This window comes from Ovis canadensis, chromosome 5 (genome assembly GCF_042477335.2).
Source record: "Ovis canadensis isolate MfBH-ARS-UI-01 breed Bighorn chromosome 5, ARS-UI_OviCan_v2, whole genome shotgun sequence".
Taxonomy (NCBI): domain Eukaryota; kingdom Metazoa; phylum Chordata; class Mammalia; order Artiodactyla; family Bovidae; genus Ovis; species Ovis canadensis.
The window spans coordinates 18,162,959-18,417,237 of NC_091249.1; the positions used below are offsets into that span (position 1 = coordinate 18,162,959).

Sequence of the window (254,279 nt, forward strand, 5' to 3'; positions counted from 1 at the left end):
AGAGAATTCTGGAAAAACATCTGCTTTATTGACTACAATAAAGCCTTTGACTGTGTAGATTGCAACAAACTGTGGAAAAGTCTCAATGTGATGGGAATACCTGACTACCTTACCTGTCTCCTGAGAAACCTGTATGTAGGCCAAGAAACAACAGTTAGAACCTTATAAGGAACAGCTGACTGGTTCTAAATCAGGAAAGGACTAAAACAGGCTGTATATTGTTATCTGTTTATTTATCTTATATGCAGAGTACATCATGCAAAAGACTGAGTTGGATGAATCACAAGTTAGAATCAAGATTATTGGGAAAAATATCAACAATCTCAAATTGCAGATGGATGCCACTCTAATGGCAGAAAGTGAAGCTAAAAACTCATCTCAGATTTACCTGTAGGTGAAATGTCAACGTATAAAACATTCAGTTCTTATTAATGACTTTGTATTATAGATTTCATAGATTGTTAGTAAATATGTTCAACAGTCTTTTATTTAAACATTGAAACAAGCTGTAATTTGTTTCTTGATAAACATAAATTGAATGGAAATTTTAGCTTATAGAAATGTCCATAACTATTTTTGTAGAAAGTGTCCATAAAAATGGAAACATCGAATTTTTGAAAGTGGAAATAACATCTTCACTCACAAATTATTAAATTTTTCATATAGTATTTCATATAATTCAATAGTATCTAATATTGCCAATAGCCCCAAATTCCTGTATTTGTAGATAAAAATTTAAGACTCTCTCTGATCCCTTTGATCTGAGATATAGGGTGTGTCCTCTGGATTGGGTTATCCTGTGATTGGGTTGTTCACTCTCTTCCCATGTAAAAGCAGAATCAGAGACAGAAGTCACTGTGCTTTCTGGCAGGGCTCAGGCTAGCTGCCTCTCAGCAGTGAGTCAGGAGAAGCTCTGGAAGCTCTTAGAAGATGGGGGAACCTGCATTGACCAGATTTCTAAGCCAACCTCTTCTGGTGTGTGTGGAATCCATATTGTTGGCAAGACTATTCATAAGGATGATTTTTCTTGTTTAAAATCTCACTAAGCAGAATTTAGCTCTTGAAATAAGAAGATACCTGGTCCCCCAGTGGTAAAGAATTTGTCTGCCAATAGGAGATGACAGGAGAAGGCAACGGCACCCTACTCCAGTACTCTTGCCTGGAGAATCCCATGGACGGAGGAGCCTGGTAGGCTGCAGTCCATGGGGTCGCTAAGAGTCGGACACGACTGAGCGACTTCACTTTCACTTTTCACTTTCATGCATTGGAAAAGGAAATGGCAACCCACTCCAGTGTTCTTGCCTGGAGAATCCCAGGGACAATGGAATCTGGTGGGCTGCCATCTCTGGGGTCGCAGAGAGTCGGACACCGCTGAAGCAACTTAGCAGCAGCAGGAGATGACAGAGACTCTGGTTTTATCACTGGGTCAGGAAGATCCCTGGAGAAGGAAATGGCAACCCAATCCAGTATTCTTGCCTGGAAAATCCCATGGACAGAGCAGCCTGTCAGGCTACATCCCATGGGGTTGCAGAGAATTGGACATCACTTAGCAACTAAACAACAACCTTTCTTATTGAAAGTTATTTCCCAGGTTTTAAGGTTTCTTAATAAATATTCAAGTTTGTGTATAATTTTGTATATGCAGCTTTCTTGGGATAATTGATGAAGTGTGTGTGTGTGTGTGTGTGTGTGTGTGTGTGTGTGTGTGTATTTAAACCAAAATCCTTAGGTAGTGGAAGTAGTTTTTGGCCCTAGAGTAGTGAAATTGTTCTCCTCTATGGACAATTCTTTTCCCACAGAGTGTTTGGTCTTTTTTTTTTTTTTCCTTCTTCTTCTTGTTTTTTAAAATTCTGTTCTGTGCTTCAAATAGGCCTTCTCTGGGAGGGACTGGGGGCAGGAGGAGAAGGGGACGACAGAGGATGAGATGGCTGGATGGCATCACCGACTTGATGGAAGTGAGTTTGAGTGAACTCCGGGAGATGGTTATGGACAGGGAGGCCTGGCGTGCTGCAACTCATGGGGTCGCAGGGAGTCGGACACGACTGAGTGACTGAACTGAACTGAACTGACTGAATCTCTTGTCATCCATCATTGTAGATAATTAATTTTCCTATTCCCTCTCCTTACTTCTCTCTATATCTCCCTCTTATTCCCTCTGTTTCTATGTTGATCTTACTGTTTATCATAACACTTAATTATATTTAACCCTATTATTAGACATTTCTTAATTTATGACCCTTTTCTCTCCCCAAGATGAAAATAATCTGAGCACTGAATTGGTTAAGTTAAATTCCGAGTCTTGGGTTTTAGCAAACAACTCAGCATATAAGGGCTGATGGATAAATAAGCAGATCAAGTCATTTTTCTATCAAACATTCCATTATATCTTGACTAATGTAAGAGTTAGTCTAATAATAATGTCAGGAAAACAGGAACAAACTGAGGTTTATGGTTTCCCTTTAAAAATATCTTCAGGAGACAGAAATGTGAGATTTCATGGAAAGGAGCCTCATCAGGAGGTTTACAATTTAAATAGATTACTGTGATGAGTCTCATAATGGATCTCAGAGAGAAAGAGTTGAAATTTTAGTGGCAACTGATTGCAATTGAGCACAAAAGAGATAAACTCATTTTATAATTGTAGTTGTGTGAATTTGTTAGAAAAACTTGGAAAGTGCTTTTTGGAGTGTGCATAGTTTCTCAAAAAAAAAAAAAAGATATTTGTGCTCCTTAGAAAGCCAAAGCAATAAGTGATTATATCCAAGAAAATATTAAATTTCTCTGTCTTCATTCAGTAGTCAACTTACTGAGAAAGGCAATCAAAGATAAGTAGATAATATTACACATAAAATTTAAAAATTGACAGAGACAATGTAAGATTTATTTTGATATGGCATCAGGAAATGTCATTCTGTGGAAATGATACTTTGTAGATCAAATGAAAGATTCCCATGAATTATTGAAAAATTGGGAAGCTTCAGATAGATTCCAAAGGTCAAATGGTTGGCTAGTTGGCATAAGAGTGTGGAGTGGTAGGGTGTCCAGAGTGCCGTTCAGGGTTAGACGGGATATTAGTTCCAACAAGTGAGTTTATGGGGACATTGAGATAAATATGAATTATTTGGGGGAACTGGTTGATTCAGCTTGTGACCTGGTCATTGCGAGTTGAGTCATGAATATTATCACTGATGTGGTGAGTGGACAGATGGATATTTGCCTTTTAGGGTTGAACTCAGATCAAGGAAACTGAGAATTTCTTGTTCATTAAGAATATTTGAAGCCAGGGAAATGGATGGGATTGCCTGGAAGAAGGTGCAGATGTAGAACAGATGTGAAAGCAGGACCGATCTATAAGAAGCAAGAATCATTGAGTGAGATAAAAGAGAGGAGTAAGAGGAGGGGAAGAAGGGAGAAAACAGCTGCTTACAGTGGGGAAAAGGAACTTTGTGAAGAGAATATGGCTTTTATAAGTTATGTCATAGCAGGAGAATATTTGAGGGAAGATAGGACTTGGGTTTGAAAGCAAAGTATCTGAGAGTTGAGAGGTACATGATCACACTGGAGATGAGGTACAAAAGGATGATGAAAATTAGATAATTGTGTGTCTTAAAGAAAAGTAAAAGAAGAGATATAAAAAGTTTAATGTCTTGATATTTGATGAACCCTGTGATCTCTTTGTCCAGGTGATGTTGGATTCAGGGGACCAGCATGTTTGTGGTTGACAGTGACAGGCATGGGAAAAGGAAAGCATCCTCAAAGGAGGATGACTAGGGGAAAGTCTGAAATTGGTACTGGATGATGACCTGGAGCTTTCTGTTCTTTGAATATCTGCTTGATGCCCCAGGATTCAGTTCTCAATGTGTGCTGCCTGTATTAGCAGTGTCACCATCCAATAGGAATGCTTGGAAATGCAATCTTTTGTCTCCACCCCAGACTATTGGCATTGAGAGCCAGAAGTCTGAGTTCTGTCAATCCACTGAATAAATGTGATGCACAGAGCAATTTGAGGCTCATCTCACTGGGGAGAGTGCAGTGTGGTTATCCAGACGTGCTGAGAACATTCTCTCTGACTGGCAGTGGTTTCATCCTCCATTTTGCTCACATTTTACATTTCATTTTGTTTTAAAAGGGGAGGTTCAAAAGAAAGATGATGCCAAAATATTGGAGAAGAAAAGACAAGAGCTTTTCGCCAAGGCCAAGCAGAGACATCATGACAGATCTGTACTTCCTCTAAGGCTGACAAGATGCACTTTCCAAAAGCCAGTCACAAGGATCACCTCCCATCCTGGTGATGTGGTCAGGCACTGTCGATGAGAGGGGACCCTGGGAGAAGCTGTAGCAAGTCTGTGCATTCAGGAGGCTGCAGGAGCTCCAGGCCTACAGCCCTGAAGGAGAGCCTTTCAGGACCTTGGACAGCACAAATATTTTGTGGGTAATTGCTGGCTTTGCACACCAGCCCTGAGCCCATCACTGCTGAGTCTTCTGACAAGGCAGAGATGGACCCAAGATTGGGACTTTTCCTCCCACAGGTCCTCTGCAGATGGCCAGTAACAGATATAGATATCTGCCGACAGTCTCAGATAGTGAAGACAGCAAGGGAGAGATTGGTTATGGCCTTGAGGGCAGACAGACTTGCCAAGAATGTTCTTGAGAACTAAAGGAAAAATAGGAGAAGATTGTCTTGTAGAAACCGAGTGGTTCCTGGGAAGTGGTTCACAGGGGGTGGGGACAGTCCTCTGTTCCACTTGCCACTTTCACTGTCAACCGGTTTCTGAACTAAGATGCTTTGTTATATCGACTTTGTACTCTAAATGCTTAGTAGACAAAAACAAGAGGCATAAATGTTTTTGGGGATAAGAGATTGGGTTTCATGTGACAAGAGTAAGGATTTTTGCATATCTCTGTACACCTCAATTTCTGCTTGTCAGAATTTCTTTATTGAATTCTACACAGGCACTCTAGCTTGGGGAATTATTTAGTGTTTTTAGTTATTATATTTTCTTACATTCTTTATACTTAAGCAAGAAACAATATATTCTAAAGAGATTGTTTCAAGCTTGTTTTTACTTCTTCTTTTTAACATGAGTTACTTCCTTTTTTTTTATCATTCCTGTGCCAAATGCTAAATCAAACAGAAGACATTTTACTGTAAATCAATTAGCACTTATGCTATGTGTTACATCTTATCTGTTACCTAAAAATTGTGTGTATCGTTTTTGAAGAATGTCATTTTATAAAATGTTATTTATTTTTTATTTTAGTTTTGGCTGCTGAGTCTTCCATTGCTGCCCATTGGCTTTCTCTATCTATGGAGAGCCGGGATAGTCTCTAGTTGTCATGCCCAGGCGTCTCATCGTGGTGCCTCCTCTTGTTGCTTGGATTCACTGTTTCTAGCACATGGACTTAGTTGCTTCAGGGCACGTGAAATCAGGGATCAAACCCTCATGCCCTGCATTGGCAGGCAGATTTTTAACCACTGGACCACCAGGGAAGTCCTACATGGGTATTCTTAAAAATTAGATTTGAATTTTGATTCTTAAGAAGGAACATTTGGGCTCCAAAATCACTGCAGATGGTGATTGCAGCCATGAAATTAAAAGACGCTTACTCCTTGGAAGAAAAGTTATGACCAACCTAGATAGCATATTCAAAAGCAGAGACATTACTTTGCCGACTAAGGTCTGTCTAGTCAAGGCTATGGTTTTTCCAATGGTCATGTATGGATGTGAGAGTTGGACTGTGAAGAAGGCAGAGCGCCAAAGAATTGATGCTTTTGAACTGTGGTGTTGGAGAAGACTCTTGAGAGTCCCTTGGACTGCAAGGAGATCCAACCAGTCCATTCTGAAGGAGATCAACCCTGGGATTTCTTTGGAAGGAATGATGCTAAAGCTGAAACTACAGTACTTTGGCCTCCTCATGTGAAGAGTTGACTCATTGGAAAAGACTGTGATGCTGGGAGGGATTGGGGGCAGGAGGAGAAGGGGACGACCGAGGATGAGATGGCTGGATGGCGTCACTGACTCGATGGACATGAGTCTGAGGGAACTCCGGGAGATGGTGATGAACAGGGAGGCCTGGCGTGCTGCGATTCATGGGGTCGCAAAGAGTTGGACACGACTGAGTGACTGAACTGAAGAAGGAGCATGTTTTTTGGAAACATTTTCTGCTGAAAATGATTTGCCAGCAATCTTGCTGCCCTGACCAAAAGTAAGTCCGAGTCACCTCAATTTGTTCACCTCAGTGTTGGGCCCGTCATAATTTGTAATTTTTCAAGAAACACATCATTGCTTATTCAATAAATAATTTATTTTACTTATAAACACTCCATGCAATAAACATCATAATTGTTTCCATTGAACACATAGAAGGTGGAATAAAGGTGTCATGCTACAGAAGTCCCAGGGGGACAGTATCAGGAAGGAAAATAATGACATTTTCTGGAATTCTTTGTACAATTTTGATAAAGTTGCTTTATCAGTAGTGAAGAGGGAAGGCTGATTCCAGAGGGCCAAAGAGGACTTTCCTGGTGGCTCAGATGGTAAAGCATCTGCCTACAACACAGAAGACCCAGGTTCAATCCCTGCATTAGGAAGATCTCTTGGAGAAGGAAATGGCAACCCACTCTAGTATTTTTGTCTGGAAAATCCCATGGATGAAGGAGCCTGTTAGGCTACAGTCCATGGAGTTGCAAAGAGTTGGACACGACTGAGCAACTTCACTTTCACTAAAAAGTGACTGATAAATAGAAGGACAGAGAGAGAGTAGAGGTGGGCAGTTATGCCTTCTGTCAATAGGCTCTGGATTTAACTCTGCATAAGTCTGATAAGTTCTCCCCATTGCTGGTAGTACTTACTAAGATTTTCTTCTGTGATTTCAAAGTTCAAGACACCAATGAATTTGTTCAGGTTCTCAAGTTTTCTCCATCATGGATTTAGTTTCCTGCCCCATTCCCCATAGCTGAGGGAGATGAGAGAGATTTCAGGGAGGGACGCAGACTGGACCTGTCCTGGCTCTGTGGTGAGAGCCTGTGCTGCTCCAGAAAATACCTCTAGGAGCACCTCCAGGGCAATTCAGCATCGTTGCTATGGCTTCTGAGCTCTGGCATCCTTGAATCAATCCTGGGCACCTTTCTGTCTTCCTGCAAAGCATCGTTTGAACAGAGTGTGACAAGAGTAAAAAATAAATATTTTCAACTTTTATATATTTTATATATAATTTATATAATTAATTTATAGTTTATTTATATGAATTTATATATAATTTTATATATTACATAAAATGTATATAGTATATATCATATATATTATATATATGTTTAATATATATTTAATATATTATATATAGAAATATATAAACATATATTAAAGTATATTTAAAATATAAATATATATTATGTAGATCATATAGTTATATTTTATTTATATACAATTTATATAATTAATATATATTATATACATAAATTTATACATATAATTTATATAAATATAATTAAGATTATTAATATATAAATTATATACGTTGTTATAAAATTATAAAATTATTAATATTAATATAAATTATTGAGTAAAATTATAATTTATAATTGTGATATGATATAAATAAATATAAATATATGCCATGAAACATATATGGATTCACTATTTAATTCTAAAAGACATAAAAATTAGTTAATAATAACCATTCTCAAATGCTTCCCAAAAAAGCAAAAAAGAGGGCAGAATTTCTAACTTATTTTGTGAGGTCAGTATTAGCCTTATACTAGGCATCACTGACTCGATGGCCGTGAATCTGAATGAAATCCAGGAGTTGGTGATGAACAGGGAGGCCTGGCGTGCTACGATTCATGGGGTTGCAAAGAGTTGGACATGACTGAGCGACTGAACTGAACTGAAAGCCAGACAGTGACAATACAAAAAAGAAACAACAGATGAATATCCATCCTCATGAATACTAATAGAAATATCTTCAACAAAATACTAGCACATAGAATTTAGCAACATATTAAATGAATTTTGAATAATAACCAAGTGGGATTTTTTTCTGTCAGAAGCTAATAATGATCCTTTATATGAAAACCAACCAGTGTAACACAGCACATTTTTTAAATGATGGGAAAAGAAATACATGATCATTACAATTGTTACAGGAAAAGCATTTAAAAACTTCAACATCATTTCATGACAAAAGCACTCAAAAGCATAAGAATACAAGGAAACTTAAATAGAGGTCATGAACAACCCATAGGTGACATCCTTCTTAATAAAATCTGAAAACATTTTTCTGTAAGATCATGAACTCCAGAGAAAGATGATTGCTTTTGTCACTTCTAGTCACCATAAGAAAGGAATTCCTGGACAGAGGAACTAAGCAAGAAAAGTAAAATATTCCAAGGCATCCATGTAAGGAAGGAAGATGTAAAATTATTTCTGTTAGAACATGACATGAACTTGTGTATAGAATCCCTAAAGATTACACATCCACATTAACCATTCACAAAAGATGCACACAAACACACACACACATGCACTTTCAGAAACAATTATAAGTAAATTCAACAAAGTTGCAAGATATAAGTTAACATAAAAACCATTTGTATTTCTATAGCATAAGACTAACAACACAAAAAGGAATAAAATCCTTTGAAAAAAAATAATTAATGAGGCAAAAGACCTGTACTCTGAAAACTACAAACACTTACTGAACAATATTAAAGGAGACATAAAAATGAAAAGATAATCCATGTCGTGAGTTGGAAGATTGATATTTTGCTAAATGACATTACTAACCAAAGTAACATACAGATTCTATTCAATCCTAAGAAATTCTGGCAACATTTTTACACAAGTAGGAAAATCGATCCTAAAATTCATTTGCAATCCCAGGGACTTGGCCAAAACTTTCGGGAGCCATGTTAGGCATTACTGACAAAATGGAGGCATGGCCCCAACCCTCTCTCCTCATCCCACAGGCATGGTCCCTGGATGAAGGAGTTAGCTCTTGTAATTCTGACTTGTTCTTTCCTTTCTTCGGTTGAGTTAGCTGGAAAGAATGTTAAGGTGCTTATTGTTCTTGAGAAAAACATGAGAAGGCACAAAGCCTTCTGCAGTTGTACCCAGAGAATAATCCATAAAGTTAATCATTGACATTTGTTCAAGGATCTTGACAAAGAATGTTCCAGGATAAGCACATAGGCCGCAGCTTGAGGCCATGGGAAGGATTGTTATCTGAGACCTGTTTGTGAGGGAAATGTGTATGGTAAAAGAAGTTTGCTGAGTTTAGGGTTAAGCTAAAAGTTTAAGGAGTGTTGTAGTGTTAGCATATTTTACTATAGCTTATAGAGATTAGGAATTTTAGAGATATTAATAGCTAGAAGCCTTTTTAGGAGATAGTGAGCTTAAGGTACTAGGGGCAAACAGGATTTAGAAAGATAAATAAACTGAGGAATGTGGTATGCAACCCAGACATAAGCATGAGTTACAAAGTTCAGTTCAGTTCAGTCACTCAGTCGTGTCCGACTCTTTGCGACCCCATGAATCACAGCACGCCACGCCTCCCTGTCCATCACCAACTCCCAGAGTTCACTCAGACTCACATCCATCAAGTCTGTGATGCCATCCAGCCATCTCATCCTCTGTCGTCCCCTTCTCCTCCTGCTCCCAATCCCTCCCAGCATCAGAGTCTTTACCAATGAGTAAACTCTTCACATGAGGTGGTCAAACTACTGGAGTTTCAGCTTTAGCATCATTCCTTCCAAAGAAATCCCAGAGCTGATCTCCTTCAGAGTGGACTGGTTGGATCTTCTTGCAGTCCAAGGGACTCTCAAGAGTCTTCTCCAACACCACAGTTCAAAAGCATCAATTCTTCAGTGCTCAGCTTTCTTCACAGTCCAACTCTCACATCCATATATGACTACTGGAAAAACCATAGCCTTGACTAGATGGACCTTAGTTGGCAGAGTAATGTCTCTGCTTTTGAATATGCTATCTAGGTTGGTCATAACTTTTCTTCCAAGGAGTAAGCGTCTTTTAATTTCATGGCTGCAGTCACCATCTGCAGTGATTTTGGAGCCCCCAAAAATAAAGTCTGACACTGTTTCCACTGTTTCCCCATCTATTTCCCAATGTAATCAAAAGTTAAGTATAGGACACATAAGAGGAAGTAGATAATAGATAGTAAAGCTGATTCTGAGAGAATTGCTGAAGCAGGAACTCTGTTTGAAGGGCAACAGTGATTTCTGGAGACAATAAATATGGGTGGAGAGGAACTAAAAATGTCAAACCTCTGACCTAATGCTTTTGTCAAAGTATAAAAGAAAACCTGAAGCTTGAAATTAACATGTAGTCCCGCACCTCGAGTCAGAGGCTACATCATTCTCCGCTGACACCGCTCATCCCTTCAGGCTGATTCCCTGGCTGCTGGACTCCGGCACAAAACAATCTTGAAAAAGTAGACCAAAGTTGGAGATATCAAACCTCCTGATCCCCAACTGACTACAAAGCTACTACAAAGCAATTAAAGCAATGTGTTATGGTATATAGAACATTGAAGTAGAATCCAGAGCCTAGGGTGAAAACCCTCCAATACATGGTCAACTGATTTTCAAAAAAAAGTGCCTTTCCTTTCAGTGAGGAAAGGACAATTTTTTTTCAGCAAATGATATTAAGCAAAATGGCAAACCAGATGAAGGGCAAGGGTTTTTCATGGTTCTTGAGGGTAGGGCAGAGACTCTATAATGGGTCCAAGCCCCAGTGTCATCAGCATCTAAAGGCAGGGTTAATTTGGACAAATCTGAGCAGTAGAAGACAGCATTTAGTTCTTTCTGAGATAGACACTAATCTTGGAAACTGATTTCCCTTATTTTCAAGCAATGCTTCTATCAAAACTAGCATTCCTGGACCCACAGATATCTCATCCATCACCATGGTGTCCCATACACCCTGCTTCTGAAGAAGGACTGCATTGCACAGGAAATGAAGTGTGGCACTGAGCAACTGCTTCTGGAATTCACTGATCCTTCCCTTTTCCCAGTCATCCTGAAGCATCTTACCTGATACTACAGTGCAATGGGCTTTTGAGGACTGAGGGTCAATGTTCCTAGGTGACAATATATTGCAAAGCAAGGGAGATGCTCTTTGGGAGGCTACATAAGCTCTAAATCATCATCAATTATAGGGAACTGATATTCTCATATCTAGGACCACAAGGTCCATGGAATAAAGTTGAAATGTGAGTGACCCCACTGTGATCCCTGCTACCACCAAAGATCTGCTAACAGAACTTTGACTGCTTGTCAATGGGACTTTGTGATCTGCTGATCTGGAGGTCTTAGTCCCTAAGGGAGCTGGATTTTGACAAGACCTAGTGATTTTAACAAACCGATTTTAAGACTAAGACTAAACCTTTGGTCCAATCATACCTATAAATCAATGAGCAAAGAAGGAAATTTTTATACTGGGTCAGGTGGTTGATCTTGAACTCTTGACTCTGCAGTGAAGATGAGGAAGGCTTAGTCTGGAAATGAAGAGGTTCCTAAGGGCTTTCTTAGTATCAAGATATCCCATGATTAAAATCAATGGAGAACTACAAAGAACCCATCCAGGCAATACTACTAATGACCTACTAATGACTCTTCAGGAAGAATGGTTTGATTCTCCCAGGCAGTCAGGGATACCAGGACCAGCTAAGGTGCTTGCTGGGGGTAAAAGGGATATAACATGGAAACCCTTTATCTGCTAGTAATAGGGTGGATGCTTGGTGTAACTGTTTACCACTCAGATTGGAGGCATTTCAGTACTTTAATTGGTGAGGCTATGTCCATGTGTGTCCACCTACCTTCAGTCTTGAAGCATCTCCTCTTATTCCCCTCAAACTGCCCTTCACAAGCTTCATCCGTCAAAGCTCCTAACAGGGAACTTTCACACACATCACCATCACAAAACACATCTCGAGGCAGTGGTAAAGAACACAGCCATCCCAGAGGCTACAAGCTCCGGGGTCAGGCCCAGCTGCTCCTTTAGGACGCATCGGTAATAACATGAATCTGGATGTAAACTGGTAATCGTGAGACCATTGACCTCAAAACCACAAAGGCCCAGAAGTCACCAGGGACAGTAAAAGACAGTGTAAATTTCTGAGGAATAATCCTACCAAAGGAGGTTTAAAAAAAAATAACCTTTACTCGGAAAGGTAGAAGATACTGATGAAAGAAATTGAAGATGGCACAAACAGATGGGAAGATAACTTGTGCTCATGGATTGAAAGAATTAACATAATTAATTAAATTGTTAAGTATTCTACTCAAGATAATATGCAGATTCAAGGCAATATCTGTCAAAATAGTAATGATATTCTTCACAGAACTAGAGCTAATAACTTTTAAAATTGTATGAAAACACAAAAGATGATGAATTGCCTAAACAATAAGAATGGAGATGGAGGGATTCTGCACATGTGACAGTTAATCTTCTTTGTCAGCATGACTGGGGTAACAGCATCCCAGATAGGTGGCTGAGCACTGTTTCTGGGCAGGGGTCGGGGCGGGGGGTGTTTCTGGAAGAGATTAGCATCTGATTCTGGTAGACTGAGTAAAAAATCCCCCTTCACCAATGTGGGGAGGTGTTTTCCAATCTCGTGAAGGACCAAGTAGAACTCAAAGTGAAGGAAGGGTGAATCCACCCTCTCTTCCTGAGGTAGGACATCCACCTTTTTCTGCCTTTGGACATTGGGACTTCTGTTTCTCAGGCCTTCAAACTTGGAATCAACTGTATCACCAGCTTTTCTGATCCTCCAACTTTGAAATGGCAGTTCCTGGAACTTCATCACTTAACCATGTGAGCCAATTCCCACAATAAATTTTCAGATATATATGAAAAGTTATGATAAAATCATCAGGTTTATGTTTTAAATGGATGATTCTATCCAGAATCTAGTAAATGATTTAATGAAGAAAGGAATTGCAATCATAAACTGTTATTGCAAATTTATTGCTCTATGTAGTATACTTCAAAATCACTGTGGACAGTTAATGCAGCCTTGAAATTAAAAAATGCTTGCTCCTTGCCAGGAAAGATATGACAAAACTAGACAGCATATTAAAAAGCAGATACATCACTTTGCTGACAAAGTCAAAGCTGTGATTTTTCCAGTAGTCAGGTAGAGATGTGCGAGTTCGACCATAAAGACTGAAAGCCAATGAATCGATGCTTTTGAATTGTGGTGCTGAAGGAGACGCTTGAGAGTCTCTTGGACAGCAAGGAGATTACACCAGTAATCCTAAAGGAAATCAACTCTGAATATTCATTGGAAGGACTAATGCTGAAGCGCCAAAACTTTGGCCACCTGATGCAAAGAGCTCTTCGAATCAGAGCTGACTCATTCCCCTGATGCTGGGAAAGGTTGAAGGCAAAAGGAGAAAGGGATGGCAGAGGATGAGATGTTTAGATAGCATCACCAACATGATGGACATGAATGTGACCAAACTTCAGGAGACAGCAGAGGACAGAAGAGCCTGGCAGGCTGCAGTCCACGATGGTGCCAAGAGTCAAACATGACTTAGCAACTGAACGACAACGAAACTGCAGTATGTCACTCAAAATGACATCTTCCGTAGTGTAGCTAGTGAATGGATTTTAAATCTTCTGGAGGTCAATTTGAGTGTTTGAATTATTTATTTATAAATTGATCTGGATTTGGCATTGGATTATGACCTTGAGGTTTCTGTCATTGTCTCATGTTCATTTCCTGATGACCCAGGATCTCATTCTTACCATTGTTCCCTGTACCAGAAGCATTTACAATACCTGAGAATCTATTAGAAATGAAAATTCTCCATCCCCACCCCAGACTTACTGGTGTTGATGTCCAGCAATCTGAGATTTCAAAACTGTCTAGATGATTGTGATGCCGACTACTAATTGAAATCCATTTCTCCAGGGATAGCAGGAAGACAGAATATGCAAATGAGCTGAAACATCTACCATGGATGACGGTCTTTGTCCTCATTTTACTAAATTCACACTTTATTATTAAAACTAAGGCTCAATCATATACAAAAAAACTCCCATAATTCAAAAACATATGTACACACCAATGTCCATGGCAGCACTGTTTACAATACATAGGACCTGGAAGCAATCTAAACGTCCATCAACAGAGGCATGGATGGAGACCGTGTGGTAGATACACACAATGGAAAGTTAGCCATACAGAAGAATGGAGTATTGCCATTTGCAGCACCGTGGATGGGCTTAGAGACTGCCACATTGACTGACGATAGTCAGACACAGAAAGACAATGTCGTACGATACTGCCTATTGTAAGGTGAGTGCAGAGGAAAAGAGAGCGAGCCAGGCAGTCAGGCAAGAAAAGGAAATTTATTAGAGGGAAAAAAGAAGGTGACTGGCTCTTAAGGAGAACCAGGGTCCTCCCTTTCTGACGGAGTCCTTCTTATGCCCCACAAATGAAAAATTCTCTGAAGGGAAGGTAACGTAGCCGGAGGTCTGGAATCTGGTGGTCTGGCAGCTTTGAGAAGATAGGCACCAGTGAGATAACAGGACGCCATTTGGGCAGTTTGGTCAGTCTCACAGATCACTGTGGTTTACTCTTTGTTTGCGAGGTCGACATAATGAGCCATCTTATCAATGAGTCCCCATGTGGGCCCTATCATTCCAGCCTTTTGATTTAGGGTAAGGGCTGAAGGTCAATCTTTTGTAACAGCTTCCTGCGGGGCAAGGGCATTGTGGGGGTAAAATAAGAAAAGACTGGAATCAAGGGGATTTGTGTGGGGTCGAAGTTTTTGATAATCTGAGTGAGTTAGAAGTAGCTCGTGGATAGTTTGGTTAGTGAAGGCTTGTAAGCGGTCCTGAAGAAATTTTGAAAAAAGACACATTAAACATAGGCCGAAAGTTAGAATAAGGGCACGCAGAAGGAGAGGGCCTAGAAAAGGTAGGGCCCAGGGCATCCAATTCCAATTGCCTAACCAGTTTTCCCATGAATAACTGAGATGTTGGCATATTCTCCAGGCCCTGTTTGTCAGATTTCTTGCTGATTCCTTTACAATGCCTGATTGATTGGTGTAGAAACAGCAGGCTTCCTCCAAAAATAGGCATAGGCCTCCTTTGTTTTAGAGGACCACAGCTGCCAAGGAATCTAGCTGGTTTTGGATAGTGATAAGACTGTTAGCTATTTCTTGTAGGCCGTCAGTGAGGTCTTTAGAAAGGCTTCGATAGTAATTTAAAGAAATTGTGAGTCCTGCAGTCCCTGTCCCAATCCTAGCATCTATTCCAACTGATTAATAGAGGAATGAACTGAATTGCCCGTCTGGGTCAATTATGAGTTAGTGGGATAGGAATGGTCTGATCGTTAGGAGCAATAGAAATCTCTGGGGCCAGATATACCAGGGTGCATGTTCCTGTCCAGTTAGTGGGAAGACATAAATAAATAGTGGTTCCACATAAGAAAAATATTCCAGGAGTAAAAAGAAACAGCTGAAATCAATAGCAAATAGGAGTCTTTCTGGGAACTTGTTAGTAGTCTCTGAAACTGACAGTGAACTCACCAGTGTAGCCCCTACAAGAGGAGTATTTATACCAAATGCAGAAGGGAGTCTCCCTGAGGAAGTAAGAGAATGTCATGCAGTTCCTGAGACATGATAGACAGCTTGGCCTGAAGGGAAGCTGAGATGTGAAGTGTGATTACAGAGGTGTGGTGGTATGGTTCCTAGTTGGGAGTAAGAATTGTTTATAGAGTTATGGATGTGAGAGTTGGACTGTGAAGAAGGCTGAGCACCGAAGAATTGATGCTTTTGAACTGTGGTGTTGGAGAAGACTCTTGAGAGTCCCTTGGACTGCAAGGAGATCCAACCAGTCCATTCTGAAGGAGATCAACCCTGGGATTTCTTTGGAAGGAATGATGCTAAAGCTGAAGCTCCAGTACTTTGCCCACCTCATGTGAAGAGTTGACTCATTGCAAAAGACTTTGATGCTGGGAGGGATTGAGGGCAGGAGGAGAAGGGGACAACAGAGGATGAGATGGCTGGATGGCATCAATGACTTGATGGACACGAGTCTGAGTGAACTCCGGGAGCTGGTGATGGACAGGGAGGCCTGGCGTGCTGCGATTCATGGGGTTGCAAAGAGTCGGACACGACTGACAACTGAATTGAACTGAATTGTCTGGAAAAACAGAAAGGAGCCTGTTGTTGTAGATGAACATCAGAGGTGGTGGCTGTTAAGGAGCAGTAACCAGGCTAGATCAGACAGTGGGCTTGGGATAGTAATAGAGGCTTTGAATTTTGAGGAGTGGAGCATTTTGGGAGAATGAGAAAAGAATGGGAAAATGGGGTATCTTGAAGTGCACAAGGTAGAGGCTCACTTATTCATGGTGTAGATATTAAACCATCAAACCCCCTAACAGAGACCTGAGAGACCTTGGTTTTTCCGGAGTAGGCAGGCACAGCAGAGTAAGTGGCCCCCATGTCAATGAGAAAGGAGGTCGGCTTACCTGCCATTGTAAGAGTTACCCTGGGCTCTGTAGAGGTGATGAGAGTCAGGGCCCGGGGCCCTGGGCACCTTCAGTCTTCAGCAGCAAGTCGGAGAAGGCTGGGCAGAGCTGGGTTGGAGTACTCCTGCTTGGACCAGGAGGGGATGTCCGGATCCCTAGAGGGAGATTTGGGCAGTCGATCTTCCAATGTCCCTTTATGCCACAGCTGCAACATGGACCTGGAGGGGACCTTGGCTTTAGGCATGAGCGGCCCAGGGGCCTTCTTTGCCGCATTTCAAGCAGGACTCAGGTGGCCTCCTTTCTTTGTTGGTTGATGGAGGCTTGGAGCCAAGTAGTGAAGTGAAAGTGAAAGTGAAGTCGTGTCCGACTCTTTGCAACCCCATAGACTGTAGCCTACCAAGCTCCTCTGTCCATGGGATTTTCCAGGCAATAGTGCTGGAGTGGATTGCCATTTCCTTCTCCAGGGGATCTTCCCAACCCAGGGCTCGAACCCGGGTCTCCCGCATTGTAGACAGACGCTTTACCGTCTGAGCCACCAGGGAAGTCCAAGTACGGCAGTGGCTAAAACATGGCATTAGCCTGATCTCGTTGGGCCTTCTCTAGTTTGCCTTGCTTCCGTTAACCTGGCTAGAAATTGTACTGGGTTTTTGTCTAGCCCTTGAGTTATTTCCCAGAGCTTATCAAAGTTGACGGCTTTATGCCCTGCTCTTTGAAGGCCCACAATGAGACAAGCAACCATGTGATTACGGGCTGCTCATCCTGGTCTCCCTGCCTGATAATCCCAGTTGGGAGCTGCACAGGGGACAGCTGTTGCCCCTACAGGCTTCGTGTTGTCAGTCCTGCGCATCTCATCAGCTTGCACCTGAGACGTCTGCCGTACTCATTTCTTCTCTTCTGGGAGAAGTGTGGAGGAAAGTATGAGGTAAATATCATGCCAGGTTAAGTTGTAAGACTGACGGAAGTGAAGTCGCTCAGTCATGTCTGACTCTTGGTGACCCCATGGACTGTAGCCCACTAGGCTCCTGCATCCATGGAATTTTCTAGGCAAGAGTACTGGAGTGGGTTGCCACTGTCTTCTCCAGGGGATCTTCCCAACCCAGGGATCAAACCTGGGTCTCTGGCATTGCAAGTGGACACTTTATCCTCTGAGCCACCAGGGAATCAGTAAGACTGAGTAAGATACTTGAATTCTTTTAGATAATTATCCTGATCTGAGGAGGAGCCAAGATGCTTTTTAATCTGAGATAGATTGGTGAGAGAGAATGGGACATGAACTGAACAATGCCTTCTGCTCCAGCTGCTTTCTGTAAAGGGAAGAATGGGGCAGCAGAAGGAGCGGGGTCCAGTAGTAAAGTTTCCTGTTTAACAGTTTTGGGGGACTGGGTAAAGGGAGGGGATCTAGGGAGGTCAGGGTAAAAAGCCTTGGGACCCTTGGGGGAGTGGGGATGGAGGGGCGGAGCTCAGAGCTTATCTTAGGCACAGACTGGGGAGGGGAGTTGGGAGCTGCGGTGGTGGCAGAGGCCTGCACTTGAGAAGGAGGGAAGGAGGAAGGGATGTAAGGTGGAGGCTGTGGAACTGGACCTTGAGAGGCTGCAAAGGAATTGGGAGCGATAGGGGGTGGGCTGTGGTCAAAAGGGTTGAAGGAAGAAAAAGAAAAGTCTGAACAGGGATCGGGAGACATTGTATCAGGAGGATGTGGCCCAGAGTGAGCTATGAGTATCTGAGAAGTAGAACAGGATTCACAGAGAGAGGGTCAAAAGTGAAGAGCAAAGAAAGCCTGAACATAAGGGATTTCTAACCACTTGCCATTGCAGCAGCAGAAGTGATTGAGGTCCCGTAGAGTATTATAATCAAGAGTTCTGTTTTCTGGCCATTGGTACCTGTTATCAAATATATATTGCGGCCAGGCAGTGTTAGAATAGTAGATAATTCTTTTTGGTCTTATCTCGCCCTGGAAGCCCAAGGCTTTTAGGTTTCAGAGAAGGCGTCCTAGAGGAGTAGATTTGGAGGGCTGGGATTGAGAATTTCCCATTGCGGCTGAATAGGGAGGTTAGACAAGGGCAAGAGAAAGCAAGGAGAAAGGTCCCAGAGAAAAGGCGTCCCCTTACTCAGGACTTTCTCAGAGAGTAATAACAGTCTACTTTGAAATGGGCGTCCCCTACGTCCCCTAGGAGGGCCGTGGGGATCCTCTCGCCTAGCGCTAGGACTTGGAAAGCGAGAGAGAGTATCCGAGGAAATGGGATATCACTCACCCTCGTGACTGATGGGTGAAGTGTGGGCTGGTGTGTGGATGTCAGTCCAGCAAGGCAAGTGGAGAGTCCGTCCGAGAGCTCGTCCCAGTTTCTCGGTATGGTCCAAGGGAGGGGCCCACCAGTGGTGGGCTTGTGAGAGGAGCCCACCCAGTTGCCGTGGATCTTCCTGGGTTTCAGCACCAGAATGTAAGGCGAGTACAGAGAAAAAGAGAGTGAGCCAGGCAGTCAGGCAAGAAAAGGAAATTTATTAGAGAGAAAAGAGAGGGTGACTGGCCCTTAAGGAGAACCAGGGTCCTCCCTTTCTGACGGGGTCCTTCTCATGCCCCACCAATGAAAAATTCTCTGAAGGGATGGTCTGTCACCTAGCCAGAGGTCTGGAATCTGGTGGTCTGGCAGCTTTGAGAAGATATGAGCCAGTGAGATAACAGGACGCCATTTGGGCAGTTTGGTCAGTCTCACAGACCACTGCGATTTATTCTTTGTGAGGTCAACATAACGAGCCATCTTATCAATGAGTCCCCATGTGGGCCCTATCGCTTATATCTGAAGTCTAAAAATGGATGTAAGTCAATTTATTTACAAAATAGAAGTAGAGTCTTGAATGCAAAAGACAAATTAATAGATACCAGAGGATAAGAAGGAAAGGATAAATTGGAAGATTGAGACTGACATAAACCCACTATTATTTATAAAATTGATAACTAATAAGGGCCTACTGTATGTCACTGGGAACTCATCCCTATACTGCAAAAGAATCTAAAACAAACAAACAAAAAAAGAGTGCATATATGTATATGCATAACTGATTTACTTTGTCATACACCTAAAACTAACACAGCATTGTAAATCAACTGTACTCTAATAAAATTTTAAAACAATGAAAATTCATGAAACCATGCCCCAATGTCACAGAGGAAACAAAGAGACCAAGAAACAGGACAGGCAGAAATTTGATTAAAACTCTAAAGACTCTGATGCTGGGAGGGAATGGGGGCAGGAGGAGAAGGGGACGACAGAGGATGAGATGGCTGGATGGCATCACCAACTCGATGGACGTGACTTTGAGTGAACTCCAGGAGATGGTGATGGACAGGGAGGCCTGGCGTGCTGCAATTCATGGGGTCGCAAAGAGTCGGACACGACTGAGCAACTGAACTGAACTGAACTGGACACTTTGTAAGGCTAACCAGCAGCACATTCCAGAATTAAGCTACAAGAACAATCTCCCAGCCTGACAATGAGTTCAGCGGCAACAGGAGGAAGAAAACTTGGAGAAGCCCCAGCAAGTCTGTGGGAAAAAGAGACTGAAGGGACTCCAGGTTGCAGCCCTAAAGGAGAAATGGCATGCCACACTTTACCATCTGAGCCACCAGGGAATCCCTTGAATGCCATAAATAAAAGCATGTCTTTTGAATGCCATAAATAACTTTAAAACAATTCCACCAAGTAGTTCAGCCAAATTCCTCAGTCTGGGAGAGGGTAGGGGTGTGCATACCAGCCCTAACCCACCCCAGGCAATGTGCATCCTGGGCAGAGATAAGTCCAGGAATGGGCCTGGCTCTCTCAGTCCCTCCGCAGGGAACAGGCAACTTCTGGAGACAGCAACAGAGATGCGCTGACTGTGAAGAAAGCAGGGGAGAGGCTGACTCTTCCTTAAGAACACGTGGATGGCCAACAAGGCAGAGAGCATGAGGAACCAAGAAAGATCCCTGAAAACACAGTGAGAAAGGCAACATTCATGCTGAAGAAACGGAGTGGTGCAGACCTTGAGAAATTCATGTTGTGCCCTGACATTCACTAGCACCTACTTGCAATGTGTATCATAATCTTCACATTTCTTGTAAACCTCAATTTATATTATCCATGATTGGTCTTCATTTTTATATTGAAATCAATAATAATTGAGGCTGCTGATTAACTTGCTCATTTGAATTTGCATTTCTTGGTCCAGTCAGTCAGTCGGTCCAGTCAGTCAGTCAATTCAGTCATTCAGTCATGTCTGACTCTTTGTGACCCGATGGACTGCAGCACGCCAGGCTTCCCTGGCCATCACCAACTCCCACAGCTTGCTCAAGCCCATGTCCATTGAGTCGTTGATTCCATGCAACCATCTCACCATCTGTCCTCCCCTTCTCCTCCTGCCTTCAATCTTTCATGGCATCAGGGTCTTTCCCAATGAGTCAGTTCTTCACAACAGGTGGCCAAAATATTGGAGATTCAGCTTCAACATCAGTCCTTCCAATGAATATTCAGGACTGATTTCCTTTAGAATGGACTGGTTGGATCTCCCTGCAGTCCAAGGGACTCTCAAGAGTCTTCTCCAACACCACAGTTCAAAAGCATCGATTCTTTGGCACTCAGCTTTCTTTATGGTCCAACTCTCACATCCATACATGACCACTGGAAAACAGTAGCTTTGATTAGATGGACCTTTGTTGGCCATGTCTCTGCTTTTTAACATGCTGTCTAGGTTGGTCATAACTTTTCTTCCAAGGAGCAAGTGTCTTTTAATTTCATGGCTGCAGTCACCATCTGCAGTGATTTTGGAGCCCCCCAAAATAAAGTTTCTCACTGTTTCCCCATCTATTTGTCAGAAGTGATGGGACTGGATGCCATGATCTTAGTTTTCTGTATGTTGAGTTTTAAGCCAACTTTTTCACTCTCCTCTTTCACTTTCAACAAGAGGCTCTTTAGTTCTTCTTTACGTTCTGCCATAAGTGTGGTGTCATCTGCATATCTGAGGTAATTGATATTTCTCCCAGCAATCTTGACTCCAGCTTGTGCTTCAACCAGCCCAGCGTTTCTCATGATGTACTCTGCATATAAGTTAAATAAGTAGGGTGACTATATACAGCCTTGACATACTCCTTTCCTGATTTGGAACAAATCTGTTGTCCCATGTTCAGTTCTAACTGTTGCTTCCTGACCTGTATACAGGTTTCTCAAGTGACAAATCAAGTAGTCTGGTATTCCCATCTCTTAAAGAATTTTCCACAGTTTATTGTGATCCACACAGTCAAAGGCTTTGGCATAGTCAACAAAGCAGAAATAGATGTTTTTCTGGAGCTCTCTTGCTTTTTCCATGATCCAGCGAATGTTGGCAATTTGATCTCTGGTTCCTCTGCCTTTTCTAAAACCAGCTTGAAATCTGGAAGTTCACGATTCACATATTGCTGAAGCCTGGCTTGGAGAATTTTGAGCATTACTTTACTAGCATGTGAGATGAGTGCAATTGTGTGGTAGTTTGAGCATTCTTTGACATTGCCTTTCTTTGGGACTGGAATGAAAACTGACCTTTTCCAGTCCTGTGGCCACTACTGAGTTTTCCAGATTTGCTGGCATATTGAGTGCAGCACTTTCACAGCATCATCTTTTAGGATTTGAAATAGCTCAACTGGAATTCCATCACCTCCACTAGCTTTGTTCATAGCGATGCTTCCTAAAGCCCACTTGACTTCCCATTCCAGGAGGTCTGGCTCTAGGTGAGTGATCACACCATTGTGGTCATCTGGGTGATGAAGATCTTTTTTGTATAGTTCTTCTGTGTATTCTTGCCACTTCTTCTTAATATCTTCTGCTTCTGTTAGGTCCATACCATTTTGTCATGACCAAACTAGATAGCATATTGAAAAGCAGAGACATTATTTTGTCAACAAAGATCCATCTAATCAAGGCTATGGTTTTTCCAGTGGTCATGTACGGATGTGAGAGTTGGACTATAAAGAAAGCTGAGCGGCAAAGAATTGATGTTTTTGAACTGTAGTGTAGAGTCCCTTGGACTGCAAGGAGATCCAACCAGTCCATCCTAAAGGAGACTAGTCCTGGGTGTTCATTGGTAGGACTGATGTTGAAGCTGAAACTCCAGTACTTTGGCCACCTGATGCGAAGAGCTGACTTATTTGCAAAGACCCTGATGCTGGGAAAGGTTGAGGGCAGGAGGAGAAGGGACAACAGGATGAGTTGGTTGGATGGCATCACCGACTCAGTGGACACGGGTTTGCGTGGATTCTGGGAGTTGGTGATGGACAGGAAGGTCTGGCGTGCTGTGGTTCATGGGGTCACAGCGAGTCAGACACGACTGTGTGACTGAACAGAACTGAACTGTACTGATATGAGAGTTGTATCATGAAGAAGGTTGAGCCTCTTGGACAGCACAGATGTCCAACCAGTCAATCCTAAAGGAAATAAGCCCTGAATATTAATGTGCAGGACTGATGCTGAAGTTCCAATACTTTGGCCACCTGATGTGAAGAGATGAATCATTGGAAAAGACCATGAGTTTTGGAAAGATTGAAGGGAAAAGAGAAGGGAGCAGTAGAAGATGAGATGGTTGACCCAATGAACATGAATTTGAGTGATCTCTGGGAGATAGTGGACGACAGAGGAGCCTGGCATGCTATAGTCCATGGGGTAGCAAAGAGGTAGACTCAAATTGGTGACTGAACAAAAACAACAAATATTTATTGGATTTGCTTCTAATTTTCACATAAGATCCATCAATCTTTCCCTTGTCACATCTTATTTCATATATAGGTAATTTTTATATAAGAAATTAGCTTCCTTAGTATTTGACATGGTCTTCATATCAAGTAAGTGGGAAAATTATTATTTAAAATAATGGGGGAAATACATGATTGAAAATTGGCTAAATCTTCATTGAGAAATATATCTTTTATTTTTTATTTAATTTTAAATTAATATATTACATTAATTTAGAATTTTGAAACTCTAAAAGAGTTGCAATAACACATGGGCAAGTCATGTGTAAGTTGAATATTTTATCCAAATGTGACTCTTTACACTAACTGACGAAGCAAACTGAAGAAGCAAAACAGAAAGTACAGTAAAAGTATTCTGAATACTATTTAGTTATCTAAGAACAGTCACGGGATGAAAAGCAGTTGAAAGAATAAAGATGTGCTTACTGTACACACAATGATAGAGAAAATAGCTAGATTAATACCAGAAGCTTTGGGAAAGTCATGAACCTGAGATAAACATCTATCTGTGAGCATGAGGGCTGAAGGTAGCTGTACAGACTCTTAAAAGATGGAGCAGAATCCTTGATAAATAAGCTTGAAATAGTTTTTGATGGCTTCTAACATTTGAATGAATAAACAGAATATCGTTTATCTGAGTCATTCTTTGCTCAAGGCCAAAATTGCGATTGAGACTTACAGGATAAAACATCAATGTCTATTTCCCTTAGAATCTATTTTGTTCCTCAAAACTTTCAAAGTGTTCTTCTCAGGTCTTAGGCAAATCATGTGGCACTTTGGGGCAAAGATGCAGCCTAGGAGCCCAGCACTGGAGGCCAACATGGACAGGATCTCCATGGCCACCACAATCTTGCCCTCGGCGCGAGACAGGGAGGAAGGCGACCCAGACACTGCATGCTGAAGGTCAGGAACTTGGCTTCATTGAAGGTGTCAGGCAGGTTCCTGGCCAGGAAAGCCAAGGAGAAGGTCCCGAGAGCTAAGGAACCCAGGTATCCCGGGACAGAGTAGAAATCAATGACCAAATCTTTCTTGCACATGATTATGAGCGCCTTGGGCTCAGAACGAGTGTTTATCTCAAGGAAAGGGTGCGAGGTTCCTCGCCAGACTCTGCAGAGAATCACTTGGATCAGGGAGCACAAGGGGATGACATCGTTAGAAGCTCCAGTAACCGCCTCATGGTTCTTCCCGGTTTCCTGGCCTTGAATGCCAGGACCACAGTCAGGGTTTTGGCCAAACCAGGGGCAACAGCCACAGTGAACACAGTTCTAAGTGTGATTTGTTGGAAGATGCAGGTGGCTCTGTTGGGATGACCAATGAAGAGTAAGGAGCAGAGAAAACACAGGAGGAAAGAGATGAGCAGGACATAGCTGAGAGTCCAGTTATTGGCTTAGACTACAGGGGTATCTCAGTGATTCACAAAGACCCACAAAACCATAGCTGTGATGACAAAGAGCCAGAGAGCCATGTAGGTCAGTGGCATCCCCCAGGAATCATCAAAGGCCAGGAAGGTCCCAATTTTGCGGTGGCAATGATTTCTCTCCCAACTTGGGACTCTTGGTCTGGGCACTGGACACACAGCTCTGCATCTAGGGAGAAATCAGACTCAGCATTTCTGCAGTTGCACCACATTTCAGTATGTGGTAAACAGAGACATTTCCTGTCATTGTACACACTGATCCCTTCTGATATAACATTTAGAAGTGTTGGAGAGGATGTAAAGATTGAAACCTTTGTAAGTTCTTGCTGAGAATGAAGAATGGTGCAGCTGCTGCAGAAATAAGTCTGACAGTTTCTCTAAAAATCAAACATACAATTAGCCTCAGTGAGTAATTTTGATCTAGGTGTATTTTCTTCAAATCGGAAGCAATGATTTGAATAAATAATGTCTCTCCAGCATTACTTACAGTAGGCAAAAAATGGAAACAACCCAAATGTCCATTGACAGATAATTGGCTAAACAAAATGAGGTACATATACACAGTTCAAAAGCACCCTGCCTTAAAAAGAAAGGAATTTATCTGACACAGGCTACAATGTGCACAAATCTTAGAAGTCTTATCCTTTTGAAAAAAATCACACTCCATAGGACAAATACGGTTTTATTTATAGATATGTGTAAGGGCTAAGTGGTTTCAGTCATGTCCAATTCTTTGAGGTGCTATGGACTGTAGTCCTCCAAGCTCCTCAGTCTATAGGATTCTCCAGGTAAGAATACAGGAGTAGGCTACCATGCCCTACTCCAGGGGATCTTTCCATCTCAGGGATCAAACTGGCATGCCTTATATCTCCTATATTGGCAGGAGGGTTCTTTACCACTAGCACCACCTGTGAAGCCCTTATTTATAGATGTATTAATGCTTAGAATAGGCAAATTTGTAGACACAGAAAGTGGAATGAGGTTCACAGGGGAGTTGAGACTAAGAGGAAGTAAGTTTCATGTTGAGATGAAGTTAGGGGTGGTTGTTCTGTATAGGGACAGTGAAGAAGACTGCACAGCAACAGAAATTTATTAAGGTCACTGAGGTCACTGAATTGTGCTCATAAGGATAAAATGGTAAATTCTGTATGATGCATACTTACCCACAATAAAAATGGAAAGGTCAAAAAATATATAAGGACATGAATTGAGAAATGAGACGCCATAACCCCTTTCACACAGCCCTCAGTTTCCTTCCCATCGTGAAATAGGTGAGGGGCAGGCTGGCCATGTTGTGCTCAGTCACTTAGTCAGGTCTGACTCCTTGTGACCCCATGGACTGTACATGGCCCGCCAGGCCCCTCTGTCCATGGGATTCTCCAGCAAGAATACTGGAGTGGGTTGCCATACCCTCCTCCAGGGGATCTTCCCAGCCCAGGGGTGAACCCCGGTGTCCCGCATTGCAGGTGGATTCTTTACCTTCTGAACCCCTAGGGAGGCCCAAGAATATTGGAGTGGGTAGCCTACCCTTCTCCAGAGGATCTTCCCAATCCAGAGATTGAACCAGTGGGTTTTTTACCAGCTGAGCTACCAGGAAAGCCCTGGTAGGGTGACCATAGGTGATTATAAATTTTTATACCTGTGTGGTTGGAAATGTGTCTCTCTGGGCACAAAGCACAAGTAAAGCAGCAAATAGGCCTTCCTTCCTGTGGAATTTTCCTGAACCCTGAAATACATCCCTGGCTGCATACAGATTTTGGTGTCTGAAAGGAAAAACAGACAACCTTTGGTCAAATTTGGCATATGATTAGCTGCTATCAGAGAATATCTATATTTCTTACAGAAGAAAAGACATTTCACCTTCTGTTACATCACCAGGTCTCCTCCCCAATCCCAGCCTTGTCATATTCTCTAGAAACCTAAATATAAGATACTAAATGAAATTTCCACATTCTTTACAAACACAAACTAAATTTTACCAAAGTATTTCATGGCTTCTATATCACGTATTCCTGACAATGAACGTTGTTTCTCTTGTTTAACCACATAACCCAAAAATCTTGTCAGTACAGATATCTATACGGTCATGATACCAAAGTTTTATCTGAAAAAAAATATCTTACTATGCTCTCATATTTTACATATTTTACATATGAGAGCATTTAATTTATGTAAAATATGAGGCATAGTAAAATGTTCTGTATGTATTTTACTATGAGCATATGTCTCATATGCTCATTGTCATATGCTCTGTATGCAAGTCAAGAAGCAACAGTTAGAACTGGACATGGAACAACAGACTAGTTTCAAATCAGGAAAGGAGTACGTCAAGGCTGTATATTGCCACCCTGCTTATTTAACTTATATGCAGAATGTATCATGCAAAATGCTGGACTGGTTGAAGCACAAGCTGGAATCAAGGTTGCCAGGAGAAACATCAGATATGCAAATGGCACTCACCCTTATGGCAGAAAGTGAAGAAGAACTAAAGAGCCTCTTTTTTAATATAAATTTATTTATTTTAATTGGAGGTTAATTACTCTACAATATTGTATTGGTTTTGCCTCTCGATGAAGGTGAAAGAGAGTGTTATAGCTGCCTTAAAATTCAACATTCAGAAAACTAAGATCATAGCATCTGGTCCCATCACTTCATGCAAATAGATGGGGAAACAAAGGAAACAGTGAAAAAGTTTATTTTCTTGGGCTCCAAAATCACTTCAGATGATGACTGCAGCCATGAAATTAAAAGATGTTTGCTCCTTGGAAGAAAAGCTATGACCAATATAGACAGCATACTAAAAAGCTGAGACATTACTTTGCTGACAGAGGTCTGTCTAGTCAAAGTTATGGTTTTTCCAGTAGTCATCTATGGATGTGAGGGCTGGACTATTAAAAAAGCTGAGCACCAAAGAATCGATGCTTTTGAATTGGTGTTGGAGAAGACAATTGAGAGTCCCTTGGACTGCAAGGAGATCCAACCAGTCCATCCTAAAGGAGATCAGTCCTGGGTGTTCATTGGAAGGACTGATGCTGAAGCTGAAACTCCAATACTTTGGGCACCTCATGCAAAGAGTTGACTCATTGGAAAAGACCCTGATGCTATGAAAGAATGAAGGCAGGAGGAGAAGGGGACGACAGAGGATGAGATGATTGGATGGCATCACTGACTCAATGGACATGAGTTTGAATAATCTCCGGGAGTGGTGATGGACAGGGAAGCCTGGTGTGCTGTAGTCTGTGGGGTCGTAAAGAGTCGGACACAACTGAGCTACTGAACTAACTGACTGACTGATGCTCTCATATTGGCTGCATAGAGGATGGAGGTTTTAGGTAAAAGAACCTAACAATGTCAAAGTAGACACACTATGAAAAGTGGCTTCATAAACAATTAATGAAGACACAAACCATGAGAAAGTGTTATGAAATGCAGACTTTGATTAATGCAATTCATGGCTCCTGAACAGGGCAGCACAGACTTGTAAAACAGTTCAAAATATGTTCATGTGCAAAATTTTAAACAGTTGCACAAAGAATCACTTTTAAATTACCCTGGAGTTTTCAAATTGGGAAATTTTTTGAAAATAGTGGTCAGTGCTTTGAAATACTAATTAGAATGAAGTTTGATGATCAGTAATGTGCATATAACCAAGGGAATGTGTCAATGGAATCTTCTAAGAAGTAGCTGACATTCATAATCTACTTGTGTTTATCTAAACATAAGAAGGATTCTTCAGTTCAGTTCAGTTCAGTCACTCAGTCGTGTCTGACTCTTTGCAACCCCATGAACCGCAGCACGCCAGACCTCCCTATCCATCACCAACTTCCGGAGTTCACTCAGACTCCCGTCCATCGAGTCAGTGATACCATCAAGCCATCTCATCCTCTGTCGTCCCCTTCTCCTCCTGCCCCCAATCCCTCCCAGCATCACAGTCTTTTCCAATGAGTCAACTCTTAGCATGAGGTGCCCAAAGTATTGGAGTTTCAGCTTCAGCATCTGTCCTTCCAATGAACACCCAGGGCTGATCTCCTTCAGAATGGACTGGTTGGATCTCCTTGCAGTCCAAGGGACTCTCAAGAGTCTTCTCCAACACCACAGTTCAAAAGCATCAATTATTCGGCACTCAGCTTTCTTCACAGTCCAACTCTCAAATTCATACATGACCACTGGAAAAACCATAGCCTTGACTAGACGGACCTTTGTTGGCAAAGTAATATCTCTGATTTTCAATATGCTATCTAGGAGAAGGCAATGGCACCCCACTCCAGTACTCTTGCCTGGAAAATCCCATGGACGGAGGAGCCTGGTAGGCTGCAGTCCATGGGGTCATGAAGAGACGGACACGACTGAGCGATCACTTTCACTTCTCACTTTCATGCTCTAGGGAAGGAAATGGCAACCCACTCCAGTGTTCTTGCCTGGAGAATCCCAGCGACGGAGGAGCCTGGTGGGCTGCCATCTATGGGGTCGCACACAGTCGGACACGACTGAAGCGACTTAGCAGCAGCAGCAGCAGGTTGGTCATAACTTTCCTTCCAAGTAGTAAGCGTCTTTTAATTTCATGGCTACAATCACCACCTGAATCTTACCCATAAGTAAATAAGGTCAGGGTATTCAATATATCCATTAACATTATTTTTTGCATTCACCCAACTGTAGCAAAAATAGATACACTCAAACTGAAAATATTCACCTATACAACTACTCCTTCTAGACGTTGCCTCAGAAAGAATGTAAGATTCTACAATATGAGTGAAGATGTTGAATTCAAAGAGTGAATTTAGTGCTCAGGGAAATGTGTGTACTCTTCATTTCATATGAAGCATCAGCTCTAATATCTTTAGTCTATATACCTAATCTTGAAACGGTCTCATACCTCTTTGAACCCAATAGGCCCTTCTACCATTGATCACCAAGCCTTCATCATATAGACCACTGAAGCCAAACTCTCCCACTTTAACTGAAGCCAAAGACCAGCTGGAAAACTCACAGCATTCAGGATATCACACTGCATCACGTGGCTTCTTTTCTCACCTAACAACATGTGCTCCCTGGCACTGTTTCTAAATCGGATTTTTCTTAGGAATAGGTGAAGCTAGAAAAGAAGAAACTTTAAAATAAATAGTGTATTCAAATTAAAGATGGAAGGCCCATTCTTACAAAGGAACCATCCTTTTCCACCTCCCCAGCTTCAAGTTCTTATTGGTAGTTGTGTGTGTGTGTTTACCATCTCTAGGACTCTAGTGACATGGAATTTACCTCTCACTGTGAAAACAAAGAGGGAAGGAATTTAACTCAATGACACATTCAATGAATGTGTCGACACATTCATGAAACAATCAAAGGATGCTTCAGTCATGGGTTTTGGTGCATCCCAACCCCAGACAAATTTTTCTTGCGGCTTCTAGAAAGAAGTGTCTGTACTGTAAATCAGTATAACATGGGATTTTTTTCTCTTACCTTTTACTCCACAATGTGGTTGGTGAAAACAGGGAAAATTTTCCCTATGAAAGGAAACTAAAACTTAGAGCTTGTAGAGTGTTGCTGAAACTGGATTTAGCCTTTAATTCTTGAAACCCAGAGCTTTTGACACTGTCTTGTAGGAGGTAATAAATATATATTGTTTGCCTTAGATTGAGGTAAAATTTGCATAGGGTATAATTCACCATTTTAAGCATAATTCAGTTAGTTTTAGTAAGTTCACATATTGTGCAATCATCACCACTGCTTGATGTCAAAACCGTTTCCTCATCTGAAAGGAAACCCCACACAAATTAAGAATCATTCATTTCCCCTAAATCAGCATCTTAGAACAAATAATTTACTTTTTGTTTATAGATAAATCTATTCTGCACATTTCATGCAAATGGAATCCTTTACTGTCTGGCTTCTTTCACTTAGCATACTATTTTCTAAGTTTATAAGCGTATCAGAAATTTCTTTCTGTTAATGGGTGAATCTTATTCCATTGCTTGCATCAGTCACATTTTATCATTTATCAGTTGATGGATATTGGGGTTGTTTCCACTTTTGCCTATTATGCACATTGATATGACTATTCATATATAAAATGTGAGTTAAATATTTGTGTCCCATTTGAGTGACTACATATGTAGGAGTGCAAATGCAGTGTCATTAGAAAATACTATGCTTATTTTTGTTTAATTCATGTTTTTAACCTTGAAATTATCCACGCAAAATTTTTCTTCCCTAAATACAAGAGAAAATGTCTATATTATTCCTAGATAGACCACAAAATACTTATTTTGGTAAGTTCTCCAGGTTTTGCATTTAAATTTTGATGAGGCAGTAAATATAGTCATTTGAAAGCACACAAGAAAATGTACAATTGAATTGTAAATATTCATGACCACTGATTTTTCCTCAACCATTAAATAGATGTATTCAATATGACTCCTCAAAAGCTTTTGAAGATGTAAGCTCAACAAAGGAACATACACAGCAACCCCCAGAGAGAATATTTGAGCAATAATTCCTGAGGGATGTCTTAGGCACCGTTTCCATTAATTTATTTTGCCTAGATGACACCACTCTAATGGCAAAAAGTGAAGAGGAACTAAAGGGCCTCCTGATGAAGGTGAAAGAGAGTGAAATAGCTGGCTTAAAACTCAACATTCAAAAAACTAAGATCATGACATCTGGTCCCATCATTGCATGTCAAATGGATGGGGAAAAATGGAAACAATGACAGATTTCATTTTACTGGACTCCAAAATCACTGCAGATGGTGACTGCAGCTATAAAATTAAAAGATGCTTATCCTTGGGAGAAAAGTTATGACCAACCTAGACAGTATATTAAAAAGCAGGAATATTACTTTGCCAACAAATGTCCATCTATTCATAGCTATGGTTTTTCTAGTAATCATGTTCAGATGTGAGTTGGACCATAAAGAAGGTTGAGTACCAAAGAATTGATGCTTTCTAACTGTGGTGTTGGAGAAGACTCTTGAGAGTCCCTTGGACAGCAAGGAGATCTAATCAGTTAATCCTAAAGGAAATCAAACCTGAATATTCATTGGAAGGACTGATGCTGAAGCTGAAGCACCAAGACTTTGGCCACCTGACACAAAGAGCTGACTCTTTGGAAAAGACCCTGATGCTGGAAAAGATTGAGGGCAAGAGGAGAAGAGGGTGACAGAGGATGAGATGGTTGGAGGGCATCATGGACTCAATGGACGTGAGTTTGAGCAAACTCTGGGAGACAGTGAAGGATACGGAAGCCTGACGTCCTACAGTAATATCTGACCCCAGGTAAAGCTAATTCATTTACCTTTATATATTCAACAAACACACTTCAGGTTACCACCTCAGCCCTAGGAAGTTTCAAAGATACAGGAAATAAAGAAAGTCTTATATTAGTCCACCAGATAACCACCAGGTAGGTCAAAACAAACAATTACAATTTTTTTTAAATAAGTTTAATAGAACTCCTTCTGGTACTAGTAACTTATATGAAGAATGTGGGATATTATTTAATAGATCACTTTTGAGCAAGAAACTAACAAATGATGCCAGTGTAAATTAAAATATCTTAAAGGTTTATACCAAAATTGAGCTGTGTCTTTTTACTCTTTGTTAAGACTTCTGCCTGTTGGAAACTATACTTTGGATACCAAGATTGTGACATGTTTCCTTTAAATATATATTAAAAGCTATTAAAAGGATAGATGCTTTATTGGATCTGATTATTCTATTTTATCAACAACTTGAAAATATGTATTTGTCCCTTGTGTATGAGGACAGAAATTTCTAAATATATTCTGAAATGGATTCATAGATTCATAAAAGCCTGCATTAAAATCCAATGAATTCACTACTAAATTATGTAACTTATGTTAAGTTTCATCAGTGTTCTCACATTTTAAATTGTTTTCAGCTTTCATAGAAACAGTTATATCTAAAAATAATTCACTTTCCAGAGTCTGTAGAATATCAGGGAGGCTTCATTTCTCTTTGTCACAACAATCATTTCAAGGAATATTTGAACAACAGCATATATACCACCATAGATGAAAGGGTTGGATTCTGTTATGATAGTTGTGTCAATACTTTGTGAAATTAAGTACACTTTAAGGAAATGTATAGAATTTTACAACTTTATGGTTTTCATATGTTTTGTTAAGTCTCCTTTGGATATTTTACTATATTACATCCTAAACAAGGAATTTTTTCCAACACGCATTCTAATACAAATAATTAGAAAGTAAAGACCACTCCATGGTAGAATTCTTTAAATAGACCTAGTTGCTCAGTAGTGTCAGACTCTTTGTGACCCCATGGACTGTAGCCCACCAGGCTCCTCCATCCATGGGATTCTCCAGGCAAGAATACTGGAGTGGGTTGCCATGTCTTTCTCCAGAAATTATAGATACATATATAACCAGTGTGAAAGAACTCTGCATCCAATTTGCTGAATCCAGTGGACTTGAGACAGAAATGTGGTCATAATGCTGCATCTCAATAAAACACAACCAGATAGCCTGAAGGACAACCTGCATCTGAAGGACATTTACCTTCCAGGGAAGAAGCATGCATCTCCTGAAGATTCCATTTCTGTTTTCACCAAAAGTATTTCATGGAGGGCATGGGCCACTGCATACACAGCATTATAGGTGAAATAAGTGGACTGAGACAACCTCATCATATCAGTAATTTTATGCATAAACTCTAAAGAAGAACTGAGTGGACAGTCTCCAGTTTTTTCACAGTGTGATCCAATCAGTCAACATCCAAAAATTTGATGCCACACACTCCTGAAGTAAAAGTTTTCTGGGTATTGGGAAGGATTAACTATCTTGAGAAAGTGTTTAAAACCTGGGATTTCCCTCTTCTGGTGTGAAAAGGGGAGCCTTCCATAGAAAGAGTGCAGTATGTGGTATGCCTCATTCAAAAGAAAATCTCCCCTCGCGACCATAATCCGTACACTGCTATTCTGTCCACAGAAATGAAGCATCCTGCATCATCATGTATTATATACACATTTGCAGATGAAATTATGGGTATGCTCACTGAAGGCATCTTTCTTAATATATACAATTCCCTAGTGCTAGGAAGCTTTTTAGTAAACATTCTTTACCATCTCTGCTTCCAGGTCCAAGACAAACTGCTCCTTTTCCCCATCTTCAGACAAAACCAGAGCCACCCATGTCCAGTCAAAATGCAGCAACATACCATGGACAAGATAGCTATCCTCCCTGGCCAGCTGATAAAGAGATGGAAACTGGTCTTTCTCACTCAGTGAAGAATCAAAAGGACAATATGCCACCTGAGTAAGAAAAGAAAAATATGATTCTGAGTTTCGTGGGCTTGGGGCTATCTTTCTTGGGCGGAGAGTGAGCTGATTCTCTCTGTGATGGGGAGAAAAGAAAGAGATCTCAGTGGACATTTCACAGTTTTCATTTCATTCTGGGCACACAGACTGTTTTCCAGACTCCTCACTTTTAGAAAGGACACATGGTTTCTTCAGACAATTTTTAATCACCAGGTTACAAAAAATAAATGACAATGTGACGATCTCTATGCAATTTTAATCTCCTTTGATGGTATTTGAAGAAAGCATGATTTTCAGATCGTGTACCCAAGAAGACAGCAGTGTCTCCATCAACCTTGCTCTGTGTGGCTTGTGAAGAAGAAATTCCTTCTACCTAGCAATCAGGGTTTCATGTAAATGCTGAGAATAAATAAATCTTGTCTCATTAAAGTCTTCATGATGGATTCAGTGTATTACCACAGCATTACCTGATATTCTGGAGATTACAATGCCTTATCCTCTCAGATTTTCTTGAAAAAAAAAAAAATTCCAGAATAGAAATCTCCTATATTACGCTGTTGTGTTCATAAGTAATGTCTCTTGCTGGCCGCTGGTCAGATTGGTCCTTGGAAAGAGATCTGAGATGGAGAGACCCGAGTAGAAAATTTATGGCAGCATCCTCCATTATGCCAGTGGGATGTAGCAGGCAGAAATGGGGAGAGAAAACTGACCTTCTGAACTGTGTGTGGTTCAGAACAGCTGAACAACAGAATGGTTACAACTGACTGTCAGTCCTCTGGAGCTGGGATGATTCTTCAGTATTGTCAAAACTGAGAGGAGGGAACCAGGCTTCATATCACTATGTCTCCAAGACACCTGTGAGCTTCCTGTCCTTGGGTGAGGGAGTTCCCTGTGCTTGAGGCATTTCCTATGATGTAAAGAGCTGTGAGCCATCGTCACTCAATGCCCCCTTAACTGTGAGATTCATGCCTTGACCCTGAGCAGGCACTTGGGTTTCAAAGTGCTGACTGCTCATACCTGTCCTACTTCCCAACCAAAGGAACAATCTCACAATCTGAGGAAGTCTCTGGAATGTGCTTACAATTCTGGGCCATACATACACACAGCTTTCACCTTGTCTTTTGATGGGATGAGAGGGAAAGGCATAGGGGAAGAGCAGAGTGTCTCTCATCAAAAATCAGACTCTCTCACCTGTGGGATTTTGTACAGCTCCAGAAGGGGTTCAGTCTCGGCTGAAAATGCTGACGCAGTCCCTGTAACTATGGCCAGAGATTTCCTCTGTCTCTGGCAGTTGTAGTTAGGGACAGTCTGATTCCCTCCAGAGAGCCAAAGCAGGGCGTTTTCCAGAGTGCTGTGACCACTTTCAAAGGCACTGTAGAGATTATAACCCAAGGTCAGGTTGGGGAGGAAGTGAGGCTTCTTGTTGATCTCCTCCATGGCAAAGAGAAAAACCAGAACATATTGATCATTCTTGAGGGACCACCAAAACAGAGGGGACAGCATCGGACAGAATGGTCATATAACACAGGGCTATATCCTAAGCCGGCCAAGGGCAGAGAAGGGCTTTAAACTCAGAGTTTATATTCAGAGGCTTTCCTGTCTTGTCATATGGAGATGGTGTGAAGAAGCTTCTGAGGGCTCTGAACATGCAAATAATATTATGAAAAATGAGCAAAAGACCAGCACCTCAGTAGAAGTACACTCTTTGACAAACCCATACAAGGTATAAAAATACAGACAACGCTATCTAGACGCTAATTAGCCAAGAAATGCACATTAAAATGAGGGCCACCTATTTCCTACCTTGAAGTGATGCAAAAAGTATCTCTAGTTCAACAAGAAAAAGGAACCTCTGCCCTCTGCTGGCTTCATCGTGAAGTGCTAGTTTCCCAGCTGTGACTACTGTCCACATAGAGCAAAGGCTGTCTGAACGCACATGTGTCTTGATCCAACAATACACAACTACCAAAGTCAGAGAAATGTTCCAAGCTTGTTAAGAAAAATTAATGATCACTTATTTAATGTTACATTAAATTAATGCCAAAGGCTATGTAATATGCCATATCTATATGAAATGACATTTCTAGACAGCAAATCACAATGTAAATGTATGTTTCCTTGTATTAAATTATGTCCATGATAAATTTTTAGGTATGGGAAGTGGTTCACAAGCAAAGTTGATAGTGCATACCCACGTGGCACATCAGAGAGTTTAGAATAACGTTCCTGAGCTCCTCAGTTAAATGATGCCTGCTGCTCCTCTGCCTAGAATGGAGATGTCCATTTATTTCTCTGGCTGAAGGACAGGAGGGAGGGTACAAAGTTTAGCCTCCAATGTTGGGACATCACTGAAGACTCACCTCTCCCCTGTGCTAGCCACCTAGACAAAACAGGTTCTGACTTTTCCTGCACAGTGCCTGAGACAGAGAGTTTCCTCCAGTCCCAATAGTCACTTCCTGCCATCCTAACGCCAACAGAGGTCAAATAATCAGCAGCTTCAGCAAACTAGGAAATGTACACACCGGAAATAATTTCCAGCAAACATTCCATTTCATATTTTGGTAAAATACACAGAAGCAAACCATGGGGAGGAAAAAAAAACATGAAATGAGAAAGCTGAACAGGACAAAGATTGTCAAAAGTCCTCACACAGAAGAGTGAAAACAAAAATAAAGTTCTGCCCTCAAATTAACAGCTCTCCAGTGGCACAGCAGCTGCCAATGGAACTAGAGTTTTAAAAAATTCTTTTTTTTCTTTTTTTTAAATTTTACTCTTATAAAAAACTTTTTTTTTTTCCTAACAATATTGTATTGGTTTTGCCACACATCAACATGAATCCACCACGGGTGTACAAATGTTCCCAATCCCGAACCCCCCTCCCACCTCCCCCCACCACAACATCCCTCCAGGTCTAAATACAACTAGTAAAATAACAAGGCGCACACATTCTAAACACGTCTTCTGCTCTGAGGACATGGGCATTTTGATAAATGTTGCAAAACCATTAGAAATTCTATGACCCAACAAAGCATGAACAGAACACAGACTGTCTGATGCAAACCCCTAGTTAAGCACTGCTATGCTAACTCAAGGACATGCATGCCACACAGTTTGATAAAGTCCACATTTGGGGGCAAAATTTATCACTTTTCCCAGAGAAATTAATGATAAGGATAAAAATCAAGGGTTTCACTGTCTTCTGACATAGTATCTACTTTTCTATCTTTTGCTTCCATAATATTAGGCTGAACTCCCCAAATTTGATGAGAGCAAATTAATAGTTTTAATATTTGGTGGGACTTCTTCTTTAAGGGTGGAGAATACATGTCCCTTAGAGTCTTTCCATGGGGGCACATTTCAGCACTATCTTTGTCAGCAGTGAACATTCAGGCTGAGCCACTTAATCCTAAGAGTGGCCTTTGGCCAGGGGATCAGTGTCTCAAAGGGATTGTCTTTCTCAGTCAAGGACCTTCGCAGCAGGAGGGGCTGCGGTTCAACAGGCTCATTAACTCTAAGATCCTCTGGAGCAGAGCTTATGTATCATGCCGGTGGATACAACAGGAAAGATGCAATTCTCGCCTCTGTCTCGGAGGGAAAAAGGTAAATATTAGAGGGACAAAGAAGGGATAGAATATTCAGAATCCATCGGTCTAAACGAGTTGGATGAAACCGGAGCCTATTATACAGAGTGAAATAAGTCAGAAAGAAAAACACCAATACAGTATATTAACATATATATAGGGAATTTAGAAAGATGGTAACGATAACCCAATATGCGAGACAGCAAAAGAGACACAGATGTAAAGAACAGACTTTTGAACTCTGTGTGAGAAGGCGAAGCTGGGATGATTTGAGAGAATAACAATGAAACATGTATATTACCGTATGCGAGAGAGATGACCAGTCCAAGTCCAATGCATGAAACAGGGCACTCAAAGGGGGTGCCCTGGGACAACCCAGAGGGATGGGATGGGGAGGGATGTAGGAGGTGGGATCAGGATGGGGGACACATGTACACCGTGGCCGATTCGTGTCAATGTATGGCAAAAGACACCACAGTATCGTAAAGGAATTAGCCTCCAATTAAAATAAGTAACTTCAAAGAACAAGAATCCATTGATCTACATTTCTGCCTGTTCGGTGTACACCTCAGATCATTTTCAGGGAAATAAAGCACACTCGTGGAAATATAGACAAGAAGTTACTCTTAAGATATCAGTTGCTTTGGCCTTCTCAGGAAGGAGAGCCGAAGTACATCTGCTTGTAGTTTTATGGAATGGAGGGGGGAAACCCCACCTACCACCAGAGCCCCATGTCTATACACACTGGGATTCAGGCAATCCGCCTAACGATCAAAATCCTGTTCACATGCAGTGTAGAAAGGCTGAAAGATCAAGAAAAGATAAATCAGAGAGAATGACATGGCAGGGGCTGCCCAACAGAGGGACCAGGTCCTGCATCCAAGCTGAGCTCAGGAGAAGATGCGTCAGCATCTGACCCCTGCTCTGCTCTCAGGGCGGAAAATGTCCCCTCGTGTACAGCATGGCATATGCCCGCTCCCACTCTGTCTCAGCCTGTGGAAGCCCTGCAGGGCATGTGCCAGGCTGGTGTGCCAGATGAGGGCACAGTTACAGCCAGAAGGTTGGTGTGTATGAGGGAGTCACAGTGCTGAGACCTCACTCTCAGTGTCTCTGTGACAGGAGCAGCCTGGCTTCCCCTCCTTTCCACCGCTTCAGATCAGTCCCATGGGGGACCTCGGGGAGGCTCTTATCCGGGGCTCTGCACCTGTTCCCCTCCATCCTGGTGAAAACCAATGAGAAAAGACATGTTTTTCCCCTTGCTTCTTTGATTTCACAACAGTTAGTCAAACTTCAGGGCTTGGGGGCAGAAGGGGAGGTATAGGGGAGAAAAACCTATCCTGGCATTGAGAAATCTGTCACCCCGTGTCCATGATTGATGTCGCCGCCCAGAGCTCATGGTTGTTGTGTCACCACTGCTCTGATAGACCTGGCAGGGTTCAGATAAGCTGGTTTCAAATCATCTTAGGACGCTTCACCGTAACGTCAAATGATGCTTTAGCACTTAGGTAAAAAAAATAAACATCAGTTATTGATAATGGCATATGTAATCAAGATGTCAGTGTTTTAACTCAAAAAGTTATTTTAAATCTATCTTAGCAAGAACCTAACTTTATGTCTTAAAGAATTAGGAAAAGTAGAGAAAACTAGGCCTTCCATGTGGTGCTGTGTTAAAGTATCTGCCAATGCAGGACACGCAAGAATCATGGGTCAGGATGACCCCCTGAAGTAGGAAATGGCAACGCTCTCCAGTATTGTTGCCTGGAAAATGCCATGGACAGTGGAGCCTGGAGGGCTGCAGTCCATGGGGTCCCAAAGAGTCAGACATGACTGAGCAACCGAGTGTGTGTGCACACACAAACAGGGAAAACCAAAATCTATCAAACAGATGAAATGCTAGAGATTAGAATAGCGATAAATAACTCAGGAGAGAAAAACAATATACAAAGCCATAAAAGTTGGTTCTTGGAAAAGATCAACAACATTGACAAACCTTTAATCCCATTGACTGAGAAAGTATAGAGAAGACTCAAGCTATTAAAATAATAAATGAGGAAATCCCTGATGGTTCACTGGCTAGGATTCAGGGCTCTCACTGTGGTGACCCAAGTTAAATCCTGGCCTGCAAGCTGTGTGGCCTGATCAACAAATAAAATAAGAAATGAATGTGTGGGCGTTACTCCTGAATAGACAGAGATATAAATAATTATATAAAAATACTATGTCCAGCTGCACACGGACGGATTAGATAACCCAGATAGTATGAATAATTCATGGAGATGTTCCCACCAAAACTGAATCATGAAGAAATAGAAAATCTAAATGGACTAGTAAGAAGATGGAATCAGCAACCCAAAAAGCCCAACAAAGATCAACCCTGGACCACATGAATTCAGTGTTGAATTCTACTAAACATAAAATATTAGTTGAGGATAATCATTTACAAATGCTTCCCAAAAATGAAGCCGAAGGAACACTTTCTAACTCATTCCATGAGGACTGTAGTATCCTTTTACCAAAGGGAGACAAAGACATTACAAAAAGGAAACCTCAGATGAATATCTTCATGAAGGCTAATAAAAATATCTTCAGCAGAATACTACCAAGTAGAAAGAGGAGGAATGCAAGGAAACTCTAATAAGACTGTGAACAAGAGAAAGACATTAGCTTTTGCTGTTTCTAATTTTAGTCAAGGCTATGGTTTTTCCAGTGGTCATGTATGGATGTGAGAGTTGGACTGTGAAGAAGGCTGAGCGCCGAAGAATTGATGCTTTTGAACTGTGGTGTTGGAGAAGACTCTTGAGAGTCCCTTGGACTGCAAGGAGATCCAACCAGTCCATTCTGAAGGAGATCAGCCCTGGGATTTCTTTGGAAGGAATGATGCTAAAGCTGAAACACCAGTACTTTGGCCACCTCATGCGAAGAGTTGACTCATTGGAAAAGACTCTGATGCTGGGAGGGATTGGGGGCAGGAGGAGAAGGGGACGACAGAGGATGAGACGGCTGGATGGCATCACGGACTCGATGGATGTGAGTCTGAGTGAACTCCAGGAGTTGGTGATGGACAGGGAGGCCTGGCGTGCTGCGATTCATGGGGTCGCAAAGAGTCGGACACGACTGAGCGACTGAACTGAACTGAACTGAATTGAATCAAATAGGACAGGAATTCCTAGCCAGAGCAATTAGGCAAGAAAAAGAAATACAAAGGCATCCACATAGGGAAGGAAGAAATAAAGTTATCTCTGTTTGAACATGACATGAACTTGTACATAGACATTCCTAAAGATTACACACACATGTTAACATACCCACACAAAATACACAAACACACACATTCACTTTCAGAGACAACAATAAGTGAATTTGGCAAATCAGCATAAAAATCACTTGTGTTCCTGTACAGTAACAGCGAACAGTACAAAGAGGAATAAAATTCTTAGGAATAAACATAACCAATGAGGCAAAAGACTTGTACTCTGAAAATTACAAACCACTGCTAAAAAAATTGAAAGGAGACATGATTAATAAAAAACATTCCATGTCATGGACTGGAAGATTGATGCTGCTAAATGACGATACTAACCAAAGTGACCTACAGGTTCCGTTCAATCCTATCAAAATTCTGATGACCTTATTACAAAAAGTGAAACATGTATTTGACTCGGAAGAGTCAAGATCTCCATCTTGCACTGGATTTTACAAGGTGTTTCCAGAGAATAATGTTCAAACTGCCAGATGGAAATACAAGCTCCAATCTTTGGGTGGATTTGGGGTGCCTGTTTACTACTCATTTCAATATTTTAACTGGTCTGGCTGTGTGCATGCATGTCCACCCACCATCAATCTGGTGGCATCACCTTCTGCACCCTCCACACTGCTCATCTATTGCCTCATCTTTTAAAGCTCCCAACAGGAAGCTTTGAAAGTTTCATACCCATGACAGAAACACTTCTCAAGTTAGTGGTAAGAACATAGCCATCCCAAGGGCCACAAGCTCTGGGTTCAGGTCCATCGGCTCCTTTAGGACACATTGGTAACATGAAAGAGGGTGTAAGCTGGGCCTCATCTGAGATGATGGGTCTCAGGCCTGCAATGCGGGAGACCTGGGTTCAGCCCCTGGGTTGGGAAGATCCCCTGGAGAAGGGAATGTCTACCCACTCCAGTATTCTGGCCTGGAGAATTCCATGGACTGTATAGTCCATGGGGTCACAAGGAGTCAGACACTACTGAGAGACTTTCACTTTCCCGTTCATGGACCCAGAACCATGGGTCCAGAAGTCCAGAAGTCAACACTGGCAGGAAAATACAATGTAAAATTCCTGGGAATAATCCCATCAAAAAAGGAGAAAAACCTGTAGTCAAAAAAGTATGACATTGATAAAGGAATTGAAGGAGACACAAAGAGATGGGAAGATATTTTGTGTTCATGGATTGGAAGAATTAATACAGTTGATTCAATTGTTAAGTATGTTAAAATGAACATCCTACTCAAGGCAATCTACAGATTCAAGGCAACCCCTATCCATAGAGTCACAGATATAGAAAAGCAACTTATAATTACCAAGTGGATGAAGAGGAGAGGGATACACTGGGAGATGGATTGACACAAACTACTGTCTATAAAATAGATAAATAAGAATATACACTATAGCATAAGGGACTATTTAATGACCTATACAGGAAAAGTATCTAAAAAGGGTGTACATATGTATGTGAATAACTGATTTGCTGTACAGCTGAAACTAAAAGTATATTGTAAATTAATAATACTCTGTAAAAAAATAATTTTAAAAAAGAACATATGAAGATAAATAAAATTATTCATTAAAAAACCAATGGCATTTTTCACAGAACTAGCATTAATAATTTTGAAAAATTGAAAGAAAAAAAAAGACACTGAATAGTCAAAAGAGTCTTGAGATAAAAGAAAAGAGCTGGAGGAATCACTGTCCGTGCATGACAGTTAATCTTACTTGCCAACTCGCCTGGGCTAAGGCTTGCCAGATGGGTGGCTAAGCACTGTTTCCGGGTGTGCTCTTGAGGGTGTTTCTGGCAGAGACTAGCATTTGGTTCTGGTAGATGAAGTAAAGAATGCCCCCTCACCAACGTGAGCACATGTTTTCCAGTTTCCTGAAAGCCGGAATAGAACCCAAAGTGAAGGAAGGTCAATCCACCCTCACTTTCTGAGCTGGGACATCCATCTCTTCCTGCCCTGGGACATCAGAACTTCTGGTTCTCAGGACTTCAGACTTGGACTCAATTATGCCACCAGCTTTTCTGCTTCTGCTTGGAGATGGCAGTCTCTGGGACTCCTCTGTCTTGTAAACCTGTGAGTCAATTCCTACAATACATTTTTAGATATGTGTGAAAAGTTATGGTGAAATGATCATGTGTATGTCTGAAATGGATCAATGTGACTAGAATTGCAAATGATTTTTATCAAAGAAAGGATTTAGACTCCTAAGCTGCTGCTGCTAGTTTATTGCTGTGTATCACTAAAAAGATGACATCTTGATTTGAAAAATGCATTACATAAATTGGTCTGGATTTGGCACTGGATAATGACCTTCACCTTTCTGTCTTTGTAGACTACAATTTGAGAGACATTTTTCGAGGGACAGAGCAGGATAGAACATTCAAATTAGTTGAGACCTTCTCCATGTATGGTAGTCTTTAGCCTCCATTTTATGCAAATTTCACGTTTTAATTTTACAAAGAAAGCTCAAAAATGATGTCCAGCTTCACAGAGGAAAACAGTGAGAACATGAAACAGCCCAAGCAGAAAACCAGCATCAGCTCTAGACACCCTGTGAGACTGACCAGCTGCCTGTTCCAGGGGTCAGTGACTAGGATATACCTCGGGCTGACAGCGAGTTCAGAGGCAGCCAGTGGGAGGAGACCTTGGGGAACAAGAGACTGCAGGGACTCCAGGTGAAGGAGAACTTCTACGTCCTTTGGATTTTACAAATGCCTTAACAACAGTTGCACCACGTACTTCAGGTGAATCCTTGGACCAGCCTAAGGGTGGGTGAGGGTCTGCATACCAACCCTCATAAAGCCCAAGCAGTGTCCATAGCAGTCATAGATGAGTACAGGAATGGGCCCGGGTCTCTCATGGCCCCTCTGCAGGAAGCAGGTTACTTTTGGAGATATGAAGAGTCAAATACAGATTGTGAAGAAAGCAGAGGAGAATCTGACTCTGGCCTTGACGGCAGCTGGGACTGTCAGGGAGGCAGAGAGAACGAGGAACCAAGAGAGACCCTAAGAAAAGAGTGGAAGGGCTACGTTGGTGCTGAAGGAAAGGAAAGTGGGGTGGTCCCTGAGAAATTTGCATCTGACAGATTTCACCTTCACCAGCAATGTCCTCTGATCTTCAAGCCTCATGGGAAACCTCAGTTTGTATTTCCCATGATAGGTCTTCATTTTTATACTAAGATCTACAGGCTAATTGAAACAGAATGTCTACTTAATATTTTAAGTTACATTTGTTTCTTCTCGTAGTTACACTCAAGGAAGAGATGATACCTATTCAAAGGAGAATTTTCTGTTAACGTAATATAAAATCTGATCCCACAAAGTATTATTTTATTAAGATTGGCTTGGCATCTGATTTTAACAAAATCCAGCAATATTTTTCTTCTCTGTTACTCAATTCAGACATAGATAATTCTTTATACTAAGTTAAGTACTTTAGTAATTCAAAAGTTGCCATTTCCAGTATGTTGGAAATGCATGATTTAAGAGGATGAGGAAAATACATAACAAATATTGAAAATTGGCTAAATCATCGTTTAGAAGTAATTTAAAACTTTTTCATCTCTTTTGAATTCGTATTTTATTTTGAAGTTGCATTGTAAAAGTTAAGGAGTTACAAAGACAAGTGGGAAAACCATGTATAACTTTGATATTTTATCCAAATATAAACCTTTACACTAAGGGTCAGTTGGTGAAACCAAACAGACAAGGTACAACAAAGTGTGGTGAAAAGTTTGAGTACTACTGTTGTGCCCAAGTCACGAAATCTCCCAGTGACCACCAGGGAGCCGATATCCGATGCAAAAGCAAGAGAGTTTTTATTATCAAGCTCGAGCTGGGGCTCCCACAGATACTGACGCAGTGGCTATAGGGAGGAGCCCTGAGTTCTGGGTTACATTGCTTATATAGGGTATTCTCACGCGAGAAATTTGAAAAATGGGAGTTTCCGGGTTGGGAGACATCTAATTGGTTACCTTCTGTGGAAGGGTTAGGTGTTGGTTTCTGATTGGTTCTTATTTTCCTGGGCTGGCCCCCGGTTCTGATTGGTTCCCATTACCTAGGTAGACTACGTTAAGTCAGGAGGTTTTGGTCTGGGGTCCAATTGGCTCGAGGGTGGTGGGATGAGGTCAGGGGATTTCCAAAGGCTCTTGGATTTTCAAAGGCTCTTTTCCTGGAACCTTACAAAATGGAGTTTTTCTGTTAACAAAATGGAGTAGCTTAGGTCCTTCACTACAATGACCTTTGTGGATTAGAGGAGCGGCTGAACTAATTAAGACGTGCTTTGTTGTGGTTGTTTAGTTGCTAAGTCATGTCCAACTCTTTACGACCTCATGGACTGTAGTCTGCCATGCACTTCTGTTATTGGGGTTTCCCAGACAAGAATACTGGAGGAAGTTGCCACTCCCTTCTCCAGAGAATCTTTCTGACCGAGGGATCAAATTTGGGTTTGATCCACGTAACAGGCAGATTCTTTATCCCTGAGCCACCTGGAAAGCCCCAAGGATGTGCTTACTGTATACTTAATTATGGAGGAAATGGCTAGATTTTTTTTATCAACCATCTGTCCTCTGTGGTGCATTTCAAACAGATGCAGTAGCTGTTTTTCCAAAGCAGAGTGTTTATGGGTTTGTTGATCTCAAATAAAGTCAGTAGTATTATTAATGGAAATCAAATGAATGCTCCCCTTCTGTCAAGGATGTGCAAACACATTACATGGATCTCATTTAATCCTAACACCTTTTAAACATTAAGCTCACTTTCTAGAAGCAAACAATGAGGCTCCAAAAAGTTAAGTCCTTATATAAGGTCGCACAACCACACTTTGGCGGAGGCAGACACAGAATTTTATTACCATTATCATTTTTAACAGTCAGTGAATGACTCATTTTTAAAGGTGTGGGGTTTTTTTGTGTTTGTTTTTTTTGTTTTTGTTTTTTGTCAGTTTGTGGATGTTCTACCATGAGAGGAAAGCAGAGAATAACCACCTGAAATGACACCGTATGAGGTCCTTGAGCTTTTCCTTCCAGAATATTTCCTGGGCACAGACATCCTATATCCTATGAGAACTTACCCTATGAGACTAGAGGTCTATTCAAGAACGTTAGCGATACCAAAGGAGTATGTCATGCAAAGATGGGCACAATAAAGGACAGAAATGATATGGACCTAACAGAAGCAGAAGATATTAAGAAGAAGTGGCAAGAATACACAGAACTATACAAAAAAGATCTTAATGACCCAGATAACCACAATGATGTGATCGCTCACCTAGAGCCAGATATCTTGGAGCATGAAGTCAAGAGGGCCTTAGGAAGCATCACTACGAACAAAGCTAGTGGAGGTGATGGAATTCCAGTAGAGCTATTTCAAATCCTAAAAGATGATGCTGTCAAAGTGCTGCATTCAATATGCCAGCAAATCTGGAAAACTCATTAGTGGCCACAAGACTGGAAAAGGTCAGTTTTCATTCCAGTTCCAAAGAAAGGCAATGCCAAAGATTGCTCAAACTACCGCACAATTGCACTCATCTCAAACACTAGCAAAGTAATGCTCAAAATTCTCCAAGCTAGTTTTCAACAGTACGTGAACCAAGAAGTTCCAGATGTTCAAGCTGGTTTTAGAAAAGGCAGAGGAACCAGAGATCAAATTGCCAACATCCGCTGGACCATAGAAAAAGCAAGAGAATTCAAGAAAACCATCTATTTCTGCTTTATTGACTATGCCAAAGCCTTTGACAGTGTGGATCACAATAAACTGTGGGAAATTCTTAAAGAGATGGGAATACCAGACCACCTTACCTGCCTCCTGTAAAACCTATATGCAGGTCAAGAAGCAACTGTTAGAAACGGACATCAAACAACAGACTGGTTCAAAATTGGGTAAGGAGTACATCAGGGCTGTATATTGTCACCTTCCTTATTTAATTTCTATGCAGAGTACATCATGTAAAATGCCTGGCTGGATGAAGCACAAGCTAGTATCAAGATTGACAGGAGAAATATCAATAATCTCAGATATGCAGATGACACCACTCTAATGGCAGAAAGGGAAGAGGAATTAAAGTCGCTCTTGATGAAGGTGAAAGAGGAGATTGAAAAAGCTGGTTTAAAACTCAACATTCAAGAAAACTAAGTTCATGGCATCTGGTCCCATCACTTCATGGGAAATAGATGGGGAAACAGTGGAAACAGTGAGAGACTTTTGGGGCTCCAAAATCACTGCAGATGGTGACTGCAGCCATGAAATTAAAACAGGCTTGTTCCTTGGAAGAAAAGCTATGACCAACCTAGACAGCATGTTAAAAAGCAGAGACATTACTTTGCCAACAACAGTCTATCTAATGAAAACTACGATTTTTCAAGTAGTCACACATGAATGTGAGAGTTGGACCATAAAAAAGGCTGAGCATTGAGAAACTGATGCTTTTGAACTGTGTTGGAGAGGACTCTTGGGAGTCCCTTGGTCCGCAAGGAGATCAAACCAGTCAGTCCTAAAGGAAATCAGTTCTGAATATTCACTGGAAGGACTGATGCTGAAGCTGGAATTCCAATCCTTTGGCCATCTAATGCAAAGAGCTGACTCATTAGAAAAGACACTAATGCTGGGAAAGGTTGAAGGCAGGAGGAGAAGGAGACGACAGAGGATGAGATGGTTAGATGGCATCACCAACTCAATGGGTATGAGTTTGAGCAAGCTCCAAGTGATGGTGAAGGACAGGGAAGCCTGGTTTGCCTCAGTCCATGGTATCACAAAGAATCATACATAATGAGTAGTGACTGAACAACGACAAGTAGTGTGCCTAATTATCACAGCATCAGCGTCTTCCATCTAGAAACTAGTCTCTTCTTTCTAACCAAGTATGAAAGGATGGTAGGAATGTCATCAGGCAACAAGTTCTCAAAGTCATTACTACATAGAAACCTGCATGTGAAAGATTTTAGATAAAGTGCATAATAAAGTAGAGAGATTGTCATTGATTCATGAAATAAAACTGATTCGATAGCTTGGTGATATTTGGTGAGCATTTTAAAAAGAAGAAAGTTAACCATCTCTCTCTCTCTTTAGTTGCTAAGTCATGTCCGACTCTTGCGACCCCGTGGATGTAACCTGCCAGGCTCGTCTGTCCATGGGATTCTTCAGTCGAGAATACTGGAGTGGGTTGCCATTTCCTTCTCCAGGGGATCTTCCCGACCCAGGGATCAGACCCAGGTCTCCTGCCTTGCAGGCAGATTCTTTACCAAGTGAGCTAGGAGGGAAGCCCAAGTTAACCATAGACATGCTTAATTATATGTCTACATTGTGTCAATAGTGGAGGGTGGGGGTACACAGTGATGGCCTTCTATCCAAATTCTCATTACAAGGCCAGAAATGCAGACATCCTCTTAAAGCTGCTCATTTTCTGCAAAATTATGACCATAATTCTCTCTTCCCTTCAGATCCCTCAATCTGTGCGCAGCCAGACCTGTGTTCCAGGATTCAGAAAAACTCCAGAGGAAGGAAAGCGCATCTGCTGCTTTATTTGTGTTTCATGCACAGGGAGAGAAATTTCCAATCAGACAGGTATAAACTAAGTTTGCACTTTATGGCAACTTCCCCCCATGAATACTCTCAATAAGAAGAAAACCAAGGGGATTGACATCAGGGCCAATATGCGCCATTGCTCTCAATTCATGCTTCCACTCATTCTTTCAACAGTTCCATGTTTTAATCACTATTGTTTCCCAATTATGTGTAATCTCAGGTCTGCCTGTGGTCTTCCTATCAGGCTCCACTGCAGCACTGTTTCCAGGGGAAAATCTCATTCTGAAGTCTTATCAGGGACCATGCTAAAGCCTGCCGTAAAATATAACACATATGATCAGCAAGGCAGCCTGTGGGTGCCTTGAAAGCTTGAGACTTAATACTTTTCACACCCAGATGATAAGCGCAGAGCATGTACATGTAAATTAAAACAGAAATATTTTATTACCTTATGTACCAAGACCTGAATACTGTACAACTTATCAAGTGTGTGTAACTAACACCAGGACTCTACCCTTTGGAGTATTACAATATAAAAAAAAGAAAAAGACATCATTCTAATTTAAATCACAGCCTACAGCCCCTAAATGTAGCTGTTGCTTGAAACGGAGATTTATAAACTTATGTACTGAAACAAAACGCGTTACTATAAAATATTAAGTGGAGGAGGATTACGGCACTTCAATTTTCGAAAACACTAAGTCTATTATAATAATCTGAGTCCTTCCATCAGTCCTGGGTAATTCCAGTCACCTTAAGAGTAGCATTTCATTGCATTTTGATCACTTGCCAAATAAATATTCTCAGGTATGAACAAGATATTTATAAAAATAATTCTTTTGTTCATGGACTTACTGAAGGATTTAACATCAAATAAGGGTTTAAAACAAGAGACATATGGAGAAGCACGGGACCAGAGATCTAGACTAAACAGACATGTGTCAGTGGGTGCCACACATGTCTCCGAAAGGACAGACAGAGGGGCCAGGAGAGGTGTCGGCTCTGTGAAGCGAGACCAGGTAGCTGGGGGAAAGAAATGCGAATGAGAATTACCTTGCTTGTGTTAGGACTTTCTACTATTGCATGAGAGTCAGCCATAAAAAATAATAGGAACTTTTGGGGAGCAGTAGGCAGACTATTGCCTATTTGAATCAATATAACTGAAACAGAGCCATGTTCATTAATTTACATATTTATGACTGATCTTGTTTCATAACAGCAGAGGGGAATAAATGCCACAAAGACCACATAGCCTGTAACACTGAAGTTATTTACTACCTGCTATTTTAACAAAGAAAAAAAATTAAGCCTGATTTAGGGAGGTGTACCTGAGTGGAAATTTTTAAAAATTCATCAATAATTAAGATATCACCGTCACAAATATATAAGACACTAGAAATCCACTCAGACACCAAGTTATTTCTATTCAATCAAATTGTTTTCCAATTTTATATAGAAAAATTGTACAAGACTTGTCATAGAAAAATGAAAAAGTAGAATGTGGAAACATTTGTTCTACCAGATATCAAGTTATATACAAAAAGCAGCCCATAGGAATCAGGGTAATGACAAAAGAGGATGTCCCGGAAGGGCTAGGTGAACGTTCCTTCTCAGTATATGTATGAAGAAGGAAATCTTTGACTTTGACTTCACCAGGAAAATTGCAGAAACCATGGCAGGACAAATCTTAGGATGAAGAAGACACTGGGACAGTAGAGAAAAAATTGGGGGAAAATCCATATCCTTGTTGGGATCGCTGAGCCAACACTGACCCACAATACGTTGAAGATCAAGACTGACTGTGGTTTGTCTTACCTGTAACTCAAAGCGTGCTTCCTAGGTTACGAATGTAGATGCTTAATCTTGTGCTTGAGTATGACATCAGGGGCAGTTTGTATCCACAATGAGAGGAAAGGTGACCATGTTAAAAAAAAAAAGGCCAAATATGGAGAATTTCTGAAAATGAAATGCTGAGTCTTTGCTTTTTCCCCAGATGCAGAGAACTGTATCCAGTGCCCAGCTCAAGAGCATCCAAATAGTGATCATCCCAACAGAGTCACCTGCATCCTCCAATAAATCACATTTGGAGCTGGGTTCACCATAGCTGTTGCCAGTGTTTTGGCCAAAACCCTGACTATGATCCTTGCGTTCAAGGCCAGGAAACTGGGAAGAACCATGAGGCGGTTACTGGTAACAGGAGCCTCTAATGATGTCGTCCCCTTGTGCTCCCTGATCCAAGTGATTCTCTGTGGAGTCTGGCTGGGAGCCTCGCCCCCTTTCCTTGAGATGGACACTCATTCTGAGCCCAAGGAGCTCATAATCATGTGCAACAAGGCTCAATCAGTGGCTTCCACTGTGTCCTGGGATAGTTGGGCTCCTTAGCCTTGGGAACCTTCTCCCTAGCTTTCCTGGCCAGGAACCTGCCTGACACCTTCAGTGAAACCAAGTTCCTGGCCTTCAGGATGCTGGTGTTCTGCAGTGTCTGGGTCACCTTCCTCCCTGTCTCGCACCAAGGGCAAGGTCATGGTGACCGTGGAGATCCTCTCCAGTGCCAGGCCCTAGACCGCATCTTTGCCCCAGAGGGCTACATTATCCTCCTGAGACCCGAGAAGAACACTTTGAACGTTTTAAAGAATTTAAGTTCCCAGGGAAATAGACATTCTTAGGTTTTATCTCATGAGTCTCTATCTCATTTTTAGAATTTTGAAAAATAGAACATTTAAATACTATATATGATTTGTAATATCTGAGTGCATTACATCAAATTTACTATTATATCATATGTTCATTCAGATATTTAAAACAACCAAAATTGCTTTACCTCTGTTTACCAGGTAACCTACCCTCTCTTTTTAAAAGTATCCGTATATGACTACACTCAGTCCTCAAGACTCATAGGCTTTCTGTTCTAGACTAATGGCACTCCTCAAAGCTTTTGCTATTGAATCCAACCATTTCTTCAATCATTAAATATGCGGTAAGCACAGCGTCTATTTTTTCAGCCTCGCCTCCATCTTAGTAACCGTATTTTATAACTAAGAACTTGTCAAAGCACTCTTTGTTGTGTCTCCCCTGGGTATTTTGTTTGCTTGTTTGTGTGAGTCAATGGACAGTCAGTGTAAAGATCCGTACTGAGCTGAATATACAGGTCACACACTGTCTTTGTGCTTTCTTCTCACGCCTTTAGTGTTTCAAATTTTCAAGTTTATTTTTAGGATATATTTTGAATTAATGCAGATTAAATCTGTATTTTCCTTAAGTCGCTTAGTAAATCATTTTCTAACTTATTGAAATGCTAGTTTCATCACATAGCAAGCTCCCTTGTATACAAGGAAGTGTTCCTGCACCCTCTGCATTAGTCATTCAGTTGGTTGGTTGTTTTTTATTCTCTTTCCTTCAGTAACAAAATTTACATAATGTCTCCGCATATCACCTTTTTCATATTTCCTATCATGGTTCTTTAAAAAAAAAAAAAGTTCTTACTTCTTCCTTAACAATGTCTATTCCATGTGAATTTGACAATCAACCTTTCCGTTTTTTAAAAAATATGTTATAGTTCTAACTTTACTGACTTGAATCAAATAGTTTGAGTAAAAGTTACAGTATGGTAATTACTGATAAATTTAACATTTCCCTATTTAATCAAAGTTCTTATTTCATATTGCTTTATCATTTTTATTTTCTCTATGCATTTGTTTAAAGCCAATGATTTTTCTTTTGTTTTTCCTACCCTCTGTTTACTTTACTTTGCTCTTCTCATTTCTTGAACTGGAGATTTTAACGTGGATTTGAGACATTTCCTATTTCACATTGTATTTATTTGGTTTTATAAATTTCCCTCTTGGCATTGCTTTGGCTATATCTCATAAATTTTGACATATTGTATTTTGATTTTTAATGATTTCAGTGAAGATTTAGATTCCTTGACAGTTCTTATTTGAATCATGGGTCATTATATATGTGTGTTCTTTAACTTACAATTGTTTTGAGATTTATATCTTATTTTATTGACTGGAGATTGATTCCATTGTAGTCAGAGAACATTCTCTGTATGATTCAATTCTTTTAAATGTATTGAAGCTTGTTTTATGACCCAGAATATGGTCTATCTCAGTGAGTAACACATTGGTGCTTGATAAGAATGTATATTCTGCTGTTGTTGGGTTGATTGTCCTACAAATACCAATTGAGTGCAGTGTGAGTGTCAGCTGGATCCTGTTGATTGGTGCCATTGTTCTCCTATAAGCTTGTTGACTTTCAGACTACTAGTATTGTTGGGGAGGGTGTTGGAATCCTAATCATAATTTTGGATTTCTCTATTTTTTTATTCACTGATATCAGTTTTATATGAATAACCCATGTCCAAGGTAAGAAAACCCAAGTAAGATGGTAGGTGTTGCAAGAGGGCATCAGAGGGCAGACACACTGAAACCATAATCACATAAAACTAGTTAATCTAATCACATGGACCACAGCCTTGTCTAACTCAATGAAACTAAGCCATGCCCTGTGGGGCCACCCAAGATGGATGGGTCATGGTGGAGAGGTCTGACAGAATGTGGTCCACTGGAGAAGGGAATGGCAAACCACTTCAGTATTCTTGCCTTGAGAACCCCATGAACAGTATGAAAAGGCAAAATGATAGGATACTGAAAGAGGAACTCCCCAGGTCGGTAGGTGCCCAATATGCTACTGGAGATCAGTGGAGAAATAATTCCAGAAAGAATGAAGGGATGGAGCCAAAACAAAAACGATACCCAATTGTGGATGTGACTGGTGATAAAAGCAAAGTCTGATGCTGTAAAGAGCAATATTGCATAGGAACCTGGAATGTTAGGTCCATGAACCAAAGCAAATTGGAAGGGGTCAACAGGAAATGGCAAGAGTGAATGTTGACATTCTAGGAATCAGCAAACTAAAATGGACTGGAATGGGTGAATTTAACTCAGATGACCATTTTATCTACTACTGTGGGTAGGAATCCCTCAGAAGAAATGGAGTAGCCATCATGGTCAACAAAAGAGTCCAAAATGCAGTACTTGGAAGCAATCTCAAAAACGACAGAATGATCTCTGTTCGTTTCCAAGGGAAACCATTCAATATCACAGTTATCCAAGTCTATGCCCCAACCAGTAACACTGAAAAAGCTGAAGTTGAATGGTTCTATGAAGACCTACAAGACCTTTTAGAACTAACACCCAAAAAAGATGTCCTTTTCATTATAGGGGACTGGAATGCAAAAGTAGGAAGTCCAGAAACACCTGGGGTAACAGGCAAATTTGGCCTTGGAATATGGAATGAAGCAGGGCAAAGACTAACAGAGTTCTGCCAAGAGAACGCACTGGTCATAGCAATCACCCTCTTCCAACAACACAAGAGAAGTCTCTACACATGGACATCACCAGATGGTCAACACCAAAATCAGACTGATTATATTCTCTGCAGCCAAAGATGGAGAAGCTCTATACAGTCAGCAAAAACAAGACCGGGAGCTGACTGTGGCTCAGATCATGAACTCCTTATTGCCAAATTCAGACTTAAATTGAAGAAAGTAGGGAAAACCACTAGACCATTCAGGTATGACCTAAATCAAATCCCTTATGATTACACAGTGGAACTGAGAAATAGATTTAAGGGCCTAGATCTGATAGATAGAGTGCCTGATGAACTATGGGTGGAGGTTCATGACATTGTACAGGAGACAGGAACCAAGATCATCCCCATGGAAAAGAAATGCAAAAAAGCAAAATGGCTGTCTGGGGAGGCCTAACAAATAGCTGTGAAAAGAAGAGAAGCAAAAAGCAAAGGAGAAAAAGAAATATATAAGCATCTGAATGCAGAGTTCCAAAGAATAGCAAGGAGAAATAAGAAAGTCTTCCTCAGCTATCAATGCAAAGAAATAGAGGAAAACAACAGATTGGGAAAGACTAGAGATCTCTTCAAGAAAATTAGAGATACCAAGGGAACATTTCACGCAAAGATGGGCTCCATAAAGGACAGAAATGGCATGGACCTAACAAAAGCAGAAGATATTAAGAAGAGGTGGCAAGAATACACGGAAGAACTGTACAAAAAAGATCTTCATGACCAAGATAATCACGATGGTGTGATCACTCACCTAGAGCCAGACATCCTGGAATGTGAAGTTAAGTGGGCCTTAGAAAGCATCACTACGAACAAAGCTAGTGGAGGTGATGGAATTCCAGTTGAGCTGTTTCAAATCCTGAAAGATGATGCTGTGAAAGTGCTGCACTCAATATGCCAGCAAATTTGGAAAACTCAGCAGTGGCCACAGGACTGGAAAAGGTCAGTTTTCATTCCAATCCCAAAGAAAGGCAATGCCAAAAATGCTCAAACTACCACACAGTTGCACTCATCTCACACGCTACTAAAGTAATGCTCAAAATTCTCCAAGCCAGGCTTAAACAATACGTGAATGGTGAACTTCCAGATGTTCAAGCTGGTTTTAGAAAAGGCAGAGGAACCAGAGATCAAATTGCCAACATCCACTGGATCATCGAAAAAGCAAGAGAGTTCCAGAAAAACATCTATTTCTGCTTTGTTGACTATGCCAAAGCCTTTGACTGTGTGGATCACAATAAACTGTGGAAAATTCTGAAAGAGATGGGACTACCAGACCACCTGACCTGCCTCTTGAGAAACCTGTATGCAGGTCAGGAAGCAACAATTAGAACTGGACGTAGAATAACAGACTGGTTCCAAATAGGAAAAGGAATACATCAAGGCTGTATATTGTCACCCTGTTTATTTAACTTCTATGCAGAGTACATCATGAGAAACACTGGGCTGGAAGAATCACAAGCTGGAATCAAGATTGCCGGGAGAAATATCAATAACCTCAGATATGCAGATGACACCACCCTTATGGCAGAAAGTAAAGAGGAACTAAAGAGCCTCTTGATGAAAGTGAAAGAGGAGAGTGAAAAAGTTGGCTTAAAGCTCAACATTCAGAAAATGAAGAAGTGACTTTACAAGTCACTAGACACCTTAGCAACTTCGTGTATCTTCCTTTTCCGGAAAGAATGTAACCAGAAAGCAAGTTCAGGTGCTTCACACATTGTGAGGCCAAAAAATATCACAGCATCAGAGTTTGGAACAAAGAGAGTTTACTGCAGGGTCACGCAAGGAGGTGGGTGGCTCATGTGTTTAAAACTCCTAATGTTTTCGGATAAAGATTTAGGAACCTCTCCAATGCCTTTGATCTGAGAGAGGGTGTGTCCTCTTGATTGGGTTGTCCCCTGATTGGATTGTCCAATCTCTTCGCCTATAAAAGGAGAATCAGAGGCAGAAGTCTGTAGACTTCAGCAAGTCTGCATCTCAGGAGTGGTCAGAGGACAGCTCTTGGAACTGGGGGAACCTGCATAGACCAGATTTCCAAGCCAGCCTCTTCTGGTGAGTGTAGAAACCACAGGGGAGTGTTCATGTATATGGTTCTTACTTTTGCGCAATCTCTTTACTTTACCAGGTAGTGGCCCTTAAAATAAATTATCTTATTAAAAGTTATTTCTTTAATGTTAGTATTAAGAAATATTCCACATTTCGTACAGTTTTGTGTATGAACCTTTCTCGGGATAATAAGCCAGATTTTTTTTTTTTAATAAAATCACTCTGAAGTAGAAGCAGTATTTGCTCAGGCTGTTTGCATAGTTCTCTCTGGAAAATGTTTTACCCACAAAGTGCTTGGTTGGTTTGTTTGCTTTTCTCTCTTTTTAAAAATTCAGTTCTCTGCTCCATAAGTCATCAGCTTGGCCTTCCCCAACCTCTTCATCAGTTGCTATTGATGTTTTTCTCTCCCCTTACTTCTCTTCCTTCATATCTCCCTCTTTCTCCTGCCGCTGTGATGGCCTTATTGATTATTATAGTGCTTTATTGTACCTAACACTGGTAAGCCTTTTTTACTCCATCAACTCTCTCTCCAGATACTGAGGAGCACGATAGAGAGAAGATGGCACCTTCTCCCACCAGATGCAGAGAGAACTCTGATGAGCAGTCCAGGGATCGCTCTAGAGTTAAAACCGGCCCCAAGGAGTCACGCGAGAAGTACCGTGGCAGGGCTAGAACTCGAAGGTGGAGCGGCGCTTCCAGTGGCAGGTCTCCGTCCAGCGGTAGCACCAGCTCGAGCTCCAGCAGCGGCTCCAGCTCACCTTCAGCATCCAGCCGCTCAGGACGTTCCAGCACGTCCTGCAGCTCCAGTTCCAGCTCCAGCTCCAGCTCGAGCTCCAGCTCCAGCTCCAGCAGCTCCCCCGGCTCTTTGAGGCCTTCTTGGCTTAGAAGAGGCAAGAGACAGCGGTCTCACTCCAAACAACCCGAAAGGGATGAAAAGGAAGGGAGAAGGCACAGCCCTTCCCCTAAACCCACCAAGCTGCACATCGCGAGACTCACCAGGAACGTGACCAAGGACCACATCCGGGAGATATTCTCCACCTTCGGGAAAGTCAGAGTGATTGACATGCCTGTAGAGAGGATGCACCCCGGTCTGTCTGATGCTTATGTGGAGTTCGAGACTCCAGACGGGGCTGAGAAGGCGCTGAAGTACATGGATGGAGGACAAATTGACGGCCAGCAGATCAGGGCCACCGCTGTGCCACCCCCCAGGCGACTCAGCCCTCGCAGGAGAATGCAGTCACTGCCCCCCAGATGGTGCGGGTCACCCTCACAGAGGAGAAGGTCGCCTTCCCCTTGGCTCAGGTCCCAGAAGCGCTGGCGACCCCGCTTCCCTCGCCGCCCCCTCCACCGGAGCCGCTTCAGCTCCTGGTCCTCCAGAAGCTGAAGGCAGCAACCGAGGCTTGTCCCAGGGCAGCAGAGTTCCCGCTGCAGTGGTATGGGGTCGTGCTTGTAAAGATGCCCTCCACAGTTCTGGCTAGAAAACTCTGGTTCTAGTTCCTGAGAATCTGTTTAATGACAACGCCAGCAGGGAGGAGCAGAGCCAGCCAGGTGGTGCAACCGGCCCAGCCTGGGAACTCGTTTTCCCATTCCACAGATGACCGAGGCCCGATCCGGTGGCCTGGTGCTGCCCTGACCTGTCTGCCTGCAGAGTCCAGCAGTGATGCCTCTCCTGTTAGCCTGGCCCTACTCTCCTGCTAGGGTCCTCTTCTGACCTCTAGAGTCAGATACCTCCTGTGATCTGCCCAAAATGGTTCTTTTCACATGTGTACATATACACACACACGCACGCAGCTCCCTTCTTCTCTGAAACTGGTAAGTTGAGAGCCAGCTCTGCAGGGTCCCCATAGAACCGCCCCTGGTGGTCCTGCAGGTTACCTTGGCAACATGTCCTTGCTTTTTCAGCTTTTATTGTACAGTCAGTACTATAAATTTTGTTTTTGTAACTTTTAGTATTTTAGATAATGTTGTGTCTATACTTTGTGTGTGCAGTAAAAATAACTGTGTTGAATACATCTAGGATTTAAGTGGAAAAGAACACCTTTTCTCTCATCAACATTCAAATAAACTGGGGCAATGACTTTGTTCAATGAATTTCTGAATCATAGATTTCAGTCCACACCTTGGCATGTAATAAGTGCACTGTAAATGGGAGCATCAATTGATTTTGCTTCAAAACCAGGAAATAATGAGTGTTGAAAGGGGTAGTGTTAATAACTATGGCAGGACAACAAGAATAAAATGATATTTTTAGCTTTTCACTCTAAAAACATATCTGAAGACAGCAATGATTGATTTAAAAGAAAGTGTACTGATTAGGTTAACATTTGAAGCAGATTATTGTGATCAGAGTGTTAAATGAATTAAGAGAGAAAGGATGTGAAATCACAGTGACAGTTGATTGCAGTCTACCGCCAAAGAGGCGGTATCATTGTGTAACTGAAGTTGAGTGACTTTCTGAGAAAACGTTAGAAACTATTTTTGGAGTTTGAATGTTTTCTTTCAACAAAATATCTGAGCTCTTTAGACGGGCAAAGTGAGTAAGTGAGTCTGTCAATGTAAACCATTAAGTCTCACTTTACTCTTCTCTTCATAGCGTATCCAACTTAGTGAGAAAATCAACATGGAATGAAGAGATGATAATACATATTCAATTCAAAATTAGAAAACTAGTGGAGAAAATGCAATATTAACTTTGATGACTGGGTCTGGAAAGGTCACTCTGTTCAAAAGATGCTTTGCAGGCAGACAGAAAGGTGCCCAGGATTGATTCAAGGGTGGCCGGACCTCAGAGGCCATAGCAGCGATGCTGGGTCCCCCTGGAGGGGCTCCTAGAGGTGTTTTCTGGAGCAGCACAGACTCTCACCACAGAGCCAGGACATCCCTGGAATCTCTCCCCTCTCCCTCAGCTATGGGGAATTGGGCTGAAGTAACCAAGGCCATGTCGGAGAAAACTGGAGAACCCAAACAAATTTATAAACTCTTTATTGTGGCTTGAACTTTGAAATCACAGAAGAAAATCTTAGTAAGTACTACCAGCAGTAGGGAGACCTGATCAGACTTTTCCAGAGTTAAATCCAGAACCTGTTGACAGAAGGCATAGCTGCCCTCCTCTACTCACTCTCTGTCCTTCTATTTATCAGTCACTCTTTGGCCCTCTGGAATCAGCCTTCTCTCTCCACTACTGATAAAACAATTTTTATCGAAACTGTACAAAGAGTTCCAGAAAATGTCATTCTTTCCCTTCCTGATATTGTCCCCCTGGGACTTCACCTTTATTCCATGTTCTGTGTGTTCAGTGAAAATAATTATGTTTACTAAATGGAATGCTTATAAGTAAAATAAATTGTTTATTTAATAAGCAATGATGTGTTTCTTGAATAATGACCAATTATGATGGGCCCAACACTGTGAGGAAGACAAGTTTCAGTGACTCAGACCTATTTTTGATCAGAGCAACAAGCTTGCTGGCAAGTCATTTTCAGCATAAATTGTTTCCCAAAACCATGTTCCTTCTTAAGAATCAAAATTCAAATCTAATTTTTAAGAATACCCACGTAGGACTTCCCTGGTGGTCCAGTGGTTAAAAATCTGCCTGCCAATGCAGGGCATGAGGGTTTGATCCCTGATTCCACGTGCCCTGGAGCAACTAAGTCCATGTGCTAGAAACAGTGAAGCCGAGCAACAGGAGGAGGCACCACAATGAGACGCCTGGGCACAACCAGAGACTATCCCGGCTCTCCACAGCTAGAGAAAGCCGACAGGCAGCAACGGAAGACTCAGTGCCGCCAAAACTAAAATAAACAAATAAATAACATCTTACAAAATGACATTCTTCAAAAACAATACCCCCTTAATTTTTAGGTAACAGATAAAGAAGAGTTGACTCATTGGAAAAGACTCTGATGCTGGGAGGGATTGGGGGCAGGAGGAGAAGGGGACGACCGAGGATGAGATGGCTGGATGGCATCACTGACTCGATGGACGTGAGTCTGAGTGAACTCCGGGAGATGGTGATGGACAGATAGGCCTGGCGTGCTGTGATTCATGGGGTCACAAAGAGTCGGACTCGACTGCGCAACTGAACTGAACTGAACTGAAAGACGTAACACACAGCCTAAGTGCTAATTGACTTATAGTGAAACGTCTTCTGTCTGATTTAGAGTTTGGCCCAGGAATGATTAAAAAAAAAAAAAAAGGCAACTCATGTTAAAAATGCAAGCTTAACAAAAATAAGCTTAAAAGCCAGCTTAACAAAATAAGATTTTATAACAGTAACTAAACATTAAAATAATCTCTATAGAATAGATTGTTTCTTAAGTGTAAGTAATGTAAGAAAATATTATAACTAAAAACACTAAATAATTCCCCAGGCTAGATTACCTTTGTAGAATTCAATAAAGAAATTCTGGCAAGCAGAAACTGAGGTGTACAAAGATATACAAAAATCCTTACTCTTGTCACATGAAACCCAATCTCTTATCCACAAAAACATTTATGCCTCTTGTTTTTGTCTACTAAGCATTTAATAGAGTACAAAGTTCATGTAACAAAGCATCTTAGTTCAGAAACTGGGTTAACAGTGAAAGTGGCAAGTGGAACAGAGGACTGTCCCCACCCCCTGTGAACCACTTCCCAGGGACTATTTGGTTTCTTCAAGACAGTCTTCTATTTTTCCCCTAGTTCTCAAGAACATTCTTTCTGGCTCCTGGCTCTCTCTGCATCCTTAGCAAGCCTGTCTGCCCTCAAGGTCATAGCCAATCCCTCCCTTGCTGTCTTCCTTATCTGAGACTGTCAGCAAATATCTGCATCTGTTTCTGGCCATCTGCAGAGGGCCTGTGGGAGGAAAAGCCCCAATCCTGGGTCCATCTCTGCCTTATCTGAAGGCTAAGAGTGATGAGCTCAGGGCTGGTGTGCAGAGATCTGGAACCGACACGACCCAGGAACTCACCTGCAGTACCAGGGTGATAACCCCTGAAACATTTGTGCTGTCCAAGGTTCTGAAAGGTTCTCCTTCAGAGTTGTAGGCCTGGAGGTCCAGCCTCCTGAATGCACAGACTTGCTACAGCTTCTCCTAGGGTCCCCTCACATCAATGACACCTGACCACATTGATGAGAGGTTATCTTTGTAACTGGCTTCTGGAAAGTGCATCCGGTCAGCCTCAGAATCTGTCATGACATGTCTGCTTGGCCTTGGTGAAAAGCTCTTGTCTTTTCTTCTCCAGTTTTCTGGGCATTATATTTCTTTTGAGCCTCCCCTTTGAAAACAAAATGACATGTAAAAGGTGAACAAAATGGGGGATGAAACCACTGCCAGTCATGGAGAATGTTCTCAGCACATTTGGATAACCACACTGCACTCTCCCCAGCGAGATGAATCTCAAATTGCTCTGTGCATCACATTTATTCAAAGGATTGACAGAACTCAGATTTCTGGCTCTCAATGGCAGTAGTCTGGGGTGGAGACAAGAGATTGCATTTCCAAGCATTTCCGTTGGATGGTGACACTGCTAATACAGGCAGCACACATTGAGAACTGAATCCTGGGGCATCAAGCAGATATTCAAAGAACAGAAAGCTCCAGGTCATTGCCCAAAACCAATTCCAGACTTTCCCCTACATCATCTTGCTTTGAGGATATCTTCCCATCCCGGTCACTGTCAACAGTACACATGCTGGTCCCCTGCATCCAACATCACCAGGACAAAGAGATCACATGGTTCTTTGAATACCAAGATATTAATATCTTTTTGATATCTCCTTTTTTACTTTCCTTTAAAACACACAATCACCTAGCTTTCACCATCCTTTTGTACCTCATCTCCAGTGTGATCATGTACCTCTCAACCCTCAGATACTTTGCTTTCAAACCCAAGTCCCATTTTCCCTCAAATATTCTCCTGCTTATGCCATAACTTGGAAAAGCCATGTTCCCTTCATAAATTTCCTTTTTTCCACTGTAAACAGCTATCTTTCTCCCTTCCTATCCCTCTCTCTCCTATCTCACTTAATGATTGATGCTTCTTACGTCAGTCATCCTTTCACATTTATTCAACACATTCTTCCAGGCAATGCCATCTGTTTCCCTGGCTTCAAACATTCTTAATGAGTGAACATGGAACAACAAACTGGTTCTAAATTGGGACAGGAATACATCAAGGTTGTATATTGTCAACTTGTTTATTAAACTTATATGAAGAGTACATCATGCAAAATTCTGGGCTGGATGAAGCACAAGCTGGAATCAAGATTGCTGGAAGAAATATCAATAACCTCAGATACACAGATGACACCACCCTTATGCAGAAGTGAAGAAGGACTAAAATGAAAGAAGAGAGAGAAAAAGTTGGCTTAAACCTAAGCATTCAAAAAACTAAGATCATGGCATCCAGTCTCATCACTTCATGGCAAATAGATGGAAACTGGAAATAATGGAAACTGACAGATTTTATTTTCTTGGGCTCCAAAATCACTGTGGATGGTGATTGTAGCCATGAAATTAAAAGGCGCTTGCTCCTTGAAAGAAAAGTTATGACCAACCTAGACAGCATGTTAAAAAGCAGAGACATTACTTTGCCAACACAGGTCCATCAGTCAAAGCTATGGTTTTTCCAGTAGTCATCTATGGATGTGAGAGTTGGACTATAAAGAAAGCTGAGTGCCGAAGAATTGATGTTTTTGAACTATGGTGTTGGAGAAGACTCTTGAGAGTCCCTTGGAGATCAAATCAGTCAATTCTAAAGGAAAACAGTCCTGAATATTCATTGGAAGGACTGATGCTGAAGCTGAAACTCCAATCCTTTGGCCACCTGATGCAAAGAACTGACTCACTGGAAAAGATTCTGATGCTAGGAAAAATTGAAGGCAGGAGAAGGGGGCAGCAGAGGATGAGATTGTTGGATGGCATCATTGACTCAACGGACATGAGTTTGAGTAAACTCCAGGAGCTGGTGATGGACAAGGATGCATAGCGTGCTGCAGTCTATGGGGTCACAAAGAGTTGGACATGACTGACCTGCTGAACAGAACTGAATACACTGTATTGATGTTTCTCATTCTGACTTACTTCACTCTGGATAACAGGCTCCAGTTTCATCCACCTCATTAGAACTGACTCAAATGCATTCTTTTTTACAGTTGAGTAACAGTCCATTGTGTATATGTGTACCACAGCTTCCTTATCCATCCCTTTTTACTGCTTCAGATCAGTCCCATGGAGGACTTTTCCTGAGGCTCTGCACCTACCTACCTCCATCCTGGTGAAAAACAATGAGGGAAAACACGTTTTTCCCCTTGCCTCTGTGATTTCACCATAGTCTGTCCTCAGGGCTTGGGGCAGAGACATCTCCCATCCTGACAATGAGAGCTCCGTCATCCTGTGTCCATTACTGACGTCCCTGCCAGGAGCTCATGGTTGTTGTGTCACCACCACACTGAGGGGCATGGCATGGTTACGATAAGCTTCTTTCAAATCAACTTAGGGCTTCTTGGAATAATTTCAACTTATGCTTTAGCACTTAGGTTAAGGTAAACATCAATTATTGATAATGGCATATGTTATCAAGAAGCCAGTTTACTCAACTCAAAGAAAAAGTTGTTTCAAATCTACCTTATCAAAAACTGAACTTTACATCTTTTTTAAATTAATTTTATATTTTTTCAGATTTTATTTTATTATTATTATTTTTTTTACTTTACAATATTGTATTGGTTTTGCCATACAACATGAATCCGCCACGGGTGTACGCGTGTTCCCAATCCTGAACCCCCTCCCACCTACCTCCCCATACCATCTCTCTGGTCATCCCAGTGCACCACCCCCTGTATCCTGCATGGAACCTAGGCTGGTGATCCATTTCTTATATGATATTATATATGTTTCAATGCCATTCTCCCAAATCATCTCACCCTCTCCCTTTCCCACAGAGTCCAAAAGACTGTTCTATACATCTGTGTCTCTTTTGCTGTCTCGCATACAGGGTTATCATTACCATCTTTCTAAATTCCATATATATGTGTTAGTATACTGTATTGGTGTTTTTCTTTCTGGCTTACTTGACTCTGTATAATAGGCTCCAGTTTCATCCACCTCATTAGAACTGATTCAAATGTATTCTTTTTAATGGCTGAGTGAATACTCCATTGTGTATATGGACCACAGCTTTACATCTTAGAGAATTAGGAAGACTAGGGAAAACTAAACTGAAATCTATCAAACACATCGAAACACTGGAAATTAGAATAAACAATGAAAGATACAAAATCTGTGCACATGTCAACAAATGTTGGTCCTAGGAAAACATCAACAACACTGACAAAAGTTTAATTACACTGACTAAGAAAACAGAAGAAGACTCAACTATTAAAATAAGAAATGAGACTATTCCATGGTGTTCCAGTGGATTGAATCTGTGCTTCCACTGTGGTGACCTAGGTTCAGGCCCTGATCCAGGAAATAAGACGCTGAAAGCTGCATGGCCTGGAAAAAGTAGCATGTGAAATGAGTGCAACTGTACTTTACAGTATGAACTTTCTTTGGCATTGCCCTTCTTTGGGATTGGAATGAAAATTGACCTTTTCCAGTCCTGCGGCCACTGCTGAGTTTTCCAAATTTGCTGGCATATTGAGTGCAGCACTTTCACAGCATCATCTTTTGGGAATAGGAACCGTTCAGCTGGAATTCCATCACCTCCTCTATCTTTGTTCACAGTAATACTTCCTAAGGCCCACTTGACTTCACACTCCAGGATGTCTGACTCAGGTGTGTGACCACACCATCATGGTTATCTGGGTCATCAAGATCTTTTTTGTATAGTTCTTCTGTGCATTCTCGCCAACTCTTCTTCATCTCTTCTGCTTTTGTTAGGTCCTTACCATTTCTGTCCTTTATCATGAATATCCTTGCATGAAATGTTCCCTTGATATCTCCAATTTTCTTGTTGAGATCTCTAGTCCTTCCCATTCTACTGTTTCCTCTATTTCTTTGCATTGTTCATTGAAGAAGGCCTTCTTATCTCTCCTTGCTATTCTCTGGAACTGTGCATTCCGTTGGGTGTATCTTTCCCTTTCTCCCTAGTCATTCGCTTCCCTTTTTCTCTCACCTACTTGTAGGCCTCCTCAGACGACCACCTTGCCTTCTTACATTTCTTTTTCTTTGGGATGGTTTTGGTCACTGCCTCCTATATGGTGTTACGAAGCTCCGTCCATAGTTCTTCAGGCACTCTCTCAGTCAGATCTAATCCATGGAACCTATTCATCACCTCCACTGTATAATACTAAGGAATTTTATTTAGGCCATACCTCAGCGGCCTAGGGGCCTACCTTACTTTGTTCAATCTAAGCTTGAATTTTGCAATAAAAATTTCATGATCTGAGCCACAGTTAGTTCCAGGTTTTGTTTTTCTGACTGCCTAGGGTTTCTCCATCTTCAGCTGCAAAGAATGTAATCAGTCTGATTTTGGTACTGACCATCTCATGATGTCCATGTGTAGTCCTTTGTTGTATTGTTGGAACAGGGTGTTTGCTATGACCAGTGCATTCTCTTGGCAAAACTCTGTTAGCTTTTGCCCTGCTTCATTTTGTACTCCAAGGCCCAACCTGCCTGTTACTCCAGGTATTACTTGACTTCCTATTTTTGCATTCCAGTCCCCTACAATAAAAAAGGAGTTCGTTGTAGAAGGTCTTGTAGGTCATCATAGAACCAATCAACTTCAGCTTCTTCAGCATTAGTGCTTAGAGAATCATTTCAGTTTGGTTCACTCAGTAGTGTTCGACTATTTGCGACCTCATGGACTGCAGCACGCCAGGCTTCCCTGTCCAGCACCAACTCCCAGAGCTTGCTCAAACTCATGTCCATTGAGTCAGTGATGCCATCCAACAATCTCATCCTCTGTCGTCCCTTTCTCCTCCTGCCTTCAATCTTTCCCAGCATCAGGGTCTTTTCCAATGAGTCAGTTCTTTGTATCATGTGGCCAAAGAATTGGAGTTTCAGCTTCAGCGTCAGTCCTTCTAATGAATATTCAGGACTGATTTCCTTTAAGATTGACTGGTTTGATCTCCTTGCAGTCCAAGGGACTCTCAAGATTCTCCAACACCACAGTTCAAAAGCATCAATTCTTCACTGCTCAGCTTTCTTTATAGTCCAATTCTCACATCCAGACATGACTACAGGAAAAACCATAGCTTTGACTAGATGGACCTTTGTTCAGCAAAGTAATGTCTCTGCTTTTTAATATGCTGTCTAGATAGGTCATAGCTTTTCTTCCAAGGAGCAAGCGCCTTTTAGTTTCGTGGCTGCAGTCACCATCTGCAGTGATTTTGGAACCCAAGAAAATAAAGTCACTCACCTTTTCCATTGTTTCCCCATTTCTTTGCCATGAAGTGATGGGACCAGATGCCATGATTTTAGTTTTCTGAATGTTGAGCTTTAAGCCAGCTTTTTCACTCTCCTCTTTCACTTTCATCAAGAGGCTTTTTAGTTCCTCTTCACTTTCTGCCATAAGGGTGGTGTCATCGGCATATCTGATGTTATTGATATTTCTCCCAGCAGTCTTGATTCCAGCTTGTGCTTCATCCAGTCTGGCATTTTTGCATGATGTACTCTGCATATAAGTTAAACAAGCAGTGTGACAATATGCAGCCTTGCCGTACTCCTTTCCCTATTTGGAACCAATCTCTTATTCCATGTCCAGTTCCAACTGTTGCTTCCTGACCTTCCTCAGGAGGCAGGTCAGATGGTCTGGTATTTCCATCTCTTTAAGAATTTTCCATAGTTTGTGGTGATCTACACAGTCAAAGGGTTTCACGTAGTCAATAAAGCAGAAGTAGATGTTTTTCTGGAACTCTCTTGCTTTTTCAATGATCCAACGGATGTTGGCAATTTGATCTCTGGTTCCTCTGCCTTTTCTAAAACCAGCTTGAACATCTGGAAGTTCACAGTTCACGTATTGCTGAAGCCTGGCTTGGAGAATTTTGAGCATTACTTTTTACTAGCGTGTAAGATGACTGCAATTGTAGGTAGTTTGAGCAATCTTTGGCATTGCCTTTCTTTGGGACTGGAATGAAAACTGACCTTTTCCAGTCCTGTGGCCACTGCTGAGTTTTCCAAATTTGCTGGCATATTGAGTGCAGCATTTTAACAGCAACATCTTTGGGAATTTGAAACAATTCAGCTGGAATTCCATCACCTCCACTAGCTTTTTTTATAGTAATGCTTCCTAAGGTCCACTTGACTTCGCATTCCAGGATGTTAGGCTCTAGGTGAGTGATCCCACCATCGTGGTTATCTGTGTTATGAAGATCGTTTTTGTACAGTTCTTCCGTGTATTCTTGCCACCTCTTCTTAATATATTCTGCTTCTGTTAGGTCTGTACCATTTCTGTCCGTTATTGTGCCCATTTTTGTGTGAAATGTTCCCTTGGTATCTCTAATTTTCTTGAAGAGATCTCTAGTCTTTCCCATTCTGTTGTTTTCTCTATTTATTTGCATTGATCACTGAGGAAGGCTTTCTTATTGCTCCTTGCTATTCTTTGGAACTCTGCATTTAGATGGGTATATATTTCTTTTTCTCCTTTACTTTTAGCTTCTCTTCTTTTCTCACCTATTTGTAAGCCTTCTTCAGACAACCAGTTTGCCTTTTTGCATTTCTTTTTCTTGGGGATTGTCTTGATCACTGCCTCCTGTACAATGTTACAAACCTCCATCCATAGTTCTTCAGGCATTCTGTCTATCAGATCTAATCCCTAGAATCTATTTGTCACTTCCACTGTATAATCATAAGGGATTTTGATTTAGGTGATACCTGAATGGTCTAATGGCTTTCCCTACTTTCTTCAATTTGTCTGAATTTTTCAATAAGGAGCTCATGATCTGAGCTTAGAGAATAGATTTGGATTATTGTGATGTTGAATGGTTTGCCTTGGAAATGAACTGAGATCATTCTGTCATTTTTTAGCCTGTACCCAGGTACTATATTTTGGACTCTATTGACTATATAGGCTGCTCCTTTTCTTCTATGATATTCTTGCCCAGAGTAACAGCTATATGGTCATCTGAATTAAATTTGCCCACTCCCATCCATTTTACTTCACTGATTCTTAAGAGGCCGGTCTTCACTCTTGCCATCTACTTGACCACGTTCAGTTTGCCTTGATTCATGGACCTAACATTCCAGGTCCCTGTGCCATATTGTTCTTTACAGCATCAGGTTTTATTTTCACCACCAGACACATCCATAAATGAGCATCATTTCCCCTTTAGCCCAGCTGCTTCATTCTTTCTGGAGCTGTTAGTAATTGCCCTCCTCTCTTTCTCTGTAGCATATGCAACACATTCTGACCTGAGGAGCTCATCTTCTGATGTCGTATCCTTTTTTTTTAATTTTCAAACTGTTCCTTGTGTTCTGGCAGCAAGAATACCAGAGTGGTTCAGCATTCCCTCACCCAGCGGAGCACCTTCTGTCAGAACTCCTCATTATGGCCTGTCTTGGATGGCCCTGCATGGCATGGCTCAGAGTTTTCTAAGTTACACAAGCCCCTTCTTCACAACAGGCTGTGATCCATGAAGCGAAAACAATTTGGAACGCTTCACAAATTTGCATTTTACTCTGCATATATACCAGTAAATCTTCTTTGTAAACATGACTGGGCTAAGGACTACCCAGATAGGTGGTTAAACACTGTCTCTGGGCATGTTCCTGAGGGTGTTTCTGGAAGAGATTAGCACTTGATTCTGACAGACTGAGTAAATAATGCCCCCTCACCAATGTGGGCAGTTGTTTCCCAATCTCCTGAAAGATCAAAGAGTCTCTTGATGAAAAGTGAAAGAGGAGAGCGAAAAAGTTGGCTTAAAGCTCAGCATTCAGAAAACTAAGATCATTTCACTCCCATCATTTCATGGCAAAGAGATGGGGAAACAATGGAAACAGTGAGAGAGTTTATTTCCTTGGGCTCCAAAATCACTGCAGATGGTGACTGCAGCCATGAAATTCAAAGACGCTTGCTCCTTGGAAGAAAAGCTATGACCAATCTAGACAGCATATTAAAAAGCAGAGACATTACTTTGCCAAACAAAGGTCCGTCTAGTCAAAGCTATGGTTCTTCCAGTGGTCATGTATGGATGTGAGAGCTGGACTGAACAACACAATAGTATATGAACTTCAGAAAGAATTGAGATTTATACAGCCAATTTCCTTCATTTTGTTTCCAGTTTTCAAGTTGTATACCACTTAATGTTTGTCCATTAAATTGTTTTAATAGCTTGTTAGGCCTTTCAAGAGATATGTAAAAGAACTGCACATGAAAGGAAAATATCCAAGAAAGAATCAGAGAGAAAATAGACAATGTTTTTTTAATCTGAAAAAATGAGAACATAAGTAAAAGTAAACAGTACTTTTGAATGACACAAAAAGAGCACTCATAATATAAAAAAATAGGGCATCTAGAAACTAAAAAATATATAGAAAAAGAAGAGAGGAGACTACACTTAAGCAGAAACTAAGTATTTAGCATAAGACCTTCAAAGAAAAAAAGAATTGGAGAAAGTAAGTTCTTGTAAAAATACCCAGTTCACTCCCTTCATGAAAGAGCTTTAGATGGGGAGGGTACTTACTGGTCTGAGCCTTCAGTGTTCAGAGGGTGCAATGCCTCTGATGGACTGCAGTTGAGTGTAGGTGGGTGCCTGGTTCCAGGGTTATAGTAGGCACAGGATACTTACTTTCCATGGACTGTGAATCAATCTGTGAGCAATGAATTTCTGATTTGTCCAGAGGAACGACAAATTACTGAGTTACAGAGGGTTCTCTTGATAAACACAGAAGTGTTTTTAATTACGTTCACCACCTGATTTCACAAATGCCTCTTCCTAGTTTCCTTAAGAAGCAATTCTATGAGTTCTGCAAGAGTAGAAACAAAAGCCAACTCAAAGTACTAATGGTTTTTAGTTTCCATAAATCAACTAAATCCACTTTTTAATCCAAAAAAAAGTACTTTTCCCTGGTAGCTCAGCTGGTAAAGAAACCACCTGCAATGCAGGAGACACAGGTTCAATTCCTGGTTCAGGAAGAACTGCTGGAGAAGGGATAGGCTACCCACTGCAGCCTTCTTGAGCATCCCTGTGGCTCAACTGCTCAAGAATCCACCTGCAGTGTGGGGGACCTGGGTTAGATCCCCGGGTTGGGAAGATCCCCTGCAGAAGGGAACGGCTACTCACTCCAGTATTCTGGCCAGGAGAATTCCATGGACTGTATAGTCCACAGGGTCGCAAAGAGTTGCACACGACTGAGCAACTTTTACTTTCAGTCAAAGTATAGCTATCCAAAGAGTAATCTCTCTCTTCTGAAACTTCTCTTGATACATAATTTATGCTAGAGCAGGCAAGTCTTCATTAATTTCATAAAAAAAGGAATATAAATGCTAGAATCAGGGTTTAATACAACAAAACTCAATTTTTAATTGAGCATCTAATATGTAGTAAGTTTTTTCTACTTAATAAGTGCATAATTTAACTTTTATTAATATTTGCCTATTGTAATTTTTTTCATTTTAGTTTCAACATTTGAATGCCCTCACATAAAATTATTTCTAGTGTAAGAGAATGTACCTGAACTTTCTTACTTCATCAATCAAACTCTGTTCTCTGGATCCAATTCCCAGATTTTTGTCTCTCAAGAAGCTATAAAATGTTCACACATATGCTAAGAATAGCTGCAATGCCAGCATTCAGAAATCTACCTTATACTTGTCTGAGCATAAGTCTAAATTTTAAGATATTTTCCAATATTTTATTGAGAATTTTATTGAGAATTTTAGCTGTTTTCTAGCAAAAATTTTCAGGTTTTCATATATATCATACTGCAATATACAGGAATTGTAAATGCAAAATATCACATTACAAAAGTGCAAAGCTACAAAGACAAAAATATTTGCTATTGACACAGAAAATATACCTTCACAATATCGAATGGAAATTCAAGGACTACCTCTATGCCAACATCTACATACAAACCTGTACATGCAAAAAATAAATTATGAGTTTCTTAAAGTATATAAAAATGAATGCCTTTGTCTTTGGAGACTTGATTATAATTCATACTGTGAGGGAAGCGTGGTTATATTTACACTTATATCACTCTTTGTAATTATACCAGATATAATTGACACCATACAGTAAACTTAAATATAGACAACAAGGTCTAAAGTATGTAAAAGTATAGATATAAAATCTTTTGGTCCAGAACTTCCCAGGTGATCCAGTGAGAAGCTACCTGCCAGTGCAGGGGCCAGGGATTTGATCCCTGGTCCAGAGGATTCACATGCCAAGGGGCAGCTAAGCCTACACACCACAGCTACTGAGCCTGCACCCTGGAGTTCATTCTCTGCAACAAGAAGCTACCCCAACGAGAAGCTCACACGCTGTAACCAGAGCATAGCCCATGCTCTCCACAACCAGAGAAAACCAACACCCAACAACAAAGACCCAGTGCAACCAAAAATAAAATCAAATAAATATTTTAAAATGTTTTTTAAATCTTTTGGTCCAGCGAAGTCTGTCTAGTTTAACCCAGCAAGTTTCTATAATTGGACTGATCGGTATGTCACATTATGGAAGATCTCTTTAAAGTAAGGGTTTAGAGGTAGGGATATGGCCCCATCCTTCTAAGTTAAATCAGCTGACCTAATTAAATTAACACAACGAGCAGTCTCTCGGAGCTATCTGAGATGCTGCCTCCTGGGCTGCCGTCCTCATTTTGCCTCCAGTAAAACTTGACTCGCAACTCTCAAGTTGTACATCACTTTAGCCAACAGTTACGGTGACCGATGGAGCAACCCAGAGTGGACTTCCTTCCTTCGACTGGACTCCACGAGGAACTGGAGCTTTGGTGCCAGCAGCAGCCCCTTGCGCCCATCTGCCCTGGAGAGTGCAGATGAATTTGGAACACTGTAGGTTTGTTTCTGAAGCTTATCTCGGTAATCTATCTCTGGATGAAGATCAGATGCCTCGTGCATGACCTGCAACCAAAACATAATTTAAGAAACTGTCTCCAACCTGGATGGAACGACCTTTCTGTCAGAGGAGCCTGATAATCAATGTGAGCCTGCTTCTGCTGACTCCAAAAATCCTGAGTCCGCTGTTTGATCCTCAAGACAATGCCTTCCTGTCCTGGGCTTACCCGTGCACTGCATTCCACAATCGGTCCAATCGCTGGGTCTGCGGAGCACTCCCCTCTTCATCAGTGGAAGTCTTTCCCTGGAGGGCATCTCCACTTCAAGAAAAGGACTTTCTCCAAGTCTGTGAATACCTTTGACAATAACAATCATATGTGATGCTTCTTCTTAATCTGATGACATCTAACAATCCTAAAATGGACTGGTGCAACACTTTGTACCGTAACTATGGACATAATGTGACTTTTAACTTTGCTGATTGTTCGGTTTTTGCTGTTTGCTCCCTACATCTGTAACTGCATAGCTGGGTTTCTTTCTAGTCACATGAAGGTTTTTAAAGTTACAAATGGTTGCTCAAACTCCTGCGACTACTACTTGGGGCCCCCGATCAGAGACCCTCTATACGAGGGTTAGGAGAATATGTTCCCTCACCAATTTAGGGACGACGTCCCTTATGAGCTCGGAAGCAGTTACAGAATGTGAATGGCACCCCCTTTTCCTAGGCAACGTAATTCTCCTAAAAGAAAAGGGGGGAATGAGAGAGTAACAGGCAGGAAGGTTGGGGTCTCCAAACGGAGGAAATAGGCTGCAGGTGTCAGACGTTTTTTCTCTCTCTTAAGCAGCAGGAGGAAACAAAACTACAAGGGCCATATTCTTTTCCCTTCCCTATACAAATTCTCACAGGAGATTTCTCTTAAAATTCTGTGTTGCCACGATGACACCTGGTTCCACCTGAACGTAATTCTCAACCTTGAGCTAACCAATGCATTTTTCTTCTGGAAATGTTTTTCTTAAGCTATGTTAATGAACTATGTCTTTACCCTAGACTCTTCAAGCTGGTTCCGCTTAAGACTCCGAACTGATAAGGGCTCAACAAACCAGTATGCTTTACTCATACATTGCTCTCCTAATCTATGTTAGTGAAATATATATTTACTTGGAAACCTGCCTTTCTTCAAGATTCATGTCAATCGTTTTACAGCCCAGGATGACTCACTTTGTGCCAATGTTATCTCAAAATGCATGTTGTGGGTGAGGGGCCTGGTGCCAGTCTCTGAGTTTTGAGACCTTTCCTTTCTCCAATTGGCAGCCTGCTAGTAGCTATATAACATCCAGCTAAAGACTAGCAGAGGGGGCACTCTTTCTGCCCCCTTCTGATGTCTCTGTCAGAAGCTTTCTCTATCCCTTTTATACTTTTAGTAAAACTTTATTATACAAACACACAAGACAGAAAAATGGTATTTTTTTCCTTTCTTTTTTTTTTTAAGTTAAACCAACAAATTTAATTTGTACCTGTAGAGGTCTCAGAGGAATGGGACCTCCAAAGTGACCCAAGTAGGCTATTTATATATCATTTTTAGCCAAAGATACAATTACTTGTGAAGATTTAACAAAATAAGGTTTTGCTTGGGACAGCAAACTAATGAAGAAATGACAAAGCTTGTTCATACAGTTCCTTGGCCTTGAATTCCAAATCAGGTGATAAGGATGCTTTCTATCCTCCCTCATAGAGGCAAAATAACTTCACATGGAGATTTATTTCCTGCTTTCAGATGAGGGAGTGCATAAGATGACATATATATATCATTTTGTTTCACCCGCTGTTTCTCAAGTAACTTTAATTCAATATATTCTATATATTGTACACTACTGTGGCAACCTGTCCTGAGCACCAAGTGACATGTCATGCCCAGTCACTCAGTCGTGTCCTACTCTTTGCCACCCTATGGACTGTAGCCCACCAGGCTCCTCTGCCCATGGAATTTACGAGGCCAGAATACTGGAATAGGTTGCCACTTCCTCCTCCAGGGGTCTTCCTGACCCAGAGATAGAACTCATGTCTTCTGTGTCCCCTGCATTGCAGATGGATTCTTTATCACTGAGGAAGCCCACTCTCCCTCAAGCACCAAGAGGGGCGCCCAAATTATAATGAGTTTTTGAGAATCACTGTAGGAAAGTTACAAGAGTTTTCCCATCAATTTGCTGCTGTCTTGAATATGTTTTCTTCCATAATCCTGGTCTTTTATCCCACCCAGTATGTTCACTAAGCTGGATGACTGCAGAAACCATCCAAGTAAAAATTATTAATGCTCTTTTTGAAATTTACCTTACAAATATTTTGGTGTGAGAAATTCTAAACACCCAGCCTTTGTGTCAGAGAATTGTTTGAGGGTGTTCAAACCACTGAGCATTGTGAGGACCATTGTTTCACCTTTAAAAGACATAATTCAGATAGGATCATCTGTTAGTGCTTTTGATTAGCAAAAAGGACAGAAGACCGGATAACAAGAGGAGAGGAAAACAGTTATGTTCTCCAAACTTTTTATATTATGTCTGTAACTTATATAAATGGCAAGGCAGATATTGGTCAAGCGAAAGAAAATGAAGCAGGTGACCAGTGCCGGCATCGCGTGGTGTCTTTTTCTCAGGAGAGGGTGGTGGGCAGAGGCTGGTCCTGTGGACGCGTTGTGCTGTGTTGTGACGTGTGAGGATGAGCATCACCACAGGCACACTGATCCAGACCATGCGGAACACACAGAGGGAGTCACACACAGTCACAGCCCCTTTCTCAAAGGCAGCTTTCTCAAGCCATAACGTTTCTCCCTCTATCAGAGAGAAGTCTCTCTGCCAGAGAGAACATTTGTCTAATGAAGCGGTGTTGTAGGTGATCACGATGCCTATGATACCCTGGACATAGATCAGCAGGTTGGTGGGCCAGAAAAAAAGCAGGCAGGAAAAATATATGTGGAGTTTTTTTTTAGTCTGAGCTGCACACACCTAGAGTTACTGGAAGCGATGATCATGGCCTGAATCATCCTCAGGAAATACGTTGTCAGAGGGAAAGGCCCCAGCACTGCCTTACAACCAACGTCATCCAGAAAACTTTTCAGTCCAAAAGTGAAGTGAAGTCACTCAGTCATGTCCGACTCTTTGCGACCCCATGGACGGTAGCCCACCAGGCTCCTCTGTCCATGGGATTTTCCAGGCAAGAATACTGGAGTGGGTTGCCGTTTCCTTCTCCAGGAGATCTTCCCGACCCAGGAATTGAATCCAGGTCTCCCACATTGTAGGCGGATGCTTTACCATCTGAGCCACCAGGGAAGTCCTTTCAGTCCAAAAGCATGTATCATTTCTGGAATTCCACTGAAAATAATTACCATGATGATAGCTACATTTAAACGGATTAAATCAAATCTATAAGCTTCTTTGTATGGTGCTGAAATAAGTAGATGTTGATTTGTAATGTAAGTAGCATTCTGTTGCCTATAAAACCAATCCCAAACAGAGAAAAAGTATTCCTCAAATAGTATCATTTGAAAGTATTGTTTTCATCTTCCTCCTTCACTTTGGATAGAGTCACTCACAACCTACAAAGAAACCCAAATGGTTTGCAAGCTTGATAGAAATAATAGGGCTGTATGGAGAGTGTACAATTTATGACCACTGTCTGCAACAGGATTTGCATAGATTCTGTAACAACATCAGAAAATTAAGAACTCTACAGGCACCTGTCAAGGATTACTAAAGTCACTTCAGATGAATATGGGGGTTGAGATAAGGCATGCCTCATTTGTAAAATCATTTCTGTAATCTATTTTCTGAGAAATAAACTCAGTATCCTGAAACACAATTTTTTAGTCATGAAAAACAATATTTCAGATTTAAAGAGATTCTATTTAAGTTCTACAAATATATTCTAAACTTAGTTTGAAATTTTTGAACGCAAATCTATCTTCTTCCACAAACATGAGAAAATTATTAGGGTCTTTAAATGCATACTATTCCGTTTCTACTGTATGTGGAACACATTATGGCTTTTTTCATTCACCAGAAGATTCCGTCCTTAGAGTCACAATTGATCGTCTAGTACCATGCTGCTGCTGCTGCTAAGTCGCTTCAGTCGTGTCCGACTCTGTGCAACCCCATAGACGGCAGCCCCCCAGGCTCTCCCGTCCCTGGGATTCTCCAGGCAAGAACACTGGAGTGGGTACCATAAATCCCCTTTTTAGATCCTTTCACTCTTACCGAGTTTTAATTTCTTCTAATGAACACAGTGTGTCTGCCCTCTGATGCCTTCTTGCAACACCTACCATCTTACTTGGGTTTCTCTTACCCTGGACGTGGGGTATCTCTTCACGGCTGCTCCAGCAAAGCACAGTCGCTGCTCCTTACCTTGGACGAGGGGTATCTCCTCACCACCGCCCGTCCTGACCTTGAACGTGGGATAGCTCCTCTAGGCCCTCCTGCGCCTGCGCAGGCACCGCTCCTTGAACGTGGAGTAGCTCCTCCCGGCCGCCTCCCCTGGCCTCGGGTGGGGTGTAGCTCCTCTCCGCCGTTCTTGCACAGTCGCAGCCTGGCACTCTCGGCCGCTGCCCCGACCTTGGACGTGGTGTAGCTCCTCTTGGCCGCTGCCCCTCAGGCATGGAGTCTTCCCGGCTTCTGCCTCTGACCTCGGACATGGGGTAGCTCCTCTCGGCCACGCTACCTCATGAACTATGGACAGAGATTCGTGACATTGTACAGGAGACAGGGATCAAGACCATCCAGATGGAGAAGAAATGCAAAAAAGCAAACTGGCTGTCTGAGGAGGCCTTACAAATAGCTGTGAAAAGAAGAGAAGAGAAAAGCAAAGGAGAAAAGAAAGATATAAGCATCTGAATGCAGAGTTCCAAAGAATAGCAAGAAGAGATAAGAAAGCCCTCCTCAAAGATCAATGCAAAGAAATAGAGGAAAACAACAGAATGGGAAAGACTAGAGATCTCTTCAAGAAAATCAGAGATACCAAGGGAACATTTCATGCAAAGATGAGCTCAATAAAGAAATGGCATGGACCTAACAAATGCAGAAGATATTAAGAAGAGGTGGCAAGAATACACAGAAGAACTGTACAAAAAAGATCTTCACGACCAAGATGATCACGATGGTGTGATCACTTACCTAGAGCCAGACATCCTGGAATGTGAAGTCAAGTGGGCCTTAGGAAGCATCACTACTAACAAAGCTAGTGGAGGTGATGGAATTCCAGTTGAGCTATTTCAAATCCTAAAAGATGATGCTGTGAAAGTGCTGCAATTTGCCAGCAAATTTGGAAAACAGCAGTGGCCGCAGGACTGGAAAAGGTTAGTTTTCATTCCAATCTCAAAGAAAGGCAATGCCAAAGAATGCTCAAACTACCGCACAATTGCACTCATCTCACACGCTAGTAAAGTAATGCTCAAAATTCTGCAAGCCAGGCTTCAGCAATACGTGAATGGTGAACTTCCAGATGTTCAAGCTGGTTTTACAAAAGGCAGAGGAACCAGAGATCAAATTGCCAAAATCCACTGAACCATGGAAAAAGCAAGAGAGTTCCAGAAAAACATCTATTTCTGCTTTATTGACTATGCCAAAGCCTTTGACTGTGTGGACCACAATAAACTGTGGAAAATTCTGAAAGAGATGGGACTACCAGACCACCTGACGTGCCTCTTGAGAAATCTGTAAGCAGGTCACGAAGCAACAGTTAGAACTGGACATGGAACAACAGACTGGTTCCAGATAGGAAAAGGAGTATGTCAAGACTATATATTGTCACCCTGCTTATTTAACTTCTATGCAGAGTACATCATGAGAAACGCTGGGCTGGATCAAGCACAAGCTGGAATCAAGATTGCCGGGAGAAATATCAATAACCTCAGATATGCAGATGACACCACCCTTATGGCAGAAAGTGAAGAGGAACTAAAAAGCCTCTTGATGAAAGTGAAAGAGGAGAGTGAAAAAGTTGGCTTAAAGCTCAACATTCAGAAAACGAAGATCATGGCATCCGGTCCCATCACTTCATGGGAAATAGATGGGGAAACAGTGGAAACAGTGTCAGACTTTATTTTTAGGGGGCTCCAAAATCACTGCAGATGGTGACTGCAGCCATGAAATTAAAAGTCGCTTACCCCTTGGAAGGAAAGTTATGACCAACCTAGATAGCATATTCAAAAGCAGAGACATTATTTTGCCAACAAACGTCTGTCTAGTCAAGGCTGTGGTTTTTCCAGTGGTCATGTATGGATGTGAGAGTTGGATTGTGAAGAAAGCTGGGTGCCTAAGAACTGATGCTTTTGAACTGTGGTGTTGGAGAAGACTCTTGAGAGTCCCTTGGACTGCAAGGAGATCCAACCAGTCCATTCTGAAGGAGATCAGCCCTGGGATTTCTTTGGAAGGAATGATGCTAAAGCTGAAACTCCAGTACTTTGGCCACCTCATGCAAAGAGTTGATTCATTGGAAAAGACTCTGATGCTGGGAGGGATTGGAGGCAGGAGGAGAAGGGGATGACACAGGATGAGATGGTTGGATGGCATCACCGACTCAATGGACATGAGTTTGAGCAAGCTCTGGGAGTTGGTGATGGACAGGGAAGCCTGGCGTGCTGCAGTCCATGGGGTTGCAAAGAGTTGGACATGACTGAGCGACTGAACTCAACTGAAGTGATATCAGCAGAAAGGAAGTTTTCCTGCTCCAGAAGTGGCTCCCAGTCCAAATTGGGTTCCCTATCGCATCTTGGATGGTGATACCAAACCAGGCTCCTGTGCCCTGGGTGTTAACATAGAAACCTCTAATTCATCTCCAAAAGGAGGGGAAACAGGAGGCGGTGGATATACCCTTGGCATGGGGGCAGCTGGAACAACTGCCATTGCAGCATGCTTGACCAGTGGAGTTGCTGGGTTGGTCGGAGGGGTGGTTAAGTTCTGAAACAGCAAATGCTCACTCTCATGTTCTCCCTCTCCGTCTTGTAGAATAGGTTTCTCCTTGACTTTCCTTTAAGACTGCTGCCCCATAAGGTGGCAGCCATCGGACTTCTTTTCTGCCTGATGTAATAGCCTAAATGCCTCTACATATGGAATCTCATCACTTTTATCTGCCCTTCCACAAAAAAAAAAATTTTGTCAGATTGTATCATAATTAAGTGAGCCATTTAAGGGCCATCGCGCCCCTGATTCTAGTGTATATTGGGACCGCACACCACTACAATAGAATATCATTGCTTAGTCATAGGCCCACACCTGTATCTTGCCCATTTATTTAGGATATGACCCAAAGGGCTGTCCTTAGGGACAGGTGGAGTATTTCCTCTCTTGATAAGTTCACGAATCCCAAAACGAAGACACGAACAGATTTCAATACCAAAGGGACAAACAGATTCCGTTATGAATGGACACAAAAACAAAAGCAAACAAACCAGTTCACAAGTCAGGTAAAATCCAAGGACAGTTCTACCCTCCAGAAGGGCACCCTGAAGCAACAAGCAAACGAATTGAGAGGGCAGCATGTTCCCAGCTGCACACGCGGGAGCGACTTTCCCTAGTATGTGGAGCCCGACAGCTCCTAAATGTCATCTCCTTGCTCCAACTGCCAAGCGCTGGGACAGCCAGGGCCACTGCGGGGAACTGTGAAAGGAAGGTCCTCAGCAGAAATGGTCCTGGCAGCTGCGGGCCTTACCTGAAAATTCCCCACCTGGCGCCAGCTCACCACAAGCAGCAAGGCTGGCTTTGCCAAAATTTGCCACCGAGACCAAGCTCATTCTGCTCACTCCATGGCAGGCCGACAAACTGCAAGACGAGTTGTTGGAGCAAGGAATGATTACTTTAATTGGAAGGCCAGCAGACAGCGGAGATGCCGGACTAGCCTAAGAACCATCTCATCTCCTCAGGAATCAGGGTCCTTTTATACACAATAGAGAGAGTGCGAAGGCACTTTCTGTGGCTGGCACCAATGGCAGAGCAGGGCTGTTAACTGGTTGGGGCTGACAGTTGCTGACTTGGTTGGGAGGAGGGGCCCACAGAGGGCTGCGGGGACTGTTCTACAGAGCTGGTGTCTGTCTCAGTGGAGCCTGCAGGCCGGTGCCAAGGAGGGAAAGGCCCCTTATGCCTTGTGTCCTATCTCTGACCACTGCTACAGTTGGACTTTCCTTGTGGAATAGACAGACTTTGTCTAAACTTTGTGTGATCAGGTTTACCAGTCATTTCCTTTATGGCTGTGGATCTCGTTTTATGCTTTAGGAAAAACTTCCTCTCCGAAACTAGAATAAAAATGATTCATCCATGTTCCTAGGAGTACTTTCGTGATTTCAGGTTTACAGTGCATGCCCTCCCACCCAAATCTGCCGCTCCTGCAGGTCTAAGATGGGCAGGACGCCCCTGCCTGGCGTTATCTCCGGGACTTTTTCTACCTCCCCTCCGGAGCCCCGAGCCGCGCAGGAGACTGTCCCTTCCCAGCAGACGTCTCTGGAAGTGAACAGTGGTTCTGGGACCTTTCCCAAAAGATTTTTTCCTAGTGCCCCTTCTGCTGCTGGGGTCACGCCGCGCAGGCTTTGAGCTCCCAGGCTGACGCCCTTGCTGACGCTTGTCTGGAGAGACACGCTCAGAGGTGAGCCTGGACCAGGACCGGGCATCCAGGGGACGGGCCGTGTTCCCTCCCCGGCCTGCGATCCGGATCCCTCCCGCGGACGTTCGCGCCGGTTGCCTGGCGCCACCTGGCGGCCTCTATCATATAGTTTTCAGCTCCAGGGAAACCGGTGCGGATCTGGGGGCGGTGCCTTAGGCGAGGGTCTCTGAGGCTGGAGGCTCTAGAGGGATCATCCAGGCTGTGCCGCGCTGGGGAGTGAACAGCTCAGTCACTTTCAAAGACTGGAGGTGCAAGTACTTGGAGGCCGTCTCCGCACTTCCGTGCCCCGTTCGGGACCCTCCAGGTGGGTCGAGCGTCACACGCCAGGGCCCACTCTGCCTGTTGGTCTGACCTGGGCCCGCAGGGTGCAGGTTTGGGATACAGTACTGCGCAGCTGACGGTGTTGTGAACTGCGGCCCCTACCCGGGAGATGGAGGGGCAGGTGATGTTTTGAAGGAGCCGCGGTCTGATCTGCTGCAAGAAGTGAGACTGGTGGCTGGCTGGGGTGAGCGGGGAGGACAGTAAAAGGAAAGCACCCAGTATCCTGGATGGGCCTGACGCCACCTAGCTTGCGAGAGCAGAGACCCGGCTCATTCAGGCTGGATGGCTGTTGTCATTGGGAACCTCGTCCGGGTGCCCCCAAGAGGTCCTTCTGAATATTGCCGGCCTCCGAGACCTCGGTGAAGCCAATGCCCCATCTACCTGGCCCCAGCTTAACCCTCCCACCCAGAGCCGCCTGTGCAAGCGGGGGCCTCTAGTTCAGCCCTACTGACGCCCTCCATACTCACTCCCACCCCGCCCACCCACCCAGACCAGGACTCTGCCCTTGGGGAAAAGAGAACGTGTCCTGGTGGAGAGGCTGGCTGTCAGGAAACTTGCACATGGGCTGGGCCAGGAAGAGAGAGCCGCTGCCCAGAGTTGGCTTTCAAGTTAGGGGAGGAACTGGGAGCAAGGGTCACCAGGGAGGTTTTCTGCTTCCCTCACTGCCAGGCCTTGGCTAAAGGACCTTTTGGCCCCTAGGGTGGGGGTGCAGGGTGGGGGTCTTTGTTTTGCTCCTAGCTGGCCTCCCTGTTTCTTCAAAGTAGTGGCCAAGAATGGGTCCAAGGAACCTGTCAATCTTTCTCTTGACCTTCACCTTTTCTTGACCTAGACGTTTTCAGACCAATGGCCTATATCAGACTGTCTTCATATCTCTAACACTGTTTGAACCATACTTAGATTTTTACCTTGACCTTGACCTCACTTTGACCATGACCCCTTTCAGGCCCATATTCTGTCCCTATCATTACTGTATTACTGAATGATTATTTTAATTTAACCTTGACCTGTATATTGACTCTGATACTGACCAAATCCTGTCCTTCACCTTCTTCAGTGTTCTTTTCTACCCCCAACTGAAAACTTAAACTTGAATTTGACCCTGAATATGAACTTGACCTGGCATTGTTCTTGACCTTTATCTGTTCCAGTTTTGTAATCTGTTCTTGACTACCTACCATCCTAGCATTCTCTATGACTAATAATTTAACTTTGACCCCAATCTTAATATTGACCCTGACCTTTACCTTGACCTTGACCCTTATTTTAAACAAACTGTATCTCCTATGTACTATCTTGATCATTTCTATCACTAATTTGTTAATATGAGCTTGATTTTGGCTTTTTTTTTTGCTGTGCCATGTAGCATGTAGTATGTGGGATGTTAGTTTCCTGACCAGGAATTGAACCCTCAGCAGTGAAAGCTCAGAGTCTTAACCACTAGACCACTAGAGAACTCCCTGATTTCAGCTCTTATGATATTGAACTTGATCATGGCCTAATTATGACCTTCACCCTTTTCAGAACCGTAGTCTCAGTAAAAACATTATCTTCACCATTTCTAATAATGACTGAGAATTTGACCTTGATCTTGTTGTTGACTTGACTTTGAAACTGATGTAATCTTGAAACTGACATAGATATTGGCCAGACACAACATGTCTCTAACTGTCTTCCTCAATTTCTCTGTGACCAATAATGTGGCCTTGATCTGACTTTGTGAACTGACTTTCCCCACACTCTTCTTTTCATGTCTGTCCTGTCCCTTACAATCGTCTTGATCTTCTCTATTACTGACTGAAAACTTGTCCTTGGCTTAAGCCTCAACCTTGCCCTCGCCCTTTCCCCTAAACTTGATTTAGATTTGATCTTGCCTCTTCTCAGACCCATACTCTGTATCCTGACAATTTTTATTATTGACTGATTATGTGACCTTGCCCTAGGCTTTTATATTTTCTCTGTTTCAAATCAAATCCTGCCATTGATCTTAAGCAGAGTTTATTCCTATCACTGACTAATAATTTGACCCTGACCTTGACTTTTGAAGACCCATATACTGTCCTTGACTACTATCCTCATAATTTCTATTGCTGCCTGAAAGTTTTACTTCAGTCTAATCTGGCCTTGAACTTGACCTCAGGTTGACCTCAGTGCTTTTCAGACACTTGTCCTCTGCTGGGTGAAGAGCCTATGCTGTCACCTCTGCCACTGTCAGGGGCCATGGGTCAGCAGTAGCACTGAGACTAGGGCATGCGGGCAGACAGGAGTCAGCACACGTGTGGTTCAGGCAGGCATACCTCGGGCGGTGGATAGTCTGCATAGCCAAAGAGCGGCGTGTCACCAGCATTCTGGTGGCCCAATCTGGCTGCCAGGCCAGAAAACACACCCCACCCCGAACAGTGTGTGATATCTACGCCACAGGCTGACTTGCTAGAACTTCAGCCTGGACACTGGAAGCTGCAACAGCCTTGTCACCATCAGATGATCCTGTGGGCCAACTGGTCTACTCCCTACATGGAGCAGCAGGAAGGCCTGGATCCCGTGTCCTACGCCAGGCCGAGGCAGGGAGGGTGCATTCCAGGCGTCCAGAGGAGGACTTGGAAACATTTTCAGGAAGCTCATCAGATGACCCAATCCCATACATCCTACTTGTGGTTGACTGGGACAGTCCAAACCAGTGGAAGTTCCCCCATATGTCAATCAAAGCACCTGCCCTATCCCAGCTGCTACCTGATCAGTGAACAGTGGCCTCCTGATAGCTTACAGTGAATGGTGTCAGATTTGTGATCTCTGTGGGACAGAATTTCACTTTCGGACCAAAGACACAGCTTCAGTCACTCAGAGCTTCATGTTGCACATTTTATTAAAGTGGGAAAGCATAGAGAACGCTTCTAACAAGGACTTCAGAAGGAGGTAGAGAGCTCCCCGCTGGCGAGGCTTATCTAAGCCCTGTATACTTTTTCAGTTGGTTACTAATGACAGAAAGGTCTTCCCAGACCCACTCCCACAACATACATCTTAAGATAACAGGATTAGTCAGAAGGTTCTTAAGAAGGAGAAAGATGTCCTTAAGCAACATACATAGTAGTTATATAATCATTAGTACAGAGTTTAAGGAAAAACATACCCTTGAGCAAGATAACTTGTTTTGTTATGATCATTCAGACAGTTCAGTTGCTCAGTCCTTTCCAACTCTTTGCGATCCCATGAATTACAGCACGCCAGGCCTCCCTGTCCATCACCAACTCCTGCAAGTTCACTCAAACTCACATCCATCGAGTCGGTGATGCCATCCAGCCATCTCATCTTCTGTCGTCCCCTTCTCCTCCTGCCCCCAATCCCTCCCAGAGTCTTTTCCAATGAGTCAACTCTTCACATGAGGTGGCCAAAGTACTGGTATTTCAACTTTAGTATCATTCCTTCCAAAGAACACCCATGACTGATCTCCTTTAGGATGGACTGGTTGGATCTCCTTGCAGTCCAAGGGACTCTCAAGAGTCTTCTCCAACACCACAGTTCAAAAGCATCAATGCTTCAGCGCTCAGCTTTCTTCACAGTCCAACTCTCCCATCCATACATGACCACTGGAAAAACCATAGCCTTGACTAGGCGGACCTTTGTTGGCAAAGTAATCTCTCTGCTTTTGAATATGCTATCTAGGTTGGTCATAACTTTCCTTCCAAGGAGTAAGCGTCTTTTCATTTCATGGCTGCAGTCACCATCTGCAGTGATTTTGGAGCCCCAAAAGAGAAAATCTGACACTGTTTCCAGTGTTTCCCCATCTATTTCCCATGAAGTGATCTTCGTTTTCTGAATGTTGAGCTTTAAGCCAACTTTTTCACTCTCCTCTTTCACTTTCATCAGGAGGCTTTTTAGTTCCTCTTCACTTTCTGCCATAAGGGTGGCGTCATCTGCATATCTGAGGTTATTGATATTTCTCCCGGCAATCTTGATTCCAGCTTGTGCTTCTTCCAGCCCAGCGTTTCTCATGATGTACTCTGCATATAAGTTAAATAAGCAGGGTGACAATATACAGCCTTGACGTACTCCTTTTCCTATCTGGAACCAGTCTGTTGTTCCATGTCCAGTTCTAACTGTTTCTTCCTGACCTGCATACAGGTTTCTCAAGAGGCAGGTCAGGTGGTCTGGTATTCCCATCTCTTTCAGAATTTTCCACAGTTTATTGTGATCCACACAGTCAAAGGCTTTGGCATAGTCAAGAAAGCAGAAATAGAAGTTTTTCTGGAACTCTCTGGCTTTTTCCATGATCCAGCGGATTTTGGCAATTTGATCTCTGGTTCCTCTGCCTTTTCTAAAACCAGCTTGAACATCTGAAAGTTCACGGTTCACATATTGCTGAAGCCTGGCTTGCAGAATTTTGAGTATTACTTTACTAGCGTGTGAGATGAGTGCAATTTAAGTTAGTCTTAGAAGAAATATATTGTTGCGTAACAACGCAGCTTAAGAAAAAAGACTTTTATCTTTTGTGACTAAGATGAAAAGTAAAAGTGAAGACTCTTTAGGACCCTGGAATTCTCCAGGCCAGAATACTGGAGAGGGTAGCCATTGCCTTCTCCAGGGGGTCTTCCCAACCCAGGGATCAAACCCAGGTCTCCCACACTGCAGGCATATTCTTTACCAGCTGAGCCACCAGGGAAGCCCAAGAATAGTGGAGTGGGTAGCCTATCCCTTCTCCAGCGGATCTTCTCGACCCAGAAATCGAACTGGGGTCTGCTGCATTGCAGGTTGATTCTTGACTGTCTGAGCCACCAGGGAAGCCAGACTAAGATGAAGAAATGTAGGAAAGAAAAAAAAAATTGTCCCTTTTCTCCACCTCGAGGGCCCCCGGCCCCTTTCTCCTCCTCAATGGCCCTAGACTCCTTATCAACCTACCTGGGAATTAACTCTCTCACTCTCTCCCCATCTGTAAGCAAATCTGCGGCAAATGCTTCCCCCTGCCACACTGAGCATAGCAGAACAACCCTGCCATCACTGCCAGCCTCCTGAAACTCTGCCTCAGGCCGTAATGGCCAGATGCAGTCCTGTCCCAGGGACAGTCAGAGCTGCAGAGGAGCCACACAGAGACAGGAGCCAGTCAACTCCCAGTGACCAGCTAGGGCAGGGGTGGGCCTCATCCAGGTCCCTGGTAAAGGCAAGAGCTCCGCTACCCACCTGAGTCTGGCCCAGTCCCCCTTGCAGTCTTGACCTGGGAGGATTGAAGTGGCTGCCTTGGAAATGTACCCCTTCTGAAGGGAGAACTGGACATAGCAACTATGCCCCACGTGGGTCCACGGCAGTGTTGGGCATACTCTCTGCTCCACAAAGGAGAACTTAGAAAGAAATTAGGAAGTACATCCATGAGGAGCCACAGCAGGACCCAGCATTTGGAAAATTCACATTTCCTGATTTCTAAACTTAGTAGAAACTACAGTAATCAAAACAGCATGGCAGTGGCATTGCAAAAAGACACACAAGGACTTCCTTGGTGGTCCCGTGGATAAGACTCCCGCTCCCAATGCAGGGGCCCAGTTTCAGTCCCTGGTGAAGGAACTAGATCCCACACGCTGCAAAGAAGAGCTCACAGGCCACAGCTAAGACCCACTGCAGCCAAATAAATGATTTTTTAAAAAGACATCTAGACTAATGGGATAGAATAGAAAGCTCAGAGATAAACTCTCACATATATGGTCAAGTGGTTTTTAACAAGGGTGCCAAGACCATTCAAGAGTGGAAAGGACAGTCTTTTCAACAAATGGTGCTAGAAAATCTGGATCTCCCCACGCAAAGAATGAAGTAACCCTTACCTAATACCAGATACAAAAATTAACTCAAAATGGGTAAACAACTAAACAGGAGACCTAAATTATTAAACTCTTAGAAGAAAACATGGCTGAAAATGCTCTTGGGATGACATTTAGCAACGATTCCTTGGATGTGACACTTGAGACATCCGGTAGCAACCCACAGGGTCCCTTCTCAGTCCCACAGAACGTGTTTCATCTTCAGATCATGAGTCTGCGGGAGACATCTTGGTCTCAGTGGAGCCACAGCCTCATCAGAGGAAGTTTTTTTGTTTTTGTTTTATTTTTTTATTGAAGGATAATTGCTTTACAGAATTGTGTTGTCTGTCAAACCTCAACAAAAATCAGCCATAGGTATACGTATATCCCCTCCCTTTTGACCCTCCCTCCCATCTCCCACCCCATCCCGCCATTCTAGAGTGATACAGAGCCTGAGGAAGTGTTTTTAATGCCCTTCTGAGCATACCACCAATCTAACTTTGGGGTATATAACCAAAGAACTGAAAACTTATGTCCACACAGAAACCTGTACAGAAAGCTTCAACAACAAACTTGACCATGCAGAAGAAATAATCAGTGAACAATTACACATGATTGTGTACAGTTGTGTCCCAGAAGAAGAGAGGAAGAAAAGGTTAGAAAGCTTATTTTTAAAAATAATGGGGGCTGGTGCACTGGGATGACCCAGAGTGATGGTATGGGGAGGGAGATGGAAGGGGGGTTCAGAATGGGGAACACGTGTACACCCGTGGTGGATTCATGTTGATGTATGGCAAAACCAATATAATATTGTAAAGTAATTAGCCTCCAATTAAGTAAATAAATTTATATTAAAAATAAAATAAAAAAGGAAATTTACATTATTATAAAAATAATAATAAAATAAAAATAAAGGCTAAGAGAGTAAATTTTAAGTCTTTCACAGTACATATAAATATCAAATCATTATTTTGTATACCTGAAACTAATATAATGTTATTTGTCAACTATATCTCAATAAAAATAGATAAAGAAAAATGTTAAAGTAAGAAGAAAGAATGGCTGAAAAATTCCCAAACCTGTGGAGTGATTTAGACATCCAAGTTCATGAAGCTAGTAGATCACCTCAAAATTTCAACCCAAAATGATGTTCATCAAGACACATTATAACAGACCTATCAAAAATCAAAACTAAAGAGAGAATGTTAAAAGCAGAAAAGTGAAAAATTTTCTCACACAAAGTAACTTATCCACTGCTAAGGCCACATGCAGATTTCTTAGCAGAAACTTTGCAGGCCGGTACAGAATGAACGCACTGACAGAGAAACAGTACCGCATTCAAAGCACCGAAAGAGAAAGACCGCCGCCGAGGATACTTTGCCCAGAAAAGTTGTCCTTCAGAAATGAAAGCTCAACAAAGGCTTCTCCAGACAAAGAAAAGCTGAAAGAGTTCAGAACTCTATAACTTTCTTACCAAAAAGTTCTGAAATGAATTCTTTATGCTGAAACAAAAGGATGCTAATCAGTAATAGAAAGACATGAAAATATACAGTACACCAGTAAAGGTAAGTATATAGTCATACTCAGAAAACTCTGAAACTGTAACGTGATGGTGTATCACGCACTCAACTCCAGTACAAAGGTTAAAGGATAAAAGTATTTAAAAAATAGCTAATTACTGCTACCATAAGTTTTTAATGGATACAAAAGATGTAAGTTATGACATTAAAAACATAAAATGGAGGCGAGTAAAGGGCAGAGTTTGTGTCAGTGATCAAAGTTAAGTTATTATCAGCTTAAAGTAGGCTGTCACATAAGATATTTCAAGGAAGCTGCAGGGTAAATATGATTCAAGGAAGCTTCAGGTAAAACCTATAGTAGTTACACACAAGATAAAGAGAAGGGAATAAAAGCATACTACTACAGAAAAGCATCAGTTCATAAAGGAAAACAGGAACAGAAGGGGAAAAAGCTACAAATATTCAGAAAACAAGTATTAAGACTACATTAGTTTATAGTCTCCCATAGCCTAAATTTCTGTGCAGTTCCAATGGCTATTTCCAAATACACTTGCTTTTGCGGTTTTTTGTGTGTTTTTTTTTTTTTAATGGCATTAGGGACTTCCCTGCTGGCCCAGTGGTTAGGACTCTGCACTTCCATTGCAGGGAGCAGGGAGCGCAGGTTCAAACCCTGGTCAGGGAACTAAGATCTTGCATGCTGCAGCCAAAAAAAAGAGAGAAATGCCATAGAGGGGGGACCATATATATACCCATGGCTGATCCGTGTTGATACATGGCAAAAACCAACACAATACTGTAATTATCCCTCAAAAAAAAATGATGAGTGCCCAAAGTAAATAATCTCTAAAGACCAAAAATAAATAAATAAAAATGCCATATTGATGACATTACCTATCAATAAGTACTTTAAATACAAATGGATTAAATTCTCAATCAAAACACATGGAGCAGTTGTATGAATTTAAAAAAAAAATGAGTCAAACTACATGCTTCCTTCAAGAGACTCACTTTAGCTTTAAGAACACACATAGGCCAGACTTCCCTGGTGGTCCAGTGGTTAAGAATCTGTCTGCCAGTGCAGGGAACATGGGACAATCCCTGGTTTGGGAGGATTCCGCTTGCCTCAAGGCAAGTAAGCCCGTTGGCCACAACTACTGAGCCCCTGCACCACAGCTCTTGAACGCTGAACGCTATGGAAACCATGGAAGTTCTGTGCTCCACATGGAGCCTGGCTCCACAACAAGAGAAGCCAGTGTAATGAGAAGCTCACACACCACAACTAGAGAGTAGCCCCCACTTACCCAAACATACATCCACACACAGCAAGAAAGATCCAGCCTACGACAAATAAATAAGCAAATAAGTAATTTTTTAAATTAAAGAACACACATAGGCACAAAGTGAAGGGATAAAAAAAGATATTCCATGCAAATGGAGACCAAAAATGAGTAGGGACAGCTACACTTTTATCAGACAAAATAACGTTTAAGTCAAATAACGTGAAGTGAAGGTCACTCAGTCGTGCCTGAGTCTTTGCAACCCCATGGACTATACATACAGTCCATGGACTTCTCCAGGCCAGAGTACTGGAGTGGGTAGTAGACAAAGAGTAGCCAAGGGGGTCTGTTTTTATTGGGATTCAAAGAATCCAAGATTGGGGTGTCCAGAGTTTTGTAGATTCACTCTCTATTGGTTAATTTAAAGCTTAAGAGCAGGGATTAGGGCACAGAAAGAGAGAAGCAGGGTTACTCAAGTGGTCAGGCATCTAGGTTACCCAGGGCTTTTTGAAAGAGTGAACTTCATGAGCAGAGGTGGTCTAATTCCTTACCTGGGCTTTTACTGGTGTCATACAGTTGCCAAGATGTTTATTCAAGATGGACATCTTTTGAAATGAATGCCTTGACAATCAGAAGCTTAAAGTCAGGCACTTACGTAACGACAAATGCCTACATTTTTAAAAAATCTCAAATAACCTAACATTTTACCTCAAGGAACTAGAAAAAGTAGAACAAAGGGCAAAGTTAGCAGAAGGAAGGAAATAACAAGATCATAGGAGAAATAAATGAAATAGAGATTAGTAAAACAACAGAAAATAAAATGAAACTGAGTTGGTGTTTTGAAAAGACAAAATTGACAAACCATTAGCCAGACTTACCAAGAAAAAAGGACAGGACTAAACAAAATTATAAATGAAAGAAAAGATACCTTACTAATATCACAGATAAACAGTTGACCCTTGAACAACAGGTTTGAATTGTGTGGGTCCACTTATACATGGATTTTTTCCCACTAAATATGTACTACAATACTACACTAGCCACAGTTGGTTAAATTCAAGAATTCAGAATATACAGATATAGAGGATTGACTTAAAGTTGTACATAGATTTTTTTACTGCAGAGAGAGTCAGCGCCCCTAACACCCAAAATTGTTCAAGGGTCAACAATGCAAAGGATCATTGGAGATTACTGTAAACAATAACAGCCAAAAAATAGTCAACAAATTGGACAAGCTAGTAGAAATGGATAAATTCCTCGAAACATACCACTTACCAAGTCTGAATAAAGAGAAATAGAAAATGTGAACAGATCAATAACAAGTAAGGAGGCTGAATCAGTAATTAAAACCTCCCAAGAAAGAAACGCTGGGCTGGAAGAAGCACAAGCTGGAATCAAGATGGTCAGGAGAAATATCAATAACCTCAGATATGCAGATGACGCCACCCTTATGGCAGAAAGTGAAGATGAACTAAAAAGCCTCCTGATGAAAGTGAAAGAGGAGAGTGAAAAAGTTGGCTTAAAGCTCAACATTCAGAAGACAAAGATCATGGCATCTGGTCCCATCACTTCATGGGAAATAGATGGGGAAACACTGGAAACAGTGTCAGACTTGATTTTTTTTGAGCTCCAAAATCACTGCAGATGGTGACTGCAGCCATGAAATTAAAAGATGCTTACTCCTTGGAAGGAAAGTTATGACCAACCTAGATAGCATATTCAAAAGCAGAGACATTACTTTGCCAACAAAGGTCCGTCTAGTCAAGGTTATAGTTTTTCCAGTAGTCATGTATGGATGTGAGAGTTGGACTGTGAAGAAAGCTGAGCGCCGAAGAATTGATGCTTTTGAACTGTGGTGTTGGAGAAGACTTTTGAGAGTCCCCTCGACTGCAAGGAGATCCAACCAGTCCTTTCTGAAGGAGATCAGTCCTGGGTGTTCTTTGGAAGGAATGATGCTAAAGCTGAAACTCCAGTACTTTGGCCACCTCATGCGAAGAGTTGACTCATTGGAAAAGACTCTGATGCTGGGAGGGATTGGGGGCAGGAGGAGAAGGGGACGATAGAGATGAGATGAGATGAGATGGCTGGATGGCATCACCGACTCAATGGACGTGAGTTTGAGTAAACTCCGGGAGTTGGTGATGGACAGGGATGCCTGGCGTGCTGCAATTCATGGGGTCGCAGAGTCGGACACAACTGAGTGACTGAACTGAACTGAAGAAAGAAAACTCCAGTTTTCTACCAATTCTACCAATCAAGGGTAAATTAGTGACAATCATTCTCAAACTCTTCCCAAAAAAATAGAATAGTAAAGAACATGCCCAAATTTACTTTACAAGTCTAACACTATCTTGATACCAAAGCCAGATAAGGACCCTAAAAGAAAAAAAATTATAAGCCAATATCCCTGATGAACATGGATGCAAAATTTCTCAATAAAATATCAGCACACCAAGTTCAACAGCACACTGAAAGGATCACACATCATGAAGAAGCAGAATTTATCCCTAGGATGCAAGGATAGTTCAAGACACACAAATCGGTAAATATGGTACACTGCACTACTTGAATGAAAGACAAAAATCATGTAGTCATTTCAGTAGATGCCAAAAGAGCATTTGACAAAATTCAACATCCTTTCATGATAAAGACTCTCAAAAGAAGTGAGTATGGAAGGAACATACCTCAACATAACAAAGGCCATAAATAAAAACCCAAAGCTAACATTATACTTTATGGTAAAACACTGAACATTTTCCCACTAAGATCAGAAGTAAGACAGGCATGCTCACTCTCACCACTCCTATTCAACACAGTACTGGGAGTCCTAGTCAGAATGCTCAGACAAGTAAAAAAATAAAACAAAAAAATCCAAATTGAAAAAAAAAAAAGAACTAAAATTTTCTCTATCAGTGGATATGATTTTTTTATAAATCCTAGACTCCTCAAAAAAAATTGTTAGAACTAATAAACAAATTTAGTAAAAAGTTCAGGATACAAAATAAACATACAAAGAGACTTCCCTGGCAGTCCAGAGGTCAAGATTCTGTGTTTCCACTGTGGGGGTGTGGGTTTGATCTCTGGTAGGGGAACTAGGATCCTGCATTCTGAAGAGTGCTAAAAGAAAAAAAAATTCAACATAAAAAATTGGTTGCATTTCTATACATCAACAATAAACTATCTGAAAAAGAAAGAAAACAGTTCTATTCAGAGTAGCATCAAAAACAATAAAATGCCTAGGGGTAAATTCAACCAAGAGAAAGATATATACAAATGTATATATATATATATATATATACACATATATACAGGCACACTGAAAACTATATGACATTGATGAAAAAATGGAAGAAGAGACAAATAAATGGGAAAATATCCCATGTTCACAGATCAGGGGAGCTAATATAATTGAAATTTCCATACCACCCAAAGCCATCTACAGATTCAATGCAAACGCTGTCAAAATTCCAATGGCATTTTTCACAGAAATAAAATAAACAATCCTAAAATTTGCATGGAACCCAAAACACCCTGAGTAGACAAATACTGAGAATACTTCTGATTTCCATATTACAAAAGTATAGTAATCAAAACAGTACAGTACCTGCATAAAAACAGACACATAGAGAAATGAGACAGAACCATTTGCCCAGAAACAAACCCATGCATATATGGTCAACTAATGTTTGACAAGAAAGCCAAGAATACTCAATGGGAAAAGTTAGTCTCTTGCATAAATGGTAATGAGAAACCTGGATATCCATATGCAAAAGAATGAAACTGGAACCCTATCTTACACCACTCACAATGAAATAGATTAAAGATTTAAACATAAGTCTAAAACTGTAAAAATCCTAGAAGAAAACAAAGGGAATAAGTTCCTTGACATTGGTCTTGACAGCCATTTCATGAATATGACAGCAAAAGCATAAGCAACAGAAACAAAAATTAATAAGTGAGAAACTACATCAAACTAAAAGAAGTAAAAGAAGTAATCAACAAGAATAACAAAAAAGGCAACCTATATAACGGGAGAAAATATTTTAACCCCAGATATATGATAATAGATTAATATCCAAAATATAAAAGGAACACCTATGATTCAATAACAAAAAAAAATCCAATTTAAAAATGAGCAGAGGGTATGAATAGACATTTTTCCAAAGTTATATAAATGGCCAACAGGTACATGAAAAGGTATTCAACATGACTATCAGAGAAACACAAATTAAAATCATAATGAGATATCATCTCATCCCTAAAATGGCTTTTGTCAAAAAGACAAGAAATACCAAAAGCTGGCAAGGATCTGGAGAAAACTGCGCACTATTGGTGGGAATGTTAAACTGGCACAGCCACTTCAGAAAACAGCATGGAGTTTCCTCAAAGAATTAAAATTAGAGCTGCCGTGTGGTCCAGCAATCATACTCTGGGTATATATCCAAAGCCAAAGAAATCACTATCTCTAAGGAAGTTAGATCAGTATCTCAAAGAGTCACCTGCACTCCCATGTGCATTGCAGCGTTAATCACAACAGGCAAGACACAGAAAAAATCTAAGTGTTTGTTGACAATGTATGAATAAAGAAAATGTGAGGTATAGACATATTACAAATATATGTATATATGCATTTATAAAACATACATATTACAAATATGTATATCAATAAAATGTGTATGTGTATGTATATATATATATATATATATGTACACACACACATTCAGCCAATAAAAAAAAAAGGAAATCCTGCCATTTGAGACAACCTGGATGGACCTTAAGGATATCATAGTAAGTGAAAGAAGTCAGACAGAGAAGAGAAAGACAAATACTTCATGATCACATGATTTATATTTGAGATCTGAAAACCTGGAACTCAGAGAGTGGACGGGTGGTTGCCAGGGCTGAGGAGTGGGGGAAATGGAGTGATGTTGGCCAAAGAGTATAAACTTCTAGATACAAGATGAGTATGTTCTGGGGATGTAATATACAGCATGATGGCTATAGTTAATACTGTACTGTATGATTGAAAATTGATAAAAGAAAGAAAGTGAAGTCAGTCATGTCCGATTCTTCTGCGACACCATGGACTGTAGCCTACCAGGCTCCTCTATCCATGGAATTTTCCAGGCAAAAATACTGGAGTGGGTTGCCATTTCCCTCTCCAGGGGATTGTCCCAAACCAAGGATCGAACCCAGGTCTCCCACGTTGCAGGTAGATTCTTTAACAGCTGAACTACCAGGGAAGCCCAGTTGCTGAAAGAGTAGATCTTAAATGTTCTCAGTACACACACACACACACACACACACACACACACGTAACTATGTGAGGTGATGGAGGTGTTAACTTATTGTGGTAATCACTTCGGAATACATAAGCATAGGGAATCATCACGTTGTACACCTTAAACTTATACAATGTTATAAGTGAATTGTGTCTCAATAAAGTTAGAACATGTGAAAGGAAGAAAAAAGATATGTATGTCACCATGTTACCATTTTGTGACACACACAGCATACACGTATAGCAAAACTTCATTCATAATTGCCAAAACTTGGAAGCAACCAAGGTGTCCTTCAGTAGGGGAAATGGATAAACTGTGGTACATCCAGATAATGGAATATTATTCAGTGCTAAAAAGAAATGAGCTATCAAGCCATGAAAAGACATTGAGGAACCTTAAATGCAGTACTAAGTGAAAAAGTCAGTCTGAAAGGTCTATATACTGCATGATTCCAACTATATAATATTCTGGAAAAGGCAAGGAGACAGAAAAACAAAGATAGTGGTTGCCTGGAGTTCAGGGGAGAAGGGGTGAATATGCAGAACAAGAGATTTTCAGGACAGTAAAGCTACTGTGTATGATACTATAATGGTGGATGCATTTTATTATACATTTGCCCCAAACCATAGAATGTACGGGCTTCTGTGGTGGCTCAGACGGTAAAGCATCTGCCTGGAATGCGGGAGACCTGGGTTCTATCCCTGGGTCAGGAAGATCCCCTGGAGAAGGAAATGGCAACCCACTCCAGTACTCTTGCCATGGAAAATTCCATGGATGGAGGAACCTGGTAGGCTACTTTCCATGGGGTTGCAAAGAGTCAGACATGACTGAGAAACTTCACTTCAAATGTACAGGCTTCCCTGGTGGCTCAGCTAGTAAAGAATCCACCTGCAGTGTGGAAGACCTGGGTGTGATCCGTGGTTTGGGAAGATCCGCTGGAGAAGAGAACAGCTACCCACTCCAGTATTCTGGCCTGGAGAACTCCATGGACTGTATCGTCCATGGGGTGTGACTTCCCTGTCAGGTCTGCTGGGTCACTGCAGACTTGGTCACATGACATCTTTATTTGAGGGGGCTTCCCTGATAGCTCAGTTGGTAAAGAATCTGCCTGCAATGCAGGAGACCCTGGTTTGATTCCTGGGTGGGGAAGATCTGCCAGAAAAGGGAAAGGCTATCCTCTCCAGTACTCTTGGGCTTCCCTTGTGGCTCAGCTGGTAAAGAGTCCGCCTGCAATGCGGGAGACCTGGGTTCGATCCCTGGGTTGGGAAGATCCCCTGGAGAAGGGAAAGACCACCAGTATTTTAGTCTGGAGAATCCCAGGAACTGTATGGACCATGGGGCCGCAAAGAGCCAGACGCGACCGAGTGGCTTTCACTCCACTTCTTCAAGAATGTGCAACGCCAAAAGTGAGCCCTGCAGCAAACTGTAGACTTAGGATGGCTATGATGTGTCGATAGAGGTCCATCAAGTTAGCAATCTACCACTTGGGTGGAGGAGGTTGATAATCTGCTGTTGTTTGGTCGCTAAGTCATGCCTGACTCTTTGTGACCCGATGAACTGCAGCATGCCAGGCTTCCCATCCTTCACCGTCTCCCAGAGTTTGCTCAACCTCATGTCCATCTAGTTAGGTGATAATCTGGAAGGCTATAAACGTGGGAGGGCAGGTGATAATGTGGGGAATTACTGTACCTTTCTCTCAGCTTTGCTTGAGCTTGAAGTTTTATTTGCTCTAATAAAGTTTTTTTTTAAGTTGACCTGCCATAAAACCTATTTTCAAAGTTTTAGAAAAGAAAAATCACCTTCTCTAATTTGCAAAGGCATGAGAATTAGAATGAAAACACAGTGATAGCAAAGCAGAAATTTACAAGCTGTTCCTCCAAAACACTTGTTTAAAGAAGCCATAAGGAGCCCAGATAAGGACTGATTACCCCTAAGTTGCTGGACATGTTAGTCGTGTGTAGGTTGTGACAAAAACTCATATGGGACTTCCCTGGTGGTATAGCAGGTAAGAATCCACCTCCCAGTGCAGGGGACACGGGTTCAATGCCTGGTCCAGGAACATTCCTTATGCTGAGGAGCAACTAAGCCCGTGTGCCACCACTACTGAGCCCACACGCCACAACTGCTGAAGCCCATGTGCCTAGACAAGCCTGTGTGCCTTCACAAAAGAGAAGCCCGTGTTCTGCAGCAAAGGGTAGCCCCTGCTCACTGCAACTAGAGAAAGCCCACATGCAGCAACAAAAACCCAGTGCAACCAAACATAAATATATAAACACAGAAATAAAATGTTTTAAGCTCATACGACAAACAATGACTCATTTTTTGAAGTATGACTGCTTTGGAACTCAAAATGTCAACAGAAACGTGCAGTCAATAAAAGTGGGATAGACTGTTTCTTTCCTAAAAACGTAACTATTTGGAATCCAACTCTGATTTCACAGGTTACCTCTACACTTTAAAACCATTCTCCCTGAGCAAGGGAGGTTTAACTTACAGTTAACCTGGAATAAGTTAACACTGGAATTGTCCTTCAGAGTGTTCAAAACTGATGAACACCTTGGACACCAGTAGTGGCATACGATGACTTCACTACAGAGTCATCATCGGCTGCAAAGACCTGACTGACAAACAGCTGGTCTCAAAACAAATCTGGTCTGGAGAGCTATTAGTAGAAACGAATTCTTGCAAGTCAAAAAGCTTGTTGCTGCTATTAATAATTAGTAAAATCCATGCTGAACGGCTTCAGGTGGGAGGATATTTGCTTGATGTCTTCACAGTGGAATGACACCAACAGTCAGTGTAATTGTGGGTTTACTAAGAGCAGGGGAGCGAGTTAAAGTGATGTCACCATTTTTAATATTTATTTTTCTTTATTTGGCTGTGCTGTGTCTTAGTTGTGGCATGCCGGATCTTTAGTTGCGGCTTGTGTGATCTAGTTTCCCAACCAAAGATGGAACCCTGGCCCCGGGAATCTTAGCCACTGAACCACCAGGGGATCCCAAAGTGATGCAATCTTTGACTGAGCTAGCTTTTGTGTGTAATGTTTATTTATTTATTTGGCTGCGTCAGATCTTAGCTGCAGCACCCAGGATCTTCCCTGCGTCATGCAGGATCTTTCGAAACAGCACACAGACTCTCTAGTTTTGGCGCTCAGGCTCAGCATTATGCGGGATCTTAGTTCCCCAACCAGGGAACGAACCCATGTCACCTGCATTGCAAGGCAGGTTCTTAACCACTGGATCAACAAGGGAACCCCTGCCTGGGCCAGTTTTATCACCACATAAAATAAAAAACATTCTTTTTTTTTTTTTTTTTTGGCCAAGCTTGCAGTATCTTAGTTCCCCAAACAGAGACTGAACCCTAGCCCTTATGCAGTGAAAGCAGAGTCCTAACCACTGGACCGCCAGGGAGTTCCTGTGAAAAGGATGCTCTCATGACTGCAGTCCACTCAAAGAAGCATTACTGGGAAACAAAACTGAAAGAGTAAAGGTATCCTACTGTGGAAAATGGGAAACATAGAAATGTCATATTTTTAATTAAACATACAATATTATCCAAGCCCTACTGCACTTTTCTTCTCCTTTTGCAGTCTTACATGTATATACCTTAATAGGCAACAATATAAACCTATAAATTTAATATCCAATGAAAGTTTAAAAAATAGTTCAAATAAACTACCGTATTGGAGGACAGAAAAAAATTATAAACATATCAAAACAAATTTATCTCAAACATATTGTTATGCGTTTTCTATTAGTAGTACTACTAAGTATTGAAATGAACATCTGGGAGTTCTCAGTTCACACACTGTTTAAGCCTACCTTGAAGAATTTTGAGCATTACTTTGCTAGCCTGTGAGATGAGTGCAATTGTGAGGTAGTTTGAACATTCTTTGGCATTGCCTTTCTTTGGGATTAGAATGAAAACTGACCTTTTCCAGTCCTGTGGCCACCGCTGAGTTTTTCAAATTTGCTGGCATATTGAGTGCAGTACTTTCACAGCATCATCTTTTAGGATTTGAAATAGCTCAACTGGAATTCCATCACCTTCACTAGCTTTGTTCATACTGATGCTTCCTAAGGCCCATTTGACTTCGCAATCCAGGATGTCTGGCTCTAGGTGAGTGATCATACCATCGTGGTTATCTGGGTCATGAAGATATTTTTTGTACAGTTCCTCTCTGTATTCTTGGCATCTCCTCTTAATATCTTCTGCTTATGTTAGGTCCATACCATTTCTGTCCTTTATTGTGTCCATCTCTGCAATCCATGGGGTTGCAAAGAGTTGAACACAACTGAGTGACTGAACTGAACTTGCATGAAATGTTCCCTTGGTATCTCTAATTTTCTTGAAGAGATCTCTAGTCTTTCCCATTCTATTGTTTTCCTCTATTTCTTTGCATTGATCACTGAGAAAGGCTTTCTTATCTCTACTTGCTGTTCTTTGGAACTCTGCATTCAAATGGGCATATTTTTCCTTTTCTCCTTTGCTTCTCTTCTTTTCTCATCTATTTGTAAGGCCTCTTCAGACATCTATTTTGCCTTTTTGCATTTCTTTTTCTTGAGAATGATCTTGATCACTGCCTCTTATACAATGTCGTGAACTTCGATCCATCGTACTTCAGGCACTCTATCAGATCTAATCTCTTGAATCTATTTGTCACTTCCACTGTATAATCGTAAGGGATTTGATTTAGGTCATACCTGAATGGTCTAGTGGTTTTCCCTACTTTCTTCAATTTAGGTCTGAATTTTGCAATAAGGAGTTCATGAGCTGAGCCACAGTCAGCTCCCAGTCTTGTTTTTACTGACTGTATAGAGCTTCTCCACCTTTGACTGCAAAGACTGTAATCATTCTAGAGATGTTCATGTGTAGAGTCATCTCTCGTGTTCTTGGAAGAGAGTTTGCTATGACAAGTGCATTCTCTTGGCAAAATTCTGTTAGTCTTTGCCCTTTTTCATTTTGTACTCTGAGGCCAAACTTGTCTGTTACCCTAGGTATCTCCTGACTTCCTTCTTTTCCATTCCAATCCCTATGATGAAAAGGATATCTCTTTTTTTGGTGTTAGATCTAGAAGGTCTTGTAGATCTTCATAGAACTGTTCAACTTCAGCTTCTTCAGCATTAGTTGTTTAGGTTCTGACTTGGATTACTGTGATATTGACTTGTGATATTGCCAATATCCATTGGATCATAGAAAAGGCAAGAGAATTCTGCAAAAAAAAACATCTACTTCTGCTTCATTGACTATGCTAAAGCCTTTGACTATGTGGATCACAACAATCTGTGGAAAATTCTGAAAGAGATGGGAATACCAGACCACCTTACCTGCCTCCTGAGAAACCTGTATGCAGATCAAGAAGCAACAGAACCAAACAAGGAACAATGGGCCGGTTCAAATTGGGAAAGGAGTACATCAAGGCTGTATATTGTCACTCTGTTTATTTAACTTACATGCAGAGTACATCATACAAAATGCCCAACTGGATGAAGCACAAGCTGGAATCAAGATTGTTGGCAGAAATGTCAATATTATCACATACGCAGATAACACCACCTTTATGGCAGAAACCAAAGAGAAGCTAGACCACCTCTTGAAGGTGACAAAGGAAAGTGAAAAAGCTGGCTTAAAACTCAGCATTCAAAATACTAAGATCACGGCATCTTGTCCCAGCACTTCATGGCAAATAGACGGAGAAACAATGGAAACAGTGCCAGGCTTTATTTTCTTGGGCTCCAAAATTACTGTGGATGGTGATTGCAGCCATGAAATTAAAAGATGCTTGCTCCTTGGAAGAAAAGCTTTGACAAACCTAGACAATGTATTAAAAAGCAAAGACATTACTTTGCCAACAAAGGTCCATATAGTCAAAGGTATGGTTTTTCCAGTAGTCGTGTATGGACAGGACAGCTGGACCATAAAGAAGGCTAAGCACTAAGGAATTGATACTTTTGAACTGTGGTGTTGAAGAAGACTCTTAAGAGTCCCTTGAACTGCAAAGAGATCAAACCAGTCAGTCCTAAAGGAAATCAGTCCTGAATATTCATTGGAAGGACTGATGCTGAAGCTGAAGCTTCAATACTTTGGCCACCAGACGCAAAGAGCTGTCTCATTAGAAAAGACCCTGATGCTGGGAAAGGATGAGATGGCTGGATGGCATCACCGATTCAATGGAAATGAGTTTGACCAAGCTCTGGGAGATGGTGAAGGACAGGGAATCCTGGCCTGCTGCAGCCCATGGGATCACAAAGAGTCAGATGTGACTGAATAACAAGTATTGAAATACTAATCACCATCGTTATTAGTCCTATGCTGATTTTGTTCAAACAACAGCATTTATGAAACAGTAAATAAACACCAATTTTTCATATTCTTATGTAAAAGAAGTAATCTTGTGGGCATGTGCTCAGTGATTCAGTCCTGGCCCAGTCTTCACAGCCCCACAAACTGGGGCCCACCAGGGTCCTCTAGCCCATGGATCTTTTCAACCCAGGAATAGAACCAGTTTCTCCTGCACAGGCAGGCAGATTCTTTGCCACTATGCTCACGTGGGAATCCCCTTGTGAGTGTGTAATTATTACCTATTACATGATGCCTCTTTACAGGTGTGACTGCAGCCATGAAATTAAAAGATGCTTACACCTTGGAATAAAAGTTATGACCAGCCTAGACAGCGTATTATAAAGCAGAGACATTACTTTGCCAACAAAGGTCCATCTAGTCAAACTATGGTTTTTCCAATAGTCATGCATGGATGTGAGATTTGGACTATAAAGAAAGCTGAGCGCAGAAGAATTTATTATTTTGAACTGTGGTGTTGGAGATGAGTCCCTTGGACTGCAAGGAGATCCAACCAGTCCATCCTAAAGGAAATCAGTCCTGAATGTTCATTGGAAGGACTGAAGTTAAAGCTGAAAATACAATACTTTGGCCACCTAGATGCAAAGAACTGACTCATTTGAAAAGACCCTGATGCTGGGAAAGATTGAAGGCGGGAGAAGGGGACAATAGAGGATGAGATGATTGGATGCCATCACCAACTCAATGGATATGAGTTTGAGTAAACTCCGGGAGTTGGTGATGGACAGGGAAGCCTGGCGAGCTGCAGTCCATGGGGTCGCCAAGAGTCGGACGCGACTGAGCTGAACTGTATCCTGTCTTGACCCTCTAAGCTCACCAGCCTCAAGCTAAACCCAAGCCCGGGGGGAGGGAAGCCTCACCCCCTCCGCACCCACACAAGCTCCACCCTCAATGATAAACCCCGCCCACACAGCCCCGGCGCTTCTTAGGTTCCGCCTCCGCAGCGTCTAGGCTCCACCCTTCCCGACCCAGACAGTGCAGACTCCGAAGAGAATTCGCTTCTTCCGGTTTAGGTTGTCATGGTGGCGCCCAGCCCACCCTGCCTCGTCTTTTCCGGTCTCAATCCGGCGTGGCAGAGTAGGTAGGCGGCTTTAGTCATCTCAAGCCCTCTCTATCATGGCGGTGCCCTGCGTCTCCTTCCGGGCACAGCCTGTCATGGCGATGCCCTGAGCAGCCAAATTCAGACACAAATACCTACGTTTCCCGGGCTCTTCCTCCTCCCATGTGTCATGGCGGCCCCCGGGGGTTACCGGAAGTAAAACATCGGAAGTGAGCCGGTGCCTCTGCCCGGAAGCGAGCGCGGCGCTGGGAAAGATGGCGGCGGAGGCAGCGGTGGGCAATGCGGTTCCTTGCGGGGCCCGGCCCGCCGGGCAGCCCAAGCCCAGGCCGCAACAGCGCACGCTCCTCGCCGCTGGGCCGGCACTCATACAGAGCGGCGACGAGCTGGTCGCCGCTGTGTGGCCGTACCGGCGGCTGGCGCTGCTGCGGCGCCTCACGCTGCTCCCATTCGTGGGTGTACTCTACCCGGCCTGGCTGGGTTCCGCAGCTACCGGCTTCTGGGGCTGGGGCAGCAGCTGGGCGCAGATCCCCGAGGCCGCGCTGCTTGTGCTCGCCACCATCTGCCTGGCGCACGCGCTCACCGTCCTCTCGGGGCATTGGTCCGTGCACGCGCACTGCGCGCTCACCTGCACCCCGGTAAGTGTGCGCGCCCGAGACCGACCACAACCGTGGTCAGGCCTCACCGCGGATCTCAGCCTCTGCGTTCGTGTCGGCCCCCAACCCAGCCGGGGCTGCCTCAGCCGGTCCCAGGCGTCGCCAGGCGCCCTCCATCCTTTTGCGCTGCTCGCTGAATTCCGACCGGCTACTGACTTAGCTGGACTACCCTGGCGCAGGTTACTTCCCTTCTCTGAAATTCTTCCTGGTGTGGTCAATTAGATTCGATAAGGTACCCTGTAAAAAGCTTAGCGCCGAGCCTAGCGTATGTCACCGTTTGCTAGCTCCCATTACTAGCGAGTACGAGTCTCCTAGAATCGGTCCTGCCTTCTTTGTTGTCTGTCTCCTACCTTGTTTTTCAAAGTGTGAGGCTAGACCTGTAGGATGGATATCCCTGTCTGTGCATCTTGAGAACTGAGCATCAGTCCTGTTGGCCAGTGCTGGGAGCCTCCACCCCACAACGACTGAAATGAGCTTGAAACGCAGTTAACTGCAGCGTTTAAGAGGAGCAGTGGGTATTTGTGAGCAAGTGACTTAACTGCTCAGAGACCCTTATGTCCGTCTGCAAGGGTATAATGTTAAAGAGGGCCGCCCTCAGAATATAACAGCACGCTAGTACACATGACCTTTAGCAGTGAGGTCTGGATGAGCGCTGCCCACTCAGCAGTTGACCGTCCACTGCCCTCTGGGCCTGCCTCATGACACCAGCCGGTGTGGACCCATGGGGACTGAGGTCAGCCTCCAACCAGCCTCCCCTCATCCCAGACCTGTTTGCTAAAAGAAGAGAGAAAGGGAACAGCCCCACGGGCTCCAGAAAGAGAAAGGGAAGCAACAACCCCACCCTACAACCTGTCTGACTCCAAATATGAACTGAATTCTCTCTTTTGAGAAACTGAAATCTCTTATCCCAGAAGGGAGACCAAACCTTCTGGGATTGATAGCTTCCAGTCAGTGCAATGAAAGATCCCAGTGACGGACAAAAGAATGGAGGGAAGTTGGGGGGTGACACCCCCAAACTTACAGCTGCCTGCTAGCCTGCAGCTGAAAAGTGGGACTGTTACTAACTTCCTCTCCAGAAGTGGAGAGCTCAACAGCTGGAGGTTGGGACCGGCAGATCCGAGTTTACATCAGAGATCTCAGATAAGTGTGCTTCTCCTCTCTGGGTTTCGGTTTCCCCTAGTGTAAAGTGAGAACCGTAACACTTAGCTCAGGGTGCCAGTGTAAGAAGAACCTGAGACGCCATCTGCAGAGCACCTGGCGTGCTGCTGGCTCCATGTACTACTTGGCACCTTTCTACCTGGCGTTCCCAGGGTTGGTAGTTCTGTCTTTTGTTGTTAGTTTCTGCCTGCTTTGGGGACCATGAACTCCTGGAGGGGCAGGGCCTTGCTTCTCAGGATCACTGCTGTGTCCTGCACGCCCCCCACCCCCAAAAACAAAATACAGGGCAACACAGGTTCTGGTGGAGCAGTCGTGGAGTGGATGCAGCTCACAGCAGAAAGCACTAACGCAGCTCTATTCGGTGCCTCTGTGTCTTAAGTGCTGGGGAAATAAAACAGACAAAATGCATTGCTTTCCTGGTGTTAGTGGGGGAGATGCAACTCCACAGTCAGTGCAAAAGGGAAAACCAGGACACAGATTCTGTGGGGGAGCTTGAGGTGGTGAGGGGTGACGTTTGAGCAAAGGCCGAAAGCCAGCGGTGTGACCATGCGCTCCAGGCAGGAAGAAAACAGCACGTGCCCTTTGCTGAAGCAAGGATGAGCCTTTTTGTCCCTTGTCACTGGAGAACACAGTGAGAATAGTACTGGGCGGCGGGGGGTCAGCGGGAGCAGCAGGCCAGGTGGGCTGGGACAGGGCCTGACTCACATGGATTGAGAGTGTACCTCGTGCCAGGCAGCATTTTTCCTGTTGGAGTTTACCTTCGTCAGCAGAGCCCTGGGCATTTGGCACTGTTCATGACCCTGGCTTTATGATATGGGCGGGACCAAAGGCCCAGTGAAATGCTGTCCCTTGTCCCGATGGTAAACTGGGTGTGGCAAAGCCCACACCTAGAGCCCAGTGGCATGTTCCAGAATGTGGAGCTGGGACTTGAGGAGGGCTCAGCAGTGGCGCTTTGCCTTTCACAGGAGTACGACGCCCGCAAAGCGACCTTTGTGAAGGTGGTGCCGACTCCCAACAACGGCTCCACCGAACTCGTGGCCCTGCATCGCGATGAGGTAGGGACCACCAGCTCCGGCATGGGCTCAGATGGGGTCCCCAGGCCAGGGGCCCCTGCCACAGACTCACCTCCCACAGGGCGAAGACGGGCAGGAGGTGCTGTCCTTCGAATTCCAGAAGATCAAGTATTCCTATGATGCCCTGGAGAAGAAGCGCTTTCTCCCCGTGGCCTTTCCAGTGGGAAACGCTTTCTCGTTCTACCAGAGCAACAGAGGGTTCCAGGAGGACTCGGAGATTCGTGCTGCCGAGAAGAAGTTTGGGAGCAACAAGTGAGTCCCAGCACGCTTGTATGTTGCCCCTGCTGAGACAGGGCTGGGGCTCTGCCTTATAGTCACAGGCCGAGTCCCTGCTCCAGTTAATGGCGCCTGCCCCATTTGTGTATGCTCAACGGTTTGGGGGAGTCTGCCTTTCAACAAAACGTCCCAGGTGAACGCGGCAGGCGCCCTATGAGAAAGATGTTCTAGTCTAGCCTCTCGCAACTTGCCTGCTGATAGGACCCCCTGAAGGGCCCGCAGCTGGAAGCCTGGCCCGGGGCTGTTCATCCTTGCCTTGTGTTTCTAGTTCTGTCTTTGTTTGAAGTTTTGTCTATAGATGTGAATTCTTGTCATTCTTCTCATAGTACCCCAGCAGCGTATGAGGGATAATAAGAAAAAAGACGGCGGTGATCAGAGCAGCTCATTTGTACCAGGTGGAAGGCAGATGCTCTGTTAGCACTTTGTCCTTTCACCTTCACCAGAACCGCCTCTGTCAACACCAGGCTGGGTGGGACCAGAGCTGGGCTTCAGAGCCCCCATCCTGGTGGTGATTGTCCTTGACTTGAAAACCCTCAGAATCTCTAGGAAATTACCTCTTGACCTAGCTGCTTTTCAAAAATTACAAAAACATTACCGCACCCAGCAATCTAATCGGAAGTCTTACCGGAAGCATTTATTGATCTCCTCCCACCCCACCCTGGTCAGCGTGCCGGCAGCCTGGGGTGGCCCGTTTCACCCCACCTTCACTTGGGTGAAGGCACCCTGGACGGTCCGGGTCAGAGCTCAGTTTGTATCACAACGCAGCCACGGTGCAGTTTCTTTTTCTCAAGTCCCACGTCCTGGACATCACTGCAGTTCTGCAGGGCCAAACAGAGACAGCCCAAGTTGACCTGGTCCCCTGGGCAGAGCCAGCCACCACCCCGAGTACTGCAGAGCGCACCTTTCAGCCCTTCTCCTCAAATTCCAGGGCTTTCATCCAAGGAATCTTTGGAAATCCCAGCTCAGACCGCCCCTCTCCATAGTAGGGTGGGGTTCAGGCCCCAGGGTGCCCCACAGCCCCGCGCTGCCCAGCCTCCTCTGTGCAGCCTCAAGGCTCCCGACCCACAGTCAGCCTTTCCTCCCCCTGGCCTTTTCCCCCAACCACCTGGCAGGTTCTCGTCTCCACCAGCCCACCGAGCGTGTGGCTGCTCCCTGAAGTGCCTGTAGTGCAGATCCAGAGGTTTCATCAGGGCTCTGCAGAGCAGAGGGCTGGGGCAGTCAGCATGCCCGCCTCGGCGCTGCACGGCCAAAAAGACAGGCTTCAATGGAGCGTGCCTTTGCCCAGGGAGGCCCTCAGTGCCCCCAGGTGGAGGAGTCAAAGTGGGGCCTCCTGCCCGTAACAGGGTGCGCCGTCTGTCTTTCAGGGCCGAGATGGTGGTGCCTGACTTCTTGGAGCTGTTCAAGGAGAGAGCCACGGCGCCCTTCTTTGTGTTCCAGGTAAAGCAGCAGCATCGGCCCTTCTCCCCACCTGGTCTTGGAACCCTCCCGGCCCACCTCCAAACGTGGAAACTTCCCCTGCCCTCGTGGGCAGAGCCCATGGGCAGAGTGGCCCTCGGCCTGCCAGCCAGTCCGCCTCAGGCGGTCTCCCGCGTCCCTGGGGACAGACAGGCCCGTGCCCCGCAGGTGTTCTGTGTGGGGCTCTGGTGTCTGGACGAGTACTGGTACTACAGTGTCTTCACGCTCTCCATGCTGGTGGCCTTCGAGGCCTCCCTGGTGCAGCAGCAGATGCGGAACATGTCAGAGATCCGGAAGATGGGCAACAAGCCCCACATGATCCAGGTGCAGCCAGTGGGGCAGTGGGCGGGTAGGAGGGTCCCCGTGGTCTTGGGGGGCATCCCCGGAACTGACGGCACCCCGCCCCCGCCCAGGTCTACCGAAGCCGGAAGTGGAGGCCCATCGCCAGCGATGAGATTGTTCCCGGGGACATCGTCTCGATCGGTGAGGCCCAGTCCTGCTCTGCCCCACGGGAGCCTTTGCCTCGGGCTTCGGTCCAACGCCCCCCCGCTTCCCCACAGGCCGCTCCCCCCAGGAGAACCTGGTGCCCTGCGATGTGCTGCTGCTGCGGGGCCGCTGCATCGTGGACGAGGCCATGCTCACCGGGGAGTCAGTGCCCCAGATGAAGGTGCCGGCTCGGGCGTCGGGGAGGGGCGTGCGCCTCCGTCTACTCAGGCCTCTCAGCATCACACTCACCGGGGAGGAAACGGGCCAGGGTCCTGCCCGGGCTCAGACCCAGGAGGGACGGAGCCTGGGAGACGAAGGAGGCACAGACGGGGCTCCTGGCTTTCCTGGCGGGTTAGCACCCTGGACTAAGGGAAGCCGGGTGGTGAGGAGGAGACGAGAGGCAGCAGTGTCAGTGGGGAGTCAGGCGCTCTGGGGTCCCAGGCTGAGGTGGGCTGAGGGAGAAGTAGAAGCTGTGACTCCGGGGTGGGGCTGGTGCAGGGTCCCAGGGAGTCAGTATTGTGCACGAAGGTGGAAAGAAGACAGGCCGGGGCCGTGACCCTGGTGACGCGCGCCAGGTTGGATAGGGAGTCCCGTGAGGGTCGGGCGGCTCCCTGCAGACTCGACCAGGCACGGAGGCCAGGGTGCGGTGAGCCATTGACTCTGCCATCCTCCCCTCCTCCCCAGGAGCCCATCGAGGACCTCAGCCCCAGCCGGGTGTTGGACCTTCAGGCCGACGCCCGGCTCCACATCGTCTTCGGGGGCACCAAAGTCGTGCAGCACATCCCCCCGCAGAAAGCCGCCGCAGGCCTGAAGCGTGAGTGCCTCGGGCGTGGAGGGCCCCCACTCCCCGGGTCTGCTCGGCCCTGAGAGAGGCCCGGGGTGTGCGGGCACGAGTGACGGCCGTTCTCTGTCTCCCCAGCCGTGGACAACGGGTGTGTGGCCTACGTCCTGAGGACCGGATTCAACACGTCCCAGGTGTGGCACCTGCCCCGTCCTGAGGAGGGTGGCACCTGGGCCGACCGGTGGGCAGCTGAGGTGGCAGCCTTTCCAGACCCCAGAACATGCAGACCATAAGCGCTCTGGCAGCAGATGCTGGGCTGGGGGCAAGTGTAGAGACAAGTCCCAGGGCAGGTCTGCTTTCCCTGGCTGGGGCTCTAGTGGAGACCCCAGACTGTGACCCCGCACACCTGGGGATCAGAAACTGTCTGGGCCAAGTAAACACTGAAGTGGCTTAAGGATTCCTTAGGAAAGATGATGGTCAGCTCTCCCCTGGAAAATTCAACCCCTGGCCCCAGTCACAGCCACTTCCTTCCCTGACCCCCATCTTCAGTCGGGGGGCAGGAGAGGCTGCTGCCCTCCCAGGAAAGCCTTCAGCCCCTCCATCCCTCTAGGGCAAGCTGCTGCGCACCATTCTCTTTGGGGTCAAGAGGGTGACAGCGAACAACCTGGAGACCTTCATCTTCATCCTCTTCCTCCTGGTCTTTGCCATTGCGGCAGCCGCCTACGTGTGGATCGAAGGTAAGTGCCCTGACCCCCTGCCCCCCCAATCTGCTCGGCCCCAGGCCCTAGGCCCCCGGACTGGCAGGCCCTGTCTGTGCAGGTACCAAGGACCCCAGCCGGAACCGCTACAAGCTCTTTCTGGAGTGCACGCTGATCCTCACCTCCGTCGTGCCCCCTGAGCTGCCCATCGAGCTGTCTCTGGCCGTCAACACCTCTCTCATCGCCCTGGCCAAGCTCTGTGAGTCTCCGGGGCAGGGGCAGGGCGCCGAGTGGGCTGCAGCCCAGCAGGGCCCCTGACCCTGGCTCCCACCACCCAGACATGTACTGCACGGAGCCCTTCCGGATCCCCTTCGCTGGCAAGGTGGAGGTGTGCTGCTTCGACAAGACAGGGACCTTGACCAGTGACAGCCTCGTGGTGCGCGGTGTGGCTGGGCTCCGGTGAGCACGGGGGCATCAGGGTCACCAGGTGCCCACCGGGGCCGTTTCTGGGCACTCGGGGCAGAGAGCTGCCCAGCCCGAGCTCTCAAAGTGAGGGCCTGGCCCAGGCCCTCCCGCCGAGGCCCACTCCAGGGGTCCCCCCAGCAGCTTCAGTGTGAGTGACAGCGGCACGTGGCCCAGCTCGGGCCTCAGGCAGCCGCGTGATCTTGGGGGCGTCGTGAAGCAGGCACAGACGCTACAAGGACCAAGGTGACACCCTAGCACTGTCGCCGCTGCCCCCCGCCCCGTGACAAGTGGAGTGTGGGGGCCCGCCCGTCGTCCTGACCCCCAGGGGCGGCTCTGCCCATGCCCGGCACTCTGTAAGCAGCGGGTCCTCCTCGCAGGGACGGGAAGGAGGTGACCCCTGTGTCCAGCATCCCGATAGAGACACACCGGGCTCTGGCCTCGTGCCACTCCCTCATGCAGCTGGACGACGGGACCCTCGTGGGTGACCCCCTGGAGAAAGCCATGTTGACGGCCGTGGACTGGACACTGACCAGAGGTGAGGGGCTGGGGCCGCCAGCACGCCACCAGCTTACACATCCCCGGGCAGGCGGCGGGTACCTGTCAGACGCCTATGTGTTCACCTCAGGGCCAGGCGGGTGGCACAGGCTCGCCTCTGTGCCCAGGTCGCCCGGCTCTGACCCCGCCCTGAGCCAGACCCCGTGTGTGGAGGTGGGGGGAGGACGGGACGGACGGAGGGAGGCAGGGCGCGGCGGGGGCGGGCGGGGGCCTGGCAGCCTCTTCCGGGCGAAGGCCCTCAGGACTCGTGCTTATTTGTTTCCAGATGAGAAAGTATTCCCCCGAAGTATTAAAACTCAGGGGCTGAAAATTCACCAGCGCTTTCATTTTGCCAGTGCCCTAAAGCGAATGTCCGTGCTCGCCTCCTATGAGAAGCTCGGCTCCACCGATCTCTGCTACATCGCGGCCGTGAAGGGGGCCCCCGAAACCCTGCACTCCATGGTGAGCCAGCCCCGGCCGGGGTCGGGAGGGGGGTCCAGGGCGGTCGGTGATCTCCCCCTGCGTTCCCTGCAGTTCGCCCAGTGCCCGCCTGACTACCACCACATTCACACGGAGATTTCCCGGGAAGGAGCCCGAGTTCTGGCGCTGGGGTATAAGGAGCTGGGGCACCTCACTCACCAGCAGGTAAGGGCCCAGGCCCCCCCCGCCAACCCCCGTGCAGATCACCCCCTACCCGCTATGGTGCCACCACGAGCAGCCACAGTTTCCTCGTCTTCTTCCCTGGCCTCTACCTTTGGAGGCCCCAGGTGGCACTCCGTCTGCGGTTTCTTCTCCCCAGCACGCCCCCTCCCCTACGGGACCCCGTCCCATCCCCAAATCCAGGGCTGCTCCCTGGAGAACACACCCAGGTCTCACCTCCTATGCTCACCCACTTTGCAGAGGCCTTGGGGCACCTTGGGGTCCCCAGCTCCGCCCCTGCCCTGCCTAGCCACCTGGCCACTGTATGGTCTTGGGGCATCCCCAGCCCTTGGTCACAGCCCGCGTCCGTGTAGGCTCTCCTCCCACCCCCATCACCAACGCTGCTCCTTTGTCTGCTTCCACTTCGGCCCTCATCCAAGTGGCTTTCATCTGCTTGCACCCAGTGGCCAGGAGATCCTTCCAGAAAGCGCAGCAGGTCACACCTCTGTTTCCAGAGCCTAGTCACAGATCTGCCAGAGCCACCCCGCCCTGTGCCGCCCACGCCCCTCCGCCCCACCCCCTGTCTCTCTCACGGTACTCGGTGCTCTGGTTTCTGTGCCTTTACTACACGTCTCCTCCCGGAGAAGGCAAGCGCCATGAGAGCAGAGATTTTCTGCTTTCTGTACAAGGTGAGGAGGGTCAGCTTGCACTCAGTGGTCATCAAAGGAGAGGCCAGACTCTCTGGTCCTAGAAGTGGACTCGCAGGGACGTTGTGCCACGCTGTTGACTGTGATAGAGGAGAGAGGTGCCGCTGGGGGCCAGGGCCGCCCAGCCACTGCTCAGCCCCTCTGCCACCAGGGCGCCTCACCCTCCCCACATCTCTCATCTTCTGACCCTCAGGTTCCCCTCCTGCAAGGAGGGGGCTGTCTCTGACACGCCCATCCCCAGCATGTTGTCGTGTCAGAGCTTAGGTATTGAGGAAGGAGGAGAGAAACAGATCTTTAGGGCCCTGGTGTCCCCATCCGCAGGCCCGGGAGGTCAAGCGGGAGGCCCTGGAGTGCAACCTCAAGTTCGTCGGCTTCATCGTGGTCTCCTGCCCGCTCAAGGCTGATTCCAAGGCCGTGATCCGTGAGATCCAGAATGCCTCCCATCGGGTACAGCCACTGGCCCCCTTCCTGCCAGCCCCCGGGTGGCGGCCTTGGCTGCTCCTTGCCGAGGGGATGTGACAGTGGAAGACAGTTGGCCCTCCGTGGGGTGCCCAGGGGTGGGCGTCTAGGCCTTGGAAGCAAAAAGCGTGGCTCTTGGTTGAACTCCACCATGACTCACGCTCGTGCTGACCCATCTTGAGGATGCTCTAGGACCCATCGCCCACCCTTGTCACCTCACTTCATCAGCCCCCAGCGTCCCGGGAGACGAGGGCTGTTCCCCCGTTCCACCCCATCTTAAGGGAAAGTTGAGACTGGCTGAGAGAATGTGGAGACCACATCCGTACAGGCTGCGTCTGTCCCGGTGGCTTTGCTGTCAGTCCTCGCGGCTTGTGTTTTCTAGTTGGGGGTTCAGATTGCAGTTTTAGGGTGTGGGAGATGAGCTGGAAGTGTCGGGGGTACTGATATGATTAGTCCTCACCCGGCCCTCAGCAGTCGGGGCCCGTTTTCCCATCACCAGCCTCCAAGCCAAGAGGGTCCACACCAAAGGCTGGTTCTTGGTGTATGTTATAATTAAAGGCTGTGAGTGTCCTCACAAAGACACAGATACGTATACTGTTTGCAGAAACCGCTACCAGACATTATGGCTCCTGGAAACCCAGTCCCCAGTAGGAGGCCAAGAGCTCCCTCTGCGGCCTTCCTTAGAAGAGGCTTAGCCCCCGTGTCTCCAGGCTGCAGTTCTGACCACTGAGCCCTGCTCTCCTGAGCGTCTGCCTTCTCCCCAGGTGGTCATGATCACAGGTGACAACCCACTCACTGCCTGCCACGTGGCTCGGGAGCTGCACTTCATCGAGAAGGCCCAGACGCTGATCCTGCAGCCTCCTACGGGGAAAGGTGAGGCCCCGTGTCTCGTGAGCTGGGGGGCCTCGAGTCCAAGAGCAGCTCCCACCTGGTGGCTCACCCCTGTGCCCAGCCTGAGCGAGCATGCCTGGCATCCTCCGGCACCTGTGACACAGGCCTGTTGGTCACAGTCCTGCCCCGTGAGCACACTCGGGCTACCCGGCCGGGGAACTCCACACCCCGCCCGTGCAGCAGCGTCAGGTGACCCCTGGCTCCAGGACCAGCGGTGACTTGCAGTCTTAAGGCAATGGGTTATACTCACAGCAGCCCGCGTTTTGTAGTCTCCCCCCGCCTTGGGCCCGGATGACTGCCTGAGTGTTCCCATTGAGAGCACGGGGACTTCTGGTACTCGTATTTGGCGTGGCTAGACCCAGGGCAGAGGCTTCGGTTTGCTTCACCAGGTCAGCCCTTCTGCTCCACGTGGAAGGGCCTGCCATTCCTGCACCACGTAGGAACCCAGCTGGATCAGTTGTTGGGGGTCCCAGCTCTATAGATAAAGAAACAGAAGTGAATCCATCCACCTGGGTCATTTGGAGACACTGTGGCTAAGGGTTTGAACTCAGGTCCAGAGCTCATGGTCTCTGGCGTCTCCTGAGTAACCGAACTGGTTGTGAGTGGTGCCTCAGAATCAGACTGGTCAAGATGCAAATCCAGGTCCAGCACCTCCAGCTGGTGGGGTGGAATCTATCAGATGCCCTAGGGTGGCCCCCAGTGCGGGGCTTGGCTTGGGAGCAGCATGCAGCAGGGGTGTCACCAGGCAGCAGGCCAGACAGAGGAGGATGCTGGCGTGGCCCAGCCAAGGGGGCTTCCAGAGCCTCCTAGCCCTTCTCTCAGTCTGTGTTATATCCCAGATCTCTGTCCCAGTCCCAGGCACTGCGCTCTTCCAAAGCCTGGGAAATCGTAGGTGGGTGGCCCAGAGATGCCAAGACTGTTAGCTTTCCAGCCAAGCTACTTTAGCAAAACAGCTAGAGCAAGCCAGGTGGAGATTGCTTTTCCTCCAGGCTGAGACAGCTCAGGGCCAGCCCAGTGCCACAAGGGCTGGTAGACTGCCCTGAGCCGTCCTTGCCACTCAGCATCTGAGCCTGGACCCACCAGCTAGAAAGGGGAAGTGGCTAGCAAGCAGTGTGTGGCCTGAGGAAGCGACATGGGGTGCCCTGGCCTAGGAGAGCAGCGTTATAGGCAAACACTATCTGGGTTTGGGTCTGGCCTCTTCATGCAGTCTCTAGTGGCTTAGGCCCTAGGTTTTCCTATTCTTTGTATCAGAGCCTTCCATGCATGATCTCTGTGGGGTGCTGAGAGCCTAGGAGGCAGGTTGCTGTGGACCTGGATTAGGAGGGGTAAGGAGTAAGAAGGTGCTCCAGAGAAGGAGGACAAGGACTGCTTATGTGGGGTCCAGGTGAGAGGGCCCACCTGACAGCTGACACCCGCCCTGACCCTGGGCCCTGGCTCTGCAGGTGGCCCGTGTGAGTGGCGCTCCATCGACGGCAGCGTCTCACAGCCCCTGGCCCAGGGCTCCCCCAAGACCCTGGCCCGGGAGCACGCGCTGTGCCTCACGGGCGATGGCCTGGCCCACCTGCAGGCCGAGGACCCCCAGCTGCTGCTTCGCCTCATCCCCTACGTGCAAGTGTTCGCCCGAGTGGCCCCCAAACAGAAGGTGGGTACGGGGGTGGCAGAGGGCAGGAGGGGCATTGGGCACAGCACAGAGCCCTCACTCGGCCCATCTCTTCCCCAAAAAGGAGTTTGTCATCACCAGCCTGAAGGAGCTGGGCTACGTGACCCTCATGTGCGGAGACGGCACCAATGACGTGGGTGCCCTGAAGCACGCCGATGTGGGTGAGCCTGAGGTCGGGGGAGGGGGCTCTTCTGCCATCACTGGCTTACCGTCAGGGTAACGCCACTGAGCCAGTTCTGTAAGGTGGCAGTGGTGAAGAGATGGGGCAGGGACCGATGGGGTTGGGGATCTGAAGGGCTCCAAGGCCAGGAAGGGATACATGTGCCTGGGGAAGAGTGTGGTGGGGGCCCAGGCAGGTTCCATGGGGCAGACACAACTTGGTTTGTTCAGCCTTCCCCCCAGGCATTGTGAGCACCAAAAGCCAAAGCCAGGAGAGTTAACCACCTTGATTCCGTGTCACACGGCACAGATAGCAAGTTGGTATTTAAAGACAATTTAACTTCGTTTCTTTCATGCACGTGTGCTAAGTTGCTTCAGTCATGTCCGACTCTGAGCGACCCCACGTAGCCCACCAGGCTCCTCTGTCCATGGGATTCTCCAGGCAAGAATACTGGACTGGGTTGCCATGCCCTCCTCCAGAGGGTCTTCCTGACCCAGGGATCAAACCCAGGTCTCCTGCATTGGCAGGCGGGTTTTTTACCACTAGCACTGCCTGGGAAGCCCCACCTTCTTTCAGTGAGTTTCAGATACTTACTTGGTTCATCAACTACAGTTCTCATGACCACATCAGTTCAGTTCAGTTCAGTCGCTCAGTCGTGTCCGACTGTTTGTGACCCCATGAATTGCAGCACGCCAGGCCTCTGTGTCCATCACCAACTCCCGGGGTTCACTCAGACTCACGTCCATCGAGTCCGCAATGCCATCCAGCCATCTCATCCTCTGTTGTCCCCTTCTCCTCCTGCCCCCAGTCCCTCCCAGCATCAGAGTCTTTTCCAATGAGTCAACTCTTCGCATGAGGTGGCCAAAGCACTGGAGCTTCAGCTTTAGCATCTTTCCTTCTAAAGAAATCCCAGGGCTGATCTCCTTCAGAATGAACTGGTTGGATCTCCTTGCAGTCCAGGGGACTCTCAAGAGTCTTCTCCAACACCACAGTTCAGAAGCATCAATTCTTCGGCGCTCAGACTTTTTCACAGTCCAGTTCTCACGTCCATACATGACTACTGGAAAAACCATAGCCTTGACTAGACTGACCTTAGCCGGCAAAGTTATGTCTCTGCTTTTGACCGCATGACTCTTGGCAATAAACTTCTCTGGGAATCACTTTGGACCTAGGTAGTGTCACATACGGAGAAGGCAATGGCACCCCACTCCAGTACTCTTGCCTGGAAAATCCCATGGCTGGAGGAGGCTGGTGGGCTACAGTCCATGGGGTTACTAAGAGTTGGACACGACTGAGCAACTTCACTTTCACCTTTCACTTTCATGCACTGGAGAAGGAAATGGCAACCCACTCCAGTGTTCTTGCCTGGAGAATCCCAGGGATGGGGGAGCCTGGTGGGCTGCCGTCTCTGGGGTCGCACAGAGTCAAACACGACTGATGTGACTTAGCAGCAGCAGAGTCACATACTTTCTTTGGAGGGTCACATACTTTATTTGGGTATTGCTTTTTTCTTGTCGTTTTTCTATAAGTAGTTTGTAGAAAGTAGGATGGATGCTCTCTGAGGTGCTTATTCCTTGGGGTGGGTGGGCAGGTGAAATGGGGGGGTTTGGTACCGGGCAAGCTGCGTCGAGCAGAGGCCCCATGCTCTGGCCCCTGACACTCTCCCACCAGGTGTGGCCCTCCTGGCCAACGCCCCTGAGAGGGTTGTCGAACGGCGGCGACGGCCCCGGGACAGTCCCGTCCTGAGCAACAGTGGAGTCAGGGCCACCTCCAGGGCTGCCAAGCAGAGGTCAGGGCTCCCAGCCCCCGAGGAACAGCTGGCCTCCCAGCGGGTGAGTCTCCAGAGGAGGAGGGGCACCAGCGCCCCCTTGTGGTCAGGTCTCACCCGCCTGCCTGCTTCGCAGGACCGCCTGAGTCAGGTGCTGCGGGACCTAGAGGACGAGAGCACGCCCATGGTGAAGCTGGGGGATGCCAGCATCGCCGCGCCCTTCACCTCCAAGCTCTCTTCCATCCAGTGCAGTGAGTCCTGCTGCCTGCCCCCCCCCACACCCCGCTGCCTGCCGCCCCCCCCCCCACTGCCCCGCCCCTCGGCCCGCGCTGCCTGGCCCCCACACCCACACCTGCGTCCCCCCGCAGTCTGCCACGTGATCAAGCAGGGCCGGTGCACACTGGTGACCACGCTGCAGATGTTCAAGATCCTGGCGCTCAACGCGCTCATCCTGGCCTACAGCCAGAGTGTCCTGTACCTGGAGGGCGTCAAGTTCAGCGACTTCCAGGCCACACTGCAGGGGCTGCTGCTGGCTGGCTGTTTCCTCTTCATCTCCCGCTCCAAGGTGGGCCAGGAGCCGAAAAGCAGGGGCTCCTGCCCCAGCCCCAGTGTGCCCTCTGCTTCTCTGAGCCATGATTCCTGCCCTGCAGGTCTTGAGAGGCCAGTTGGCCATCAGTTGACAGTTGGGCCACCCAGGGCGTGCAGTTACAGGTGGAGCCACAGGTCTGACTTACCTGCGCAGCAACCCTTGGGGTGGGAACTGTCAGCTCCAAGTTTCAGATGGAGATCGAGGGCAGGGTGGGCGCCCACTTGGGTTCTTCAGAGTGTAGCATCTCTGGTCCAGCACTGTCCACAGGCTGGGGTCTCAGTTGGGCCACACAGGTGAGGACAAGACGGTTTGGGAAACGATGATCAAGACCACTCAGAAAGCATGCAGTGCTGAGAACACCACCAAGTGGGGCCACACAGGCTGTGGGGAACGGCTTCGGGGCCGGCCAGGGAGGCCTGGGTGATGCCGACACTCAAGTGCGTGCATAAAGAGCAAGAGAAGCAGCCAGGAGCCCCACAGAGGTCGCGGTGGCCGAGGGCTGGTGCGGGAGGCCCTGGAGGCCAGAGGGCATGGGCAGCGGTCTGCACTGACCATGCCTGTGCCTTGAGCAGTAGTGGGGCCAGGGGGCTCTACGTTTATTCTAGAGCAGGGGCATGGTGGGTCGTAAGACCGCTGTGATAGCACGTGGCATTGAGCAAGGCTGGCGTGGCATCTGCACTGAGCAGCTGGAGGAGTGAGCAGGGGACTGGCACCGACCTACCACCCCCAGAGTTCAGTGACCACTCTCTACATAAGGCCTGCCAGCGAGCAGGGTAGTGGGTGACCCCAGGCTGAGCCTGGGCCCTGACCCCCCGCCTGCCTCTGCAGCCCCTGAAGACTCTGTCTCGAGAGCGGCCCCTGCCCAACATCTTCAACCTGTACACCATCCTCACTGTCACGCTGCAGTTCTGCGTGCACTTTGCGAGTCTCGTCTACCTGTACAGCGAGGCCCAGGCCCGGAGCCCTGAGAAGTGAGTGCCCGCCCAGGGCCAGGGGGCAGGAGGGACACGCGCAGACTTTGGCCTGGGGCGGGCAGGCCAGCAGAGCCCTGGTTCTGGGGGTGCAGCAGGGGTCACGAAGGGGCCCTGACCTCCCCCCCTCCCCCCCCCCGCCGTGTCCCTGCAGGCAGGAGCAGTTTGTGGACCTGTACAAAGAATTTGAGCCGAGCCTGGTCAACAGCACAGTGTACATCATGGCTATGGCCATGCAGATGGCCACCTTCGCCATTAACTACAAGGTGAGGCCTGGCCCCTGTCCAGGCACCCCCTGCCCAGCCTCGGCCCCCGTGACGCAGCTCTCCGTCCGTCTGTCCCCACAGGGCCCGCCCTTCATGGAGAGCCTGCCTGAGAACAGGCCCCTGGTGTGGAGCCTGGCCGTGTCCCTCCTGGCCGTTGTGGGCCTGCTCCTTGGCTCCTCACCTGAGTTCAACAGCCAGTTTGGGCTCGTGGACATCCCTGTGGAGGTGAGTCGCTCCGTAGCCATGGTCCCGGGACGCAGCCTGGACCTGTCTGGGCACCTGACTCACCAGCACTCCCTGCCCCACAGTTCAAGCTGGTCATCGCCCAGGTCCTCCTCCTGGACTTCTGCTTGGCGCTCCTGGCAGACCGCGTCCTGCAGTTCTTCTTGGGGACCCCAAAGCTGAAAGTGCCTTCCTGAGACAGCAGTGCTGGCCCCTGCTGCCACTGGGCAGGAGCCCCACGAGGGGCCCAGGAGGGAGCACTGCCCCCACAATGAGGCCGGCTTGGCCTTGCCCACCAGGACTGAGCTGGGACACCCCCCTCCACCCCCGACCCTGCCCCCCTATGGCTGGCTGAGGGCCTGGCTGGCGGAACCAGCCCTGGGCTAGCACCTTTGGTAAATAAAGCAGCATTGATGATTTTAAGAAGCCTCTCCTGCATCTGTGTGCCACAGAAGGGGTTGTCAGGGTCTGAGTGGTCCCCAAGGAAGGTCCTGGCCCCTGCCTCCCGCCTTGGGCAGTGTGAGGTTCTGACTTTGCTCTGCAACACATTCGGCACTTGGACAGGCCAAGCTCAGAACCCAGAGACCTCTGTGCACTTCCTAGTTTTGTAAGCGTTTCCATGGCCTCGCAGCTTCACGTTTTTGACATCTCAGGCACTCAGGGAAGTCTTAGGATCGTGGCAATTTTCCTTTTTAAGTAACATGCAAAATAACAGCATGCCTTCCTCTCATGGTGTCAGATACAAGGAAGTTGAAGTCATTACAGATACTGAGTCGGGTCACAGCCCTCAGGATTCCGCAGCACACAGGTACCAGCACACGGTCATCCTAGCCAGGGTCTGGCCTGCAGTCTGGCTCTCAATACTGACACTGTCTTTCCTTCCAGAAGGCGTTCACCCACTACAGTTCAGGAGCTATGGACTTGGTGGTGTGAAAACTAAGAGCCACAGTCAGAGATTTCTTCGCTTTTCAACAGCCAAAAAAAAAAACTAGAAGAAGCCTTTTATTTCCAGTCAGAAATTCCAGAGTGTGAGGTGTGGGTGCCTTTGATAACTCTGACAGGCTGCATGCGACGACCTCAGGCCACGGAGCCCAAGCCCAGGCTTCTGGACAGCTTGCTTCCTCTCCCCGCTGATGCTCGGTGAGGGACTCTACCCTGTTCTGCTCCTGCCTCATTGGTCATCCTCAGCCACCCACCCAACAGGCTTCTCCATCAGAGGGGGTGTGGCCCACAGCCCACCGAGAGCCCTGGAAGCCAGAGCGAGGACAGGGCTGGGACCGGCCGTGAGCATCACTTGGGCCCTGGACACTGGCCAGGGTGTCCAGAGGGGAAGAGGTGCCTGCTGTTTTCTCTGCTCGTCTCCCAGCCCATGGCATTGCAGAGAGCCGGACACCAGTTAGCAACTGAACAACAGAGGTGCCAGACCCCATCCAGCAGGGGACCCCTGAGACTGTTTGAGGCACTCAGATGGGGAAGGGGAGCACTCTGGGTAGGGGAGTTTGCTGGGAATGATTCTCAGTGGGCTCAGAGCAAGGGTCCTTGTACCCTCTGTGCATGAGAGAGGTCCGAAGGGTGCTTTGACCCCTGACTGGGCCCTCCCAGGGGTTCCCCAGTAGTGTCTTCAGCCCCAGCTTGTTAGGGCAGAGGTCCCCAAGCCCTGGGCCTCAGGAACCAGGCTGCTCAGCAAGGAGTGAGCGCCAGGAGGGCAAGCGAAGCTTCATCTGTATTTACAGCGGCTCCCCATCTCCCACGTTACCACCCGAGCTCCACCTCCTGTCAGACCAGTGGCAGCGTTAGAGTCTCACAGCATCATGAACTGCGCATGCAAGGATTCAAACCTAGATCCCTAGGTTACGCACTCCTTACAGGAACCCAATACCTGGTGTTCTGAAGTGGAGCTGAGGTGGCGATGCCAGCACAGGAAGCAGCTGCAGATCCAGGTGGTCAGTAGTAGAGAGGTTCCACTGCACAGAGACCATCGTCAGTTGCTTGCAGACTCAGATCCCTATCAGTGAGTGGCAAGTGCCAGTTAAGCTGCACCTCTTGGCAGGATTTATAGTGGCAAGTGAGTTGTACTTCGATTATGCAGCTACATCTGATGGCAGGCTTAAAGTCAGAATCCAACACTTCGTTTTAGTCCATGTGTGGCCTGCCCATTTTATTTACCGCTTCACATCTGTCTGTGCCTCTTTCCCGAACTGCACTCAGTTAACAGTTTTGATAAGCCCACAAGTTGACCCTAGCCAAAATGTGTAAAAGCAAATGTCACTGGAGAGCTCTGTAAGGGAGGAAAGACCCAGTGGTGAGACAGCAGAAGACTCCAAGACTGCCCAAAAAAAAGCATTTGAAAGGAAATACCAAGAGTTCTAGTTTGGGAAGATCCCCTGGAGAAGGACATGGCAACCCACTCCAGTATTCTTACCTGGGAAATCCCATGGACAGAGGAGCCTGGTGGGCTACAGTCCATGGGGTCGCAAAAGAGTCGGACACACCGTAGCAACTGAACAACAGCAACCAAGAGTCCTAGCATAGTTAATTTACGCGTTCACTGTTAAAGGGGCTCACACGCTCTAAGGCCGTGCTGTGTAATATGGGCGACTGGCTACCCAACAAAGCCGTGAAGCCTTCGAAACTGCCTTGCCACATGGAGACCAAGCACCCTGCGTTAAAAGACAAGCCTTTGGAGTTTTTCAAAAGAAAAAAAAAAAGTGAACCGAAGAACAGAAGCAATTCTTGAAGGCCACCACTTCATTAAATGTGTCTGAACAGAAAACATCATTCTTAGTGGCTAACCCTATTGCTAAACCCTTTACTGTTGGTGAAGAGTTGATCCTTCCTGCTGCTGAGGACATTTGTCATGAACTTTTAGGAGAGGCTGCAGTTCAAAAGGTGGCGTGTGTTCCTTTTTGGCTAGTGCCGTAACTAGAGGATACCATAATTAGGCTTCCCTGGTGGCTTAGACAGTAAAGAATCCACCTGCAATGCAGGAGACCCAGGTTCCGTCCCTGGGTCAAGGAGGTCCCCCTGCAGAAGGGAATGAGTGGCAACCCACTCCAGGATTCCTGCCTGGAGAATCCCATGGACAGAGGAGCCTGGCAGGCTATAGTCCTCGGGTCATAAAGAGTCAGACACGACTGAGTGACTGGCACTTGGACTTTTCACTTTCATAACTAACTGATGAAATAGAGAATATTGAGGCACAGTTGTTAGGATTAACAAATCGACACAGTACGCAATCCAGGTTGACTAATCCACCAGTGTGACAAGGCAGCAGTGTGTGTTCTGTGTTTTTCATGAGGATATGTTACCTGCACTTCTGTTGCCACCAACACAAGTCTGAGTTCTTACGTATCAGCTCACTGTCGGTATATGCATGGACTGAAGGGCTGCCGTGACTGAAAGTCTTTCTGCTTTCACTTCTTGGGTCAATGAGGTCACTTCTGAGTGCGAGTCTACACGCTGTGTCATCCATAAAGAAATGCTGCTAGCCGAAAAATGTCACCTGAACTTGACATTTTGTATGATGGGATTAAAATTACCAACCGCATTAAAGCACATGCCCTTAACTCACATCTGTTCGAGCAGCTTTGTGAAGAGACAGACACAGAGCACAAGCATCTCTTCTCTTCTACACAGACGTGAGATGCTTTCTAATGGCAGATCACCGAGGCTTCCCTGGTTGTACAGTGAATAGGAATCCACCTTCTAATGCAGGGGACATGGGTTCGATCCCTAGTCCAGGAAGATTCCACACGCCAAGGAGCAGCTTAGCCCATGTACCACAGTGACTGAGCCCTCAGCTGCAACTGCTGTAGCCCATGCGCCTAGAGCCTGTGCTCTCCAATGAGAAGCCTGCACACTGCAATGAAGGGCAGTCCCTGCTCAGACAAAGCAACGGAGACCCAACACAGCCAAAAATAATACATAAAAATAAATTACACAAAAGTGGATCCCTAGCCAGAGTTTTTGAGTTATGGGAGCTGCTCTAGAGATTTCTTTTAGAAAAACAGTCACCACTGGCAGCATATTCCAGTGACAGAATGGGTTGCAAAATTTGCTTATTTGTGTGACATCTTCAACCTGCTCAGTGAACTCAATCTGTCACTTCAGGGGCAAACAACTAAGTTCAAGTCAGCAGATAAAGTGGCTGCATTCAAACACACACCAGAATTATGGGGGCAACGAGTGAACATTGGGGATTTTTGACATGTTTCAAACGTTAGCAGAGATTTTGAAAGGGACTGAGCCAGGGCCTACTTTCTCCCAGCTGATGAATGATCACCCACCGCAGCTTTCAAGAGTTTGAGCACTACTTCCCAACCACAGAAGACCCCCAAATTGGGAAGGAATGGATCCTCAACCCATTTGTGAAAAAGCCAGGTGGATTGACTTTGTCCATGCTAGAAAAGGATCAGCTGATTGAGATCAAAAATGATGGTGGCCTTAAAAGTATGTTTGAGATCATTTCAAATTTCTGTATGTTCTGGATGGACTTTCCTAGTGGCTCAGGTGGTAAAGAGTCTGATCCCTGGATCAGGAAGATCCCCTGGAGAAAGGAATGGCAGCCCACTCCAGTACTCTTGTCTGGAAATTCCATGGACTGAGGAGCCTGGTGGGCTACAGTCCATGAGGTCGCAAAGAGTCAGACACAGCTGAGCAACTAACACTTGCAGGCTTGGTGGCGCTAGTAGTAAAGAACCTGCCTCCAATATAGGAGACATAAGAGGTACCAGTTCGATCCCTGGGTCAGGAAGATCCTCTGGAGGAGGGCTTGGTAACCCATTCCTGTCTTCTTGCCTGGAGGATCCCATGGACAATATGGTCCATAGTCCATAAGGTCCGACACAACTGAAACGACTTAGCACGCACACATGTTCTGGATTAAAGTCAAAGCAGACTATCCAGCGATTGCCACAAAAGCCCTGAAAATCCTGCTTCCATTTCCACTTACATTCCATCTCATCTTTGTGAAGCAGGGTTTTCTGCAGTGACAGCAACCAGAATGAGATCCCAGAGTAGACCGGACATAAGCAACACACTTCAGGTGTCATTGTCTCCCATCAACCCCAGATAGGACCTTCCAGCTGCAGGAAAACAAGCTCGGGGCTCTCACTGATTCGCATTATGGTGAGATGTATACATATTTCATTGTGTATCACAATGTAATAATGAAATAAAGTGCACAATAAACGTAATGCTCTCCAATCATCCTGAAACCATACCCCTGCTCCGACCGCCCCTATTCATGGGAAAATTGTCTTCCAGAAAACCGGTCCCTGGTGACAAAAAGATTGAGGACTGCTGTGTTCAGTCAGTTCAGTCGCTCAAGTTGTGTCCGACTCTTTGTGGACCCCATGGACTGCACCTTCCCTGTCCAATCGAGTTGGTGATGCCATCCAACTATCTCATCTGCTGGCGTCCCCTTCACCTCCCGCCTCTAATCTTTCCCAGCAACAGGGTCTTTCCCAATGAATCAGTTCTTCGCATCAGGTGGCCAAAGTATTGGGGTTTCAGCTTCAGCATCAGTCCTTCCAGTGAATATTCAGGACTGATTTCCTTTAGGATGAACTGGTTTGATCTCCTTGCAGTCCAAGGGACTGTCAAGAGTCTTCAACACCACAGTTTAAAAGCATCAGTTCGGCGTTCGGCTTTTGGGGACTTCAGATTCAACCGGAATGGGGCAGAACATCAGACCACCACCAGGGGGCTCCCACTGAGTTCCAAGAGACTTCTGGGCAGGGGTGTCACTGGGTCGTAGAACGGGAAAAGTTTGGGACAGGCTCCTCTGGCCAGGCAGACTGTGTGGGCTCAGTGTAAGGGGAATATGCTGGGGTTAGGGGGCCCCACAAAGATCTGGGAAGAGGAAACCCTAGCCGGGATGGGGTCGTTTCGGCCGGTCACCCAGGAAGTCCTGAGTGCACCCGCGGCCGCTCCGGCAGGGGGCGTGGTCCGCGCGTCTTTGCCTGGAGGGTGTGGCCTAGCCGCAGAGGCGTGGTTGGGGGCGGGGCCTTCGCGAGGCGGGGCCGCGCGGAACCCCGGCAGCGGCGGCCGAGGCAGGAAACCGGGGCTTGGCCCCGGCGGCGCCGGCGCGCGATTCCATCCCAGTCCCCGTCCTAGCCGAGCGACCCTAGGGCCGGAGCATGGACTCAACAGAGCCGGGTAGGCGGTCCGGGACTCGTGATCCTCGAGGGGCCTCTCCCGACCGTATCCTACTTCCTAAATCAGTGAGGGTCCCCTCCTGCCCCTCTCTGTCCGGAGAGCTGGGAGAGGAGTTCCTGAATGGGGAGGACGCGGGATTCTCCACTGTGGGGACTCCCAAGCTGAGAGGGGGCCCGGGACACCAGCCCCTGACCCCCTCCCCCGTAAGAGTTCACCCCGGATGTCTGGGGGAGGGGGCCCAGGAAGGGGAAGTGGCCGCTTCTGCTTCTGATATTTGTGATGGGGGCAGGGTGTCACGACTGCTGATGGAGAGGGCAACGCGGCAGGATCCCCACCCAGCTACTCCATTGCCCAGGGAGGGGAACATGCTGATCTGCGCCCCCTAGAAGGGGTGCCTGCAGCAGAAACGTGGCGAGGTCCGACTTTGTTTCCGCCCGTCTTTGTGTCTCTGATTTGCATATCGAGTGTCATTTGGTCTTTATGCCTCTCCGGGTTTCAATCTGCCCGTGTGTGTTTCTGCCGCGGGCCCTGTGCTGGTCTGTCCCACGTGTATTTCCATCTGTCTGGCCTGAGGTCCGTGTGGCTCCATTGTCAAGCTGTCTCTGTCCCTGGAGACAGTGCGGCTGTATCTAGGACATCTGTTTTGTCACTTTGCTTCTAGGCCCATGCATGTGTGGGTGTCTGCTTCTCCAAGCAATGCTCTGTGTTGGGTTGTGCCTGAGTCCATCTGCCTGTCCTGAGTCGGGCTCCACCCAAGCCCACACTCCCGCCATCCCAGCCCAAACACCCACACCATCCTGCACGCCCCATGGGACCAGAACTCTCTCTCTCTCTCTCTCTCTCTCTCTTTCTCTTTCCTTTCTCTTTCCCTCCTTCCACCCCACCTACCCACCCCCACCCCCACACACACACCACACCGCCCTGCCAAGGTGCAGTGGGTGGAGAGAGGCTTCTGTTGGCCTATGTGTGATACTCCCCTCTCCAAGGGTTACCCCCGGCTCCTGAGAGCAGGAAGAGGTACAGTGACATCTTCCGAAGCCTGGACAACCTCGAGATCTCACTGGGGAACGTGTGAGTCTGAGCCTGAGTCACCCCAAATTCTGCCAGAACCCCTAAATCCCTAACCATTTAGGGTCCCTAAGCCCCTTTAGGAACCTGCAGCTTCTGGATGCACTTACCTAATAACCCAAGAAGCCTAAGAGAGGGCCCTCAACACATCTGAATATCCCCAAATTCAACCCCCTAAATCCACCAGCAACCCCCAGAGTGATCCTAGGGCCCCCACGTATCCTTCTCGTGACGCTTGTGACTCCTTAAAACATTGGAGAGCTTTATAATCCTACTCTAAAGCCCAAAGTTACTCAGGATCCTTCAAATTATATCTCAAATTTCATTTAAAAAAAGCTCACTTCCCTCCCTAAAGTCCCATCCCTCAGGACCCAGATATGACAGATGTCACAGAGGTGATATCTAGGACCATCCCCAAACTTCCCTGGGGTCCCCAGCACCCTAGGTGGGACAGACTCGGTGGAGGGTGGCATCCTGACTCCCTGACCTCCCAGGACTCTTGAGATGCTGGCTGGAGACCCTGTGATTTCAGGAGACCTGGAACCTGACAAGAAACCCACAGCCACTTTGGTGAGAGATGGAACCCAGGGGACAGGGAGGAGGGGCCTCAGAGGAGAGACTGAGGAAGGTGGGGCGCTTGCACTGCGTGTTGCTGAATGCTGTCTCCCCCCACCCCTCAGACCAGTGAAACCAGCCGCTGGAGTGGCCCCTCCCCAGAGGATCCTGCACCCCTTACAGGTAGGGGGCTCTGGGGCCAGAAGCGTGGGGGCAGAAAGGAGTCCTTCATCACCAACTGCCTGTTCCATGCACCAGGGGCATGGCAGTGCACACAACAGGCGTGAGCCCCTGTCCTCAGGGAGCCCCAGTCTCAGCAGAGAATCAGCGTAAGATAGCAACCTGGATAAGTAAAAGCAAGGAGTGTTTGGGGAAGCCATGGCATGTAGAACAGGGTTCACTGGTCTGGTCTGAGGGCTCAGGGAAGCTTCAGAGGTCCCCCCATCTGCCCCAGGGGAGGAACTGGACTTGCGGCTCATCCGAACCAAGGGGGGCGTGGATGCAGCCCTGGAGTATGCCAAGACCTGGAGCCGCTACGTCAAGGAGCTGCTGGCCTGGACTGAGAAGAGAGCCAGCTATGGTGAGGGCTTCCTGGGCCCAGTCTCAGGCCCTGCACTGGACCCTGGTGTACTCACACCCTGCCTGACTCAGACCCCTGCTGTCTACCCCCAGAGCTGGAGTTTGCCAAAAGCATTATGAAGATTGCCGAGGCTGGCAAGGTGTCAGTCCAGCAGCAGGTAGCCCTGAGCAGACACTGGCCCCCAGAGCCCAACCCCTCCAGAATCCCAGCTGGGCCCCCCCTAGATCCTCAGCATCCTCTAACACAAGCTGTCTCTCCCCTCCCCCAGAGCCAAATGTCACTGCAATATATCTACCTCCTGTTTCTGGAGCACGACCTCAGCCTAGCAACCCTGGCCATGGAGACACTGGCCCAGCAGAAAAGGGACTATTACCAGGTGAGGGGGGCCCTCATGCATCATTTCTCCACAAGCATCCGGGGAGGCACCATTACCATCAGCACCATTTGCTGATGAGGAAGCCGAGACCAGGGATGCTGCGGAACTTGCCCGAGGTTACCCAGCAGAGATTCAAACCAGGCTTCCTGTGTGATTGCAAAACTGTGCTTTTGTTTGTCTGCGGGCCATGGGGCGAGATGCCCAGTGTACTCAGGAAGAGAGCCTTGGCATCCCCAGCTCCAGACCCAAAGGATGGAGGTGACCACCGAGATTCTTTGCGGAGAGGCCACCGGGGTAGGGGAGGGCAGATCTGGGGGAGAAGACCCAGGAGAGAGTGCAGACCCAGAAAAGGGTCCAGAGGGTGAAAGACAGGTGGCCACAGTGAATGGGATGACCAAGCAACCCAGGCAGCATTCCTCATTCCCCATCCTTCCCAGCCCTTGGCTGCCAAACGGACTGAGATTGAGAAGTGGCGGAAGGAGTTCAAGGAGCAGTGGATGAAAGGGCAGAAACGGATGGTGAGGCCTAGGGTTGCGGGCTGGGAAAGCGGGTTGGGGGAGGAGATGAAGAAGCCGGAAGACCCGTCCCTCTTCCGCCCCTAGAACGAGGCGGTGCAGGCGCTGCGGCGGGCCCAGCTCCAGTACATGCAGCGCAGCGAGGAGCTGCGGGTTCGCTCCCAGGTGTCGCCTGAAGACCTGGCTCTCCAGGCCTCACCAGGCCCCAACAAACATCAGGAGCGGCGGCGGCGCTCTCGAGAAGAGGCCCAGGCCAAGGTGCGGACCCCGCCCCGTGCCCCGCTGCGCTTCGGCGCCCCCAGCCCCACGGATCTCTCCCATACACGCTCCCTGCCTCGGTTTCTCCAGGCGCAGGAGGCCGAAGCGCTGTACCAGGCCTGCGTCAGAGAGGCCAACGCGCGGCAACAGGAACTGGAGGCCGCCAAGCAGCGGATCGTGTCACACGTGCGCAAACTGGTGCTGCAGGGGGACGAAGTGCTGAGGCGGGTGAGACCCTAACCTGACAGCTGCCCGCCACGCTCAATAGCACCGCTGGGCCTCACCTGCCCCTAGACCGCCTCCGGTGCACCAGGACTCGCTCCCTCTCCCGGGACAGCCAGTTTCTGCCCCCAGACTTCCTTTCTCGTCCCCACTCAAGGGGTCCTCCCCCGAGGTTGACCCACCCGGGTTCTGATCACACTCCTATGCCAGCGGCAGGCTCAGTCCCTCAGCCACCTCCCATTGCCCTGCCAGGCCCCCAGGCCTGGACCAGCCTGGACGGAGCTGGTGTCTCTCAGGGTCAGGCCACGCCCCAGGCTCCCGGGCTCCGCCCCCTCACGCGGGCTCCGCCCCCCTCACGCGGGCTCCGCCCCCCTCACGCGGGCTCCGCCCCCCTCACGCGGGCTCCGCCCCCCTCACGCGGGCTCCGCCCCCCTCACGCGGGCTCCGCCCCCTCACGCGGGCTCCGCCCCCCTCACGCGGGCTCCGCCCCCCTCACGCGGGCTCCGCCCCCCTCACGCGGGCTCCGCCCCCCTCACGCGGGCTCCGCCCCTCTCACGCGGGCTCCGCCCCTCTCACGCGGGCTCCGCCCCTCTCACGCGGGCTCCGCCCCTCTCACGCGGGCTCCGCCCCTCTCACGCGGGCTCCGCCCCTCTCACGCGGGCTCCGCCCCTCTCACGCGGGCTCCGCCCCACAGGTGACCCTGGGATTGTTCCGGCTTCGAGAGGCTCAGGCAGAGCGTGCCCCCCGCGCCTTCGCCGCCCTGGCCGAGTGCTGCCTTCCCTTCGAGCCTGGCCAGCGATACCAAGAGTTCGTGAGGGCCATACAGCCCCACTCCCCACCGCCCCCGCCACCCGCCTATTCTTTCCAGGAGTTCACGCACAGGTGGGTCCCCAGGAGCAGGATCAGATAGGAAGCCAGGGAGACACGGTGCCAGGCATTTGGGTGGGGTTGTCCTAGTCGTGGGAGGGTTGGGAATTTGGGGTTACTGCACTGGGGGCCATGATGCCCATGGCCATAGGGCTTGCAGACCCAAGTCCGTGAAGTTGTCAGTCCCCGGCCAGCTTCCTGATTATCAGAGCCCTCAAACCTCTCCTCTCAGTTCCCCTCTGGACACAAGAAAGAAGCTCTCTGGAGCACCCCCTCCACAGCTGGAGGAGAGTGCAGCTGAGCCAGGCCCTTGGGAGGACACAGGCACAGGCTGCCAGGGTGAGTACCGGGAAAGGTGGGCAGGAGTGGCGCGGGGAGAGGGCCGCACCTGACCAACCTGCCCTCCCTAGGAGCTCCGGGCCCCACTGTGGGCAGCGATGTGGACGGTGTGGGTGGTGGCAGCGAGCCTCGTTCCCAGGACTCTCCCACCTCCAGTCCAGGTGGGACCATCCTCGGCCCCTGGCCAGGCTATGACCCTCAATCTTGAACCCTCTTTCTTTGACCTCTGACCTACGCTGCATCCCTGACCTATTTTCTCAACTTCTGACCCATTCTCTTAATCCAACTTGGAACCACCGTTACCCTCAGGTTACTGACCTATATTCTTCAGCCCCTAACCCCTGGCCTGTCTGACCCCTCTGACCTCTGACCCTTTCCCCAAGGGCATCCGTGGGTGCTTTGGGAAGGCTGAAGACCAGGAAGGTCTCCTTAGCCTTGGAGCCTCCCCCATGACCTCTGTGACCCTCACCCTCTGTAACCTTCTGACTCCAGGCTCCGGCACAAGGCGGCTGGTAAAAGTGTCATCCATAGGCACCGAGTCTTCAGATGACTTTGAGGAGCGAGACCCTGGTGAGGCTGGAAGCAGGTGGAGGTGGGCTGGGGATGGACTAGGCACTTCTGACCCTGTCTCCCTCCCTGCAGACCTGGGAGATGGGCTGGAGAACGGGCCAGGGACCCCCTTCAGGAAGTGGACACTATCCAGCGCGGCCCAGACCCACCGGCTGCGGCGGCTGCGGGGCCCAGCCAAGTGCCGAGAGTGCGAGGCTTTCATGGTCAGCGGGACAGAGTGCGAGGAGGTGCGGCCTGGGCTGACCCCCAGTGACCTCTCTGACCACAGGCATCTCCCCGACCTGAGATTCTAAGACCTTCCCATGAGAGGCCTGCCCTGATCTGATGCTCCCCTATGAACCCCCTGAGTATCTCTATGACCTTCTCTCCCCACTGACCCTCATGACCTTCCCTTAGTGCTTTCTGGCCTGCCACAAGCGCTGCCTCGAGACCCTACTGATCCTCTGTGGACATAAGCGGCTACCAGCCCGGACTCCCCTCTTTGGGGTCAGCTTCCTGCAGCTGCCCAGGGACTTCCCAGAGGAGGTGCCTTTTGTGATCACCAGGTGCACGGCCGAGATAGAACAGCGCGCGCTCCATGTGCAGGTGCTGCCTTGACCTTTGACCACCCCTAGTAGTGACCCAGCCCTCTCAATGGCCAGACTGCAAGCCAGGTGTCCACTTCCCACCCCTGCCCTGCAGGGCATTTATCGGGTCAGCGGGTCCAGGGTCCGCGTGGAACGGCTGTGCCAGGCTTTTGAGAATGGCCGAGCGTTGGTTGACCTGTCAGGGAATTCACCTCATGATGTCTCGAGTGTTCTCAAGCGATTCCTCCAAGAGGTGGGTGCTCAGTGGCTTGGGACTCATGGGCCAGATGGGCTCAGGCTGAGGACCCTCTGCAGCCCACCCACACTCATATCCCCCCTGCCATTCCACCCCCAGCTCACTGACCCCGTGATCCCCTTCCACCTCTACGATGCCTTCATCTCTCTGGCTAAGACCCTGCATGCAGACCCTGTGCACGACCCTGGGACCCCCAGCCCCAGCCCTGAGGTTATCTGCTCGCTGAAGACCCTCTTGATGCAGCTGCCCGACTCTAACTACAGCACCCTGCGGCACCTGGTGGCCCATCTGTTCAGGTGTGCACTGTCCTTGATCTTAACACGTGACTTCTGACCTGAGGCTCAGACTGTTGTGCCCCCCTTAGACATGGGACCACTGACCCCTGACACTGACTTCTAACCTTCATATGTATTTTCTGAGCTCTGAAACTTAATACATGACTCCTGACTTTGGATACTGACCCTTGACCCCCATCTCCAGGCTTGTGGCTGCTGGTCGCAAACAATGACCAGAACCTCTTACCCATGACTTGAGCAAGTCGCCACTAGCCTGCTTTGCAGGTCCTACCCAGTGACCAGTAATCAGACACTCTGTGCCCTGATCCTTCTGCTCGTGCTGTCCCCAGGGTGGCTGCACAGTTTGAGGACAACAAGATGTCTGCCAACAACCTGGGCATTGTATTTGGGCCGACGCTGTTGCGGCTGCCCGACGGTCCAGGGCCAGCCAGTGCCGGACCCGTCACCTGCCTGCTGGATTCCGCACACCAGGCTCAGCTCGTCGAGTTCCTCATTGTGCACTATGAGCAGATCTTCGGGCCTGACGAGCTCCTCCTGCCCGCTGAGCCCCTGCCCCGAGAACCCAGCCCACCCCCTGTGACCCTCCCAGCTAGCCTCCAGCCACCACACTTACAACTTGTCCTGGACCCCCTGCCCTTATCCCTAGCCTCAGACCGGGACCCAGACGCCATGCTCCTTAGTGCCCTGGAGAAGCATCCCGAGGCCACGCTCCCAGAGGTAGGAACCTGCTGGACCCACAGACATGGGGAGAACCTGCTCTCCATGTAATCCTCCCACTCTCTCTCCTGTCTGCCTTCCTTCCTTCCTTTCCCTTTAAAATTGTCTATTTCATTCCCTTCTTCCTTTATTATTGACCCTGCGCTCATCCTGAAAGGAAAAATAAGGAATGGAGTGGTGGGAAATAATGGAATAACAACAGGGTACAGCCTTGCAGAGATCCTAACATGAATACTATTGATTCCTTCAACAGAATATTTATTGAACACATACTGTGTGCCAAGCATTGTTCCAGGCACTACATATATATCAGCAAAATATTCAGACTCCACCCTCTCGGTTGCCTACCTTCTAGTGAGGAAAAAACCAACAATAAACAAGATATGTGATACAAAGTCATACAAAGGTATACAGGATGTTACAAGGTGATGAGTACTATAAAGGAAAGAAAGGGTTGGGTCAAGTAAGAGACAAAGGGTTAGGTAAAGTAAAAGAAGTCAAGGGCACCAAGGTGAGAGGTGGTGGGTACTTTGTAACAGTAAATAGGATGCTGTGGGTGGGTCTCATGAAGAAGATGAGTTTGCTCAGAGACTAGAAGGATGTGAGGGGGAAGTAAGCCAGGTGGAGATCAGGGAAAGGGTGTTCCAGGCAAAGGGAACAGCCAGTACAAAACCCCCGAGGTAGGACCATGCCTGGAGTGTTCAGGGCATAGCCCTATGCTGTAATGAATGAGTGAGGGGAAGGTGGTAGGAAGTGAGGCCAAAGAGGGGTGTGCAAGCCTCCATTGACTGCACACCTGCAGTGCAGGTGAGCTTCCATACTAAGTGCCCTAAGAGGTACGTACTGTTAGTGAAAACCATATGTAGATGGGACTCTTAGGGGAGGCTTCCTGTCCCTCGGGTCCTGATATACTCACCATTCCTGAGAGCTTGGATCTCCCCTGTAGAACCCCAGAGCTGGGAAAGGGGCTGTCAGTGAGGTGTGGGACTCAGAACTTCAGAAAGTGCTCAGAACACAGAGAGAGCATTCCAACTGCTATTCGCATTTAGCTAAGGGATAAACTAAAAGGTAAACAGATAAGCTAAAAAAGCAGGCCTAAAATTGTAGAAAGTATAGCAGGATGGAGATCAGTAGTTCGCCCCTTCCTAACGGAGAGTTGGCTGTCACTTTCCAGGCTGGTCCTCTGCTGCCTGCAACGCGGGAGACCTGAGTTCGATCCCTGGGTCGGGAAGATCCCCTCGAGTAGGGAATGGCAACCCACTCCGGTATTCTTGCCTGGAGAATCCTGTGGCCAGAGGAGCCCAGTGGGCTACAGTTCATGGGGTCGCAAAGAGGCAGACATGACTGAGTGACTACCAACCAACAACCTCTGCTGAACAAAGGCACTCCCACTTTACAGAGCCCACAGTTGAGATTAATGATAGCACGGCAAGCAGTACATTCTTAAGGGCATCATTTCTCCCCAAATAACAACTGCAAAGAGGAGCTTTGTTCAAGTGTCTCCAAGAACTAGGATTTTATAGCTGGTTCAAGAGTCTCCAAGAACTGGGATTTTATTCCTGGAGGTCTCATTCCTGGGTTTCTTACAGATTTCAACTCTGCAGAGTGAGCAGGAAGAGGAAATAACCGAAGACATCAAAAATGAGGGAGGGGAAGGTGAGTGTGTTAGAGGTTAGCCCAGGGTTCTGGGGTTGCTCCTGCCCTGGGGTTGCTGGACTTGGTGATGACAATGGAGGGTGGTATCCAGAGGACTTTGGGGTGCTTAGCATTGACCACCCTATCCCACAGTGCCCAGCCAAGGGCCTGAGGACTCACCCCTGGGGACACAGCCCCGTGGCCACTTCAGCCGCCAGCCAGTGAAGTATCCCCGGGGAGGTGTGCGGCCTGTCACCCACCAGCTGTCCGGCTTGGCCCTGGTGGCTTCCAAATTGTCCGAGGAGACCCCCGTCACATCAGTGCCCCAAGGGAACTTGCAGAGGCGAGGACCCAGCCCTGCCGCTACCACCTGTGAGGACAGCCCTCTGCGCCGCACCCCTCTGCCCAAGCATTTTGAGATCACCCAGGAGACAGCCAGGCTACTCTCCAAGCTGCACAGCGAGTCTGTGCCCACGGCCACCTGCTACCCAGACCCCCAAACTGAGGAAGCTGAGGACCACTTCTGACTATTCCAGCGCTCTGATCAAGAAGGCCAGGACTGAGAAGATGGGCCCAGCTTCCCAGGAGTTAAATGTTGGGGGTGTCTGGAGAGTTGCTCTGAGGAAAGACTACATGGCCTAGCAGAGAACTAAAACTCTTTTGGCGGTACCAGGATACCCTCTACAAGACACAGGTCAATGTCAAGCATCAGGGCCACTCAGGTTCAGAAGTTACTCAGGGTCAGTATAGGTCACGGGATCCTTCAGACAGGGGTGCTTTTTGCTACTTTGGTTGTGGCCACTCCCCCATCTCTGTCTCCTTAGCTGATCCCAAGTGACCAGATCTTGGAGGGTGTGGCAGCTCAGATTCAGCATCCTGGTGGTGCCTGCGGTCTGGTGGCCTCTGAATAAACTGTGTCTTTTATATCCTTGAGTGTCTTTCTTTGCTGGGGGAGGGTGACACAGGAGAGGTCGGTGAGGCAGCAGTCTTCCGCTCCAGTTTCACCGACTACGGAAGCCAAAGCCCTTATTTTCATCTCAGAACACCCCCGAACACGTACAGGCGGTAGAGGCTGGGCCTGGACACCTGGCTGAGTCACACGGGCCGGCCCTCCCAGAGCTCCGCTTGCGATCTGGTCCTGCGAAATCAAACACTTCAACAAAGTGCAGATAACCGAGACAATAGGGCTGTGTGCTCTGGGACGTGGGAGTCCAGGGCTGCCACAGGCGTGGGCCGGGCAGGGAACAGCGCTGAGGAGGGAGGCATTCCGAGAAACCTGAGTGCGACCGGACAGTCAGCTGGGGCCAGGCGTGCGGTGGCTCTGGGCCGGCGAAGCCAAGGAGGGGCTGGGGTCCGGGCGAGGGGAGCGGGGTCGGATCAGGGCGTGGCTTGGAACTCGGCGACGGATTGGACGCGAGGGAGCGGGCGGGGGAGGGCCGGGGCGGGGGCGCGGACCAAGCGACCACCCGGACGTGGGCCCGGGCGGCGCCGGGTCACGGCGGGAACTCTCGGCCAGCCCCGCGAAGGCCCACAGTTGCAGGCGCGAGAGGTGTGCGGGGACAGGAGGTGGGGGTCCCGCGCCGGAAGTGGAGGGGGCGGCCGAGGGGCCGCGAGGCGGAGAGGAAACGGGGAGCTGCGGTTCCGGACGCCCCTGTCCCTGCCGCGGCTGCGGAAGCAAGGCTCCTCCAGGTGGCGGGGACGGGGCGGGGCTCGCCCAGGTGGTGGGGGCGGGGCGCCGCGACGGGGGCGTGGCGGCGGGACCCCGCCTCCCGCCCTTCCCGGACCGCTCCGGCCCGGCGCCTCCAGACGCTCTCCTGCTCCCGCCCTGGTCGCCCGGCCATGGGTCTCGGGCGCGGGGTCGCCCAGTCTGCGGCGTGACGGGCGGCTCAGGTGAGGCCGGCATCGACTGGGGGGTGGGTGGGCGCGGGCCCCGGGGAGGAAGCGGCACGTGCCCGCGGGCCCCAGGCGCCTCACCCTCCTCTCCTTCCTTCTTCTCCTCCCCCAGCCTGGGTCCCACCCCCACCCCCCTAGGCCAGGCCTGCCACCGCCTTCCTGACAGCCCCTTTTGTCCCAGAGGCCGCCAGCGTCTTCACTCCCACCCGGAGCGGCCCGACGCACCGCCTGCTTCGGGAGCACTCGCGCGCAAAGCAAAGCCCGCCGCCCAACTCATGGAGCTGCCTCACTGTCCAATCTGATCGCCCAGGTCACCACACCCCAGCGCCGACCTCCTGCCAGGTCCTAGCAGTGGCCCCACCCTGCGAACACGCCCGCTGGTTTCTGCTCCCTGCACTGACCCCGGCACCAAACTGAAACTCCCTTGTCTGCTTTCACGGCTCACACCCCTTTGTCCTGCCCGAATCTACGCCCCCCACCATCACCCAACACAAGTTGGTTACAGATTGGCCCCGGGTGGGCAAATGAGTTTTGTTTTGCTTTTTTCAGTTAAAAACAAAACCGCCCAGTCATTTGATTCAGGGAATATCTTTACAAGAGGCTTATTCGTAATTAAGCAACAGCTGCCCACCCCCCAACCCATGGAGCATTCTTTTCCAGGTCAGCCCTGTCCCCACCAGTGCCGCTTTGCCATGAGGCATCTTCCCTGGTGGTCAGACATCTGGTAAAGAATCCGCCTGCAATGCGGGAGACCTGGGTTCCATCCCTGGGTTGGGAAGATCCCCTGCAGAAGAGAAAGGCTGCCCACTCCAGTATTCTGGCCTGGAGAGTTCCGTGGACTGTACAGTCCTTGGGGTCTCAAAGAGCTGGACAGGACTGAGCGACTTTCGCTTTCACTTTCATCTGAGTGTGAGACGCTTGCCCTTCCCATCTTAACCCTCCCTCTGGCTGCTGCTCCCCTCTGTGTCCTTCCACCAAGGACTGCCTGTACTGACTTCCCCCTCTCTGCCCCCAGACAGTCACCATGGGCCAGTGCTACTACAATGAGACCATCGGCTTCTTCTACAACAACAGCGGCAAGGAGCTCAGCTCCCACTGGCGGCCCAAAGATCTGGTCGTGGTGGCGCTGGGCCTGACTGTCAGCGTGCTGGTGCTTCTGACCAACCTGCTGGTCATCGCAGCCATCGCCTCCAATCGCCGCTTCCACCAACCCATTTACTACCTGCTCGGCAACCTGGCCGCAGCTGACCTCTTTGCCGGTGTGGCCTACCTCTTCCTCATGTTCCACACAGGCCCGCGCACAGCCCGGCTGTCACTCCGGGGCTGGTTCGTGCGGCAGGGCCTGCTGGACACGAGCCTGACGGCCTCCGTGGCCACACTTCTGGCCATTGCCGTGGAGCGGCACCGCAGTGTGATGGCCGTGCAGCTGCACAGCCGCCTGCCCCGAGGCCGGGTCGTCATGCTGATTGTGGGCGTGTGGGTGGCTGCGCTGGGGCTGGGGCTGCTGCCCGCCCACTCCTGGCACTGCCTCTGTGCCCTGGACCGCTGCTCTCGAATGGCCCCCCTGCTCAGCCGCTCCTACCTCGCCGTCTGGGCACTGTCCAGCCTGCTTGTCTTCCTGCTCATGGTGGCTGTCTACACCCGCATCTTCTTCTATGTGAGGCGGCGAGTGCAGCGCATGTCCGAGCACGTCAGCTGCCACCCCCGCTACCGTGAAACGACGCTGAACCTGGTCAAGACGGTTGTCATCATCCTAGGTGAGTGGTACCCTGCTTCCTGACTGCCAGTCTGATCGAGCGTGATGGGTGGGGATGATTTGAGTGGGGAATGTTCTCCAAGGAAGTGATACCTGCGATGAGGCCAGGGAAGAGTTCCAAGCAGCGGGAACGGAAAGTGAGATCTCCAACAGGACCAGCCCAAAGAGAGAAGGCGGCCCGCGTAGCTGTTCTGTGAGGAGAGGTCAGCACAGCCTTAAACGGTACAGACAGGAGCTTGTTCTGAGTTCCCTGGGAATTTAAGGGTTCTTAGCCAGGAGTAATGAGGTCAGTTCGGCTGTTAAATGTAGAACGGTCTGGGTTGAGGACACACACCACCCCCAAGAAACAGAATAACTCTTCCCAATCATTCCTTTTCCCCCACCAACTAACTGGCCAGTCCCACAGTGACCTTTCCACCAAAGAATCTTCGGTGTCCAGGGTCCTGTCCACTGTGTGCATGCGTGCTCAGTCATGTCTGACTCTTTTCAACCCCATGGACTGTAGCCTACCAGGCTCCACTGTCCATGGGAGTTTCCAGGCAAGAATACTGTAGCTGCCATTTCCTACTCCACCTGTCCACCGTATACCAGTTAGGAAAGGCAGACAAATCAGAGAAAGGTTCCCCTTCTTAGCCGTTCTGCCCATCATGCTGCAAAGGCAGCAAGACAGGAAGCATTTCCTTGTAAACCGCTCAGCTGTCGCCCAAGATCTAAAGATTCCCTCCAGCTTTGAGCGGTTGTAACAGCTGGCCCTGCTCACATCAGGCTCTATCCCACAGGGGCGTTTGTGGTCTGCTGGACGCCGGGCCAGGTGGTGCTGCTCCTGGATGGTCTGGGCTGCAAGTCCTGCAATGTCCTGGCAGTGGAGAAGTATTTCCTACTCTTAGCCGAGGCCAACTCTCTGGTCAATGCTGTGGTGTACTCCTGCCGTGATGCTGAGATGCGCCTCACTTTCCGCCGTCTCCTCTGCTGTCGGTGCCTCCGCCCATCTACCCATGAGTCTGTTCGCTACACAGCCTCCACTCACACAGGCGCTAGCACCCGCATCATGCTTCCTGAGAACGGCCATTCCCTGATGGACTCCACCCTTTAGCTAACCTTGAACTTCAGCAGGGTACAGCAAATGCCACATCGCTGCCCCAGCCACTGTGGATGCACCTGGCTCTACCCAGTCTGCGGGCCAGACTTAAAGGCAGACCGTCAGTCTGACATGGCATGAACCACTGCCAGCCCTACCCAGGCACACAGCCATGCCTGTCTCTGAGCCTGTGGGTTAAGGTCATCTGTGCAACTGGGAGAGAGCTGAATGGGGTGCAAGAATCGGGCTCTGAAGTCATCTCAGGTTGGGGGGCTTTTTAACAGACACTTTTCTACTTTTTTATGCACATGCCTGGTAACCCTGTGGACTGCTTTCTTGTCTGGGGTGGTGTAGATGATAAGGATGAGAGAGACGAGGACTCTCGGACCACGCGGCCCAGGGAAGCAGGGTAACAAGGATGGATTATGGGTGCCCAGTCTGCCTGAGGCTGTTTAGGGGCACAGACAGGAGTGCTGAGTGTGAGCTGGGAAAGGTCTGTGACCCCTTGCAGCCTCCAAGGGTCTTGCCTGTCCCCATGAGAACTGAGGCGGTCTACAAGGAGGGCATGATTTAAGGAGTAAACTTTTCTACTCTGAGATCTCCAAAGCCTCTTCTGTTGTTAGCTTGGTCTGTCTGTCCGTGTCCCAGAATTGTCCACCTTGGCTCAGAATGAGCTGGGATCCTTCAACATGGCATCTCCTCGGCCCTATTCTCGTTCCCCCTTGGTCTCCTTCCTTTGTCCTCTGTCTCCTCCCCCTGTTCCCCTGCCTCCGTCTTGCCACCTGCCTCTCTGTCTCCATCCTCTGGACCCAGAGTGGTTCCTGGCCTGTGTAAGCCTGCTGCTTGCCCTTTTGTCTGAGTCCAGGTTGTTAATAGTCAGGTGTGTCTATCCCATTGCCCACTCTATCACCTACCTATAATAGAAGGGCTAGGGGTTGTGGGGTCCACGGACCAGCATGCAGGATTTTAAAGTTGCCATTTCTCAAGCTCCTCTGCTGTGCCTGGCACACGGATATGTACTTTACTCTTTGCGACCCCATGGACTGCAACACGTTAAGGCTTCCCTATCCATCACCAACTCCCAGAGCTTGCTCAACTCATGTCCATTGAGTCGGTGATGCCATCCATTTCATCCTCTGTCCCCCCTTTCCCTCCTGCCCTCTGTTTCCCAGCATCAGGGTACTTTAGGTACATTGTTTAATCACCATCTGCTTCTTGTGGCAAAGGTGTTATACATATTTTTCATGTGAGGACAATGGCCCCAAAAGATTGAGATTTGGCCCATGGTCACATAGCTTCAGAAGGACGCAAGGGGCTAGAGAGGCCCCCGAAGAAAGGGCTTCAGTTTTCCATCAAGTCCAGAATTGGTCACAAGCTCAGCCCGGCTTTGCCCGCTTTACTCTATGGTCTCAGATGTGCCAGACCCATGATGAACCCCCTCTCAGATGCTCCTATAGGCAATCTGCTAGGCGCAGAGTGAACCAGGATCTGATTCTCTGCTTCCACACCTAGCCAGAATTTGAACCCAGGCCTCCCATCAGAGACCGAATTCTTAAAGTACTAAAGCATTCATTGCCAAAGAACCAAAAACATGTAGGTCTTTCTACATGAAATGGGGCTGGGTTTCCCTTTGGAAAACTCTCCCAGCCCTACAACAGCTCTGTGAGGAGGCAAGAATAAACTGGGGTGCTAGGTATCCCAGGGTCCAAGGTGGGCAGTGTGGTTCCTTGAGCCTGGGCCCTAAATTGCCAGAAGTGATGACCTTGGCCAGCACCTCTACCCCACAGATGAGTACGCAGTCCTTGTCTCCATGGAGCTCCATGCCTGTTGGACAGGAGTATTTGTTTCAGGTGCAGAGGCAATCAGTTCCTGTGGGGTGGGAACCACCCCCAGTGGTCTCCAAAGGTAGCTCTGTTTCATGTGCTCTGATCTAACCCACACAATTCTGGTCTCCTTTGGGATCTTGTGCCGTCAGTTTTTCCCTCCCCTGTAGGTTCTCTCCTGTCTGCCAGGTGACCAGGTTTTTGTCTCAGACGGTACTCATAGCTTTCAACCCCCTCCTCCCACCACTATTCTCTGAAGGACACCACAGTTACCGACCACTTTTCAGGCTTTTTGTGTAGTCACTGACCACTCTAGTCACTGACATTTCCGTGGTCTCCACGTGGTCTAGTACTTCTGTTAACGGGCCATGTCGTGGTTTTCACATTAGATGGTGTTCGCATTTCCTCTCCAACAGTAGTGGGAAGAAGTTTCTGAAATGTTCACAGGAAATTGAAGTTCCTTTCTGAGCCTGTGTCAGAAATCTGTCCCCGAAGCAAACGGGCTCGAGGAGGTCCCATGACTTTGGAGAAGAGATTTATGTCCAATAATAAATCCTTTTCTCTCACACAAAAATCCTCTGATGGTGGGAGTCCTAACAGCTAGAAACAAAGGCCTGTGAAGATTCACTCTGCTTTGGGGATGCAGCAGGGTAGGTCCTCAGAAAGCATCCTTCCCGTGCTAGCGGAATGCTGTAGAGCGAAAGAATGAATAAACAAGCAAGGTCACTCTTAAGCTGAATCTTGAAAGGTGAATTGGTTTCTGCAGCTGAGAAAATCATTCAGTTTTAACTCCCAGCCACCATCACCACATACTCTAGTGCCACCCATGGAACACTGGAGGTGCAGCAGGGGGAGCCAGGAGGCCGGAAGCCCCAACCCACCTGATGGGACCTAGGCTGAGGGACGCACTAGCTCACTGAGCAGAGATCTGGGGCTCAGGGTTTCTGCAGATTGTGTGTGTGGCGGTGGGGGGGGGTGGGGGTGGGGGGGCTGTTGATGGGGTTCTGAAAGGCAAGGGAAGGTCTGAAAATAAAGGGTGGCTTGAAGTAAGAGTGGAGTGCCTGAGAAGTTAGGATCTGAGATGTGTAGGTTCCTGAGGCATGGGAGCCTCTGAAAAGGGGAGGAGGGTGGGCTCTGGCTCTGAGGAGAAGTAAAGTGCCTCTGAGCAGGAGCGGTCGCTCTGAGGAAATGCGGAAGGCAGAGATGTGAGAGATGGGAGTCTCCAAAGCAGAACAAAAACTGCGTCGCCCTCTCCGGCTGGAAGAATGTGTGCTTAGTCGCTCAGTCCGATCCCATGAACTGTACCCCTCCAGGCTGCTCTGTCCATGGGGATTCTCCAGGCAAGAATACTGGAGTGAGTTGCCATGCTCTACTCTAGGGGATTTTCCCAACCCAGGGATCGAACCCAGGTCTCCCGCATTGCAGGCGGATTCTTTACTGTCTGAGCCAGCGGGGAAGAGGGAGGGGGTTAAAATGGAAAGCGCCGTTGCCTCAGCAACCTCCCAAAGAGTCCTAGGCCGTTGAGAGGGGCTGGTGGGGGCGTGTCTCTAGGCGGTGCGGGGATGCTTGGGCGGCGGTGGTTGGCTGGCGGCGGTAGTAGGGCGTGTCCCTAGGCGGGGCGCAGCCGCCTGGCCGTCGGCGGTTGGCCGTAGGCGGCGCCGAGGGCCGGGGCTCCGGGGTGAGCGCACCGGTGCGCACAGACTGCAGCAGTTGGCTACGACGTCTGCGCGAGCTCTCCAGGCTCGCCAGCTCCTGGTTGAGCACCCGCAGCTCATGGACGCTCCGCAGCGCCCGCCGCGCCCCGCGCCGCCACCGCCCGCCCCGCGCCGCTCGCCGCCCGGGCCCCCACCGGGCTCCAACACAGGAGACGTCCTGCAGCAGATCATGGCCATTACCGACCAGAGCCTGGACGAGGCGCAGGCCAGGTGCTGGCGCGGATTCGGCGGGGGGCCATCCAAAGTCGCTTCACTGAAGGGGGCGGGCCGAGGGGCCAGGACCGGGGCAGCGGGGGTCGTGGGGGTGAGGAAGGTGCAAGGTGAGAGATGCGATGAGTCTCTGGGCGGAGAGAGGGAGGGCAGGGCGCATGGGAGGGGGAGACTTGAGGAGGACTGAAGCCGGATTCTGAGGCCGAAGGGACGTGAGGGGTTAAAATGGAACAAATTGAAAGGGAGCTTATGGAGCTAAGCAGTTGAGTGATAGATTTTAAGAGCTCGTCCTGAGGTGAGAGGGATGGGTTTAAGGAGAGTTTGTGGATGGAGAGGTTTATGGTGAAAGGTGGTTTCAAAGTTTATGAAATGTAAGAGGGAAGAGTTTTGGAGATGAGGGGTGTAAGAGCTTAGAGGTGGGTTCACACAGGATTTGTGAATAATGGACAACTGAATGAATCAGTGGTATTTATGAAGATGGAAATTGAGGGGGCCGGTCATGGAGAATGAGTTGTGGGAAATAAGACTGGAGAATAAAAAGATGGTGTCATTTGATTTGGGAATGATCCAGTAAAAACGTCAGTGGGGAAGCTGAGTGGAGACAAAGGATCCCCCTCTTTTTTTAAATTAATTTGGCGAATATTTGTTCCATACTATGTGTGGGGCACGGAGTGGGGTGCTGTCATAGCCACTGTTGTCAAGCTAATTGTTTGAGAGAGAGAAAATAATAACAAAACTAAGTTGTGAGGAAAACTGTAAGTAAAGGGATAGAAAGCTGTGGGAAGCCAGGTGGAGAGGGCACCGCACCTTCAGAAGCCCCAAGGTGGGAAAGGGCAGGAAGAAAGCAGAGCTAGGGACTGAAAGTCCCCAGTAGAGTGGAGAGAGTCTGGAACCAAGATCATATGGGAATGACAAGCTTCGGGAAGGAGTCTGGGTTTTATTTCAGGTATAGTGGGGAAATCACAGTGGTTTTTATGTCTCACCTCCACCTACCATTTATCAGCCAGCCAGGATTGGTAGAAGGTGCTTCACAAGGCAGCCCATTATGTTTGGGGTCTGCTTGAATTATTAGAACTAACATTATTAGATAATTAGATAACTAACATGATTATTAGAATTACTAGAACTAACCTTTTAGAACTAACACCCAAAAAAGATGTCCTTTTCATTATAGGGGACTGGAATGCAAAAGTAGGAAGTCAAGAAACACCTGGAATAACAGGCAAATTTGGCCTTGGAATACGGAATGAAGCAGGGCAAAGACTAATAGAGTTTTGCCAAAAAAATGGACTGGTCATAGCAAATATCCTCTTCCAACAACACAAGAGAAGACTCTACACATGGACCTCACCAGATGGTAAACACTGAAATCAGATTGATTATATTCTTTGCAGCCAAAGATGGAGAAGCTCTATACAGTCAACAAAAACAAGATCAGGAGCTGACTGTGGCTCAGATCATCAATTCCTTACTGCCAAATTCAGACTTAAATTGAAGAAAGTAGGGAAAACCACTAGACCATTCAGGTATGACCTAAATCAAATCCCTTATGATTATACAGTGGAAGTGAGAAATAGATTTAAGGACCTAGATCTGATAGATAGACTGCCTGATGAACTATGGAACGAGGTTCATGACATTGTACAGGAGACAGGGATCAAGACCATCCCCATGGAAAAGAAATGCAAAAAAGCAAAATGGCTGTCTGAGAAGGCCTTACAAATAGCTGTGAAAAGAAGAGAGGCGAAAAGCAAAGGAGAAAAGGAAAGATAAGCATCTGAATGGAGAGTTCCAAAGAATAGCAAGAAGAGATAAGAAAGCCTTCTGCAGCGATCAATGCAAAGAAATAGAGGAAAACAACAGAATGGGAAAGACTAGAGATCTCTTCAAGAAAATTGTAGATACCAAGGGAACATTTCATGCAAAGATGGGCTCGATAAAGGACAGAAATGGTCTGGACCTAACAGAAGCAGAAGATATTAAGAAGACATGGCAAGAATACACAGAAGAACTGTACAAAAAAGATCTTCATGACCAAGATAATCACGATGGTGTGATCACTCACCTAGAGCCAGACATTCTGGAGTATAAAGTCAAGTGGGCCTTAGAAAGCTTCACTAAGAACAAAGCTAGTGGAGGTGATGGAATTCCAGTTGAGCTATTTCAAATCCTGAAAGATAATGCTGTGAAAGTGCTGCACTCAATATGCCAGCAAATTTGGAAAACTCAGCAGTGGCCACAGGACTGGAAAAGGTCAGTTTTCATTCCAATTCCAAAGAAAGGCAATGCCAAAGAATGCTCAAACTACCGCATAATTGCACTCATCTCACATGCTAGCAAAGTAATGCTCAAAATTCTCCAAGCCAGGCTTCAGCAATACATGAACCGTGAACTTCCTGATGTTCAAGCTGGTTTTAGAAAAGGCAGGGGAACCAGAGATCAAATTGCCAACATTCGCTGGATCATGGAAAAAGCAAGAGAGTTCCAGAAAAACATCTATTTCTGCTTTATTGACTATGCCAAAGCCTTTGACTGTGTGGATCACAATAAACTGTGGAAAATTCTGAAAGAGATGGGAATACCAGACCACCTGACCTGCCTCTTGAGAAACCTGTATGCAGGTCAGGAAGCAGCAGTTAGAACTGGGCATGGAACAACAGACTGGTTCCAAATAGGAAAAGGAGTATGTCAAGGCTGTATATTGTCACCCTGCTTATTTAACTTATATGCAAAGTACATCATGAGAAACGCTGGGCTGGATCAAGTACAAGCTGGAATCAAGATTTCCGGGAGAAATATCAATAACCTCAGATATGCAGATGACACCACCCTTATGGCAGAAAGTGAAAAGGAACTAAAGTGCCTCTTGATGAAAGTGAAAGAGGAGAGTGGAAAAAGTTGGCTTAAAACTCAACATTCAGAAAATGAAGATCATGGCATCTGGTCCCATCACTTCATGGGAAATATATAGGGAAACAGTGTCAGACTTTATTTTGGGGGGCTCCAAAATCACTGCAGATGGTGATTACAACCATGAAATTAAAAGACGCTTACTCCTGGGAAGAACAGTTATGACCAACCTAGATAGCGTGTTGAAAAGCAGAGACATTACTTTGCCAACAAATGTCCGTCTAGTCAAGGCTATGGTTTTTCCTGTGGTCATGTATGGATGTGAGAGTTGGACTGTGAAGAAAGCTGAGCGCCAAAGAATTGATGCTTTTGAACTGTGGTGTTGGAGAAGACTCTTGAGAGTCCCTTGGACTGCAAGGAGATCCAACCAGTCCATTCTGAAGATCAGCCCTGGGATTTCTTTAGAGGGAATGATGCTAAAGCTGAAGCTCCAGTACTTTGGCCACCTTATGCAAAGAGTTGACTGACTCATTGGAAAAGACTCTGATGCTGGGAGGGATTGGGGGCAGGAGAAGAAGGGGACGACAGAGGATGAAATAGCAGGATAGCATCACTGACTCGATGGACGTGAGTCTGAGTAAACTCCGGGAGTTGGTGATGGACAGGGAGGCCTGGCGTGCTGTGATTCATGGGGTCGCAAAGAGTCAGACACGACTCAGCGACTGAACAGAACTGAACTGAACTGAATTATTAGAAAATAGCAAAGCCCTTTTCGAAGATGAGGTCTTGTTGAATGGGACCTGTTTGGAGTAAAGGATGGTCCCTAGGGATGGGACCAGGGTCTGGAGTTGTGACTTGTATAGTGCCTAGAACCTTCTAGGGAGGACAGGTTACAAAGCCAGCAGCCCCAGAAACAGAGGAGGCAAGTAAAAGGTGGATGTGGCAGGCATTCTTCAAACTTTCTTTCCTCTGCTTCTTATAACATGCCAATTCTTTCCACAGTTTCAAGGCCTCTATCTGGAAAGTTAAGAGTGTCACATATATATACTTCCACCCCCACCCCCTTGGAGCAGTGTGCTAGGTGCTACAGAAACCAGGATGGCTAAGAGGTTCTCTTATAATAAGCTCATTCAGAAGTAAGGTGTGGGGGAGACTGACTTATAAACAGTCATCATAATAGCAGTATGCGGATAGAGGTGATTCCTGGCACAAAGAGCTGAGCCGGGAGAGGGTGCCCTTCTGTGAGGCCCTGTCTGCTAAGCCAGTCTGAGAGCAAGGGCATTGTTGTGCTTTCCTTTGTATTCCCAGGGCTATGCACAATACCTGGCACCTAGTATTCAGTCAAGTTTTGTGGCACTTAGATTCTGGAAGGATTGGTTGGAGCTAGGGAAAAGGGAAAACGGGCTTTTCACACCAAGGAACCACGGAAGCAGCATTTTCAGTTCCTTCTGTTCTAGGCCTGGAGCTGCTTAAGCAGCTTGAACTCTGCTCAGACATGGCCTTCCTCAGGCATGGGGCACCCCAGCACAGCCCCGAGGCTGCTGCTTTTCTCTTGTCAATCTCGAGTCTCAACTCCCTTAGGTAGGCTTTAGAATGGAATGCAGTCACTACTTACTGTTCTCAAAGAGAGTCGTTTTTCTTTGAAGCCTAAGAAACTGAAAAGGGAGGGTATGGTACTTGCTTTACCACCACATAACTGTTAGGTAGCTGATTCCTGTTTTCTTTCTGAGGTAGAAAGTACCCTGGGGTGTCTATTTTGAGACTTGGGGAGCTTTACGTCTGCTCTGCTTCCTGCGTAGTCTCTAGATGAATTCGGGCCCTAAAAGTCACCCAAGTCCAGACACCAGTCTTTAGTCCTCTAGTGGGCGGGCCACTTACTCCATTTCGGAGAAAACGCAGCTTGGGTGGGCCTGTTCCTTGAAAGGAATGGCTACTGACTCCAGTCTTCTTGCCTAGAGAATTCTGTGGACAGAAGAGCCTGGCGGGTTGAAGTCCACGGGGTTGCAGAGAGTCGGACATGACTGAGCGACTAACACTCTACTTCATTCCTCATAGTAAACCCAGCAGCCAGATTATCAACCTGGGCAGGGGGGCAGACTGTGTTTTCCTGATTGGCCACCTGGGTGAGACCTTTCTTAGCCTTCTTGACCCTGCGCTCTCTCTGTGCCTTCCCAACCCCTTCATAGCCCCTGGAATCCATTTAGCCCAACTGGCTGGCAAGAAAAAGCTTTTCATCTCAGATCTGAGGCCCTCTCAACCTGCTTTGTCCATGCATGTTCAGTTTCTAAGTCATACCTGACTCTTTGCAACCCATGGAGTGTATCCTGCCAGGCTCCTCTGTCGTGGGATTTTCCAGGCAAAAACATTAGAATGGGTTGACATTTCCTTCTCCAGGGGATCTTCCTGACCCCCAGATTGAACCCAGGTCTCCTGCACTGGCAGGTAGGTTCTTTACCACTGAGCCATCAGGGAAGCCCACTTTGTCACCATTAAATGTGTTTAAAGAAGGAAAGCACACCTGTCCTCCTTAAACCTGGATTTTTCTTAGCTCCACGTGCTTGTGTGTAATTCATTTTGTCATTATAGCTTCAGCTTGATGGAGTCTTGGAATAGTGAACTGGGTATCGTTCTTCCTTCTGGCTACACAGATAGTAGATGGACACTGGGGACCTTGGAATGCACCGTCTTAGTTGAAATTCAGCCCTCATCAGCTGGAGACTTCCTGTGTAAGGGATAACCAGTTTCCTTGAATGATCTGACTTTCTTGGGTGACACCCTGAGGTTTTCCTGGAGAAGGGACAGTTTTACAGTTTCTGACTTGGACCTTTCACTGACCATGTCCTCATTCATTTCTTATATGGAACCAGGAAGGCAGAAAATTTTCTCTCATTTGCCAAAGATTTTCTGAGTATATCGCTCTATCATGTATAGCCTTATTTTTTATAATAGTACCTTTTACATTTTGAAGTTTACATAGTTTTTTTTCTTTTTTTTTCATTTGCTGCTTTTGAATACCTTTATGAATACCTTTGAGACCCTTTATGAAGGGTTTATGAGATTGCCAGATTCCGGTTGAAGGCTCTTCTGTCAGGACAGTCAGGCTCCAAAGTTCTTCCTTCCTCCCAGAGTTCTTAACCAGTGTTTGAATCGTGGGCTGCTTTGAAAATCTGGTGCAATCTCTGGTCCCCCACCCCACTGCCGAGGCCCCAAACAGTGTGCTTGTATACCGCGCCTTTGAGAATCCTCAGGCTTCAGGTGCCCTGGGATCTGAAAGCTGCCAGTCATCAAAGGCTGGCGGACTTACTTTTTGTCTAGTAGTGAGATTCCTAAGAAGTCAGGGTGAAAACTCTGGACCTGGCAAAGCTGACGGGTGAGTTTTGGAAATTTTAATTTAAAAAGGGGCCACACTCGCCCTCTGTGATGGCCCACATTCTGTCTGTGGAGTGTGCTTCCCTCTGAATCTAAATAAACCTACTTCTTACCTATCACTTGTCTCTCACTGAATTCTTTCTGCGATGAGACGTCAAGACCCTGAGCAAAAATAGTCTATAAAAACTAACCATGCCAAATTTCACCACTCGCCCTCTGCGATGGCCCACACTCTGTCTGTGGAGTGTACTTCCCTCTGAATCTAAATAAATCCACTTCTTACCTTAAAAACAAAAAGGAAGCAGAATGGTCAGCGGTGTCACCCTGGAGCCCCAGCTTCAGGCCTGATGTTCTGGGAGGAGCAGCTAAAGAGGACTGGCCTTCAGGTCGTTTTGCGTGTTGGAAGGACAGAAGGATTGCGCTGCCAGATTGGCAGACTTGGCTGTTGTGGTCACTTCTTGACCGTTTGCTTGCAAGGAAATGCAGGTACTCGCTACACTGTCCATTGTGGTAGCCCCTTGCCATAAATTAAATTTAAATGCATTAAAATTGGGGACTTCCTTAGCATCCCAGTGGTTAAGACTCTGCACTTCTATTTCAGGGGGCACAGATTCAGTCCCTGGTTGAGGAACTAAGATCCCAGATGCCATGCAGAGCAGCAAAAAAATAATAATAATTAGAAATAATAAAATGCATTAAAAGTAAACAGAGTTAAACATTCAGTTCCTCAGTCACACCAGCTATATCTCAAGTACTCAGTAGCCACATGTGGCTAATAGCTACTATATTAATGAAGGTAAAAAACATTTCCGTCACTGCAGAAATTTCCAGACAACTGTGCTTTAGAGCAATGTGTCTCTCGGCTGGACCTGCAGCAGATCTCTGCAGAAATCCTGTTGCTTGCAGATTTTGATGTACCAGGTCCCAGTGAGGCCAAAGAGTCCGCATTTCTAACCATCTCCCAAGGGTGCTGATCCCTGACCACCCTTGGAGAGGTTGGACTCTCAAGAGTAGGGATGGAAAAAAAAAAAAAAAGAGTAGGGATGAGAGTGTGTCACTTATTTCCGTTTTCATGGATCATTTGACCTTGTTTTTGTTGTTCAGTCGCTAAGCAGCGTCCGACTGTTTGTGACCCCATGGCCTGCAACGTCCCAGGCGTCTCTGTCCTTCACCATCTCCCAGAGTTTGCTCACATTCATATCCGTTGAGTCAGTGATGCCATCCAACCATCTCATCCTCTGTCGTCCCCTTTTCCTGCCTTCATCTTTCCCAGCACCAGGGTCTTTTCCAAGGAGTTGGGTCTTCACATCAAGTGACTAAAGTATTAGAGCTTCAGCTTCAGCAACAGTCCTCCCAATGAATATTCAGGGTTGATTTCCTTCAGGATTGACTGGTTTGATCCTCTTGAATAGATGGTTAATCTGACAAATGGAAATTATTTTTGAGCCCAAATTGTGCGTGGGCATAAGGAATTTAAAATTAACCACAAGGGTCACATATTAGTGTTGTTTTGCCTACTTAATACAGAAAGAAAATTAGAAATGAACCAAATAAAAATCAGAAAATAGTTGATTGTTTTCCCCTCTAGATGATACTTTTGATCTGGGGGCTTGGGGCCCTGTTGTTTCAGGGTTTGTTTAATTTCCAGTCCAGGGAAGTCAGGTTTTAGAGGTTCCAGGCGTTGTTTCTAATATTTCCTGTACATAGCCTATAAAACCATAGCTCAAATTTGTGTTAGTTTGTTGAATTTGAGTATAATAGCAAATGACCAATGGGGAATGGTACTAAGGTTTTTAGGGCAAAAAAGCTTTATATATAACAAATAAAAATATGATGAAGAGGGACTCCTAGTGGTCCAGTGGCTAAGATTCTGTGCTCCCACAGCAGGGGCCCCGGGTTCGATCCCTGGCTGGGGAACTAGATCCCACATGCCACAACCGAAAGGCCCTGCATGCCGCAATTAAGACCTGATGCAGCCAAATAATAAATTCATTAAATAAATAGAAATTTTAAAAAGGGATTACAATGCAACAGATGAGATTATATGATTAAAAAAACCCATCACTATTATACATGTGTTGGGAGCTAGCTACATGGCATATGGGGTGGTGTACCTGAAACTAAAAAGGTTATATTTAGAGGTTGGCTTTTAGGCAACATAATGGACACTTCAATTAGGACCTTCATAACTTTCCTTAGGAAGAAACGCTTTTTAATTGGATTTTTACTTATATGACTTGTAAGATATTTTCTACTGGTCAAAATTTGCATGACTTTCTTAATTCCTCCAGTTTTTCTGCAGATTTTACTTATAATATGGATTAAGTTCTGAATACTGAAAGATGGTGATGACGTAAATTTGACTGTTCTTAGAACTTACTCAAATGGCGAGGCATGTACTGTCAAGTGAATGGTGTGCCCCTTGTCTCAGTACGTCTGGGATACTAAACATGGGAACAGAGACCATTAGAAGTAAGCATCTTAGTGCATATCAGAGAGCATTCAGCCTTTCAGCACACCCGTCAAAGAATGCAAGGAGCCAGAAGAGGAATTTATGGTTCATAGTTTCCTAAAGCCAGATAGCATTAGCAAGAGAGGATCTATTAGTCCAAACCCGGGAAGTAAAATTTCAGCACTAAAATTTTCTTTGTCATCACCCTTAAGGAGGTTCTGTAAATGCAAGTCGGCTTGGCGCCTGACAGTCTGTGTCCTTAGCCTGCTTGCAGGTTTTAGCTCTGCTTCTAGCTTAACACACTTAGCTTGACTTGATCTAGTGCCAAAGGAAAGTCTTGCTGTCCTTGGTGTACTTTTCCCAAGAGGTGGACTTTGCTGGTTTTAAAATGATTTCCTGAAGCTATCTAGGATCACAGCAAAATCCCTTTTGAAGTGGTTTTATCAGTAAGTAAAGCAATATGTGACTGTTTCAGAAAAGTTTCATAAATGAGCAGGTTTCAGTCATTTAAGTGACAGTGTGACTTTCCCAGTGACTCAGACAGTAAAGAATCCACCTGCAATGCAGGAGACCTGGGTTCAATCCCTGGGTTGGGAAGATCCCCTGGAGGAGGGCATGGCAACCCACTCCAGTATTCTTGCCTGGAGAATCCCATGGGCAGAGGAGCCTAGCAGACTACAGTCCATGGGGTTGCAAAGAGTCGGACACGTCTGAGTGACTAAGCATAGCACAGCACTCAGCACCTCTTTCAGAATACAGCGGTTGATGATGATGACGGCAGCCATCATTTCTGTCTCTCATTTAAATCTCCCAAAAACCCTAGGAAGTAGGTGGTTTCACTGAGCTTCTAGAAGAGGAACTGGACCTGAGTAAGAACTTGCCTGAGGTCAGATGACTAGGGTGTGGTGGCTGGAGATTTGGCCTTATTCTCTTGAACTCTGGTGCTGACCTGCTGTCCTCCCTGTTCTCCCGGGGCCCCACGAGCTCCCTAGAGCATGACGTCACTCAGAGGAGCTTGGAGCTGCCCCAGGACTGTGGAAGACTAGAAAGCTGGACTGGAGCATCAGAAGCTGTTTTTTTCAAGTTCCTTCTTAAGCATTTAATCTCCTTTTGTGCCAGGTTCTGGGGATACAGCAGTGAGTCGCAAAAGTTCACAGTTCAGGAGAGGCAGACACCGCAGAGTGCAGTGCAGGGGCGACCAGAGAGAGTGTGATGAGGAATCGATCAGCCAGGGCAAGAGAGACTACTTGTCAGCAAGATGAGAGCCCATGGAATGTGCACCCTGGGACACCAGAGTCCAGCTGAAGTCAGGCTGGGTGTCAGAAGCATCCCCCGAGGAGATGACTGTGGCCTGGATGAGAGGCTTTGCCTAGGCCAAGCAGGCAACAGTATTCCAGGCTGGGGCAGGCATGTGTGCAAGGAAGGCATGGAACATGTGGTTCTGTCAGACCTGAGTGGAGGGCAAGGCGGGGACTCAGCGGGGTGACTGCCTGTCTTCTCTGCTGTCCAGTCGAGCATGAATTCCTTGCCAAGCCCCAAGCAAGGAGTGAGCATGACGTTTATTCTGCTCCTTGTATAAGTACTTCTTGAAGCACTCCATCCTTCCTCAGGTGTTGGTCCTGGATCCGAAGAAAGCTGAGCAGTCATTGGCTCTTCTCTACCATCCATTGTTCAGATATGTCTTGAGACACTCATTTCTCTTGCAGACTGAGCCTTCCAGTGGTTCAAGGACTCTTGCTCTTAGTTCTTATTAAAACACCTTTCTTCTTTATTCATCACTTTCTCCTGCCCAAATCTAGTGTTTCCCCACCCCCTCCCTTTGGCCATGTCATGAGGCTAGCAAGATCATAGTTCCCTAACGAGGGGCTGAACCCAGGCCCCAGCAGTGAAAGCGCCAATGTCCTAACTACTGGACCTCTAGGGAATTCTCCAAATGTGGTGTGTTCTGGCCATCATCCTCTTTGATTGTCTCTCTTGTCATGCAGCATTATTAAACCCCTTAATATGTTCTCTTCATTCTTAGAGTGGATGAGTGCCCACCAGGAGCTCAGCCCTATAACTGAGACCAGGAAGGAGGGGCTCCCAATCGAGTCCTGTGTGCTTCTCCGCTCTTCTTTGGCCGTGGCAGCTACGGTTCCACCCTAGTTTTTGATTCTCCACTTGCTCTACGTCAGTCTAGAGATGTCGGAGCTTTGCCACTTCATTTCTCCTCTATTAGTTTGACATCTCTAGCCTCTGCCTTTCCTTCAGTCAAATTCAACAAATCTTTGCCCAGTTATTGGGCCAAGTGTGGTGCTGGCCTGGACTTTCTAAAATGTGTAAGTTGAGGCCTTCATCATGCCCAGGCCAGACTTGGTAAGTGCTGTCATGGAACAGAGGAGGGAGTAATGAATCCAGGCTGGGACAGGCCAAGCCACTGGAGTCTTGGACTTGACAGGAAGGTAGGACTTCCCCCAAGACCCCTGGAGAAGGGGACGGCTACCCACTCCAGTATTCTGGCCAGGAGAATTCCGTGGACTGTATAGTCCATGGGGTTGCAAAGAGTCGACACGACTGAGCGACTTTCACTTTCACTTTTCACTCTCAAGACCAGCGGAGGGAGCAGGTCAGAGAGATGCTGGTGAAGAGCCTCAGATACTTTGCTGAGGGGTTTGAGTTTATTGGAGCAGATAGTGAGTAGCCATTTCATCTTGTGCTCAGAGAGATTCTCATCTCTCCGTGGTTTTCAGTAAGAAATTACGCGGCAGTGTCAATCGTGACCAGTCCACAGGCAAATTAGGAAATAAGAACATTGAAATGAGCTTTATGCAGTCTTAAACTTATTCTACATAAAGGTTGCTCTTTCATTCAAGTCCTACAGAGTTTTTCTTATATTGTATTGAATAATTGTCCTTGTTTCCTGGTGCCAAAGTTAGCTCCTGATTCAAGGCTTCATTTTGCTAAAATTGCTGTAATGATTTCCATGGTTGAACTTGGGTATCAGGACATATTCTCAGCTCCTATTTACTTAGCTGTTTTTGTTTCCATTTTACTTAGCTGTTTTGTTTAAGTTTGTTTTTTGAATGACTGTACAAATGATTGTGATACCTACTATAGTTTGATTCTTCCTAGTTTACTAAGAAGTTTATTTTAAAATGCCAGGGGCATCTGCCTCCTGGATTGCTTTCCCTTCTGGAGCTCGGCACCCTCTGTGAGTTTCTAGGTTTTCCATCAAGATTTTATTTCCTCAGAGTAGGGACCATGTCTTTAATTGTTGTTCTTCACCTCAGTCTGTCTCCAGGAGGTACATAATATTTTTCAGCTAAAACAGTTCTTCAGAAATGAAAATAATTAAGGGGATTTGATTCCATCTTTTGTTGAGGTATTTGATCATTGTTGCTCTGAGGGAAGTTTTTTCAAGAAGTATCCTATTCTAAGGGATAAGATCTCTGGATGTATCTCTAAGTCAAATTTCTCATAATTTAAAATGAGACCTTGTTCAGGAAATAAGTCAGAGAGAAAAAGATACATAGTGTGTTTTCACTTATATGTGGAATCTGAAAAATAAAGCAAGTGACAAAATAGAACAGAAACAGACTCACAGAGAACAAACCAGTGGTTACCAGAGGGAAGAGGACTGGGGCAGAGGCTAAATAGGTGAAGGGGGTTAAAAGGTACAAACTAGTAGTTATGAAATAAGTAAGTTATAGAAACCTGTATGCAGGTCAGGAAGCAACAGTGAGAACTGGACATGGAACAACAGACTGGTTCCAGATAGGAAAAGGAGTACATCAAGGCTGTATGTTGTCACCCTGCTCTTTAACTTATATGCAGAGTACATCATGAGAAACGCTGGGCTGGAAGAAGCACAAGCTGGAATCAAGATTGCCGGGAGAAATATCAATAACCTCAGATATGCAGATGACACCACCCTTATGGCAGAAAGTGAAGAGGAACTAAAAAGCCTCTTGATGAAAGTGAAAGAGGAGAGTGGAAAAGTTGGCTTAAAACTCAACATTCAGAAAACGAAGATCATGGCATCTGGTCCCATCACTTCATGGGAAATAGATGGGGAAACAGTGGAAACAGTGTCAGACTTTATTTTGGGGGGGCTCCAAAAATCACTGCAGATGGTGACTGCAGCCATGAAATTAAAAGATGGTTACTCCTTGGAAGAGCAGTTATGACCAACCTAGATAGCATATTGAAAAGCAGAGACATTACTTTGCCAACAAAGGTCCATCTAGTCAAGGCTATGGTTTTTCCAGTGGTCATGTATGGATGTGAGAGTTGGACTGTGAAGAAAGCTGAGCGCCGAAGAATTGATGCTTTTGATCTGTGGTGTTGGAGAAGACTCTTGAGAGTCCCTTGGACTGCAAGGAGATCCAACCAGTCCATTCTGAAGGAGATCAGCCCTGGGTGTTCTTTGGAAGGAATGATACTAAAGCTGAAGCTCCAGTACTTTGGCCACCTCATGCGAAGAGTTGACTCATTGGAAAAGACTGTGATGCTGGGAGGGATTGGGGGCAGGAGGAGAAGGGGACGACAGAGGATGAGATGGCTGGATGGCATCACCGACTTTGATGGATGTGGGTTTGGGTGAACTCCGGGAGTTGGTGATGGACAGGGAGGCCTGGTGTGCTGCAATTCATGGGGTCACAAAGAGTCAGACACGGCTGAGTGACTGAACTGAACTGAACTGAGGAATTTTATGCACAGCACAGGGAATATAGACAATATTTTATAGTAACTTTGTTTTGAGTATAAGCTATAAAAACGTTGAATTACTACGGTATACACCCTAGACTGGGCTTCCTAGTGGCTCAGTGGTAAAGAATCCACCTGCAAAGCAGGAGCCTCAGGGGACCTGGGTTTGATCCCTGGGTCAGGAAGATCGCCTGAAGAAGGGAATGGCAACCCACTACAGTATTCTTGCCTGGAGAATCCCATGGACAGAGGAGCCTATGGGCTACAGTTCATAGGGTCGTAAAGAGCTGCATACCACTGAAGTGATTTAGCATGCACACACACCCAAAACCGATGTAGAATCGTAAGTCAACTATACTTTAATAAAAAATTAGTAAACAACTACCCCAAAAATAAATGAAAGGAAACAATACTTTTGTTCAGGAAGGCAGATCATTCCATAATTTGAAAAAATAAATAATAATTAAAATTAGAGGCTGTAGTACACTGTTGGTAGGAGCTAGGATGTGATTCATGTTCTATTCATTGCCGCAGTCTTTCTCCTTGTACAGTGACCACTATATAGTAGCGCCTCAATGTTTGTCCCGTAAATATTGAATAAGCATGGTTGGAGGGTGGTAAAGCTGAATGCTTTCATTTTCTGGCATGATTCTATGTGATAATAGTTTTGTTACAGGTTGGTTTTAAAAGGATACTCACAGATTTGTTTTTTAATTTAGTTTATCCTCAGAAGTTTATTTAAAGGATTTATCGTTTCTCATTCATTGGAATTTTACGTCTTCATAAACATTAACATTTTGTTTTGTTTTAATGCAGATACTTGGTTGGGCAGAACATGTGATGTACTTGCTAGAGGTGCCAACACAGACCTTGTTTTTCTGCCCACAGTCCCCATTCACTGCCTTACTATCTGGTCCGTTATCTGTTGCTGTGTAACAAATTACCACACACCTAATGGCTTGAAACAACATACCTTTGTGATCTCAGTTTCCATGGGCAGGAATCTGGGCACATGTGAGCTGGGTCGTCTGCTCAGGGTCTCGCAAGGCATCAGGCAAGGTGCTGGCTGGTCTGTGTTCCTATCTGAAGCTCTGGGTCCTCTTCCAGTCTCAGGGTTGTTGGCAGAACTGTTCCTTGCAGTTATAGGATAGAGGTTCTTATTTTCTTGCCAGCTGTCAGATGGGATCTGCTCTCAACTCTAACAGACTCCCTAGAGTTCCACGTGATGGCCCTCTCACAACTTAGCAAGGATGTCCTGGCTTCAAGGACGACAGGTTACATTCCCCAGTCTACTAAACTGGAGTCATAACATAATGTAACAAAACCACAGGCAAGACTATATCATCACCGTTGCTGCCCTGCAAGTCACAGAATCTGCCCGAACTCAAGGAGAGAAGATCACACTTAGCGGGGTCACCTCAGGGTGTGTCCATCGCAGAAAATAATCCATCCTTTCTGGTGATGCCGTGAACTCCCTGTCTGTCATATTTCATGAGATCATTGATGGTTTGCTGTCAGCTGATCACCTCTAGGCCAGGAACATGCTGAATGTTTAGACATTTGTTTACTGTTTATAATAAACCACAAAAAACATTCTGTGAAATCACTTTGTGTTCATTCAAAGGTGCCTTTATACTGTGTCTTTTTTTTTTTTTAATATGGAACACTTCATGAATTTGCATGTCATCCTTGCGCAGAGGCCATGCTAATCTTCTCTGTATCATTCCAATTTTAGTATATGTGCTGCCAAAGCGAGCACTATACTGTATCTTAAGTAAGATGTTTTATAAGCAGGAAACTGACCTGGGAATAAACTTTCCTAGAATCCCCTTTGAGAAGCAAAGCAGCCAACTTTATTCTCTTTCCTCTTTCCTTGTATTTTTAGAATTACATCACAGAGGATAACAAGCTCTAACCAGAGTCCATTTTTATGATGATAATAACTGCTTCTATGGAAGGAAACCATTTCGGCATAATATCCTATGTGATCGACTACTGTACACTGTGTAAGAAAGACTAACATTTGGGCTCAGCTTTGCAGAGCACCAAATCTCATTGCCCATTAACCTTCTCATATTTGGCTTCACAGATGTGTATCTTAGCTCTGCACCCCAACCCTAACCTTTTGAAAGGCAACCAGCAGGGGCACCTGGTAAATTTGGAAAGCATTTGAAAATGAGGGCGTTCTCCCTTGGATCAACATTATAGTGTGTTGTGGCAGGTGTTTGACCTTTCTCAGAGTGTTAATCACATCTGGCTTCCATAATGAAGCTACTGGTTTTCAGGTACCTTATGTGTCCTTGGCAGCATCTTTTAATAATGGATGCTTAGATGACAGCATTATAGGGTTTAAAATCATAAATGCTTTTAAACATTCAAAGCAGCAGTAAATGTTAAAATAATGGCATTTTGTTGCTGTTCAGACGCTCAGTCATGTCCAGCTCTTTGTGAAACCATTTACTTCAGCATGCCAGGCTTCCCTGTCCTTCACTATCTCCCAGGGCTTGCTCAAACTCATGTTCATTGAGTAGGAGGTGATGCCATCAAGCCATGTTATCCTCTGTTGTCCCCTTCTTCTCCTGCCTTCAGTCTTTCCCAGCATCAGGGGTCTTTTCCAATGAGTGGACTCTTCACATCAGTTGGCTAAAGTATTAGAGCTTCAGCTTCAACATCAGTCCTTCCAATGAATATGCAAGATTGATTTCCCTTAGGATTGACTGGTTTGATCTTGCAGTCCAAGGGACTCTCAAGAGTCTTCTCCAACACCACAGCTCAAAAGCATCAATTCTTTGGTGCGCAGCCTTCTTTAAGGTCCAACTCTCACGTCCATACATGACCACTGGAAAAACCATAGCTTTGACTATATGGACATTTGTCAGCAAAGTAACGGCTCTGCTTTTGAATATGCTGCCTAGGTTTGTTGTAGTTTTTCTTCCAAGGAGCAAGCATTTTTTAATTTCATGGCTGCAGTCACAATCTGCAGTGATTTTGGAGCCCCCCAAAATAAAGTCTGTCACTGCTTCCATTGTTTCCCCATCTATTTGCCATGAAGTGATGGGACTGAATGCCATGATCTTAGTTTTCTGAGTGTTGAGTTTTCAGCCAGCTTTTTCATTCTCCTCTTTCACCTTCATCAAGAGGCTCTTTAGTTCCTCTTCGCTTTCTGCCATAAGGGTGGTGTCATCTGCATGTCTGAGGTTATTGATATTTCTCCCATCCACTTCTCCTCTTCAGATCTGCAGTCTTGATTCCAGCTTGTGCTTCATCCAGCTGGGCATTTCTCATGTCGTACTCTACATATAAGTTAAATAAGCAGGATGACAATATATAGCCTTGATGTACTCCTTTCCCAATTTTGAGCCAGTCTTTTGTTCCATGTCTGGTTCTAACCATTGCTTCTTGACCTGCATCCAGGTTTTGCAGGAGGCAAGTAAGGTGGTCCGGTATTTCCACCTCTTTAAGAATTTTCCAGTTTTTTGTGACTCACACAGTCAAAAGCTTTAGCGTAGACAATGAAGCAGAAGTAAATGTTTTTCTGGAATTCTGTTTCTTTTTCTGTGATCCGATAAATGTTGGCAATTTGATCTCTGGTTCCTCTGCCTTTTCTAAATCCAGCTTGTACATCTGGAATTTCTCAGTTCATGTACCGTTGAAGCCTAGCTACAAACAATCAAATTTGTATGCTGACTTCTCACATATATATACAGCCTTGAGATTACAGTTATCCTCACTCTCTGTTGTGTTACCAAATCCCCTCCCTAGACTGGCTTTTGGGCATATAAACATGTGCTGGTGTCTCCCATCTTTAAAAACACACAAAGAAACAAAAACCTCCCTTGACCCTCCCTGTCTTTGACTTGTACCTGGGATTTGGGTGGGTGTTCTTTTGTTTTTTTGGCTGTGCTGGGTCTTCCTTGCCTCTCAGGAGCCCTCCATTGTGGCTTTCCCCCAGTTGCGGTGCGTGGGGGATCTCTAGTTGTGGGGCACAGACTCTAGAGTACGCCGGCCCGCTAGTTGCTATGTGCTCGGTCCCGAGGCATGTGAGATCTGGATCAAACCCAAGTCCCCTGCATTGGGAGACAGATTCTTAACCACTGGACCTCCAGGGAAATCCCTAGGATTTGCTTTTAATCAGGTATAATAAGATGAAAGATAGAGACAACTTCAAAAGAAGAGTTCATCACTTAAAATTCCTGAGAGAAGGCAGTCCACACCATGCAGGGCCACATGGGGAAGCGCCACAGGGGCAGAAGTGAAGAGAAAGCATGGCCTGGAGCCTTTATTATGATTTCCATGATGTGGCGCTAGTGGTAAAGAACCCGCCCGTCAATGCAGGAGACATAAGAGATGTAGGTTCGCTGCCTGGGTCAGGAAGATCCCCTGGAGGAAGAAATGGCAACCCACTTCAGTGTCCTTGCTGGGGAATCTCACGGACAGAGGAGCCTGACAGGCTACTGTCCATAGGGTCGCAAAGGGTCGGACATGACTGAAGCGGCTTAGCATGCACGTGTGAGGAGGAAGCAGTGAGGCTGGGTAGACAACCAAGCAAGTTTGGGACTGGATATTTTCAATAATTTCAGCAGTTCCTCTCTCCTCATCTGGTACCTGGCACCTGGGGTGATTAGGGCTAGGGGCATCTTGACTGATGCTGAGGGATAAAGCAGTAGTTAAGAGTGTGGGCCTTGGATTTGAGTTTGCATATGAAAGACACACTCTCAGACAAGTATTGTGGATTTAGATAGCCCTGGGAAAGTCGGTCTCTCCCTACCCCAGGATGTCAAAGTCAAAGCATCATAAAAGACAGAACATGCCGCAACTAAGACCGGTGCAGCCAAATGAATGAATGCATGCATGAATTTTTTAAAAATAAATAAAATAAGAAAAATTTTCAACATGACTAATATACACCCTTTCTTTTAGCGCTCGCTGCGTTTCTCTGCTGCTTTTTGTGATGGTGTCAGAGTTTGTGGTTGCTACTTCCACTTCCTCTCCCACCTCCACCCACCCTCTCCTAGCCTTCTCCTCCCTCTGCTGAGTCAGTGACCAGTGACCTCCATGTTGCTAAATCCAAGGTCTCTTCTCCTGCTTCACCTCTCAGAAGCATTTCTCACAGAATACGCTTCTATCTTTGAAACTGTTCTTGGTTCCTCCCCACTGGCAGTTTGGGCCCCAGTCTCCTCTGCAGGATTTTCTAATCTGCTTGGCCTCTCCAAGGCCAGATGGCTGAGCCTGGGGCCTGGGTTCCTCTATCTACATTCTCCCGTGGTGATTCCCTCAAGTCTTGTGACTTAAAAGTGCCATCTCTAAGCCCAAGGCTCCATCTTTACATTGCAAGAAGGCAGGGTGGACCCCTCCCAGGGCCAGAGGGTGGGCCCTCGTCTAACACTCAGAAATGAACTGTCCGAGAGGACACACAAGCTCACAGAACAAGAGACTCTATTGGGAAGGGGTGCCTGGGTGGAGAGAAGGGGAGTAAGGGAACCCGGAAGGACTGCTCTGCCACACGGCTCGCAGTCTCAGGTTTTATGGTGATGCGGTTAGTTTCCAGATCGTCTCTGGCCAATCATTCTGACTCAGGGTCCTTCCTGGTGGTGCACGCATCACTCAGCCAAGATGGATTCCAGCGAGAAGGATCCTGGGACGTCTGTAGGACATATGGCGTCTCCTTTTGACCTTTTGCATATTCTTCCCACTGGTGGTAGCTTGTTAGTTCCATATTTCTTACCAGGACCTCCTGTCACAAAATAACACGTAAATGGTTACTATGGTGCCTGGCCAGGGTGGGCAGTTTCAGACAGTGTTTCCGCTAACATTTATGTTGTTTATCTCCAGCCTTGAGTCCACGCCTGTGTGCTATCTGCCTACGTGATTCCTCCTCTTGGGAAGTTTATAGGGATCTCAGGTATAACCTGATCAAAACACAGCCCTCTTTTCCAGACCCTCCCCCAAACATGCTCAACACTCAAACCCCCAAAGCCCTCCAGTCTCAACGGCTTCTTAGATATGACCCCTGAAGCACACGCAGCAAAAGAAAAAAAATAGATAAATTTGATTTCATCAAAATGAAAAATGAAAAACTTTCTTTATAGTGCCTCAAAGGACACTATAAAGTCAAAAGACAGCGTATAGAATAGGAGAAAAAATTCGCAAATCATATTAGCATCTAGTATCCAGAATATATAAGGAAGTCTTACAACTCAACAATAAAAAAGAGCCTAATTTAAAAAGGAGCAAAGGGGACTTCCCTGATGGTCCAGTGATTAAGAATCTGCCTCGCAATACAGGGAACTAGAGTGTGATCGCTGGTCGGGGAACTAAGATCCCTCTTGCCACAGAGCGACTGAGGCCTCACCCTGCAACCACTGAGCCTATGCACTCTGGAGCCAGCAGGCCACAACAAAAGACAGAGTCTGTGACCAAAACAAAAGACGGAGTCCGTGACCGAAACAAAAGACCCCGCAGGACACATCGGAGACCCCGAATGATGCAACTAAGATCCAGTGCAGTCAAGTAAGTGAAGGATTTGAACAGACATTTTTCTAAAGAGTGGCCTGCTGTGCACCTGAAAGGACACAAAATATTGTAGACCAGCGATCTGTTGTTGTTGCTGTTGTTTAGTCACTAAGTTGTGACCTCATGGAATGTAGCCCACCCACCAGACTCCTCTGTCCACGGGATTTCCCAGGCAAGAACACTGGAATGGGTTGCCATTCCCTTCTCCAGAGGGTCTTCCCAAGCCAGGGATGGGACCCATGGTCTCCTGCATTGGCAGGCAAGTTCTTTACCACTGAGCCAGCTGGGAAGCCCATAAATCATCATACTCCAGTAAATGTTAAAAATAAAAAGACCAAATATACCAGAAAAAAAGAAGAAAAAGAAGGCTGATAGGACTTCCCTGGTGGCATGGTGGATAAGAATCCACTTTCCAATGCAGGGGACCCAGGTTTGATCCCTGGTCCAGGAAGATTCCACAAGCCTTGAAGCAACTATGCCCGTGCTCCACAACTTCTGAGTCCGCACTCTGGAGTCCAAGAGCTGCAGCTACTGAGCCCCAGCGCCACCACTACTGAGGCCTACGGCCTAGAGCCACACGCCGCAACCAGGGGAGCCAGCATGCCTAGAACCTGTGCTCCTCGAGAGAAGCCAGCGCCGTGAGAAGCCTGCTCAGCGCAGCTAGGGAAAGCCCGCACTCAGCAATGAAGACCCAGTACAGCCAAAAAAAGTGGCTAATAAATACTTGAAAAGATGTACGTCATTAGCCATTAGACAAATGCAAATCCAAACCACAGTGAAATACCACCTCACACCCACAGGGGTGGCTATAATTAAAAAAAAAAAAAACAAGTGTTGAGGATGTGGAGAAATTGAATCCCTCTTAAGTTGCTGAAAGGAAGGGGAAATGGTGCAGCCACTTTGCAAAAGTTGGCCATTTCCTTAAAAAGTTAAACGCAGAGTTACTATATGATCCAACCATTCTCCCTAGGTATGTTGTTGCACAGAAGCTTACACATTCATGTTCCTAGCAGCATTATTGATAATAATCAAAAGGTGGAAATAACCCAAATGTCCATCAACTGATGAGCAGCTGAACAAAATACAATCTAACAATGGAGTATTAGTTGCCTGTAAAAAGGAAGGAAGCACCGATACACAGTATCGTAGATGAACTTTGAAAACGTGCTCTATGTCACCAAAGACCGCATGCTGTGCGGCTTCCTTTTATATGAAATGTCCAGACAAATCTGTGAAAGCAGGTCAGGCGTTGCTGAGTGGGAGCGGGGAGAAATGTGGAATGACCACTAATGAGAACAGGATTTCTCCTTGGGGTGATGAAAGTGTCCTGGAATTAGGTAGCGGTGAGAATTGCATGTCACGAATTAGTCAAAAGTCACTGAATTATATACTCCCTTAAGGGTAAACTTTATGACGTGTGAGTTATATCTCAAAAAAATCGGCACTAATAAAAGTACAGTACATATCACGTGAAACCACCCTGTAAAATCCTCCGTCGCTTCCTGTGTTTGTTTCCTGTTGCCAGCTGTGACAAATGACCACATCGTAGCTTAAAAAGCACAAATTTATGATCTTCCATTTCTGTAGGTTCCAAGTCCAACAGGGCTCTTGTTGGGCTAAAATCAAGGTGTCAGCAGGGGATTCCTACTGGAGGCCCTGGAAAAGTGTCCACTTCCTTGCCTGTCCCACCTGCCTTCCTTGGCTCACAGTCCCTCCATCTTCAAAGCCCACAACACAGTGTCTCTGACCCTGTGTCACTGCCTCTCTCTCACTGACCACAGTTGGGAGAGTTTGTCCGCTTGTAAGAACACATGATTAGATGTAAATCAGCTATGTATGTATGTGTGAGTGTTCAGTCGTGTCAACTCTTTGCAACCCCATAGACTTGTGGCCCTCCAGCCTCCTCTGTCCATGGGGTTTTCCAGGCAAGAATACTGGAGTGCGTTGCCATTTCTACTGTACTTCAATCTGAAGAAAAGAAAGGACGCATGAATTAGATTGTGCCCATCTGTGTAATCCAAGTTAATCCTTCCGCTTCAAAGTCATTAACATCAATCTTCTTGAGAGTTCCTTTTTCTCTCTTAAGTGGTTCTGAGGGTCACCATACCGACATCTTTGGGGGCCATTCCTCTGCCAGCCACAGTTTCCATCACTGCGAGCAAAAGCCAGAGCCCTTCCCCTGACTTACAAGACTCTCCAGTCAGCCCCGCCTGCCTCTCTAACTTAGCCATATGGCTGTCTCCCTCGCCCCTTACTCGACAGCGCCCTGCTCTCTTTACCCACTATTTATTGCTTCTGGCTGCGCTGTGTCTGTTGCTGCATGCAGGCTGTCTCCAGTTAGGCAGAGCCGGGGCTACTCTCTAGCTGAAGGACTTGGCTTCTCGTGGCAGGGTCTTCTCTCGGGGAGCACAAGCTCCCGAGCCTGTACGCTTAAGTAGTTGCTGCACATGGGCTCCAGAGCACATGGTCAGTAGTTGTGGTGCCACGAGGCACGAGGGGGCTTCCTGAACTAGGGACGGAACCAGTGTCCCCGGCATTGCAAGGCAGATTCTTACACTGGACCACCAGGGAAACCCCACACCTGGGGCCTTGGCACTGGCTGTTTCCTCTGCCTAAACGTTTACTCTTTAGGCCTCTTCCCACCTGATTTCTCCTTGTGACTCTGATCTCGGCTTTGATGTCACTCTAAGCCTTCTAGTCACTCTAGTTTAAGCCACCAGAAAGCACCTGCCCCCGCTGACGGGGTGTGTTTGTCTGTGCGGTGTCTCATCATCTCCACCCTAGCTGCTCGGGACCTCCTCTGTGTCTCTGTGGCACTGGAATCGTGCGTGGCACCTAGAAGCTGCTCAGTTGCTGGTTTTCGCTCACTGAGTCGTGTCTGACTCTCTGTGACCCCATGGACTGCAGCACCCCAGGCTCCCCTATCCCTCTCCATCTCCCGGAGTTTGCCCAAGTTCATGTCCGTTGAGTCAGTGATGCCATCCAACCATCTCATCCTCTGTCACCCTCTTCTTCTCCTCCTGCCTCAATCTTTCCTAGCACCAGGGTCTTTTCCAATAAGTCGGCTGTTTGCATCGGGTGGCCAAAGTACTGGAGCTTTACCTTCAGCATCAGTCCTGCTAAATGAACACTGCAGGACACTGGGATAGTTCCGTTGGGGTTTTACTTATGCACTGAAAGGCTGCTATAGGGCAACATGCGAACAGCTTTCAAATTACTGGACTTTGAAATTTCATATTTGTGTTACTCGAATTTGCGGTGTTTAAGGAGCAATGTCTTGAATATTTGAATATTACTGTTTGGATTTGGTACAAATTGAATTTATTTGAAATGCTACGGTTCTGTCCTTTCATAGGAAATTTCAACAGAACTGGCAGACTCAGGATGGAGGGCCTTTACTCTCGTGCCCAGAATGACTCTTCACCTTCTCACATGCGCCTCTGTCGCCTCTCTTTCAGAAAGCACGCTCTGAATTGCCATCGGATGAAGCCTGCGCTCTACAGTGTGCTCTGCGAGATCAAGGAAAAGACAGGTAGGCCGTTGAGAAGGTGCTGCCAGGGTGGCTCCAGGCCCGCAGCCACTTCATAGCCCTGGCCCTGGCTCAGTCCTAACACGCATCCTGAGCCGTCTTGCTTGTCACATCCCTCTCTGGCAGCAGTGGCTCAGATGACTCACTTCTGACTTGTCACAGCCCTGCTTCCTGGTGTATTACACTCATTCATTTCATAGTTTGTAACCGGACAAGTACTGTTGCCAGTGAGTAACAAGCAGCTGCATTCTGTGTGTGAAACCTCAGAGGCACTGTGGCATTCCATTGTTTCACAAAAGGATCTAACATTACAGAATTCGGAAAGTAGAATAATTTTGTTTTGGTTGTTTTAAGCATCCAAAGTAAGCCCCATGGAAGTTTCTGCCATTGGAAGTTCTTTTGTTTAAAAAAAATCTTTTTATTTTGAATTAATTTAGACTTGCAGAAAAGTTGAAAAACGAGTACAGACTGTGCTAATATACCCTTCTCCCAGCTTCTTCTAGTGGCAACACCTTCAAAACGGTTGTTGTTGTTCAGGCACTAAGTCGTGTCCGACTCTTTGCGATCCCATGGGCTGCAGCACGCCAGGCTTCCCTGTCCTTCACTATCTCCCAGAGTTTGCTCAGACTCATGTCCATTGGGTCGGTGATGCCATCTAACCATCTCATCCTCTATCGCCTCCTCCACCTCCTGCCTTCCGTTTTTCCAAGCATCAGGGTCTTTTCCAGTGAGTCAGCTCTTCACATCAGGTGGCCAAAGTATTGGAGCTTAAGCTTCAGCATCAGTCCTTCCAATTCAGGGCTGATTTCCTTTAGTACTGACTGGTTTGATTTCCTTGCTGTCCAAGGGACTCTCAAGTCTTTTCTAGCACCACAGTTTGAAGGCATCAATTCTTTGGTGATCGGCCTTTTTTATTGTCCAGCTTTCACATTCATACATGACTAGTGGAAAAACCATAACTTTGACTGTGCAGGCCTTTGTCAGCAAAGCAATGTCTCCACTTTTTAATATGTGTCTAGGTTTGTCATAGCTTTTCTGCTGAGAAGTAAGTGTCTTTTAATTTCATGGCTGCAATCACCATCCACAGTGATTTTGGAGCCCAAGAAAATAAAGTCTGTCACTGTTTCCATAGTGCAGTGATTAAAACCAGGAAACTGACGTTGGTGCAATGCTCTGTAACTGAGCAATTTGAATTTCCCTGGGTTTGACCCTAAATGCCCTCTTTCTGCTTCAGGATCCACGCTGCATGTAGTCATCCTGTCTCCTTGGTTACCACCAACCTGTGAAGTTTTCTCCGTTGTTGGTCCTCGTTCATGACGTTCATACTTCTGCTGAGGACGGCTCAGCCATTCTATAGAGAGTCCTTCAGTGTGGTTTGTCCGTTGTTTCTGCATAATTAGACTGAGGCTGTGCGTCTTTGGCAGAAATCTCACAGAAGCAAGGTTGTGTACTTCTCAGTGCCTCATGTCGGAGGTATGTGCTGTCAATAAATCCTACCACTGATAGTTCTGGCCATGATCACTTGGTCAAGGTTAACAACAGTTTGAAGCTTTGATTCTCTTTTTTTAACTTTTGATTGCACTGGGTCTTCGTTGTTGCTCACGGGCCTTTAGTTGCAGCAAACAGGGGCCGCTCTTCTTTGCGGTGCACGGGCTTCTCACTGCGGGGGTTTCTCCTGTTGCAGAGCGCAGGCTCTAGGCACGTGAGCTCCAGAAGTGGCAGCTCACCGGCTCAGCAGTCGTGGCTCGTGGGCTCTGGGACATGGGCTCAGTAATTGTGGCACACAGATTTAGTTGCTCCACGGCATGTGGAATCTTCCCAAATCAGGGATCGAACCTGTGTCCCCTGCATTGGCAGGGCGATTCTTATCCACTGGCTCACCAGGGAAGTCCCCTGAAGATGGTTTATAAGAGAAGCCAGCAAATATGGTGAAGATATCTTTAAAACTAAAGTCCTCAATAGAAGGGTTGTCCCTTGATTTCTTAGAGAGAGTTGGTCTCTTGAGATCAGTTATTTGAATGTTGTGTATCAGTTTAGAGCATAGCACTTCAGTTATACCGGGGCTTGTAGAAAGGACACACGTGGTACAGAAGTATGTTTCTTTTTCTATTTGTTAATTCAGTTATTTTGGGGTCTTTGTTGCTTTGCGGGGGCTTCTCTTGTTGCGGAGCACAGGCTCTAGGCGCGCACGGGTTTCTGCACTTGCAGCTGGCGGGCCCAGAGCGTGCAGGTTCCGTAGTGATGGTGCAGGGCTTAGTTGCCCTGCGGCCTGTGGGATCTTCCCAGACTGGGGAGTGAACCCACGTCTCTTGCATTGGCGAGTGGTTTCCTATTCGCCAGGGAAGTCCAAAAGTGGTACAAGATTGGTGCAAGCTTGATGTGTACTTGACATGGACAGTGGCAGAGGGCAGTGGCATGGCCTGGATTCCTTTTTGCTTCTGGTTCCATCACCCGGGCACGTGACTGAGAATCTTCCTGTCCCTAGTCCTTCCCTGTGAACTGGGGACAGTGACAACACTTAGCTCCTGATGACTGAAGACTGTGAGCTCAGGGATGTGAGGTTATGGGTGCAGTGCCAGCCTCCAGCAGCTATCTGATGACTGAAAGAGAAATTCAGTTTTAAACCTATTTAAGTTTCACCCAGATGATGTAAGGACATAAGATTCTTTTTTTCCTCCCACAGGTTGAATATTTTTTATTGCGACAAAATATACATAACATGAAATTTACCGCTTCAACCATTTTTAAGTGTTCAGTTTAGTGGTGTTAAGTACACTCACATCGTTGTACAACCATCACCACCATCCACCTCCAACATGTTTTCATCTTCCTAAACTGAGACTTTTCATAAGAACTAGCCTGTGGTATGATATGAGTGTGTGTGCTAAGTTGCTTCAATCCTTTCTGACTCTTTGCAACCCTATGGACTGTAACTGCCAGGCTCCTCTGTCCATGGGATTCTCCAGGCAAGAATACTGGAGTGGGTTGCCATGCCCTCCTCCAGGGGATCTTCCTGACGCAGGGATCAAACCCGTATCTTTTGCATCTCCTGCATTGGCAGGTAAGTTCTTTAGCACTAGCACCACCTGGGAAGCCCAGCTTGTGGTGTATTTCTTTTTTAATTATTTTACCTTCTATGCACTCTGTAACCCAGAAACTTATATTCCATTTGGTTTACAAAGCCACTGTCGTTTGAGTGGTCTCCGTTTGTTCTGATAAGTTTGTTCATGCGTGTTTAACTTTTTATTTTGAAACAACCACAGATTTACATAAATGTTCCAAGAATAGCCCAAATAAACTTTCTCTCTGCACTGTTGGAGGGTAAGTTGCTGCCGTGATGCCTCATGAGCCACATTTCCAACACACAGGGCACAGCCTCCCGTTTACCCGCAGAACAGCCATCACGGTCAGAAGAGGAACACTGGTGCGTCACCCACCATGGAACCCTCAGATCTCATTCAGGCTCTGCCAGTTTCCCCAGTGGTGTATTTTAGAGAAAAGGACAAAAAGAGCCAAGGTCCCATGTCGCCTTTAGTTGTCACGTCTCTTTGGTCTTGTTGCCTCTGTGATAAGACCCCTGTGTTTCCCTGACCCTCACGACCTGAGCATCTGGAAGGTCACAGGCGAGCCCTCTTCCTTTGGGCTTGTCTGGTATTTCCTCATGAAGAGACTTCTGCTGCACATCCTCACAAGGAAGCCATGCCTCTTCTCACGCAAAGACTGGTCAGCGGTGCCCACATTGGCTCTGCGCCGTCTTGGCGACACTAACTTTGCTAACTCAAGTAAGGTGGCGTCTTGCCAGACTTCTCCTTTTTAAAGTCGCTCCTTTTCCCTTTGTAATAATTATTCTGTTGGAGGTACTCCAAGACTACTCCTTATTAAATTTCCCATTTATTCATTTTTGGGTTTTGTATCACTATTGATTCATGGAGTATTATTTAAAACAGTCAGTTACTATTATAACTCTTGTCTCTCTCTCTGTCCCTCTGGTTTTGGCCATGCGATACAGCTCGCAGAATCTTAGCTCCCCAACCCAGGGAGGAACCCGTGCCCCTACACTGCAAACACGGAGTCCTAACCCCTGGGCCACCGGGACACGCACGCATGTCAGTATCTTTAATCCCAGTTTAGCACCACAGGCTTCACTCCATCTCTCTCTCTCTCTGGACTGGTAACTCGTCTCTCCGACAGTCAGAACCCTGCGCGCGTCATCCTCGGTGCTTTACTTATTTAATCAGTCACCCCTCCCCTCTCACGTGTATCCCTCCTCCTCCCCCGTACACGGATCCCTTTCCACCACCCAGATCCTCACCCGCTCCTGCCGGCAGCCCTCCTCACCCTCCTCAGCCTCCAACAGCCACAACCAGGTTGCCCTGCCCTGCAGACAGGCCTTTGCCCGACAGGGCTACGATGTCCCACCCCTGAGCTCCTGCTCAGGTGCTTCTCACGGGTGTCTGAGTGTCTAGTGGTCTGTCCTCTGTGTTCCTTACTTATGCATGTTTTCATTTGTGTCCCTTATTTCTATTATGGGGCATAGATATTATGGCTTCCAGTAAACAGAGGTTGGGCTTTTGGGGGCTTTATAAACAAGTTTGCTCTCAATGCCTCACAGCACCTCCCTCCAGAGCTCTGTGTGAACCAGATAAGCAGCATTCCTGCAACTGAAAAGCACCCTAACCCAAGAGCCCCGTGGTCTGGAAGATACTGCCCTCAGGGGACACGTGGTGTGTGTCCAGCGCCTGGAGCTCCCAGCACAGTCACATGCTCCTTAGTACCACGTGGACTGTGTGATGTTGATCACCTTCCTCAAAATCATGCAGTGTTGGTGCCTCTCTCTGAGGCGTGCTGTCTCCCAGCCAGCCCCCAGCTGGCCCTGGAGGGGAGAAACAGCCCTCTGGGGGGCTCCCCACTGCCCACAGCAGCTGGCCCTGTCATCAGAGCGCCTTGGCTGTGTGGATCCTTGAGGTTTTTATTGACAGCTTAGCTATGCAAAGTAAAGAATTGAGTGGCAATAATAAGCAATCGTTAAAAGTCGTTTCATCAGCTGTCATCTCAGGAAGCTGTGGCTCTTGACAAGCTTTTCCCATCAGCGAGATGCTGGGACTGATCAGAAAACTGCTTCCTGAGTGCCGCGGCTGCACTGTCTGGCCGCATGTGCTTTTGCTTCATCTGATTCTGTATGTACGGACGTGATGACAGCCGTTAGTCAGCTTCCAACTCAGCAACTTCAGGAGAAGAAGAACGGCTCGACACCTACTGCCATCAGGACTGGCTGAGGTCTCCATTTTAGCCCACGCTGTTGCGCTAGCCCGTCCTCCCAGGCTTAGGGGTCACACTCAGGGCTTCTGACGCCACCCAGACTGGGTCCCAAGGCAGCTGTGGGGCCCACAGTATAGGCCACGCATCAGATCTGGGCTTTTTTTTTTTTTTCAGACAATCATGCTTCCTTTCCACTGATTGGCTCAAACATCAGGGTGCCTGGTATGTTTGGGGGCATGGCATCAGGATAGAGCAGCACCACTCAGCCTTGAAAAGCACAAGCCATCACGACTGCCAAGAGCTGCCTAAACGTCAGGTTCAGTGTGGCCAGGCGCCTTTTCATATTAGTAGGAAGTGCAGTCATGGGAGTACTGTGTGTCCAACACGCGGGCCACCGGCCTCCCCATCTCAGGACGGACCACAAAGGAAAGAAGCGAGATCTCAGTTCTGCCTGAGCTTTCCCCAACCCCCTGGCCAGGCATGACCAAGTTCTGGCCCAGAGAAAACTGCTGAGGGTCCTGACTCTGCACTGGCTTCCTAGGGGCCTCTGCCCAGTGAGCGATCCTGGGGGTTGGGCCTCCTGGGGCGCTCACAGCAGGAGATGGCACATCAGCTTTTTCTTCTTTTTTTTAAAGGTTGATTGATTTTGGTTTTTGGCTGTGGTGGGTCTTCATTGGTGCCCAAGGGCTTTCTCTAGTTGCAGAGAGCAGGGGCTGCTCTGCACCACGAGGCAAGGGCTTCTCATTATAGTGGCTTCTCTTGTTGCGGAGCACAGGCTCTGTGGTTCTTGCACAGCACGTGGGTTCTTCCTGGACCAGGGTGGATCAAACCAGTGTCTCTTGCATTGCAAGGCAGAGTTTTAACCACTGGACCACCAGCACAGCCCCACATCAGCTTTTTTATTTAACCCAAATTTGCCTCTGGCTAATGTCTGCGACAAGCCTTTAGGATAAAAACTAAAACCAAACCTGCACAGAGGATTTAAAGGCCAGTACCCAGGTGGCTCAGTGATAAAATAATCTGCCTGCCAATGCAGGAAACACTAGCTTGATCTCTGGCTCTGGAAGATCCCCTGGAGGAGGAAATGGTAACCCACTCCAGCATTCTTGCCTGGAAATCCCATGGACAGAGCCTGGCCAGCTACAGTCCATAAGATCACAAAGAGTCAGACACAACTGAGCACAAACTTGAGGCACTGATGGGGTGTGGTCCACAGCAAGGCAGCTCCGCGAGCTCCAGCATCGTTGCCCCTACCTTCCAGCAGCCCCCCGCAGACGTTTACGTCACTCCTATTTTGAAGATGAGCAGAGTGGAGTCCAGAGAGAGGGTTGCACCGCAGTAGCCCGTAGCCAGGCCACGTGCTACCCCTCCACACGCTGCTCTGGCTCAGGGAGGGAACCCTGCACCCACAGGCCCCAGGCGCTGCCTCCGTGTCTGCGGCTCTGGCTCCCTCCACGGCGGCTCCTGGCCTCTGCCATCTGCCTCCTCCCGTGAGTGCAGCGTCTCTAACTGGCCATGTCCTAGGACTGCCCTGGTGCCTGACACACAGTGTACACAGCTTGTATTTTTGTTGAATTAAGAGCAGTTTCTGGTGACTGATACCTATTGAGTGAAATCCTTTTTACCTTGTACATCTTACGGGATTCAGGAAGATTGGGTGTCTGGGGCCTGACTCAGAACACAAGGTTCATCGTTCATATCACCCTGAAGAGAGCGCCGTCCTCTGTGTGAGCCATGGTGCCCAGTGTTCCTGGAAGCCCTACCTACAAGTTCCAGGAGTTTCCGTCCAACGCCTCCTCCAGCCTGTGGCAGGGATGTGGGCACATCTTCCAGGGTCAAGATGCCAGTGCCCCACCCATGCTCTCCTCTGTGCGCTGTCTGGATGGTCCTGTGTTGGCACTCTCCGGAGGCCAAGCGTATCCTCAGAGAACACTCCCCTCTTCATCCGTCCCTTGAAACACCCGTCCTTCTTGGTGTCTGGAGCAGCACTCCTGAGAACTAATAAACCCTTTTTGGAGATCTTTGAAGTTAGCTGGGAGGACCCAGTACTGGCCCAGTCCCCTTCCTGAAAGCCTTGGGGCTGGGTGCAGGACAGGGCTCTGTTTGGCTTTCAGGTATGTGGTGCTGACAAGGACTGAAGCAGAGCCTGTGTGAAGTGCCTGAGCCTCAGAGCAGGAACAGCCACACACCCTGGTGTGGGTCAGGCTGTACCTGCAAATTAGCTCCAGCTTGTGTACAAAGCTTTGGCTCTTGGAGCACCCCGGAAGAGCTGCCAGGCATTCCAGGCAATCCGCACCGAGCGCCCTGCCCTGTCTTCCCCAAGCCTGCCCGTCCCCTGTGCTGGCCTCGAGCACACCCCTGTGCTTCCCTTCGTCTCTGAGGAACGAGACGTCCCAGCTCTGCCAGCCTTGCTCTGGAGCCGAGGAGCACCAGCAGCTGCTGTCAGCAGAGTGGGTGTAAAGAGCTGCCACGCAAAGGACCACCCTCCTCACCGCTGCTCCCCGGGCCTGGGTGGGAGCTCTCAGGCATAGTCATCCAGCATTTTTTTTATTTTGTTTTTTCACTCATGTTTCCCTTCCTCCTCCGCCACTCAGAGCTGTTGCAGTTGTAACATTATGGTAGGTGGTTTCAGCCTTCTGGTTGGGTCTGTCCCAAAGACTGCCCTTTGGGCCAGTGTGTGACTTCTTTCGGAATTCGGACCCCTTTTGTGATTGGCTGGACTTGAGTAGTTCACTGTGGCTGCAGATCTCCTAGAGCTGGGGGTTATTTTTCAGGTTGCTTGGAGTATCCTTTCTTAGCCCCACAGTCTCAGGGTGACTCGTGAATTGAGCCTCCAGTTCTGACCAGCCTATCATAGCTCCTCTGCAGCCACAGACTGTGGTTCATCCCCCAGGGACAATTTCCATTCGAATTAATTAAAATCAAGTATAATTAAATAAGCTGTTCTTCAGCCACACTAGCCGCATCTCAAGTGCTCAGTAGCCATGTGTAGCTGGAAATTCTGCTGAACAGACAGGTGGATTCGTACAGACAAACACAAAAATCAAGAATTATGGAAGAAAAAAAACCTCTGATGTCCATGATGATGACCAGAGAAACAAAATATGGTCCATCTGTTCAGTGGACGCTGTTCAGCCATAAAAAGAAATGAAGTTTTCTGACACAAACTACAACATTGATGAACCTTAAAACCTTTATTCTAACAAGGCCCTACTGTATAGTATAGGGAGCTATATGCAATATCTTGTAATAACCTATAATGGAAAATAATCTGAGAAATATATATATTATACATATAACATATATAGCACATTAATATGTTATAATATATGTTTCTATATATTATTATATAAATAATATATATATAACAAAATCACTTTGCTGTACACCTGAAACATTCTGAATCAACTACAGTTCAATTAAAAAAGGGAAAACCTCTATGCTGAGTGAAAGAAGCCAGACGAAAATGTCCAAAACAGCACGTGGCTCCGTTTAGGTGGAGTGTCCAGAAGAGGCAGAAGGAGATGATTAGTAGTTACCAGAGGCTGGGGGGGAGGGTGGGAGCGACTGCTGATGGGCCTGGGGTCTCTCTGAGGTGGTGAAACACTAGGCACTGGTTGCACAACCTGGTGAAAGCACTGGAAAACCACTGAGTTATTCACTGGAAATGGGTGGATTGCATGTCACCTGAATTATTTCTCAGTGAAGCTTTTATAAAAACCACTCCGAGACTGAAGGATTTTGGTCAGGGGCCCACAGCCTGAGGACTTGGGACACAGATTCTCATACAGCATCGCCTTCTTGCAGGATCTGCATCTCTACTGCAGTTTCTTCTTAGCCCTTAACCCTTCGCTGAGATTATCCTGTGGGTTTGTCTCTGGTGTGTCTCCTGATCCCCGCCCTGGAACGCCAGCCCACGAACGCACAGACGCGCCTGCAGCATATCCCAGCCCAGTTACGGGCTTGGCCCACGGTCGACATCAGTAAACCTGGTCATGGTGTGAAAGTGACTAACCTTTCTCAACAGGGAATGCTCCTTTTGACGGTCACCTAGAACCTGCTTGACAGCAGTCCCCAGGCCAGTCCCTCAGGCAGCAGTCGCTGGGCCAATCCCGGGGAGTTAGGTCCGGGGCAGGCCTGAAAATCTGATTTCCAGCCTGAGAATGGATTGGACATGGTTGTGTGTGTTGCTGGGCTGGTCACCTCCCTGTGCAGGACTCAGCAAAGGAAAGGTCACACCTTGGGTAGCCCAACTTCAGAAGCTTCTAGATATCGTTCAGTTGAAATTTGAGCATTTCTTGGGATGAGAAATAAGCTTGTTTAAGGTAGACAGAAACCGTCCGTAAGTGCTGTTTTTCTTGGCTGTTGCTCTTAAATGTTCTCAAAGCCTCACAGGAGAGCATGGACTAGTTTTACTAGACATTTTACTTGGCTGCATTTTCTATTACAACATTTCTCTGTCTTGTCCTTTTGCCCTGTTGCCACAAAAAAAACAGAGCTGAAGCAAACTCCATGCCATTTTTACTGAGCATCAGCAGTTCAGTAGTTTATGACAGAATCACAGGCCTTTAATTAACAACTGCAAGCATGTATTGAAATGAAAACAACTTGCATATTTGGTTGAGATTTCAGCGCTTAGGTTGTGATGTATTTTAACTAAGGATTGATTAGAACTGATGGTAATTTGCATAGTGTTATACCCCGTCAGTCTGATGAATATCTAACGTTCATGTCAGCTGTGATTTCAGAAATTGATGAGTGTTTGCTAAAGGAATACTCTTTGGTTTTTTGCTTTTTTTGGCCTCACCATTCGCCTTGTGAAATCTTAGTTCCTGATAAGGGCCCTTGGCGGTGAAAGCACAGAGACCTAACCAGTGGACCACCAGGGCACTCCCTAAAGAAATATTCTTTGTGACGTCCTATGGGAAATATGGTAAAGAATCTGCCTTCAGTGTGGTAGACCCAGGTTCGATCCGTGGGTTGGAAAGATCCCCTGGAGAAGAGACTGGCAACTTACTCCAGTATTCTTGCCTGGAAAGTCCCATGGTCAGAGGATCCTGGCAGGCTACAGTCCTTGGGGTCACAAAGAGTTGGACACAACTGAGCGATGAACACTTACACTTTCATGGGACTGAGAAAGTCTAGTGATTTGAAACAAGGCTTCAGGGACTGCCCTGGTGGTCCACTGCTAAGACTCTTCAGGGGACCTGGGTTCAATCCCTTGTCAGGGAACTAGATCCCCCATGCTGCAACTAAAATACCCCTCATGCCTCGCAACTGAAGATCCTGCATGCTGTTCTAAGACCTGTGCAGCCAAAGAAATAACATACAAAAAAATTTTTTTTAATTAAACAAGGCTTCATCTAGAATCTTGCTTAAAGAACTGACCTGGGAAACATTGCCTCAAAGGTAATTGCAGACAGTTCTCAACACGAGCAGGCTGTGTTTCAAATTATCCCCAGGAAGCAAGAATCTAAAGGTCCCTTGGCAGTGCGGGTGGCCAGCTGGTCAAATGCCATTGCTCAGCACCGACCCCACCTGGAGGCCAATTTGGGGGTGAGGTGGAGGATGAGAGGGGAGTTGCCAGTGGCATCACTGACTCCCTGGGGGACTCCAGCCACACAGGGATGCCCTTCAGCCTGTAAGTAGGTGACATCTCCCATCTTCACTTTGCCCATCTGTCCCTTTCTAGGTTCTGGGCCATCTGCTTGACCAGCACCTACAGGACAGTGTCTGACTTGAAGTAGTGCCTCAAAAGGGTCCCCAGTACGTCTAAGTGTGTGTGTGTGAGCGCGTGCGTGCTTTAGGGAAATGCCCCTTATCAGGTTAAGAAGGGTTCTTTCTGTTCCTGGTTGCTAAGGGTTTTTATCATTAATGGTTGTTTTAATCAATTTGTTTCTTTTTGCATCTTTTGAGATATGCTTTTTCTCCTTGGGGTTACTGTGGTGTTTTATGTTGATAGATTTACATTGCTTTTCATTGACAATGGTGATTTTTACTGACAGAGTTTGGAAGCCCCCGTGTTCAGAGGTGAGTCTCCTTGGCTGTGGCCCCTGTATCTGCGCTCACACATGCACACAGATGCTGCTGACTTGGGGCTGCTGGCCGTGTTTAACTGTCTGGGCTCTGGTCATGAGCGCGTGGGGCTGTGACTCTGCATGCGAGCCCCCACCTTCAGTCTCCATCTGTGAGCAGCTGCTTTTCCTGTGTCTCTCTTTTCCAAAAGTGTTGCAGGAAGGCACTCTCTCTTCCTTGAGGGCCTGGTAGTGCTGGTCCCTAAAATGTCCTGCTAGCCTTTGGGGAGAGGTTTCTTAGCACAAGTCACTATTTCTGGGCCATGATTCCGTGAGGCCAGGAACGTTACGGGAACCAGAGCCCTGGCAGTGAAGGAGCCAGCAACAGTCCCTGGGTCCCTGGGGAGCAGGGTGGTCCCACACAGCCATGCAGAGACCGCTGTGGCCTTCAGAGCCCTCGGGGCGGGCAGTGGGGCAGTGGGGTGGGCAGCTGGGCAGGTCAGTCTCCCCAGGCGACCTGACCTGAGCCAGGACCTGCCTGATGGGACATCTCTGCTTCCGCGTTGGGAAAGTGTCTCTGAGGCAGGTATGGCCTGGGATCCAGGCCCGAAGGCAGGCAGCCAGGTTGGAGCTGAGTGAGTGACAGCAGCAGGCAGTGCCAGGGAGCTTTCTGGAACAGAACCTGAGGACGTGGGGGCCGAGGGCCACCGCCCCGCGCCTGCTGGGGGTGGGGCCGCCTCCTGCCTCTGCTCTGGCCCTGCGTCTTCAGGGTGGGTCCCCGGGCCGCCTGGGGGGCCCCACTGCCCGCACCTCCCTCTCGCTGTACTGCCCCTGACCCTGCCCAGCCCGCCCCCTCACCCCAGTCACCGCCAGCTGCCTTCCCCAGGGCGTCACCCCCACCTCCTCCTGTTCCCATGCTGCTGCCGTGGCTGAGGTGTTCACTCCCGGGTCAGGAAGCCTGGTCTGCCTTCTCTGCGAAGGAAGCACCCGCAGCCTGAATTCCTGCCACATCTGTGATGCCACCAACCTGGCGTTGTTGGGGTTTGAAGGGCCTTGCTTCCTCACTACATGGATCTTCCCATGAGAATGGATTGCTCTTCCCTCACAACCCGGGCCCGGCCCCCTCCTCCTCGCCTAGCGCCTCTGCGTTCTCTCGATGGGAGCACCTGGAATGAAACCACACACGGGGCTTTCCCTCAGCATCTCACGTCCAGACTCCTTCAGGGGAGCAGCGCCATCCCCACCCCAAGACAGAATGGTCGTGACACACAGGGAGGCAGGCCTCCCGCACGTGTGTGAGAGGAAGCAGCTTTGCCCCCCGAGGGTGTCACTGCAGGATTGCCCCTCACCTGGACCTTGCAGCTGGGGCTGGGGCACCCCCGGGCCGCACCCACAGCCTCCGGGAGCGACCCAGGCGCAGGGTGTCCCTGGCCGCAGGAAGCGTTCTGGCTCACCGCTGTCCAGGACCAATGTGAAACACAGGGAAGGAAACCAGGAAAGGGAAACAGAAAATGCAGCAGACATCTAAAAGAATAAGCTCAAAAATCTCATTAGATCCAACAGACATAAATTCACCTGTCACCCTGCTGCCCCTCATGTTTGCGCTGGCCTTTACGGAGACAGAAGGCAGACCAGACACGACCTTTTGAGGAGTCCTTGTCTGGATTAGAACTGAGGGAAACACACTAAAATCTCCTGCTTTGCAGTGCATGCATAGAATAAAAATTGTCAGGGAAGGGGAAGGGTCCAGAGGCGCTCCAGGGATGGGGGGACCTGAAGGCAGTGAAGCAGAGGGGTGAGGACCTGTCTGGACCCGCGTGCGTGGGCTCCTCCTCAGACGCTGTTAGGCTCGGCGGCACACGGACGGAGGAGCAGAGTCCCAGGCCGCAGTCTTGGTAAGCAGTTCTACTGGAACTCCGCTGCTCACTGGTTCACTATTGTCTGGAGCGAGTTCAGTTCCTAGTCTGGGCTCTCTTACTGGTTTGTAGATGAGAGAGGTCTCTCCTCCTCTGGTTGAAATGAAGTGTTAGCCACTCAGGCGTGTCCGATTCTTTGCAGCCCTGTGAACTGTAGCCCACCAGGCTCCTCTGTCCATGGGATTCTCCAGGCAAGAATACTGGAGTGGGTAGCCATTCCCTTCTCCAGGGGATCTTCACAACCCAGGGATCGAACCCAGGTCTCCTACATTGCAGGCGGATTCTTTACTGTCTGAGCCACCACGGAAGCCCTGTCCTCTGCTTAGAAGGCCACAGTGCTGTGGATTAGGGCCCTGCCCCTATCACCTCATTTGACCTTTATTTCTTCCTCACAGGCCCTATTTCACATAGACATTTGGGGTTTCATGTGTGAATTTGGAGAACACAAGTTAGTCCATAGAAATTCCATATTGTTTCTTATAAAAAACATACTGTGTTGATGTTTGTAATTTTATTTTACCTCACTGTGTGGTTTTTAAACCCACAGTAAACTGGGAACATAAGGAAATTTGGTGGTTTGGTGAGGAGTGCCTCTGCTTTAGATCCCTGCTCCTCTGAACACCTCTAACTGACAGTGTCTCTGAGCTGAGCTCCTGGTCTCCAGAGCCACCCGCTCCAACGTCGAGGGCCCTGGGGGAGCGGAGGAGCACCCCTGGGGCCGGAAACGAGCTTGTTGTGATTGATAGTAATCGGTCATCTGCACGGGTGTGAGAGGGAGCTAATGTGCCAATGTCACATGTGCTGATGGCCGCAGTCAAGCCGGGGGCAGGGTGCTGGAAGACGACTGGGCCATGCAAGGGCTCCACACGGGGCCGCTGACAGGGCCCAGAGGTGCTCAGCAGAGCTGTGTCCTCAGCTGGGACCATGGTACATTTGCAAAAATGTACAAGTTTGAGGACACTAAACTTCTAACGTGTGTACGCCTGCCGTAACATATGCACTGTTAACACCATGGGGCCTGGGGTGTGACAGCCATATTGTCTCTTTGTTGTTGTTCAGTCGCTAGATTGTGTCCAGCTCTTTGTGACGCCGTGGACGGCAGCATGCCAGACTCCCCTGTCCTTCACTGTCTCCCTGAGTTTGCTCAAACTCATGTCCATTGAGTCAGTGATGCCATCCAACCATCTCATCCCCTATCACTCCCTTTTCCTCTTGCCCTCAACCTTTCCCAGCATCAGGGTCTTTTCCAGTGAGTCAGTTCTTCACATCAGGTATCCAAAGTATTAGAGCTTCAGCTTCAGCACCAGTCCTTCCAATGAATATTTAGGACTGATTTCCTTTAGGAATGACTGGTTTGATCTCCTTGCTGTCCAAGGAGTCTTCAGCACCACAGTTGGAAAGCACAAATTCTTCGGTGCTCAGCCTTCTTTATGGTCCAGCTCTCACACCCATACATGACTACTGGAAAAACCATAGCTTTGACTATATGAGCCTTTGTCAGCAAAGTGATGTCTCTGCTTTTTAATACATTGTCTAGGTTTGTCATAGCTTTCCTTTAAAGAGCAAGCGTCTTTTAATTTCATGGCTGCAGTCACTGCAGTGATTTTGGAGCTCACGAAAATGAAATCTGACGTTGTTTCCACTTTTTCCCCACCTATTTGCCATGAAATGATTGGACCAGATGCCATGATCTTAGTTTTTTGAATGTTGAGTTTTAAGCCAGCTTTTTCACTACCTTCTTTCACGTTGATCAAGAGACTCTTTACTTCCTCTTCACTTTCCGTCCTTAAAGTGATATCCGCATGTCTGAGGTTTGATATTTCTCCCAGCAGTCTTTATTCCAGCTTATGAGTCATCCAGCCCGGCATTTCTCATGATGTACTCTGCATGTAAGTTAAACAAGCAAGGTGACAATATACAGCCTTGACATACTCTTTTCCCAATTTGGAACCAGTCCATTTTTCCATGTCCAGTTCTAACTGTTGCTTCTTATCCTGCATACAGGTTTCTCAGAAGGCAGGTAAGGTGGTCTGGTATTCTCATCTCTTCAAGAATATTCCACAGTTTGTTGTGATCCACACAGTCAAAGGCTTTAGAGTACTCAATGAAGCAGAAATAGATGTGGGGTTTTTTAGGTGGGGAATCCTCTTGCTTTTTCTATGATCCAGAAGATGTTGGCAATTTTTTTCTCTGATCCTTCTGCTTTTTCTAAATCCACTTGTACATATAGAAGTTCTCAGTTCACGTACTGCTGAAGCCTAGCTTGGAGAATTTTGAGCGTAATCTTGCTAGCATATGAAATGAGTGCAATTGTATGGTAATTGAACATTCTTTGGCATTGCCTTTCTTTGGGATTGGAATGAAAACTGACCTTTTCCAGTCCTATGGCCACTGCTGAGTTTTCCAAATTTGCTGGCATATTGAGTACAGCACTTTAACAGCATCATCTTTTAGGATTTGAAATAGCTCAGCTGGAATTCCATCACCTCCACTAGCTTTGTTTGTAGCAATACTTCCTGAGGCCCACTTGACTTCACACTCCAGGACGTCCGGCTCTAGGCGAGTGGCCACACCATCGTGGTTTTCTGGGTCATTACGGGCTTTTTTGTACGGTTCTTCTGTGTATTCTGGCTGCCTCTTATTAATGTCTTCTGCTTCTGTCGTTTCTGTCCTTTATTGAGCCCATCTTTGCATGAAATGTTCCCTTGGTATCTCTGGTTTTCTTAAAGAGACCTCTAGACTTCCCCTTTATATTCTGTTCCTCTATTTCTTTGCAATGTTCACTTAAGGAGGCTTTCTTATCTCTCCTTGCTATTCTCTGGAACTCTGCATTCAGTTGGGTGTATCTTTCCCTTCCCCCTTTGCCTTTCACTTCTCTTCTTTTCTTAGCTACTTGTAAGGACTTCTCAGACAACCACTTTGCTTTCTTGCATTTCTTTTTCTTGGGGATGGTTTTGGTCACCACCTCCTGTAAAGTGTTATGAACCTCCTTCCATGGTTCTTCAGGCACTCCATCTACCAAATCTAGTATATTGAATCTGTTTGTCACTTCCACTGTATAATCAGAGGAGAAGGCAATGGCACCCTCCTCTAGTACTCTTGCATAGGAATTTGATTTAGGTCATACCTGAATGGCCTCGTGGTTTTCCCTACTTTCTTCAATCTGAACCTGAATTTTGCAATAAGGAGCTCATGATCTGAGTCACAGTCAGCTCCAGGTCTTGCTTTTGCTAACTGTGTAGAGTTTCTTCATCTTCAGCTGCAAAGAATATGATCAATCTGATTTCTATATTGACCATCTGGTGATGTCCATGTGTAAAGTCATCTCTTGTGTTGTTGGAAGAAGGTGTTTGCTATGACCAGTGTGTTCTCTTGGCAAAACTCTGTTAGCCTTTGCTGTGCTTCATTTTGTAATCCAAGTCCCAGCTTGCCTGTTACTCCAGGTATCTCTTGACTTCCTACTTTTGCATTCCAGTTCCCTGTGATGAAAAGGACACCTCTTTTTTTGGTGTTAGTTCTAGAAGGTCTTATAAGTCATCATAGAACCATTCAGCTTCAGCTTCTTCGGCACTAGTGATTGGGGCATAGGCTTGGATTACTGTGATGTTGAGTGGTTTGCCTTGGAAATGAACCAAGATCATTCTGCCATTTTTGAGACTGCAACCAAGTACTGCACTTTGGACTCTTTTGTTGACTATGAGGGCTAGCTGCTCCATTCCTTCCAAGGGATTCTGGCCCACAGTAGTAGATATAATGGTCATCTGAATTAAATTCACCCATTCTGGTCCATTTTAGTTCACTGATTCCTAAAATGTCGATGTTCACTTTTGTCATCTCCTGTTTGACTACTTCCAGTTTACCGTGATTCATGGACCTGACATTCCAGGTTCCTATGCAGTGTTGTTCTTTACAGCATCAGACTTTACTTTCACCACCAGACACATCCACAACTGGATGTTGTTTCTGCTTTGGCTCCGCCTCTTCATTCTTTTTGTAGGTGTTTCTCCTCTCTTCCCCATTGGTTTATTGGGCACCTACTGACCTGGGGAGTTCACCTTTCAGTGTCCTATCATTTTGCCTTTTCATACTGTTCATGGGGTTCTCAAGGCAAGAATACTGAAGTGGTTTGCCATTCCCTTCTCTGATGGACCATGTTTTGTCGGGCCTTGACTAGCAGTGACATGCCCTTTGGCCACTCCATGTAGCTGGGTGACATGCCTGGTGCCCTGGTTGTCCCACTGCTGGTCCTCATTGAGCATGTAAACTGTCAGTGGCCATGCAACTCAAAAGTCAAGGCAAAGCTCCTGCTGGAGTAGCTTGGAAGGGAGTCTGGGGAAGGCTGGAGCGTAGGTTGGAGGATGCCTAGGAGCAGAGGGCTCCAGGGTCCCTCTGCTGCTGCTGGCTGCCCTGGGGCCAATCTGCTGCCCAGGAGTATCCTTATTCCTGGGCATCTAGGCAGGTTTGGTTTTTCACAGTTTCAGTGTGGATTTGTGTGTCCTATAAATATAACATCTACTGGTGTCCGTGTTCCTGTAGGGTAAGTTCTCAGAACAGGAATTCAGTCCTTCAGCATCAGTCCTTCCAATGAATATTCAAGATCAGTTTCCTTTAGGATTGACTGGTTTGATGTCCTTGCAGTCCATGGAATTCTCAAGAGTCTTCACCAGTACCACAATTCAAAAGTATCAGTTCTTCAGCGCTCAGCCTTCTTTATGGTCCAACTCTCACATCCATACATGACTACTGGAAAAGTCATAGCACTGACTACATGACCTTTGTCAGCAAAGTGACATCTCTGCTTGTTAATACATAGTCTAGGTTTGTCATAGCTTTCCTTCCAAGTAGCAAGTGTCTTTTAATTTCATGGCTGCTGTCACCATCCGCAGTGATTTTGGAGCCACAGAAAATAAAATCTGTCACTGCTTCCACTTTCTCCCCATCTATTTGCCATGCAGTGATGGGACCAGATGCCATGATCTTAGTTTTCTGAATGTGGAGTTTTAAGCTGGCTTTTCACTCTGCTCTTTCACCTTCATCAAGAGATTCTTTACGTTCCTCTTCACTTTCTGCCATTAGAGTGGTATCATCTGCATATCTGAGGTTGTTGATATTTCTCACAGCAATCTTATTTCCAGTTTTTGATTCATTCAGCCCAACATGTAGTATGGTGTTCTCTGTATATGAATTAAATTAGCAGGGTGGCAATATACAGCCTTGTTGTACTCCTTTCCCAGTTTTGAACCAATTTCATGGCCAGTTCTTTTTTTTTAATATAAATGTATTTATTTTAACTGGAGGTTAATTACTTTACAATATTGTATTGGTTTTGCCATACATCAATATGAATCCACCACAGGTATACATGTGTTCCCCATCCTGAACCCCTCTCCATCCTCCCTCCCCGTACCATCCCTCTGGGTCATCCCAGTGCACCAGCCCCAAGCATTCAGTATCACACATCAAACCTGGACTGGTGATTTGTTTCATATATGATATTATACATGTTTCAATGCCATTCTCCCAAATCATCCCACCCTCTCCCTCTCCCACAGAGTCCAAAAGACTGTTCTATACATCCGTGTCTCTTTTGCTGTTTCGCATACAGGGTTATCGTTACCATCTTTCTAAATTCCATATATATGTGTTAGTATACTGTATTGATGTTCTTCTTTCTGGCTTACTTCACTCTGTATAATAGGCTCCAGTTTCATCCACCTCATTAGAACTGATTCAAATGTATTCTTTTTAATGGCTGAGTAATACTCCATTGTGTATCTGTACCACAGATTTCTTATCCATTCATCTGCTGATGGACATCTAGGTTGCTTCCATGTCTGGGCTATTATAAACAGTGCTGCAATGAACACTGGGGTACACGTGTCTCTTTCAGTTCTGGTTTCCCCAGGTGTGTATGCCCAGCAGTGGGATTGCTGGGTCATAAGGCAGTTCTATTTCCAGTTTCTTAAGGAATCTCCACACTGTTCTCCATAGTGGCTGTACTAGTTTGCATTCCCACCAACAGTGTAAGAGGGTTCTGTTTTCTCCACACTCTCTCCAGCATTTATTGCTTGTAGACTTTTGGATCACAGCCATTCTGACTGGCGTGAAATGGTACCTCATTGTGGTTTTGATTTGCATTTCTCTGATAATGAGTGATGTTGAGCATCTTTTCGTATGTTTGTTAGCCATCTGTATGTCTTCTTTGGAGAAATGTCTGTTTAGTTCTTTGGCCCATTTTTTGACTGAGTTGTTTATTTTTCTGGAATTGAGCTGCAGGAGTTGCTTGTATATTTTTGAGATTAGTTGTTTGTCAGTTGCTTCATTTGCTATTATTTTCTCCCATTCTGAAGGCTGTCTTTTCACCTTGCTTATAGTTTCCTTTATTGTGCAGAAGCTTTTAAGTTTAATTAGGTCCCATTTGTTTATTTTTGCTTTTATTTCCAAAATTCTGGGAGGTGGGTCATAGAGAATCCTGCTGTGATTTATGTCAGAGAGTGTTTTGCCTATGTTCTCCTCTAGGAGTTTTATAGTTTCTGGTCTTACATTTAGATCTTTAATCCATTTTGAGTTTATTTTTGTGTGCGGTGTTAGAAAGTGTTCTAGTTTCACTCTTTCACAAGTGGTTGACGAGTTTTCCCAGCACCACTTATTAAAGAGATTGTCTTTAATCCATTGTATATTCGTGCCTCCTTTGTCAAAGATAAGGTGTCCATAGGTGTGTGGATTTACCTCTGGGCTTTCTATTTTGTTCCATTGATCTATATTTCTGTCTTTGTGCCAGTACCAGACTGTCTTGATGACTGTGGCTTTGTAGTAGAGCCTGAAGTCAGGCAGGTTGATTCCTCCAGTTCCATTCTTCTTTCTCAAGATTGCTTTGGCTATTCGAGGTTTTTTGTATTTCCATACAAATTGTGAAATTATTTGTTCTAGCTCTGTGAAAAATACCGTTGGTAGCTTGATAGGGATTGCATTGAATCTATAGATTGCTTTGGGTAGTATACTCATTTTCACTATATTGATTCTTCCAATCCATGAACATGGTATATTTCTCCATCTATTAGTGTCCTCTTTGATTTCTTTCAATAGTATTTTATAGTTTTCTATATATAGGTCTTTAGTTTCTTTAGGTAGATATATCTGTAAGTATTTTATTCTTTTCGTTGCAATGGTGAATGGAATTGTTTCTTAATTTCTCTACTTTCTCATTATTCGTGTATAGGAATGCAAGGGATCTCTGTGTGTTGATTTTATATCCTGCAACTTTACTATATTCATTGATTAGCTCTAGTAATTTTCTGGTGGAGTCTTTAGGGTTTTCTATGTAGAGGATCATGTCATCTGCAAACAGTGAGAGTTTTACTTCTTCTTTTCCAATTTGGATTCTTTTTATTTCTTTTTCTGCTCTGATTGCTGTGGCCAAAACTTCCAGAACTATGTTGAATAGTAGTGGTGAAAGTGGGCACCCTTGTCTTGTTCCTGACTTTAGGGAAAATGCTTTCGATTTTTCACCATTGAGGATAATGTTTGCTGTGGGTTTGTCATATATAGCTTTTATTATATTGAGGTATGTTCCTTCTATTCCTGCTTTCTGGAGAGTTTTTTTTTTATCATAAATGGATATTGAATTTTGTCAAAGGCTTTCTCTGCATCTGTTGAGATAATCATCTGGCTTTTATTTTTCAATTTGTTAATGTGGTATATTACATTGATTGATTTGCGGATACTGAAGAATCCTTGCATCCCTGGGATAAAGCCCACTTGGTCATGGTGTATGATCTTTTTAATGTGTTGTTGGATTCTGATTGCTAGAATTTTGTTAAGGAGTTTTGCATCTATGTTAATCAGTGATATTGGCCTGTAGTTTTCTTTTTTCGTGGCATCTTTGTCAGGTTTTGGTATTAGGGTGATGGTGGCCTCATAGAATGAGTTTGGAAGTTGACCTTCCTCTGCAATTTTCTGGAAGAGTTTGAGTAGGATAGGTGTTAGCTCTTCTCTAAATTTTTGGTAGAATTCAGCTGTGAAGCCATCTGGACGTGGGCTTTTGTTTACTGGAAGATTTCTGATTACAGTTTCAATTACTGTGCTTGTGATGGGTCTGTTAAGATTTTCTATTTCTTCCTGGTTCCATTTTGGGAAGTTGTACTTTTCTAAGAATTTGTCCATTTCTTCCAAGTTGTCCATTTTATTGGCATATTATTGCTGATAGTAGTCTCTTATGATCCTTTGTATTTCTGTGTTGTCTATTGTGATCTCTCCATTTTCATTTCTAATTTTATTGATTTGATTTTTCTCCCTTTGTTTCTTGATGAGTCTGGCTAATGGTTTGTCAATTTTATTTATCCTTCCAAAGAGCCAGCTTTTGGCTTTGTTGATTTTTGCTATGTATGGTCTCTTTTGTTTCTTTTGCATTTATTTCTGCCCTAATTTTTAAGATTTCTTTCCTTCTACTAACCCTGGGGTTCTTCATATCTTCCTTTTCTAGTTGCTTTAGGTTTAGAGTTCGGTTATTTATTTGACTTTTTTTCTTGTCTCTTGAGGTATGCCTGTATTGCTATGAACTTTCCCTTAGCACTGCTTTTACAGTGTCCCACAGGTTTCGGGCTGTTGTGTTTTCATTGTCTTTCATTTCTATGCATATTTTTATTTCTTTTTTTATTTTTTCTGTGATTTGTTGGTTATTCAGCAGCGAGTTGTTCAGCCTCCATATGTTGCCATTTTTAATAGTTTTTCTCCTGTAACTGAGATCTAATCTTATTGCATTGTGGTCAGAAAAGATGCTTGGAATGATTTCAATTTTTTTGAACTTATCAAGGCTAGATTTATGGCCCAGGATGTGATCTATCCTGGATAAGGTTCTGTGTGCACTTGAAAAATAGGTGAAATTCTTTGTTTCAGGATAAAATGTCCTATAGATATCAATTAGGTCTAACTGGTCTACTGTATCACTTAAAGTTTGTGTTTCCTTGTTAATTTTCTGTTTAGTTGATCTGTCCATAGGTGTGAGTGGGGTATTAAGGTCTCCCACTGTTATTGTGTTATTGTTAATTTCCCCTTTCCTACTTGTTAACATTTGTCTTACAGATGGCGGTGCTCCTATGTTGGGTGCATATATATTTATAATTGTTATATCTTCTTCTTGGATTGATCCTTTGATCATTATGTAGTGGCCTTCTTTGTCTCTTTTCACAGCCTTTGTTTTAAAGTCTATTTTATCGGATATGAGTATTGCTGCTCCTGCTTTCTTTTGGTCTCTATTTGCATGGAATATCTTTTTCCAGCCCTTCACTTTCAGTCTGTATGTGTCCCCTGTTTTGAGGTGGGTCTCTTGTAGACAACATATATAGGGGTCTTGTATTTGTATCCATTCAGCCAGTCTTTGTCTTTTGGTTGGGGCATTCAACCCATTTACGTTTAAGGTAATTATTGATAAGTATGATCCCGTTGCCATTTACTTTATAGTTTTGGGTTCGAGTTTATACACCCTTTTTGTGTTTCCTATCTAAAGAAGATCCTTTAGCATTTGTTGGAGAGCTGGTTTGGTGGTGCTGAATTCTCTCAGCTTTTGCTTGTCTGTACAGCTTTCGATTTCTCCTTCATATTTGAATGAGATCCTTGCTGGGTACAGTAATCTGGGCTGTAGGTTATTTTCTTTCATCACTTTAAGTATATCTTGCCATTCCCTCCTGGCCTGAAGAGTTTCTATTGAAAGATCAGCTGTTATCCTTATGGGAATCCCCTTGTGTGTTATTTGTTGTTTTTCCCTTGCTGCTTTTAATATTTGTTCTTTGTGTTTGACCTTTGTTAATTTGATTAATATATGTCTTGGGGTGTTTCGCTTTGGGTTTATCCTGTTTGGGACTCTCTGGGTTTCTTGGACTTGGGTGATTATTTCCTTCCCCATTTTAGGGACGTTTTCAACTATTATCTCCTCAAGTATTTTCTCATGGTCTTTCTTTTTGTCTTCTTCTTCGGGGACTCCTATGATTCAAATGTTGGGGCATTTAACACTGTCCTGGAGGTCTCTGAGATTGTCCTCATTTCTTTTAATTTTGTTTTTCTTTTTTCCTCTCTGATTCATTTATTTCTACCATTCTATCTTCTACTTCACTAATCCTATCTTCTACCTCTGTTATTCTACTATTTGTTGCCTCCAGAGTGTTTTTGATCTCATTTATTGCATTATTCATTATATATTGACTCTTTTTTATTTCTTCCAGGTCCTTGTTAAACCTTTCTTGCATCTTCTTAATCCTTGTCTCCAAGCTATTTATCTGTGATTCCATTTTGATTTCAAGATTTTGGATCATTTTCACTATCATTATTTGGAATTCTTTATCAGGTAGATTCCCTATCTCTTCCTCTTTTGTTTGGTTTGGTGGGCATTTATCCTGTTCTTTTACCTGCTAAGTATTCCTCTGTCTCTTTATCTTGTTTATATTGCTGAGTTTGGGGTGGCCTTTCTGTATTCTGGCAGTTTGTGGAGTTCTCTTTATTGTGGAGTTTCCTTGCTGTGGGTGGGGTTGTACAGGTGGCTTGTCAAGGTTTCCTGGTTAAGGAAGCTTGTATTGGTGTTCTGGTGGGTGGAGCTGGATTTGTTCTCTCTGGAGTACAATGAAGTGTCCAGTAATGAGTTATGAGATGTCAATGGTTTTGGAGTAACTTTGGGCAGCCTGTATATTGGAGCTCAGGGCTGTGTTCCCGTGTTGCTGGAGAATTTGAGTGGTATGTCTTGCTCTGGAGCTTGTTGGCCCTTGGGTGGTGCTTGGTTTCGGTGTAGGTATGGAGGCATTTGATGAGCTCCTGTCGATTAATGTTCCCTGGAGTCAGGAGTTCTCTGGTGTTCTCAGGATTTGGACTTAAGCCTCCTGCTTCTGGTTTTCAGTCTTATTTTTACAGTAGTCTCAAGACTTCTCCTTCTATACAGCACCGTTGATAAAACATCTAGGTTAAAGATGAAAAGTTTCTCTGCAGTGAGGGACACCCAGAGAGGTTCACAGAGTTACATGGAGAAGAGAAGAGGGAGGAGGGAGTTAGAGGTGACCTGAATGAAATGAAGTGGAATCAATAGAGGAGAGAGCAAGTTAGCCAGCAATCACTTCCTTATGTGCACTCCACAACTGGACTACTCAGAGATATTCATGGAGTCATACAGAGAAGAGAAGAGGGAGGAAGGAAACAGAAGTGGCCAGGAGGATAAAAGGGGGCAATCAAAAGGAGAGAGACAGATCCAGCCAGTAATCAGTTCCCTAAGTGTTCTCCACCATCTGGAACACACAGAGATTCACAGAGTTGGGTGGAGAAAAGAGGGGGTAGGGAGGAGACAGAGGCGACCTGGTGGAGAAAAAGGAGAGTCCAAAGAGGGAGAGAGCAGTCAAGCCAGTAATCTCGCTCCCAAGTAAAAATGGATACTGAAGATTGGGTTCTTAAAGGTACAAAATTGATAACAAATGCCAAAAAGCAAAGATTAAAAATCTACAGTAGAGTTTGGAATTTCAAAAATACAATATTAAAGAAAAGAAGAAAAAAAAAGTCACAAAAATTATAAAATATATATATATATGAAGTTTGCTTTAAAAAATAGGGTCCTTTTTTTGCAAAGTAATAGTAGGTTATAGAAGTGAAAATTAAAGGAGTAATAGAGGACTTAAAAATTTTTTTAAAAAGAATGATTGTAAAAATATATCTAGGACTTTCTCTGGTGGTGTTGTTGCAGTGTGGGGTCAGTTCATTTTCGGATAGTTCCTTGGTCCGGCTTATATTTCTCGAGGTCTATAGGCCCCTTCCTATGCAGTCGGTACTAACGACAGGGTTTTAATCTATTGCACCTGCCACTTCCAAGGCGCTTCCCTCTGTTTTAGCTTCTTCTGTTTGCTGGTCTCTTCAGTGTCTGATTTCCGCCCTGACACAAATGGGGTGGTGGTAGACACTTTTCTTAGGCTCACTTGTTCAGTCGCGCTGTGGGGAGGGAGGGACGCTGCAAACAAATAACACTGGCGTGTGCTAGCAGTGCCTCAGCCTCACTGGGCCTGCCCCCGCTCACGGCGCGTGTGCCCTCCCTGCCTACACTGCTCAGGCTCTAAGGTGCTCCACCGGGAACTGTCCGAGGCCAGCCCTGGGCTGCATGCACCTCCCAGGTCTAAGCCGCTCAGGTTCAGGCACTCAGGTAGTCCTCAGAGGCGCAGACTTGGTTGGGCCTGCGTTTTGTGCCCTTTCCAGGTCCGAGCAGTTCAGATGATGAGGTGTTCGGCGAGCGTGGTTGCTGTCACTTATCGCCTCCCCCGTCCCTGCCACTCGGTTTTCTGGGTGTACAATCAGCGCACCTTCTCAGGTGGATGTTGACTGTCCAGAACCCCAAGAAGTCTTAGCAAAGAAGCCTGCTTACAGTTTTGTAGATAATGCCTCTCTTGGGGCTGCGATTGCCCCCTTCTGGCTCTGGCTGCCTGTCACAGGAGGGGGAAGGTCTGCAGCCAGCTATCTCTGTTCAGTCCTTTGTTCTGTATGCAGGCCTGGCGGTCTTAGGTTAGGGCTGGCTTATCCCACAGTCTGGTTTGCTAGCCCAAGTTAGTTTGCTCAGATTGCCCTCGGGGCATTCAGGCCAGCTCCTTACTCTAAGCAATGCAGCCGGCGCCTCCCTGCCCAGCCCCCGCTTGCTAGTGGCGGGTGCAGGCGTCTGTGCTGCTTCTCCACTGGGGGAGTTACCCTTGGGCTCATAATCTGTGGGTTTTAATTTTTTTTTTTTTCCTCCCTGTTATGCTGCCCTCTGTGCTTCCAAGGCTCACCACAGACTCGGCAGAGAGAGTGTTTCCTGGTGTTTGGAAACTTCTCTCTTTTTAAGACTCCCTTCCCAGGACAGAGCTCCGTCCCTACCTCTTTTGTCTCTTTTTTTGTCTTTTATATTTTTTCCTACCTCCTTTCGAAGACAATGGGCTGCTTTTCTGGGTGCCTGATGTCCTCTGCCGGCATTCAGAAGTTGTTTTGTGGAATTTACTCAGCGTTTAAATGTTCTTTTGATGAATTTGTGTGGGAGAAAGTGGTCTCCCCGTCCCATTCCTCTGCCATCTTAGGACTGCCCTTCATGTCCAGTTCTAACTGTTGCTTCTTGACTCTCATACAGGTTTCTCAGAAGACAGGTAAGGTGGTCTGGTATTCCCATCTCTTTGAGAATTTTCCACAGTTTGTTGTGATCTCCGCAGTCAAAGGTTTTAGCATCTTCAATTAAGTCAATTAGATGTCTTTCTGAAACTCCCTTGCTTAAACTGTTCATTGAAGAAGGCCTTCTTGTCTCTCTTTGCTATTCTCTGGGACCCTGCACTCAGTCGTACACACCTCTCCCTTTCTCCCTTGCCTTTTGCTTTTCTTCTTTCGTCAGCTATTTGTAAGGCCTTCTCAGACAACCACTTTGCTTTCTTGCATTTCTTTCTCTTGGGGATGATTTTGGTCACTGCCTCGTGTACAGGGCTACAAATCTCTGTCCATAGTTCTTCAAGCACTTTGTCTACCAGATCTAATCCCTTGAATCTATTTGTCACCTCCACTGTATAATCATAAGGGATTTGATTTAGGTCGTATCTGAATGGCCTAGTGGTTTTCCCTAGTTTCTTTGTTATTGTTCAGTCGCTCATTCCTGTCTGACTCCTTGCAACCCTGTGGACTGCAGCACACCAGGCTTCCCTGTCCTTCACCATCTCCCAGAGTTTGCTCAAACTTGTGTCCATTGAGTTGATGATGCCCTCCAACCATCTCATCCTCTGTCACCCCCTTCTCCTCCTGCCTTCAATCTTTCGCAGGATCAGGGTCTTTCCTAATGAATAGACTCTTTGCATCAGATGGCCAAAGTATTGGAACTTCAGCTTTCTTCAGATTAAGCCTGAATTTTGCAATAAGGAGCTCATGATCTGAGCCAGGTCTTGTTTTTGCTGACTGTATAGAGCTTCTCAATCTTTGGTTACAAACAGCGTAATCAATCTGATTTTGGTATTGACCATCCGGTGACATCCATGTGTAGAATTGTCTCTGGTGTTGTTGGAAGAGGGTGTTTGCTACAACCAGAGTGTTTTTTTTCACACTGTTGGTTAAATAAAAGAATGAACGGGGAGCACCCAAGTGGTTAGGATTCGGTGCTTTCACTGCCTTAACCCAGGTTCAATCCCTGGTTGGGAAACAGAGATCCCACAGGTTGCAAGGCGTGGCCCAAAACAAAAGACAAACCACTAAGCACTCCTCAGCAGCCCAGGGTCATACACACACACATGCACAAACACACACACATGCTCCCAGCCACCCTTCACTTAGCCATGTGTCCAGCCTGGACCACTCCTGCCCCTAACTGTAATGAGAGAAACTGAAGGGACCTCTCCAGCCCTGGGAGGCAGGCTGTGCTGGGGGCCCTCTGTGGGGGGTGAGGTGCTGTGTGTGTCCCTCTCGGTCACTCCTGAGCCCAGGCTGGACCCGTGGGTGCTTAGGGAGGAGCTGCTGAGCAAGCCTGAGACAGTCACTGTGCTTCCAAGGGTCATGAAGGGCCCAAAAGAGGGAAAGTCCACAAGGGCGGGTTTGGAAGGCTGTCAGGAAAGGCCCTGAGTGGCAGGTGTCAGAGTCTAGGCTGCCGCCGTGGATGCAGAGCTGGTTGAAGTCTTTGAACAGGAGACTGGCGTGATGAAGACAGCTTCTGAGCGGAGTCAGCTTGCAGGTGTGCCTGATGGACCAGAGGGGGGAGCTTTCCTCACAGGTCGCAGAGGGCCAGAAGGGGTCAACGCACAGGACTCCAGGAGTGGCATGAAGGAAGGGGTTGGATGGTGGCTCAGGTGTCGAGGTAGAATCAATAGGATCTGCACACACAGAGGGATGAGGGGAGAGCATGTCCGTAATCGGCTCTGGGTTAGGAACGGTTAAGAGGGGGTGAGTCTTTACAAGGATCAGGCAGCGCAGCTCCACTCTGTCCAGAAGTCCCCAGCCTTTACATCTGGTGCTTCTTGAAGACCAAGTAAGGCTGTTAGGGAATTAGGTCTGCAACTCATAAAAGGGACCCTTTTCCTTTATTTCTTTCAGAAAGAGCCCTGTTGCAGCCCAGTGGGACTAAATGGAAAGGGTTCTTTTGTATGAGTTGAGTCCCTGAATCTGAGGAGGTAGGGGTCCCTGCATGTGAGGAAAATTCCTGCAGGGATATCTCTTAAACTCCTTCAGTTTTCGCTAGTGAGTTTTTGACCAAAACAAGTTCATCTGTTAAATAGGGAACAAGAAAGGGGCATATGATGAATGAGCAAATGTCTATATGATAGGATTATACTTTTTTTTTTTTAGCTACATCATGCAGCTTACAGGACCAGGGGTTGAACCAGGCCATGTCAGCGAAAGTGCTGAGTCCTAACCACTGAACCACCAGGGAATTCCCCAAGCTCAATTCTTATTTGAGCACTGAAGTCAATTAGTAGCTGATAATATTAAGAGCCTGTTTCTAAGAAAAGACTTAAAACTTTGTTTTTCTTGAAAGTCAGAACTACATGGAATCTGTATCATCTATCATTACCTCCTTCTGCATTCCCTGCCTCCCATCCCCTTAGGAACCACCCCTCAGCCTTCCTTCCTGTGTCTCCACAGATATGTGTTCCATCACTGAAAAAGCAGAGAAAAAATAGGTCCTGCAAGACCACCCTCCCTGGACCCGAGCCTCACTCTGTAACCCCTGTAGCAGCCTCCTCCCCGCACTGCCTGCCTCCCGTCCTCCTCTGAACTTGCTAGTCAGGCTTCACCCCACCATACCCTGCAGCTGCTTTTGCAGAGGTTAACAATCTACCCCTAGTTGGATGGCATCACTGACTCAATGGACATGATTTTGAGTAAACTCCAGGAGTTGGTGATGGACAGGGAGGCCTGGCATGCTGCAGTCCATGGAGTTGCAAAGAGTTGGACACAACTGAGCAACTGAACTGAACTGAACTGAACAATCTTCCCCAAGCCTAGGTTTTCACCCCTCTGTTACCACTTCTGATTATTCCTCCACCTGCCTCATAACTCTTTCCATCTCCTCCTTTGCCTGCCCTTTAAACACTGATTTTCTAGCATTCAGGGGGTGTGGCCTTCTCATAGATGTACCTGCAGGTACGAGCAGATAAAAACAGACTTCCCAAACACACGCCACACACCAATGACTCAGGAATACCTTCTTGCACCCGAACTGGTCAGCTCAGCCCCAGCTCCCAGGTAGCAGCTGCTTCGCAGCCACCTAGACATTTGTGCTGAGCTGTGTCAGGGACAGCCTGACACCACCTTTTCACCTGCCTGCCTGCTGTTTTGAGTGCTCTGCTTGGGAAAAATTAGCGCCTTCCGGGGCGAATGTGGGAGTTGTCACAGCGTCTTCCTTTGTCTCAAGTCCTGGTGGCTCAGACGGTAAAGAATCCACCTGCCAGTGCAGGAAACATAGGAGACACAGTCTCGATCCCTAAGTCGAGAACATCCCCCGGAAGAGGAAATGGCAGCCCACTCCAGTATCTTGCTAGGAAATCCCTTGGACAGAGGAGCCTGGTGGGCTACAGTCTATGGGGTCGCAGAGTCGGACACAACTGAGAGACTAACACTTTCATATTCTGGTGGTCGCAGTCTGGGGCCTCTCCCTCTGGCTGCCTTATAGCTGACATGCACCCCTCGGACAGCAGCAGCTCACCCCCTGCCCACCCACTGCCTGTCCAGTCCTGCCCTTGAGCACATCGCCTAGCTAGGATGGCTTCTCCGTGTTATAAAGCCAGGCAACTGTGTCTGTGCTCAAACTAACCCATCTCTCAGTGGGTTAGTTCATCTCTTCTGGCACCTCTGGATCCATCTTTTCCTCTCTGATTTTACAGCAGAAACCCTCCCCACAACACACTCACACAACAGACACAGACACAACAGACCTATCACCAAACCAAAGTTCGGTCACCTGAAAAGCAAATTCACTCTACTGACACCAGATCATGGTGAAGGAAAGTACAGCATTTATTTCAGGGTGCCAAGCAAGGGAGTGGAAGACAAGCCTCAGATCTGCCCCACTTTGGTCTTTGAATGAGGGTCTTTTTTTAAGGGGGAGAACAGAGAGGCTGGAATTAAGCATCATCTTGTGACATTTCATAATCATAGTTTCAACAGTCAGGAGGTTTCTGGCTTATGGTTCTCTCCAGGTGGTCCGTGCCTGTTAGCTCATCTTGCCCCGGAGACACAACCTGAGTTTGTGTGTGAATGATGAAATATCTATGATACCAAATTTAGCACCTTAACCATGTCATCAACAACAGGGTATTAGTCGTCTGACTGGTTGATTAGTGTTCAGTTAATCCATTCTGAAGGAGATCAGCCCTGGGATTTCATTGGAAGGAATGATGCTAAAGCTGAAACTACAGTACTTTGGCCACCTCATGCGAACAGTTGACTCATTGGAAAAGACTCTGATGCTGGGAGGGATTAGGGGCAGGAGGAGAAGGGGACGACAGAGGATGAGATGGCTGGATGGCATCACTGACTTGATGGACGTGAGTCTGAGTGAACTCCGGGAGTTGGTGATGGACAGGGAGGCCTGGCGTGCTGCGATTCATGGGGTGGCAAAGAGTTGGACACGACTGAGCGACTGAACTGAACTGAACTGAACATGGAGTTGAGGCTTCTCAGGTGGCTCAACTGGGTGGGCGGGGGGGGCTCAGTTTCAGATACATGCCAGCACAGCCTTCCCAAAGCCAGGCTGCCACCAGCCTTCATATTCCTGTCTATGCACTCTGAGCCTCTGGAAGGTGCCACCTCTCCCATCTGGAGGCGTGATTCAGGGCTTCAGGCTTTCCAGCACCTGGTGCCATCCCACCCCTGCCCTGCCTGGAGCTCCACATGTACCCAGCTGTGAGCTGTGGGCTGTGGCATGCCTGCCCCTTGCACTCCTGGCAGCCCAGCTGGGCTCCTGGGCACAGCACCTAGACCAGCATCAGAGTGGGTTATTTGATGTCTGTCATCATAGTCTTTCTTTCCCCGAAAGGGATGCATGAAGAGGGTTCAGACACTCAGCCAGTGCTAGCACTGTCGTGGGGGGTTTTGCTCCAACAACAAGCACTGACTCCATCTCCTCTCTCTGATCCAGTGTCGAGCATCCACGGCATTCAGGAAGTGGGCCCCCCTGATGCTCAGCTCCTGAGGCTGGATAACATGCTGCTGGCCGAGGGCATGTCCAGGCCTGAGAAGCAAGGGAGGGGAGCATCGGCAGCGGCCAACGCAGCAACGCCAGGAGGCCATCCAAACGAGGGTGGCCTTGAGCACTCTGACTACAGGGCCAAGCTGTCCCAGATCCGACAGCTGTACCACTCCGAGCTAGAGAAATATGAACAGGTGATTTTCTGCGTGAAGAGTTTCTATCATGGGAATGCACATTTGTCAAAGGAACCCATGGAGTACAAACTGCCTTCCCTTGGCAGCATCAAGCAGAGAGCCCACGAGCTTGGTCTCATAGCAGAGGTGGCTGATTTGACCCCAGCCCCTTGCCATCATTTCTCAGTAGCCAGCCTGCATGAGAGGCTTGGGGGGCAGGTGGCTGGTCCCACCCGGGACCCTAGGCCAGCCTGCTAGGTGGTCACCAGCTAGCACGTGTGTCCCCACCCCAGGCCTGCCGTGAGTTCACCATGCACGTCACCAACCTCCTCCAGGAGCAGAGCAGGATCAGGCCCGTCTCGCCCGCGGAGATAGAGCACATGGTGGGGATCATCCACGGCAAGTTCCACAGCATCCAGATGCAGCTGAAGCAGAGCACCTGTGAGGCTGTGCTGGCCCTGCGCGCGAGGTTCCTCGACGCCAGGTCAGGCCCTCCCCCCAGCCTCTGACCTCAGGAAGGGAAGCAAGTCCTGCACTGGTTTGGGTCTGAGTTACGGGAGCCTCCCAGCCTAGGCAGGGGCTCTGGCCATGGCTGCAGGGGCGGCCGTCACACAGCCTCCAGGAAGGCTAGGAAGTGCTGACCGCTGCTGTCACAGCCTCTAGGAGATCAGAGATGGGGATGAGGCCCCACAGACGATCACCGGCTGAGGCTGTCTGTCTTCTCAGGCGTAAGCGGCAGAATTTCAGCAAGCAAGCCACAGAGGTGCTGAATGAATACTTTTATTCCCATCTGAGCAACCCATACCCCAGTGAAGAAACCAAAGAGGAGCTGGCCAGGAGGGGTGGCATCACGGTCTCCCAGGTGATGGTCCTTTCCTGCCACACCTCCCTGAGCCCGAAAGGGACACCCAGGGAGGTTCATCAAATGTGTGGTGCAGGAGCCGAACGTGGTGTGCAGCCACAGCCAAGCACGTGCAGTGCAGCCTCGGAGCTGGCTGGCTGGGCTCAGGTCCCGGGTCTGGGCTACGAACCCAGACCTCAGGCAGGAAGCCATACCTACCCTCCCACGCTCCCTGACACAGTGGGTGTGGAGTGTGCGGTCCTGCCACCACGGAGGACAGCACTTAGGAGGGATCCTTGGTGAACTGTAGTCGTTAGGGATTTTTTTTTTAAACCTTACATTCTTTATTGATGTATTGGGTTTTGGCTGGGCCGGGTCTTCACTGCTGTGCAGGCTTCTGTCTAGTCGTGGTGGGCAGGGGCTACTCGCCATCGTGGGGCCCGGGCTTCTCCTTGCAGTGGCGTCTCTTTTGTGGAGCACGGCTCTAGGGCAAGTGGGCATCAGTAGTCGTGGCTCCCGGGCTCCAGAGTGCAGGCGCAGTAGTTGGGACACATGGGCTGAGCTACTCCACGGCATGTGGGATCTTCCTGGACCAGGGATCAAACCAGTGTCTCCTGCGCTGGCAGGTAGATTCTTTACCACTGAACCGCCAAGGAAGCCCAGTCGCTAAGATTTCATGTCCTCATAGCAGACGGGTGTGCTGTGTCCTGTAAGATGGATGGGGTGTAAGCTTAGGAGAAGAAAAGGAACTTGGAGCAAAGTCAGGACTGAAAGTGATAGACCAGCTCTTGTGCAAGAGCACCAGTCCAGTTATCCTGGAATAAATTCAGGCGTGTGCATCACCTGCTAGTTGCTCAGACAGCCCAGTGCGTGAGTCTGGGGGCACAAGACAGGCAACAGCTGGCTCCAGATGGGAAACAGAAGCGCAGGCTGGAGAAGAGACCCGGACAACTTCGGACCATATTGGGATGACTGTTCATCTCAGTGGGATTGGGGTGGGGTCGGGGCTAAGGCGAGAGCCCAAGAAATCTATCAGAAGGTTTTGTTGTTTGTCTTATTGATTTTTATCGTGTTGGGTCTTTGCTGCTTTGCACCAGCTTTCTCTAGCTGCAGAGAGTGGGGGCTACCCTAGCTGTGCTGTGGGCCTGCTCATCGGGTGCCTTCTCTTGCTGTGGAGCTCCACAACACAGGTGCTCTGGCTTGGGCTTAGTTGCTCTGAGGCATGTGGGATCTTTCTGGACCAGGGATTGAACTCATGCCTCCTGCATTGGCAGGTGGACTCTTAACCACTAGGCCACCAGGGAAGCCCTTTCAAAAGGTTTTACAATGAGAAGAGTTAAGTGCAGGCAGGCCACAAGTGAGAGACCAGACCAGGCGACACCCACGGGGCAGCGTGGGGGTCGGCGCCCGCCTCTGGCCGCAGAGAGGGCCATCAGGGGCCTGGACGCAGTAGGCTGGCCCACCCCCTCCCCCTGTGCTGAGGGGGAGGCTGAGTCACCACCCTCTGCACCAGCCCCCTCGGAGTCCGGCAGCACCTTGGGGGCAGCGGCGCTCAGGAGGCCTGCGGGGTCACACCGGTGTCCTCACTCACCCAGAACTGCCGTGGTGTCCTCAGCACTTCGGCCAGAGCTGAAGTGAGGCCTACGCCTCTAGGACCTCGAGGCCCAGAAGAAGTGGGCAGCCCATCTGTCCCCAGGAGCAGTTGTCTGGAAACAACCAGATTCACTTCAGGGCCTGCCACCTCAGAGAGCAGGCGGGTCTGGGGTCTAAACTTCATCTGAGGAGAGAGTTTGTGACAAACAAAGGTTTGAAAAGCTCTGGCCACATTCCAGTGGCTGGGCCCTGACATCCCCACCCACCCACCAGCAGCCGGATTCTGCCCTGGGACCCCTCCCCGCTGCGGCGGCTCCTCGGTAGAAATGGCTGACAGCTGAGTAGGGCTCCAAATGTGGTGCAGGCTGTGAGGTTCACTTAAGGAGAAAATAGTGGAGCAACATTGGGCAAACGGTGTTGCAGACGAGACCATGGATGTTTTCAGGATCAGCTGCAACTGCACGCTGAGGAGGCCCGAGGGGGAAGGACAGGAGAGCTGAGCCCATGGACAGGGCATTGGGTGGAAACCTGAGTGGCTACAGCTACATGGACCAAAGGGGCCAGAGGGACTAGGCAGGGAGTGGCCGGTGACGCCGAGCTGTGGCTACCGTTGCAGAGAGGGCATCTCGCTCCTGTCCAAGGTGCTGGGACAGACCCTGTAGGGAGGGCGGACCCCAGCCTGAACCAGCTCCCCCGCAGACACCCACTCGGGAAGTCTGCTCTTTGTCCCTCTAAAATGCCAGTTGAATTCAACATGGAAAACCGCTCGCCAACATTCTTCTGCAAACTTCAGCACAGACGTGCGGGTGCAGTCCTTGGAGGTAAGTGGGAGCCAGGTGCTTACCTGGCTTGGTTGCGAGCAGGTCACACTCAACACTGAGGGCAGGAGAGCTGAGAGCAGGGAACACACGTGGGGCTTTTTCTGTCCATGGTTGACATTGAGAGGATTACAGAGAGACGTTAAAGAAACTAATTTTTAAAGGAGAAAAGGTCATCCACAGTCCTGCCGTGCAGTTCAGCTGTGTGTTTCTGTTCATGAAAATGCACACGTCTCACGTGTGCATGAACCTGCAGGCCCAGGCGCCCCACTTGGGGATACACGGTGTTTCCAGCTGTGCACGTCTCCATGCTCATACAGCTGGGCGCTGTCCAGCCTCTCAGCCAGCCAGGGATGTTTTCGTTGTCACAGCTCTTGAGGGGAGGGGAAGGGGCGCCTGGCCTCCTGCGGTGGAGACCAGGGATGCTGCTCAGCACCCTCAGGGCCCAGGACAATCCACAGGGAGGAGCCCTGCCCCAGAGGGCTCGTGCAGATGTGCAGTCAGAGCTGGGCCCCTGGGCCGGCTCTGTGCTTACAAGATGTGTGTGACTGCAGCTCCCTCCCAACCAGCTTCAAGGACTGAAGGCTGCCTGCGCTCCGCGCTCAGCTCCTTCCCCTGCTCCATCAGATGGTCCTTTATCCTTTGATAAGTTTTGGATTTGACTGTGTTCTTTGCTTCAATCGCATTCCCAGAAACGCAGTTCCTGGTGCATGTGTCCCGCACCAGGATTCAGTCTGTTGCCTGCAGTGAGCAGACACTGGTCTCTCCAAGCGTGTGACACGTGCCTGCCCTGCTCCCACCTCCATCCTCATCCCAGTTCCAGCAGCACCTGGTCCTCAAGCAGCGCAGCTCCTCCCTCTCTGTAAGCCACACCAACTCCAGGGCACCCCCAACACACAGCAGACATTTCCCTGTGCCCAGGGTTCATCAGTGCCAGCTTCACAGTCTTAGCCTCTCACCCTGTCCCGAGGCCACGCGCTGTCATGCAGCAATGCCCCCTCCTTGCGTGTCTCATTGCTCCATCAGCTTTTCCAGTGACTTCTGTCTCTGTGTGTCCACAGGTCTCCAACTGGTTTGGCAACAAAAGAATTCGGTATAAAAAGAACATGAGGAAGTTTCAAGAAGAGGCTACCATCTACACAGCCAAGACAGCAGTGGACGCCACAGAAGTCAGGGGCCCAGGGCGCCAGGCCAGCCCCCCATCGATGTCCCACTCCAGTGAGTGGGACAGTGAGCCGGGCTCAGCGGACCCCCGAGGCTGAGTGCACCGAGCTACATTCAGGGCAGCCGCAGGCCCCTGCACACGCCTCTCCCCTCTGCTCACACTGTGGGGCTTCCATTCCCACTGGAGACGGTCCCCATCAAGTCACACAGCCCCGCCGGCTGTGCAGGTGCCGTGGGGACAGAAGGTGCATCCCAGAAGGCTGGCCTCCCCACCCACACAGACTGCAGGAGGGCTGGGAGCCGCGGGAGTCACGTTCACGGCCTCCTCCTGACCCACGGGCTGGCGAGTCCCACCTGCAGCGTCGCTGCGCCTCCCGGGGCAGGAACGCTGATCCTGACCCTCTGACCCCTGCAGGCTCCTCTGGCCCGTTTCCGCTGACCGGCCCCGGGGACACACTTATCCGCCTGCAGACGCTGGCCTGCCTCCAGCCCACCCCCCGGGAAGGCGGCCTTCTGGCCCAGGTGAGTCTGTGGCCCAACCCCGAGGCCTGTGGGGTCCCCGACCCAGTGACGAGCAGGCCTGGAGCCCCCGTGGGTGTCTGGTCCTCGGGACTGTGGTCTCCGCAGGCTCTCGTGAAGGGCATGAGGACCAGCTGAGCCCGCCTGGCCCTCATCACTGGGATGGTGCAGGCAGGCGGAGCCCCTCCGGGGCACCTTGGGCACAGAGGGCCACTCACCAGAGACCTCAGTCCTCACAGGACTCAGTGGGCACGGCAGGCTCTGCCTGTTGGGAAGGGGCCCTCCCTCCCCGAGGAGGCAGAGGGTGGGGTGGGAAAACGAGGCCCTGATGGTCTGAAGATGCAGCCCCCGAGCTCAGAGCCTTCAGCATGCCTCACCGTCCCGGCCACCCCCTCCGCTGGCACCCAGCTGGGCCAGAGTGAAGGTCCATTTTGGCGACTGGGAAGAGCATGGGCCTTGGATCCCGACTCTCAGGATGTGCCCTCAGGAACTTTCTCAGAGTGTGGGACGCCATCCCTCTCGAGGGCCCTGGGGCCTCCTGGCCCCCTACTGACAGCCACGGCGGGGGGCGGCTAGGGAGCCTGGCCCCACACTGAGGGCTGTCCTGCGGAGCTATGCAGGCACAGGTGTAACACAGGCACGCAGCAGTGGGCAGGGTCTTACGCGGCCAGACTGTTTGCTTCAGAGTCAAATCTCCCTCCTCAGTGTACCCCTCTTAAAGATGCAGGGAATGGATGTCCCCTGGTGCAGGGCATCCCGTCACCATGGCAACCCCACAGCCCACAGTGAGCACCTGGCAGAGCCAGCACTCTGTTGTCACCGGGTGGCCAGTTCATCCTGCCTTGCACCTGCCCAAGGCCCAGCGCCACGACCACAGTAGGGGCAAGCCTGTGAGAGTGACTCAGGGTGAGGGGTCCGTGAACCGGGGGCCGGGTCCTGTCGGCCCCACGGAGTAAGTGGGAAAGCATGGGATGTGGTGTGCACACCCAGCTGTGCCCCAGTCCCCTGGCGTGGGCAGGCACAGATGCTCTTCCCGAGAGAAGGTCTCCAGGCTGAGCACCCCCGCTCCCCTACCACCCCCCACCCAGCTGGGCGCCGACTCCTCAGCCCTGAGCTGCCCTTTGGCTCCCAGGCCCACACTGGTCCCCAGCCTGTCACCTCCCAGGCCTGCCCGGTGAGTCCTCCCCTCCTCACTCATGTCTTCCTGCTGAGGTCACAGGCCTGTGGTGCCCACCCGAGGACAGAGCGTGTCCCCCTGCGGCCAGCGTCCCCGCCCCAGGCGCTTTCAGACTGAGGCTGAGTGCAGCAGCGCTGGCCTCCCAATTCTCTTGCCCAGCACTGTCCTCAGGCACATGTGGGAGGTAACAGCTGTGGGGAGAGGGGGAAGGGAGCAGGGTCTTGGGCATCGTCGGGCTGGATACAGGCAGGAAGGTTCAGCCTATTCAGGAAAGTTTGAGAGTGAGGGGGGAGAAAGGGAGTTTGTGCATCATTGCTCTCGCGGGCTGCACACAGGACTCACCTTGGAGCAGACAGCCATCATCAACAGTGGTTTCCATGATGGTGGGGGGTCTGTGGACGAACACCCCACGGTCATGTGTGCCCAGTACATCCCCCCCAGCCAGCGGCCATGGGCCCTCCCATGTCAGGCGGGTCCTGCTGGGTTCCTGAACCTCTCGCTGCTCAGCACATCTCACCACGGTCTTTCAGGGCCCACTGTTAGCTCCGGGCCTGCCTGGGTCTCCCTCCCCCTTAGAGCACGTGCCACGGTGCCCCGTCCCTCCCCTGCCAGCGCCCGGCCAGCGGAAGCCAGACCACGCCAAGGAAGCACAGCCACGTGGAGGCCAGCTGCGCCTCAGGGCAGAGCCCTGCGCCCCCTCATCCCCTGGCTCCTCTCACAGTCCTCAGCACGTTCTAAGGGACGTGGAGGCTGGACGGGCCACCAGTCTTCACGCACCCCCACACACACACTGAGTCCTGTCTGTCTTTTCAGCCCAGGAGCGGCTGGCAGGTGAAGCGAATGCCAACCGCTTCACCCGCTGGCAACCCCGGCAATGTCCCCTCAGACGCATCTAATCAAGTGTTGGGGCGAGCAGAAAAGAGGACGGTGTGACCTGCCGCGGTTCCCTGGCGCTCGAGTTCCTTCAAAACCCCAGAGCTGACAGCAGAGGGCGCTCCCTAAGCCGCCGGCCAGACACCCTGACTCTCCGCTTATCAACTGGGATTTGAAAGCTTGAGATGCTGCTTGTTCTCCCAACTCTCGTTTTTATATTTATACATATATATACATACATATAGTAATTTTCTGGTTAAGACTAGGAACTATTTCTACAAGAAATTCTGGCACCAATTCTGCCATTAAAATTTTGAACTGATTTTAATTTTGCCACCATTCACCCCAGATTTGTTGCTGGCAGTGGCTGATGACGCAAATGCAGTTGTGCGAGTTGTGACCTTTTGCTCACTGGTCCGTCCCGGTGCCAACTCGCCCAGACACTGTCTCCCAACCTGACTTGTGTTATGAATATGCAGTTTTGATTTAAGTCTGTTGTGAGCTCAGGGTTTTACCAGAATTAGTTTGGCACTTTTCTTTCTTCCGTTAATACAAGTTCTACCATTTTCAGCTGAAATGTCGTTCGAGACAATAAACTTCCCAGGCGCTTTCCTGCCTCTGTGCTCTTGAAATCCCGCTGGCCTGAAGTTCGGTGCTCAGCGTGCCCCGCCTCCCAGGCGTCCCTAGGTCCGCTCACCTGGTTCCTCCTCGGCTTCAGCCTTGGGGGGGAGGGGGGGGCGGGCGGGGGCGGGGCCTTCGCTCGCCTCCTCTTCCTCTTCCTCTTCCCCTCCCTGTGAGTGAAAATGGTAGAGCTGGGGGACTTCCCTGGCGGTCCAGTAGCTAAGACTCTGGGCTTCCAATGCAGGAGGCCCAAGGTCTCTCCCTGGCCAGGGAACTGGATCCCACGGGCCACAGCAGAGTTCACAAGCCACACCTAGAGGTGCCCCATGCCACAGCCGAGGCCTGGCGCAGCCAGAACAAGCAGGCAGGGCTGGGCTGTTGGGAGAATTAAATGAGCCTGGACTGGGGACAGCTCAGGGCCCTGAGCAAATATGTTGCATCTGCCCATCAGTCTACGTCACCAGAGCCCTGACCCCACACTACGACTAGCCCCTGAGTTTCTGTCCAGAGGGTTCTTCTCTGCACACAGTGTGTTCCAACTCCCACACGCCTCCACACAGGTCACCCCAGATCCTGGCCAGTTGACTGCGTTCTCCTGGTTCTTGGCCTCCCAGCCCCGCCATGTCTCCCTCCGGTCCCCGCCCCCTCTGTCCGGTCCCCGCCCCTCCTTCCAGTCTCCGCCCCCTCCCTCCAGTCTCCGCCCCCCTCCGGTCTCCGCCCCCTCTCTCCTGTCCCCGCCCCCTCCCTCCTGTCCCCGCCCCCTCCCTCCTGTCTCCGCCCCTCCCTCCTGTCTCCGCCCTCTGCGGTGCCACCACTGTGGTGTTGATGCTCTAGTGAGGGGTGCAGACAGGTAACGAGGTGCAGGAGTAAAAGTCCGCCAGGCCCAGCCATGCAGCATGGCAGGATCACAGCCTACACCCCGAAAGGCTGAGCACAGTGGTCTCCAGGAATCAGAGGACCTCAGCCTCCGCCCTTCTGGCTTCCATCCACCTGCCCACCCTTACCGTCACGGCCACAAGCCTGCTGTTACCACACTGCCCTCCAGGTCTCCATTTCTGTTTGAGAACAAAGAAATGGATTTCTTTTTTTTTTTTTTTTTAATATATTTTCTTGGCCGCACTGCACGGCACGTGGGATCTTAGCTCCCCGAGCAGGGATTGAGCCCATGCCCTTTGCATTGGACGCACAGAGTCTTAACCACTGGACCATCAGGGACGTCTCAAGAAATAGATTTGTAGTGAAGGTAATACAGTCTCAGCTGACTCCATCCAGGCCCTGGCCCCTTCTCCACCCGCATCCCCTGCAGACCCATCCTCAGAGTTAGGGTCCTACCGAGATGGTCTGTGATGGTCTGTGTGTCCCTGCGTGCATGTCCCCACTTTGCATGCCCTGCCTTTCTCCACATGATGTATCTTGGAGCGGCCACTGCCTCTGCATCTGGGAAGATCTTCCTCCAGTGAGTGAGCTCCTCGTTCCTGGTACTGGATACTTAGGGTGGTTCCATCTTTGCAGCCCTGGGCCCTCACGACCCCCCAGCTCAGCGACTGCTGAGTGCTGAGTGCTGGCCCGCGAGCCGCCCCTGGCCTGGCTCTTTGCATCGCTGCCGCCTCTCCTCTTCCCTTCAATGCACTGTTGCAGCGCTCAGTCGTGTCCGGCTCTCTGCGACCCCCTGGGCGACAGCCCGCCAGGCTCCTCTGTCCATGGGATTCTCCGGGCAAGAATACTGGAGTGGGCTGCCATTTCCTTCTCCAGGGGAGCTTCCGGATCCAGGGATGAAACCTGTGTCCTGCATTTGTAGGCTGAGCTGCCTGGAAAGCCGCAGGGGCCAGCCACCAGGACCTCCCCCTGCGCCTGTGACACTTCCACTGCGCACTCCCCCAGCAGGAACGGTAAGATGCTAGGAAGCCCCAAAACCGCAGCCTGGAATCGGGAGAGTCTCAATCGAGTCTGTTGAGCAGCCCACCCAAAAGAAGACCCATTCCTTGTGAGCAGTCACTTCCCAGTCCCCCTCCCCAGCCCCTGACAACCTCTAATCTGCTCCGTCTCCGTGGATTTGCCTGTTCCAGACATTTCACACACAGAGGATCACACAGCATGAGGCCTTCTGGGTCCCGCTCCTTCCATTCGGCCTGTTTCCGGGTCGAGCGGGGCACTCTGAGCCACAGGGAGACTGGACGGGATGTCACAGAGGGAGGGCAGCGCAGCTCTGATCTGGCAGCTTGGTGTGTCCACACAGCTGGGCAGAAGCGTCGTGTTCAGGATAGAAATGTGGAAGCCGGGACAAGGACTTACTGTATAGCACAGGGAATTCTGCTCAATGTTATGTGGCAGCCTGGAGGGGAGGGGAGTTTGGGGGAGAATGGATACATGTATATATCTATGGCCGAGTCCCTTTGCTGTTCACCTGAATATCACAGCATTGTTAATTGGCTATACACCAATGCAAAATAAAAAGTTTTTTAAAAATTAAAAGAACTTCTTTTGTAAAGTGAAAGAAATAAAGGAGATATTGCAAAACTTCCAAAAAGAAATTTGGAAGTTCAGTTCAGTTCAGGCGCTCAGTCGTGTCCAACTCTTTGCGACCGCATGAATCGCAGCACACCAGGCCTCCCTGTCCATCACCAACTCCCGGAGTTCGCTCAGACTCATGTCCATCGAGTCAGTGATGCCATCCAGCCATCTCATCCTCTGTTGTCCCCTTCTCCTCCTGCCCCCAATCCCTCCCAGCATCAGAGTTTTTTTTCCAATGAGTCAGCTCTTCGCATGAGGTGGCCAAAGTACTGGAGTTTCAACTTTAGCATCAATCCTTCCAAAGAAATCCCAGGGCTGATCTCCTTCAGAATGGACTGGTTGGATCTCCTTGCAGTCCAAGGGACTCTCAAGAGTCTTCTCCAACACCACAGTTCAAAAGCATCAATTCTTCGGCGCTCAGCCCTCTTCACAGTCCAACTCTCCATATCCATACGTGACCAATGGAAAAACCATAGCCTTGACTAGACGGACCTTAGTCGGCAAAGTAATGTCTCTGCTTTTGAATATGCTATCTAGATTGGTCATAACTTTTCTTCCAAGGAGTAAGCGTCTTTTAATTTCATGGCTGCAGTCACCATCTGCAGTGATTTTGGAGTCCAAAAAAAATAAAGTCTGACACTGTTTCTATTGTTTCCCCATCTATATACCATGAAGTGATGGGACCGGATGCCATGATCTTCGTTTTCTGAATGTTGAGCTTTAAGCCAACTTTTCCACTCTCCTCTTTCACTTTCATCAAGAGGCTTTTTAGTTCCCCTTCACTTTCTGCCATAAGGGTGGTGTCATCTGCATATCTGAGGTTGTTGATATTTCTCCCAGAAATCTTGATTCCAGCTTGTGCTTCTTCCAGTCCAGTGTTTCTCATGATGTACTCTGCATAGAAGTTAAATAAGCAGGGTGGCAATATACAGCCTTGATGTACTCCTTTTCCTATTTGGAACCAGTCTGTTCAATGTCCAGTTCTAACTGTTGCATCCTGACCTGCATACATATTTCTCAAGAGGCAGGTCAAGTGGTCTGGTATTCCCATCTCTTTCAGAATTTTCCACAGTTTATTGTGATCCACACAGTCAAAGGCTTTGGCATAGTCAATAAAGCAAAAATACATGTTTTTCTGGAACTCTGTTGCTTTTTTGATGATCCAGCAGATGTTGGCAATTTGATCTCTGGTTCCTCTGCCTTTTCTAAAACCAGCTTGAACATCTGGAATTTCACGGTTCATGTATTGCTGAAGCCTGGCTTGGAGAATTTTGAGCATTACTTTAGTAGCATGTGAGATGAGTGCAATTGTGCGGTAGTTTGAGCATTCTTTGGCATTGCCTTTCTTTGGAATTGGAATGAAAACTGACCTTTTCCAGTCCTGTGTCCATTGCTGAGTTTTCCAAATTTGCTGGCATATTGAGTGCAGCACTTTCACAGCATCATCTTTCAGGATTTGAAACAGCTCAACTGGAATTCCATCACCTCCACTAGCTTTGTTTGTAGTGATGCTTTCTAAGGCCCACTTGACTTCACATTCCAGGATGTCTGGCTCTAGATGAGTGATCACGCCATCATGATTATCTTGGTCGTGAAGATCTTTTTTGTACAGTTCTTCTGTGTATTCTTGCCACCTCTTCTTAATATCTTCTGCTTCTGTTAGGTCCATACCATTTCTGTCCTTTATCGAGCCCATCTTTGCATGAAATGTTCCCTTGGTATCTATAATTTTCTTGAAGAGATCTCTAGTCTTTCCCATTCTGTTGTTTTCCTCCACTTCTTTGCATTGATCGCTGAAGAAGGCTTTCTTATCTCGTCTTGCTATTCTCTGGAATTCTGCATTCAGATGCTTATATCTTTCCTTTTCTCCTTTGCTTTTCGCTTCTCTTCTTTTCCCAGCTATTTGTAAGGCCTCCCCAGACAGCCATTTTGCTTTTTTGCATTTCTTTTCCATGAGGATGGTCTTGATCCCTGTCTCCTGTACAACGTCACGAACCTCATTCCATAGCTCATCAGGCACTCTTTCTATCAGATCTAGTCCCTTAAACCTATTTCTCACTTCCACTGCATAATCATAAGGGATTTGATTTAGGTCATACCCGAATGGTCTAGCGGTTTTCCCTACTTTGTTCAATTTGAGTCTGAATTTGGCAATAAGGAGTCCATGATCTGAGCCACACTCAGCTCCTGATCTTGTTTTTGTTGACTGTATAGAGCTTCTCCATCTTTGGCTGCAAAGAATATAATCAATCTGATTTTGGTGTTTACCATCTGGTGAGGTCCATGTGTAGAGTCTTCTCTTGTGTTGTTGGAAGAGGGTGTTTGCTATGACCAGTGCATTTTCTTGGCAAAACTCTATTAGTCTTTGCCCTGCTTCATTCAGCATTCCAAGGCCAAATTGACAAAAATCAAGAGAGGATGTCACAAGTCAGTAAGGCAGATCTCAGGAGCAGAAAGTGAAGCCTCACCAGCGTGGCTGGCTCAGTCGAACCACAGGGCCATAAACCAGTTCAAGAAGCACTCAGAGGCAGAGAGCACAGTCAGCTCTTGAGCACATTTGCAGCAAAAATGTCGCCAGAGGCCGTGGGGTGTGAAAGGGAAACACCCAAGGTGTGGGGAGAGCTGCCAGGCAGGTCCTGAGGGAGGGGAAAGTGGGATGCGCCAGGGGAGGTCGTCTGAACCCTGGAGAGGAGGCAGAGAGCACAGGTGCTGGAGAAAACCCTGCAGGGGTGTCCCAGGGGAAACAGACGACGTTGCAACTTGTGTGTCCCCGGCGGCCCTAGCGCTCGCTGCTCACTTGCCCCCTCTCCTGGCCATGGCGTGAAAGCAGCTCTGGGTTGGTTTAGCCTCCAGCTTCCGGCTGGGTCTCCTAGAGGGTTTCAATTTGAGCAAACTCCCTACCTCAAATTCTTCACCTAAAGTCGCACTTTACTAACATTTCATATTACATTACTCAAAAAATGCCTGAAATGCGGCCACACGACAGTAATCGAACTATAAGGATTACAGGAGCTCAGAGGAATCGCCCTGCCGGCAAAGCGGGAGCTGATGGCGCCTGCATGCAATGGAGAGGACGTTGAGGCCCGGAGGCTTGGTGACCTGTGCCCCAGGCCCCCAGTTAGGAGAGAGGTAGGCAGACCCAAGGCCTTGAGCCTGAAAGCTGATCAGGGGAGACTGCTCATCAGTACAGCGACTCAAGACGGCAATTTTCTAGAATCTATTATTATTAAAAATGCACACACTCTCTCCCTCAGCAGTTTGCCTGCTGATAATTTTCCTACAGGAACATGCAAATGCCTGCAAAATGATGCACTTCCTGCTACATTTTTTGTAATTGCAAGAAAAGGAAAAGAAATATTTGTCAGTTGAGAACTATTTGGAGCTTCCCCAATGACTCAGCAGTAATCTGCCTTGTGACGCTAGAGATGCTGGTTTGACCCCTGGGTTAGGAAGATCCCCTGGAGGAGGAAATGGCAAACTACTCCAGTATTCTTGCCTGGAAGAAATCCCGTGGACAAAGGCGCCTGATGGGCTACAATCCATGGGGTCGCAAAGGGTCAGACACGACAGCATAACTAAGCCCAAAGCACAGGGACTATTTAAATCAGGCGGTTGAGTCATGTAGTGGAATAGTATACAACCATTAAAAAGCTGAAGCTGTTTTTCTCCACAACGTGTTACTGTAAAGAATAGGAAGATAACAATTTGGTACATTTTTTAAAATGAGGTATCCAGATATCTTTGGAAGGAGACACAGGTCACATCCACGACCACTGGGGAAGGAACCAAGGATCGGGTATTGGTGCAGACTACCCTTGGGCGGTCTGCATTTTAGAAATCCCTAAGGGCCTGGTGGGCTACAGTTTGTGGGGGTCTCAAGGGTCAGACACGACTTAGCAACTAAACAACAACAAAAAGAGGCTTGTGCAGGAAGAGGAGAAGGAGCCCTTGGAACACTGACCACACCCCAGTCAGTTCTGCTTGTCACCCACCCACTAATGCTTGGCTTGGCGTACGTGATCCAGGATCTTACCTGAGAGGAGGCCCACCGGAGAAGGGTCTATCTGGAAAGCCGCTGCTCAGGGAGGAGAGGGTGGGCGATTCAGGCTCTGATTCCCACCATCGTCCACCAGGGGTCGCCAGGGCCCTGCAGAGAGTACAGAGCTGGAGGCCTGGAGACCTGCTGCTCCCGGGCAAGGGACCCCAGGATGGAAGACCCCTTACCTGCTAGCTGTGGGGTTCAAAGGCAGATCCACACAAAGGGTCAGGCTCGGGGCAGGAAACAGGACCTCCGCTGTCACTATTCTGCTCAGTGTGTCCCTTGCAAAGTGTCTGACCACCCTCACTTGGGCACTCTCTCTCTCATATTTGCATGTGTGTTTGTGGTTTGCATATAATATGCACGATTTGCTTTATTTGAATTAAATGCATGTGTGGTTTGCATATTTTTGCATGACATTTGGGTAGTTTTTTAGAGACCTTTTTTTTGTGAGCCAGTTTGTTGGGAGACGGAGACTGGGAATCCATGTCCTGGGCAGCCTCTGAGAGGTGAGGGGACACCTCCAGGTTCTATGGAATCTCATCTCCATCACCTGGTTGGGAGCCCCAGGAAGGCACACTCTCTCTGCTTAGAGCCCCACCCTCTGAGACAAAAGCCACTGTAACCTGGGCAGGGTTCCAAGCAGCTGGACACAGAGTCTTGAGGGCTACTCTGAGCTGTCTAGGCTAGAGATGGGTTTAAATGGAGGTTCTGGTTCATTGGATCCAGGCCAAACCTGGGAATCTGCATTTCCACCAGCTCCCAGATAAGGCTGGCATTCTGGCCAGATGTCTGGGCAGAAAAACTGCTAATATTCTCTCTGATCCACACATCTTTATCCCAAGGCCCCCACCAGAGAAAAATTCACTCTAATATTAATCATAGAGGCTTCCCAGGCGGCTCCTGCCAATGTAGGAGACCTAGGTTCAATCCCTGGGTGGGGAAGATTCCCTGGAGAAGGAAATGGCTACCCGCTCGAGCATTCTTGCCTGGGAAATGGACAGAGAAACGTGGCAGCCTATAGTCCATGCAGTCGCGAAAGAGTCGGACATGACTTAGCAACCAAACCACAACAGTATTCATCATGATACTCAGTTAGCAAAGTGTCTGAGGTTGATTGGTGATTTAAAGAAAGCAAAAGTCTGGTTGTAGGTTAGTTTTGCAAGCAGCAGCCATGTGCCTGGAATGTGTGACCCTGACTGGGGTAACTGCCCCTGTCTGGGCGTGGACCCTGCGCATGACACCCTTCCCTCGGGGCCAGCTTAGACAGGGTGTGGCTGGGCTGTCAGGTCCTTGGGTTCCTTATTTGGGAACACTGAGAGATTGGAAAGAGGGTGCTGAATGAAATAAAAATGCACAATGTGTGTGCACTATGAACATGTATACACGACCATATATAAGCTAATAACAAACAAGCACCTCCTCTATAGCGCAGAGAACTCTACCTGGCATTCTATGTACCTATAATAGCCTATACAGGAGAAGAATCTGAAAAAGAATGGATACATATATGTGAATAACGAAGCACTTTGCTGTACGCCTGAAACTAATGCAACACTGGAGAGCAACTGTCAGGTCAGTCGCTCAGTCGTGTCCGACTCTCTGTGACCCCATGGAGTGCAGCACACCAGGCCTCCCTGTCCATCACCAACTCCCGGAGCTTGTTCAGACTCATGTCCGTTGAGTCAGTGATGCCATCCAACCATCTCATCCTCTGTCATCCCCTCTCCTCCCTTCAATCTTTTCCAGCATCCGGGTCTTTTGCACTGAGTCAGTTCTTCGTGTCAGATGGCCAAAGTATTGGAGCTTCAGTATCAGTCCTTCCAATGAATATTCAGGATTGATTTCCTTTAGGATGGACTGGTTTGACCTCCTTGCAGCCCAAGGGACTCTCAAGAGTCTTCTTCTTTTGAACACCACAGTTCAAAAGCATCAATTCTTTGGTGCTCAGCTTTCTCTATGGTCAAACTCTCACATCCATACATGACTACTGGAAAAACCATAGCTTTGGCTACATGGACCTTTGTCGGCAAAATGATGTCTTTGCTTTTTAGTAGGCTATCTAGGTTTGTCATAGCTTTTCTTCCAAGGAGCAAGCGTTTTTTAATTTCATGGCTGCAGTCACCATCTGCATCTGATTTTGGAGCCCAAGAAAATACCATTTCCATTGTTTCCCTATCTACTTGCCGTGACGTGATGGGACAAGATACCATGATCTTTGTTTTTTGGATGTTGAGTTACTCCAACATAAAATGAAAATTAAATTTTGAAAAGTGCACAGCATGAGACCTGTGAGTTTGAGTTTTCTTTGGGGACTGACTGAAGACCATAGCCCCGCCAGCCTCTCAGAGAGTTCCCAGCAACTGCTCCAAAGAGGGGGGAGGATGTCAGCATGTATGTGATCTTGGAGACGGAGAAAGTGCAATCAAGCACGTGTCTCAGAAGAGCTGCTACTCACACGAACCAGATGTCTCAGTTAATGATTTCAGCGCTTTTCTAAGTATGAAAAGATGCAAGAAACTGAGCTCATTAAAGTTTTCTCCTGAAAATACCTACCTATCTGAAGGGCTACTCAACCAGTTTCCCCAGAGCCCTGAGAGCTTCATTCTTAATCTCTGCCCCGATCTCCCTTCAGGGTTTGTTGAAGGTGAGCAATCGCAGTAGCTCATGACCCAGACCTTGTAGAACCAGGTGATGAGGGACCTTCTTTAGGCATGAAGGGTAGCACTTTAAATCTCAAACACACATCCAAATATGTAGGAGCCTGAGGTCAGGGAGCCAGAGGACCTGAATTTTAGGGTAACCGACAGATGCAGGAGCAGTGTGGAAGGGCCTCCTGCTACTGCTGCTAAGTCACGTCAGCCGTCTCCGACTCTGTGGACCCCACAGATGGCAGCCCACCAGGCTCATCTGTCCGTGGGATTTCCCAGGCAAGAGTACTGGAGTGGGTTGCCACTGCCTTCTCCAGGAAGGGCCTCCTACTGGCCCATGATCGCACTGATTCATGCAAGAATCACCAGCCAGCCTGGGGGTGCTGAATAGGTTCCTGGGCCCACACTACTGTAAGCTGGCCAGAAACTGGGTTCCTAAGGAGGGCATGAGGGGCACTGTGGGCACCATGGGACTAGTGTGGGCCACCCAGCGGTGACTGATTCCGGACTGGGTGCCCTACTTCGATGGCAAGTTTAAGGACGATTAGAACTTCCTCAGTGGTCCAATGGTTAAGACTCTGCTTCCACTGCAAGGGGGCATGGGTTCGATCCCTGGTCAGGGAACTAAGATCCCACATTCTGAGCAACCACACACACACACACACACACACACACACAAATTGAAGACCAATTAAACTAAACGCCCACGTCCAGTCCCCCTGGTGTCTGGTGCTGCTGCCTCCTTCCATTCGCATCTGGAGCGGCCCAGGAAGGCGGGGAAGTCTAACCCAGCACGAGTCAGACTTCCTATGTTGGCGGATACAGTTTTGCTGTGTGAATGCGCACAATAAACTTCGCTCTGGGAAAAAAAAAAAGAATCACCAGTGGAGGGGGGCTGGTAGGGAGGCTCCAGAAAGAGGAGATATATGTTACTTATAGCTGATTTGGGGCATTCCAGGTGGCACAGCGCTAAAGAATTCAGCTGCCAGTGTAGGAGACACAAGAGATGCAAGTTCTATCCCTGGGTCAGAAAGATCCCCTGGAGGAGGAATACACTCCAGTATTCTTGCCTGGGTATTCTCATGAACAGAGGAGCCCGGTGGGCTGCAGTGCATGGGGTCCCAAAGAGTCGGACACCACTGGGTGACTGAGCAGAACACACAGCTATTCACGTTGTATGTTGTTTTACAGCAGAAACTAATACTCTTGAGAGTCCCTTGGACTGCAAGGAGATCAAAGGAAATAAATTCTGAATATTCACTGGCAGGACTGATGTTGAAGCTGAAGCTCCAATACTTTGACCACCTGATGCAAAGAGCTGACTCATTAGAAAAGACCCTGATGCTGGGAAAGACTGAAGGCAAGAGGAGAAGGGGATGACAGAGGATGAGATAGTTGGATGGTATCACCAACTCAATGGACATGAGTTTGAGCAAGCTCTGGGAGACGGTGAAGGACAGAGAAGCCTGGTGTGCTGCAGTCCATGGGGTCGCAAAGAGTCGGACACAACTGAGCAACTGTTCAACCACAAGTGGACACCAACATCAGCAGAAAGAAAAGTTTGAAGAATGAATTGGAGCTATTCTTGCTAGCCTCCCTCAACTGAAGGACTGGGGAAACTGAGGCACATGGAGGCAACCCTGAGGATATGAAGTGGCAGGACTTGAACTTGAGTTCTGGCCCACTGGGCTGGTCCCCGGGGGGGATCCATTCTCTCCTGGCAGGTATCCATGGTGTGAGGTGGTCCGGCTATGCCCTGCCCTTCCTGAGCCTCGGTTTTCCCCTCTGCGAAGTGGAAATATTAATAGAAGTAATTTCTGCCCCCACAGGATTGGTGGGAATCACAAGAGCGTTGAGGACCGGAACATGCTCCCAGCTCTTGGAGAGTCTGGGGTCATCTTGTCCCCCTTCCGAGGGGAACACAGAGACAGGAAGACAAGAGAGCAGAGGTCTGACCAAGGGCACCCGGCTCGGGATGCCACAGTGTCTGTGACCGCCTGCGAGGGCCCCGGCCGGGGCGCACAGACTCGATGGAGGACAGACCCGTCTCCCTGCCCCTCCTTCACTCGGCCACCAGGGGGCGCACGGACAACATGAAGCAAGTCCAGGCCGCGGCTCCCTTTCCTCTCCGACTAGCTTTCCCCCTCCTCCAGGTCTTACAAACGGTGTCTTTAAACGTCCTTTCTCTCCTCGCTGGCCTCCTTCACCACCCCTCCCGGGAACATGCTCCCACCCCAGGGCTTTTGCTCTGGCTGGTCCCTCTGCCCGAGGGCCCTCTGTCTCCTTCTTCGCCCCGTGAGCTGCTCTACCTGGCCCCCCAAGATCCCACCCATCTGCTCTGCTCCCAGCCCACTTCCTACAGCCCCTCTTCCCCGGACCTGACTCCTCAGGGTCCCTGACGCACTACTGCCCGCTGCCCAGCCTTCTTTCCAGCCGCCGCCCCCTCACCAGCCAGCCAGCGTCCAAGGGCCACGGGCACTTCAAGGGCCACAGTGTTTTGGCCTGGCCCTTCTTTCCCCTCTGGAATAAAGATGGGGCAACTCCAAAAACAGCGGGGAAGGGAATTCCCTAGGTTCATCCCTGGTCAGGGAACTAAGATCCAGCAAGCTAGGAGGCATGACCAAAAGATATATATAAAATAAAAGAACAGAGATGGGGCACCTCTCCAGCTGGGGCTGGGGCTCCCGTTGTTCCCCATCTGGGCCCAGGCCCAGCCTCCCCCAGCCTCCCCCAGCCTCCCCCAGCCTCCCCCAGCCTCCCCCAGCCTCCCCCAGCCTCCCCCAGCCAAGTCACCTGGGGCAGGACGGGACTGGGCTATATGTCCAGGGAGGATCTTCCCCTCTGCGGTCCCAAGATTTTGGGTTATTTTCTTTCTCTTTTTTGGCTTCCCAGCTTGCTGGATCTTAGTTCCCTGGCCAGGGATTGAACCAGCGTACTCAGCAGTGAAAGCTCAGAGTCCTGTCCTAACCACTGGACCACCAGGGAATCCCCTCTGGTCCTCAGTCATACTCCTAACTAGCCAATGGGGACTTTCCAGACCAAAGCGAATCCTGGGGAGGGCCGAGAGATGATGAGAGCTGTGGTCTGTGTGGAGGGGAGGTCTGCGACCCCCCAGTTACCCCGTGTTGCTAGATCGTCAAAGTCCCCCCGAAGCTTCTGGTTTAGTTTCGCCGTCTCTCCTGGGTGGAGTGAAACCTGGAGTCTGGGCAGGCATGCATCCCCGGTCCGCCTGGACTCCTCCCGCCCTCACCTGAATCATCCACCCACGGGCAGACTGGACTCGGCCCCTCCCCTCATCTGGTCCCTCCCCAGCCCGGGTCCAGCTTGAGTCTGACATGAGAGGCCGGTTCTGTGCTCAGGGGTCTCCATGGTGACCCAGCAAGAGTTCACGCAGAGCCCCTGCCCCCCACCGACGGGGACCAGGAGCGCCGCGGAGGCGGTGCGAGCAGGGCCGCGACAGAACCTGAGGGGAGCTGGGCCTCTCAGGCCGACCTGGGGGCACAGGCTGCATCTCCCCCTTTGACCTCCAGGGGGCATCCCAGCCCCAAAGACGAGGTCAGCAGGGCCCTATCCTAGTTCACCAGCGGGGGAACGGCCCTCTTCCAGAATCTGCAGTGCTATCCCAGGACACCAAGCAAATCCACCGAGCCCTGGTTTTCCCATCTGTACAGGAGAGCGATTATAGGAACAGCCTCACTGGGAGGGGCTGGTGAAGAGATGCAGGTAGGCGCTTCAGAATCCAGCATGTGCTCAACGGATGTGCGGGCCGTCTGCCCACGCCAGGGCTTCGGCAGACGGACAGGGAGATACGCGCCGAAGCGCTGCCGTGGGGCAAGGAGCACCTCCTGGGGGAAGGACACTTGGGTCCACTTAGGACATGCTGAACGCCAAAGGCATGGGGGAGGTCTGGAGGCCCAGGAAGGGGCTGAACCCGTGGAAGGGTGTGGGGTGGGGCTTCCTCAGGCTGCGGGACCTCCCCTTCGTGTGGTCAAGGGAGCCAGAGCTTCCGGAGGGGAACCAGTCCAGCTGTAGCCCCTGGCTGCTGGCTATGACGGCTGTGAAGGAGTGAGCCCCCCATGGCCGGGGCATACAAGCAAACAAAAGGTTTCCAACAGCATCTAGGCCAGGGGACAAGCCAAGAGGCCTGATTCTCTGAGGACCCGTTAAGAGGCAGGCCACATCCTGGCCTCAGGAGGCCGAGGGGAGTACTGCCCGGCAGCTGGACCCCCCGTCAGGGCGGCAGGTTCCAGAGAGCTAGAGAACGGACATTCCTCAGCTCCAGGCGCCCGGCAGGCCGCTGCTGCCTGGTGAAACGTAAGCTGGGTCTGGCCGCGTGGACTGCGTGTTTTCCCAGTGGCTTCTTCAGCCACAGCCTGACCACAACCTAGATTCCGTCGGGCCGGCCATTTCCAAGTGTTTGTTTTCAGCTGGGCCAGACGGCGGGCCCGTGGTTTGGCCTCCCAGCAAGAAGCACCCCCAGCCTCCTACTCAGACAGCCCTCTGGCCCAGAAGCCGCTCATTAAAGCTGCTCATTAGAGCCACTCAGCAGAGAATGACATGGGATACAGGAGATGGGGCGATAGTGCTGAGGGTCAGGGGGTGCTCGTGTGTCCCATGAGCAGGGGTTCCCCCCCGCGCCAGGACCCCAGGGGCAAAGACACAACTCTGGGCAAAGCTGACTTACTGGAACCCCTCCATGCTGGCCTTCAGACTTTAGGGTCAGCTTGTGACCATGTCAGCTGCCACAGCTAAGTCAGAAGCGAGCACAGTATGTGAACAGCCTTGCCTCCGTGTGGTACTTCCCTCTCTCAGCCTTAGTTTTCATTGGCTGTAAACTAGAGTGGATTGCCATTTCCTTCTCCAGGGGATCTTCCCAACCCAGGGCTTGAACCCAGGCCTCCCTCATTGTAGACAGACGCTTTACCGTCTGAGCCACCAGGGAAGTCCTAAGCTAGAGATGATAATGGAACCTGTGGTTGATGAGATCCAACCCAATGCCTAGCAGGTGCCTCACAAAACTCAGGACTCCTCCATGCTTCCGGGCTGGGTCTGGCTGCCTCCCCCATCAGACTGAAAGCTCACTGAAGGGAGACGCTGGGTCTTCAAGAGGAGGTAGTAAATGGAATTTTGTCTGTGTCCCTCCCCTGCTCAGAACCTTCACAGACAAAAGGTAAACTCTAAAACCAGCATTCAAGACCTTCGGATATCTGATAGTGGTTTGGCAAACTCCTATTCTCTCTTCAAAGCCCATAGCAAATGGCCTCTTCTCCAGAAACCCTTTCTTCGGCCCTTCTGTGTTTTTTTTTTTTTTTTCCTTTCCAGTCCCTGACCTTCCTGTTGGCCCAAATCAGGCCCCTACAGGCTGAGGTATCTGTGTGTGGCTCTGGGTCCCTCTTCAGAATGGGGTTCTGGAAAGACCGCCTAAGCACAATCAAGCATCACTGTGCCCATGGGTCTGCACAGAGACATCACGTGAGAGTAAACGGGTGCACATCTGCCCATCTGTCTGTCTGTCTGGCCCTGGCCCTGTGCCTGTGCCAGGCTTCAGGAGGGGCAGCCAGGTGAACTCCCCCCAGACCACCCAAGACAGAGGCACCTTCACCAGAGGCAAGTGGCGTGGGCTAAGCAGGGCCCCCAGGGGCCCTGACTTGGCTGGGAGCTCATCCGTCTCCCGACTCTCAGTAGCAAAGAAGCAGGGGTGTGAGCCGCCGGCCTCAGCCTCCACCGTGCAGGCGCCGTGCCCTGTGACCCACCATCAGAACTCAAGCCCCATCTGGGGCAAAGGACGGGCTGGGGCTCCTGGGGGACGGACTGAGTCCTGAGTGGGCTCCCCCACCACTGCCTTGAGGGAGGCCCCACCAGGCAGCCTTCGAGGACATACCTGAGGTTTGGCAACACCCTGCCAGACAGCCCCCAGGGCTGAGTCAGCAGGAAGAGATTCAGGACTTCCCAGGAAAAGCATCTGGGACTCTGAGGCGCCCCGGCCCCAGCCCACGCCCTCCCCAGGGCTGCCGGAAAGTGGGAGGTGCCACGTGCACCGGGCGGTGCCCCCTGTGCTTTGTGGGACTGAACCGTGGGGGTTCGTGGAGGCTTAGAATCGAGCCTGACTTCGGCAGTCTGGGCATCTGAGGGTCGAGTGTCCTCAAGAGCAGGGTGATACGAGGGCGACTGTGAGTGTTGATGCCCCACTGTGCGCAAATGCGCTCGGCTGCTGGCACCTCGCAGGACCCTGTTGCATAGGCTTTTGTCTGGGCGCATCCACTTGGGCAGCTGAGGGCGCCACGATGACCGGAGAGGCTGTCCCATGCCGCGGGACGTGCACTTCGAGGGGGCAGACTGCAGGTGGGACTGCGATGAAGCGTGAAGGGAGAGCCGAATGAGTGACAGAGAAGGTGGCTGGGTGGTGTGGGAGGGAGCGTCTGATGGGGGAGGACAGTCAGGGCTTGCCAGGACAGTGTGTCCTCAGGACTGCTCACGGGGACACCTGTCCCCACATGCCGCATCTCCAGGGCTGCACGGCACCTGTGACCCAGGGAGGGCAGAAGATGCTCCCTGCATCTCTGCTGCTCCCCCAGCCCCTGGGGTTGCCGCCCTCCTGCCTGCCCAGATCTCCCACCCCAGGCTTCAGCTCCTGCCCTGGGAAGGGTCAGACCGCTGGACATAGGGATTCAGCTAGACTGTTCTTGCTCTGTTGGCCCTCTGCCTCTGTTTCCACCATTAAAATGCAAACATTCCCCTCCACCACTTGACTGAAGCCAGGTCTCCCCGCCAGGCTGGCTCCAGTCTTTGGGGTCTGCGACTGGGTCATGTCCAACCCTAAGGGCTGATGAGGGAGACAGACATGGCTAGGGAAGTGGGGGGGTGGCTGTGCCAGGGCCACGCGGCCCCGACGGAGGAGCCAGCAACGTCCAGCCAGGACAGGAGACCGCCCGAGGGGAGGGGGCTCCAGCCTGCAGGTTTGGACCCTGCAAGGGCTGCCATGTGGGAGGGGGCAGACCCCAGTTCCATAAAAGAAACACTTCCGAACATGCTTTCCCACAACAGTTCTAGAAGAGTCTTTGTTACGAGAAATTATGTGATCTTTCCCTCCCTGTGTCAGCACCTTCTGTGGCTCCCCACCAACCTCCAGAGACCCTGCAGCTCCTCACTCAGCATTCAAGGCTTTGTTCACCTCCCCTGGGTGTCTCCCATCTCCAGGCCCACTTGAGTTTTCCCTTCTCAGCCTTCACATGTATCTTTCCAGCTGCCTGGTATGCCCTTCCTGCCTTGCCCCCCTGGAAAACTCCTATACATCCTTCAAGACCCATAGCCTGTGTCCCTTTCTCTGGGAAACATTACCCCTTCTCTAGTTCTAGGGTGTCCCCATTTCCTGTGTGACCCTGGGCAAGTCCCTTCAGTTGTGAAATGAGAGGTATGTGTGTGAAAAATCACCCTTACGAAAAGTACATTTGGGGGCCCAAGACAATAAATATACATTATCGTGTTAGTCACTCAGTCGTGTCTGACTCTTTGCAACCCCATGGACTGTAGCCTGCCAAGCCCCTCTGTCCACGGAATTCCCCAGGCAAGAATAAAATGCCCCTAAGGTGAGTTAGGGCTGGGGGAGGGGCAAAGAGGGCTTGTATCCAGCCAGTGCTCAATGCATGTTCATTGTCCTTTCTCCTCCTGGATTCTACAGGTTTGAGAGCCTCTTGTTCTAAGCACCGTTCCAAGATTTTTCTCCCACTCACAGTACTAGGAATTTTAAGAACCCCTGGTTCTAAAATTAAAAGTCTAAAATGCCGTGGGCAGGACCAAGGACCTCCTTGTGCCCTGAGCTAACCCCAGGGTGGCTGAGGCTGGGGTCTCTGGGGGGAGGCCTTATGCCCCGCCACGCCCCAAGCTGACGGGGTGTGGTCTGGCAGCCCCAGTTTTAGGGGGAGAGCGATGGATTTAGCAGGAGGCAGATGGCAAACGTTTCAGGAGGGAAGAGGCGGGACTCCTGGCTCGGAACTAGAATGGGGTCACTGTGCAGTGTCAAGAAGCCCAGGGCTGCCAGCTAAGAGCCATGGTTCCCTTCTCTTGGAGCCTCAGTTTCCTCACCTGAATACTGGAACTGAGTGCTGTCCTCTTGAAGGGCTGTCGGCACGCGCGAGGAGGCTCTCGGGCTACAGCCACTGCCAAGCCTTCTCTTGGGCCTGACACTTGGCCAGCAAGTCTCCCAGCCCGCTTCCCTCCAGGAGCCCCTGCTCACGCCTTGCCCGGCCACTGCAGCTGGGGAGGGGGTTTCAGGATGACACCCAGCCACCCCTGTCCTTGGGAAGTGGGGGTCAGCAGCCCGCTCCAAATTCAGCTGCCCCAGGCCTGGCATCGGCTGCAGCCTCAACACTTTCTCAATAAAAGGTATTTGGCAGCAGAGCCTGACACCTCATCACACTCAGCCTGAAAGCCAGCTTCTCCTGCAGCTGCAGGGGGAGCCCCCTCCCCTCCCGCTGCTTCCCAGGACCCCAACATTGCCTGGGGTGGGAACCTGCCCCGTGAGCCCCGCTGCCAGCAGAGGGTGTAGGCTGGGTAAGTAAGTCCAGATACACGCACATGCCCCTGGCTTCCAGGGGCCTCCCAGCATCTCCCCGCTCTTATCCGTCACAGTCAACCCAAGGGGAGGCTGGGGTGCCGGCACCAGGGCTCCAAACCCTCTGCTGGTCTCCAAGCAGAGCCCCAGGGCCCACCCTCAGAGACTGGGGCCATACCCTGGGTTTGCTAGATTTTTCCAGATCCTGCAAGCCCCCGAGTCTGCCCCTGGGCAGAGGAAGGTGTTCCCCTGAAAGGTCTGACCTGAGCAAAGGTACGAGGGAGGGCTGGGGAGGTTGGGGGTCGGCGGACGGAGAGTTCACCAGACAGATGAGAGCCAGCAGGCCGTGTGCGCTGAGCGCTGACCCCGCAGTGTGTAGGGCTCTGTGTGTGAGCCTCTCTCCTCCCCAAGGCCAGGCCCTCTCTGGGCCCCTATTGTTAGCACAAAGCTGACACCTCTTAGTGTTGTAAAGGCAAATCGTAAGGTAGACTGGAGCAGTGGGGTGGACAGCTGGGCAAGGGGCTGACAGAAGGGGAAGTGAGTGGGAGGGGGGCATGCAGAAGGCCTCAGCATGCCCTGGAATAAGGGAACACTCTGCACTTGAACTCAGCCAGGCACCTTCCGGGCCCTGAGAAACGCCACATCCCTGCTTTCTGGTGGCTGACATCTCCAGGCAAAGAGAGTCTTAGGCACCTTCTGAGGGGGCTGTTAGGCCATCCAGGGAGCGCCCACTCCTGCCAAGATTCACTCCAGAGCACAGGCAGCTCTTCACCTCTCCTTTTGGGACCTCGGTTTCTCTGTCTGGAAAGTGGGGGTGTGGTCAGAATAGCGCCTGCCCCACGGGGTGTCAGGACAACTTGCCCAGCCAAGCGCACAGCATGCAAGTGACGGTTCTGTGCCTTCTGCATGTTCAGACTGAGAGGCTTGGTGAGGGCAGAGGGCTCGGGACCATGGCCTTGGGCAGCGCAGTCACCATGTGGTCAAGGCGTGGCCAGGCCTCAGCTGGGTGGGACCCAGGGTAGGGCAGCTGTGGCCCCGGCCGCGGAAGTCCAGGGCGGCCTCAATTCCTGCCTCCTGGTGCAAGCGGCCCTGGCCAGGGTTTCTCCCTGCCCACTGTAGCCCCTGGGCACGTGGCCAGGTGGGAGCCGCTGACCACAGCCAGGCGAGGAGGAGAACGCCAGGGCAGCAGCTGCTACTGTGTTCCGTGGTCGGGGCTGCGCGGGCTCGGGTGGCTCACGGGTCAGCTCCGCTCACACATGTCGCAGACACACTTCTGTGGGAATCAGTTGGGGCCCGCGTGCCTGCCTGAGGCGCGTCCGGGACCTCGCGGAGGCCTGCAAGCTGCCCTCACACTCATGTCCGTATGTGCTTCGGGCCTGTTTCTGCCTGCCAAGGTGCCTCTGGATCTAGCAGTCCCAGCCCCCATCCTCCCCTCCCCAAGACTGACACCACGAGGAGGAAATGAAGCATCTTTAATTGAATCCCTGCCTCAACCCCCTAGAGAATCTCCAAGCACCAAACATGTGAGAACTGGGCCCCCCAGCCCCAGAGCCAAGAAGCCTCTTCCCCAGACCCTCAATGTGCCACCTCCAGACCCCTCCCCACTCACACCTGTGGCCAGTCTTGCCGGCTTTGTTCCAATAAATAACCCCAAGAACAAAGCTCAGGGTAGGGGACCCAACGGAGCACCCAGCTCAGCACAGAAATCTGAAGATGCGGATTACCTGAAATCGGGATCAAAATACACATGAAATCAGAGCTGGTATGCGAGCTGGGAATGATCCCCTCTGGGCCCCAGTAGGTCACCATGCCCCCACGGTCACCCCACGACACTGGCTCCCACAGCCAGGACGAAATAACTCCACTTCATGTCACACAGTAACAATTACCTGCCGGGGTTCTCCACCATCAGACCTGACTCTGGATCCTGGGCAGGGGAGGGGGGCCCTGAAACTTTAAGAGACAGCGAGCCTCTGGAGAAGGGGACTTGGCTTCCCAAGGATACAGGGGTCGGGAGCAGGGCAGAGGGGCGAGGCTGGGGGCCAGGTCACTGCTGGGCCCTGCCTCGGCGGGTGCGGAGTGGACCCGAGGCTCGGGCCTGTACGCGCGACGCCTGGCCCATCTCCCTTCGGATGTCCCCAAGGGCCGCGGACGGGGACTCCAGCAGCCTCTGGAAGAGGCTGGGCCGGCCCGCTGTTGGCTCCCGGCACTGGAAGGTGACGGCTGTGCCGGCGTCGGCCTTCATCTCCCTGGAGAAGCCGTCGGAGGAGCCGTCGAAGCAGCGGCCGATGGCAATCTCCTTGGCCAGCCTCGGGCTCTGGTCGGTGACCGTGTAGACACCATAGTTGTGACCCAGGGGGTCCAGCGGGGCCAGCATGGAGAAGGCAGCCAGGTCATCAGAGGGCGCGGGTGGGGGGTGCCGCGTCAGGTAATCCTGCAGGAGCCCGTTGACCGCCACACGCCGGCAGCTGCCCTGCGGCATGACGGTCACCAGCGTCCTGTCCACCTGACGCTGGTCGAACAGCATCCCGCTGCACTTGAACTCCACACAGGCGGCAGAGGAGCTAGGGCGCTGGGGGTCCCGGACACTCCGGGAATCCCGCAGCCCGTAGAGCTGGCCCTGGGTCCGGGGGTGGGTGCCTCCCAAATTGTGGGAGCGGACCATGTACTCCTGGGGTCCTTGGATCTTCACCTTGAGGAAGCAGGCCCGGAACTCCTGCGGGTTGGGCCACCAGGCCAGGAGGTCTCCGGTCCAGGACGCCGGCGCGCCCTCGCGGAAGGGGACCACGTTGTACTCGTATTTGTCCGCCTCCACACGAGCGAAGCGGAAGTGACTGGCGGTCACCGGGGCCTCCTGGCACTCGCGCAGGCTGCGCCACGGGTACACGGGGCCGTTGGCCTCGGAGGGGTCGCCGGGCCTGGGCTTGGCGAGGTTGATGCGGAAGCCGCTGCGCTTGAGCGCCGGGTCGTCGTGGTCGGTGCGGCGGTAGGCCAGCCGGTCCAGGTAGGGCTGCGCCACGCCCACGGCGGCCGGGAGCGGGCGCGGCCGCGAGGGCGCGGGCTCCAGCTCCTCCCCGCCCAGCGTGGCCGTGACCACGGCGGTGTAGGCGTCGGGCCGGTCGGCGTCGCAGAAGGCGGGGAGGCAGGCGCCGTTCGGGCCGGTGACCGCGCTGTCGAAGCGGCCCCAGGCGCGAGGGTTGGCCGAGAAGCCGGGGGCGGGCTCCAGATTGACCAGCGTGACCACCACGCCCTCCACCTGCTCGCTGGGGGTGAACTTGTCGTTGGCGTAGGCGCGCACCTTCACGAAGCAGCGGCGGCGCTCGGGCACGTCCAGGTTGAACAGACGGCGCTCGCGGATCTCCACGTTGCCCACCAGGAAGACCCGCTCCTCCCGGCGGGCCCGCCGAGACGCCGGTCTCTCGCGCTGGAAGCCGCTCTCTTCTTCCCACAGGCCCGTGTCAGGGTTCAGCGACCACAGCTTCAGGGCCTCCACGTGGCCCGGCATCCGGATCTGGTCGGCGGCCACGCGCACGGCCACCAGCCCGGTGTGCAGCTGCTCGGCGGAGCCGGCCGCCCGGAGGTCCACCGAGAACATGCCGTACGTGCGCAGCGGGGCCAGCTCCCCGTCCGCGTCCACGAACCGCAGGTCGCTGGGCGCGGCGGCTGCCGAAGTGAGATTTCGGGGGTCCACGAAGGTCACCTGGGCTTCCACAGCCCCCGTGTAGGGCTGACCGTCAGCTCTGCGGAAGGCCCCGGGCGGGATGACCAGCTCTCCTAAGGGGGCCTCCTCTCCCATTTCGCCGAGGGATATGGTGTTGCTCTGGCGGGCGTCTAAAATGATGGGGGCTTTCTTTCGCATGGCCTTGACCTCGTGGTACACGCCAGCACCTCGAGGGTCAAAAGGCAGGACCCTGACAGTGTCCACGAACTGGCCACTGGGGTCCACAAAGGTCATCACCAGCCGCTGAGTGGAAGGCGCCACCTCGAGGGTAAAGTCGCCCTGGTAGGACGTGAAGCCAATGGGCTCCCGGCCCAGCAGGATGCGAGCAAAGCGCAAGGGCTCGCTAGAGTCAGCGGCCACCACGCGCCCCCGGATCAGCCCCCGAAGGGGCAGGCATTTCTGGCAGCCACACTCAGCCACGATCTTGACTGGGAGGGTGTAGCCAGAGCAGTGGACCTTCCTGCTCTCCAGGCGGCGCACGGAGCAGCAGCGGGAGCCTGCGTCCCCACACCGGGGGCTGGAGCCTGCAGGGCTGGGGCAGAGGGTGTCAGGGCAAAGGCCTACGTCCAGGTAGGTGGGCCCTCTGCCTGGCTGACCACAGTCATCTGGAAGCTTGATCAGGTGTTCTTGGGGCCGGGGGTCACAGGCTGGCTGCCCCGGGGCTGTGGAGCAAGAAAGCAGGCAGAGAAGGGTTAAGTAGGAGAGCTCCAGGGAGGCCAAGGCTGGGGGCCTGGATTGGAGTCAGAGGCTCAACCCAGGGGCTCAGTGACTGAGCAAGGTCAGAGATCAGTCTGAAGCTGGGGTTCCATGTGAGGCTGACTTTTAGCTGGAGTTGGGACTCAGTCTGGTGTCAGGGGCTCGGGGGAGGGTTACCGAGGATGCTTACCAAGCACGGTGAGTCGGGCAGTGCCCGATCGCACGGCCCCCGCGTCATTCCATGCTTTGCAGTGATAGGTGCCTGCCTGGTCTGGGCGGAGCCCATGCAGCTCCAGGTGGGCCCCGTACCTGTGTGTCCGCCTGTCCAGCAGCGTCCCGTTGTGGAACCTGGGTGGGGGGGCGGGGCGCGGGTGAACAACACCATGGGTGTCCTTGGCAGAGGGGAGGGGCTGCATCCACCCCCTCCCCATGCAGCACAAGAAGGTTGCAGAGCAGCTTCCTCTGGGTCTCCAAGGCACCATGAATCACAGGAGGCCCATGCCCACAGCTGGGCAAGAGGCCCATGAGCACGAGGCAGGGCACTCACTCACCAGGAGTATTTCTTGGGCATGGGGGTGCCTGAGGCTTTGCAGCAGAAGGTCACATTCTGGCCAGCCTCTCGAACTCGAGACTCGGGGTGCTTCACCAGGTAGGGCTTCTCTGGGGGCAAAAGCAGCAAAGGTCAGGGTCCAGCTTCTCCCAGTGACCCTTCCCAAGAGTCAGGTGCCATCCAGTCCCTTACCGTGGTGCCCTGTTTCACCTGGGTCTTTTCTGATGACTCTAGCTCCACTCAATTTCACCTCACATCTTCTGGAGACTGTACCCTTAATGCAGAATCTATTTTTTTTCCCTTTAGCCACAGACTTTATTGTTTGAATATTTGCAGCTATTACTCTATACATAAATTTTGATTTCTTATAGAACTCTGTATTCCTTATGGCTGGGTCACTTCACTCTCCATTTTATGGCACAATTCCATCAAGAAGTATTTCCCTAGAGCGCAGTCTGTCCGATTGTGGGTTGTTGCTATTGTTCAGTTGCTAAAGTGAAAGTTAGTTGCACAGTTGTGTTCAACTTTTTGCAGTTCCATGGACTATATAGCTTGTCCGGCTCCACTGTCCATGGAACTCTCCAGGCAGGAGTACTGGAGTGGGTTGCCATTTCCTTCTCCAGAGGATCTTCCCGATCCAAGGATCAAACCCGGGTCTCCTGCATTGCAGGCAGATTCTTTACCAACTGAGCCACTAGGGAGTTGAGTTGCTAAGTTGTGTCCAACTCTTTGTAATGCCATGGACTGCAGCCCGCTAGGCTTCTCTGTCCATGAGATTTCCCAGGCAAGAATACTGGAGTGGGTTCTTAATGCCTAATCTTAATGCTTCCCTTTGCAACTCACTTCTCACCCCACATCTTCTCCAAGGACTGTGACATCTTATTTCTTGCCCCATTGACCTTGCTGTGCATCATATCGTCCCAAGTGCTTGGTGTCACCCAGAGTTACCTCCCCAGGTAATCAGCCCCTCATCCCTCTTGCCATGAGGTACTTACCCAACTTATTAAGGACAACAGTGGCCACCGCCGACATGGAGCTGTTGGCCTGGGCCTGGGCCATGCCTGCTGAAAAGCCGTCCATTTGGGCACTGACGTTGGCTCGGCTGCTGGCACAGACTCCAGGCATCCGGAAGGTTCCATGGGCATCACTAGTGGCTACAGTGCCAGGCCAGTCTCTCAAGGAGACCCTGGCTCCTGGCAGTGGATGCCCAGATGGGGTGACCACTGAGCCCAGAAGAATGTGGTCGGGGCACCCACAGGTGTTGGGGCCACACCCTGGAGGGACACAGGGAGGCACAGAAGGCTCCTGACCCCTTCCTGGGAAGGGCTTTCCTCTCCATCAGTCCCTCAGCAAAGGCACCTAGGCACCCTGCCTACCTCGTTCCCCTCAGAGAGTCAGTCCTCAGCATGGACCTGCTTGGAGCAGCCCCTGGTGTGAAGGACATGGGGCTGAGTGGTCAGGGCTGGGGCGAGGGGGGAACCCGGGGTCCTGGTGTGAGGGAGATGCCCCGGGGAGGGGACAGGATAGCTGACTCTCACAGGCCAGAGAGGCTCCTTCTAGCATGAGAGGAAACGTTCAGGCCGGGGCTGGGGGCCCAGCAAGGGGCCGCGTCTTGGGCCCAGAACCTCTCCCTCCAGTCCCAATCCTGCGGTTTCTCCATAAAATGGAAAATTCCACTGGAAACTTCAGGGCAGAGGCACAGAGATGCACAGCCAAGCAGGGTAGGGTGGGGACCCCACCACCCCATTGGCCACGGCGCTCCCCCACCCTGCTGCCGGCTCTGCTGAGGCCGTCTCCAGACCGTGTTTGTGGAGCCCAGGCCTGATTGGAATTTCCAGTCGCCTTCTGGCTGGCCTGGTGTCCGGCCCTGGGAGGGCCTGGGCATCGTGTCTGCCAGGGTGTGAGCGCGTGTCCGCGTGGGCGTGGGGGGACGGGCAGGACCTGCCAATTCCATGCAAGTGTTCACCCCGAGTGCATGAGCCAGCTTCTGTGTGCGTCCACGTCCACCGGGATACCCGCACACCCCAACATGCACGCGGGGGAGACGCCTCCACAGATCTGCCCATGACTGGACATGACCCCCGTGAAGCCCACCCGTCCAGACGTACACTTTTACCAGTGCTCCTCGGGGGCCCAGAAGGGAAGGAAGAGCCAGTCTCCACGTGGTCCAGGTCCGCTCCTCCAGGCTCCGCCCCTACGCCCAGACTCCGCCTCCTCCCTCCAGGCCCCTCCCATCAGACTCCACCCTAATTAGCCCCTCTAGGTACTTCCCTCAACTGGCCCGGCTCCCATCACACCCAGGCCCCGCCTCTAGTCCGCCCATCTCCTCCAGGCTCCGCCCCTCCTACCTGGACACCGAGGCCTCACACACTTCTGCGCCTCCGAGGGACGCCCGGGACACGCATCCCCCGCAGGGCTTGGGCAGCGGCGGCGGCGCAAGCGACGGCCTGGCCCGCAGCTCCCCGAACAGGGACCCCACGGGCCCCACGAACCCCACGTGGCTTCTGGGGAGAGGGCAAGGATGGGGGCGTCAGGTGGCCGTCCACCCCAGAAACCCAGAATCTGGTGACAGTGTGGGGCTGGAGGACGTTCCTGGCACGTGCATCTGAGTCAGAGAGAAGCCCTACCCTCTCCTCCGCAAGGCGAACCGGTCGACTGTGCAGTGGAGGTACGGTTGTCCAGCCCCAGCACACACACACACACACACACACACACACACACCTCTCTCCTCCCCACAAGCCGAGCTATTCTTTCTGCGTCTCACACGTGTCTAGGGCTCAAAACACGCTTTCACAGGACGAAGCTGCTGTAGAGCAAATGAAGACAGCAAGAGGGAGACGCGGTCCTGGGGGCCCCTTCCTGGCCCCGCTACCTGGGCCCCCGCCATTCCAGCCCATCCCTTCCAAAGCCGCCTCTGCTCCCCGCTCCAGCCCTCTCCTGTGGCCTAAGGACCCCCTCCTCCTAGCCACGCCCACATCCTCTCGGTCCTGCCCCCTCCCCAGATCCGAACTTTCAGGCCTCCTGCACCTCCCGCCGGTCCCTGCGGCCCCCTGAGCCCCGCCCTCACCGAGCGGGCAGCGGAAGCGCACGTGGTAATTGGAGCAGCTGCGGCCTCGGGGCTGCTCGCGGTTGAGACACCAAAAACCGCGCGTGGGGTTCAGGTGTACGCGCTCGCCGACGTCCGAAGGCAGCGCCCAGTCCGTGGTGCGCGCCTCCAGCGCCAGCGGCCTTGGGCACACGCGTGCCGGCCCGTAATAGAAGCGGATCGCGGCCAGGCTCTCGAAGTCACCGTCGCCGCCCGGGTGGTCGACGTTGAACCAGGACGTCCACTCGCTGGCCTCTGCGGAGACCACACGCGCTGGGACCCGGGCCGCCGCCGGTCGGGCCCCATCAATTCATGCGAAAACCCGGGCCTGCCCACTCCCATCTCGCGTTTAAGCCGGCTTGCCCTGCGTTCAAAAGTGCATGGGCCGGGCCAGCCCAGCCTTCCCAGATCCAGAGCCCTCGAGCACAGAAGGAGCTGCAAAGCGATCAAGGGGGGTTGTTTTCCTCTTGCAGCCCCCCTAGTTCTGCTGCTCTGCTCAGCACCTGAGCTGGCCCAGGAGTGCAAGCTGAGCTCTTGCCACTGCGTCCCCAACCCCCACCCTCAGAATCCAGAGCCCTTGAGAGGTAAGGAGATGTAAGAGCAGCAGGAGGAGGCGCGCCTGAGACCAGCCCTTCTGCCGCCCTTCCCCAGCCCCCATCAGTGCCAGCTGGGGTCTTGCTTGTGCTGTGCTTAGTCGCTCAGTCGTGCCCAACTCTTCGCGACCGCATGGACTATAGCCCGCCAGGTTTCTTTGTCCAGGGGATTCTCCAGGCAAGAATACTGGAGTGGGGTGCTATGCCCTCCTCCAGAGGAGCTTCCCAACCCAGGGATGGAACCCAGGCCTCCTGCGTTGCAGGCGGATTCTTTACCGTCTGAGCCACCAGGGAAACCCGCTAAGGGACGTTGCTTACTGCCCACTAAACCCATCAGGCACCCTCAGTTTTGGGGAAGCCAGAGGTGGGAAGGGTCTGGCCTCTCACAGCTTAGCTTCTGTTTCCATCAGCCCCCCAGGGGGTGCTCACTCCTTTCCTGATTCAAGAGCAAGTCAGATAGAACCTTCCTATCTGGAAAAGAGTACCAGAACTCTGACTGAACTGAGACGGCCATCCCACCATGCCACTCCACCCCACCTGCCCTGGTTTCCTCCTGGACAAACAGCCTGGACTCTCCCTGCTCCTAAAACTGAAGACCTCTTAGGGCACCACTTCCAGGGGCCACCAGGCCCAGGGACGCCTCCTGCATTCTTCACCCAGCTCACATCCCCCTTCTCACATGACCCCACCAGCCAGAGCTCACACAGAGCCCACTGCAGAACCAGGACTCAGACCCAAACTGGCTCACCTTCCCAGTCCTCCAGGGCTGGCGAGGGCTGGCCAGGGCGCAACGATGAACCTTCAAGGCCCCACGCGGTCACCGTGGGCTCCTCAGCGTCAGGAGTACCTATCAAAGGGGTAATCATGGTGGGGTGGGGGGAGACCTCTGTGAGCTCCTGGTATGTGAGGTGCTGCCCCAGTCTCTCCTGTTTCACAGAGAAGAAGCCAGACTCCGACCTCAGCAGACCCCGAGCACAGCAGCCTCCCCTTCTCCAGGAAGCCTCCCCTGACCTCCCCACCCCAGGCTCTCACAGCCCATCCCTCACTCGGACACAGCCCCTTAGGCTGGGGAGTCTGTGCACTTCACTCCCCGAGACACAGTTCCCCCACTCTGCTCAGTGGCCATGAGTTCGACTGGCTGAGCCCCTCTCTGCCCTCATCTTGATCTGAATTTCCCTTCATCCCTTTGCTGGCTCCCTCAGTCTACCTTACAGCCCTGCAGTCGGGGCCCAGGCTGCCAAGGGGAAGTCCTTGGAATCTAGCCTGGCTTCTCTGGCTTCGAGGGGTCTCAGATAGCCAGGCTGGGCAGTGACAGACAAGTCCCTTCCCTCTTGGAGTCTCCGTCTCCCCATCTGATAATTAGGCCCAGCGCCCGGCTCTAGGCTCTACTGAGTGTTTCAGAGATGGGAGTTTCTTTTCTGAATGGTATGTGTGTGTGTGCAAGAGGGGAGGAGTTCGGTGAGAGGGGACAGGTCTGACCCCTTCATCCTGGGGACAAGACTGGTTGATTCAGGGCCCAAACGCTGTGGCTACGATGGATACCCTGCAGTCTCCTCTTGCCCCCAGGTGGTTTGGGAGGGAGCTCCATCTTGTCCTTGCCCCCTCACTCCACTCCCGAGGCGGGCAAGGCGGCTGCAGCGTGGGGAAGCGAGTGGGTCCCTTGGTTCTGTCTCCAGGCTCCGGCTGCTTGCCAGACGTTAGGGCGCCTGGAGGGGGTGCTGGGCGGGGGTCCAGGGGCGCCTCACCTCGGGCCCCCGCCAGGTGTGCGGCGGCAACACAGAGCCAGAGCAGTGTCGGCAGTGACGCCATGGCCAGGTCCGAAGGTCGGAGGGAGGGTCCCGGCTCCGCTGCGCACTCGGGTCGGACTCCCGCGGGTCTGGCGGCAGCTGGGGCTGAGGATGGGGGAGGGATGCGGCCACAGGCCACGCCCCAAGCAGGCCACGCCCCGTCTGAGCAACTCCCCGGCCCGAGGTGACTTGGGTGACCACCCCTCTGGGGCGACCCCCTCGGTGCATCCGGCTGTACCTCCGCCCTCGGGCTTGGCCTGCGTCCCCTCGTCGCCGACTGGTAGTCCCTTCCTGAGCCCACCCTCCCTTCTCCACGTCGGGAAGTGCCTCCTGGAACAGAGCCTGAAGCCGTCCGGACATTCAGGCTTTAGGCAGCCCTTTAGGCGGCTAGAAATCCTCCCCCGGGTCTCACTTCGAATCTGTTGGCTTTAGGTCGCCCCGAGCGGGCTGGCAATCAATCCCCCCCGGAATCCACCCGCCACTCCTGTGGCTCCAGTTTTCTCGGAGGCCAGCGGGAAGTCCCATGTGCGTCTGCCCTCCATCCCTCCCGCCTTGGGCCGCGGGACGACCGGTGGGCAGTACTCCCCCTACCCCGCCCCAGGCTGCCCGCCCCCGCGGCAGACGCGGCGCACAGAGGAGGCCCAGGCGAGGGGGCAGTGGGGGTGCGTCTGTTTATTGGCGCGGGCGCCCGTCAGAGCGCCGCGATACAGTCGGTGCCCGTGTACCCCGGCAGGCGCAGAGCGAACTTTCGGCGCACGTCGTCGGGCACGAACCTGCCCGCCACGAAGTGGTGGCGCCCGGAGAAGCGGCCGGCGCAGCGCTTGGGCGCCGCCAGCGATACGAGCACGTCGGGTCGTAGCCCGTCCTCGGCGTCGCCGCCAGTCTCTGGGTCCCAGCCTGGGGGAGGAAGGACGGGGGGCGGGAGCCGAGGCTGGGAGGGGTGCTCGCTCTCAGGAGAACCGCCGCCCACCACCCACTTCCCTTCCCCAGCCTGCGCAGCCTTGGCTCTGACACGTGAGTCCTGGTCAGACCGGCCTCCCCGTAAAACCGAGCGTCTGCCTTCAGCCCAGTTTCTCCTCCCTCCTTGGCTGTGTCTCCCTCCCCCTCTGACCACAGCCTTTGCCTTCATGCTTGTGTCTCTGCTCCCGTCCTGGGACCCAATCTTCCTCCTCCTTCTGACTCAGCCTCTGCCATCAGACCGCATCTCTACCTGCGGCTCTTCCCAGGCAGACCTGTCTGCATCCCTCCCTCCCTAACAGCCCCAAGCGCCCCCTCTTAGACTTAAGTCTCTTTCCACCCAGACCTCGAAGCCTCCTCTGACCAGATCCCCACCCTCTACTCAGAATACACTTCTCATCTCCATCCTGTTAAGCCTCCCCCACCAGACCTGTCTCTCTGCGCCAGGTTCTTGCCTCTGAAGATACGCCCTGCCCTTAGCAACGTGAGCATCCATCCTCCTTCTTCTGACTGGAGACTCTTCCCTCTGACCTGCCTTCATCCTCAGACCAGATCTTGGCTTTTGGCTTGACAGGTCCCAGCCCCTCCCTCACTGGACGGTAGCCTCTGCCATATCTCAGATGAGCCTCCACCTTCAGACTTGGGCTCTTGCCTTCTCTCCCCCCTCCAACCTGTCTGGGGCCACTGACTGAAAGCCTCCTCCCTCTGACTTTTTATTTATTAAAATGTGTGTTTATTTATTTTTTGGCCACACAGTGCAGCATGTGAGATTTTAGTTCCCTGACCAGAGCTCACACCAGTGCCCCCTGCATTGAAAGTGCAGAGTCATAACCCCTGGACCACCAGGGAATTCCTCCTCCCTCTGACTTCAATCCTGCCTTCTCTGACCCTAGTTTCCACCCTCAGACTAGGGGCACTAATAACCCCTCCTGAGCTAACAGGGCGACCCTCTCTGTCCTAGGCTGTCTGTTCAGACACCAGCTTGCAGCCTCTCCCCCTGACCAGGCAGCCCACCTCCTCCTGTGCCCACCATCCCCAGCTCTGTGGCATCCTGTGGCTATAACCCTGGGCTGTTGTAAGCCGGAGGATGTCCCCTGAGTCTGGTTGCCCCCACGGAGGGTCCGGCTGGCTAGCAGCTGTTTGTTCCGTCTGCCCATTGCCTAATGGTTCCAACAGGCATGGGGCGGCGGCCAGGATGGGCGAGGCCTTTGCCGAGTGAGCTCACGTCTGCCTGGGCGACTGGGCCAGGATGGGCAGAGGGCACGCCGTGCAGGGTGTAAAGGGGAGGGAGCCAGGGTCACCTGGGCGCCAGGCTGGGCACTGCCCATCCAAAGGATGGATATGACCCTCGGCCTTGCCCAGAGTGTAGAAGCCATCCGAGGTGAGGAAGCATGCTCTGGTGGGCAAACAGGCTTCCGCCCAAGCCCACCTCCCTGCCCCTCGTGCCCCCCCTCCACCTGGCGTGCCTGAGGGGATGTCCAAGCTCACAAGCGGGATGGACAGTAGCTTGAGTGTGGCCAGCGCGCGTGTGCAAGGACCCCCGACCTCGGCCGGCTCCACACCAGGGCCCAGCACAGCGTCCACCACCAGCCTGTATGCGTTGTTGATGAGCTGGACCTGGGAGACCGAGGCAGAGGCATGGTCGGGGCGGCCTGGAGGCTCTGTCCCCCACCACCCCTCGGCTGCCACCCAAGCTGACCTCTGCGGGCAGATAGGACAGGAAGGGGATGTCCATCTTCTCACACTGAGTAGTCAGGTCCCGGTGCAGTGGGTCCGCTGAGCGCGTGGGGTAGAAGATGGTGGGTTCGTACTCCTGCAGGAAGCAGGAAGGGGTCGGCACTGGGACCCTCCCCGGCTCCCCACCGGGCCTCTGCTCCCAGCTTGGCAGGAACTGCCTGACGCAAGCACTGGGGTATTCTGTCTCCCCCCGGACACTGACCAGAGGGGCAAGCGACATTTTCAGGGCTGCGGGGTGGGCGGGGGCGGGGGCGGGGGGGGGTGACCCTGGGAGGCCCAGGGCGTCCTCGCTACTCACGAACACCCGCAGGTGCCGCGCGCACGCCAGCCCCACCGCTCCGTTCTGCTCTGGGCCGCACACGACCAGCGCCGTCCTCTGCTTCCGGGGGAGAGCGGGCAGAGGGAACACCTGGCAGGGCACGGCAAAGGCAAAGGCGAGGAGTTCGGAACGCACCCCCTCCCGAGGCCGGCGGGGAAACTGAGGCCCGGGGTGGAGGAAGGGGCGGGGCTCGGGCCAGGAGGCGAGAGGGCAAGGCCGGGGAGAGGTGTTCTGGGGGTGGCACGGGGCCCCTAGGGGCCTGTTTCCTTGCTGGAGACCTAGAGTCCTTGCCTCGGGCTCTCTCAAGCTTGAGCAGAGAAACATGCCTCCCGCCACCACCCGAGCCGGAGTGCGGTTTGTTTATTCTCGGCCTGAGCTGCAGACATTCTTCCACCTTTTTCCGCTGCGGTGGCTGCCCCTTCCCCCGCCCACGTTTCCAGGCCTGCCTCCCTCCAGGAGGCCCCAGGGTTGGGGACGGGAGGCGGGGGCTATTTTTCCAGCCCGCCGTGCCCTGCCTCTCTCCTCTGCCTCTCTCTCCTCTGCCCCGCTCCCTGTCTTTCTCTGTGTCTCTGACTGTGCAGAGGTCGGCCTTGGCTTCTGTGCTCACTCCCCGCCCGTGGCTCTGGAGACAGACCCCAGGGTAGAAGGCTCAGTTTTCCACCTCGCTTCCTACATGACTCTGGGCAAGCCATGTTACTTCTCCTGAGTTGTTATGTGTTCTTCCAACTCTTCTGGGCCCAACCCTTTTAAAGTAATGATAATAATATTATACTTGTTTCTCTCCAGTCTCTGTCTTCACCTCTGTGTCTCTCTCTCTCTCTCAGACTCTGTGTCTCTCTTTAACGCAGGAGCTGAGTCTCAGCCCAGATTCTCTGCTTGGCCTCAGCTCACTCTCCTCCCAGCACCTCTATCAAGTAGCAGTAACAGTGACTCTGACGGGCTTCTGAGGTCTCCAGGGGGCCAAACCATACTCTAACTTCCAACCACACCAAGGGAGTTCTTTCCTTTTGGAGTCTCCTCCCCAGGGTCTCAGCAAGGTCCTGACTCACCTTGATCATACCTATGACCCCACCACGCCATGCCCAGAGCCCCAGACCTGACCTAGTCAGGGAGAGTCATAACGTCTGGCTGGCTTGCTTCTGGACAGACACAAAGCTTTCAATGTGAAAACTGGATGGTTGGTCTTCAACAGCCAAGCATGAGGTTACTTTACTGGGTTTGCTTTTGTGGCTTTGATTTTCATTGTTCTTCTTCTGAGCATCTCACTCAGGATATGTTTCACTTGGAAATAGGAACGTTTAAGTTAAAAAACAGTGGCGTCCACGTAAAGAAAGATAAGAAGTTTTTTCAAAAGTATACAGTGGTGATCAGAAGAGGAAGAAGGGGAGGAAGAGGAAGAGGTTACCTGCTGGAGCCCTGACTCGACTGCACACTTTTCTAGAGTTTGTGTTTATTCTTTGGTGTCAGCTTATTACCCTTTTTCAGACGAGAAAACAGGCCCAGGGTGGTCTGGCAGCATGACACGGACCACTGGAGAGCAACTGCTCTCTTGCAGGCACTTTGAAGCCTGGGGATTTGTCGCAAAGCCAAATAAATATAGCTCTACTCCTCCCCACCTCTGGGCCTCAGTTCCTGGACCCGTGGCAGGTAGCTGTTTTGGGGTGCTCAGACTTAGGAAGCTGACGTCCCCTCTGCTCAAGACCCAAGAGGTGGCAGAGACAGGCAGTCAAGGGCCCCAGACCCATCTCTGTAGTTGCTTCCACCTCTCTGGGCGACCCCTGTCTCTGTCCTGACGTTCGGCAACCCCCTGGCCGGGGCCAGTGATGGACCTTGGTCTCCTCATTTGAGTGATGGGCTGGGGTGGCCCCAAGCCAAGAGGGCTGGAAATGACCGTCCTGGCCAGGGGCCGCGCAGCGAGGCCGCCGCTTTGCTGACCGGCCGTCTGCTCAGGGTCGAGGCTGAGAAGCAGGTGCAGGTACCTTGGTCACGGCCACGGCACTAGCGTGGCCACACCACTCCACCAGCTGCTGCCGCCCAAAGCGATAGTCCTCCAGCAGCTCCCGCTCCAGGGCCGCTGCCTCTGCGGTGCTGAGGGTCAGGGTGGGGAGGCACAGACAGACGGAAAGACAGACACTCAGCTGGAGCCAGAAGCGTGCCACCAGCATTCCGAGCCAGGCCCTAATACCACCCCCACTCCTGCGCCCAGAGCTGAAGACGCTCATCGGTTCCCTCATCTGTCCCATTCACGGGTGAATGGAAGCCTGCCAAGGGAGGCAGTGGGAGTTTCAAACACAAGCCTGAGTCCCGGGAGCCCTCTGGTGGTAGAGGAAGCACATGGCAGTGCGTGTTCGTTCCACGGCCCCAGCGCATGGGCACCTGCAGTCTATGGATGTGAGAGCTGGACCGTACAGAAGGCTGAGAGCTGGAGAACAGATGCTCCCAAATTGTGGCGCTAGAGAAGACTCTTGAGAGTCCCTTAGACTGAAAGGAGATCAAACTAGTCAATCCCAAAGGAAATCAACAGTGAATATTCATTGGAAGGACTGAGGCTGAAGATGAAGCTTCAATACTTTGGCGACCAGATGAGAAGAGCCAACTCCTAATGCTGAGAAAGATTGAGGGCAAGAGCAGAAGAGGGTGACAGAGGATGATACGGTTGGACGGCATCACCAACTTAATGCAAACTCCGGGAGATAGTGAAGGACGGGGAAGCCTGAAGTGCTGCGGTTCGCGGGGTCGGAAAGGGTCAGACATGACTTAGTGAGTGAACAACAGGAACAGTGGGGGCCTCCCCCAGATGCCGGAAGCCCCCAAAGCATGAGGAACCCAGCGCAGGCAGCAGAGCACGAAGGGCTTAGCTATTGGGGGCAACGTGTGGATTTCAGGCAGTGGAAACCACTGAGGGAACTCTAGGACACTGGAGGGGGCAGATTGCACTGGAGGTGCCTGGGAGAGGCGGGTTTTAAAGGCTGCAGAGGATTTTAATGGTTCATGTGAGGTGGTGGCTGTGGGGACTGCAGCCATGAGACTCACTGGTGATTCTTCTCTAGATGCAGTGGTAAAATTCAAATGACCGTGGACTTCCCTGGTGGCACAGTGGGTAGAATCCGCCTGCCACTGCAAGGCACAGGTTCGATCCCTGGCCTGGGAAGATTCGACACGCCACAGAGCAACTAAGTGTATGCGTCACAACTACCGAGCCTGCACTCGAGAGCCCACGCTCTGCAACAAGAGAAGCCATGGCGATGAGAAGACCGGGCGCTGCGGCGGAGAGTAACCCCCACTCACGGGAGCCAGAGAAAGCCCAAACAGAGCCAGAGAGACCCCGTGCAGCCCCAAATAAAAGAAGCTGAGATAAATCAATGTTTTAAAATTCGAATAACCGTGGCCAGAGGGATGGAGCCAATGTCGCTGAGGTGAAGCTCTGCCCCCAGCTTGCCGAGTGACGGGTCTGACTCCTCTCTGAGCCTTGCTTTCTTCCTCCTTTGCAAAAGTGAAGGCAGGACAGGCTAGATAGTTTTTGAGGTCCAGTGCAGAATGCAAATGTGGGGCCCCTTGATCAATAATCATCAAGAATTTTAAGATGGTGACGGCAGAGCATTAAGCCATGTTGGGCTCTTCTAAGAGCAGGGCCCAGCCCCAGTTTAGGGGGGCCTTCCAAGGGACATGGGCTTGGTGGCTTCAGAGAGGAAAAGCTGGCACTGAGGATGGGAAGATGTTCCTCGTGCCAGAATCAGGGGCTGGAGCAGCTGAGCAGAGTCTGTAGCCTGATGCCAGCTTCCCCTAGCCAGGACCCCTCCCAGGTGAGGAAGAGCACTTGCCCCCAGCTTATTAGCACACCCTTGAGTATAATAATAATAATGATACATATAATAATAATTATTATTATTACTTTAAAAGGATCGGGCTCAGAAGAGTTGGAAGAACATATAACTACTCAGGAGAAGTAAAATGGCTTGCCCAGAGTCACACTGGAAGCAAACTGGAAAACTGAGCCTTCTACCCATGGGTCTGTCTCCAGAGCCATGGATGGGGTATGAGCAAAGAAGCTGAGGCCGACCTTCAGATAGGCAGAGGCTTGTTGGGGTGAATCCTGAGGCTGTCTTCTTAAATTCTGTGAGGAGGAGACTACAACCTTCTAGCTAATTTTGTAGTGTGACCAGGCCGGGCAGCAGGAAGGCTGGAGGTGGGAAGCCAGGACTGCTATGGGATGGGAAGTCAGGGAGGGCTTCCTGGAGGAGCTGACGTGGAGTGCCGTGGGAGGTAATTCCAGTGGCAAGAACAATGAAGGCCAAGGTCCGGTGGTGGAAGTGAACTTGTCAGATTCAAGGGACAGGAGAGAGGCAGAGTGAGTCTGAGAAACGGTCAGACACGCTGCAGGGTGTCACATGATGGAGATGGGGCTCAGGGCAAGGTGACATGCCTCATGACCCCAGCAAGCAGAGCCACATTCAAGCCCACGCTTGTCTGTGGCTGACACTGTAGGTTGAAGGGCCAGGTAGGGAAAAGGAGCTCCCGGTGGGGCCATATGAAGAGCGCCCCCGGGGCAGGCAGGCCCAGGGGCTTCTCTGGTGGCACAGTGAATAGGAGTCCGCCTGCTGACGCAGGGGACACAGGTTTGATTCCTGGCCTGGGGAGATGCCACGTGCTTCGGAGCAACTAAGCCCCTGCATCACAGCTGCCGAGCCTGCGGGCTCAGGGGCCCACGCGCCTCCACTGCCGAGCCTGTGGGCTCAGGGGCCCACGCGCCTCCACTGCTGAGCCTGTGGGCTCAGGGGCCCACGCGCCTCCACTGCCGAGCCTGCGGGCTGTAATTCCTGAAGCCCACACACCTAGAGCTTGTGCTCTGCAACTAGACAGCCCACCAGGATGAGAAGCCAGTGCTCCGTGACAAAGAGTAGCCCCCACGCGCCGCGACCAGAGAAAGCCCACGTGCAGTAACGCGGCTCATCCCCCACCTTCAGCCTGAGACACCTCTGCTGCCCCCCTGGGAGGGCTGGGGAAGATCATCCATCCTCCTTTTTTTCCTCTGTTCTGAAGATTTGGCCTCTGGCCTCCATGCGGAGGCTTCCTGGGATTCCCTGGTGGCACAGATGGTAAAGAATCTGCTTGCAAGGCGGGAGACCTGGGTTCCATCCGGTGGAAAGATCCCCTGGAGGAGGGCATGGCAACCCACTCCAGTATTCTTGCCTGGAGAATCCCCACAGAGGAGCCTGGCGGGCTACAGTCCATGGGGTCGCAGAGTCAGGCATGACTGAGCGGCTTTCTCTCCATTATCTTCCTACCTAGCGGGTCACCGGAGTGACAACCGGGACTCCGCAGGCAAAGGGCAGTCCGGGAACCTGAGGGCTGGGGCAGCAGCTGCTCCAAGTCGGGGAGGGGATATGGCAGAGCTGCTATGGGGCTGAGGAGCAGAGGGTGCTGTTTATAAAGGTGCCTCTTGCTTCTCCCAACCTCTGCCCCCAGAAGAGGAGCTGCAAGGCCCCAGGATTTGCCCACCAGCCCCAGCAGCAGCAAAAGCCCCAAAGGGGCTCTTTAGAGGTGAAGCTGTGAGGCCAGGGTGTCTGCGCCAGACGCCCCCTGCTCTCTCAGCTCCATCTGCTTCTCTCCACCCTCCCGCCTCTGCCCTCCAGCCCTCCATCACTGCTCACCTGACTGCTACTGAAGTCCGTCCCCTCAGACTCCACAGGAGCCATGGGGGCTTTGAAAACTTGAATGCTAGCCTTCCCAAACCTCCCCAGCATTTGGAGAATATTTAGTCAAATTCCTCACCAGACTTACATGCTCCCTAGTGTGCCTCCCACTTGGGCCTCCTCTCCCCGTGCTCCACTCCGACCCAACACACGGCACCTCATCGTTCCCCGGTTGGCATCTGAGGCCCCTCCGTCCCCCACACCAGGTGAAGTCCCAGCTCCAGCTTCTAGAACATTTTCCATGTGCTGAGTCTCTAGCTGAGTCTGAATACCCCCCAAGTACTGCACAGGACCTGCCTTGAGAAGAGGGGCTGAGTGGCCGGCCGGCAGGGTCTGGTTTAGAGAGAGCCCGGCTTGGGATCCCATATCGCACACACTTTGAGGAGGACACAGGAGGATGACTTAGGATCAGGTGGAAGACACAATCGCAGCTGCCAACTCCAGACCCCAAATTCATCAGCCCACTGGCAAGTGGCCCGTGTAGTTAAAAATCGCTTTAATCCGAGCTCAGCCAGCGGCTTCCCTCCCCAGTCTTCCGTTTTATTCTCTGAACAAGGGGTTTAGTAGTAGGGGGGACTACCAAGGAGGGTGTGAGCATCTGAGGAGCTGAAAGCCTGCAGCTCTTCCCAGATGGGGAACAAGGGGTATGGCTTCAGGGTCCCTGGGACAGATGGAGAGGAGGTGGGCCTGCTTAGGCTGCGTGGGTTTGGCGGGGATGGGGTGGGGGGAGCAACCAGTGGTGCTGATGAATAATTCATGAGGGGCAGGCCTGCTGCAGATGCCGTTTCCCTGGCAACGCAGCTTTGGAGGTGTTGGCAGCCGCCGGTTTAGTCCCTCCAAGGAAATTCGAAATTCCGGGATGGGCCTGCCATTCTCCCCGCCCCCTACCCGTCATGCCTCCGCCTCCCATCCACAGCCCTGGTTCCCCAGGCCTTCTTCCAGCCTGCCCCTGCTTCCCTCCGGTCCCTCTCCCAGGCTGACCTGAGGAAACACCGCTCTTCGGGCACCTCCGCTAGGTCCGGACCATCCGTGCTGCTCATGGCGGAGGCGATCTGCGCGCACAGAGGCAGCCAGCACTGCCACAGCCTTTTAAACGCATCCCTGAGGGGAGGGGGCGTTCCCTCTCCTCCCGCCCACTCTGTCTGTCCGCCAATCAGGAGACGCCGCGAAGGCGCTGCGCATGGCTATTGGCTGTAAAGTGCAAGTGGACTTAACCCCTTCGTGCCACGAGTGGAGCTGCCCATGCGATGGCGGGAATCCCAAAGTTCCGAATACTGGCAGGGAAACAAAGTCTGGAGGGACAGTGATGGGCTCATTACCCCCGCTACGGGGTCCTGGCCTGGGTGCAAGTCGACGCGCCTCTGCTGCGCCCCTCTCCAGCCAGGTACACTCTGATACAGGTCGCCCATCCACCCACCGGTACCCCAGTGGAGAAGACCCCCCAGTCTGAAGAGGCTGGCTGCCGACAAGCAGGGTTTCAGCAAGGGCAGGGAAAAGTCCAGGCACATTTGGCAGCCGACGCTGCAGGGCGATCCAGGGGCCACCCCACTGGCATCTCCTGCTTAGTCCCCACACCTCCTCTGACACCCCACCCCCAATCACTCAGTCCCTGGGACACAGGCAGACCAATCTCCGAAGCGTTTATTTTCTCCTAGTGGGGAGGGGGCGCGAGCCCCTACGTGTACCATATGAACCCATAGGTGGAGCTGAGAATCTCCTCGCCTGTGCGCAGTCCGTAGAGCTCGCCCATCATGGGAGTCACCCAGCGCGTGGTGTGGAACACGGACTCACCCACCTGTGGGCATGGAGGGGTATGGGTGGGTCTCAAGAGCCTGCTGGGACCCCACCAGGCCTGGCAGCCCCTGTGCCTCTACCCGGAACAGCCTCCCCCTTCTGGCACCTGGCGCCCACTCCCCCAGAGCCCCAGGTTTTCTGTGGGAGGCTCCGTTTCTCAGCGGCCTGGACCCTGTGGGCTGAGGACCCACCTTCCAGCCCGGCACGTCCTTCATGATAGCTGCCTCCTCCTCCAAGTTCTCCCGAAGCATCTGGAGAACCCTGCAGGGAGACAAGGTGGGAGGTGGGGGACAGGGCTGATCCCTCCCTGGGCCCCTGCCTAACCAACCCGCCAGACCTGCCCCTCCTCCAGCTCCCTGTCACCTCCCACGGCTCTCAGCCCCGCACACACGCTGATCTCTCTGCTTTACTTCCTTCCCCTGGCAAACTCTTGCAGCCCTCCAATGCCAAAGGCCCCTCCTCCAGAAACATTCACTCCCCCTCTCGGGTCTCTCCTGCAAGTCAAGTATGGGGTCCTCTCCAAGGACAACGGCAGCCCCTGGAGTACAAGGTCATGGCTGTTGAACCCCACGTGCATTCTGGCCTTGTCCCACGGTGCAGGCTGGGGCACTCTGACCTGTGACCTCCTGACCCCAGCGGCCTACCTCCGGTCCTTTTCTGCCTGCAACAGAGGCATCAGCGCGATGCGGGCCTCGAAGTCCTCAATCTGTAGACGCCTGTGAAACCCCGAAACCGACACTCAGATCAGTCCACGCTGGGATGGGGGCAGACGATGCAGCCCTTTGACAGGCATTGCCCTGGTGCGTGGCTTGGGGGAGAGGCAGAGGCAAGCAAGGGGGGAAGTGGGCCCAGCCCACCAGCAGCCTGCGATGGGCGTGGGGGATGTGGGGAAACGCAGCTGGCAGAGGCAGCATCAGTCCCCAAGACTGCTGGCTTCACACTTTCTTTTCAGTTCAAAACTTTTTTTTTTAAACCTAAAAATAGCCCGGGCCTGATGATTGCAGTGAACTGGGGGGAACATTCATCATGAGGTTCTGGGCCTTACAAAACCACATCCTTTTCATCTCAAAATAACCATGGGGGCAGGGGGGGGGGGCAGGCAAGTATCCTGAGCAGCTTCTTTCTTCTCCCTGCTTTTCGGCGTCTCTACCTCGCCAGCCCTGTCTGCTGGGGGAGTGGGGAGAGCAGTCCCAGTGACACAGCCCAGGGGGTGGCCCCAACCCTGTCTCCCCATCACCACGAATCTCACAGCAGCACAGAGAAGGGTCCCAGGGAACTTCCGCCTCCACCGCAACCCCCCAGGGCCCAGGTACCGGGGCTGCCGTCCTCACCAGCCACACACCATGGCTACCACGGTGCCACCTGGGGGACTGGGCCTGGTCTCGCCTGTCCAGGGTGGGGGCCTCGTGTCCAGCACCCACCAGGTGCCCCGAGCTCACTGAACAAAGCGGAGTGCCCTCCACATGCTGGACCTCCTCCAGCACTGCCCTCGTAGCAGGGTGAGCAGGGTCAAGGTGGATGCTGAGGACACAGCGGGGGAGGGTGGGGGGACTGCTGGTTGGGAGCCGGTGAGGAGGAGCCATCTGACAGAGTGCTGGGCAAACTCGGAGGTGGCCAGGGTCCAAACCAAGGCCACGGCAGACTGGGACCCTCAGGCCAGTGTGGCTGGCCCGGCCATTGTCTTGCATGATCTGCCTTTGAAGCCCTGGTATCATCACTGCCCGGGCACCACTGACAAACACCCCGAGGGACAGGGCCTGTCCCTCTGCCTCCGCCTCTGTCTGATGGGCTATGCAAACCGGACCTTAGGGTACCTGGGGGTGGAGCTCAGGGGTACCTAGTGAACACCCAGAGGCAAGCTTCTTACTAGTCAGTCATTCCTTGACAGTAAAGCCCAGAAATGGACTCGCTGGCTCAGGCCCTGAGCTCCCTGAGGTGCTGATGGGGGCCTGGAGGAGCCCCGAGTCCACGGCGTAAGTCCCCACCCACCTCTCCAGTGCAGGGCCTACCTGCGCTCGCGGTTCCACCTCATCATGCTCCAGTACCCGAAGAGCAAGGCCCCAATGCCCACGGCGAACATGCTGTAGCCTGCAGGGAGGAGGCACGCTCAGCACCTGCCCGAGGGACAGGCCGCCTTGACCCTTCCTCTCCTAACCCACAACCCACCCACAGCAGGCACTCCAGAAACTGGTGAGAGGGAGAAGGTGAAAGCCGTCACAGAGCCCTGACCAGCCAGCCAGGGCTGTTTCTAACGCCTGTTCTTTGACTACTTGTTTTGTCTCTGTGGAGAGTCCGCCTTCCCTTCCCGTTGACACCCCCACCCCTGCAACAGTAGACCACGCTTCGTCCCAATCACCCGCTCTGCGGGCAGGGCACACCAGATGCAAGGCTGCTGCGACTGCCACACCTCAGCCCCATGCCAGGGTTCCTGGAAGGCACAGGCTGGGCAGAGACTATGGGAGAGCCTGGCAGTCTAAATGGTTATGGCTGGGTGGCCTCAGCCCGCCATTGCCTGGAAGGTTGTTTGAGTTCCTTCAGCCAGCTGGTCCCCGTGGCGAAGGGCGGTGTCCACGCTGGGTCCTGGCCCCACAGAGGGCCCATCGGCCGGGGCCACCTCCCCAGGGGCTCTCATAAGAGGCTGGATGGGGCTGCCGGAGGCAGGCAGTGCCCTGCGGGGGCCACCCGGCCACCCCCTGGGCTCCCAGGGTGCTGCTGCCTTCCAGCCACAGGGGACTGAGCCCCCTTCCTGGGACCCCAGGAGACAGAGGCCGAAATGAATATTTACTGAGCCCCCAGGGCACCTGTACTGTAATTCTGACTGACAGGCTGTGGGCCTGCTGGGGTCTTCAGGGAGGTCTGGATGCCTGGGGCCTGGCTGGGGCTGGCTCGTCCCACACCCCCTTCTCTTCCCTTCTCTCCTCTGGATGGAACTTGTGGTTGTTAGGATGAGCTCACAAGCTCAGCCTGACTGAGCCCCATGTAACACCCAGTAAAGGGCCAGTACATGGTGGGTAAAGCCACTCCCTGGGCCTTGCGGGGGACGAAGTGTGGGCTCTTTCTCCTTTAGCTTGGCTTAGCACAGACTCATCTGGCACCTCTGTTGGACCCGGAGATAAATGAGAAACTGGCTCAATTTTTCACTCCTTTTAGTTCAACCTGTTAAAGCACAAGGTCACGGCAAGACATTCCCAAGTTATGCGGGACGAGGTAGTGGGGCACCCAGTCCCTGCACCGAGAGGCCCGAGTGCCCAGGACCGGCCCTCAGCGCGCCCGCGGCTCGCACACGGTGGCTGACCACCCGCGCCGGGCACGCAGCGTTCCCTCTGCCGGGTGATGTGTGTTTCACCAAAGCTGCCCATTCTCTGCAGACAGGCTCAGGGGTCTCTCCTTCTAACCCAGCCCCAGAGAATAGACCTGGACTGTCCTTGTGAGGGCCTCTTACCCCCACCACTGGGGGCCCATGTGTGGGTCCATCTGGAAGATAAATTCCAAGAGTAAGCTAGGGTGCTAGAGGCGGAAAAGAGGAGGAAGAGGGTGCTAGAGGAGGCTAGAGCCCACTCCAGGATCCTTGCCTCGAGAATCCCATGGACAGAGGAGCCTGGTGGGCCACAATCTGTGGCATCACAGAGAGTCAGACACAGGGAGGGACTAAACAAGTAAGGCGACCTTCCCTCCAACTCACCTAGTCCTCCCTGACAGCACGAGGCTGAGGCCCCAGGCCCTCAGGCACGTATCGGCGCCTCCTCTGGGGGGAGACGACAATGGGGCAGGGTGGGGGGCGCATATCCAGAGAAGGGTGCAGGCCACGAGTAAAGACGGCCTGAATAAACAGAAATGCACCCTGTGCTCATGGATCGGAACTCAACATTGTTCAGATGGCAGCAGTCTCCAAACTGAGGTACAGATCCAACCCAGTTCCCATCAGAATCCCTTCTTCCCCCTACAGTCCCACAGAAATTGACAAGTAGCTCGGAAAATTCATGTGGAAATGCAACGGCCCAGAACAGCTGAGATAGTTCTGGAAAAGAACAAAGTCGGAGGACTCGTCAAACTTACCACGCAGCTGTGTGTACAAGACAGGGTGCACTGGCGAAAGGACAGACATGTACATCGGTGGAACAGAGCTGACAGTCCAGAAATAAACCCTCACATTTACGGTCGATTGATTTTGGACAAGGGTGCCAAGATAATTCAATGGGGAAAGAACAGTCTTTTCAGCAAATTGGACAACGGGGTAGCCACATGCAGAAGAATAAAGTGTGTGCCTCCCGCCCTCCATACACAGAAATTAACTCAAAATGGAGCAAAGACCTCAGTGGAAGAGCTAACACTGCAAAACTCTTAGAAAACAGAGAAGTCATTCTGTGACCTAGGATAAGGCAACGATTTCTTAGATTAGACGCTGGCCACACAAGTGATAAGGGAAAAAAAATAGATGAACTGGACACTGCTGAAATGTAAAACTCTAGTGCTGTAGGAGTCACCATCAACAAGCTGACAAGACAACCCACAGAGTGGAAGTTTTTGCAAATCATGTATCTGATAAGGGAATGGTATCCAAAACATATAAAGAACTCTTAAAATTCAATAATAAAGACTAACCACCTAATTTAAAAATGTGCCAAGGGTCTGCATAGATATTTCTTCAAGGAAGCTACACAAAGAGCCAGAAAACACATGAAAAGGTGCTCAAAGTTATCAGTCCCCAGGGAAATGCAAACCAAAACCACAGTAGGTACCACCTCACACCCACCAGAACGGCTAAAACATTTTTTTAATGGAAGACAATTAGTGTTGTCCAGACACAGAGAAATGGGAATGCCCATACACTGTAGGTGAGAACATAATTTGGTATAGCCAATTTGGAAAACAGTTTGGCAGTTCCTCAAAATGTTAAATGTGGAGTTGCCATGTGACCCAGCAACCCCACTTCACCTAAGAGAAAGGAAACATGTTCACACAGCAACCCATACAAGGATGGTCACAGCAGCCCAAAGATGGAAACAGTTCAAATGTCCGTCGAATAGTAAATGGACACACAAAATGTCCAGCCATACACGGTTATTCAGCCATAATAAATAAGGAAGCACTGATATTACAACATATACATTAAAAATGTGCTGCGAGGACTTCCCTGGTTGGCCAGCGGTGAAGAGCCTGCCTGCCAACGCAGGAGACACTGATTCCATCCCTGATCCAGGAAGAAGCCCCCGCACGACTACGGAGCGTGCGCTCTAGAGCCCAGCAGCCCCAGCTCCGCAGCACGTGTGCTGCCACCGCTGAGCCCACGCACCCGAGAGCCCACGCTCCGCAGCAAGAGGCAACATCGCCACGGGAAGCCCGTGCACAGCCAGGGCGGCCCCCACTCGCCGCGGACAGGGAGAAGCCCACACCGTGGTGGACTCCCAGCACGGCCGAAAACAGACAGACAGAACACAGCAACAAAAAGCATGCTGAGAAAAGTGAGACAGACACATCGTTAACTATGCCATTTATACGAGAGGCAAGTCCCTAGAGACAGGAAGCAGACCCGTGACTGTCGGGGGCTGGGGGAGAGTGCGGAGCGACGGCTCAGCAGCACAGCATTTCTTCTGGGATGAAAATGCAGACTTAGATCCTCCCAATGGCTGCACAACGGGGAGCAGACTAGACATCGGTCTGTACACGTGAAATGGGTCATTATATGGTATGGCATGTGACTCGCGATTAAAATGTTACAGATACCAGAAAAAAAGGGCCACTCACTGGTGCAGGAGGGCGTGGAGAGAGGAGAGCGCGGTGTGAGAGGCCAGGGGAAAGGGGGGGTGACAGTCGCTTCAGTAGCTGTGTGGATCAAGGGTGGCCTGAGCCAGCCTGGCACGCTGTAGCACGCTGGCGGTGAGTGGTCCAGGCAGAGAAAAGGGGGGTGGGTGCTGAGCTTGGGGTCATGGTGCCTGGACAAGAGCAAGACCGATGGAGAGAAAGCAGCTGTGGATAAGGGTGGAGAACAGAAAGGAGGGCAGGGTGCAGGCTGAGTCAAGTCTCTACATCTGCTGTTCCCTCTGCCTGGGCAACTCCTTTCAGAGAGGGCCTCTCGCCCATTCTGGCTCGGTAAGGCCCCGCGCATCCTGGGCCTCAGCACTGGCCACAGTGGGCAATTACCAGCAACGCGTCCGTCTCCTCCGCTGGGTGAGCTCCTCAGGATGGAGCCTAGCACTAAGGCCGCGCTCAACAGGTACTAAATGGAGGCGCACTAACCAGATGTGGGTACATACAGAGGCCGCACCTCGGAAAGGGTTATATCCCTCACCCCTCTGCAACCAGGAAAGACGGAGGCGGTCTGGGCGTGCACCAGGGGGAGCAGGTGTAAAGGGCTGACAGCAGGGGACGCAAGCGCAGGCACGGGTAAATAAGGCCCACTGCTGAGAGGAACAGGATACAGCGTGTGCCACTGCAAAAGGAGAGAGATGCTGGCTATGGGAGCCCAGGGGGACCGAGGGCTGGGGTTCTTGTGCGGCCTGGACTGGACACAGGTCACGGAAGGACACATGTGTACACAGAGCTCATGCCACACACCCGAGTGCTCTAGCCTGGGTGCTAAGCTAAGACTGTGAGAAAAGACGACACAGACCGCATTATATTTGCTGAATCTAGGAGTGAGTCTAGAGTCCAGTGCCCAGTGCTCCAAATCTAACCTGTAACTGTTTTGTATGGTCCTCAGGCTAAGCATACTTTTAGGTTGGTAAAGTTGTAAAATAAGCAATAGGGGAGAAAGACTATCTGGCCAAGAAAGCAGAAAATACTTACCTGGCTCTTCACAGAAAAAGTTTGCCAACCTTTGTTCCAAATTACAAAAAAGCCAGTACGGAGCAAGGGAAAACTTGAGTTTTTAACCTAACGTTAACTTTTCTCTGTCTTAATTATAACATTTAAAAACATCATGCCCATGAATTTTTTTCTGCTTTTTAATTGAGGCATAATTTGCAAAGCATGCACATGTTTTAAATGTAAAGCTCAATGAGTTACAGCAAAATGTTCACTCTTAACTTGGTTGACATTCTTTGTATTTCTGTTAATCTTGGGTGCAGTGTATGGGCGTTTTTTACTTTCTTACATATTTTTGTGTTGACTCCAATAAAAAAATTTTTAAACGTTATTTAGAGCCCTTGAAAATTAGAAGAATCTATATTTCTGGGATATCCTGCAGGTGGGGGCCACCAGCGAGGAACCATTGCGCAGAATTTTTCCGCTACTCCCCCTCCCCCACCCCCCGCAAAACAAATCTCTCAAATTCCCTGGGTATTCCAGGTTCGGCCCCAGCTTTGCTCTGGGTGGCCCTGTGGGGAGTCGCATCCTCTCTCGTGTCTCTGTCTCCCTTCTTGTGAAACGGGAACGTGCGGGAAGGCTCCCGGCGGGAGCTAAACTCATTTCAGTTTGTGCTTAGTCGCTCAGCCATGTCCAGCTCTTTGCGACCGTATGGACTGTAGCCCGCCAGGCTCCTCTGTCCATGGGATTTTTCAGGCAAGAATACTGGAGTGGGTTGTCATCTCCTCCTCCAGGGAATCTTCCTGACCCAGGGATCGAACCTGCGCTTCCTGTGTCTCCTGAATTGCAGGCGGATTCTTTACCCGCTTAACCACCGGGAAAGCCCTCTCTCGGTTTGATCAATGAATTGTAAAACGGAAATAATTAACGGGACCGACCTCAGGGCTGTTACGAGAAGGAAGCAAAGGGCTTAGTAAACGGTCGACAAATTGCAGCAGTTTTCATTACAGTTAGTACTGAAGCTTTGGGGGATCCCAGGGCGCCGCCTCCTGTCATACGGCGCGGGAAACCTTGGCCCGCTGGACTCCCTGGCGCCCCGACCCCGCCGCGGCGCCCAGAACGCCCAGACCCTGACACCCCGGGGCAGGGCAACACTGACCCGACAGTCCCCGACGCGGAAGGTTCCGCTTGTAGTCGATAGGGCCGTAGCCCCCAACCGGGGGCATGTCCTGCTTCACCTTCGACGCCGCCATGCTTGCAGGACCTTGCACGTCCGGTCGCAGGAGGAAGTTACGCAACGGCGATCGACACCATGCTGAGTGTGGCGGAAGCTGCAGCGCACGTCTCGGGCCCGACTGGGAAACTTAGGGCGCCGCTGCACCTGCCCCAGTTCGTGCGAGAGCTCCGTAGCGGGGCCTGGGGTCGACTAAGCGCCCTAGCTGCGACCCAAAAGTCCTTATTTTCTCTTCTCCTAGATGGAGGCATGGCTCGGCCGGTGTTAAAGCCTGCAGCCCGTCTGGTCGCCCGAGCTCTTGCACCAAAGGACCTTCCCACTCACCTTCCCTCCGGGGCAATGTGAGGCCAGTTAGAAACCCCAGGTTCCCGAGGGAGCCAGGTATCGTCCCATTTTACCCCCTTGGGGCCCCCTGCGGGCAGCCCGGGGCTCTGCAGGGTTAGGACTGGATTACACGAAGTTCGGGGACGGCTGGGGCTCAGATTCGGACTCCTGAGGAGCCGCCCCAACCCCAGGCTCTGATTCCACTCCTGTGACGGTCGAGACGCCTTGCTAGTGTCCTCTCATCGGGAACTGGATCATTCAGAGCGATTATGAGTCACAAAGCCGTAGGGCCTTGGGGAGAGTACCACGGGGCGGGGTCAGGGCCCCCACACCCCACCCCGAGGCAGGGTGACGCCCGCGGTCACTTCACAAGGCAGAAATTGTTACCTGGGCAATAAAAGGCCCCGCGGAGGCGGGGGCCGGGGAGTGGGCACATGGGGGTGCGGGTGTGCAGGTGCCAAGCGCCATGGGTTAGGCCCGAGATCGGAGTCCGGCCGCCCCCCGACAGCAGCCGCCTCCTGCTCCCCACGCGCCCCAGGCGCCACCATGTCGGGCGACAAGCTTCTGAGCGAACTCGGCTATAAGCTGGGCCGCACGATAGGAGAGGGCAGTTACTCCAAGGTAAAGGTGGCTACGTCCAAGAAATACAAGGGCACAGTGGCCATCAAGGTGGTAGACCGGCGGCGCGCGCCGCCCGACTTTGTCAACAAGTTCCTGCCACGCGAGCTGTCCATCCTTCGGGGAGTGCGGCACCCACACATCGTGCACGTCTTCGAATTCATCGAGGTGTGCAACGGGAAGTTGTACATCGTGATGGAGGCGGCCGCCACCGACCTACTGCAGGCGGTGCAGCGAAACGGGCGCATCCCCGGGGGGCAGGCCCGCGACCTCTTCGCGCAGATCGCCGGTGCCGTGCGCTACCTACACGACCACCACCTGGTGCACCGCGACCTCAAGTGCGAAAACGTGCTGCTGAGCCCTGATGAGCGCCGCGTCAAGCTCACCGACTTCGGCTTTGGCCGTCAGGCTCACGGATACCCGGATCTGAGCACCACCTACTGCGGCTCTGCCGCCTACGCGTCGCCCGAGGTACTGCTGGGCATCCCCTACGACCCCAAGAAGTACGACGTATGGAGCCTGGGCGTCGTGCTCTACGTCATGGTCACCGGGTGTATGCCCTTCGACGACTCGGACATCGCCGGCCTGCCCCGACGCCAGAAGCGCGGCGTTCTCTACCCCGACGGCCTCGAGCTGTCCGAGCGCTGCAAAGCACTAATAGCCGAGTTGCTGCAGTTCAGCCCGTCGGCCAGGCCCTCCGCGGGCCAAGTGGCGCGCAACGGCTGGCTGCGAGCGGGGGACTCCGGCTAGAAGCCGGGGTTCCCACCGTTCCCGCCGCCCCGAGCACTGCGCAAGCGCAGGGCACGCGCAAGAAGCGCGCTTCGGTCGTTCCGCGAAGCCGCCGCGCACCGCCGTGCACGCGCCCTTCCCCCTTCCCTACTTCGACGCCGGGGGCCGCAGTCGCCCCTGTTTGGAATTCAGCTACTCCAAGATTCCCAAGAGCAGGAGGGCGCATGCGCCCCCTCGGTTACCGGCGAGAAGGCCCCAGGAGGGGGCCAGATGAGAGGAGACAGAAACGTCGCGCCGGTGCAGGGTGAGCGACCGCTACGCGGTGGGCGGTGGCTGCTTGGAGAAGCTGCTGGCGAGCGGACGCGCGCGGAGGGCGTCCATCCACAGCCAGCCCCGCATACCGGTGAGGGAAGGCGCGCTCCAGGCGCTGCCCTTCCTGGAACTTGCAATAAACTCGCTCTTTCTCGCACCTAGCTCTAGCAATGGCCCCCTTTTATGGAGCAGTGGGGGAGGGGATCACTCCTCGCGGAAAGGCAGGCACGGGCACCCCATTTTAGAGAGACTTGTGGCGGTTCTTGCTCCAGGTCTGAAAAGGGAGTTAGGAGGATTCAAACAGAGACCTTTCGGGCTCCCCATCCTGGGCAGACTCGAAAGGGCCTTGGCGTCATCCTCAGCAATGTGGTGGCCCTGGGAATGGAGGTGTTGGATTGGGCAGCAAGGACCCCAGCACCTTTCTGGTGTTTAAGGATGGGACAGCAAGGGGCGGGGGGCGCCTGTGCAGGCAGAAACAGTGTTTACAAAAGAGGAAATTGAGGCCCACACAGGTATCACTTGCCCAAGAACAGCCAGCATTGGCACCCAGATACGTCTGAAGTGGGGCGGGGAGGTGGTGGAAGCTCTCCTTAGTGTTTGGCCCCTGCCTTGGTGGGGCAAAGGAGTCTGGCAGTCATTCTTAATTGTAGAACAGTTACTTTACAATACACTTTACAATACTGACACGGCCCCTCCCTCCTGTGCCCCCGTCCCACTCGCGCTTTCATTCATGCTGTTCATTCAGGCATTTTTTGAGCAAGTGCTGTGTGCAAGGCACTGGGACACAGCCAAGTGGCTTGGATCCATCCGTGTTCCCAGCGAGGGAGCAAGTGGAAAGTGTAAGAATGGCGTGAAGATAAAATAATTGTGAGTCGTGCTAAATGCCGGGTGGGGGTGAGCAAGGAGGGGCTGAAGGGAAGGAACCAAACACTGGAAACAGGAGCGCCTCCAGGAGAGGATGGAGCTGGTGTGTCTGAGGAATGCTCCAATTCCCGTTGCTGGAATGGAGGTAGAGAGGTTAAGGGGTATGTGTCTGCTGTCCCCACAGGGTCTGGGGAAGGTTGGGGGTTATTTTGCTTGCGATGAGGTTTTTGAGTTTAGTGACAGCGGCTGTTGTCATTTGGGTGTACGGGAAACACCTCCCTCGGTGCTCATCCTGTCTGCCTCCACCAGAGCCCAGGTCCCTGAGGAGAGTGGCCAGTTTCTGCTCCCTCACCCTCCATGGCTCTCAGGTGCCTTGGGGATTGATTGTGCGCCAGCTCTCCCTCCACTCCCTTCAAATAGGATGTGATCCCAACCACCCCACTTTACAGAGCAAGAAACAGGGTGAGAAGAGGGGAATGTCTTGCTCACTCAGAAAAAAGCCCACATCCTTTCCCCTTGGCCCCAAGGTCCAGTCACACCGCTCTCCTCTGTCCTCAACCTGCCTTGCTTGGTCTCACCCCTGAGCATTTGCACAGGCTGACACCATCCCCAGCGCTTTTCCCTCCTCTTCATGCTAGACTTGGCCTAAAAAGGCCACCTCTCACGAGGTGCCGTTCTTTCCCTCCTCACCCCTCACAAGGTGTGGTCCCAGTGGCTGGGGCATGGCACATGCCGTATTGTGCCCTGATTACTGTGTGCGAGCAATGGGCCTGAGGTCCTTCGCCTTATGGCCACGCCCATGACTCAGTTACGAGGGAACAGGGTCTCAGGCACCAGGCTGGTGTCAGACCTATTATCTGGAGAAGATGCGGAAGACTTGCCCTTCCGTTGAGGAGCCTGGGTGCCTGACCCAGCAGACTCGCTGGAAGAGGGGCTGTGGAACCCCGGAAGCGGCCTTCTCTCAGTGCTGGGGCGTGTGGGCGCAATCAGCACGTGT

General features: G+C 49.1%; 9 protein-coding genes, 2 long non-coding RNA genes and 1 other non-coding gene across 33 annotated transcripts; 7 read left to right on the forward strand and 5 right to left on the reverse strand.

Moving 5' to 3' along the window:
* The first annotated feature begins 56,282 nt into the window (after positions 1-56,282).
* On the forward strand, positions 56,283-57,107 carry LOC138440625 (RNA-binding protein with serine-rich domain 1-like). The gene has a single exon (XM_069590290.1). It carries the CDS (start codon positions 56,283-56,285, stop codon positions 57,105-57,107), a length of 825 nt encoding a protein of 274 aa, XP_069446391.1.
* A 45,013-nt stretch (positions 57,108-102,120) lies between these two features.
* Positions 102,121-118,233, forward strand: ATP13A1 (ATPase 13A1). The gene is made up of 26 exons (XM_069590596.1): positions 102,121-102,534; positions 104,676-104,765; positions 104,845-105,035; positions 106,424-106,496; positions 106,683-106,838; positions 106,928-106,997; positions 107,075-107,181; positions 107,685-107,814; positions 107,920-107,975; positions 108,392-108,518; positions 108,601-108,738; positions 108,818-108,938; positions 109,322-109,479; positions 109,765-109,940; positions 110,013-110,123; positions 111,146-111,271; positions 112,048-112,156; positions 113,617-113,816; positions 113,899-113,995; positions 115,666-115,826; positions 115,899-116,013; positions 116,131-116,327; positions 117,180-117,322; positions 117,477-117,588; positions 117,670-117,813; positions 117,897-118,233. Exons 1-26 carry the CDS (start codon positions 102,154-102,156, stop codon positions 118,005-118,007), a joined length of 3,600 nt encoding a protein of 1,199 aa, XP_069446697.1. The 5' UTR covers positions 102,121-102,153; the 3' UTR covers positions 118,008-118,233.
* Positions 118,234-123,801: 5,568 nt separating this feature from the next.
* On the forward strand, positions 123,802-133,715 carry GMIP (GEM interacting protein). Of its 8 annotated transcripts, none has more exons than XR_011257117.1 (22): positions 123,814-123,969; positions 124,956-125,040; positions 125,532-125,607; positions 125,718-125,775; positions 126,047-126,172; positions 126,265-126,329; positions 126,441-126,548; positions 126,986-127,066; positions 127,151-127,321; positions 127,412-127,549; positions 128,238-128,425; positions 128,643-128,749; positions 128,821-128,910; positions 129,242-129,319; positions 129,392-129,546; positions 129,716-129,904; positions 130,001-130,138; positions 130,241-130,437; positions 130,767-131,154; positions 131,408-131,560; positions 132,329-132,810; positions 132,943-133,715. XR_011257117.1 is itself a non-coding variant. In XM_069590597.1 (21 exons), the coding sequence occupies exons 1-21, from the start codon at positions 123,951-123,953 to the stop codon at positions 133,314-133,316; spliced, it is 2,898 nt and encodes a 965-aa protein (XP_069446698.1). In that variant the 5' UTR covers positions 123,802-123,950; the 3' UTR covers positions 133,317-133,715. The 8 variants fall into 8 exon arrangements, 6 of the variants coding, with proteins under 6 accessions (XP_069446698.1, XP_069446700.1, XP_069446701.1 ...); XR_011257118.1 differs by having other exon boundaries at positions 123,823-123,969; positions 127,229-127,321; XM_069590597.1 differs by lacking the exon at positions 131,408-131,560 and having other exon boundaries at positions 123,802-123,969; positions 132,744-132,810.
* Positions 133,716-134,227: 512 nt separating this feature from the next.
* LPAR2 (lysophosphatidic acid receptor 2) lies at positions 134,228-138,112 on the forward strand. 5 transcript variants are annotated; one of them, XM_069590609.1, is made up of 4 exons: positions 134,228-134,679; positions 134,795-135,024; positions 135,698-136,439; positions 137,218-138,112. In XM_069590609.1, exons 3-4 carry the CDS (start codon positions 135,707-135,709, stop codon positions 137,529-137,531), a joined length of 1,047 nt encoding a protein of 348 aa, XP_069446710.1. In that variant the 5' UTR covers positions 134,228-134,679; positions 134,795-135,024; positions 135,698-135,706; the 3' UTR covers positions 137,532-138,112. The 5 variants fall into 5 exon arrangements, with proteins under 5 accessions (XP_069446710.1, XP_069446709.1, XP_069446714.1 ...); XM_069590608.1 differs by having other exon boundaries at positions 134,247-134,679; positions 134,864-135,024; XM_069590612.1 differs by having other exon boundaries at positions 134,561-134,679; positions 134,795-134,992.
* On the forward strand, positions 136,377-206,245 carry PBX4 (PBX homeobox 4). 8 transcript variants are annotated; one of them, XM_069590607.1, is made up of 8 exons: positions 136,377-136,439; positions 164,593-164,666; positions 195,944-196,188; positions 196,461-196,651; positions 196,894-197,029; positions 200,481-200,637; positions 200,999-201,105; positions 203,093-203,784. In XM_069590607.1, the coding sequence occupies exons 2-8, from the start codon at positions 164,618-164,620 to the stop codon at positions 203,210-203,212; spliced, it is 1,005 nt and encodes a 334-aa protein (XP_069446708.1). In that variant the 5' UTR covers positions 136,377-136,439; positions 164,593-164,617; the 3' UTR covers positions 203,213-203,784. The 8 variants fall into 8 exon arrangements, 4 of the variants coding, with proteins under 4 accessions (XP_069446708.1, XP_069446705.1, XP_069446707.1 ...); XM_069590604.1 differs by lacking the exon at positions 136,377-136,439 and adding an exon at positions 140,990-141,264; XR_011257119.1 differs by lacking the exon at positions 136,377-136,439 and adding an exon at positions 141,000-141,264 and having other exon boundaries at positions 200,481-200,828.
* On the reverse strand, positions 156,274-156,380 carry LOC138441961 (U6 spliceosomal RNA). Its single transcript, XR_011257519.1, has one exon. It is a non-coding gene; the product is annotated as a U6 spliceosomal RNA (small nuclear RNA).
* On the forward strand, positions 167,604-168,561 carry LOC138440762 (uncharacterized). The gene is made up of 2 exons (XR_011257125.1): positions 167,604-167,724; positions 168,032-168,561. It is a non-coding gene; the product is annotated as an uncharacterized lncRNA (long non-coding RNA).
* LOC138440761 (uncharacterized) lies at positions 196,932-204,403 on the reverse strand. Of its 2 annotated transcripts, XR_011257123.1 has the most exons (5): positions 203,850-204,403; positions 202,622-202,671; positions 199,446-200,488; positions 198,600-198,785; positions 196,932-197,715 (listed from the first exon to the last, which is right to left on the reverse strand). It is a non-coding gene; the product is annotated as an uncharacterized lncRNA (long non-coding RNA). The 2 variants fall into 2 exon arrangements; XR_011257124.1 differs by having other exon boundaries at positions 202,622-203,851.
* Positions 206,246-222,982: 16,737 nt separating the features above from the next.
* CILP2 (cartilage intermediate layer protein 2) lies at positions 222,983-232,062 on the reverse strand. 2 transcript variants are annotated; one of them, XR_011256910.1, is made up of 9 exons: positions 231,916-232,062; positions 230,919-231,017; positions 229,560-229,832; positions 228,841-228,996; positions 227,488-227,766; positions 226,494-226,602; positions 226,133-226,290; positions 223,415-225,908; positions 222,983-223,249 (listed from the first exon to the last, which is right to left on the reverse strand). XR_011256910.1 is itself a non-coding variant. In XM_069588967.1 (8 exons), exons 1-8 carry the CDS (start codon positions 231,977-231,979, stop codon positions 223,573-223,575), a joined length of 3,474 nt encoding a protein of 1,157 aa, XP_069445068.1. In that variant the 5' UTR covers positions 231,980-232,062; the 3' UTR covers positions 222,983-223,572. The 2 variants fall into 2 exon arrangements, 1 of the variants encoding a protein (XP_069445068.1); XM_069588967.1 differs by having other exon boundaries at positions 222,983-225,908.
* Positions 232,063-232,611: 549 nt separating this feature from the next.
* YJEFN3 (YjeF N-terminal domain containing 3) lies at positions 232,612-242,210 on the reverse strand. Of its 2 annotated transcripts, XM_069588969.1 has the most exons (6): positions 241,645-242,210; positions 236,950-237,058; positions 234,950-235,060; positions 234,614-234,727; positions 234,381-234,531; positions 232,612-232,854 (listed from the first exon to the last, which is right to left on the reverse strand). In XM_069588969.1, the coding sequence occupies exons 1-6, from the start codon at positions 241,701-241,703 to the stop codon at positions 232,649-232,651; spliced, it is 750 nt and encodes a 249-aa protein (XP_069445070.1). In that variant the 5' UTR covers positions 241,704-242,210; the 3' UTR covers positions 232,612-232,648. The 2 variants fall into 2 exon arrangements, with proteins under 2 accessions (XP_069445070.1, XP_069445069.1); XM_069588968.1 differs by lacking the exon at positions 241,645-242,210 and having other exon boundaries at positions 236,950-241,552.
* A 76-nt stretch (positions 242,211-242,286) lies between these two features.
* Positions 242,287-250,492, reverse strand: NDUFA13 (NADH:ubiquinone oxidoreductase subunit A13). The gene is made up of 5 exons (XM_069588971.1): positions 250,361-250,492; positions 244,467-244,545; positions 243,102-243,173; positions 242,649-242,718; positions 242,287-242,458 (listed from the first exon to the last, which is right to left on the reverse strand). Exons 1-5 carry the CDS (start codon positions 250,452-250,454, stop codon positions 242,339-242,341), a joined length of 435 nt encoding a protein of 144 aa, XP_069445072.1. The 5' UTR covers positions 250,455-250,492; the 3' UTR covers positions 242,287-242,338.
* A 4-nt stretch (positions 250,493-250,496) lies between these two features.
* On the forward strand, positions 250,497-252,579 carry TSSK6 (testis specific serine kinase 6). Its single transcript, XM_069588970.1, has one exon. It carries the CDS (start codon positions 251,306-251,308, stop codon positions 252,125-252,127), a length of 822 nt encoding a protein of 273 aa, XP_069445071.1. The 5' UTR covers positions 250,497-251,305; the 3' UTR covers positions 252,128-252,579.
* The last annotated feature ends 1,700 nt before the right edge of the window (positions 252,580-254,279 follow it).

What these genes read in the sequence shown, in the direction of transcription:
- CILP2 (XM_069588967.1), bottom strand. Translation starts at nt 231,979, where the DNA reads ATGGCGTCACTGCCGACACTGCTCTGGCTCTGTGTTGCCGCCGCACAC. An exon ending in AGCCCTGGAGGACTGGGAAG is followed by an intron (nt 229,833 to 230,918) that starts GTGAGCCAGTTT and finishes TGGTCTCCGCAG; the next exon opens with AGGCCAGCGAGTGGACGTCC. An exon ending in TGTGAGGCCTCGGTGTCCAG is followed by an intron (nt 227,767 to 228,840) that starts GTAGGAGGGGCG and finishes GTGTCCCTCCAG; the next exon opens with GGTGTGGCCCCAACACCTGT.
- LPAR2 (XM_069590609.1), top strand. Translation starts at nt 135,707, where the DNA reads ATGGGCCAGTGCTACTACAATGAGACCATCGGCTTCTTCTACAACAAC. An exon ending in GACGGTTGTCATCATCCTAG is followed by an intron (nt 136,440 to 137,217) that starts GTGAGTGGTACC and finishes TCTATCCCACAG; the next exon opens with GGGCGTTTGTGGTCTGCTGG.
- NDUFA13 (XM_069588971.1), bottom strand. Translation starts at nt 250,454, where the DNA reads ATGGCGGCGTCGAAGGTGAAGCAGGACATGCCCCCGGTTGGGGGCTAC. An exon ending in TCCGCGTCGGGGACTGTCGG is followed by an intron (nt 244,546 to 250,360) that starts GTCAGTGTTGCC and finishes TCCTCCCTGCAG; the next exon opens with GCTACAGCATGTTCGCCGTG. An exon ending in CAGGCAGAAAAGGACCGGAG is followed by an intron (nt 242,719 to 243,101) that starts GTAGGCCGCTGG and finishes GTCTCCCTGCAG; the next exon opens with GGTTCTCCAGATGCTTCGGG.
- ATP13A1 (XM_069590596.1), top strand. Translation starts at nt 102,154, where the DNA reads ATGGCGGCGGAGGCAGCGGTGGGCAATGCGGTTCCTTGCGGGGCCCGG. An exon ending in CATCGCCCTGGCCAAGCTCT is followed by an intron (nt 108,739 to 108,817) that starts GTGAGTCTCCGG and finishes CCCACCACCCAG; the next exon opens with ACATGTACTGCACGGAGCCC. An exon ending in CGCGGTGTGGCTGGGCTCCG is followed by an intron (nt 108,939 to 109,321) that starts GTGAGCACGGGG and finishes TCCTCCTCGCAG; the next exon opens with GGACGGGAAGGAGGTGACCC.
- TSSK6 (XM_069588970.1), top strand. Translation starts at nt 251,306, where the DNA reads ATGTCGGGCGACAAGCTTCTGAGCGAACTCGGCTATAAGCTGGGCCGC.
- LOC138440625 (XM_069590290.1), top strand. Translation starts at nt 56,283, where the DNA reads ATGGCACCTTCTCCCACCAGATGCAGAGAGAACTCTGATGAGCAGTCC.
- YJEFN3 (XM_069588968.1), bottom strand. Translation starts at nt 237,213, where the DNA reads ATGGGACAGATGAGGGAACCGATGAGCGTCTTCAGCTCTGGGCGCAGG. An exon ending in GTGCCGTGGCCGTGACCAAG is followed by an intron (nt 235,061 to 236,949) that starts GTACCTGCACCT and finishes GTGCCCTGCCAG; the next exon opens with GTGTTCCCTCTGCCCGCTCT. An exon ending in TGTCCTATCTGCCCGCAGAG is followed by an intron (nt 234,532 to 234,613) that starts GTCAGCTTGGGT and finishes TCGGTCTCCCAG; the next exon opens with GTCCAGCTCATCAACAACGC.
- GMIP (XM_069590597.1), top strand. An exon ending in GAGAAGAGGCCCAGGCCAAG is followed by an intron (nt 127,322 to 127,411) that starts GTGCGGACCCCG and finishes CGGTTTCTCCAG; the next exon opens with GCGCAGGAGGCCGAAGCGCT. An exon ending in GGGACGAAGTGCTGAGGCGG is followed by an intron (nt 127,550 to 128,237) that starts GTGAGACCCTAA and finishes TCCGCCCCACAG; the next exon opens with GTGACCCTGGGATTGTTCCG.
- PBX4 (XM_069590604.1), top strand. Translation starts at nt 141,113, where the DNA reads ATGGACGCTCCGCAGCGCCCGCCGCGCCCCGCGCCGCCACCGCCCGCC. An exon ending in GTGGCATCACGGTCTCCCAG is followed by an intron (nt 197,030 to 200,480) that starts GTGATGGTCCTT and finishes GTGTGTCCACAG; the next exon opens with GTCTCCAACTGGTTTGGCAA. An exon ending in AAGGCGGCCTTCTGGCCCAG is followed by an intron (nt 201,106 to 203,092) that starts GTGAGTCTGTGG and finishes CTGTCTTTTCAG; the next exon opens with CCCAGGAGCGGCTGGCAGGT.